The 209,612-nt window shown below is 41.6% G+C and overlaps 6 protein-coding genes and 2 pseudogenes across 28 annotated transcripts; 3 read left to right on the top strand and 5 right to left on the bottom strand.

The window, feature by feature from the left end:
- Positions 1–270: 270 nt before the first annotated feature.
- LOC105486976 (general transcription factor IIH subunit 1) lies at positions 271–51,783 on the bottom strand. 5 transcript variants are annotated; one of them, XM_011750188.3, is made up of 15 exons: positions 51,544–51,783; positions 40,239–40,407; positions 36,902–37,094; positions 34,665–34,830; positions 33,299–33,392; positions 31,472–31,621; positions 31,274–31,353; positions 24,866–24,993; positions 24,662–24,749; positions 20,398–20,486; positions 19,900–20,017; positions 14,715–14,805; positions 14,119–14,234; positions 12,079–12,171; positions 271–1,533 (listed from the first exon to the last, which is right to left on the bottom strand). In XM_011750188.3, exons 2-15 carry the CDS (start codon positions 40,390–40,392, stop codon positions 1,447–1,449), a joined length of 1,647 nt encoding a protein of 548 aa, XP_011748490.1. In that variant the 5' UTR covers positions 40,393–40,407; positions 51,544–51,783; the 3' UTR covers positions 271–1,446. The 5 variants fall into 5 exon arrangements, with proteins under 5 accessions (XP_011748490.1, XP_011748491.1, XP_011748492.1 ...); XM_011750189.3 differs by lacking the exon at positions 51,544–51,783 and adding an exon at positions 50,660–50,925; XM_011750190.3 differs by lacking the exon at positions 51,544–51,783 and adding an exon at positions 50,432–50,605.
- On the top strand, positions 51,130–125,071 carry LOC105486977 (HPS5 biogenesis of lysosomal organelles complex 2 subunit 2). Of its 14 annotated transcripts, none has more exons than XM_071074990.1 (24): positions 51,130–51,148; positions 56,330–56,486; positions 57,509–57,628; positions 62,895–63,005; positions 63,471–63,535; positions 64,009–64,201; positions 66,015–66,148; positions 68,719–68,931; positions 69,559–69,630; positions 74,661–74,749; positions 76,576–76,754; positions 77,849–78,007; positions 78,564–78,750; positions 79,423–79,546; positions 80,383–80,532; positions 82,635–82,712; positions 83,586–84,163; positions 87,968–88,088; positions 88,292–88,447; positions 89,261–89,380; positions 90,548–90,661; positions 92,092–92,198; positions 93,947–94,217; positions 101,920–102,492. In XM_071074990.1, the coding sequence occupies exons 2-24, from the start codon at positions 56,379–56,381 to the stop codon at positions 102,077–102,079; spliced, it is 3,609 nt and encodes a 1,202-aa protein (XP_070931091.1). In that variant the 5' UTR covers positions 51,130–51,148; positions 56,330–56,378; the 3' UTR covers positions 102,080–102,492. The 14 variants fall into 14 exon arrangements, with proteins under 14 accessions (XP_070931091.1, XP_070931089.1, XP_070931098.1 ...); XM_071074988.1 differs by lacking the exon at positions 51,130–51,148 and adding an exon at positions 52,016–52,116; XM_071074994.1 differs by lacking the exons at positions 51,130–51,148; positions 101,920–102,492 and adding exons at positions 52,064–52,208; positions 124,937–125,071.
- On the bottom strand, positions 104,919–108,631 carry LOC105486978 (amyloid protein A). Of its 4 annotated transcripts, XM_011750203.3 has the most exons (5): positions 108,534–108,589; positions 108,390–108,450; positions 107,856–107,950; positions 105,573–105,711; positions 104,919–105,169 (listed from the first exon to the last, which is right to left on the bottom strand). In XM_011750203.3, the coding sequence occupies exons 3-5, from the start codon at positions 107,944–107,946 to the stop codon at positions 105,031–105,033; spliced, it is 369 nt and encodes a 122-aa protein (XP_011748505.2). In that variant the 5' UTR covers positions 107,947–107,950; positions 108,390–108,450; positions 108,534–108,589; the 3' UTR covers positions 104,919–105,030. The 4 variants fall into 4 exon arrangements, with proteins under 4 accessions (XP_011748505.2, XP_011748506.2, XP_070931101.1 ...); XM_011750204.3 differs by lacking the exon at positions 108,390–108,450 and having other exon boundaries at positions 108,534–108,631; XM_071074999.1 differs by lacking the exon at positions 108,534–108,589 and having other exon boundaries at positions 104,940–105,169; positions 107,871–107,950; positions 108,390–108,527.
- Positions 125,012–128,529, top strand: SAA2 (serum amyloid A2). Of its 2 annotated transcripts, XM_071073925.1 has the most exons (5): positions 125,131–125,157; positions 125,241–125,301; positions 125,741–125,835; positions 127,707–127,845; positions 128,249–128,524. In XM_071073925.1, the coding sequence occupies exons 3-5, from the start codon at positions 125,745–125,747 to the stop codon at positions 128,385–128,387; spliced, it is 369 nt and encodes a 122-aa protein (XP_070930026.1). In that variant the 5' UTR covers positions 125,131–125,157; positions 125,241–125,301; positions 125,741–125,744; the 3' UTR covers positions 128,388–128,524.
- A 6,745-nt stretch (positions 128,530–135,274) lies between these two features.
- Positions 135,275–140,910, top strand: SAA4 (serum amyloid A4, constitutive). Of its 2 annotated transcripts, none has more exons than XM_071073924.1 (4): positions 135,275–135,448; positions 136,423–136,517; positions 139,725–139,863; positions 140,656–140,910. In XM_071073924.1, exons 2-4 carry the CDS (start codon positions 136,427–136,429, stop codon positions 140,762–140,764), a joined length of 339 nt encoding a protein of 112 aa, XP_070930025.1. In that variant the 5' UTR covers positions 135,275–135,448; positions 136,423–136,426; the 3' UTR covers positions 140,765–140,910. The 2 variants fall into 2 exon arrangements, with proteins under 2 accessions (XP_070930025.1, NP_001344424.1); NM_001357495.1 differs by having other exon boundaries at positions 135,372–135,448; positions 140,602–140,910.
- A 24,129-nt stretch (positions 140,911–165,039) lies between these two features.
- LOC105486972 (mitochondrial nicotinamide adenine dinucleotide transporter SLC25A51-like) lies at positions 165,040–165,926 on the bottom strand (annotated as a pseudogene).
- Positions 165,927–181,325: 15,399 nt separating this feature from the next.
- On the bottom strand, positions 181,326–187,516 carry LOC139357638 (mas-related G-protein coupled receptor member X1-like; annotated as a pseudogene).
- A 13,062-nt stretch (positions 187,517–200,578) lies between these two features.
- On the bottom strand, positions 200,579–201,547 carry LOC105486973 (mas-related G-protein coupled receptor member X3-like). The gene has a single exon (XM_071075001.1). The coding sequence runs from the start codon at positions 201,545–201,547 to the stop codon at positions 200,579–200,581; it is 969 nt and encodes a 322-aa protein (XP_070931102.1).
- Positions 201,548–209,612: the final 8,065 nt, after the last annotated feature.

The raw sequence follows: 209,612 nt of genomic DNA on the forward strand, positions 1-209,612 counted from the left end.
TTGATAAATTTCTTTTTTTTCTGTAAAAATAGAGATGAAGTCTCACTATGTTGCCTAGTCTGGACTTTTGAACTTCTGGGCTCAAATGATCCTCCTACCTCAGCCTCCCGAGTAGCTGGAACTACAGGCATGTGCTACTTTGCCTGGCTTAGGTTCTGACCTTAACAGTCATTATATGAAGGATAACCAGTTTGTAACATGGCCTAAAATAAAATGAACAGTTCTAGGCAGCCCACCCAAGGAAATTCACACATAATGAGAAACCAGAGATGTGTTTGAGTTAAAAGAGTAAGTATAAAAAGTTTTACTTTTTTGTGTAATTTTTAATACATCTAAAGTCTTAAACAGTAAGTTGATCCCATCAGGAACAAAATATGGCACGAATTCCAGAAACAAGAACTTTTTTTTTTTTTTTGCACTTAGGCTTTTCAGTCACTATGCAATGATTATCGATTCGCCAAGGACAGTAACAGTCAAATACTAGAGAAAAGGAGATAGGAGAAACATCTTTTATTTCTTCTAAAGAGGTGAAAATAATATTTTTTTTATATTTCTCACTCATAAGATTTTTAAACTCTTAAAAATGCAATATCCTCTTTTCAAAGCACATGCCATCTTAAAAAAAATCTTAGCAATGTACATTTGCACTCAAAGAAAAACATGCAGCGCTATTGTCTTCTGACAAAATTCTGCATTAAAAAACCCTATGCAACTTTCTGCAAATATGTTCCCTCTTTATTATTCAGGGACTCCAAACCACAAACATTCAGTGCAATATTTATTTTTTCTTATTTCCGTAGGAAACACAGGACCAATGATGTCTTCTGACAACTGTTTCCTGATGGTTGAGCAACAGTCTCCCTTTGCTTTATTTTAAAGTACTCTTTTTAACTTGCTGATGTAAGGTATAATTGGAATTCATTAAAACTTGAGGATCCAATGGAGGGTGGAGGATGAAGGATGGAGGAGGAATACTTAAGGTCTACCCTGTGTCATAAACTTAGGAAAAAAATTTACACGGAAAAAAACGACAACCAAAAAACCTCGATTTTATCAATGCACCCTTTAAAAAGTTTTTTTTTTTAATTTCTGAAAGCAGCTTAATGTCAATCAAAAGCAGTTCCTGAGTAACTGCAGTAAACAGTCTTTTAAAATATATATATGTACATACACAGGTACATATATATGTGCGTGTGTGTATATATATATATTTGCAACGTAGCTCATTTGGTTCTGCCTTAATTTACCTCCCCAGCATTTAGTCCCTTCTTTCCTTTCAGTCCCCAATGTGCAAGTACAATAGCATCAGCTCTGGGAGTTGGCGTGGAGCAGATGTTTCTTATCACTCCTGTGAGGTCATCTGCTTGTCTGTCAGGCCAGGTTTCCAGAGTTGCTGCAGGTCATAGTTCTCTCAATCTCACAAAACCTGTGAGCATTATGGCCACCTCACGTTTTCTTCATCAGACGCCGTGACTGCCATGTGTGGAGCTTGTTGTAGGCTGTCTGGAGCATCTCTTCTATGTGACTTACCAACTGAAAAACACAGCAAGACACTTAACAACTGGGCAAAAGCAAGGGAAGTTAATCCTTCCAACCCAAATCTGGCACATATTTCAGAGTGTAGTTTTGGAGCTCCTCTGTATTTCCCCAGTCAATGAGGCAAAGTGCAAGCCCTCTGAGAAGGTTCTGTCAGACACATTTTGTATGGAAAGGAAAGACAGAAAGTGGGGGGCAGTGAAAAAGCTGTGGTTGTAATGGCTGTCCTGTCATTAACCAACAATAGGCCAATATGAAAGTCACAACTGTGCTCCAGGCCTCAATCCCTAGTCAAACAAGCGGTCTGAACTATATTTGTGATTTTCTAGATTTGAGTACTGGTCAGCCAACTAAGGCCAGGATGGTAGTATACACATTTTTTTTTTTTTTTGGAGACAGAGTCTTGCTCTGTCACCCAGGCTGGAGTGCTGTGGTATGATTTTTGGCTCGCTGTAGCCTCCACCTCACAGGTCCAAGCAGTTCTCATGCCTCAGACTCCTGAGGAGCTAGGATTACAACCATGAGCCACCATACCTGGCTAATTTTTGTATTTTTAGTAGAGATGGGGTTTCACCATGTTGGCCAGGCTGGTCTCGAACTCCTGGGCTCAAGCAATCTTCCTGCCTCAGCCTCAAAGTGCTGGGATTACAGGCATGAGCCACTGTGCCCAGCCTTGTATACACATCTTGGCAGAACATTGGAAAAATGCCTTATTCTCCTGAAGATTCTGATTCAACAGGCCTGGGATGAGACCCAAGAATCTTTGATTTTCTTTTTTTTTTTTGAGACGGAGTCTCGTTCTGTGGCCCAGCCTGGAGTGCAGTGGCCGGATCTCGGCTCACTGCAAGCTCCGCCTCCCGGGTTTACGCCATTCTCCTGCCTCAGCCTCCCGAGTAGCTGGGACTACAGGCGCCCGCCACCTCGCCCGGCTAGTTTTTTGTATTTTTTTACTAGAGACGGGGTTTCACCGGGTTAGCCAGGATGGTCTCGATCTCCTGACCTCGTGATCCGCCCGTCTCGGCCTCCCAAAGTGCTGGGATTACAGGCTTGAGCCACTGCGCCCGGCCGAATCTTTGATTTTCAAAAGCTCCTGCAGTTAATTCTGAAAAATTTTGTGAAATAGTTTGCTATTTTTAGGGTTTTTCCAACTCCAGCATTTCAGTTCAACACAACTCAGCATATTATAGAAAACCTAAATGGTTTCAATGCTTCACACAATGTGCTATGTCATGTCTTGGGTCAGGATACAGATCTTTGAATAGATTAAGAATTTTGCCCTCATCATGGACATAGCTAGGCTAGAAGTCAAAAGGATCATATGGAATCTTTTTTATTTTTTTTGAGACACGGTCTCACTACGTTGCCCAGGCTGGAGTGCAGTGCCTATTCACAGGTGCAATTTAGGTTTACTATAGTCTCAAACTCCTGATTTCAAATGATCCTCCTGCCTCAGTCTCTTGAATAGCCGGGACTACATGTGCATACCACAACACCTGGCTTACACTGACTTTTGAGGTTCAAGTCTCTGGAATATGTTTCCTTGGAGGTGGACAGTGTTTATGTGTTTGGAAATAAAGTTTTCCCAAGTCTAGGAGGATGGAGATCAGGAAGTCCTAAATTCTTCTGGCATGTCAATGCTTAGGTCTGAGGGTACAGAGTTAAAAAAAATTCCTCTTACTGCCATACCTGTTTATCATTATGGGAGATAGGAATATTTAGCTCTGTCTGAAAACTGTAAAAATTATTCTGCTTGATAGGCAGCAGTATCTATATATTATCAATTGGAAGAGATCAACAACATATCCTACTGTAAGGCTGCACATGGCCTCAGCATCCTTTTTTTTTCTGAGATGGAATTTCACTTTTGTTGCCCAGGCTGGATGCAATGGCGCGACCTCAGCTCACTGTAATCTCCGCCTCCCAGGTTCAAGCAATTCTCTTGCCTCAACTTCCTGAGTAGCTGGGATTACAGGCACTCGCCACAGCACCTGGCTAAGTTTTTGTATTTTTAGTAGAGAAGGGGTTTTGCCATGTTGGCCAGGCTGGTCTTGAACTCCTGACCTCAGGTGATCCACCTGCCTCAGCCTCCCAAAGTGCTGGGATCACAGGTGTTAGCCACCGCGCCTGGCCCTCAGCAAACTTTCCAACACAGTACTCCAAGCAGTTATAATCAATTGAGAAGGCACATGACCTGAAACCTATCTGCCATCCGTGCCCTGCTGTGAGAAGACACTCCAGGCTTCTATTCTAAGTAATGCTGTTTTATATTTTAAGAAAACCCACTTAGAATATTTACGCAATAAATACGAAAAATCTTACTGATGATTTTTCAGCTTTCAATTATAAAACTCCCCTTTTAATTATCCTAGTTATTGAAACATTGAATCTTAAATTTGTAACTAGAGTCACGTGCCACATAATGATGTGCATATATGATGGTGGTCCCATAAGATTATAATAGAGCTGAGAAATTCCCATCATCTAGTGATGTGGTAACATCATAGAGCAGCACATTATTCACTCGTTTGTAGGGATGCTGGTGTAAATGAACCTATTAAGTAGCCAGCTGTATAAAAGTATAGCATGTACAATTATGTATAGGACATAATACTTGATAATGATAATGAATATGTTACTGGTTTATCTATTTACTGTATTTTAAAATCATTATTTACGGTGTACTCCTATTTATAAATATAAAAAAGTTAACTGTAAAATGTCCTTAGGCAGGTCCTTCAGGAGGTATTCCAGAAGAAGGTATTGTTATCACCGGATGACAGCTCCAAGTGCATTACTGCTCCTGAAGACTTTTCAGTGGGACAAATGTGGAGGTGGAAGACAGTGATAGTGATGATCTTGACCCTGTGTGGGCCTAGGCTAAAGTGTGTTTGTGTCTTAGTTTTTAACAAAAGTTTAAAAAGAAAAAAAAAAATTAAAAATAGAAAAAAGGGACCAGGCACGGTGGCTCACACCTGGAATCTCAGCACTTTGGGAGGCCGAGGCGGGTGGATCGTGAGGTCAGGAGTTCGAGACCAATCTGGTCAACACAGTGAAAACCCGTCTCTACTAAAAAAAAAAAAAAAGAAAAATTAGCTGGGCATGGTGGCGGGCACCTGTAATCCCAGCAACTCGGGAGGCTGAGGCAGGAGAACTGCTTGAACCCAGGAGGCAGAGGTTGCAATGAGCTGCGATTGTGCCACTGCACTCCAGCCTGGGTGACAGAACTAGACTCCATCTCAAAAAAACAAAAAAAAACAAAAAAAAACCATATACATATATATATACATATATATTATATGAGAGAGAGAGAAAGGCTTACAGAATAAGAATACAAAGAAAATACTTTTGTACAGCTATACAATGTATGTTTTAAGTTACATATTATTCCAAAGAATGAAAAACTTTAAAAATATTTAAAAGTTTATAAAAGTAAAAATGTTATAGTAAGCTAAGGCTAATTTATTACTGAAGAAAAAAAGCTCTTTTTTAATTTTAATGTAGCCTAAGTGTACAGTGTAAGTAAACTCTGCAGTAGTGTACAGTAATGTCCTAGTCCTTCACATTCACTCACTGAGTCACCCAGAGCAACTAACTTCTAGTCCTGCAGTCCTGCAAGCTCTATTTATGGTAAATGCCCTTTACAGGTGGACCACTTTTTATCTTTTATAATGAATTTTTACTGCAACTTTTCTATGTTTAGATACACAAATACCACTGTGTTAAAAATGTGTACATAGATGGCCAAATAGGAACAGCTCCAGTCTCCAGGTCCCAGCGCGAGCGACACAGAAGACAGGTGATTTCTGCATTTTCAACTGAGGTACTGGGTTCATCTCACTAGGGATTGCCGGACAATCGGTGCTGGTCAGCAGCTGTAGCCCGACCAGCGAGAGCTAAAGCAGGGCAAGGCATGGCCTCACCTGGGAAGTGCAAGGGGGAAGGGAATCCCTTTTCCTAGCCAGGGGAACTGACACACACAACACCTGGAAAATCGGGTAACTCCCATCCCAATTCTGCACCTTACCAAGGGTCTTAGCAAACGGGCACACCAGGAGACTATATCCCACACCTGGCCGGGAGAGTCCCACGTCCAGGGAGCCTCCCTCATTGCTAGCACAGCAGTCTGCGATCTAACTGCAAGGCAGCAGTGAGGCTGGGGGAGGGGTGCCCGCCATTGCTGAGGCTTAAGTAGGTAAACAAAGCCGCTGGGAAGCTGGAACTGGGTGGAGCTCACAGCAGCTCAAGGAGGCCTGCCTGTCTCTGTAGACTCCACCTCTGGGGACAGGGCACAGCTAAACAACAACAACAACAACAACAACAAAAGCAGCAGAAACCTCTGCAGACGCAAACGACTCTGTCTGACAGCTTTGAAGAGAGCAGTGGATCTCCCAACACGGAGGTTGAGATCTGAGAAGGGACAGACTGCCTGCTCAAGTGGGTCCCTGACCCCTGAGTAGCCTAACTGGGAGACATCCCCCACTAGGGGCAGACTGACACCCCACACCTCACACGGTGGAGTACACCCCTGAGAGGAAGCTTTCAAAGCAAGAATCACCACTAGGCCTGCCTTACAAGAGACCCTGAAGGAAGCACTAAACACGGAAGGGAACAACCGGTACCAGCCATTGCAAAAACATGCCAAAATGTAAAGACCATAGAGGCTAGGAAGAAACTGTATCAACTAACGAGCAATATAACCAGTTAATATCATAATGGCAGGATCAAGTTCATACATAACAATATTAACCTTAAATGTAAATGGACTAAATGCTCCAATTAAAAGACACAGACTGGCAAACTGGATAAAGAGTCAAGACCCATCAGTTTGCTGTATTCAGGAGACCCATCTCATATGCAGAGACATACATAGGCTCAAAATAAAGGGATGGAGGAAGATCTACCAAGCAAATGGAGAACAAAAAGGCAGGGGTTGCAATACTAGTCTCTGATAAAACAGACTTTAAACCATCAAAGATCAAAAGAGACAAAGAAGGCCATTACATAATGGTAAAGGGATCAATTCAACAGGAAGAGCTAACTATCCTAAATATATATGCACCCAACACAGGAGCACCCAGATTCATAAAGCAAGTCCTTAGAGACTTACAAAGAGACTTAGACTCCCATACAATAATAATGGGAGACTTCAACACCGCACTGTCAACATTAGACAGATCAACGAGACAGAAAGTTAAGAAGGATATCCAGGAATTGAACTCATCTCTGCAGCAAGCAGGCCTAATAGACATCTACAGAACTCTCTACCCCAAATCAACAGAATATACATTCTTCTCAGCACCACATCACACTTATTCCAAAATAGACCACATAATTGGAAGTAAAGCACTTATCAGCAAATGTACAAGAACGGAAATTATAACAAACTGTCTCTCAGACCACAGTGCAATCAAACTAGAACTCAGGACTAAGAAACTCAATCAAAACCGCTCAACTACATGGAAACTGAATAACCTGCTCCTGAATGACTACTGGGTACATAACGAAATGAAGGCAGAAATAAAGATGTTCTTTGAAACCAATGAGAACAAAGATACAACATACCAGAATCTCTGGGACACATTTAAAGCAATGTGTAGAGGGAAATTTATAGCACTAAATGCCCACAAGAGAAAGCTGGAAAGATCTAAAATTGACACTCTAACATCACAATTAAAAGAACTAGAGAAGCAAGAGCAAACACATTCAAAAGCTAGCAGAAGGCAAGAAATAACTAAGATCAGAGCAGAACTGAAGGAGATAGAGACACAAAAAACCCTCCAAAAAATCAATGAATCCAGGAGTTGGTGTTTTGAAAAGATCAACAAAATTGATAGACCGCTAGCAAGACTAATAAAGAAGAGAGAGAGAAGAATCAAATAGACGCAATAAAAAATGATAAAGGGGATATCACCACCGACCCCACAGAAATACAAACTACCATCAGAGACTATTATAAACACCTCTACGCAAATAAACTAGAAAATCTAGAAGAAATGGATAATTTCCTGGACACTTACACTTTCCCAAGACTAAACCAGGAAGAAGCTGAATCCCTGAATAGACCAATAGCAGGCTCTGAAATTGAGGCAATAATTAATAGCCTACCAACCAAAAAAAGTCCAGGACCAGATGGATTCACAGCTGAATTCTACCAGAGGTACAAGGAGGAGCTGGTACCATTCCTTCTGAAACTATTCCAATCAATAGAAAAAGAGGGAATCCTCCCTAACTCATTTTAGGAGGCCAATATCATCCTGATACCAAAGCCTGGCAGAGACACAACAAAAATAGAGAATTTTAGACCAACATCCCTGATGAACATTGATGCAAAAATCCTCAATAAAATACTGGCAAACCGGATCCAGCAGCACATCAAAAACCTTATCCACCATGATCAAGTGGGCTTCATCCCTGGGATGCAAGGCTGGTTCAACATATGCAAATCAATAAACATAATCCATCACATAAACAGAACCAAAGACAAAAACCACATGATTATCTCAATAGATGCAGAAAAGGCCTTCGACAAAATTCAACAGCCCTTCATGCTAAAAACTCTCAATAGATTCGGTATTGATGAAACATATTTCAAAATAATAAGAGCTATTTATGACAAACCCACAGCCAATATCATACCAAATGGGCAAAAACTGGAAAAATTCCCTTTGAAAACTGGCACAAAACAGGGATGCCTCTCTCTCACCACTCCTATTCAACATACTGTTGGAAGTTCTGGCTAGGGCAATCAGGCAAGAGAAAGAAATCAAGGGTATTCAGTTAGGAAAAGAAGTCAAATTGTCCCTGTTTGCAGATGACATGATTGTATATTTAGAAAACCCCATTGTCTCAGCCCAAAATCTCCTTAAGCTGATAAGAAACTTCAGCGAAGTCTCAGGATACAAAATTAATGTGCAAAAATCACAAGCATTCTTATACACCAGTAACAGACAGACAGCCAAATCATGAATGAACTTCCATTCACAATTGCTTCAAAGAGAATAAAATACCTAGGAATCCAACTTACAAGGGATGTAAAGGACCTCTTCAAGGAGAACTACAAACCACTGCTCAGCGAAATAAAAGATGACACAAACAAATGGAAGAACATACCATGCTCATGGATAGGAAGAATCAATATCGTGAAAATGGCCATACTGCCCAAGGTTATTTATAGATTCAATGCCATCCCCATCAAGCTACCAATGAATTTCTTCACAGAACTGGAAAAAACTACTTTAAAGTTCATATGGAACCAAAAAAGAGCCCGCATTGCCAAGACAATCCTAAGTCAAAAGAACAAAGCTGGAGGCATCACGCTACCTGACTTCAAACTATACTACAAGGCTACAGTAACCAAAACAGCATGGTACTGGTACCAAAACAGAGATATAGACCAATGGAACAGAACAGAGTCCTCAGAAATAATACCACACATCTACAGCCATCTGATCTTTGACAAACCTGAGAAAAACAAGAAATGGGGAAAGGATTCCCTATTTAATAAATGGTGCTGGGAAAATTGGCTAGCCATAAGTAGAAAGCTGAAACTGGATCCTTTCCTTACTCCTTATACGAAAATTAATTCAAGATGGATTTAGAGACTTAAATGTTAGACCTAATACCATAAAAACCCTAGAAGAAAACCTAGGTAATACCATTCAGGACATAGGCATGGGCAAAGACTTCATGTCTAAAACACCAAAAGCAACGGCAGCAAAAGCCAAAATTGACAAATGGGATCTAATTAAACTAAAGAGCTTCTGCACAGCAAAAGAAACTACCATCAGAGTGAACAGGCAACCTACAGAATGGGAGAAAATTTTTGCAATCTACTCATCTGACAAAGGGCTAATATCCAGAACCTACAAAGAACTCAAATAAATTTACAAGAAAAAACCCCATCAAAAGGTGGGCAAAGGATATGAACAGACATTTCTCAAAAGACATTCATACAGCCAACAGACACATGAAAAAATGCTCATCATCACTGGCCATCAGAGAAACGCAAATCAAAACCACAATGAGATACCATCTCACACCAGTTAGAATGGCAATCATTAAAAAGTCAGGAAACAACAGGTGCTGGAGAGGATGTGGAGAAATAGGAACACTTTTACACTGTTGGTGGGATTGTAAACTAGTTCAACCATTATAGAAAACAGTATGGCGATTCCTCAAGGATCTAGAACTAGAAGTACCATATGACCCAGCCATCCCATTACTGGGTATATACCCAAAGGATTATAAATCATGCTGCTATAAAGACACATGCACACGTATGTTTACTGCGGCACTATTCACAATAGCAAAGACTTGGAATCAACCCAAATATCCATCAGTGACAGATTGGATTAAGAAAATGTGGCACATATACACCATGGAATACTATGCAGCCATAAAAAAGGATGAGTTTGTGTCCTTTGTAGGGACATGGATGCAGCTGGAAACCATCATTCTCAGCAAACTATCACAAGAACAGAAAACCAAACACCGCATGTTCTCACTCATAGGTGGGAATTGAACAATGAGATCACATGGACTCGGGAAGGGGAACATCATACAATGGGGCCTATCATAGGGGAGGGGGAGGGGGTAGGGATTGCATTGGGAGTTATACCTGATGTAAATGACGAGTTGATGGGTGCTGACGAGCTGATGGGTGCAGCACACCAACATGGCACAAGTATACATATGTAACAAACCTGCACGTTATGCACATGTACCCTAGAACTTAAAAGTATAATAATAAAAAAAAAGGAAAAAACAAAACAAAACCAAACCGTATACAGTACTATGCTGTATATGTTTGCAGTCTAGGAGCAATAGGCTACACCATACAACCTAGAAGTGTAGCAGGCTATATAGCTAGGTTTTTTTTTTTTTTTGAGACGGAGTCTCGCTCTGTCGCCCAGGCTGGAGTGCAGTGGCCGGATCTCGGCTCACTGCAAGCTCCGCCTCCCGGGTTCACGCCATTCTCCTGCCTCAGCCTCCCGAGTAGCTGGGATTACAGGCGCCCGCCACCTCGCCCGGCCAGTTTTTTGTATTTTTTAGTAGAGACGGGGTTTCACCGTGTTACCCAGGATGGTCTCGATCTCCTGACCTCGTGATCCACCCATCTCGGCCTCCCAAAGTGCTGGGATTACAGGCTTGAGCCACCACGCCCGGCCTATAGCTAGGTTTTAAGTACACTGTGAGGTTCATATAACAAAACTGCCTGTCAATGAATTGTTTAGAACATATCCTTGTGGTTAAGCAACACGTGACTGTACTATTCTTCCCAAGGTACCTCTGGGAGGACTTGTATAACTGCATATACAAATGATCTGATGTGGTTGCTCTAACCTTGTTTTAAATACAATGCTAAAAATGCTGAGCATAAAGTGACACTTCTCAATACCTCATCCACTGACCTTCCCTGCTGTAAACAATCAGGGAAGCTGATGCCAAATAGAACCCAGGAATAGTTTTGCTTACTGTGAGTAGTGGCAATTCTATCTTTCCTTATGCTGCTAGGTTTGTGCTTGCCACTCAGTTTTTCCAAATTAATAGATTACTAATATATATTTTTGAGAACATACACACAGATTGTAAAACTTTTTGAGACAGAGTCTCGTTGTGTCACCCAGGCTGGAGTGTGGTGGTGTGACCTCAGCTCACTGCAACCCCTGCCTCCCAGGTTCAATTCTCCTGTTTCAGCCTCCCGAGTAGCTGGGACTACAGGCATGCGCCACCATGCCAGGCTAATTTTTGTATTTTTAGTAAAAACAGAGTTTCGCCATGTTGGCCAGACTGGTCTCGAACTCCTGACCTCAAGTGATCGGCCTGCCTTGGCCTCCCAAAGTGCTGGGATTACAGGAGTGAGCCACCGCACCCGGCCAGATTGTAAAACTTTTCTAAGGGAAAGCATGGAGCTGGTTATCACAAATGCCTTGGTTACTCATGACCTCTGGAGGGGAAGAGAGAGTGGTATGCAACTGGACAGGGGCACTCAGGGAATATCTATGGGTTATGGTAACATTCTACTCATTTTCCTGATTGGTGAGTAAACAGACAGTTGTTTTATTATTTTAAAAATATGTATGTATTTTATGTACTTCCGAATGCACAACACATTTCAGTATTAAAAAATAGTACTTTGAGCAACAGAAAATAAAGTATCGGCAGGGCGTGGTGGCTCATGCCTGTAATCCCAGTACTTTGGGAGGCCAAGGTGGGCTGATCACCTGAGGTCAAGAGTTTGAGACCAGCCTGGCCAACACGGTGAAACCCCGTCTCTACTAAAATACAAAAATTAGCTGGGCGTGGCAGCATGCACTTATAATCTCAGCTACTCAGAAGGCTGAGGCAGAAGAATTGCTTGAACCCAGGAGGTGGAGGTTGCAGTGAGCCGAGATGGAGCCACCGCACTCCAGCCTGAGCGACAGAGTGAGACTCCGTCTCAAAAAAGAAAATTAAGTACTCATTTACATGAAAGCAAAGTCAATTTCATCATTTTACTACAAAGAGAAAGAAGATCAGGCAAAAATCAGATTGCTGCCTTACATTTGTGCTTAAATACTGTCTCCGAATCTTTTCTTGGAATGGGCAGAGCTTCGTAACTTGGAATCGTTCCAAATTACTTTTCATTTTCACTACCTATAAAAGATGAGAAACAATAAATTACAGAGAAATCTCAAAGAAGCTGTAGAGACCAAGAGAAAAACAAACTTCTACATATGAAAGTTACTTTTCTTGTAGAATTTAAATATAAAAAGAAAATAAATATACCAATTATATCCCATTGTTAACACTTCAATGTGAACATCTTTCAGTCATAAACACTCATTTGGCCAGGCGCTGTGGCTCACGCCTGTAATCCCAGCACTTTGGGAGGCCGAGGTGGGCGGAACACAAGGACAAGAGATTGAGACTATCCTGGCTAACATGGTGAAACCCTGTCTCCACTAAAAATACAAAAATTAGCTGGGTGTGGTGGCACATGCCTGTAGTCCCAGCTACTCGGGAGGCTGAGGCAGGAAAGTTGGTGGAACCCGGGAGGTGGAGGTTGCAGTGAACTGAGATCATACCACTGCACTCCAGCCTGCCTACAGAGTGAGACTCTGTCTCAAAAAACAAAAACAAAAAAACTCAACTCACTTAGTCACTCATTCACTTATTCATTCATTTAGAGACAGGGTCTCACTCTGTCACCCAAGCTGGAGTGCAGTGGCAAGATCATGCACGGCTCACTGCAACTTTGACCTCTCTAGGCTCAGGTCATCACCTGAGCTACTTTTCGTAATTTTTGTAGAGATGGGGTTTTGCCACATTGCCCAAGCTGGTCTTGAACTTCTGAGCTCAAGCGATCTGCCTGCCTCGGCCTCCCAAAGTTCTGGGTGTAGCGGCTCATACCACTACACTGAGGTGGGAGAATCACCTCAGCCCAGAAGGTGGTGGCTGCAGTGAGCCGAGATCACTCCACTGCACTCCAGTCTGGGTGACAGCATGAGACCCTGTCTCAATAAAAAAAATAAAATAATTATTGTCTTTCAGTGTATGAATATACCAAATGCTTCTCTAACCAACCTCCTTCTGGTAGATATTTAGGCCATTTCCTCTATCTTAGACAGTGATAGACCATCTCTAGCTAAGTATTTGCATTCCTAATTATTTCCTAAATTTCTACACGTTGAATTTCATTTGAAGTTTCATTTGCATGCTGAAGTAAAGCACCTAAAAAAACACTAGCAGTGGAAGAAAGGACTCTTGGCAACGTGGTCAACATTGCTCATTTTAAGTTTTTTGTTCTTTTGCAAATTAGTAGGTGAAAAAAATATTCTTTTAAAAAATTTATTTATATATTTTTTGGAGACAGAGTCTTGCTATTTTGTCCAGGCTGGTCTCCAATTCCTGGGCTCAAACAATCCTCCCACCTCGGCCCCGCCAAAGTGTTGGGATTACAGGTGTGAGCCACCATCGTTGGCCAAAATGTTCTTTTACTGTAGTTTTAAATTTATCTGCATGCTGGTGAGTGTGAGCATTTCCCCTTAATCTTCCTAGGTCACTCCATTCTTTAGTGAGTTGCTTGTAAAGTGTTTGCCTATTATTCTTAATGAGGTCTTTATCTTTTACTTAATCATGGTTTATAAGAGCAATTTATAATATTACTATTAATGTTACATTTTTCCATTTGTCAACTGTCCTAATGGGTTAAAGGGGTTTTAGTGTTAAATAGCTAGTGCTATATTTGTTGTCAGTTCTTACTTTGGATTTTGCTATCCCTGAAAAACGTATCAAATATAAATAACTTTACTGATGTAATTTGTTTTGGGTCTCTATTCACAGTGGCTTGGAGGTAGATACAAGCTTTAGGTTGTATGATTATTAGTTATGGAACTGGTCTGGATCTCAGTTTCCTAATCTATAAAATGGGTACCAATACCTACTCCATAAAGATGTTGTGAGGTTTACATGAAATAATGTATGCAAAAGAGTTATCCCAGTGTCTGTCACATGGTAAAGACTTAATAAAACTGTCCAATTTCAAAACATCTCATAAGTCACTACCACAATTATGTGGCTGTCTTCAGAACTGGTTCTAACCTTTTCTTCTAGGAATGGCGTATTAACAGGAAAGCAGGACCAGAAATGCCGTAGAAGTTCTCCAACAGCTACATATAAGTGTTTCAATTCAGACTGAATATCATTTGGCACCATCTCTGCAAAAGAAGAACGAGGTCCACAGGGTAAGAGCTATTTTAACATATATACAGAATTGAAAAAAATGACCACTCAGAGAATAAACTTGAACATGTACTCTGTCAATGCCAAACCAGGATATGCTATTTTCAGATAAGTTAGTAATTTTGGGGCTGAGAGATCATAAAATTTAAAAGCTCTTGGGATTTTAAAGAAACTTTCAGGTTTCCCCTTTATTCTAAGAGGTAGGGGAGAAGAAAGCAGCTTTTAGTATGATATTAGAGAAACTAACAATGTACCACTATTTGTAAGACAGTTCTGAAACCTAAGATCTTGTCTAGATGTGTTTCAGAATCTGAATGTATAAAAACAAATCTACAAAATAGAAATCCCAGGATTATTCCATGGAAAAACCAATAAAAGTTCAGCACTCCTCCCAGCTTGGTTTTTAAAGCTGATTTAGGCAGAAAGATAGTAGTAGAAGATGGCCCGGCACATACGGTTTATGGCTTGCTGTGTTCCTCCCTGCATAAGTGCCCCTCCAGGTGACAGTGCTGTGATGGTACTACTGGCAGCACTACTTGAGAGAACCTGAAAAAAATGAAAATGCAGAAAAACTGGTTTTCCTTTTTTTTTTTTTTGGCCACCTTTCTTTCTTAAATTTTAGTTTTAGAGCAAAAGATGAAGTGTTTTACTTTTGTTTAAATACTACATCATTTACAGTGATCAAAGTGAACTATTTTCCTTGAGGACAGAAACACAATCTGTGTAGAAAGATGAAAAAACTCCCAAGGTTTTGCCTAGTTAAAGCCCTTTCTTAAGTACCAATTCAATTTAACTTGGGAACTCTTACCACTGAAGGTAAAATGGAGTTTAAGGAAACAGGTAAAACAACATGTTAACCTGTATCCTTTGTTACTGTTAAATTTATTTTTCTAAGAAACAAAATCTTGTTATGTTGCCCAGGTTGAACTTGAACTCCTGGGCTCAAGCAATCCTCCTCCCTCAGCCTCCTGAGTAGCTGGGACAGACTACAGGTATGTACTCCATACCTGGCTTTGCTAACACATACCCTTGAGAGCAGATTGGGGGGGGGAATCAACAGAGCAGAAATTTATTAATTGTCATTTAGTTTTCAAGGAAGGGAATAAATATAGCCAAAAGGGGAAAAAATATACTCCCCACTGTATCAACATCAATATTTAGGAAAAAATTGACCTATCTATTCAATGAGTGCCTATCAAGTGCCACGCACTGTAGGGAGGCACTGCTATAGGGAGGAACAAATAATTTGTGAAACAGCAAGTGCAGGGTTAGCATCTCTAAGATTTTCCAATGAAGTTTTTATGAGCAGAAATCCATCCATGTATAGATTGGATGAAAACATTTTTTCAACTTAGTGTAAAAGTACAGTATGGGACAACCATGAGTCAAGGGGACACTGCAGCTCACTTTATTCCTATTTTCTTTTTGTCAGATACCAGCCTGGGCAATATGGCGAAACCCTGTCTCTACAAAAAATACAAAAAAATTAGTTGGGCGTGGTGGTGTACGCCTGTAGTCCAAGTTACTTGGGAGGCTGAGGTGAGAAGATCATTTGAGCCTGGGAAGCTGAGGCTGCAGTGAGCTGAGATGGCGCCACTGCACTCCAGTCTGGGCAACAAAGCAATACCCTGACTCCAAAAAAAAAAAAAGAAACAGACTGACTACAGCATAAAAAAATTATGTGGGGAGAGCTGGGCATGGTGGCTCACAACTGTAATCCTAGTGACTCAGGAAGCTGAGGTGGGAGCATCGCTTGAGCCCAGGAGTTCAAGGTTGCAGTAAGCTATGATAGTGCTACTGCACTCCAGTCTGGGTGACAGAAACCTCATCTCTAAATCAAACAAACACCACCACCCCCAAAACAAAAGTTACGTGTGTCTACTTGGGCCCCAGGGCCAGATACTGGCAACCATAGTCTAGATTGAAAGAATTGGTCAAATAATCCCAAGCTGGTTATGTGTGCATATATGTACACATATGTATTTTCTAGCTTTCTGCTGAAGGGACAATGAGACCCCAATGGCAATGAGTATACCTAGTGCTCAGATACGTTTTTTTTTTCTTTTTTTTTGAGACAGAGTCTCACTCTATTGCCTAGGCTGGAGTGCAATGGTGTGATCTTGGAATCTTTTGTTTGTTGTGTGGTGACACATGCATATATGACACTTGCAACCTCCGCCTTCTAAGCTCAAGCAATTCTTCTGCCTCAGCCTCCCGAGTAGCTGAGACTACAGGTATGCACTACCATACCCAGTTAATTTTTGTATTTTTGGTGGACACGGGGTTTTGCCATGTTGGCCTGAGTGGTCTAGAACTCTCGGGTGATCTGCGTGCCTTGGCCTGGCAAAGTGCTGGGACTACAGGCTTGAGTCACTGTGCCTGGTCCCAGATCTTGGTTCCTACCTTAATCCACTCAGTGCTAAAAAGAAAATTCCACGCCTGGGGCGGAGCAAATACAAGATAAGCCTGGAACATCTATCTTACTGCCCTATTAAGTAAGGAGGGGCTCAGAATGATGGGGATATTGTCAGACACAGGAGAGCCTGTGTGAAGAGGGTAGGAAGGGTTTGACTATAAAGGGGCATGGGTAGACTTTCTGAGGGGACAGAACTGTTTTTTTTAAATCTTGATTTTGTTGGTGGCTACATAACAGCATGTGTTTATCAAAACTTGTAGACTAGCGGACTTAAAAAGATAAATTTCATTTTGGGAGGCTGAGGTGGGTGGATCGCTTGAGCTGAGGAATTCAAGACCAGCCTGGGCAACGTGGTGAAACCCTGTTTACACAAAAAAATATAAAAATTAGCCAGGGGTGGTGACGCATGCCTGGAGTCCCAGCTACTTAGCTACTTGAGGGGGCTGAGGTGAGAGGATTGCTTGAACCTGGGAAGTCGAGGCTGCAGTGAGCCAAGATTGTGATACTGCACTCCAGCCTGGGAGACATAGTGAGACCCTGTCTCTAAATAAATAAACAAATAAATAAATTTTACTATATGTTAAGTTGTACCTTGGTTAACAGAAAGAAAAAAATAGCCTGTAATCTCAGCACTTTGGGAGGCCGAGGCGGGTGGATTGCTTGAGCTCAGGAGTTCAAGACCAGCCTGGGCAACAGGGCAAAACACTGTCTCTACCAAAAATACAAAAAATTAGCCAGGCATGGTGGTGAGTGCCTGTGGTTTCAGCTGCCTGGGGGGCTGAGGTGGGAGGATCGCTTGAGCCAGGGAGGTGGAGGTTGCAGTGGGCTGAGATCATGCCACTGTGCTACAGCCTGGATGACAGAGACATGAGACCCCATCTCAAACAAACAAACAAACAAAACCAAAAGAATAAAAGAAAAAAAAGACAGCAACAGTGTTTAACTCATAGAATAAATGAATCCATGCTGATATAAATAACAAACAGAGGAGAAGGGAATGAAGGGAATGCTCTTCCTTTCATGTCAGCTGATAACGTAGAAGGGCTGATGGAATTAGAAAATCATCATTTAACAACCGCTCTTCCAGGTAAGAATCGTCAATGATTCTAAAAAAACTACTAGATGGAAGTTTGTTGTGTGGTGACACATGCATATAATCCCAGCTACTCAGGAAGCTGAGGTAGGAGGATTGCTTGAGTCTAGGAGTTTGAGACTGTACGGAGCTATGACTGTGCCACTGCACTCCAGCCTGGGCATCAGAGCAAGACCCTGTCTCTAAAGATAATAATATTAAAAAATAAAACATTTGGTGAGAAATGGGGTATTTACACAGTCTCAAAGTACAGCTCCACAAAATACTTATTAATTACAAAGGGAAAAATAGTTAACTTTTTGGTGGAAAACCAGACAAATACTACCTTTAATCAAGTGAAAAAATGTATTATCACAAGCTGGGATATACACAAATCATTTGCCTCCTGCTATGACACACTGAGTAGGATACAACATTATTTCTGGAAAAATGCCTAATGTGAATCTAGTCACGAGGAAACATTAGAGAAATTTAAGGTCATTCTACAAAAAATTGCCCAGTACTCTTTCAGTGTCAAAGTTATGAAAAGACAAAGATTAACAAATCACTCCATTTTAAAGGAGACTAAAAACACATGAGAAACAAATACAACTCATAAACCTGGCTTGGCTGCTGGACCAGAAAGTTTTCTTTTGCTATGTATGGTATAACTGGTGAAAGTGTAGATCTGTAGACTAGATAATACATCATCAATGTTAACTTATTAATTCTGTAATTGTATTGTTATTTAAGAGAATGTCTTAGTTTTTTGAAAATATCCATCAAAATATTTAGGGGTAAAGGAAATTATGCCTGTAACCCTCTCTCAAAATGGGTTGGAAAACATTTTTCTGTCACTTTCTGTAAAATCTGAGATTTCAAAATAAAAAGTAAAAAATTAAGTCTTGATGTGTGATAAATACCATAATATAGGTATACACTCTGCCTCAGTGCTCATAAAAATGGAGAAAAGGAAAAAACAAATTCTTCTTTGCACAAGTTAAGGATTACTTTCCAAAGGCAATGAAACTGGAGCTGAGTCTTGAGTAATTATTAGTTCCTTGGGGGAGAAACAGGGCTAAGGGTATTCTAAGGAGAAAGAGTACGAGTCAAAGCACAGGAAGCATGAAGGAGACAATGTGATCAAAAGATTCTGGACAGCTTAGTGTGTTAGGCTGGAGTACGGAACCCGTGGCCATGTGTGGAAGGTAGTAGTGGAGACTATGGCTGAAGATGAGACTCGAGTAGTGGGCAGGGACCAGACTATAAAGAGTTTTGCAGGCCAAAGGCACTCAGACTACTGCAATGAAGGGAGGTAGTGAAGATTTTCCAGCTGCAGTGATAAAATACATGTTTTTATTTTAAAATATTTATTTATCTATTTGAGATGGAGCTTCGCTCTTGTTGCCCAGGCAATGGTATGGTGTCAGCTCACTGCAATCTCTGCACCTCACCCGGGTTCAAGTGATTCTCCTGCCTCAGCCTCTTGTATAGCTGGGATTACAGGTGTGTACCAGCACGCCCAGCTAATTTTTAAATTTTTAGTACAGACAGGGTTCCACCATGTTGGCCAGGCTGGTCTCGAACTTCTGACCTCACATGATCCACCCACCTCAGCCTCCCAAAGCGTTGGGATTACAGGCATGAGCCACTGCGCCCAGCCAAAATAAGTGATTTTAGAAAGGCAACTTGCAGTAGCAATAAGGAAAATCAGTCAGGTTCGCCCAAATAAGGGTGATAGAATCAAGAAGTATTATTGAAGGCAGAACTGACAAACTGTTGATCGACTGAAATACGAAGAAAAACAAAGAACAATGATGAGCTGTTTTACATATTTTGAGCCTGAGTCATGCAGAATATTCAGAGAATAATGTCCAGAGAGAATTTGGAAACCTGGGAGATTTTCCCAATAAAAGTATACAGAAGTAAAAATCACAAAATTCATCACCTTATTTTTCATTATCATCTTCAGATGCCTCTTGAATGTGCCAAACACCTTTTCTTGCTACCTCTTGATTTTTTCAATTTATTTATCAGAACTATGTCTTTAAACCCAATTATAATATTAGTTGTATAGTTCAATCTGCTTGTGCTCATAAACTGAGGGAGAAACTATGGGAATTCTGGTCTTCAAACAGTAGAAGTCACCTACCTGAGTTAACTTGGGTGTATAAGCTTCCATTTCTTGTTTAATACTTTGAAAAGAATTAATAATGTCCTGACTTGTTGCATACTGTAGTGACTGGATTGGAGTTGGACCATGATAATACCTGCAGGTTAGCACAGAAGAAATTACTAATCACACACAGTAAAGATGCTCAACATTTGTCTTTGCAACATTTTAGCAGTCAGAAAAAAGTTCCCCTCAAGGCAAAAAACGGTAACTATATAAAGAGATTTCAATAAAATAATTTCAATAAAATAATTTAACTCCATAAGGGCAATAAGAAGGCAACAGCAGAAAGATCCAACATTTATTGTCATGGGTTTGATCATTTTTGCTTTCCTGAGAAGCATAAATTTTAAACAAAAAAGGATATTGTACTTTGATAGTGACAAACTGATGAAAACATGAGTGCTGTACTTGCAGGATATATTTTGGACTGAATTGTGTTACATAGCTATTCTGCTTAATATTGACCAAACTTACCTATCTGACTTCTTGAGGTTTAGTGCAATCGTTTTTACAGAGTTATTTTTCCCCAAGTCTTCATATTCAATGGACTCTTGTAATTTCGCCTGTAATTATTAACACAGTACTTTTTATTTAGTCACAACTTTCTCTTACAAAATAAACATGACTGAAAAAATAAAACTGTACAGAGAGTAAAAAATGAAGTCTTCCCACCATGAGCTTCACTTCCTAGAGATGACTGTCCTACAAATGGTTGAACCAATTTTCTCAACCAATACTTAGGAGTACTACTTTTCTTACACTTTGACCACATGAAGTATTACTCAACTTTTTACTTTTGCCAATCTGGTAGGTGAAAGTTTACATTTTATTATTTTTTCCCCAAATGAATGATGTTATGCTGACCGCTATTTTTATATTGGGTACTTTTAAAAAAATAAGACTTTTTTAAATATTAAGGAAACAGTCTTTTACTTTATGTGTTGTAAATACTTTATCTTCCAGTTTGGTATTTTTTTGTTTTAATTATAAAAAAACCATCTCCTCGGCACATGCCTGTAATTCCAGCCACTTGGGAGGTTGAGGCAGGAGAATCGCTTGAACCCGGGAGGCAGAGGTTGCAGTGAGCTGAGATCATGCCACTACGCTCCAGCCTGGGCGACAAGAGTAAGACTTCATCTCAAAAAAAAAAAAAAAAAAAAAAATCTGCCTCTTTGCCTGCTTGTTGCTTATCTGGGGCTTTTTTTTTTTTTTTTTTTTTTTTTCCCCTAGGCGCAAATCACCATCTCCCCAGCTGAACTCAGCCTCCTAAATTGCTGAGATTATAGGCACATGCTACCAAGCCCAGCTTGTGGCTTAATTTTTGCTTGAATCTTGGATCCACTCAGAATTTATTTTGGATTAGGAGTAAAATACGGAATCTAAGTTTCTTTCTTTTTTTTTTTTTTTTTTGAGACAGCGTCTCGCTCTGTCACCCAGGCTGGAGTGCAGTGGCGCGATCTTGGCTCACTGCAAGCTCTGCCTCCTGGGTTCACGCCATTCTCCTGCCTCAGCCTCCCGAATAGCTGGGACTACAGGCGCCCGCCACCTCGCCCGGCTAATTTTTTGTATTTTTAGTAGAGACGGGGTTTCACCGTGTTAGCCAGGATGGTCTCGATCTCCTGACCTCGTGATCCGCCTGTCTCGGCCTCCCAAAGTGCTGGGATTACAGGCGTGAGCCACCGCGCCCGGCCCGGGAATCTAAGTTTCTTTTAACAAAATTATCGATCAGTCCTTCTAACACCATTTGTAAAATAATTCATCTTTTCTCACTGACTTTTAAAATGTCATGTGTATCATATATATGCTTAATTCCTCCATGTATTTGGGTTTACTTCTGGACTCTTTATTTTTACTAATTTTATTCATTAATTTCATTAATCTGTTACCCCCTGTGCTATTAATAACCTGCTTAAATTTTTACAGCCTTGTAATAATAAAAACATATTACTTATGAAAGATACATGATCTATGTAAACATTTGTGCAAATCAGCCTTGCAATGTCTTCCTCTACAAAGCTATGAAATTCATCTGGTCAACTCTTACTGACTACCAAGACTAGAATCAGAACATTCAGGTTATTAACTATATCTCAAAAAAGGTCAATCTGAAAATTTAACATTTTAAATTGCTCCAACTTTAAGATTCTAAATAGTCCCTTTATGGTACAGAACAAATCTGACCTCCTCATATGATACTCAGAGAAACACATCCTTACCTAGACTCAGCCTAACTTTTTTTTCTTTTTTTATTACTTTCTCAACCCTATACCCTTCAGCCAACTTCAAGGATTACTGATGTCTTCATGATTTTTGACATATGTCAAGCTTATTTCTACCCCTGCTGTCGCCTTACCTATGACATGTCCCTACCCAAGCTCCCGTTAACAATCCAAATCCTAAACTTATGCCAAGGCCTAGTTAGGTCACCTGACTTTCACACTTAACTGAAAGCTCCATCAAGGTAGGGACTCTGTCTGCTATTAATTCTGAATCTCTCATTCTACAAGTGAGAGAATCTATAAATTGTAACCCTTTATAGAATAAAGAGCAGTCAACCACTGACTTGGAAGAATAGTTAGAGCCAGCATTTACTACTGAATACTGATAGCCCCTGACTTATAATGGTTTGACTTGGAATTTTTCAACTTTATGATGGTGTCAAAGTGATACACATTCAGTAGAGAAACCATACTTTGAATAGCCATACATTGTTTTTCACTTTCAGTATTCAATGAGTTACATGAGATATTCAACATTTTATTACAAAATACACTTTACAGCAGGTAATGCTGCCCAACTATAGGCTAATCTAAGTGCTCGGAACACGTTTAAAGTAGGATAGGCTAAACTATGGTGTTCCATACATTAGGTGTATTCAATGCATTTTCGATTTACAGTATTTGCAACTTCTGATGAGTTTACTGGGATGTAGACCCATTTAAGTCGAGAAGTATCTGATTTGTAAAAATTCACACAAATAAATAAATTTCTTTTTTATTTTTTGAGATGGAATCTTGCTCTGTCATTCAGGCTGGAGTGTAGTGGTGCGATCTCCGCTCACTGCAAACTCCACCTCCCAGGTTCAAGTGATTTTCCTGCCTCAGCCTCCCAAGTAGCTGGAATTATAGGTGCACGTCACCACGCCTGGCTAATTTTTGTATTTTTAGTAGAGACATGGTTTCACCATGCTGGCCAGGCTGTTCTAGAAATTCTGACCTCAAGTGATCCACCCACCTTGGCCTCCCAAAGTGCTGGGATTACAGGCATGAGCCACGGCACCTGGCCAAGAAATTTCTGATAACTTGTTCACCACCAAGAATCAAGGGTACTCAGTGCAACAGTATACAAAGAAAGCATCACTTAATAGATTTCTTCTCTAACTTCTTTATAACTTATATTTTAGTTTTGCTTTAGTTCAAAAAAGAAATACCTTACTGGCTTTATTAATTTTACAGGTAATGCATGCCTGTAAAAACATTAAGTTACTGAAATAGGCCGGCACAGTGGCTCATGCCTGTAATCCCAGCACTCTGGGAGGCCGAGGTGGGCAGATTACATGAGGCCAGGAGTTCAAGACCAGCCTAGCCCACATGGCAAAATTCCGTCTCTACTAAAAATACAAAAATTAGCCAGGTGTGGTGGTGCATGCCTGTAATCCCAGCTACTCCGGAGGCTGAGGCAGAAGAATCGCTTGAATCCAGGAGGCAAACGTTGCAGTGAGCTGAGATTGCACCACTGCACTCCAGCCTGGGTGACAGAGCAAGACTCTGTCTCAAAAAAACAAACAAACAACAACAACAACATCATTAAATTACTGAAATAAATGAAAGAAATTAAGACTTACCCATAATCTCTTTATTGAAAGATAACTGTTTAGCATATTCATTTGAAGGCCCTTTCAAAGCTCACAAACTATTTTTTTGTGCATAAAACTGTACTGTACAATCTGTTCTGTGAACTCTTTGATGCAATATATCATTAATGCTTTCAAAATAATTAATAGTTGCATCAATCTCTATTGTATAAATGCACTACAGAGAACAGAATCCTTGCTACTGTCTTTATTGTGATATTGTAACGAATATTTCTATCTAAATCTTAGTATGCCTTTCTTAAGAACTAAATGTCCACAAGTAGAACTAAGGATATAAAGCTTTAAATGTTTAATACACATTGCCTGACTGCTCTCTAAGAAAGCTTTATCCTAATTAGGAAGGGAGGTACAAAATAGCTTGGCAACGTTGCAGGAGAAGAATACACAAGAAGCTAATTCTGTCCATCCTTCTCCACAACCTCAAATGATTTCATCAATATTTAATGAGAAGACACCTTCAGCTCTGAAATGCTAGGTTTACAGGGCTAATTCACTTTCTTTTAAAAATCATATACATGAAACTTTGGCTTTTCTGTCACATTGCCTCTGTTAAACGAAGATTTTATTCCCAGAGAACAAAAATCACATATAAGAACAATCTGTATGTATGTGTACATGTGGGGAAAATAAACAAACAAACAAAAAACAATAAAAATGGCTAACAGGCTACAGTCAATGGAAAGTTGGCTGGCAAGCCAAAGCTGGGGAAATACTCTTTGTAATGCTATACACTTTAAGCTAAATACTTAACATCTTGGTCAGAAGAACTGAGTCATAGGAAATAAGCATATATAGTTCTTGCAGTTACATAAAGTATTTGGAGAAACCTGAGACCCAAATGGTTCATATTTTTTTTGCCCATACCCTTTTGACTGCTGGCTGAAAGCAGTCTGCATCTCCGGAATTTCCATCCATGCTGCTGGGCTCACTATTTTGTTCATTTTGTGCTTCTCTTAAAACAAAGGGGAAAAAAAAAAAGTTAACGTTAAAAACCACAACCAAAACACCACAACTCCATCTGGATATCTTGAAAAGCCCAGTTACTGCACCTCTGCATTTATACTTAACTGTTTTCTGAGTCCAGCTGCCAGGACCATGGCACTGTGATGGTTAAATCTCTTGATGATGGCAGCATTACTATTCTCTTTTATGGATTTAGAATTGGAAGCAGATGGCACAGAGGAAATGCCATAGCCCTGTGAGAAATAATTTAGTAGATTAAACATTTTTTAAAAAGGTTCTGCTTTTCTTTTTTTTTTTTTTTTTTTGAGACGGAGTCTCGCTGTGTCGCCCAGGCTGGAGTGCAGTGGCCGGATCTCAGCTCACTGCAAGCTCTGCCTCCCGGGTTTTTACGCCATTCTCCTGCCTCAGCCTCCCGAGTAGCCGGGACTACAGGCGCCCGCCACCTCGCCCGGCTAGTTTTTTGTATTTTTTAGTAGAGACGGGGTTTCACCGTGTTAGCCAGGATGGTCTCGAACTCCTGACCTTGTGATCCGCCCGTCTCGGCCTCCCAAAGTGCTGGGATTACAGGCTTGAGCCACCGCGCCCGGCCAAGGTTCTGCTTTTCTTAAGACATGCTTAGCTGAAAAAATTTGCTGGATGATGGGACTTTATTATTTTTCACGAACATTACTAAATATTTACGAGCAAACATTTAAAAACAAGTGACATTATACACACAGAAGATTAACAAATAGCACTAACTTGTTATAGCATTACAAAATACATCTTAAACTGAATTTTTCTCTTTTTTTTTTGAGTCCCGCTCTGTTGCTCAGGCTGGAGGGCAACCTTTGCCTCCTGGGTTCAAGTGATTCTCCTGCCTCAGCCTCCTAAGAAGCTGGGATTACAGATGCCTGCCACCACAGCCAGCTAATATTTTGTATTTTTAGTAGAGATGGGGTTTCACCATGCTGGTCAGGTTGGTTTTGAACTCCTGACCTCAAATGATCTGCCCACCTCGGCCTCCCAAAGTGCTGGGATTACAGGTGTGAGCCACTGTGCCTGGTCTGTATTTCTCTTTTAAAGAACAATTTGGATCTAGTTATCAAAACATTAAATAGAAGTGATAGAGGCCAGGATGCCTGTAATCCCAGCACTTTGGGAGGCCAAGGTGGGCGAGTCACCTGAGGTCAGGAGTTCAAAACTAGCCCGGCCAACATGGTGAAACCTCATCTCTACCAAAAATACAAAAATTAGCCAGGTGTGGTGGCACACACCTATAATCCCAGCTGCTTGGGAGGCTGAGTGAGGCAGGAGAATCACTTGAACCCAGGAGGCAGAGGTGGCAGTGAGCTGAGATTGCACCACTGCACTCTAGCCTGGGTGACAGAGTGAGACTCTGTCTCAGAAAAACAAAACAAAACAAAAAAACAAACAAAAAAAAGCAAATAAAAAGAATAGAATATAGTGGGAAAAACAGACTATGGATTCAGAAAGATAGAGTCAAATTCTTTTTCTAACATTAATCTAGGCAAAATAAACTTTTCCAAGTTCTATAAAGTAGGATAAAAGATAATAAAATGAGATTATGTTTTAAAACATGTACTGAGTGCATGCTACTTGCTAGACCATGTAGATACAAAATTGATTAAGACCCCATGCCATAGAAGCTTAAATACTAGTTAGTGGGAAGCTGGGCTGGAGAGAATTACTAATCAATCCTACTGGAGAAGAGGGTTTGAAAAAGCTACAGAGAAAACCATAAGATAAACTGGTGCTTGCCAAGTAGATCTAGGAGACAATAACATTTCAGGGAGAGGAAACTGCTTAAACAAAGAAAGAGGCACTGTGGTCCCGATTATTTGGGAGGTTGAGGTAGAAGAACTGTTGAGCCGAAGAGTTCAAGTACAGCCTGGCAACATAGTGAGACCCTGTCTCTATTTAAAAATAAAACAAAACAAAAGCAAAGAAGCAACGTAGCACATATTGTGACATGAGACTGTATATGGTTCAATATACTGAGAAATAATGATGGTCCAGGAATTGGTGAGGCTAAAAAGGTAAAAGATCATAAGACTCACATGTGCGGCCGGGCGCGGTGGCTCAAGCCTGTAATCCCAGCACTTTGGGAGGCCGAGACGGGTGGATCACGAGGTCAGGAGATCGAGACCATGCTGGCTAACAGGGTGAAACCCCGTCTCTACTAAAAAATACAAAAAACTAGCCGGGCGAGGTGGCGGGCGCCTGTAGTCCCAGCTACTCGGGAGGCTGAGGCAGGAGAATGGCGTAAACCCAGGAGGCGGAGCTTGCAGTGAGCTGAGATCCGGCCACTGCACTCCAGCCTGGGCGGCAGAGCCAGACTCTGTCTCAAAAAAAAAAAAAAAAAAAAAAAAAAAAAGACTCACATGTGCTGGGCATGGTGGCTCACGCCCGTAATCCCAGCACTTTGCGAGGCTGAGGTGGGTGGGTCACCTGAGGTCGGGAGTTCAAGACCAGTCTTGGTCAACATGGTGAAACCCTGTCTGTACTCAAAATACAAAAATTAGCTGGCTGTGGTGTGTGCCTGTGATCCCAGCTACTCAGGAAGCTGAGGGAGAAGAATTGCTTTAACTCAGGAGGCGGAGATTGCAGTGAGCCGAGATCACGCCACTGCACTCCCGTCTGGGCAACAGGGCGCGACTCCATCTCAAAAAAAAAAAAAAAAGATCCATATGCTGTTCATCCATGTATCAAATAATTACTAAGTGATTATTACTACATGACATGTGCTGGGAACAGGCCAATAAACAGAACAAAGTCAGCTTCATCAAGATTACACTCTGACAGGAGAGTGAATGGAATTATCAAGTAAAACAAGGTAAACACAACTTTTTTTTGAAAGTGGAAAATGTTATTGAAGAAAATAGAGGGTAACATGATGAAGTGACTGAATTTGCGGGTGGTTAGAGAAAGCCTTTCTGATGAAGCAACTTTTTTATTTTTAATTTTAAAATTTTTATTTTTTTTTGAGACAGGTTCTCACTCTGTTGTCCAGGCTGGAGCACAGTGGCCCAATCACAGTTCACTGCAGCCTTGACCTCCTGGGATCAAGTGATCCTCCTGCCTCAGCCTCCCAGGTAGCTGGGACTAGAAGTATATACCACTATGCCCAGCTAATTTTTAAATTAAAAAAAAAAAAAAAAAAAAAGTTTAGAGATGGGGTCTCACAATGGACTCAAATGATCCTCTCACCTCAGTCTCCCAAAGTGCTAGGATTAAAGGCATGAGCCATCCCACCCAGCAGGAAATGACATTACAACAGATATCTAAAGATAGGCAGAAGCTGGTTAGGGGACAAGCAGCTAGAAGAACAGTTAAGTGCATAAGCCCTGAGGTAGAAAAAGCGTGGCATGGAACTGAAAGGTTATTATGTCTAAGGCATGAATGAGTGGAAGTGCCCCATCTGAGAAGAATGCAGGAGCCAAATCAAGCAGTCTTGTAGGAATTTTGATTTTATTCTAAGTTCAATGAGAAGATAATGAAGAATTTCATATAGGGGATTATTAGGATCTGATTTATATTATAATCCTTTCTCTTTTTTTTGAGACGGAGTCTTGCTCTGTTGCTCAGGCAGGAGTGCAGTGGTGCAATCTTGGCTCATTGCAGCCTCTGCCTCCCCAGTTCCAGCGAGTCTCCTGCCTCGGCCTCCTGGGTAGCTGGGATTACAGGCATGCGCCACCAGGCCTGGCTAATTTTTGTATTTTTAGTGGAGATGGGGTTTCACTATATTGGCCAGGCTGGTCTTGAACTCCTGACCTCAGGTGATCCACCCGCCTCAGCCTCCCAAAGTGCTGGGATTATAGGCACAAGCCACTGCGCTTGGCCTATATTATAATTATTACTGCTAGAGGAGAATAAACTATAAAAGACAAGACAGCAAAAATAAAGGTCAGTTAGGAGGCTAAGGCAAGCAAACAGGCCAAACATGATGATACCATAAACACAAAAGGGTGTAAGCGTCTGTGTAGATCCCACAGATGAGAGGTGTATTGTATAAGGCTTGCTGATACACTGAATGCTGGATATAACAGGAGGAAAACATGGCTGGCTGCAATGGCTCACGCCTGTAATCTCAGCACTTTAACAGGCTGAGGTGGAAAAACAGCTTGAGCCTAGGAGTTTGAGACCAGCCTGGGCAACACAGCAAGACCCTGTCTCTACAAAAAATAAAAAAATTAGCCAGGTGTAGTAGCCTGTGCTACAGTCCTAGCTACTCAGGAGACTGAGGCAGACTGCTTAAGTCCAAGAGGTCAAGGTTGCAGTGAGCCATGATTGTGCCATTGTACTCCAGCCTGGGTGACAGAGTAAGCCTGTTTTTGGTTTAAGCAAACTGCAATGCTTCTTACTGAGAGAGAGAATACCCATGGAGATAGGTTTATGAGGATGGGAATCAAAGGTTCCATTTTACATGTGAAGTTGAGATGTCTTTGAAATAACTGAGTGGAGATGTCAAGTAGGCAGTTAGAGCTCTGCAGTCAAAGACAGACTATAGTTACCCGGGATTCATCATTATGTAACAATAATTTTTTTATTTTTATTTTTACTCCCTCCCCTGTTCCCCATATCTAGTAAAGCAATGGAATAGAGAGAATGCATTCAGGAGGCTGGAAATCATAGCCTATGACAGTTACTACTATCAGAAGATTGATAAGGGAAGAAGGAACACCAAAGGAAAAACTGCATCAACCAACATTTGTAGTAAAAGGATTGGTTATATAAATGTTGATATACCCATACCATTGGAATACTATGCAGGAATCTAAAAATACAGATAATAACAGTAACGCCTATTACCTACTACTTACTACGCACTAGGCTCTTTTAACTCATAGAAATCCTGTAAGGCAAGTACTATTAGCCTAACGGGGGGAAAAAAAACCCCAAAAAACCGGGCTTGGGCCGGGCATGGTGGCTCACACCTGTAATCCCTGCACTTTGGGAGGCCGAGACAGGCGGACCACTTGAGGTCAGGAGTTCGAGATCAGCCTGGCCAACATGATGAAACCTTGCCTGTACTAGAAATACAAAAATTAGCCTGGCATGGTGGCATGTGCCTGTGATCCCAGCTACTTGGGAGCCTGAGGCAGGAGAATCGCTTGAACCCTGGAGGTGGAGGTTGCAGTGAGTCGAGCTCATGCCACTGCACTCCAGCCTGAGCAACAGAGTGAGATCCCATCTCAAAAAACAAAACAAAACAAAACAAAAAAACCAAACTGGGCCTGGAAATGTTAGAAAATATCAGAATCTAAGTCAGCTAGTTTGGTTTTAAAGTCTATGTTTTAAACTATGGGATAATTTATATAGATATTGATACTAAACAAAAGATAGTTATAAATGTACATGTACAATATGCCATCATGTTTATTTTAAAGCCAAAAAAAGCACCAAAAAAGTCTTTTCCTTCATAGTAAGTTGTAAGTCTAAGTGCCGCTAAGCTTTATTTTCTCAGGATAATTAAAGAGGGCCATGTTTGTATAGATTCTTCTGGAATTATGAAAGGGTAATGTCCTGATAAACTCAATGTATGATGAAAATATAAATTGAAAATACATTGGCCGGGTGCGGTGGCTCATGACTCTCAATCCCAGCACCCAGCACTTTGGGAGGCCAAGGAGGGCAGATCACCTGAGGTAAGGAGTTTGAGACCAGCCTGGCCAACATGGCAAAACCTCATCTCTAGTAAAAATACAAAAATTAGCTGGGTGTGGTGGCACGTGCCTGTAATTCCAGCTACTCGGGAGACTGAGACAGGAGAATGGCTTTAACTTGGGAGGCGGAGGTTGCAGCGAGCCGAGATTGCGCCACTGCACTCCAGTCTGGGCAACAGAGTGACTCTGTCTCAAAAAAAAAAAAAAAAAAAAAAAAAAAAAAAAAGAAGAGCAAGAAAATGAAAACTCAGAGTAAAGGGAATAACTGAGGAAGACAGGTTCTGGCCTAGAAGACAGAGGTAGTGATAAAATTATCCTTGATCACAACAGGAACCACCTCTTTCTCTGCAAGTGGATAAATCTGTAGGTCTGGGGTCATGATGCTGAGGTAGGTAGGTCATATATGATGGCCTACTTGCTGAAACACTGGGGTTGGCGTGGTGTAAGCGTCATGAGATTGCTTAACGTTTGGCAGATAGTAAGCAATCAACAAATGTTTGTTATCTTCCTTATTTATTAATTTATCCACATTTCTTTAGATTAAATGTTAGCTAGAGCATAAAGCTGGACTCATCACATTAAGCCTTTATTATTACTAGAGAACTGCGGATGAGGGAGCTAGAAATTTATTTTTAAAAAGTTTTAGCAACTCACACAGGAATTTCATTTCTTCCAGGCAATTTTAATGGCAAACAACACTATTTCAGAGCTCTTCCGATAAATCACTTCAAATAACAGTATTTTGCTTATTTGACATTCTCAAAAGTGGAACAGGTCTACACTTAAGACAACGTTGAAGACTAAAAGAAAACTCTTTTCTCTCAAAACTTCTTTTATTGCTTCTTACCTCATCTAATGGTTTATCTTCCAAAGCTGTTAAATCTAGTAGTGGGTTTTTCACTCCTAATGAAACCATTGTTTTTAGGCCTAGAAAATCAACAAAATAAAAAGTTCAGCATGTCTTATCTGTCTCAGAAAATTAACACCTATAATGTCTAGAGGGTGACAAGTTAAATACCAGGGTCCATCAGAGATAAACAGTTACCTTTTTCATCTATTTTGGCACATTCTGCAAAGAGATCCTTTGACCCTGTATTCAGCCGATCCCTGTGAAAATAATGGGACTGGAAAAAACGTGTCCAGAATTCCTTCTCTGTCATGTTGTGGGGAACATTTTCTGCATATTTCATTTTTACTGTGGGGAAAAAAAAAACCCACAAGAAAATATATACTGAATTTCCATTTTTAAAACCTCTCAAATTAGATACGGAAATACAAACCATCAGCAAAATCTAGACCATAAAGCTCTCAATTCTACATACTATATATTATAATCTCATTATAAACATGAAATGTAACTTGAGAGATTAGGCAAGGCATGACCTCTATAAATCTTACAAATTACTAACAAAACCTTATTTGCACCAACAGAGTAAGGTTTTGAAGTTTTAGTAGAAATACCAAGAATCTCAGGAGTCAGAGCTGAGTTGGCTTGTTTGCTCATTTATATATGTGCACTCTCAATCCAAGGCACCATGTTAGCTGGTGGGGAAAGAAAGAGCTCAGTAGCCACTGGACTGTCAGCTCAGCACTCCAGGGGCTTACACTCTAGGCAAGCATAGAGTTCAACAGCATTGTTTTCCTGAGCTCTGAGTTTAAATTTCTAGGTCTGCCACTTTCTGTGTGACCCTGAGCAAATTACTTAATCTTTCTGTACCTTGGTTTCCTCATCTGTAAAGTAAGGGTCATAACAGTACTTCCACTTCATAGGTGTACATGATGATTAAATCAGTTACTATAGAAAAATAAATAGTGTCTGGCACATAATAAACACTACACAATTATGTTATTATCAGAAAGATAACAAAAGAGCCAGGCACTATGGCTCAAGCCTATAATCTCAGCACTTTGGGAGGCTGAGGCGGGCAGATCACTTGAGGTCAGGAATTCAAGACCAGTCTGGCCAACAGGGTGAAACCCCACCTCTACAAAAAATACAAAAATTAGCTTGGCATGGTGGCACATGCCTGTAGTCCCAGCTACTTGGGAGGTGGAGGCAGTAGAATCACTTGAGCCTGGGAAGCGGAGGTTGCAGTGAGCCAAGATGGCGCCACTGCACTCCAGCCTGGGTGACAGAGCAAGACTGTCTCAACAAAAAAAAAAAAAAAAAAAAAAAAAGAAGAGGGTCTTGTTTTGTTGCTCAGGCTAGTCTTGAACTCCTTGCTTCAAGAGATCCTCTTGCCTCAGCCTCCTGAAGTGTTGGGATTACAGGTGTGAGCCACTGAGCCTGGCCAGGATTTCACAAAGGTGGCAAGGAGGTGATGCTTGAGCTGAGTCCTGAGAGAGAGATTCCTAAGGACTAAAGGGGTGAGAGTGGTGAAGAGGGAAGAGAGAACAGAATACAGCTTAAGAGAGTACTGCTTAGTCAGAAGAATGACAGACACACTGGCTCTCACCCTTGTCTGCACATAATAAATCACTGAGGCTGGGGTCAAGGACTCTATACTTTTAGGATGGCATCTGCATGGGAAGTAATTTGTGCGTTAGGAAGGTCACTCTGGATACGGTACGAAGGATGATCTTAGTAGTATAGACAGACTCATTTATTGACGTCTCTGCAGAATGCCATCTCATCAGGTATGTTGCAGGCTAAATAAAGTTTAAGAACCACTGATGAAAAGTCCTATCAGTGAACTGATGACAACACATTATTTACTGAGCCCCTAGTATCTACTGTATGTCAGGCACTGGGTAAAGTACTTTATGTAATTTATTGCACTTGATCAGGAATGTGAAGCTTTTTATTTTTCATTGATATACTACAGAATACATCCATATATTTTAACCATCTGAAAGAACTGATTCTTCTTACCTGCTGGATAGGTCCTAAATATGGACTCAATGATATCAGAAGTTAAATTATATCTTAGACCGTTACAGCCATCGGTCTGGGGCCGGACATCAGCCTAAAACAAAGTCCATACACACATACACGTTAGAACATCAGGGAAAGATGGCTAAGGTCCCAGTGGACACTGGACAAAGGTGGAAAAAAAAATTTCTAAACTAACTGCATAGACAGAGAAAGTCCCTCACCTTCACTTTTTGCACAGAGGCAGGACTCAAAGAAGCCTGACTTGTTTCTCACGGTCTTAAGTGACCTATAAAATCTGCTTCTTTGGAAGTCTAATATGGTCAAATAGGCATGTTTAAGTATGAAAGCAGAGAGGTGGTGGAGCTTTAAGATAAAATTTGTATAGTCATAAAAACCACTACAAACCTTGGTTAGTAAATAATTAAATTAACATTAACTGACTGGCTTCTTTGCGGAATGCCTTATTAATTCGCTTCACTAATAAACATCCAAAAGATACCAAACATACAAATAGTATTCAAAATTTTGTTGAATGTGTCAATACTATTCTGGCTCCACCAGAATACCAACTGACTGAATTCCATTCTATAATTCCATAGATGAGGTATTTCCAATTTTTCTAATATAGTTTACAAATCTTACACTTTCCATAATATAGTCATGATACATTTAACTTTATAAGTAAAATATGGCAAAGATTGAAAAAGGCACCAGAAAGCCCTAAATTTGAAAATATTCAAAAAAGTATTAGTCCAAACTCTTAAAAGAGTCATTTTCAAATTCCATTTGACTACCAGTATGCTAGGGTCAAGTCCAAAGGCCAAGAAAACATAACTGGTAAAAAGAAACGTAAATTTTAAAAAAATTGTACATATTTTAAAAACAGTTTGGAAGAGGGCTGAGTGTGGTAGCTCATACTTGTAATCCCAGAGCTTTGGGAGGCTGAGAAGGGAGGAATGCTTGAGGCCTGGGATTTGAGACCAGCCTGGGAAATACAGTAAGAGCTGCCCCCAACTCTATAAAAATAAGAAAATTTAGCCAGGCAAGGTGGTGCACACCTTTAGTCCCAGCTACTTGAAAGGCTGAAGCAGGAGGATCGCTTGAGCCCAGGAATTTGAGGATGCAGGGAACTATCACTGTGCCACTGCACTCCAGTCTGGGTGACAGAGTGAGACCCTGTCTTTTAAAAACAAACAAACAAAAATAATAATAGTTCAATAATAACGAAGAATACCGTGGATACTCAATTTTCCATTAATTTCCTTTAAGGAAATGCTAAATTTAACAAAAGGAATAATGGTCTTAAGACGTATATTGGGGTTTGAATCTTTATTTTCTTCAGAAATCTAGAAGGGTCACATACCAGAAATGCAGCAGAAATGCCAACATCCTGCTTATGATTGGATGTGGAAGAACTATCTGTGGCATTCACATTTAAACGATTGGCCCAGAATTCCTCAGCACTGATCACTTGACTCACAACAAGGTCTTTATAAAGCTGAAACAAAACAGGATCTTCTTGCAGCATTCTGTAAAGCAGAATATACTGAATATAACTGAACTTCTAGAATAAAACACCATTTAGGTACATTTTAAAAAGATTTTGGCAACACAAAACATTGAAACACACTACTTTTATTTTGCGATGTTTGAGCAGCAGAGGTCATTCAGTTCACTTTTCAGTAATTAAGAGCAAAATACCCCACATTTTTGGAGGAACAAATGATGTGGTAATAAATGGAGGCAGGTATAAAGGAAAGATTAAACCCTTTGAGGGCATGGGTTTGATCTTATTCATCTCTGTATCCCAGTGATTCAAAGATCACCACGTCTGTAGTGTACTGTCGTCCGCTGGTATCTGAAAATGCTCAAGTCCCTTAGATAAAATGGTATATTTACATACAAGCTACACATATCCTCCCATATACTTAAATCTCTAGATTATTTATAATATCAAATACAATGTAAATAGTTGCTATACCGTATTTTTATTTGTATTATGTTTAATTATTGTATTTTTTTTTTCCCCAAGTACTTCTGATCCAAAGTCGGTTGAATCTGTGAACGTAGAAGTCCTGGATATGGAAGGCTGAATGTATTCTCTTTCACATACAAAAGTAAATGGGCAGGAGAGGAGGTATGCTTGAAATTTTCTAGGAGTGAAGTATTTTTTCTCTTTTTTGAGACGGAGTCTTGCTCTGCCACCCAGGCTAGAGTGCATTGGCACGATCTCAGCTCACTGCAGCCTTTGCCTCCCAGGTTCATGCAATTCTCCTGCCTCAGCCTCCCGAGTTGCTGGATTCCAGGCACGCGCCATCACACCCGGCTAAGTTTTGCGTGTGTGTGTGTGTGTATAAATTTTTTTTTTGTAGAGGCAGAGTTTCACCATGTTGGCCGGGTTGGTCTTGAACTTCTGACTTCAAGTGAGTCACCCACCTCAGCCTCAAAAAGTACTGGGAATACAGGCATGAGCCACTATGCCTCGCCTTCAGCAATGGATTTTTCATGGTGCTAAGCATGCACAGATATAAGCACTGATGGCCTGAAAGATACTGGTGATGGAATAATTCATAAGGAAATTGTGGCCAGGTGTGGTGGTTCACACCTGTAATCCCAGCACTTTGGGAGGCTGAGGCGGGCAGATCCCTTGAGGTCAGGAGTTTGAGACCAGCCTGGCCAACATGGTGAAACCCTGTCTGTACTAAAAATATAAAAATTAGCCGGGAGTGGTGGCGTGTGCCTGTGATACCAGCAACGTGGGAGGCCGAGGCAGGAGAATTGCTTGAACCCAGGAGGCGGAGGTTGCAGTGAGCTGAGATCACGCCACTGCACTCCAGCCTGGGTGACAAAGCAAGACTCTGTCTCAAAAAAAAAAAAAAAAAAAAAGAAAAAAGAAATTCTCATTATTTTACATACTGTCTCACTTTTTCAGTGTGAATTCTTTTAGGTTTCTTGTTCATAAGCATACTTCCAATGGCTTAGCATCTTCTCTGTAACAGAGAACTGGGAAAATAAATTAAAGAACTTCAGCACCTTCCAATCTCCGCTCTGTTCCTAAGCAGATCTTAGGTGTGATGCAGTTAATTCAACTTCTGGGTTTCCATTCTCACTTGCCTGAAGTCAAACAAGCAGTAAGATTTTAAAGCTGAAAACTAAACACCAAGGTAAAGACACTAGAGCCCATATTTTCCTACATTACAGTATCATAGCAGAAGCAAGGATAGATGGCCGGGCGTGGTGGCTCACACCTGAGGTCAGGAGTTTGAGACCAGCCTGACCAATGCGGTGAAACCCCATCTCTACTAAAATTACAAAAATTAGCTTGGTGTGGTGGCACACACCTGTAGTCCTAGCTACTTGGGAGGATGAGACAGGCTAATTGCTTGAACCCAGGAGGTGGAGGTTGCAGTGAGCCAAGATTGCACCACTGCACTCCAGCCTGGGCGACAGAGCGAGACTCCGTCTCCAAAAGAAACCAAAACCAAAACCAAAACCAAAACAACAAAAAAATTGGGGATACCTAACAAGCTATTACCCTACTAGGAGACTAGAGAGAACCCAGTATCTCTCTCTTTCGAAAGGCTATTCTTTTCCTCCCACCTGTTCTTTTCTTCCAGTTCTTTATTTGCTTTCCTCTTGAATTTGGGCAGCAGCTGCTGAAGAAGGTCCTTTACTGCATCTCGCTCTTTCACTGCTGTGCTTTCATTGGAAAAATGGAAGTTAGTTGTGTCCCCTGCATGTAGGACCAGCTGAAGCTGAATTTTAGCTTTTCCTTCTGGACTAATTTTCTGGCCTAAAAAGAAGCATGAGGGCAGTTAGATGATGACACTCACACTGTGGGAATAACCATACAATAAGTTACTTTCCAAGAAGATTCAGGATTCCTTTGGGCTTTAACTGCCCTATTCCAATAGTGATGCTTTTGCAGAACGCACAATTCTTAAATGATCCCATGTAACCAGAGCATGCTCAACAAATTCACTAACACTCTGCTTCCTTCTTCGGTACTCTTTTCATGCAGCACTTCTCACCCACTGCTACTACCTCCAGATATTAATGGGCTTTCGTTTCCATTCAACTAGGGCAGACCTCTTTAAAGCTTTCTGAATGTATTTTAAACAAACTGCCCCAAATCAACATTATCATTAATAAAAATGACCTATCATGATCCAAAAGACTGCAAAATGCGGCCCATGGCTTATTCATTTTGCAAGGGAAATATGTAATTTTATATTCAAGATATCTGGTGTCACCACTTTAATAAAGTAATCAAACTTAGCCTCACTAAAAGTGAGATAACCTGACACTATATGCTTTCTGAGGTGATGGAACAGGAAGTGAATATCGCTATGTATGTTATTATTCTTGCACAAAATGTTTAAGCTGAATATATTCAAGCCTTTAGGTCTGATTTTTAGTTTATAAAAAAATACAGGTATACGGGAATAAATTAAAACCTTGAGGAGACAATCAGAAATATTCGGAATGTTTGATATTTGACAAGGCTACACCCTGAAAGGGAATAAAGAAATGACAACTACAGAAACCTACATTGGATACCTTTTTTTTTTTTAAACCCAAAAACCACAACTATAAATATCATTGAGACAACCAATGAAAATGTAACAATGGGTATTTTTTATTAAAATGTTTTCAGTGTGATAATGGTATTACAAGCAATAAAAGTGCACACACAAATAATAAAGCAAATATGGCAAAACAATAAATGTAGTATCTAGGTAGGGCATATTACATAGGTTTTCACAGTACCATTCTTTAAAATTTTTTGTAACTTTGTCAGCTATGGTAAGAACTACTGCTGATTTTCACCTTAGTGAAAATCAATTTCAATTGCTTCTTTCAGATGTGGGCATTCCTTCAAATATTCAACTTGAAACTGTTCTGGTGCAAATTTAGTTTTGGGTATGCACTGCTTTCACCAATAACTGAGAAGAACTGTAGAGAAATTGGAGATGGGCATACTGTTTATTGTACACTGCGATTATCACAATGTGCGTGTGTATTACAAAGCTATGGGGCTAGCTTCCCGTTTGAGAGAGATGCTGGTACTCCTAATTTATAAGTCTACTGTTATAGAAATGTTAGTAGCTAAGGCTATTAGCTACTAACAGAAATTTGTAGGGCATTCTCACAGAAATACATACATACATACATATATATATATATATATATATATATATATGTATATATATATATTTTTTTTTTTTTTTTTTTTGAGAATGAGTCTCACTACAACACCCAGGCTGGAGTGAGTGCAGTGGTGCGATCTTGGCTTACTGCAAGCCCCGCCTCTCGGGTTCACGCCATTCTCCTGCCTCAGCCTCCCGAGCAGCTGGAACTACAGGCACCTGCCACCATGCTCAGACAATTTTTTTGTATTTTTAGTAGAGATGGGGTTTCACCGTGTAAGCCAGGATGGTCTTGATCTCCTGACCTCGTGATCCGCCTGCCTCGGTCTCCCAAAGTGCTGGGATTACAGGCGTGAACTACCATATCGGCCAGAAATAAAGTTTTAAAAGGAGGTACTATTACCAGGATAGTGGACAAAAGACCATAAGGCTTAGGCAGTACTGAGCTACGATGAATTTTAAATAGCATTCTTTTTTGAAAATTAAGATTCTAAATTATTTCAGTGGAGAAAGACAGGGATCTTGGTTATTTCCTGCAGCAAAGTAGAGGTAAGTCTTCGGCGCAAGGCAGCGGTTTGTATACAAAGCAATTTATAAATTGAGCACTTGCAAGTTGAGGGTTGTCCGTTTTGGGGGGTATTACATTGCTTGAAATTATCACAGAATTTTATTTAGGAGAAGAATCTTATATCCAGGGAAATAAATGAATTCAATTAACGATTATTGTCAAGGAGTTGTTGCCTTAAGTTTCTCCTAATCAAGATCTTTTTTTTTTTTTTGAGATGGAGTCCTGCTCTGTTGCCCAGACTACAGTGCAATGGCGTGATCTTGGCTCATGGCAACCTCTGCCTCCCAGGTTCAAGTGACTCTCCTGCCTCAGCCTCTGGAGTAGCTGGGATTACAGGCGCATGCACCACTCTCGGTTAATTTTTGTATTTTTAGTAGAAATGGGGTTTCACCATGTTGGCCAGGCTGGTCTCAAACTCCTGACCTCAGATGATACACTCACTTTGGTCTCTCAAAGTGCTGGGATTACAGGTGTGAGCCACTGTGCCTAGCCCATGCCTGAAATTTATAAAAAGAAATTCTTCCATCTACATTCACTATAAAGTTGGGTCTTCTCAACGGAAGATGGCCACATAAACAAAGATCAGACAACTTACCTAACTGGTACAATTTTAGCAAAGGAAAATCTGGCATCATCTATCAGCATTTTAAATGCATAAACCTGGCCAAGCATGGTGGTGCATGCCTGTAATATAATCCCAGAACTTTGGGAGCATGAGGCAGGAGTGTTGCTTGAGGCCAGGAGTTTGAGACTGGCCCGGGCAACACAGCAAGACTCTGTCCCTACCAACAATAACACACAAAAAAATCACATCAACTATTAAACAGGAAATTCTTTGCAGAAATGTATCCTATACACACAAGCTTGAAATGATATTACTGTAAACACTGCAATAAAAAAATTCTGGAAACTTCCTAAGTGTCCAACCACAGAGGGCTGGTTAAATACATGATGGTATATTCATTTAGTGGAGTATCATGCAACTCTTAGTGTGTGGAGATCTATATGTGAGGTAGATTTACATATTATACATAAACCTGTACCTGTTCTATTATTAGGTGAAAAGGCCAGATTGTAAAATACCCCATTTTGTAATTATTTCTACATGGTTGATTTTTGGATATAAAATAAAACACAAAGATTATTTATATAATCTTTTTATAAAATTACTAGCAACTATGACATACAAATACATCAGAACTTAGTATAGCTGACTTACATTTAATATCCGCATACATATGGCTGATCGTAAATCTATCTTTGCCTTCAGGTGCCCAAGCAATTCTTTCTGCCATGAGGTATAGAGCTCCATCCTGCTTCTTTTGACGCACTTTCTTTACAATCAGCAAAACTTCTTCAGATGAGGTTGCCATGGTGGCTAGAAGGTGCTGAGAGAGAAAAAAATGATGAAGAAAAAAAACTATCCCACACATCAATTAGGGTTGAATTTGTTGACTTCTAGAGTCCCTTTCAAATATAAAATCTAAATTGTAGGAAATTAACAGGAAAGAAGAAAGTATCTTTTCTCATTCAAAGTGGAAGATAAAGTTGCATGGCATCATTCCTCTACAATTACATTTTATTTTGCTCATACCACAGGTGTAAATTTATACAACACTTCTATGCTAATGAGTATTATCAATTTATTTTCCTCAGTTACATTCTTAAATTATACATACACAATTTGCAATGTGTAGTATTTTATACAGTCTATATTTACATTGTAAAACTTTAGAATTACACAGTCGTATTTATTATTTAGTTCAAATTTGTTTCAATTGAAACTAAGGTCTGCAAGATTTGTGGGGTCTTCCCAGAACCACTCCCAGAGCTAAAACCACACCAAAGTTTGCTGATTTCTGGTCTGTTTCTTCTGTATAAATAAAACTGAGAGAACTAAGTATTTAACACTTCACATGCTAATTTCCTATCTTTTAACATTCAAATGTCTTCAACTGCTCTCCAAGTCTTGGCCATGATTTATTGGTATAATGCCTAACTAGTAACCTAGGAAAGAGTCTGGTCCCTCCAACTCTTATCCCCCGCCTCTGGGAATCTTTTTTTTTTTTTTTTTTTTTTGCCTCTGGGAATCTTTTTTTTTTTTTTTTTTTTTTTTTTGAGACGGAGTCTCGCTCTGTCCCCCAGGCTGGAGTGCAGTGGCCGGATCTCAGCTCACTGCAAGCTCCGCCTCCCGGGTTCATGCCATTCTCCTGCCTCAGCCTCCTGAGTAGCTGGGACTACAGGCGCCCGCCACCTCGCCCAGCTAGTTTTTTGTATTTTTTAGTAGAGACGGGGTTTCACCGTGTCAGCCAGGATGGTCTCGATCTCCTGACCTCGTGATCCGCCCGTCTCGGCCTCCCAAAGTGCTGGGATTACAGGCTTGAGCCACCGCGCCCGGCCGCCTCTGGGAATCTTAAATGCCCAATCCAAATCCTCCAGGCTTGAGTGTGGCTGTCTGGACTCGAACTGATGGTGATGTCTGCCATGGGCCGGGATGGGGAAAGTTGTGGCACCAATGCCACATATATGCCATTTCTGGTGAAGTTATGACTTTAGTAACCAGGGGAATGGCTAAAATATAATTTAACAATTACGTTTGCCCTGGGCAAATAAGTGAAGCTTTACTGAAGTATTTTTCCGAGGATTAAAACGAATGAAAACAGGCCAAGTGAGGTGGCTTACACCTGTAACCCCTGTGACTTGGGAGGCCGAGGAAGGAGATATTACTTAAGCCCAAGAGTTTGAGACCAGCCTTGTCAACAAAGTGAGACCCTGTCTGTACAAAAAATAGGTCTAACTACATGGGAGGCCAAGGTGGGAGAATTGCTTGAGCCCAGGAGTTTGAGGTGGCAGTGAGCTATAATCACCACACTGTACTCCAACCTGGGTGACAAAGTGAGACCCTGTCTCTAAACAAATAAAATGGGAACAATGAAATACTGGATCTGCCATTAGTTCTTCAAAATAATTGAGAACTTCTATTTGAACATAATGGGAAAATAAGTATTAGGAAGGGGAGTATGGCAGGGATTAAAAACAATAGAAATCAGAAATTCCTATTATAAAACTACCAAAAAAAAAAAAAAACAACCCATCACTTTTTTTTATTTTTATTTTTTGAGATGGAGTTTCATTTTTGTTGCCCAGGCTGGAGTGCAATGGCGTGATCTCAGCTCACCACAACCTTGCCTCATGGGTTCAAGCAATTCTCCTGCCTCAGACTCCTGAGTAGCTGGGATTACAGGCATGCGCCACCACACTCAGCTATTTTTGTATTTTTAGTAGAGACAGGGTTTCTCCATGTTGGTCAGGCTGGTCTCAAACTCTCGACCTCAGCTGACCTGCCCACTTCGGCCTCCCAAAGTGCTGGGATTACAGGTGTGAGCCACTGTGCCCAGAAAACCATCCACCTCTTAAGATTAATATGGCTGGGCACGGTGGCTCCTGTCTATAATCCCAGCACTTTGGGAGGCTGAGGCAGGTGGATCACTTGAACTCAGGAGTTTGAGACCAGTCTGGGCAACATGGTGAAATCTGTTCCCACAAAAAATACAAAAATTAGCCAGGCACAAGGATGTGCTCCTGCAGTCCCAGCTACTTGGAAGGATGATGCAGGAGAATCGCTTGAGCCCAGGAGGCAGAGGTTGCAGTGAGGTGAGACCACACCATCGTACTCCAGCCTAGGGATGAAAGTGAAACCCTGTCTCAAAACAAAACAAAACAAATCACTGGATTAAAAAAATTATTACTTCTTATTCACTCAAACAATGAGTTAGAAATAAAAAATACAAGGGAAAAATGTGAAACCCTGCTTTCTCTGAAGTTGATTATCTCAATTATGAGTAGTCAGATACCCCTTTTATAAGTCTTCACAGACTATTCGATCCCGAAAATAGAAAGGAAATAGGTCAGTGTGAACACATTTATTCAACAAATTTGTACTGAGCCAAGGAGCCTGGGGGCTGTCCAAAGATGAATGTCTGTTGATTTCTGCCTTCAAAGATCTTCCAGTGCAGCGAGCAAGTGTGTATACGTGTACTATTTGTTAGTGGATATAAATTAGAATGTGTGTGGAGTCCTGATTAGGGAAAAGGAGTCAGGCTGGTGGGAGCAGGGAAAAGCAAAAAGAAAAAGCAGAAAAGCTACAAGTCAGCCTTTCTTCATGGTCCAGGACACATAGCCCTCCCGTGCAAATAATTCACAATCTTCCTGTGCCCCACTCATCAACCAGACCCTCAGCTGATAGAAAAATGCAAGTGAGCTCACTGCAGCCTTCGTGTTATCAGTACTTCACGTAACCTTCTTCAGCAAAAGCACCATCCTATAAAATCTCCAGGAAGCTTTTGTCTCCTTGCAGTCAGTTCTCCGCTTGCTAATCTGCACGTTGCTTTCTTGCAACATATTTTCCTACTTTCTCTAATAAACCTGCCTTTCTTTACCTACAATTGTCCTGGCAAATTCTTTTTACTACTGGTGCCACCAGCCTCAGACAGTTGCTACTTATGACATGAAGTCCCAAAAAGGACACAAAAATATTCCAAGTTAGGACTCGGAGGCAGTTTCTTCACTCAGAAAGCCATGAGAAATGTTTGCCACAGAATTTTTTAAAAGCCATTTAAAAAAACTGAGATATAATTAACAAACCAACAAATGCATAGGTCTTAGGCATTCTGTTTGATGCGTTTTGACAACAGTACACACCCATTTACAATTACCCAAAATGAGACACAGAACATTTCAGTCACCCTTGAACATTCCCTCATGTTTCCTTCAAGTCAATCTCTTTTCCCCAATCTCAGCAACTATTCTGACTTTTATCACCACAGATTAGTTTTTATCTGTTCTAGGATTTCATATGAAAGGAATCATACAGTATGTACTCCTTTTGTCTCTAGTTTTTTTGCTTAACATGTTTTTTGAAATCCACCACATTGTTGCATATGTATCAGTTCATTCTTTTTAATATATAGTTTGGTTATATATTGGGTCTTGAAGAGAGAACTTCTACAAAGAAAGTAAAGGGAAACAGGTGTCAGAGACAAAGGGAATAGTTTGGGGCAATGGATTGAAACTCTCTAGGAATGAATAGTCTGCTTAGGATACAGCATAAGGTTCATGATGATCAGTAGGATGTGAGGTTGGATGGTTATATAGAGGCATACAGTGGAGAAGGCCACCCTATGTGGCAAACAATAGAAAACTTCTGAAGACTTCTGAATAGGGCAGTGATTTGCATTTTAGAAATTAATCTGTGGGCAGCAAGAGAGACTGGAGAGGAAGGGACAAGAAGGACCACTGAAGCAGCAGAATGAACAGACATTGCTGAAGTGCTGAAAGCAGCATCACGGTTGCTTGCCCATACCCCATTTCTGAGCCTTACTGACATGAGCACAGTGGTACCATTTTCAGAAATTAATGAGAAGGAAGAGCAGATTTGAAAGTGAAGATAAGGAATTCAGTTCTGGACATGATGAGTGTGAGGTACTGCTGAGTCATGCAGGTGGAGACAGTCTGCATTATGTGGGCATTTGCAAACGCTAGAATAAAGCCCGATTAGATGACTGCTTTTAATTAAAAAGGAATTTTAAAAATTCCATAATGTCACAACCCTAACATCAATTTTCCTCATTTTCAGTTGTGCTTACCTTATCTGTACCTACTTCACAAATGTAATCATAAAATACATTCAAGTTCATTATTTTGTGATTTTTACTCACCACTGAGAATTTCTCCATGTCTTCTTTCAATCCCGTTTTGATATCCACATATCAAATACGATAAAGGATCACAATTCTTAATAAATGATACCATCTTTTAACTGACTTATTTGATGTCTTAAGACTTTGAGTTTTCCCTTCTAGAAGTTTAAAAAACTGTTTTAAGACTATTTAATGACATGAAAAGATACACAAAGAGAAAAAAAAAGCAGGTAGTTTGATTTCATATTCTCTTCTTTTTTTTTTTTTTCAAGATGGGAGTCTTGCTCTGTCGCCCAGGCTGGAGTGCAGCAGCACAATCTTGGCTTGCTGCAATCTCCGCCTCCTTGGTTCAAGCGATTGTCCTGCCTCAGCCTCCAGAATAGCTGGGACTACAGGCATGAGCCACCACGCCCGGCTAATTTCTTGTATTTTTAGTAGAGATGGGGTTTCACCATGTTCCAAGCCAGGCTGGTCTCGAACTCCTGGGCGCAGTGATCCACCCGCCTCAGCCTCCCAAAGTGCTGGGATTACAGGTGTGAGCCACCGCGCCTGGCATGATTCCATATTTTTTTTTTTGAGACAGAGTCTCATTCTGTCACCCAGCCTGGAGTACAGGGGCATGATCTTGGCTCACTGCAATCTCTTCCTCCCAGTTCCCAGCAATTCTCCCTGCCTCAGCCTCCCAAGTAGGTGGGATTACAGGTGCCTGCCGCCACATCCAGCTAATTTTTGTATTTTTTAGTCGAGACAGGGTTTCGCCATGTTGGCCAGGCTGGTCTTGAACTCCTGATCTCAGGTGATCCGCCTGTCTCGGCCTCCCAAAGTGCTGGGATTACAGGCATGAGCCACCGTGCCTGGCCCCATATTCTTTTTTTTTTTGAGACGGAGTCTCACTCTGTCACCCAGGCTGGAGTGCAGTGGCCCGATCTTAGCTCACTGCAACCTCCACCTCCCGGGTTCAAGTGATTCTTCTACCTCAGGCTCCTCAGTAACTGGGGGTTACAGGCGCATGCGACCATGGCCAGCTAATTTTTGTATTTTTAGTAGAGATGGGGTTTCACCATGTTATCAGGCTGGTCTCAAACTCCTGACCTCGTGATCCCCTGCCTCAGTCTCCCAAAGTGCTGGGATTACACGCGTGAGCCTCCATGCCCAGCCTGCCCCATATTCTTAAATTTAAAAAAATCTAAAATTTAGGCTGGGCAGGGTGGCTCATGTCTGTAATCCCATCACTTTGGGAAGCCGAGGTGGACAGACTGCCTGAGACCAGGAGTTTGAGACCAGCCCGTGCAACATAGCAAAATCCTGTTCCTACAAAAACTATAAAAATTAGCTGGGCCTGGTGGCACACATCTGTAGTCCCAGCAACTTGGGAGGCTGAAATGGGAGGATTACCTGAGCCTGGGGAGATGGAGCTGTGATGACGCCACTGCACTCCAGTCTGGGTGACAGTGAGACACTGTCTCAAAATAATATTCTTCATCATCTAGAATTTACCGAATGCTTAATAATGTGTCAGGTGCTAGATTAAGTTTCTTATAGGCATTATCTCAGTCAGTCCCCAGTTAATAATCCCATGAGGTAGGTTCTATTATTAGTTACATTTTGTACATAAGGAACCTGGGTCTGAGAAATCAAGATGCTTTCTTAAAGCATCAGGGAAGCAGCAGAAGTGGGTTTGAATCTGGGTCAGTCTGTCCTTGAAATTCCACTATGTCACTCTGAAAATATATGCGACTGAAGGGACAGACACCAAATTTAATAGTGATTATCTATGGGTGATAAAAATACAGATGATTTAAATGTTCTCTTTTCTGATCTATAAAAAATATGTATTTTATACTAAAGCAGTTATTAAAAAAAAAAATGTCTTCCCAAGAGTTTCTTCTTTATCAAACCAAATGTTTATAAGGTAACCCAGGAAAGTGTTAGGGGTGCTAGTGTGAGAATTTGAAAACAGTGTTTTCATTTTCAATAGTTTATTATTTTCAATTTCTGTAATGCAGGTGTATCACTTGTACTTTTAAACTAATTTATGAAAGGAAATTTTATAACGTATGAAATCATTAGTTGAAATATTTTAACATTAATTTTCTAGTATTCTTTATAATAAACATGTAACTATGCAATTCTTCTGCCTCAGCTGGCCAACTAGCTGGGATTATAAGCACCAGCCACCACGCCCAGCTAATTTTTGTATTTTTTTTTTTTTTTTTTTTTTTTAGTAGAGATTGGGTTTTGAGGCAGGTGGATCACTTGAAGTTGGGAGTTAGAGAACATATTTTAAAAAGCCCACTGTAGAATATGAAACGGGACTGCAAACCATACAAATTAGGAAACATATGTTTTCAGAAAAATGAATTAAAATCTAAGAAAGATGAGAGGGGAGGATTTGAGGGGGAAGTTGGCAGATAATTTTAAGTATGTTGATACCTCATTATCCTACTTAAGCAGGATAATTTTAAGTATGTCAGTAGTTGGAAGAAAAGCAATGAGCAAGGACAGCTGATAGAGCAAGTCTCCAATTAACTGGGCTTACAGGCACAAATAAAGTTTTAGCATTGGAAAATAATACAAAAACCTTTCTGAGTTGAGAAGGTAAAAAATGCATGAAGACAGAGAAACTGCAAAGTAGAGAATATATTAGAACTGACTATATCAACTGGGAAAAACATAACTTTTATTTTTTTTTTTGAGAAGGAGTCTTGCTCTGTCACCCAGGCTGGAATACAGTGGCATCATTTCAGCTTACTCCAACCTCCACCCTCCAGGTCCAAGTGATTCTCTTGCCTCAGTCTCCCAAATAGGTGGGATTACAGGCACGTGCCACCACGCCTCACTAATTTTTCTATTTTTAGTAGAGATGGGGTTTTGCCATTTTGGCCAGGCTGGTCTCAAACTCCTGACCTCAGGTGCTCTGCCCGCCTCAGCCTCCCAAAGTGCTGGGATTACAGGCGTGAGCCACTGCACCCAGCCATATCCTCTTATATATAACATATAAAACCATTTATATCAAAATTCATTTATGGGGAACTTTTAAGAAATAAATCTGAGATAAATTACTGAACATTGGGCATAACTGATCAACTGTCTCACAGCTAATTTGCTTGGTAAATTTTCCTGGTCATCTGTAGCACCTCTAAATTGTTCAAAGACCAATTTCAGGAGGTTTAATAGAATCACTGGAGCTATCTTACAATGCCTTCTGTGATTTCCAGGTTTTTCTTGAGTGTATTCCTTGAGTGGCAAACACTTCTTCCCAGGAGAACGCTATAAGAGTCATAGAAATTCATGAAAATTATTGGTGTAGGCTACATTTAAACAGATCAGGTCAAAGAAGATCTGGCTTTACTAAAAGACTACTTACTTTATGAAACAGTCTGTCATAAGACTTCTTTATTTAAATATCTTCTTTACTTAGCAACATCTCTAGTAAAGGCATTAATTTATTTGCAGTTAAAAATGTATTTGTCTGAATCTAAATTCATATACCTTGCTCTGAGCCTTTGTACATTCTCTTCCTTTCCCATCAACTGGCTAACTTTCACTCATTTTTTTTTTAGTCTATGTTAAGCTAAAGTTACCAGGTTAAAGTCTCCTATTATTTTCTTCATGGCACTTACTACAAAATAATTTTTAATGTAATTCTTTTAATGTATACATCCCCTGACAGATTTCAAGCTTCATAAGGGAGTGCAGAGGCCACATATATTGGGTTCTCTGTAACACGGCACTCAGTAATACAGTGTTTGGCCTACAGGAAGAGTCCAAGAAATATCAATGACATCATTTAAGATCTTGCTGTTAAAAGAATACAATCTTTTGGTAAGACATAAGACGAAACCTCTGCATATACATCCTTGCCTAAACTCCAAGAACCACTATAGTTCTTAATTCACAGATCAATGTATCATTTCTCATAGAGATTCTAATAACTGGATCTTGCACTTAAAAGGGAACAGTGATAGGGAAGAATTTGAACTGGCTGAACACAAACCTTTACATTACTGCACCTCTGCATTTCCATTACCTACACCCCCTTTTCCAATGTGCAAGAGATAAATGGAGGAGAGGAGATAGGGAGCAACAAGTGAAAGACAAATCATCCTCTGAAAGGAGGATTACTAGAGAGCACTGTTACATCTGCCAGCATACAAAAACGGAGATTTGGAATGCCGCTTGCCATCAAGCAATCCAAAAGTATTTTAACAATTCAGCATTAAAGGGAATAACTTTGTAAGTATGCAAAGAGTGACCAAAATGTACTGTTTTAAGGATAATTTCACAGACAAGGAAGATATTAAGGAGAATAACTGATGTGGCAATTTTAGGACTGAGCACTTGCACATTTTACAGCAGTGCAGGGAAGAGGCAGGAGGAGGAAAATGCTACAGAGATGCATGACAGAGGAAAATATGCTCATATCTACTAATACTGCATGCTGACAAAAGCATATTACCAAAATTGAGAGAAGAGTAATCAGTTGGTAATCAAAGTGGTGAAAAGAGGAACTACTAGGTCAATGGTTGATACTGCCACCCTGAAAGCAGGAAAGAGAAAGGAAGGGCGCAAAGACATCTCTATCAGCAGTATCCATAAGGCAGAGATAAATGGTAGCCAAAACGCTAGGAAAGCTCAAGGGATGCCAGAAAACATTCTGATGGTAGGGAATAAAATAGCATAGAGAAGCAGGTTATCAGAGGGCAGGACACACGGTACCAGCAAGAAGTTACAAGCCTTGAGAGCAGTACACACAGGAAGCATTCACAATCGAGGACTGGTGCTGGTCCCTGGTAGCCGGCTTCACTACTTTTAACTGATTCTTCTCGCACACTGCACCAATTTTCCTAGTATTTTTCAAAAGACCTCTCTGAATTTGCTTTTTTTCCCCCACATTTGTACCGCAATGTGCATTTAATATTACTTAGGAGAGACTCAAACGTACCAATCTGCTGCACTGCTACAAGTCGGCTGAGTGGCCTGGTCAACATAGTGAAATCCCGTCTCTACTAAAAATACAAAAATTAGCCAGGCGTGGTGGCATGCGCCTCGGTCCCAGCCACTCAGGAGGCAGAGGCAGGAGAAGCCCTTGAACCCGGGAGGTGGAGGCTGCAGTAAGCCGAGATCGCGCCATTGCACTCCAGCCTGGGCAACAAGGGCAAAACTCCGTCTCAGGAAAAAAAAAAAAAAAAAGTCGACTGAGTGAGGATAGCAGACCATCTCTTTTTTCTCCTTTCTGAATGAGGGGCTTAAGCCTACTAACAGGTACAAAGTTCTGTCCAGAGTCTAGTCCTTCTGTGAGCCAAAGGTCTGCTACTAGAGGTTACCTTCCCTGCGGTTGTGACCTCTCCATCTCAACTGCTCTGGTCTTGTCTTTTTTTTGACAGGGAGTCTCCCTCTGTTGCCCAGGCTGGAGTGCAGTGACTCCAGCTTGCTCACTGCAAGCTCTGCCTCCCGGGTTCACGCCATTCTCCCGCCTCAGCCTCCGGAGTAGCTGGGACTACAGGGACCCGCCACCACGCCCGGCTAGATTGTTTTGTATTTTTAGTAGAGACGGGGTTTCACCGTGTTAGCCAGGATGGTCTCGATCTCCTGACCTCATGATCCGCCCGCCTTGGCCTCCCAAAGTGCTGGGATTACAGGCGTGAGCCACCGCGCCCGGCTGGTTTTGTCTTCTAAAAAATCTTAAGTTTGGCAACTTTGGCTTAATTACCTAAGTCCAGTTCAGTGGTTTTCAAACTGTGTTCCAAGGAGATGCCTCTAGGATATAGGCGAAGTGGAGTGGTGGGGCCTGGCTCTCTTAAACTTAGTTCCACCAGAGCATGCTGCTTTTTATATATTGGGTTCCAGGTAAAAATTCATGGGGAGAAATTGTTCCACTCCTTTAAAACGTTTGAAAATCACAAGTCTGGATATTGGTTTGTATGGAGTCAATACTCACTGCAAAGCATATTTCATTCAAACCACTGTTGGTTTTTTTTGTTTGTTTTTAAGACCTGGTCTTCGAATGGACAAAAGGTGTATTTTTTATACCTCCTTTCCCCGTCCCCATTTTACTGACGCTAAAAGGAGAGTTTAGGAGTCATTTGGGGCCAGGCACTGTGGCTCATGCCTATAATTCTAGCGCTTTGGGAGGTCTAGGCAGGAGAATCGCTTGAGCCCAGGAATTCGAGGTTACAGTGAGCTATTATCACGGCACTGCATTCCAGCCAGGACGACAGAGCAAGACCGTGTCTCTTTAAAAAAAAAAAAAAAAAAAAAAAGTCACCTCCTTATTCAATTTGGCCTTTGAGAACACTGGGGGATATACAAAACAATTATGTATATATCCAGGTACTCACGGTCTATTTTTCATCATTTCACCACAACCAAATGACCAAAACTAGGAATGTGTGGACTGGCCCATGTGTTAAGAAGGTTTTTAAGAGAGGTAAGATTGACAGGTGGAAGCAAAAGGTGTGCAGACACCAAGGTGAGAGCTTTTCTCTTACAGAATACCAGACCCAACAGCACATTTCCTGACGGGAAGGGCTTCTCTGTCTGGGAGAGGCCTCCACTTCATTCTCATAAGCCAAATCTGATCCTGGCTTTGGGTAAACCTGCTCTCAGTGGAAGAGCAGGCTTCCTTTAGACAAGTAGATTGGGGGTCGCCTCTTCCTCGCCTCGGGGTAAGGGCAAACAAGACGGTAGGCTTGGGCGTTGGGAGGACGCCGACAGCGACGCTGGGAAAAGGGGTAGAATCCACGCCGTCCTGCGGCCCCCAGGCCTGTCAGATCCTCACCCGCCGACCCACCCACCCGCCCGCATTCTTCGGTCTAAACTTACCAGGTGGAAGCCACAACTCCAGACAGGAAGTAACTAACTGGGTTGGATCTGGTCGAGTTCCGCTGCGCTTCTTAGAGCCGCTGCTGGGAAGAAGCTGAAACCCAGTGGCTGCAGGAGTTGCCACCGCCTCTGTTACTGGGGGGTCTCGGCTCCATCGCTGGCTGCGAGGAGTCCGAGGGCACGTGACCGGAAGTAGCAAGGCGGGCCCTAGGCACGTGACTCAAGAGCGCGGCCGCCATGACACCTTCCGCTAGTTCCCTCCCTCCCCCACGGTTTCCCGCCTGTTTCGTTTCCTCTCTCCGGTTTCGAGCGGCGAAGGGTCCTGGGATCCTGGCCGGCCCAACCATTTGGCCTAGAGCTCCTCTGGTTCCAGTCGGCGCCGTGTCTTCAGCCCGCAACGGCCCTCCGGCTCCAAGCCGTAGAGAGCGTAATCGCGATCGCGACCTGAGGGGGAGGGACTACGCGCAAGCAGGGGGCGTGACCCGTCACGTGATGAGGAAGTGCCGTTAGTAGCGTTGTCTCGGGTCCGCGGCTCTCCTGGATGACGTCAGCAAGGAAGGGGAGGAACGGGAGGTGAGACTGAAGTGCATGTTCTGCTGTTAGTGGGCGGTGAATTCCCCGGCGCTAAGTCGGAAGCCAAGATCCGATCCACTGAGAGCTGCGAGGTACTGGCCTGGATGTGGTGGAGCTGGGTTGGGACCTCCGGGCTGCTGGTCTGTGAGCCTGGCTTTGAAAATTGGTTACTGGGTCTCCTCTCAAGAGATCTCAAGATATTAAAGTTACTGCTGTTAAAGAGGTAGTAGTTCCACTAGGCAAGGAACTTTTTGTGGGCAGGGATTGTATTTTGTTCATCCTTGTGTCTCTAGCGGTGTGTTCAGGTCCTGGAACATAGAAGGCACTCGAATGTTGAATGAATGAATGTATGAATGAGTCAGTCGCCATTTGTCTGTCTGAGGCAGAGAGTTGTTTTCTGATCATTTCTTCTTAGAAAGATCCCCTTGTGAAAATGAGACAGTCGGCAACTTCTCCTTCTCATTTCTTCAATTTTTGCTCTCGTATTTCTTTCTCGTCTTTTCTTCCACGCACCTACTGGGGCAAAAGAGAACATATTTGCATTTGATGTGTGAGCAACAAACACTGAACTATTTTACGATAATGGGAAGATGATGAGATTTGGATTCAGGAGACGTGTATTCTAATCTCAGATATACCATTGATGAGCTCTGTGGTCCTTGGGCAAGCCAGTCTTCCAAAAGTTGTTTCATTTATTTTGGTTAAGCATTTGCGTCAACTTGTATGTTCTTAGTTTTTGGTAGAGTCACTTCACAGAAGTAACATTTAAACTCAGCTTTGCAGAAAGATAGGGTTTTGGTAAATGGGGGAAGATTCCATAAACATCATGTTTTAAACCATGGAGGCACAGCAAGTTTATAGAATGAAAGAGAAAAAAAAGAGTTGAGTCCAATGTAGTTGGAAATAGGAGAGAGGTTAAGATGGGAAATGAAGAAATAGAGCTATTGAAGGCTTGTACAGTATTAAGTACATACTTTTAAAACTTTATTGTGGAAAATTTCAAACGTAGACAAAAGTAGGATAATAAAATGAACCCTCATGTACACTTAACACAACTTGGGCAATTATCAGCATTCTGCTGTTCCTGTTTATACTGTTTGTACATTTCTAGGTACTTTTTGTATCCATTGTTGCATTTGATTAATAGCAGCTTTCAATTTGAGCTCAGTTCTACTATATGTAGCTACTGGCTAAGAAGATTTTGTTTATGTAAACAATTTCTTTGGGTTTTAGTTGACCACTTGCTCTGTTGAATCAACGGTGTAACACGGCCACTTAAACACAACTAATACTATTTTAGGTTGTAATATAGAAACTTAGTGTCTAGATCCAGGAAGTTAGTGTTTCTACTCTATTCTGGGCTCATCCAACTGCTTAAGGAGTATTATGCTCAGCACTAGGCACCTCATTTTTAGACAAACTAAAGTACCTCTGTAGAAAGTTGACTGGAACAGAGGGTTGGAAAATGTCATGTCAGGAGTGATGGAGGAACTGGGAATGTTAAATTTTTAGAAGACCTGATAAGACTTTTGAAATACAGAAGGATTGTTTTGGAAAGAGACAGCTCATTCCCTTCAACTATAGAAGCTACATACAAATAGGAATAATGGTAGAGCTATAAGTGATCAGGCTTCAGCACAGTATTAAAAAGAACCTTTTAACAGTGAGCCCTGTGGAGGACTGGAGTTGGCAGCTTCATGAGAGTGAGTGATTTCTTTCCATTGCTGAAAGTGTTCGGGGACCTAGGGCAAAACTAATTTCTGAATTAGGTGGACATGTTCACTGAATTACCTATGAACCTGTCTCCATGTTGAGAATTCTAGGAAGTAGGGCTCATGTGGGATCTTGAAAGCTGGATACATTTGGGTAAGAAGATCTGGAGGGGAAGCAGTCATTTCAGGGAGAGTAAACATAAATGCGTAAAGTTAGAGTTGGTTTAACACTGTCATCCAGCAGCTTCTCTGAGAATTGGCATTGCTTATGCTGTTTTTATTGTCAGTTCTCATTTCCGTTAAATTCTTTTTTTCTTTTCAGTAGAACTTACTAGGTGTGTTCCCCTCCCCACCCCACCCCCACCCCCATTATATTATAACTTGCAGGACATTCTCTTTTCACCGAGATTAAGGCAAAATGACATATCTACTTTGGAGTTTCTTTCAAGATCACACGTAGAGGAGACACTATGATATTATCATTCCTTTCCATCTCTTGGATCCTGTACTGTGTTTTTCTTGTATTTTCAGTCCCTTTTGTTTTAGAGTCTACTTTTAGCTACTACCTACAAATCTGTTGAAGAGTCTCCCCAATAATAAAGTCCAGAGAGGTTTTCTCCTTTTCCACCAGACTTCTTGAGTAAGTGAAATGTTTTATCCTCATTTTCATACCGCCCACCCCTTTTCTCAAATCTTTGTTTTCTAGCGTCTAACCACCCACAGCACTTTACAGAAATTATGCGACCTCCCAACACCAAATTCTTCAGTTCCTTTCTGTTGCCTGCCAAGTTAAGTGCAGGCTCTTTGGTTTGAAATTCAAAGTGTTTTGTAACTTGGGCCCAAATTATGATTCCAGCTTTGTCTTTCGTTATTCCATTGCTTGTATCCTATGTTTCAGTCAAAGACTAAATTTGTATGCTCCTAGTATATTCTGCATTTTTTTCTTCTCTATATATTTGCACGTTGCTGCCCTACCTGCTACCCTTTCCCTTTTCCTTGAGATAAAAGCGTAGTCAGCATCAGTACTACTTTCCTTAGAGAGTTTTCTTCGGTTCGCTGTAATTCAGTGTGATCTCTCTGTCCTGTAAAGTTCTAACAAAGCAGTTTGCTTATGTTTCCCTCATAAGATGTGTGTGTGTGTGTGTGTGTGTGTGTGTGTGTGTGTGTTATTTGTCTTTTTCTCTCTATTATAAACTGACTGACTTCTGGAATTATTTTACTCGTCTTTTTTTACCACTGTGCCTGATACTTTACTAGGTACTGAATAAAATGAATGAGTGAAAAGAATGAGGGAAGATTTTCTTAGATCAATAATTCTCAAATATTTTGAGTACAGGCATGTGAAAACTTTTTTTTTTTTTCCTGAACATCGTTCTCCTTGCAGAGGTCAAGCTGTATTAGGAACAGTGTTACTAGCAGAAAATCAGATTGTGTTATATGTGTGCAATAAAAAACATTATAGTCTTCGTTTTGCCACTAGAAAGTATGTTCTTTGAGGGTTAGAACTTTATCATATCTAGGACCTAGAATAATGGCTGGCACTTAGGTGGGTGCTCAGTACAAATCTGTTGAATAAATGAGTGATTGAATATATATGTTTCTGGGAAAAAAGTCAAAAACATAAAGCATGAACAAAAAACGAGAATATATAAACAGTTTATGAATTTTTCTGTTGTATTAATTTGCTTTCTAAATTTGGCAGGTAACAAGTGATTGAGAAAAGTTGTAATTTATGGGGAGAATTTTCTTTTCTTTTTTTCTTGAGATTGCTGCAATTGGACATAAAAGTGCATTTGAGAGTAGGTGAACACAAAAACTCTTGTGTTACTTTACAAAGTCCTCCCTGGTTATTTGGCATTTGTTACCTTGCATTCTTATCCCTGTTCTGTCCTATCTAGTCTCTTTTGTTGCAGCTCTTTATTTTTCTTTGTGCTCTATTTCCCTATACCTTCTCACTTAGATCTGTTCATTCATTCACCTCACTTACTAAGCACCTGCTAGGTTGGAGAGAGAAGTCTAGTGGCCTATTCCTATTAAGCACTGTTAAATTGTTAGCTGATAACTGTAGGGTTTGCTGATAACACTTAATAAGTTGAGACCTTTATGGAAGATTGCATTTTAATGAAAGAGTCCTAAAGACAGAAGATTTACTACTCATAGAAATACAGCAGCAGGGTTACTGTTTTGCCTCAGAGGAGATAGGCCAATTTTCCTAAATCCTACTCTGCCTATTCTGCTTACTCACACTGTTAGATAATAGAGGGGGATAGGATTATGGAGGGCCTTGAGAATCTGTACCTGCTACTCTGGGAGTTTTAGAGTCAGGGAATGACACAATGTCAACACACCGTGACATACAATGTTACCTGTATGTGTTTTCTTTCTAAGTACCTGTATAGTGGGGACTTTCTCATGTTTCATTATGTTCCCCACGTATTTGTTAAATGCATGTTAAATGAATGGAGGGCTTCTTAAATTATATTTTTGTGGATTTTATTCAGGTAAGGAATACTGTATCTATCATTCAACAAGTTTCAGCTTTCTGGCTAAATGACTTTTGTGCCAGTGATACCAGAGTCCTACAGCCATGTTCTTGCAGAGTTTGAATCTCTGGATCCATTACTGTCAGCCCTGCGGCTGGACTCCAGTCGTCTAAAGGTGAATTTATTGATCCTTGTATCAGTTTCATTTTCATGTACTCTTTGTTACTGTGCCCCTACCCTCTAGTTCCTTAATGTTTTATGGAATCTTGGGTGTTCTTACCTGTCCTAGTCATACTTTCGTGGGGAGAAAAAAAGAAAATAAACTTTTTATCTGAGGAATGTGAGCCCCTTTAAATTATCAGGCCAAGGCTGGGTGTGGTGGCTCACACCTGTAATTCCAACACTTTGGGAGGCTGAGGTGGGAGAATCGCTTGAGGCAAGGAGTTCAAGACCAGCCTGGCCAACATGGCAAAACTCTGTCTCTACTAAAAATACAAAAATTAGCTGGGCAAGGTGGCATGCGCCTGTAATCCTAGGTATTCGGGAGGCTGAGGCATGAGAATCACTTGAACTCTGGAGGTGGAGGTTGCAGTGAGCCGAGGTCATGCCACTGTACTGTAGCCTGGGCAACAAAGTGAGACTGTCTCAAGAAAAAAAAAATTGTCAGGCCCAGAGAAGCATTGGAGTGAAACAGCAGTCTTTTATCACTCTTTTTTTTTTTTTTTTGAGACGGAGTCTCGCTCTGTCACCCAGGCTAGAGTGTAGTGGCATGATCTTGACTCACTGTAAGCTCCGCCTCCTGGGTTCTCGCCATTCTCTTGCCTCAGCCTACCGAGTAACTGGGACTACAGGCACCCACCACCACGCCTGGCTAATTTTTTTGTATTTTTAGTAGAGACAGGGTTTCACCAGGTTAGCCAGGATGGTCTTGATCTCCTGACCTTGTGATCCGCCCGCCTTGGCCTCCCAAAGTGCTGGGATTACAGGTCTTATCACTCTTGTTTGAGCTAATTAATTACCTCTTGAAGCTACTTGCTATGTGGGCACTAGACTAACTGACACCAAGTAGTGATAAAATGCAGTATACCTTATACTTCAAAAGTGTATAGCCAATCACTAATCAATGTTATTGCTGTAAGCCCATGAGAATTCCTGACAAACAGCCTCTTCTGAGAACTTGAGTTTCTTGTTTTCCAGAGCATTCACCAAGGCAACTTGGAAGTGTGTCCTAGGCTGCAGTCCTCAAACTTGGCCCAGATAAACTCGATGTTAATTTGGCCTCAACTTCTTCCTTTTAGGTTGACACTTTACATAGAGGTATAATTTTCTTTTCTTTTTTTTTTTTTTTGAGACGGAGTCTCGCTCTGTCACCCGGGCTGGAGTGCAGTGGCCGGATCTCAGCTCACTGCAAGCTCCGCCTCCCGGGTTTACGCCATTCTCCTGCCTCAGCCTCCCAAGTAGCTGGGACTACAAGCGCCCGCCACCTCGCCTGGCTAGTTTTTGTATTTTTTAGTAGAGACAGGGTTTCACCGTGTTAGCCAGGATGGTCTCGATCTCCTGACCTCGTGATCCGCCCGTCTCGGCCTCCCAAAGTGCTGGGATTACAGGCTTGAGCCACCGCGCCCGGCCAGAGGTATAATTTTCATAGCTCTTTCTTGATTTATTTTTTGAGCTATCTTTTGAATTCTAATTTACCGTCCCTGGAAACCCTGATACTGACTTGCTTCATTTTCCCCTGTTAGTGTTGCTGTCTTCTCTCAGAAGCTAATGTATTTGATTGAAAATAAAATGGTATAAATGAGTATATCCCACAAAGACCAAAAGAAAACTGTCCCTTCACCCTCTGAAGGTTTGCTGAAAATCAACTAATACAAGTAAGATTAATAGGAGAAAAGGCATATAAAATCTTCTTTTCTTTTTTTTTTTTTTCCCCTTTTGAAACAGGTTCTCTTTGTTGCCTGTACCTGAGTGCAATGGGGAGATCCTAGCTCACTGTAACCTCAAACTTCTGGGTTCAAGTAATCCTCCTGCCTCATCCTTCTGAGTACCTGGGACTAAACATACTCGACACCATGCCAGGCTAATTTTAAAAAAGTTTTTGTAGAGATGGGGTCTTGCTATGTTGCCCACGCTGGAGTACAGTGGTGAGACCATAGCTCATGATAGCATCTAACTCCTGGCCGCAAGCAATCCTGTGCCTTGGCCTTTGGCCTCCCCAAAGCACTGGGGTAACAGGAGTGAGCCACCATGCCTGGCTGTATGTACCCTCTTTCATAGGGAAGTGGGGATATGGAGAATGTAGATGATTGTTATGAGCAGCAATAAATCATTAGGGAGAATGAATAGACCTAGCAAGTGGGAGGCAGACATGGGAAAGTGAGGGATGGAGCTGCATAGGAACAATCAGGTAAAATCCCCCGGATGAACTCTTGGAGCTGCCTTCAGAAGAATAAATGAAAAGTCTATCTGGGCATGATGATCACTCCCAGTCTCTTCTCTAGTGGTTGATCTTTCCTGGTAATTTGATGAGATCCCTAGGGAAAGTGTTTAGGACAATTGCATTTCTTTTGGAAGGAAGCTTTCCCTCCCTCCCTCCCTCCCTTCCTTCCTTCCTTCCTTCCCTTTCCTTTCCTTCTTTCTTTCCTTCCCTTTCCTTCCTTCCTTTCTTTCCTTTCTTTCCTTCCTTCCTTCCTTCCTTCCTTTCTTTCTTTCTTTCTTTCTTTCTTTCTTTCTTTCTTTCTTTCTTTCTTTCTTTCTCTCTCTCTCTCTCTTTCTTTCTTTCTTTCTCTCTTTCTCTCTTTCTCTCTTTCTCTCTTTCTCTCTTTCCTTCTTTCCTTCTTTCCTTCTTTCCTTCTTTCCTTCTTTCCTTCTTTCCTTCTTTCCTTCTTTCCTTCTTTCCTTCTTTCCTTCTTTCTTTCTTTCTTTCTTTCTTTCTTTCTTTCTTTCTTTCTTTCTTTTCTTTCTTTTCTTTCTTTCTTTCTTTTTCTTTCTTTCTTTCTTTCTTCTTTTTTGAGATAGAATCTCATTCCCTTGCCCAGGCTGCGGTGCAGTGGCACGATCTTGGCTCACTGCAACCTCTACTTCCTGGGTTCAAGTGAGTCTTGTGCCGCAGCCTCCCTAGTAGCTGGGATTACAGGCACCTGCCGCCATGCCCGGCTAATTTTTGTATTTTTAGTAGAGACGGAGTTTCACCATGTTGGCCAGGCTCGTCTCAAACTCCTGGCCTCAGACAATCCTCCTGCCTCCTCCCAAAGAGCTGGGATTACAGGCATGAGCCACTGAGCCTGTACCTTTTGGAAAGAGGCTTTCTTGGTCAGATAAGGAAATTCCTATGGAGAGAGTCCCTCTCTGTGCTTGGTGGAGAGGTGGAAACGAGACAAGGTTAAAGGGACTTTGATTTTGAGGCAACTTCTGAGAACTGTCAGCATGTCAAAGCTCCATATTTTGGGGTATTGGTTGCTGAGCCCCAATAACCCCATTACATTTTGAATAACATGAATCATTGCAGTTATACTACGGTCATTCCAAAACAGGGAGTCTGGTGTAACCCTCATTTTAGGGAGCAAAGCAAAAGTTAGTTCGCTCTGGGCAGAATGTCGACCTAAGAGGAAGAAGCTGAGGCAAGTGCCCTGGCTTCGTGGTTCACACCTGTAATCCCAATAATTTAGGAGGCAGAAGTGGGAGGATTGCTTGAGCTCAGGAGTTTGAGACCAGCTTGGGCAACATGGCAAAATCCCATCTTTACAAAAAATACAAAAATTAGCTGGACATGGTGGTGGGCACCTGTGGTCCCAGCTACTCAGAAGGCTGAGTTGGGAGGATTGCTTGAGCCAGGGAGGTTGAGGCTACAGTGAGCTGTGATCGCTCCACTGCATTCCAGCTTGGGTGACACAGCAAGACCCTATCTCAAAAGGAGTAAAAAAACCCAAAAAACAAAACAGACAAAGGCAAAAATAATATAAGCAGACAGTTTATTAGGGCCAAGCTTGAGGATTACAACCTGGGAACATAGATAAAAGTTGTTTTAAATATACACTTTAATTAGCAGCAGTTACAAGTGGTTTTTTTTTTTTTGAGATGGAGTCGTGCTCTGTTGCCCAGGATGGAGTACAGTGGCACCATCTCAGCTCTCTGTAAACTCTGCCTCCTGGTTTCAAGTGATTCGCATGCCTCAGCCACCAGAGAGGCTAGGATTACAGGTGTGTACCACCATGCCTGGCTAATTTTTGAATTTTTAGTGGAGACGGGGTTTTGCCATATTGGCCAGGCTGTTCTCAAACACCTGGCCTCAAGTAATACGCCCGCCTCAGCCTCCCAACATGCTGGGTGATTATTTTTTGAAACGGATGGTGGGGCAAGGGGTGGTGCAGTCTTACTGTGTTGCCCAAGCTGGAGTACAGTGGCTATTCACAGTCATCATAGCTGAGTCATAGCACACTGCAGTGCACTGTAGCCTTGAACTGGCGTCAGGCAGTCTTCTTGCCTCAGCCTCTCAAGTAACTGGGACTATAGGCATGCACCACGCCACATGGCCTGACTAATTTTTGTAAATTTCTTAGAGATAGGGTTTCATTATGTTGCTGTGACTGGTCTCAAACTCCTGGGCTCCGGCAGTCCTTCAGCCTTGGCCTCCCAAAATGCTGGAATTATAGGCATGAGCTACCGCACCAGGCCTTTTTTTTTGAAATGGCATCTAGCTCTGTCTCCAGGCTGGAGTTCAGTGGCGCAATCTTGGCTCACTGCAACCTCCGTCTCCTGGGTTCAGGTGATTCTACTGCCTCAGCCTCCCAAGTAGCTGGGATTAAAGGTGCACACTGCCACACTCAGCTAATTTTTGTACTTTTAGTAGAGATAGGGTTTCACCTTATTGGCCAGGATGGTCTCGATCTCCTAACCTCGTGACCCTCCTACCTCGGCCTCCCAAAGTGCTGGGATTACAGGCGTGAGCTGCTGCGCCTGGCCTGGATTTCTTAAAAATAAAAAATTTTAATTTAGGGCTGGGATCTTATTCTGTTGCTCAGTCTGGTCTCGAACTTCTGACCCCCCAAAGTGTTGGGATTATAGGCGTGAGCCACCTTGTCCAGCCCAAGTGGATGTTTAAAGGAAAAGGAGGCAGATTCTGAGTTGTTTACCAATAACATATTAAAATAACAAAAACTATTGATTGGCTATACGTTGTTCTTAGTATCACAGATTTCAGTGACATGAAGTTAACAGGCGAGACAGCTAGTCAGTGACAAAATGACTTTAAACAATTGTCCCCAGGCATGGGTGCCGAGATTGGGAGCATGACTGATATCTCATATTCATTTCTGTCTGGACCTGCATACTTCACATAGTTCAGACTGCCCTGAGCTATTTTTCTTTTCCTAATAGCTATGTGTTTTGATTGTCCTTGGAATTCAAAGAACTATGTACTTCCTTCAATCTCTGAGTTATTTTGATTAAACTCAGGAATGATGTGGTAAAAAACAAAGTTTCATAACCAGTACCAAAATAATTTCATTTTTATACTTTTGCTACTGCCCTAAAGGAAATACCAGCATCTGAGGAAAGGGAAAAATAGGAAGTGATAGACAAAATAATATGAGTAACAGTTTTGAGGCTTGACATCAGACATTTTTTCAGCTGCAAGTTACAGTATAGTGTAACATATTAATAGGAGCTTAAGTGGTAAAGATGTTTATAATCTCATAAGAGGTTAGTGTTCTGGGTTTAGTGTAGTGGCCCAATGATATAACTGGCTCCCATTTTTCCCATTCTACCATTGTACATATGTTAGCTTTTAGTTGCATTTGCAATGTGTGTCCTGTCTCCAGTCTTACTGTTCTCATTAACATCTCAAGAAAGTGGGGGCAAAGGGCAAAGGCTTTCTACAGGCTCTGCCTCTTATCTGGAAAGGTAAAGCTTCCCTTCCTGAGAAGCCCTCAGCTGTGTTGGTCATATTAGCTAGAACTGAGTTACATGGCAACGCTTGGCAGCTAGGGAACTGGGAAGGTGAATATTTAGGTTTTCCAACTTCTGTAGTGAAAAGCAGCAAAATTGAAGAGGATTGGGAATGTCTCTTAGTCAACCAACTAATAACTTTGCCACAGGGCATTGGGCACAGCATGGCCACTGCATTCTCTGATGGAGTCTCACCTACCCTAAGACTTGCGGATGTTTTGTGGTGTTTGTACAGATCAGAAGTGATGTAAATGAATGAATGTTTAACATGGTTACTTTATCTTCTGGTCACTTCCTTGGTCTTCCATTGTTGTAGTTAGCATTGGAATGACCTAGCCAAATTACACAAAATATGAACAGTCTAACAGCCAGCTTTTGCCAAGGGAAAATTACTCACAAGGTGGAGCCTATTCAGCCTTTGTGAGATTCGTTTAGAAGTTTAAAAACAAAATGTTCGTTCTTCAGTATTTTTTACTATTCTAAAATTAGAGAGTAAGTGTCATGTTGTGTCCATTTGGGCAGAGGGTAAAGTGAGGGAAGGAGCCTGATGCATAAATCCTCAGTATTTATTTTCAGTGGATAGTCTATTTGGTTAAGTAGCTGTGATCATCTCACACTTCTCTTTACATGTTTTTAGTGCACGAGCATAGCTGTGTCTCGGAAATGGTTGGCTTTGGGCAGTTCAGGAGGAGGACTCCATCTCATTCAGAAAGAAGGTTGGAAGCACAGGCTTTTTCTTTCACACAGGGTAAGATTAAGGGCAGCTCTGTTGTATACCATTTGGAGTCTTTTTCATAAATGCAAATTTCTCCAATATAAATAATCGTTTGGAATAAAAGAATGTAAAACGTGCCCTGGTGCGGTGGCTCACGCCTGTAATCCCAGCGTTTTGGGAGGCCAAGGCGGGTGGATTACCTGAGGTCAGGAGTTGGAGACCAGCCTGGCCAACATGGTGAAACCCTGTCTCTGCTAAAAATACAAAAATTAGCTGGGCGTGTTGGTGGGCACCTGTAATCCCAGCTACTTGGGAGGTGGAGGCCGGAGAATTGCTTGAACCCAGGAAGTGGAGGTTGCAGTGAGCCGAGATCGCATCATTGCACCCCAGCCTGGGCAACAGAGCGAGACTCAGTCTCAAAAAAAAAAATAAAAAAAAAAAAATAAATAATAATGTAAAACTTGAGATTTAAAAAATATTTTTTCTTTTGTGCTCTAGGAAGGTGCAATTTCTCAAGTTGCCTGTTGTTTACATGATGATGATTATGTTGCTGTAGCTACCAGGTAAGAATCTGTTCTAAAACCGTCTGTCCTTTTTCAAATGCATTTTAATTTGACACATTTAATTATTTTATTTAATGTGTTTGTTAGGGTAACCAACCATCCTGGTTTGCCTAGGATTGTCCTAGTTTTAACGCTGAAATTCCTGTGTCTCGGGAAATCTCTCAGTACCCAGCAAACGAGAATGGACAGCTGGTCATCCGAGTGTTTGTAGAAAATGCTAATTTGAGGTTACAACATTTCAAAGGCCTTAAAAGAGAAAGGGAACAGAGATAATTTAGATCATTTAACTTCTCCTATTAAACTGGTTTGGTGACTAAAACAAGGAAATTAATATCTTGACTTTTTATAATACTTCCTCTTTTCTGAAGAATAAGAGTTACATATGTATTTAGTGTAGTTGATACTGTGATGCAATTAAATTGTACCTTGTTCATCATTGCCAAAAGTTTGCCTCTGTGACTCAATTCTTGCAGTCAAGGTCTTGTAGTTGTTTGGGAATTAAATCAAGAGCGTCGTGGGAAACCAGAACAAATTTATGTGTCTTCAGAACACAAAGGCCGAAGAGTCACAGCTCTCTGTTGGGATACAGCTATTCTTAGAGTTTTTGTAGGTGATCATGCCGGGAAGGTTTCTGCCATCAAACTCAGTACTTCTAAACAAGCAAAGGTGAGAAGCAGTCCCATTCTTTGTGTATGTAGTGAGATACAAGGTGTTGTCTTATAAAACTTCCAATTAAAGAGTGTGATTTTTATCTACTATATTTCTTGGGAGACTAATCCAGAGTCCAGACTTGGAGATTTTGAGGAGACCTGTTTTTATATAGTACATACGGTAGCCTGTTATAGCTCAGTGCTGTTACAGAATGGCTTTTGTGAGCTAACTTCAGTACTTTGCACATTATCTATTGCAGTTCTTCCTGATTCACCTGCATGGCTCATTTAAAGCGTTCTTTAGTATAAGGCTATTAAGAAAGAAAAGAAATCATGGTCTAAACCCGGGAGGCGGAGCTTGCAGTGAGCTGAGATCCGGCCACTGCACCCCAGCCTGGGCGACAGAGCAAGACTCTGTCTCAAAAAAAAAAAAAAAAAAAAAAGAAAAGAAATCTATTTATTATTGGTGTGAATAAAATGACAGACATAGAAATGACACCAATTGCTCAGGCTCCTGATCTTCTCCGCTTCTTGTGTAGAAGAAACTCATAGGTCTAGGAATATTTTTTTATCAGGATGGATATAATTTATTTTGAATGGAATCTTGAAGACACCTTCGGGCTTTGCTCTGCTCTGCAGGTTCTCAGGCTTCCTGCTGCAGTTCTTTCTGAGTAGAAGGGTTGAGACTCAGTTTACCCTAACAGAATGCTCCAGTCTGTCATTAAGACAGAGTAGACCAGCTTCTCATTGTCCTGCTCCTCCAGGGCCATTACAGCAGAAGTAGAAGGATTTGTCTCGCATTGGCTTGTTTCTATTTAGGATCTTGGCGGAAAAGAAGGGCTCTAACTACTATTGGCTAAATTAATTTTATTTTATATTTTATTTTATTTTATTTTGAGACAGGTTCTTGCTCTGTCACTCAGGCTGAAGTACAGTGGTGAGATCATGGTTCACTGCACTCTTGATCGCCCGGGCTGAAGCAATCCTCCCACCCCAAACCTCCTGAGTAGCTGGGACTACTGGCATGCACCACCATGCCTGGCTAATTTTTAAAAATTTTTTGTAGAGACAGGGTTTTGCCATGTTGCCCAGGCTGGTCTCGAACTCCTGGGCTCAAGCGATCCACTCACCTTGCCCTCCCAAAGTGTTGGGATTACAGGCATGAGCCACTGCACCTGGCTATTGGCTAAATTACTTTATTTTAATGAACACATCAGAATATTTTTCTGGTTTTTGCCATCATGACCGATCAAAGTTATCAATTGATTCTTAATATATTTTGGATCTAAAATATAGAAACCCTATACATAGTAAACGTACTTTGTCTTTTTCTCAAAGGGAGAAGTACTATCTACAGGTGAAAAATTCTCTCACATACTCCAGAACTTTATTTAGTTAGAGACGGGTTCTTCCTCTGTTGCCCAGGCTGGAATATAGTAGCTCGATCAAAGCTCACTGCAGCCTCAAGCTCCTAGGCTCAAGCAATCCTTCTGTCTCAGCCTCCCAGGTAGCTGGGATTATAGATCTGTGCTACCACGCCTGACTAACAAGTTCTAAAGCTTGCTTCATCTTTTTCATTCTAACCTCTAAGATTAGATGATCACAAACAGAGCCTTAAGAATTCCCTTCTGCAGTTAACGTACCAAATTATTTAATACAACTTTTAAGTGAGTGAAACTTCGATATCCTTACAAGCAAATTAAATTTTGGCTTATTTGAAAATTTTATTTTGCTATTCAAGTTATTTTCATTTAAAAGGTAAAGAGGAAGAGATCACATGTGTATGTTATGATTAAATAAACTTTATTTCTTTCTCACATTCCTTTTAGGCAGCTGCTGCTTTTGTGATGTTTCCTGTTCAGACCATAACAACGGTTGACTCCTGTGTTGTACAATTAGATTATTTGGATGGAAGGCTACTTATATCTTCACTAACTCGATCCTTCTTGTGTGACACTGAGAGGTATATTGGCCATCCATTAGTCACCAGAAATGCAGACTTTTAGAAATGGGAGGAACTTAGAAGTTATCTACCCCAAGCCCCATCAATCAGTTATACAGATTTTTTTCTTTTCTTTTCTTTTCTTTTTTGTTTTTTTGAGACAGGGTCTCACTCTGTCACTCAGGCTGGAGTGCAGTGGTGTGATCATGGCTCACTGCAGCCTTGACCTCCCCAGCTCAAGCGATCCTCCTACCTCAGCCTCTCAAGTAGCTGGGTCTACAGACACATGCCACCATGCCCTGCTAATTTTTTGTATTTTGTTTAGAGACTGGGTTTTGTCATGTTACCCAGGCGGGTCTTGAACTCCTGGGCTCAAGCGATCTTCCTGCCTCAGCCTCCCAAAGTGCTTGGATTACAGGCAAGAACCACTGCCCTTGGCTATTACAGATGTTACGGAATCAGTTGTATGCAAGCTGATGTTAGAGAGCAGAGAAGAGGTAGAGGAGTCTAAGACAGTCCAGTGGGTGACTAAGACAAGTATTCCGTGAGCCCGTTGCTGGTGAGGCGTGTTCTAAGTGCCATGAGAGAAGGCCAAAGGCCTGTTTTTATATGCGGAAGCAGGAAGGCTTCTTTGAGTTTTGTTGTTTTCAAGATTTGTTTTATTTTAATAGAATTTTACTAAAGGGTAAAATTGGATGAAGAATAAGAGCTTTACGAAGATAAGTATTTCATCAAAATCTCAAGGGTAGATAGAGCCAGAGGTCCAATGAGTGGCAAAGGAGTGCATTAGAGGTAGCTGTGAAATACCAGAGCAGAATAGCAGACAGCTGAAAATGAGTATTATGCATCACTGTGCCAAAGTTTTCAGCCATTCTCACTGCAAGGAAATTTTCACTGGCCATTCTTTTTTTCACTGGACGTGGCAGCTATCATATTTCTCAGGACCATCTCCTTTTAAAAATTTGTCATGGAGAGTTTTGAGCCTACACAAAAGAAGGGAGAATTGTGTAATCAACCCCCGTGTACCTATTTCGTAACTAAAGTTGGATGACAGTAGCCTAGAACCTTTTGTAAAAATAACATGTTTAGATGTGCTTACTCTCTGTTAGCTAGAATTCAGTTTTTGGGGACATGGATAGTATAATAAAATATATACTTATGTTAAAAAATCTTTTTGTTTCAACCTATTTTCCCTCCCAACAAACAGTATGTATATATATTTTTAAAAGCTGGGCCTCCTAGTGACTAGCCAAAGTGATAGATATGACTTTGTTTCATGTAAATTTAGTGTTAAGGATTAACTAAGGTAGCATATGTGAAAATACTCAACTTTGGGCCTGTGACATATTGTTTGAAAAATAATAGAAAGTACGATTAATGAGGATACAAATGATAATGAATTGATTGCATTTTTCACTCAGCAAACATTTATTATAGCCCTCCAGATCCTTAGCACCATATTAGGTATCATAAAATATATAAAATAAGGAAGAAATATATTTTATTTCCCAAATAAGGAATATAAGTAATAAAACCACTACTTCCTGTACTGCTCTGTATACATTTCAAAGCACTCTTACACCAATGTTCTTAAAGTAAAGCAAATGTTATGTTTTATTCATAAAGCAAGTAACTACAGAAGTAGTTATTGAATTATCTGAGGTTATCTAGTAAATTCATGCTAGAGAGCATACTAGATCACTCTTCAATAAAAGAGATTGAGTTTATGGAACTCTACAATGTATTGAGTGCTTTCTGTAGGCCTGACACTGTGCTACACACTGGGAATCCAACCAAAGAGGAATAAGAAGTGTCCTTTGCCCTGAAAAGTCATGATTTGCTGTTTAAATAGACATAATTGCCATATATCATGTCATAAGTGCTATGAAAGCAAAGCATAGGAAGCATGTAATTCCATATATGGGAATCAGGGAAAGTTTCTGAGGAGGAATGATGGAATCATGGAGGGTAAGTAACAGGAGTTTTTAGGAAGAGACATCTACCTCATCATTATCACCTTCCATGTTCCCAGGCAGTGTACTGAGCTCTTTTATATATCCAACTCATGTAATCCTAAGGGAGCAGAATACTCCAAGGTGCAGAGTTTCAGAAGGACCTGGGTTTTTGAGGAAAAAGTAAGTTTATTGGGTGTTTGTGGTGAGGAAGTGACTTGGAGACAGGGTTGGAGAACTAGATTAGTAGCTTCCATAGAGTGTCCAAAGAACATTTTACAGAGTGACTTTAGAAGCAACTAGTAGGGTTCAAGGATGTACGAAATAGTTCAGTAGCATTCACTTTTTAGATTTGAAAGGGGCCTTTACATTAATTCTGAGCCTCTTATTCTGTGGCTAATAAACTAAGTACTAATATGAAATGATTTGCTTCCTGTCACAGAAATAGCTAATGGCAAATCAGAGCCAGAACCCTATTTTGATCTTTCCATTCTCTTGTTTTTTTCAGTATATTGCTAATATGAATGAAGGAGAAGGCATTGTGAGTGAAGTTATTATACCCATGCTGATTTGTAGTGCCATTGTTTTTGCCTTTTTTTTTGTAAGTAAATCTGCTTTCTCTTCCTTTCTGGATGTTAGAGAAAAGTTTTGGAAAATTGGAAACAAGGAAAGAGATGGAGAATATGGAGCTTGTTTCTTTCCTGGAAGATGTTCTGGGGGCCAGCAACCTCTGATATATTGTGCTCGCCCAGGCTCTAGGATGTGGGAAGTGAACTTTGATGGAGAAGTTATAAGTACACATCAGTTCAAGAAACTCCTCTCGTTGCCACCTCTCCCTGTGATTACTCTAAGGTAATGATTTGTATGGCTTGTTAGGATTATTTGAAGAGCTTATATATAGAGATTGGGTGAAAATCTCTGATATTGTATAAGTGTTAAAGATTTTATTATACCTGGCCAGGCGTGGTGGCACACGCCTATAATCCCAGCACTTTGGGAGGCTGAGGCCGGTGGATCACGAGGTCAGGAGATTGAGACCATCCTGGCTAACGGTGAAACCCTGTCTCTACTAAAAATACAAACAAAAAATTAGCTGGGCGTGGTGGCGCATGCCTGTAGTCCCAGCTACTCAGGAGGCTGAGTCAGGAGAATGACGTGAACCCAGGCTGTGGAGCTTGCCGTGAGCCGAGATCATGCCACTGCACCCAGCCTAGGCGACAGAACGAGACTCCGTCTCAAAAAAAAAGATTTTATTATGTCTTTTCAGAGTGAAGTTGAATTTTTATTAAAAGATTCAGAAAAACCAAAGAAGTCTTTGAGAATTACCTTTCCTATGATTAATGTGAGTTGAATAAGGGCAGATGTGGTTAGGCTGTTGAATTTGTTTTGGAGGCAAAAATTACCATATATTGGGAAAAGTATAATTTTATGTTATACTTCTAACAGATAAACTCATTAACAGATGTGTTTACTTTCTAGATCAGAACCTCAGTATGATCATACAGTTGGATCCTCCCAATCTTTGTCTTTCCCCAAACTCTTACATCTTAGGTAAGTTTCTACTTTCCTTTGATCTGGGGGGGGGAAAAGAATACTTAGCTTTTAATCTCTGTTTCTTGTTCAGAAGTAGTTAGTTTTTTAAGGTTATTTTTGCACTAAATTATTTTTAGAAAGTTAGGAAATAATTATGTTACATGAAGTGTTCTGTATTTAAAAGGAATGGAAAGATCCTAGAAATACACTTCTCTTTCCAAGCCAATTGGAGAGTTTATAATTGCCAAGAAACTTCTAACAATTAGAGCTAAGATAGCTCTACTAACCTCTTCATAACCTCCCCTAGCTAGTGGGATGCTATAATGAAAGCAAGTCCCAGATCAAAATCTGCCACACAGATGTATGTCTTTTTAGCAAGCAGGCACAAAAAAAGTTGTAGAACTTGTTCTTGTATGCTTGGTGAAATTTCAGCTCTCTCTCCTGTAGGTACTCTGACAAATACTTGCATGAAAGATCTGCTGGAGGCAGTTTCAGCCGTATTCTAAAGTCAGAGTTCAGCCAGCCTTCTAGTTGGATTTGGTGCAAAGTCCAGCACAAAGTGCTGCCCTAAAAGTTGTTAACTGCTGGGCCTGCCAATTCTTACACCTTGTTCTGCAAGAGCAAGAGTGCCAGTTTATGATTTCCAGCCAGTATCTTGAGCTCTATTTCATCAATAAAAAATTATTTCTGATATCCCTTAGGCTAGTTAGTAAGATCTCTGATGGAAATTCAGCAAACATTGTATGAAGTTGCTATATGGTACACTGGAGTGCGAACACCTGATTCAGTTCTTTCAAAGGCTAACTAACCACTCTTTGTGATTTTTTAAAAGTAATTGAAATTTAACTGATTGCCTCTAAGGGTAAGGATAAAAACCAGCTTATGTATTTGTCATACTTCCTACACTAAAGTATTTAAAAGTGAATTATAAGGCTGAGTGTGGCTCATGCTTGTAATCCCAGCACTTTGGGAGACAGAGGCAGGCAGATCATTTGAGGTCAGGAGTTCGAGACTAGCCTATCAACATGGAGAAACCCCGTCTCTACTAAAAATACAAAATTAGCCCGGCATGGTGGCACGCTTCTGTAATCCCAGCTACTAGGGAGGCTGAGGCAGGAGAATCACTTGAACCTGGAAGGTGGAGGTTGCAGTGAGCCGAGATCGTGCCATTGCACTCCAGCCTGGGCTACGGAGCAAGACTCTGTCTCAAAAAAATAAAATTAAAAAGTGAATTATAGACATTATAACACTTTAGTAACTCCATAATTCTAATTCATCATGAAAGTTACTAGAGAAAGACATTTATTTGCCCATAATTAGATAAAGCATGCTAAAAACTTCCTTCTTTAGCATTCTTCCTTTATGGCACTTGTCATTTTTATATATTATATAATATATAATTCATATATTACATATTATATATATATTAATTTTATATTATATATTATATAATATATAATTCATATATTACATATTATATATTTATATATTAATTTTATAATTTTATAATTATATACAATATAATTACATTCATATAATTTTATATTTACATATTATAATTTTGTAATTACATATTAATTTATAACTACATATAATTTTTATAATTACATATAATTTGTTTATAATTACATATTAATATATGTTACAATTAATTACAATTAATATAATTACAATTAATATAGTTACATATTAATATAATATTTAATATAATTACATATTAATATAGTATTTATACATGTCTTACCCTAGACAGTAAGCTCCATGAGGGCTTTATTTCTGTTTTGTTCACTATTATTTTTTCAATGCTTGGCCTAATGCCTGGCATGTGATAGATACTTAATGAATATTTGTTGACTGTGATGTGATGTGCAGGGTGTTGGGAAGTCCCTTACCCAAGAGTTTTTTTTTTTTTTTTTTAGAGACAGAGTCTTGCTCTGTCACCCAGATTGGAGTGCAGTGGTGCGATCTCGGCTTACTGCAGCCTCCGCCTTTCAGGTTCTAGCAATTCTCCTGCCTCAACCTCCCAGGTAGCTGGGACTCACAGGTGCACGCCACCACCCCTGGCTAATTTTTTATATTTTAGTAGAGACAGGGTTTCACCTTGTTGCTCAAGCTGGTCTCGAATTCCTGGGCTCAGGCAATCCACCTGCCTTGGCCTCCCAAAGTACCCAAGAGTATGTTTTCTAGTAGTCGGGCCACAATACACTTAGCTCTCCTGGTAGTTATTCTTTTGACTGTAGCTATTTAAAGCTCCTGCTAACAGTCCCTACCATGGTAGACAAAACCTTTGATGATCTGACTCTGCCTGTTCCTCAGCTAAAGCAACAATTAATGCCGCTTTGAAACCTCTGCTGATTCCTCCAAGAGGCTTACATTAGACAGCCTGTTCCTGTGCATGTACTGTTGTCAAACCATATTCATTCCTTTATCATTGCCACTCTTATTGTATTATGAATATGCATCCCAGCATCAGATTGTCAACTCCTTTTCTATGGGCAGTGCTAGACACATAGAAAACTCTCAAATGATAGTGAATTCAACAAAGAGTTGTTTCAAAAACATGAAGAGGAGGGCTTCTTTTCGTTCCTGTTTATTTATTTTTTTCATTTGTACACTGTGCCCTGTGGGACTTTTACTGTTGCAACCCATACATCCCAGAGGGGACATCCTTATGCACTTTGTTTCCTTTCAGGCACATTGGTATTACTTTCTCGAACTTTAAAACAATCCTCTTAGGTTTGTGTCCCCATTTATTATCAGTGTAGGGATAAGGGGATGAGGAATGTATAAATTACAAGTATCAGCTTTTATCTAAGTTCCCGTCCCCAGCCCCCCATCTAGTCTAGGTTGCAATTCCTAAGGAGTTTTCCAAGCTCAATGTCAGGTTCAGTATCAAAATTATGATCCTGTATCTCTTTCTCAGAGATCCTCTGGACCCCTTCCTTTTTTTTTCTCCTCTGACTCTTGAAGGCAGCCTTCTCAATTTGACTTTGGATTAAGATTCTGACCATTTCTTGCATTTTATGACAAAGATTACTATCCTGTAGGGATAGTGATCGGGTCTTTCATATTGACAAAATGTTTAACACTTACATGAGTACTCAACTCCTGTTAAAAATCAGTTAGTTTCATAGACACATGGAACCATTTTTAGTATTCTTGGAAACATAAAGGAAAAAGAAATATGGTCCCTGTTCTTAAGATTATAATTTATTGGAGAGATGTGATTTATTTCTCCAAAAAGTTTAACAACAATAAGAAGTAAGAGTTGTGACAGTGCAGTGCATGATTTAGTGCCATATGAGCAAAGTGTAAGAAATAGGTTGAGTGCAAGAAATAGGGTGAGTGCTGTGGGCTGTAAGGGAGGATTTCAGAGGGAAGTAGAACTTCTGATCCTTGAGAGGTGGCTAGATTAAGAACATTGTAAGTTGGAGAATGTCCTGACCAACATTAGGAAGTGGAGATTTTTTTTTATATACCAGTGGTATATAAAAAATAGTAGCAGCCTTGAGAGAGTAAATGAAATATATGAGATAAATTTATATGAGTAAGTATAGAAAAAGATGAGAGAGTACCAGAGAACTGGAGAGAAAGAGAACCAAGAAAATGCAGTGTCCTAGAGCCCCAGGAGGTGAGGTTCAAGAAGCAGAGAACAGTTAGCCGGCTTATCTTCTGCTTGGGGTTAAGAAAATGGGAAGTGATGAAGGGTCATTGGGTTTGGCAGTTTGGGAATCTATGACTTTTTGAGAATTCAGTTAAGTGGAATAGTTAGGATTCCAGATAATAGTGGGTAGGTTAGTGAAGATAAGTGGAGGAGGAAGTAGATTCTGTGTTACACAGGAAAAAAGTCCAGGTTTTGGAGCCAGACTATCCTTGGTGTAAATTCCGAGTCTTCTACATTTCGTGCTGAATGGCCTTTGGCATATTATTTTATCTCTCTGAGCCTTAGCTTTTTCTCTTTTCAATAAAATAAGAATAGTGTATCTACCTTGATTGGCTTCTACAAAGTTAGGTAATATAGACAGAGCCTTTAATAAAGCTCCTGGCACATTGTTGACCAGGAGTACTCAGCCTTTTGTTGCCCACACACAACTAACAACATCAAAATATTACTGTTCCTAAAAGTGGCTCACTAGAGTAATGATTGGCAGTAAGATGTTAGTCTTTGATTTAATGTGCCCCTATCATGTCCAGTATGGAAAGTTCAGCTGCTTTAACAAACGTCAGGTAAAGGTACCTAAGCTTTTCTTTTTCCAAATACCAGCCTGCCTGCCTGCCTTCCTTCCTTCCTTCCTTCCTTCCTTCCTCTCTCTCTGTCTCTCTCTCTCCCCCTCCCCCTCCCCTCCCCCTCCCCTCCCCCTCCCCTCCCCTCCCCCCTCCCCTCCTCTTCCCTTCACCTCCCCTTCCCTTCCCTTCCCCTTCCCTTCCCCTCCCCTCCCCTCCCTCTCTCCCCTCCCGTCCCCTCCCTTCCCTTCCCTCCCTCCCCTCCCTCCCCTCCCCTCCCCTTTCTTGACAGAGTCTTGCCCTATCACCCAGGCTGGAGTGCAGTGGCACAATCTTGGCTCACTGCAACCTGCACCTCCTGGTTTCAAGTGATTCTCCAGCCTCAGCCTCCCAAGTAGCTGGGATTACAGGCACATGCCACCACGCCTGGCTAATTTTTGTATTTTTAGTAGAGACAGGGTTTTACCATGTTGGCCAGGCTAGTCTCAAACTCCTGACCTCAAGTGATCCACCCACCTTGGCCTCCCAAAGTGCTGGGACTACAGGTGAGAGCCACTGCACCCAGCTGACCCTTTTCTTTTTCTGGAAAATATCTAGTATATATGTCTGAATTTTCCCAATTTGGTATCATTTTACGCTATTTATTAGTGGACTGTTGTTACAGACAGAAAGGAGTTGTTAGGACTCAATTAGATGGATCACTCTTGTGTTTTCTTTCTACAGTCTGATTTTACTTTAATAGCTAATGCAAGGATCTGAATTCAGGGAATTATAAACTTTTGTGTCCTAGCACACTCGAATTCTCTTGACTTATTCTCTTGCAGTGAGCATTGTGTGCTGACTTGGACAGAAAGAGGAATTTATATTTTCATTCCTCAGAATGTTCAAGTTCTTCTTTGGAGTGAAGTCAAAGGTAATTATATTTTTCTTTATGTAATTTTTAATCTCATGCTTATGAAAATTAGATTATTGTAGGAGCATTCTCTTGTAATTTAAGAAGTAGAAAAATAGGATTTTTTTTTTTTTTTTGAGACAAAGTCTTGCTCTGTCACCCAGGCTGGAGTGCACTGGTGCGATCTTGGCTCACGGCAACCTCCGCCTCCTGGGTTCAAGTGATTCTCCTGCCTCAACCTCCTGTATAGCTGGGATTACAGGCATGTACCACCACACCTGGCTAATTTTTCTACTTTTAGTAGAGAAGGAGTTTCGCCATGTTGGCCAGGCTGGTCTCGAACCCCTGACCTCAGGTGATCTGCCGGCCTCGGCCTCCTAAAGTTTTGGGATTACAAGCGTGTATGATTATAGGTGTGAGCTACTGCGTCCAGTCACGTTTCTTTTAAAGATTGACCGTAGATGTTTCCCATTGTAAGGTACTTCCTAAACATGCATTTGTGAATTTGTATTCAGCTATTTATTTTTTCATGAGTAATTTTATTTATTTTTTAATTGACACATAATAATTGTACATATTTACGGGGTACATAGTGATGTTTCGATACATGCAGTGTATAGTGTACGCTGATCAGATCAGGGTGGTTAGCATATCTATCATCTTAGACATTTATTAGCTCTTTGTGTTGGGAACATTCATTATTCTAGCTCTTTGAAAACATACATTGTTATTAACTATAGTCATCCTACAATGCTATGGAACAGTAGAACTTATTCCTTCTATCTAGCTGTGATTTTGTATCCTTTAACAAGTCTTTTCCCTGTCTCCTCCTTCCTCTTACGCTTGCAGAATCTCGTCACCTCTGTTCTGCTTTTCTTCTTCTGTGAGATCACATGTTTTCTAGCTTCTGCATATAAATGAGAACATGTAGTCTTTAACTTTCTGTTTCTGGCTTATTTCACTTAACATGGTGTCCTCCAGTTTTCATGAGTAATTTTAAGTGTAATTTTCATTAGTAACTGCTGAAAAGGAACAAACAGGTTATTTGTCCCTCTATTGCGCTGAGTCTTTGTCCCTGCCAGAAGTCTTGCTTTGGCTCCCATTTTGTATCTTTATAGTTTGGCGTTCAAACTGTTCTTGTGGGAGCAACAGCCATCATATGTGACTGAGACAGAAAATCAGTCTCTATATTCTTTGGGTTAAAACCAGAAGTGGGGGAAATCTAGCTTTTTTACCATTGCTGCTCAGTAGAGAGTATATGTTGACTTTTTGGTTCTTTTTCTACTTTTGTAAAAACCAAAAAAGGAGAGAGAGAAAGAAATCATTACTTACTGGTCTCATCAACAGTGATTTTCTTGTGGCTTAAATTTCTTAAGTATGTCCCTTGAAAACTAGTCATTTAAGTCCTTTCAGGATACTCTGCCGAGACAGATATTTTCTTGAAGGCAGATATTTTCTCATTAACTGTATATTGATTTACATACTGTGTTAAAATCCGTTCATTGAGGACCAGGTTGTAACGCTCAGGGACCTTATAGTGTGGCCTCTAATGTAGATTATCCTCTTTTAATGTCCCAATTCCTTTTCACAGAAAGCAGCATTTTAAAACATAAGACTTCAGGTCAGAGAGAGAGAGTTCTTTCTTCACATCTTTTATTCTTGATCTTTTTAGAATAGTTTCTAAAATATGATTTCTTCATTGAACTGCAAGTACAAAAATAGAGATGAAATTCAGTCAAGCCAAACCCTACATAAGAAATGAATTTATTAGAATAATTTCAACCCTTTTAAAATTGTAAGGGATATTTGGTTAATGTTTTGTATGTTCACACCTGTGGTTTTTGTAGATATTCAGGATGTGGCTGTCTGTAAGAATGAATTGTTCTGCTTGCACCTAAATGGGAAGGTCTCACATCTCTCCCTGATATCCGTGGAGCGCTGTGTGGAACGCCTGCTAAGAAGAGGCCTATGGAACCTGGCTGCTCGCACCTGCTGTCTTTTCCAAAATTCTGTCATTGCCAGCAGAGTGAGTCAGAGCTTACCTAGACATCTTTGCCATGGATTGGTGAAACTATCCTAGCTTGCAAGATTGTGTTACAAAGTTGCTTGACTTTATTAGCCCTGTCTGTATGACCTACAGATACAGCAATACATGCCCAGGGAAAGCATGATAGATATATCTAGGGGTGGATAGAGGGTAAGAAATAGGGTACAATTTTCATTTAAAATATCAAATTTACATACAAATTTATTTGTTTCAGAACTTGTTTTTAAGGGGGATAATTGTGTATATTGTAAATTTTAATTAAATTATTATTATTATTTTGAGACAGAGTCTTGCTCTGTCACCCAGGCTGGAGTGCAGTGGCGCAATCTCAGCTCACTGCAACCTCTGCCTCCTGGGTTCAAGCGATTCGCGTGTCTCAGTCTCCTGAGTAGCTGCGACTACAGGCACTCGCCACCACACCTAGCTGATTTTTTTTTGTGTTTTTAGTAGAGATGGGGTTTTACCATGTTGGCCAGGTTGGTCTTGAACTCCTGACCTCAAGTGATCCACCTACCTTGGCCTCCCAAAGTGTGGAATTACAGGTGTCAGCCACCGCACATGGCCTTAAATTCTTAATTCCTAAGAAAATTCTCATGAAATCTTTCTCTAGCTTGCTAAGCCTTTTTAAAGCACCATTGAAGTTTTATGTTCTGTATTAGACCTCTTTCTTTCTTTCTTTCTTTTTTCTTTTTTTTTTTTTTTTTTGAGATGCAGTCTCGCTCTTGTCCCTCAGGCTGGAGTGGAGTGCAATGGGTCGATCTCGGCTCAGTGCAATGTCCGCCTCCCAGGTTCAAGCGATTCTCCTGCCTCAGCCTCCCGAGTAGCTGGGATTATAGGCGCCTGCCACCACGCCCAGCTAATTTTTGTATTTTTAGTAGAGACGGGGTTTCACCATGTTGGCCAGGCTGGTCTCTAATTCCTGACCTCAGGGGAACCACCCACCTTGGCCTCCCAAAGTGCTGGGATTACAGGCATGAGCCACCATGCCTGACCTAGACCTCTTTCAATATATTGGCCATTTGAATGTAGATTTACCTACAAATAGCTATTCCATTGCAATATTCTTTTATTAGGCAAGAAAAACTTTGACTGCAGATAAATTGGAGCATTTGAAATCTCAGCTGGACCATGGCACCTACAATGATCTAATTTCTCAACTGGAAGAATTGGTATTAAAATTTGAACCTTTGGATTCAGCTTGTAGCAGTAGAAGAAGCTCAATTTCATCACATGTAAGTATTCTCACCTTTAAAGGATTTTTCCACCTTTGGTTGTTCTTATTTACCTCTAGGATCCCCAAATTTGTTGTCCTTTCCATTTAGATTTTTTGGTGGGAAGGGGTGAACTTTTGTTCAGCTACCGGCCCAGCTCTGTGAAGCCTCCATTTAGGTGTGTCTTGGAGCCACATTTTGTTTTGTCATTGTTTATTATTTTCTGTTCCCTGATGTACTCATATAGCTCCCAGAATAAGTTACGTTGCTCTAATATGTGATTTCAGGTGCTTCATGCTAATTTGAGTCTGAATGCAGCTCCGGATTATCTCATTTAATCCCCATTCTCACTACTACGCTTTATGAAGACAAGCTGGTGAAATATGGCAGCTGATGCCACTGGCACACGGAGTGACCCAGCTGCCAGGCACCTAAGCCTTGCTCATCAGTTTGTTCTAATAAGCCATAATGGTTGTTATTAACTTTCCACTTGAGTGTTGGTATTTCTTTACAGAAGTTATATTAATGTTATAAAGGAAATTTTTACATTTTTTTTTGGAATTCTTTTAATTTTTAGGAAAGTTTCAGCATCTTGGACTCTGGTATTTATCGTATCATTAGTAGTAGAAGAGGCAGTCAGTCAGATGAAGACTCTTGCTCCCTTCACAGCCAAACCCTCTCAGAAGATGAGAGATTTAAAGAATTCACCTCACAGCAGGAAGAGGACCTGCCAGATCAGTGCTGTGGCTCACACGGAAATGAAGGTGATGAATATGTCTGTTGTTGGTTCCTGATGTGAAGCCATTATTTTCCACAAGCTCTTGTTACCAGGATTATCTTGTGCACAGAAGTTCTCTGAAGTGTTAATAATTTTTAACATGTTGATAGAACTTTCCATCCAGATCCACAGATATGCTGCCTACTAGAAGAGTTGGTTTATGTTTAGTATTTTTTCCCCTCATGTTTGGACTAACATTAGGGCCTATTTTTGATCATGCATCAAAATGCTGGAAAGGTTATGAAAGAAAAGTCATTAACCAAAAGAGTGGGAAGATTTTATCCTGACTAACCAAAGTATTTTTCATCAGGAATGAAAAATTACTGCAGTTTTGGGGGTCATTGCCTTCCTTTTTCGATGTGCGAGTATTCCTATGGCTGAACTATTGAGAAGAGAATAATAGAGACCCTAAACTCCCTTTTTGACTTATGGGGACTCAGGGTTAGTAGGCAAATGAAGGTACCTGCCTCTGTTTTATGTGGATCATCCCGTGCATTTTGTAAACCTGTGTTTCGCTCATTTGTTTCTGGGTCAATTGTGATTTTGGTGTTGAATCCTTCATTTCTTTTGGTTTATTCATTTCAGAATTTTTTTGAAGATTAAAACAACTCCCACATGATTAGATTTTGTTTCTTTTTTTCCTGATTCCATTCATTAGACAATGTTTCTCATGCTCCAGTGATGTTTGAGACAGATAAGAATGAAACTTTTCTCCCCTTCGGCATTCCATTACCATTTCGTTCTCCATCTCCTCTTGTGTCTCTTCAGGCTGTCAAAGAAAGGTAAACCAATTAGTCTTGTCATTTAATTCCATTTCTGATCTTACTTCAGTTGTCACATTAGAGAGAGAATGGAAAATGAGAAAAAAGAAGTCTCTTGTTTTCCATATAACTTGTCACATGAAGCTATTAACTTCTCATTTACCTTGGGGAATCTAGTTTCCCTCTGTTTTAGTAGCTGGTATTTGAGTTGTTACAGGTGTAGGTGTCCACACCCTCAAGAGATCAGAAATCAAAAAATCTCTGATGGGAATAGTTTCCATGTATCATTAGTCTTTAGTTGATCCTTTCTAATGGTCAGTTTGGGCTCAGACTTGGAGTCTTTTCAGAATTCTTTCTAGCTACTCCATGGGACCAGGGTTGCCATTTGAGTTTGAGAGAGGACTTTGTGCAGCTACTTAGCTGTGTATCTGAGTCTTACTGGGTACAAGTTTTGCTTAAGGAGGCTGTATTGTGACTAGTTAACAGCTGAGATACATGAAGCAATTCTTTGTTGTTCTGTGACCAGAATGGGACTGATGATCACATGGTTTTGCCCAAGTTGATAGAAATATTACAGATACAGCTGGAGTTAAAGACCTTTTCTTTAGCCCTGAAACACTGGTTTCTTAGGGCAATTTAGTAAATAATGGGAATCATTATATTGTAAGTTTTATATGGGGCTTATGTGAAATGCTATTATTTGAACAGAGAAGTTGCTATAAACAGTCTTTACTCAGTCCAAGTTGCCTCCCTAGGACTAATAGAAACACAGAAAAGTCAAGAATGAAAACCTGAGTTTTCATTCTTGGCAGTAATAAGTTTTTATTCATGTTAATTTTTTGGTATTTGACTTCTAGTGTTTCTAGCTTTGTGCGTAAAACTACTGAGAAGATTGGCACCCTTCACACAAGCCCTGATCTGAAAGCGAGACCAGAGCTCAGGGGTGATGAGCAATCATGTGAAGAGGATGGGAGTTCAGATACCTGCCCAAAGGATGAAGACACCGAGTAAGCTCTTAGACATCAATCTCTATACATTCTAGGGAATCCAGCTGTCAGTTTTAAGAAAGCCATAGACCAACCTTGTGCAGCCTGTGGCCTGTGGGCCTCATGTGTTCCAGGACCGCTTTGAATGCAGCCCAACACAAAGTTGTAAAGTTTCTGAAAACATGAGTTTTTTTGTGATTTTTTTTTTTTAATAGCTCATCAGCCATTGTTAATGTTAGTGTATTTTATGTGTGGCCCCAGACAGTTCTTCCCATGTGGCCCAGGGAAGCCAAAAGTTGGACACCTGTGCCATAGGCTATGTCCTTTTCAAGAAGGCACGTGTATGTCTGCATTCATTGAAGATTGTTTGTGTAGCTTATAAAATTGTGAAATTCCACAAAGTGTTGAAAAATCACATCACCCTGAAGCAGATCTATAGAGCCCAGTTTTAATTTAGTATCTCTTCCATCTTTCCCCTGCATAACTCCCCTCCTTCCCCCATAATCTCCTCTTCAAACTTCTGGGATCTCACAGGAGTATTATATTAAGAGTAGGATGACCAAGGATCTAGACCTTGTCCTGGCTCTGCTTATGACTAGTAGGTGACTTTGGGAATGTCACTGATGCTCTCTGGCCTGCAAGATCCAAATGTGCTATTATTTGATGAGTTGAGGACTCATCAAGCAATAGCAAAAGGACCACCTTTTATATTCATCTAATTGTCTCATGTAACATAATACTTTATTCTCTAATAAACAGAATATTAGATTGAGATAATGAAAAAGAAAAGAAGGGATTCTTTAGGCAATGAAGACACTGTTGATCAAACAGTTGGCATTGATGTCCTGTCAGGTACCTTCCCATGATATGCTGGTGGCCTGGTCCTTGTGTAGCAGAGTTGTAGCAGAGCCCTTGATTGGGCATAGTGTGGAGTATCTTGTCTTTCTGGCTTCTGCCTTACAGTTTAGGGAATCTGGGTATTAAAGGCAAGCAAATTCAGCACTTACCCAGGAATTAAGAGAGAAACCCATGGGACCAGTGTTTGGACACCAGTGGTATTGGGGTTTGGAAACCCATGGACAGCCAGATGAAATAAAAGATTTCTAATCCTCAGAATAACTTAGTGAATCCATGTGTTTATAGAAAAAAAGTACAGATTTTTTGACATGACATTTAATGCAGCCTTCTATCTGACCGTAGCTACCTTCCAGCCACATTTTCTAAGTGCTGTAAATTTCACTCCTGTCAGAGAACTAAGTGTGTACTCTGATACCTCACTACCTTTCTTCATGCTATGTCTTCTATCCAGAGTATTCTCCCACCATTTTTTGTAACACAACTAATACCTCCTTAGGAATCTGTCGCTTTCCCTACTCAGAAAAATTATTTCTTCTTCTCTGCTTTCATATCACAATGCTCTTTAAAGAGCTGGTCTTTGGTATTCAACTTACTCTTCTTTTAAATTATACTTAGTTGTTTGCATGCCTTTCTTTCTAATGAGAGCTCACTGGAGCTTATCACTTTGAGGCCAAGGACCACCTTTTCTATTCATCTATTCGTCTGATGTAATAGGAGTATTAATACTTGCCATTTAGTAAGTGTAAGAAATATTTGTCTAAGGGCTGGGCGCGGTAGCTCATGCCTGTAATCCCAACACTTTGGGAGGCTGAGGCGGGCGGATCACGAGGTCAGGAGATCGAGACCATCCTGGCTAACGTGGTGAAACCCCATCTCTACTAAAAACACAAAAAGTTAACTGGGCACAGTGGCGGGTGCCTGTGGTCCCAGCTACTCAGGAGGCTGAGGCAGGAGAATGATGTGAACCCGGGAGGCAGAGCTTGCAGTGAGCAGAGATCACGCCACTGCACTCCAGCCTGGGCGACAGAGCATGACTCCGTCTCAAAAAAAAAAAGAAAAAAAAAAAAAAGAAATATTTGTCTAAGAAAGCTCTGAGGCTGAGGCAGGGAGAATTGCTTGAACCCAGGAGGCGGAAGTTGCAATGAGCCGAGATCACGTCACTGCACTCCAGCCTGGGCGACAGTGAGATCCTGTCTCAAAAAAAAAACAAGTCTGATCCCCTCTAACTCTTGTGAATGTTATTGTTATTTTTCACGTTTTCTTAGGGAGGAAAAAGAGGTAACTAGTCCACCACCAGAAGAAGACAGGCTCCAGGAGCTTAAAGTAGCAACAGCGGAAGCAATGTGAGTATAATGAGAAACCTTTATAGTGACTTCTCAAGGCAGTTTAGTAAATGAAGTGAATCATTATATCGTAACTTTTTTATGGGCCTTATGTGAAATATATAGTTGATTAGAGAAGTTGTTATAAATGGTCTTTCCTTTTATTAAGTCCAAGTTGCCTTCCTAGGATTAATAGGAAAAACCCAGGCACTGAAGTTTTCATTCTTGGCAGCAATAAGATTTTTTTCATGTTAATTTTTTGGTATTTGACTTTCAATATTCCTAGCTTTGTGTGTAAAACTTCTGAGATTAGCAGCCTTCACACAAGCCCAGAATGGGAATGACTTTCTGAGTCCATCAGTAGTAGTCCTGTGATAGTTTGGGGCAGAGGTAGCCTCATCTGAAATTGAAATTGAAGAATTAGGCTGGGCGCGGTGCCTCATGACTGTAATCCCAGCATTTTGGAAGGCTGAGGTGGGCGGATCGCTTGAGCTCAAAAGTTTGAGACCATCCAGGGCAACATGACGAAACCCCAAATACCAAAAGTAGCTTGGTGTAGTGGCATGTGCCTGTATTCCCAGCTACTCAGGAGGCTGAGGTGGGAAGATCACTTGAGCCTGCAGTGAGCTATATTTGTGCCACTGCACTCTGGCCTGGGTGACAAAACAAGACCCTATCTCCAAAAAACAAAAAAAAAGGGGGGGGGGATTAGTAAACACTGCCAAGTTTATGTTTTCTGTTTTGTCATCTGTTGAGACAGTTTTTATTGAAAGAGTTGAAAAGTAACATTTATTCCAGATGAGTATGTTACATTGGTTAGGTTAATTTAGCTTGAATTAATTTGTTTTAAGAAAGACACATGAAACAAATTTCATACTTATCTGTCTTGTATAGGACCAAGCTACAGGACCCTCTGGTTTTATTTGAATCCGAGTCTCTGAGAATGGTTTTACAGGAGTGGCTTTCATATTTAGAAAAAACATTTGCCATGAAAGACTTTTCAGGCATTTCAGATACTGACAACTCGTCCATGAAATCGAACCAGGATGTACTATTAGTTAATGAATCAAAAAAGGGAATATTAGATGAAGATAATGAAGAAGAAAAAAGGGACTCTTTAGGCAATGAAGAAACTATTGATAAAACAGCATGTGAATGTGTAAGGAGTCCAAGGGAGTCTCTGGATGACCTGTTTCAAATATGTTCTCCATGCACCATTGCAAGTGGTCTTCAGAACGACCTGGCTGAATTGACAACATTGTGTTTGGAGTTGAATATATTGAATTCTAAGACCAAAAGCACCAGTGGACATGCGGACCACACTTTGCAACAGTACTCTCCTGAAATTCTGGCTTGCCAATTCCTGAAGAAGTACTTTTTTCTCCTGGACTTGAAAAGAGCAAAAGAGAGTATCAAGCTTAGTTACAGGAATAGCCCTTCTGTTTGGGATACTTTTATTGAAGGATTGAAAGGTAATACTCAGATTGCCTTATCAAAGATAGAAATTTGTATAAAAAAGCAGTAGCAGTTTTGAATTTTGGGGTTTAAAAAAAAGATTTAAGTAGAAAATCACATCTGTGCTGGTCAGCCCTTCATTCTGTTTTCCATTCATTTTAACTTTTTTTTTTCCTCTTTCTTTGAGACGGAGTCTTGCTCAGTCGTCCAGGCTGGAGTGCAGTGGCGCGATCTCGGCTTACTGCAAGCTCCGCCTCCTGGGTTCACGCCATTCTCCTGCTGCAGCCTCCCGAGTAGCTGGGACTACAGGCACCCGCCACCATGCCCAGCTAATTTTTTTTTGTAGTTTTAGTAGAGATGGGGTTTCACCATGTTAGCCAGGATGGTCTCGATCTCCTGACCTCGTGATCCGCCTGCCTTGGCCTCCCAAAGTGTTGGGATTACAGGCGTGAGCCACCATGCCTGGCCTCATTTTAACTTTTAATAGTTCTTTCAGACATTGGTTACATTTACAACTGGATTATAAGAAATTAGTTTTTAAATTTTTATTTATTTTACTTTTTTTGAGACAGTTTCAATCTGTTGCCCAGGCTAGAGTGCAGTGGCACCATCTTGGCTCACTGCAGCCTCTGCCTCCTGGGTTTAAGAGATTCTCTTGCCTTAGCTTCCCAAGTAGCTGGGACCACAGGCGCGCACCACCACGCCCGGCTAATTTTTGTATTTTAATAGAGACGGGGTTTTGCCATGTTGACCAGGCTGGTCTCAAACACCTGACCTCAAGTGATCCACCTGCCTTGGCCTCCCGAAGTGTTGAGATCACAGGCATGAACCACTGTGCCTGGCCCTATTTTTTATTTTTAGAGACAGGGTCTCACTCTGTGGCCAGGCTGGAATGCAGTGGTGTGATCATGGCTCACTGCAGCCTTGACCCCTTCAGTTCAAACAATCCTCCTGCCTCAGTTTTATGAGTCGTGGGATTATAGGCGTGTGCCACTGTACCCGCTGATTTCTTCATTTTTTTATAGAGATGGGGTCTTACTGTGTTGCCCAGGTTGGTCTTGAAATCCTGACCTCAAAGCAGTCTTCCCACCTTGGCCTCCCAAAATGCTGGGATTATAGGTGTGAGCCACCATGCCTGGCCCTAGAAATTAGTTTTATTTCTCTCATAATGACATTCAGAAAATGGTAGAGCCGTGCTGGGGAAGTTGAGGTTAAAGTAAAATGTTTGTAAATGCAGATATATTAAAAGAAGAAAATCTCTCATGTAACTTACTAATACAGAAATACTATATGGGGTACTTATTGTGTGGCAGATATTATGGTAAACACTTTTCAGCATTGTCTCATTCATCCTTACAATAATCTTTGGAGTAGATGGTGTTATTTCATTTTATAGGTAAGCAATCTGAGGCAGAGAGAGCTTTTAGGTGGCTAAACCGCTGTAATAAATATCTCATAATGTAGTAACTCAGACTTATATAGAAGTATGTTTCTTGCTTATGTAACAGTCCAGGACAGGTATTCCAGGTCAGTGGGTAGCTGTCTTCCAGGTGGTAATTCAGCATTCCAGCATTCCAAGTTCCTTCCATTATTTTCAGCTCCAGCTTCCCTTAAGGGTTGCGGTTGTGTTTGGGTTGCTATGTCTGGGGAAAGCATGTAGAATGTGGTGTCTTACAGGCCTGGCCTGGTAGTGGCTTACATCTCTTCTGTATACATTTCCATTGGTGAAAATTCCGTCATATGGCCCCAACTAATTGTAAAGTAAACTGGGAAATGCAATCTGTCCAGGAGGAAAAGAATGAATATAGGTGAAGAACTTGCTTACATGTCTGCCTCAGAAACTTTGGTGCACAGCCAGCAGTATCTACCTTGGCTGAAGGTCACACTATGTGTCATCCTGACATATAATAGAAACCAGCTCTCATACTCTAAAAACTATATGCATTGCCCTTTCTGCAGCCATAGTTCCATGTTTTTGAAGAAGTGAATTTTCTTAATTCCAAATTCTGCTTGAATAACAGATGCCATATTTCTAATAATTAATTTAGACTTTAAGCAAACTTTTCATTCATTACCAAAAGTGAATAGAGAAACGTTTTTATGTCAACTTACTTAAAGATATTTTAGCTTTCTAGAAATATGGATCTATAGTTACAGATCTGCTTTAATTCAAATACAGCAGTTAAAAGCATAATAATTTTTTTTTTCTGAGTTGAGGTAGATTGTCTTTTGTGCAAAATAAGAAACAAGTTATTTCTCCTCACAAATGTGTGACATTATTTCTCATTGTAAATTTACTGTATCTGTCTCTATTATGTGATCATACCCAGTCACAGAAGAGCAGAAAAGAGTCTCCATCAGCCAGAGTGGTAGTTGTTACTACCAGTGCTGGCTAGAGGAAGCATGGTGGGCAATTTGAGTGATGTGGCTGCTTACTTGAGTTTAAGTGAATATGTCTGGTTTAGCTCGCACGCAGTCATAAGGCTTCCCCAAACCTCTGAATGGCATCCTCCTCTGAATTCCTTTAGAGTACTTATTGCCTGAAACAGTCAAATGGGAAACTATGAGACTAGGAAAAAAATGACTTATTAAAAAAAACATGTATCAGAATTTGAAAGTTGGCTCTTAGAACCTGGTGAGTAGCCCTCACCCTTCTAATGATGTTATAATTATGGGAAACAGCTTTTGGAACTGTTATTTGGGATTTGCCTTCAGAGCCAGTTGAAAACTACTTGCCCAGCCTAGGCAACATAGCAAGACCCTGTCTCTACACACACAAAGACACACGCATCAGCCTATGTAATGTAGCAAGACCCTATCTACACACACATACACATAAACACACACACACACCAGCCTAGACAACATTGCAAGACACTGTCTCTACACACACACACACACACACACACACACACACACACACACACACGCACACACCCAGGCATTGCATCTAGGCAACGTAGCAAGACCCTGTCTCTCCACACATGCATGTGCGCATGTGTGCACACACCAGCATTGCAGCTAGGCAATGTAGGAAGACCCTGTTGCTGCACACACACACACACACACACACACACACACACACGGCCAGGAGTTCAAGGTTGCAGTGATCGCTACTGCACTCCAGCCTGGGCAACAGAATGAGACTCTGTTTCTAAAAAACTAAAAAAAGAAAACTACTTGGAAAAAAACCTACTTTACTTTAGATTCATACTTTTTTTTTTTTTTTTTTTTACCACAATAGTTTTAGATCATCACTCACTTCTTTCACAGACTTGATTTTAAATGACTTTTGGCTATGCCAAAAAGTCAAATATTTTGTTCTTCAGAGAATGAATATTTGCTATACTGATATCTTTAAAAATAGGTCAAATATTTTAAAATTAATTTCACTGAATTTAATTCTAAAAGATGGAGTAGGAATACTAGTTCTAGAAAAAACTGAGCAACTTGGCATTGATGGTAGCTAGGTATATTGCTTTGTGATGTGTGTAGATATGGACGGTCACTATATATAGCTCTAGACACTCATTATTTTAAAAGTAATAGTCACTGATGTATTAATTATATGTTCCTTTGTCTTATTTAAAACCTTTAATATGCTTTGCCTCCTAATTTGATTTTAAGGTTCTTAAAAGTAGAGATTGCATCTCTTGTTCTTTTATTTGTTTCTCCTACAATGCTTAACAAACATTGGGCCTTGAACATAATAGGTCCACACAGTAGGTAAGTGACTGATGATTTCTGAATGAGCATGTTCATAAATTGAATATTTCCATCTAAGAGATAAAGTTTGGAAAAGGGTATGCTTTATATTTCAGAATTGGCAAGTTCCAATCCTGTGTATATGGAGATGGAAGAAGGAGATCTACCAACAAGGTTAAAGTTACTAGATGACAAAGTTCCTTTTGATAGTCCGTTGTTAGTTGTTTATGCTACCCGGTAAGTTGTCCTATATATTGTTTTTATGAACTAAAGCACATGCTTTTTTTGTGTGTATTTTAGTCTCTAACGTGTTACTCATTTGCATATGAGGCAGCTTCTGTTAGTATATTTATTTTCATTTGTAGCAAGTAACCTAAATGTAACCAAGTTATAGCATTTCACTGAAATTAGAGACTAAAGTGTTTTGTTTTTAAATGCAGGTTGTATGAGAAGTTTGGGGAATCTGCTCTTCGATCCTTAATCAAGTTCTATCCATCCATTTTGCCCTCGGATATCATACAACTTTGTCATCATCATCCTGCTGAGTTTTTGGCCTATTTAGACAGTCTGGTGAAATCAAGGCCTGAAGATCAGCGGTGAGAAGGAGAAGATATTTGCAGACTCTCCTTTCTTTTGATAGGGCATTGTTTCTCTTTTATAAGCAGGTGTCACATTGTTGCTGTTAATTACCAAGGGGTTGAGGCACCTACTATGGAAGAGGAGGATTTGGACAGCCTTGTAACATTCTGCCACATGTCACAGCACACATCACAAATGTGCATGTACCACACTTCTTCCCTCCCTCTCAGAGATTCTCAGATCAGTGCAAAATTAATCCCTTGATTCAGGGCCTGGACTAAGAAGATAAGCTTCTTATTGTCTTTGCAGTGAGTAGATTCACTGCTACCTTTTTATTGACATAGATCTCAGTTCCAGCTCTTCTTTTTTTAGGCTGATGTCTGATTTTCTGTCTCCCCATGGTTGTAACACTCGTGACCTGTGCCCCTGGCTTATTAGACTAGCAGCTTCCTCCTTTCTTCTTTTGATTGGTTCACATTTGCCACAATGTTGCCCAAGCTGGATGCAGTGGCTATTCATGGGTGTGATCGTAGCATCCTACAGCCTCAAACTTACGGCCTCAGTGATCTTCCTACCTTGGCCACACTAGTTTTTATTTGTCTCTTTCTTTCTCTCCTTTTTTTTTTTTTTTCTTTTTTGGCCCTTTGACATTTTCCTTGTTATCTTGGAGCTTAGTCGCCAGCATTTCTAGACATTTTGTAGCAGAAGAGTCTTCGAGTTATTTCTTCTACTGTATTCGTCTCTTAATCAGGTTTTCTTCACACTCCCCACATTTTATGTTTCCTTTCTTAGTGTGAAGATTGGTGACTTTTTCTCCAACTTTCTCTTAGGTCATCTTTTCTTGAGTCCCTTCTGCAACCAGAGTCTTTAAGGTTGGATTGGCTGCTTTTGGCAGTGTCCCTTGATGCTCCACCAAGCACCAGCACAATGGATGATGAAGGTTATCCCAGGTACAGAAGAAGTCCTCTTTCTTTCTTTCTTTTTTTTTTGAGACAGGATCTCACTCTGTCGCCTAGGCTGGAATGTGGTGCTAAGATCATGGCTTCCTGCAGCCTTGATCTCCTAGGCTCGGGTGATTCAACCCTCTCACCTTAGCTTCCTGAGTAGCTGGGAATACAGGAGCACACCACTCTGCCCGGCTAATTTTTTGTACAGATGAGATTTCGCCATATGGCCCAGGCCGATCTCGATCTCCTGGGCTCAAGCGATCTACCTGCCTTGGCCTCCCAAAGTACTGGATTACAGGTGTGAGCCACTGCACCTGGCTAGGAGTCTTATTTCTAAGGATTAAGCTCCAGTGTTCCTTTGGAATGGAACTGGTTTATTCACATATGGCATTCTGGGCTCACTTTAGGAATAGCTATGGAAGAGACTGACCCAAGTCATGGTAGTAATGAGATGAAGTATATTTCTTAGTGGTCCTGAAATTATTTGGGGTCACCCTATAAGAATCTGATGATTCCTTTTAGAAAAATGCAGTCTTGCAAAATTGTGCACAACTGACCCCCTGCAGGTTTTTCATGGGCCCACATTAAGAGACCTTGATGATAGCCTGTGAGAGGGTAAAACTGGGTTGGGGGGTTAGAGAGATAGGTATGTAAGTGTTTTCTTCCTAAACATTTGTCAAGGAATTTCTAGACATAACCTGACCTGATTTAGGACTTTAAAAATAAAATAAAATTCAGGCAAGCTACACACGGCTACTTGTGTCAGAACTGTTCCTTGTGTTTTCCCCCAGGAGAAACTTCTTAAAAGACCCCCAAATGCCAGTCTTACATTCCTAGCAAAAAGTCTAGAAGGATATGCAGTTGTTATCTGTGAGTGATGGAATGATAGAATTAAAAGAAGAAAAAATAATTTATTTCTTTTGCTTTTGATTACCTAAAGTATCAAAAAAGAATTTCTTTTGCTTTTGATTACCTGAAGTATCTAATCTTTAAAAATAAACAGGTTATAGGAAAAATATCTGTTTTTAATTTTTCAAAAGCCAAATAGCAATGTTTTTAAAATGTAGTAATAGAATGCAGTTAAACTCTATTCTTACCTATTAGGTGATTAGTAAGCATTTTCTAGAGTTTATTTCCTATCTGATTTACTCATTCTTTTTCATTTCATAGGCCTCATTCACACTTACTTTCCTGGGGTTACAGTCAGCTGATCCTTCATCTAATTAAGCTTCCTGCAGATTTTATAACGAAAGAGAAAATGACAGACATCTGCAGGTCTTGTGGGTAAGTGAGAATTTTCTTAGAAACTGAAGTTAAGATTAGAAACATTTCAGTTAACAACCTTATAGTTAAGGGTCTGAATTAATACACATTATTATTTGGGGAGTCTCTTTGCTATTTAAAAGCACCTTTTTGTTTTAAGTGATAGTAAATTAAACGTGTTTTTTCCGTTTAAATTTCGTGCTCTTCTTTTTTTGTATAGCCTTTTGCTAATTCCCCTCCACTCCCTCTGCTTAGTTGCCAGCCCCAGTTCTCAGGCATGTAGATAGTATTTCATTAAGCACCAGATTGTGTGATACCAATTATAATTGATACAGGCTTTTATAATTAATATAGTAAGAGAGAGATCAAAATGGGCTCAATAGAATCGCTGGTGAAGGACTCAGGGAGGAGGTGAGATTTTGAAGATAAAACCTCAAACCTGGGTAGGATTTGTATTTATAAAGGAGCCAGGAGAGGGTGAGTTAGGTGAGAGAGAGCAAGGGCGTGGAAAACTGACATTGCTTATTATCCACATCACACTTCAGTCACTTATTTATTGCCTGGTGATGCTGCCTTATGGCTCCACCTGGATTATAAACTTTTGGAGATAGCGACTTGTGTCTTTCTTTTCCCTCATAATGTCTATATCTAATTTGTGTAGTGGTAGGCACTTGATACATATTTGTTCATTGATAATAAGGGCTGAGTCTGGCCAGGTGGTGGGTGACAAGATAATGCAGGACCTTGAAAGCTGGCAGAAGTATTTGGTTATCAGTAGAGACCCTTTTAGACTAAACTTTTTGGTGCAAAAATTGCATAATGAAAGTAGAGCTTTCTAGAGATCATTTCTGATGTCATACATGAGAAGGCTGGAGACAGAAGGCCAGCTAGGAAGCTGTTGGAGTAATTTAGATATGAGTGGATTGGTGATTAGTGGGGCAGCAAAAGGAACACATCCACTGGGCATTTCAAAGGAAAATGCGGTGGGACATGCTGATACTGGATATAGCAAATGAAGGAGGGGGAAGAGTCAAGGAAGACTTCCAAGGTTTGAATGTTTGGAGAAGAAACATGCTAGGTTTGTGTTGAATTTTAAAGTTTGTAAAGTGAATAAATTTTAAATGCCTTGTAATTGGAGCTTGGCCTCAAATGTCAGCATTTGTTGCTAGTTTTTTTGGTTTTTTTCCATAGATCAGGGTCATCTAATATAACTTTCTATCATAGTGGAGATATTCTACTGAACTGTCCAATGGTGGCCACTAGCCACGTGTAGCCATTGACTACTTGAAATGTGAATATGTTAACTGAAGAGCTGACCTTCAGATGTTATTTACTTTTGATTAATTTAAATTGAAATAGCCACATGTGACTGTGTCTGCTGTTTTGGACAGCACAGCTCCAGATAAATTTATGGTCTTTTATTCCTTTCTTCAACTTTGGTCTCTTTAAAGTTTCTGGCCTGGATATCTAACTCTCTGTTTGGAGCTGGAGAGAAGAAGAGAGGCCTTCACCAATATTGTGTACCTGAATGATATGAGCCTGATGGAAGGGGACAATGGTATGTCAGTCCTAACTGGTTACTCTTGGTTGTCAATTTTTAGAAGTTACTCCAGACTTCTCAACAAAAAAAATTTGGTGAACCTTTCAATGATCATAATTTAATATATAATTTTACTTGTCACATTTGTGGAGTTTTTTGTGTTTGTTGTTTGTTTTTTGTTTTTTACCTATAGCCCTTGATATGTTACGAAATCACAATTAAGAATAAACTACAGGCAACTTTTCTATTTCATGAGTGCCTACTATGTGTTAGGCACTATACTATGTGCTTTCCATATGTTGTTTTAAATGAGATAAACTCTGGGGATAGTTACTATTATTTCCACTTTCCAGATAACTGAGGTACAGAAGGGATAGTTAATTGGCCCAAAATCACACAGCTACTAACAGTAAATGCTGGAGCTGGGGTTCAGACCAAGGACTTCCTCCAAAATGTGTGCCTAGGCTTTTCTTTTTTTTTTTTTTTTTAATTTCCCATTAATTAAAGATGATTCTGGCCAGACATGGTGGCTCACGCCTGTAATTCCAGCACTTTCAGAGGCCGAGGTGGGTGGATCACCTGAGGTCAGGAGTTTGAGACAAGCCTGGCCAACATGGTGAAACCCCGTCTCTACTAAAAATACAAAAATTAACTGGGCATGGTGGCTTATGCTTGTGATCCCAGCTACTTGAGAGGCTGAGGAGGAGAATTGCTTGAACCTGGGAGACGGAGGTTGCCGTGAGCTGAGATCGCACCACTGCACTCCAGCCTGGGCAACAGAGTGCCCCCCCCAAAAAAAATGGTGATTAGTAGGGCAGCAAAAGGAGCACATCCAGTGGGCATTTCAAAGGAAAATGCGGTGGGACATGCTGATACTGGATATAGCAAATGAAGGAGGGGGAATAGTCAAGGAAGACTTCCAAGGTTTGAATATTTGGAGAAGAAACATGCTAGGTTTGTGTTGAATTTTAAAGTTGGTCTCAAAAAAAAAAAAAAGGAAAAGAAAAATTCATTGAATTCATCAAGTTCTTTCCTGTGTCACATTGTCTTCCATGTTTCCTTTATCAGAAGTGTAGGCCTCTTTATTTCTGATGGCCTCCACTCCAAGTTTTCACATTATGTGGGCCCCATGCATATGTCCTCTAAGCTTATCTGATCTTTTAGCTTTCTGCTTCAATGTCACTTCCTCATAGAGCCCTTATCAGCCATTCTCTCTGATGCTTCCTTGTTCTTTTTTTTCATAGTGCTTAGCATACTTTATAAGTATATATTTACTTATGTGTTTAAGTTTTGTTTCCTATACTATACTGTAAGCTCCACAAGAGTACAGGGATTGTGTCTCTTTTGTTCATCATTACATATCCAGTGCCTAGCATAGGATATGCCCTGGGTAATTACTGAGTGGTTGAAAGAATTCTGAAGCTGCCCGGGTATGGTAGCTCATGCCTATAATCCCAGCACTTTGGGAGGCTGAGGTGGGAGGATTGCTTGAGCTCAGGAGTTCAAGACCAGCCTGGGCAACATGGTAGTGAGACCCTGTCTCTCTTTTAAAAAAAAAAAAAATCAAAGTTAATTTTGTGACTTCTCTTTCTCATGAACAATTTATACAACAAATTTTCAGAAAATAACTTGTGTTAGGGTGATGAGATTATGTTCTTGAATATTTTTATGTTTTGGCATTAAACATTTTCACAGTTTTGACCATCTCTTGTATCCAGTCAGTGTGCTAAGAGTGGTCAAACTGACATTTCCCTGTGTGTGTTTAGGTTGGATCCCAGAGACTGTGGAGGAATGGAAGCTTCTCCTTCATCTCATACAGAACAAGAGCACGAGGCCAGCCCCCCAGGAGTCACTAAATGGGAGCCTCAGTGATGGGCCTTCCCCCATCAACGTGGAGAATGTGGCACTTCTGTTAGCTAAGGCCATGGGCCCAGATCGGGCTTGGTCACTGCTACAGGAATGTGGTCTGGCCCCTGAGTTGTCAGAGAAGTTTACCAGAACCTGCGATGTCCTGAGGATTGCCGAGAAAAGGCAGAGGTAATACCAGTTTGTCCTACCCTCTGCATGGTACTTGGAGAAGGTAGAATGCCAGACATTCAGAGGTAGATGTGGAGATCAGTTAGTCCCGACCCATCACTAACATGAGGAGACTGAGACTGAACTGGTAATTAAGGGAAGAGGCTAAAGTAATATTTCATTCACAGTCATGACCAAGATGCTGTTCAGATTAACCAGAATAATCTGATGTGTCCTTGATTCTTTAAAAATATTACTGGTACCAGGCTGGTTGTGGTGGCTCACGCCTGTAATCGCAGCGCTTTGTGAGGCTGCGGTGGGCGGATCACGAGGTCAAGAGATTGAGACCATCCTGGCCAACATGGTGAAACCCCATCTCTGCTAAAAAAAAAAAAAAATACAAAAATTAGCTGGGCGTGTTGGTGCGTGTCTGTAGTCCCAGCTACTTGGGAGGCTGAGGCAGGAGAATTGCTTGAACTCGGGAGGTGGAGGTTGCAGTGAGCCGAGAATGTGCCACTGCACTCTAGCCTGGTGACAGAGCGAGATTCCATCTCAAAAAAAAAAAAAAAAAAAATTACTGGTACCTGGCTGGGTACAGTGGCTTATGCCTATAATCCCAGCACTTTGGGAGGCTGAGGCAGGTGGATAACCTGAGGTCAGGAGTTCGAGACCAGCCTGACCAACATAGTGAAACCCTGTCTCCATTTAAAAAAAAATTCAAAAAAATTAACTGGACGTGGTGGCGGACACCTGTAAATCCCAGCTACTCGGGAAGCTGAGGCAGGAGAATTGCTTAACTCAGCAGGCGGAGATTGCAGTGAGCCAAGATCATGCCATTGCACTCCAGCCTGGGCAACGAGAATGAAACTCTGAAAAAAAAAAAAATTACCAGGTACCTAATGTCTCAGTCTTTGTGTGTGTGTGTGTGTGTGTGTGTGTGTGTGGTATAATACGCATAAAATTTATCATCTTAACAATTTAAAAATGTTCAGCTCAGTGGTATTAAGTATACTCACATTGTTTTGCATCCAGTCTCTAGAACTTTTTCATTTTGCAAAACTGAAACTCTACACCCATTAAACAGCAACTTACTTCCTCTACCTAGCCCCTGGCAACCACAGTTCTACTTTCTGTTTTTATTAATTTTACTATTCTAAATACCTCATCTCAGTGGAATTAATACATTTGTCCTTTTGTGACTGGCCTATTTCACTGAGTATATCATCCTAAAGGTTTATCCATGTTGTAGCATGTGTCAGAATTTCCTTTCTACTTAAGGCTGAATAATATTCTGTTGTATATATATGCCATCTTTTGTTTATCCATTCATCTGTTGACAGACACTTGAATTGCTTCTGCTTCCTGGGTATTGTGAATAACACCACTATGAATATGAGTATACAAATATGTCTTCCAGACACTGCTTTCAGTTCTTTTGGGTATATACCTGAAAGTGGAATTCTGGAATCATATGATAATTCTATTTTTAATGTTTTGAGGAACCACCATACTGTTCTGTAGAGACTGCACCATTTTACTTTCCTGTTGGCAGTGCACGAGGGTTCCAGTTTCTCCATGTGCTAGCCCTACACTTGTCATTTTCTGTTGTTGTTTTTTGTTAAATAGTAGCTATCCCCGTGGGTGTCAGGTACTACCTCATTGTGGTTTTGATTTGCATTTTTCTAGTGATTAGAGATGTTGAACATCTTTTCATATGCTTATTGACCATTTATATAATTGTCTTTGGAGAAATACTTATTCAAGTCCTTTGCCCATTTTGAATCTGGTTGGGTGTTTTTGTTGTTGTTGCTGTAAGAGTTCTCCGATATTCTGGACATTAATCCCTTGTCAGATATATGATTTGCAAGTATTTTCTTCCATTCTGTAGGTTGCCTTTTCACTCTGTGGATTGTGTCTTTTGATGCACAGAGTCAGTCAACTTTTTGAATCCTCTGAAACTCTGTAGTTTTTAAGTTTTCTGTGAAGAATGAACCATGGCAACTAAATTTGCTTGTTTCTTTTATTTGGGATTTCAGGGCCCTGATACAAAGCATGCTTGAAAAATGTGATCGGTTTCTCTGGTCCCAGCAGGCCTAGTGGGAGAAGATTCAGCAGGATGTTATGACATTTTGAGAAAAGCTAAATCATGTTCCTGAACCTTCTGAATGCATTTGTTATTGAAGGAAAGACACCACCCCCAAATCCTGCCATCTTATTGGAGCCACTTTTGTCAGTGTCTGTACCCTTGGCATTGGCGTCTGTGACTCTTTATCTATGACCTCAGTGTTTCTTAACCAAAGTTGTACTCAGCATTTCTTAACCAAAGTTGAATTTTGAAAAGAGTCAGTCCTTGTTTGCTAGAATTAGAATGTTAATGTCCTAGTATTATTCCGAACTACAGTATCAATTGCTTGTTGCTAGTGGATTAGAGAGATTCTTTTCTTACTGTGGCTTCCATGTTGGGAGCAGAAGCTTTTCATCCTGGTCACATGAAGACAGATAGTATTATTGCCTGGAGTTGAATTATTTTTATATCTTGTCTGACACAGTATGGAAATTACTGAAATAAGACCTTGTATAATGGAATTAACAAACCCAAAATAAGTAGAACACTGAAGATTTGAATTTGATATTTAAGTAAAATGGGACTGGGTGCAGTGGCTCAGGCCTGTAATCCCAGCCCTTTGGAAGGTAAAGATGGGAGGATCACTTGAGGCCAGGAGTTCAAGACCAGCCTGGGCAACATAGTGAGAACTCATCTCTACAAAAAATAAAAAAATTAGCTGGGCCTAGTGCTTGCGGCCAGGAGGTCCAGGCTGCAATGAGATATGTTTGTGCCATTGCACTCCAGTCTAGGTGACAGAGAAAGACCCTGTCTGAAAAATAAATTAAATAAAATGTCTTCATATATAAATTAAGCTAATTTAAAATGTTTTTCCCTGTGTTTATTTAATATTTTCTAATCTGAACCTATATACAGCTGACTGATTCATTCTTAGAAATGTGTTATCTATAATCTTTCCTAAACAGAGTAGCCCACAAGAATCATGCACTTTTAAAAATTATTTCTAAGAAGCCATAACAAAGCTGTGTACTAATAAAGACTGCAGCAAGCACTTGTATTATTTAAATTATGTAAGTAGATTGTCATTTGTCAGGCTCCTGTACATTTACATAGCATGTTATATTAATAATAAATGTAAAGTATGACTAAAGTTTTCATTTGAACAGAACGTAGGCAGAAGGTTTATTGTGAGCATTTTTGCTGAAAGATGTGGAGTAAGTAAAGTGTTGGATGCACTGAACAATTCAACTCTTTTTTTCATTTGTAACACAACCAGAGAATATGGACACAAATCACTGTTAAACTTACACATTACTCCTAGATATGATGTAACCATATGGATTAAAGAGATTGTCAGGGAAAGGAGAATTCTTAGAATTCTGGGAAGTAGTCTACGGCCATACCACCCTGAACGCGCCCAATCTGGTCTGATCTCGGAAGCTAAGCAGGTCGGGCCTGGTTAGTACTTGGATGGGAGAATTCTGGGAAGTATGGAAAACCTTCCCACTAGCATAATTTGCCTTTTGGCTCTATTGGATTATGTTGAAATGTGCGTCTATACTGAGATAAGGGTGACAGCCCCTGTCCACGGTCAGCACAGTGACTACAAGAAGGCCCAGAGGAAGTCCCATGGCAAGCAGACAGCGTGAACTGGCACAATTGTGCAATCATTTCCTCACAGACTTTCTCAAGGCACAGCAATTCTCATTTGATAAAGGGTATGGAGAGAAATTTCTAGTATAACAAACAAAACCAAATCTTGTCACTTGAATTTATTTTCCAAGGCAAACAAACAAAAATCACCTTCATGATATTTTGGGCTAGATGAAAAAAAAAAAAATCTTCAGTTAAACATTTAAACTTGCAGTCTATTTGGGTATTAGTTTTTAAATAGAACTTGTGTCTTTCTTTCACTTGCCTGAAAGTTCCAGGCAGATTGTGATTCATGGTTACCTCCCTTTCGCTTTTGTTTCCAGATCTGACCACTGTTTTACAGGGCAGCGTAGTGGCTGAGAGCTTGTGTTCTGAGGCTGACTGCCTTGGTTTGAATATCTGTGCTCTCTTTTGCTTCATGACCTTGGGAAGTTCCTTTGTTTCTCTAAGTTTTAGTGTTCTCATCTGTAAAATTGGGATGATAGTAGCTCTGATTCAGGGTATTTTGAGGATTAGATGAGATAATGAATAGCACAAAGAAAGAGTGAGGTGTTAGAGCTCCTCTTTAGTGAGAATTAAAGGAGATGGAAATATAGGGTACAGTGCCTGTGACATAGCATATAGGTAATAATGTTAGCTCTTGTTAGAAAGGTTTGAGATGTCGTCGTTGGACCTGGTAGTTTTCAGACCCATAGACATTGGATTTACATGAGCCAGAGACAGTGGGAAGATGAAAATTGAAATTAATAATTTCCTTGCATGTGTTAAATTTGTGACTCCCCTGGTCAAGGCTCAAAACCTTGTAGTCGTCATCCTTGCCTCTTCCTCCTCCTCTATGCTCACTTCTAATTACTAGGTACATCCTCTCAATTCTGCCTTGCTGGTGTTTTTTTCCATTAGTCATTTTTTTCCCATTGTCTCTTGCCACCAGCCCATGTTCTCATTACTTCTTGCCTAGACTATTGCCACAGTCTTTTTTTTTTTTTTTTCTTTTTTGGAGATGGAGTTTCACTCTTGTTACCCAGGCTGGAGTGCAATGGCGTCATCTCGGCTCACAGCAACCTCCGCCTCCTGGGTTCAAGCAATTCTCCTGCCTCAGCCTCTCGAGTAGCTGCGATTATAGGCATGTGCCACCACACCCAGCTAATTTATAATTATTATTTAAATTAATTATATATTAGCTGGGATTTCTCCATGTTGGTCAGACTGGTCTGGAACTCCCGACCTCAGGTGATCCGCTTCCCTTGGCCTCCTAAAGTGCTTGGATTACAGGTGTGAGACACTGCGCCTGGCCCATTACAGCAGTCTTAAGTGACCTTCCTCTCTTCACCTCTAACCACTGACATCCCATTACTGCTACCAGTTCATCTCAGCACAATAAATGTAAACAATCTTAGATGTCACCCAGTCAGGTGGTTCACAAACCTGGCTACATATCAGAATCACCACAGGAGCTTGTTAAAAATACAATGGCTGGCCAGGCACGGTGGCTCACACTAGTACTCCCAGCACTTTGGGAGGCCAAGGCAGCAGATCATCTGAGGTCAGGAGTTCAAGACCAGCCTGACCGACATAGTGAAACCCCGTCTCTACTAAAAATAAAAAAAAAATAAAAAAAAAAATTAACTGGGCATGGTGGTGGGTGCCTGTAGTCCCAGCTACTTGGGAGGATGAAGCAGGAGAATCACTTGAACCCGGGAGGTGGAGGTTGCAGTGAGCTGAGATTGCACCACTGCTCTCCAGCCTGGGCCACACAGCGAGACTCTGTTAAAAAAAAAAAAAAAAAAATTAGCTGGGCATGCTGGCACACACCTGTAGTCCCAGCTACTCAGGAGGCTGAGACATGAGAATCGCTTGAACCCGGGAGGCAGAGGTTGCAGTGGGCTGAAATTGCACCACTGCAGTCCAGCCTGGGTGACAGAGTGAGAGTCCGTCTCAAAAAAACAAAACAAAACAATTGGTAGAGACCCTGCCCCAAACCTGAAATCTATAGATCAAGGGACTAATTTATTTTTATTTTTATTTTATTTTTGAGATGGAGGCTCACTCTGTCACCCAGGCTGGAATGCAATGATGTGATCTCAGCTCACTGCAACCTCCTGGTTTCAAGTGATTCTCCTGCCTCTCAGCCTACCGAGTAGCTGGGATTGCAGGTGTTCGCCACCATGCCTGACTAATGTTTGTATTTTTAGTAGAGATGGGGTTTCACTGTGTTGGCCAGGCTGATCTCGAACTCCTGACCTCAACTGATCTGCCCACCTGGGCCTCCCAAAGTGCTGTGATTACAGGCATGAGCCACTGTGCCCAGCCTCAATGGACTAATTTAACCTCCCTCAACTTGCCCGCCTCCCCCACACTGTTCGGAGATTTAGATATTGAGTCATCCTTGTGTGTAGATGCACCACAGCCCCTGAGAAAGAGTGTTTATCTTGCTCTCATGGGAAGTTACTTGCAGATGCGCTGCCAGAATCTTTGTCTTCTTGGGGCCCAGTCATGCCACTTCCCAGTGAGAAACTTTCAGCGCCTCCCCTCTGTTTTCAGAGTACAGCCCACGCCCTTGGGCTTGGCATTTAAGGCCCTCTGTGATCTATTTTCAAACTTTTTCTCAGTTTCAGAGCCCAAGTTTATCCCTTGTCCTGGGTCCTCCATTCCTTGCGTACGTTCTGCACTTTGCACTTTTTGCGTATGTTCCTGTTCAACCCTGGCGTGGCTTTTCACCCATTGCCCACCTGCTGAAATGTCCTCAGGATTCTGTCCGCCTCACACGGATGCGAGGGCCATATAATTGTCAGAACCCCAAGCTTATGAGGGCCCCCCACTTGGTTTAATGTTCTGCTCTCACTCTTTTGAAATTTTTAATAATTGATGGACAAGGGTCCCCACATTTTTTTTCCATTTTGGCTTCTCAACAAGTTCCCACATTTTTATTTTGCAGTAGTTCCTACAAATTAGGTAGGAGCTCCTGACTGCCACAGTAGATCTAGGGTAGTGCCTGAGACTGTCCATTTCTGGCAAGATCCCAGGCAATGCTGATGCCTCTGGTCCTTGGATCACACTTTGAGTAGCAAGGGTCAGTCTAAAGTATGGTAGAGCCAACAACTTGGAAGGAACCTGAAAGTACGGAGCGGAAGTCCCTGGCGGCTGAAATACTCATCACAAACTGTTAAGTGTGACGTAAGTTTGTATATTCCTTAACATTCTGTATTTTGGAGTATCTTTGTTAAAGCAAGTTAGCCTTACCCTACTAATGGAAGTGAAGGAGAGCAGGTCTCACCGGTCTGTCTGTCCTTTTCTAATTTTGGAAAAAGCCTATGAGGCGCGCAGTGGGAACTTGGCTCTGAGTGGGTCCAACACAAGCTCATGCTCTCTGGTTCGCTTCCTCCAGGGCTGGTGGGGACTGACTGGAATGGCCTTTCTGATCTCAGGGGTTGGAGACTGATTTTGAAAGAAGTCCTCTTAGGCTTCTAGCCCAGACTGTGCAGTGCAGCCCAGCTTACCGGAGTTCTGCTTTGAAGTTTGGGGCCAAACCCCAACCAGCAGTAGAGTACTGGTCATTGTCCTCAGAACTTATCTCCATTGGGGACCTTGTGGGTTTGATTGGGCATAAGATTCATGTATTCCTTGTATCCTCTAACCATAAAGGCCATCATATTACCCTCATTTTACCCCAACCTCTAACAAAGTACCTATGTTGTAAGAGAACAAAAAAAAAGTTATTTCAAGCAAAAGATTATGTAGTGTGTTACAATCTTGTTGCTAGGAAAGTCACCATGTCCCTAAACCTATTAAAGCCCCATAGCATCCCTAAATTCCTTCAGTGTCTTACGGAGCACTGTGCTCTGGATCATGTTCCCCCTGGGAGTGGCCTCTGTGTGGGACCACAAGGGTTATGGCAGGTTTCATTAGTCCATGGTGGTTTACATTTCTCTGTCTGTCCCAGTAGCCCTGCCTCTTTCCCCATCTTGGCTGCCCAGTATAGTTTCTTCTTGTCTCTTTTATTTTCAGTCTTAAGATCCAATCCATTCCTTTGTTCCTGAGTGAACTTGCTGTGTCCAGACCTTACTTTCAAAAAGCAAAGCTTTGCACTGTGTATCAGATGCAGCCTGTCAACTACTTCGGACCTGCTGGCCCCCTCCCCTTTCTCCAGCCACTGCTACAGCCATGAGTTCTACCACAGGCTTTGATTCATTTCATGCAGGTACAACCTGGTAGCACCTTGCTTTGGGTCTGCTCCGTGGACCTTCTACTTCCTACTCCAGGTGAACCCACTGGACACTCATGTGTGCATAGCCAAGAAATGCAGAAAAGTTAACAATGGTGGGGCCACCTTTGACCAAAGGGAGATGGAAGCCAATTGCTAGATGCCTTTCATTTTGGACTCCTAATGGAGAGCACTGAGACACTTTTTACACGTTCCTCTGAAGGTCCCATTGGCATCATTATGTAGCTCTTCTGCATGGCCAGCTGTATAATGTGTCCCTGTATTGGCTTTGCTCCTCCCTGTTTTACTCCACTGTCTCACTCCTGCTCCCCAGGTTCATTCCCCAAATAAAATACCTGCACGCAAGACTTTGTTTCCGCTTTCTTTTCGGGAGAACCCTTGCTAAGAATTGTGGAAAGGTGGCAGAGGTGGGAAGCGGGTGCAGTGGGGAGAGTCTGCTATTCTTTGAGGTTTTGTCACCTAGACTTAGTCTGTTATCTAAGTTGAGGGTGTATTAGATAAGAAACAGTAGTTACGGCTGGATGCGGTGGCTGAAGCCTGTAATCCCAGCACTTTGGGAGGCTGAGACGGGTGGATCACGAGGTCAGGAGATCGAGACCATCCTGGCTAACACGGTGAAACCCCATCTCTACTAAAAAAAATACAAAAAACTAGCCGGGTGAGGTGGCGGGCGCCTGTAGTCCCAGCTACTCAGGAGGCTGAGGCAGGAGAATGGCATAAACCCGGGAGGCGGAGCTTGCAGTGAGCTGAGATCCGGCCACTGCACTCCAGCCCAGGCGACAGAGCGAGACTCTGTCTCAAAAAAAAAAAAAAAAAAAAGAAACAGTAGTTACCCAGCCATCATGGCAGGCTGGGTCTTCTCTCTCCCCACACGACCTGCTTCCTTTTCCTCCCACTCTGATGTCCTCCCCATCTGTTCAGCAGAGCTCCCTGACCCTATCTCCAGATGCAGCATGGCTTATGGCTTGGTATAGGAACTACTGAAGGATCCTCAACCTCTAGTTTCTAGGCAAGCCTCCAACTGCACTCTGGGGTACTAGGGAGAGTGGCACATCCACACTTATTCAATAGTGAGAGACCCAAAGGCATTGCTTCTAATCAAGGAACTAATTTTACAAAAAATGAAGTATGATGGGGTCCCATGCTTATGGAATTCACTGCTCTTACCATGTTCCCTATCTTCCTGAAGAAGAGAGGAGGTCTCCACTGCTGAACCTCTTGGCCTTGTTCAGTGTATCGCAGGTTCTGGAGTCAGACAAACCAGCCTGTAGTCCTGGCTCTGCACCTGTTACATGTGTGACCTTGGAGAAGGTCCTGAGCACATACCTCTAAACCTGTTTATCCACCTGAGAACATCAAAGGTTTCTTTGCGGTGTCAATCAGATAAAGCATATAAAGTATAGGACGCAGTCTTGCAATTGCAATGTAAAAGATGGCAGTGATTCTAGTTACTATTCACTGGCCTTCCATATCCCAGCAGAGTTGAACTGCCACCACTGTGTGCCTATATTGAGGCTTTTATTGTGTTGTGTCCACCTACATGTCTCGCTTCCTCTTTAGAACAATAAACATTGTCAAACGACAATGAGTGAGACTAATGTATCTTGTGAACAGTTACACAGGACCATAGAAATGAAAGTGTTTTTTATGAACTGTTCAAATGCTAGCTGTGTTAGAGGGACTTTCAGTCCAGCAGGGGAACTGACATACAAAACCAGTTCTGAGACTAGTGGGTAAAGATGAACCAGCAGGTGTGAACAAAGTGCTCGGGAGCCACAAACTGCCCCAGAGTGTGGTTCATGGCTACTGGGAAGGCTCTTCAAGGAAGTGGAATTTTTGTCTGGACATGAATTCTAAGTCAGTGAAAAAAAAGATGAGGGAAACAAATGGGAGAGCCATTCTTTAGTGAGAATAAAGAGAAACTTTAAAATTGGGTCAGTCGGAAGCAGGGTGATGTTCCTAAACAAAAAATAAGAAAATAAGAAAATAAAATTTTAAAATGAGATCAGGAGTAGGGGCTAGTGTTGATGAGACTAATTGAATCAGTTGCCAGGACTCTTGGGATGAGGCTTCCCAAAGCCTCATGGAAAGGTCATTGAGGACAAGGCCAGGAGGTTGAGAAGGGGACGGGACACAACTGACAGGGCAGTGAAGAGATCTGGGCACACAGAGGCCTGGGAATAGCAATAAAACGACTGGCGAGGCCTCTGCATGACCTGGGCGAGGGGGTGGGTGAGTGGTGTGAGACAATTGATCGATGTAGCCACAGATATAAAAGGACGGGTTTAACAGAGTTATTACCAACTAACATGAGATTAGCTACTAAGGGTTAAAGAACATAGAAATACATTTGGGAAAGGGCTCCTCACAAGGCTGAGATTAAATCTTGCTGGAGAGTGTGTGGCTGTAGCCACTGAGTGGCAGGAAGCTTTTGCTGGGTGCCACAAGCCAAAGCTGACAAGCAAGGAGCTCTCCATTGAGGTGACAGCAAAACGTGCTGGAGTGCAGTTGAACTCACTGGGAATATGGCTGGGGTTCCTACAAACTCACTGGGCAGCTGCTCACATGGGGTAAGGGGTGGGATGCTGCTGAAGCCCCTGGGATCCTGTGGGGGTGGTCACTGAACTCATCATGCCCTTGATCAGGGATGCCCAGGATGCCCTGTGTGCCCAGGAGTTGTCTCCCACCCACCCAGGCTCCACTTTCGCCTAGATGTGCATGGGTCACCCCTTCGTACTAAACAGGCAGTCTATACCACAAAGAATAACACAGTTTCCACAAATTCCACCTCTTAAGTATTTATTAGATACCTATTGTGTGCCCTCTCCCTGCTTTGTGTCCCTGCCCTGAGGGCCTCACAGCCAGGTCTCCTGAGAGCAGACTGAAGAGGAAGCTCAGTACTTCTCAGGCAGGCCAGCAGGTCGGAAGTGATTGGGGTCTTTGCCACTCCTGCCCCATTCATTGGCAGCCTGATCAGCCAGTGTGTCCTCCGCACCACGGCCCAGGAGTTTCTGGATATTCTCTCTGGCATCGCTGTAGTCCAGGCAGGCAAGAGGGAGATTAATCACCAGGCCAGTGAGCAACAGCCCACCCTCCCATTCTCCCTTGGAATGGGGGTTCCAAGGGAGGGCTCTGAGAGGAGCCCACAAAGGCCAAGGAAGGAGGGGTGAAAACACTGCCCCTGCCTGGACACCACCCCACTCAGCCAGGCTGGGCACCCCTAGGCTGGATGAACAGCACCCAGAGAGGGAGGGTGAGGAATCACTCGCTCCTACCATCACTCAGACCCTCACACTGAGCACAGAGGCAGAGAGAGGGCAAGAGGAGGAGGGTCTGCAGCCTCTAACTTCTCTACAAGGAGCTCGCCTCCCTCCTGATTGTCCAAGGCAGGCAAGCTCTGCTCACCCAGCCCTGGCATCCCAGGAACTCCAGTTACCTGATCACTTCTGCGGCCCAGACACCCCCAGGTCCCCGTTGGGCAGCATCATAGTTCCCCCTAGCATGGAAGTATTTGTCTGCATTTATGTAATTGGCTTCTTTCATGTCAGAGTAGGCTCTCCACATGTCCCGAGCCCCTGGAAAGGAAAGGCAAGGCAGAAGGGACATCAGGAGAACATGAAGAATCCAACAACACCTTAGAGGGGAATGATAGAAGGACAAATCTTCCACTGACTTCAAGCTTTCAGCCTGCGATCGTAGCAGCCTTGGATACCGTGGGTTGAGAAGCCCATTCCTTTATCCTAGTTGGCTTCTCCAGGTCCCCTGGTGAAGAGCCACTGCTATAGAATGAAGCTGTCCGTGATAAGATCCAGGAGTGTATAGGAATGAGGTGGTGACATGAAATACTGATGCTGAGAAAGGTGGCAGACACAGAGCACCTCCGCCCTGACTGCTAAAGTATGTATTCTTTTTTTTTAGACGGAGTCTCACTCTGTCGCCCAGGCTGGAGTGTAGTGGTGCTATCTCAGCTCACTGCATCCTCCACCTCCCGGGTTCAAGAGATTCTCCTGCCTCAGCCTCCTGAGTAGAAGAGATTACAGGCATGTGCCACTACACCTGGCTAATTTTTGTATTTTCAGTAGAGATGGGGATTTCACCATGTCGGTCAGGCTGGTCTTGAGCTCCTGACCTCGTGATCCCCCGCCTTGACCTCCCAAAGTGCCAGGATTTCAGGCGTGAGCCACTGCACCCGGACCTAAAGTATATATTCTTACAAATGGGATACACGTCATTGTGACCTGAGTCCCACTGACTGCTAGGAGCATAAAAGTCCCTAAACACTTTCTCAGTAGGCTGTGCTGATGCTGTGGGTTGCTTGAGGAAGTAATAGAGCAGTGGTGCTCGGCCTTGGCTGCACTTTCTTTTTTTGTTTTTTTAGACGGAGTCTCGCTCTGTCACCCAGGCTGGAGCACACTGGCGCGATCTAACTCACTACAACCTCTGCTTCCCGGGTTCAAGTGATTCTCCTGCTTCAGCCTCCCGAGTAGCTGGGATTACAGGTGCCTGCCACCACGCCTGGCTACATTTTACTGTTTTTAGTAGAGACAGGGTTTCACCATGTTGGCCAGGCTGCTCAGAAACTCATGACCTCAAGTGATTCATCCACCTTGGCCTCCCAAAGTGCTGGAATTACAGGTGTGAGCCTTGGCTGCACTCTCTAATCACCCAGAGAGAAACTGAAAGTCCCAATGCCCAGGCCACACCCCAGGCCAGTTTCTGCAGACTCTGTTGGAGAGTTGCAGGCATGGGTAGTTCAGGTGATGCCAAGGCGTGCCTGAGATTCATAACCATCAAGCTCTAGGAGCTGGTCAGTGATGCGTCTACCTGGCAAGAGCTCTGACCTCAAGCACAGCTGGGCTCAAACCTCTGCTCTGCCACCTGCTGACTGGCAGTAAGTCCCTGGGCAGTGGTCTCAGCTGCTCTAACCTTCTCACCTTCAAAGAGGGGAAGATGCCTGCCTCACAAAATGCTCTGATCCTTGTGGGAGTTTGATGCACGTCAGTTCCCATCTCCTGTCAAGAAGGCTGGAGAAGGAATGGAAATGGAACAAACCTGGAAGGGAGACCCTGACAGAGCGAGGCTAAAGAGCCCTGTACATTATCCAACTAGGAAAGCAAAGGAGGAAGGAGAAAGAAGACACAAGGGTCAACAGCCTTAGTCATGCTCTTATGAGATTTATGCTGAGGGACATTTTATACCAATCGCAGGCCTTATTTTGCATCTTCTACTCAAAACAAACAGCTCAGCTGCTCCTGGAAAGGATGATTGTTCTTTCTCTGAGTAACTGACTGACTCTGTAAGCTGTTGAGCAGCTCCCCAGACACCCAGCACATCCTGCACATTGGGCACCACAACCTAAGGCAGCGGCTCAAACCTTAAGAAAGCACAAAAATACCCCGTGTGCGTTGTTACTGGATCTCCCGTCCCTTACGGCTCAGGAGATGTGTTTTTGATACACCTTGCAGCGGCTTCTGAAACGTGATCCATCCGCTGAACACACCGAGAAGCTGCACTACGGGGAAAGAAGATATTCCCAGCAGCTCTGAAAGACCCGAGATGGGCAATCCCGCAAAGCCCAGTTCATGACAGGCCTTAGCAACGCAGACACTAGCAACTCTGTGGTTCAAAAGCAGCCTTCCGAAAGCATCATTTCCCCCATTTGATCAGGTCCAGGATGATGCTTCTCTTCAGAAATCCTGCATACCTTCTGAAGCCTTACCGTCATAAGCCTCACCAAGGAAGGAAAACCAGCTTCGGCTGTTGACACCCAGGACCAAGGAGCAGAAAACCAGGCCCGTGAGAAGCTTCATGGTGCTGAAATGAAAGGAGAAGTCAGGCAGTCGCCCACAAGAGTGGCACAGCTTTCCTTGGGACTCATATTCCAACAAGAGCCTGGTTATTTCCACTGGATCTTATTAGAATTTTAGTGGCTCATCTAGGAAACCTTGCAGCAGGACCTCACTCAGAGCCAGAAGCCCTTGGTTCTGAACCCATCAGCCCTAAAGCCTGACTGTGTAAGAGGATGCCAACGTGGCATTGATGGAGGAAGGCGGGAGTTACGACCAGACTGTCACTCCCTCAAGTAGCCTATAATTCCCCACAACGCATTTACCGTGTGTTCCCTCTGCCCAGCACAGAACTCAACATGGGATAAACACAAAGTAAGATCACAATTTTTTATTCTTAAAGCTTTTAGCACCTGGTATTCCCAGGTGGTCTCCCATCCAAGTACTACCAGGCCGACCCTGCTTACCTCCCTAGATCAGAGGAGATAAGACACCTTCAAAATGGTCTGGCTGTAGGCCCCAGGATAACTATTTTTTAAAGGAAATGACAATCTTGTTGGGAAAGAGAAAACAGAGTAAGTTTTAAAGTCACTCCTTGGCATACTCCTCACCTGATCTATGCTGGAGCTGAGCTGCGGGTCCCTGTCTGCCAGGGAGAGGTGGCTGCTATTTATGCTGAGCCTTCCCTGTTGGGCTCTTGGGAGGGAAGAAAAGCTGGATGTGGTTCCTGGGGAAAGTCCCTGCAGGTCATTTCCCCTACAAGACTGTCTAAGACAAGTTCCTGGACGCCAGTGGTTTCTTCATCCCAGGTCATTTATCCCAGTTGTGCAACCTGTGGGAACAAGATAGGTTTGCTGTGCATGGCAGCTGTCAGGGCAGGAGACCAGCTCTGCTCCTCAGCATTGAGGGGGCTGAAGCTGCAGAGTTGAGAGTGGGAGCCCCGTGATGGCGGCACCTGCGCTGCTGGAAGGCGTGGAGTGAGGGCGGCTTTGAAGCCAGCTCCTGACTGTACTGTCATTTCCTCCGGATGGGCTCTGCTGGGCCACATGGCAGATGCCTCTGAAATCAAGTCCCTCTGAGTTCATATCTAAAGCTTCAAAGCTGACAGACTAAGTCCAGCACAGTGGCTCACTCCTGTAATCCCAATGCTTTTGGAGGCCACGGCAGTAGGATCACTTGGGGTCAAGAGTTTAAGATCAGTCTGTGCAAAATCGTAAGACCTTGTCACTACAAAAAATAAAAATAAATGGACCGGCTGTGGTAGTGTGCAGCTGTAATCCCAGCTACTCAAGAGGATGAAACGGAAGGATTGCTGGAGACCCAGGAGGTCAAGGCTGCAGTGAGCTGTAATGCCGCTACACTCCAGCCTGGGTGACAGAGCAAGATCGTGTCTCTAAATCAAAACAAAATAAAACTGGCAGCCTAGCCCTGCCATGTCTCATGTGTGCCCTGGAAGGCTCCTTCCACCCCTCAGTCTAGATATCCCGAGATTTACCTCCTCGGCACAGAAAAGCCCTGCTCAGCTGGCCTAGTCAATTAGGAAATTAGGAAGGAAGAAAGGATGTGTCAGTACCAGAGCCCAGCAGGGCTGAGGCCAGGACATGCAGAGAGGCTGGTGGACATAGCAGCAACTGTGGTTTCTTCTTCTCTCGCTCATTTTCACTCTTTCATTTTTTTCCTTCCTTCTTCTCTCTTTCTCCTTCCTTCTTCTCTCTCTTTTTCTTCCTTCCTTCCTCCTTCCCTCCCTCTCTCTTTCTCCTTCCTTCCTCTCCCTTCCTTCCTTCCCTCCCTCCTTCCTTTCTTCCTTCCTTCCTTTCTGCCTCTCTTCCTTCTTCTCTCTTTCTCCTTCCTTCCTTCCTCTCTCTTTCTTTCTCTCTCTTTCTTTCCTCTTTTCTTTTCTTTCTTTCACACCTGGTATTCCCAGGTAGTCTCCCATCCAAGTACTACCAGGCTCAACCCTGCTTACCTCCCTAGATCAGAGGAGATAAGGCACCTTCAGAATTCTATGAATATAGGCCTCAGGATAACTACTTTTTAAAGGAAATGACAATCTTGTTGGGAAAGAGAAAACAGTAAGTTTAAAAAACACTCCTTGGCCTACTCCTCACCTGATCTTCCTTTCTTTTCTCCCCTCCCCTCCCCAGCCATCCCCTCCCCTCCCCTCCCCTCCCCTCCCCTCCCCTCCCCTCCCCTCCCCTCCCCTCCCCTCCCCTCTCCTCTCCTCTCCTCTCCTCTCCTCTCCTCTCCTCTCCTCTCCTCTCCTCTCCTCTCCTCTCGTCCCCTCTTCTTTCAAGACAGGGTCTTGCTCTGTTGCCTGGACTGGAGTGCAGTGGCGTGATCATGGCTCACTGCAGCCTCAGCCTCCCAGGTTTAAGTGATCCTTGCATCTCAACCTCCCAAGTAGCTGGGACTACAGTTGTTTGCCAACATGTCTGGGTAATTGTAAAAATTTTTAGTACATTGGGAGTCTCACCATGTTGCCCAGGCTGGTCTCAGATTCCTAACCTGCAGTCCTCTTGCCTTGGACTCCCAAAGTGCTAAGATTATAGGCGTGAGCTACCATGCCCAGCCAGAAAGTTCATATCTGATTGCTTCTATTTTTCGATGAAATAGGAAGCAAACTTGTCAACTGAGAAAAGAATGAACGAGGAGTTGTGGGAAGTTTCAGAAGAGAAGAGAAGTAAAAAGTGATCATCTAGGAGAGGAAGAATATGACTGAACTTGAGAAAGGTAGTGGATTGTACGGTAGCTCAAGGTTAACGACCATGAATTTAAAGTGAGACTAGTCATAGCAGTTGTACTTTTTTTCTGATCACATTCAGCTGCCAAGGTTCAGACTTTTAGCAAGTGGCAAATTGAATATCACTGTGCAATAAATGCTTGTTGAATTGTATGACTGAATACATGCAAAAGTCAAAGGAGGAGGATTCATTTAAAGATGAGGGAGAGTTACAGGGCACAGGGAGAATGTTAACAGAGAGAGTGACTGAGAGTAAAAGATAGGGCACAGCATAGACTTTGATGACCAAGGGCCCACAGGACCACTGGGGATAGGGTTGCCCAGAGTGTAGCTGGAGCAGGTCTTCCTCTGAGACAGGCAGGAGAGGAGAGATAACAAGGAAGATGCATTTTGAGATGAAGGACAGAGATCCTGAGGGAAACCAGCAGGCCCTTTCCTTTACCAGTCATAGGACTCATTGCTCTCCACCTGTTTGCATTTCTGAGTTTGACCCAGACTGCACAAAACACAGGGATGGGAACCTTGTCAGCCTTATTGACAGATAACTGTTGTCTCTTTTACACCAAACACAGCACCTCACCTGTAGCAGGTTCTCGGTCACTTTTATTGATTGAAAGAGTCAGTGCATGAGTGAAGTAGAAGTCATCTGCAATAGATTGACAGGTTGAAGGTTAAGAAAAATGGAAAAGCTTTGGAACAATGATGTTTAGTATTAGTCATTTAGAGATGAACATGGACATTGTTAATATGCAATAAAGTCTCAGCCTACTTGAAATGTTTACATTAATTGTCAAAAAACATTCAGAAGGCAAACCCTTATCAGCTCTCTGCTGCTCCCAGAGAGATGTTATTAGGCATCATCTTCTGGGTATGATGGCTTCTTAACTGGCTTCCACATTTCCACCTTTGCCACCAACTAGTGTCTTTTCAATATAGCAGCCAGACTGTTACAACACAAGACAACTTCTATCACTCTCCACTCAAAACTCTCCAGAGGATTCCACTTCCACTTATAGTTGAAGTCAAGTCCTTATAATGGTTTTCAAACTTTACTCAAACTGTCCTAGCTCCTTCCTCTCGTAACTCATCATCCAGTTCTCTCCTCTTGCTCATTTTGCTCCAGCCACACTGGTCTCCAAACTCCCAGGCACATCTTACCCTACGGGCCTTGGATTAGCTGTTCCTTTCCTCTGGAGCATTCTTTTCCCAGATATTTGCATATCAGGGCTTTGAGGGGGCCATGATCCGGGAATCCAGTATACTGGAAGGTTCAACAATATAGTTATTGTCAATAAGAGTATTGGTGGTGAATATGTTGGAAAGAGGGCTGTGAATGAACCGTGAAAATTTTCCGTGAAGATGGGAGAGGACTGGAGAGTTTTGTCAACAAATACAATAAAGAGATACTTTGTCTCCAAATATCACTAAGCAGATTGTCTACACAGAAGCTTCTAGTGGGTATTTCTAGGCTGGGCACGGTGGCTCACAACTGTAATCCCAACACTTTTGGAGGCGGAGGCGGAGGATGGGTTAAGGTCAGGAGTTTGAGACCAGTCTGAGTAACATAGCGAGACTCCATTTCTACAAAAAATTAACAGTTAGCTGGGCATGGTGGCACGCTCCTGTTGTCCTCACTACTTGGGAGGCTGAGGTGGGAGGATCACTTGAGCCCAGGAGTTTGAGGTTACAATGAGCTATGATTGCACCGTTGCACTCCAGCCTGGCAACAGAGCAAGACTCTGTCTCAAAAAAAAAAAAAAAAAAAAAAAAAAAAAAAAAAAAAAATACAGATTCCTAATCCATAATTTTGGAGGTCTCGGTCTCAGTTCAGCGAGTTGGGGGTGATCTTCAGGAATCAGTGTTTGAAAATCTTCCTGTTTGGAAATCACTTGTGTAGATAACATTAGTAAGACTGGAGGGAAGGTGGTAATGAATTTATCAGGCACTTCAAAGAAGACACATCACAGAGAACTGGGGGTGAAGAATAGAGAAATGGTCATGGAGAGCAAAGAGGACAAGGACTCCTCTTTCCCATTCTGTTGTCTAGGAGGAATTGCAGGAGGCAGACCCCGTGGGTAAAGATGAGAATAAAGTGAAATCAACACGGGAAAGACAGGTTTCAGGTTTTTGTAATGGGAAGGAAACAGGCGGAGATAAAGGGGCATCCTCGCTGCAGACCCTTCTTTTGAGGAACTCACTGGAAGGTAGTAGAAGAAGGGTGGGCAGACTGTAGGGAGAGGTGAGGCTGACTCTGACTCTTAGGGAAATTAGTTGATGTGACGTGAAAGCAGGGAGATAAGAAGGGTAAAGGACATGGCGGTTGAGCGTGCTGGTTAGTGACAGCAGATTGGGATTCTTTATTGCTTTCGGGCTCAGTGTGGGGTGCTGTGCTGTGGGGGGCTGATACTTATGAGCCAGTGGAACTACTCCCCAAAGGTCAAGTGGACTAAAATAAAAACAGTGAGGATGACTTTCTGATCTTCTCCCAACTGTGCTGAACTCCTGAAGAGAATGAAAGTTAGCAGAAGTTCTGGAGAGAATGAAGGGACAAGGGAGGAGGGGAAGGAAAGAGTGGCTAGTGAAGGTGGAAAAGGAGTACTTTCAGCACATGCTTAATCTGAGGACATTTATCAGCAAGAAACTCATTTTTAAAGCTGACACACAGTATTGAAACTTGGAGGCCACAGGCCTCGCAGGCCGGGTCTTCTACTTTTTGAGATCTCTAATTACTGGATCCAAGCTTTCTCCCTGGGAAAGGGTAATTTGTTTGTTCATGAATTCATTTTTTATAGAGTCACAGCCAGTCCCTTCTTTCTAACATGTACACCGTATCTTCTAGGCACGACTGTCTTTTAACATTAAGAAAAACTCTGCCTCCAAACTCCTATCAGATGGAGAAGCTGCAGAGAAGATAAATGGCTCATTGAAGGACCAGAATGCAGGACACTCATGATACCTTGGCCAGTGCTCTTTCTTCTCCACTTCCTTGCCTCCATCCCTTAACAAATGTTCTTTTCTGGGAACTTGAAAAGATGATGAGTGGTTTATGGTAATTCCAGGTTGGATTATTTGGTTTGGGAGAATGCCATTGGTCACAGCAATCTCAGCTCCTGGCAGCAGAAACCTGAACTTTGTCTCCATCCCATTTTGCCATGCTTATCTCTAACAGAAAGTCCTGTTACAAAACACCAGAATACCTTTCCAGTAGAGGTTGTGACACTGAGTTCCCATCACAGATCCTAAAACCCAGCCACCTAGACTTGGAAGCAGTATGACTAGAAGTTAAGAGCCAAGCCCTGGATTCAGACAGACCTGGTATGACCTTGCCTCTGCCATATACTGATACTGTGGAATAGCATTTAATGACCTGGAGAAGTATGGACAATCTCTTAAGGGAAAGAGTGAAATAGAATATGATCCCATTTTTGTTCAAAGACGTGTTCCCATGATGAAACACAACCTAGAAAGTTTTACATCAACTGGTATCTGTGTTTCTAGGTAGTGGGAACAGCTTGTGTTATTCTAGGTTTTTAGAATTTTTTACAATGACATGTTCATTCATTTATTGATTCATCATCAATCATCCATTCACTCATCAAGTTCCTTCTATGCAGCAGATACTACAATAGACATTGGGCATACAATGAGGGGAGATGGTGGCTAACCAGGTCTAGGCTGTGCCTCCATGAAAAAGAGACTTATAATTGGGGAAAACTGGTTATCCATGTGTAGACACAAAGCTTATACTTATAATAAATCAGTAAGATTCCAATAAATAAATGGGAAAGAATTATGTGTACAAAAAGTATAATGAAAGAAAAGAGAAAGCAAGGGGTGTCACTAACCATTCTAAGATTATTTCTCCCAAAGAACAATAGTCCCCCAGTACTAACATCATTGCTCATTCCTACCCTGTCTTATTAAAATAAATGAAATCAGAAATGGCTCAGCTGTCAAAAGGTCTCCTGCCACTTTACAGAAGTAAAGCCAGGCCAGATTACCGGGACGGCAGGAGAAAAGATTCCCTCCTGTTTCTTCCACTTAGCAAGTGAATCACCAGGAACACAAAAGGACCAACTTTCTAATTAAGGGGTGGACTCTTAATTGTGTTTGCTGTGTGTCCCTCCTCACAAAGCCCACACCCTCTGATGGAGAGAGAACCCTTTCCTCCTGGCTCGGAGTTTCGAAGTTGCATTCTTTAGGCACCAGAATCCAAACCTGTCTGCGTTGAGTTCTGTGTCTCTTGCCCTATAGATTGTTGGCTGAGGCTCACGCCTCTCTGAAGCCTGCTGGCCTCTAACTGATGAATGAATCGGGTCATGTGAAGGACTCGCAGGGGGAGCATGTTGGGATTTGGTCACTAGCCCACTGTCGGCAACAGTCAGAGCCACTCTCAGAGTCTGGAACTGGTATTGCCAAAGGACAACAGAACTCTGCATTCTGTTTAAAAATATTACACTTTATTCCTTTTAAACATTTGCAAAAGGGAGTAATAAATTATAGGCGGGTGGATCACCTGAGGTCAGGAGTTCGAGACAAGCCTGGCCAGCATGGTGAAACTCCGTCCCTACTAAAAATACAAAACGTTAGCTGGCGTTGTGGTAGGTGCCTGTAATCCCAGCTACTTGGGGGACTGAGGCAGGAGAATCGCTTGAACCTGGGAGATAGAGGTTGCAGTGAGCCGAGATCGCGCCACTGCACTTCAGCCTGGGCAACAACAGTGAAACGCCGTCTGAAAAAAAAAAAAAAAAGACATCCCAAAACCCCAAATCTCTTATGGAATTGTATAGTATTTATGAAACTAATAACTCATTTGAGAAGGGGAAAATTGGTCTTAAAATTCCAATAATTCTTAAGTTTTGTTTCAATTTCAAGTAATTTATAGGTATGTCTTAGAAATCATCATTAAGGCCAGGTGTGGTGGCTCACGCCTGTAATTCCAGCACTTTGGGAGGCTGAGGCGGGTGGATCACGAGGTCAGGAGATTGAGACCATCTTGACTAACATGGTGAAACCCCGCCTCTATTAAAAATACAAAAAAAAAATTAGCCGGGTGTGGTGGTGGGCGCCTGTAGTCCCAGCTACTTTGGAGGCTGAGGCAGGAGAATGGTGTGAACCCAAGAGGCAGAGCTTGCAGTGAGCCGAGATCGTGCCTCTGCACTCCAGCCTGGGAGACAGGGCGAGACTCCGTCTCAAAAAAAAAAAAAAAAAAAGAAAAGAAAAGAAATCATCATTAAACCCATTAAACCTTCTGTACCAGTTAGGCTATTCAAATATCTACATCTTTAAACATGGATAGCAATTTTGAAAAATAGAGAAGTTTTCAGTTTAGATGAACAATGAAATATTTTGTCAAAAATACTCCTTTTCCTTTCACATTAATTGTCAGGAAAATCCAACATAGGAAATTTACTACTTATGACTGAACAACATCAAATTTGTAGATTTACCAGAAAGCCTGTCTCAATCTGATTAGTTAGCAAAACAGGGAGTCCTGTTTAGTTCTCCTAAACATTTTGTAACTCCCTGGTTTCTCTTACCTTCAGAGAGATGTGATTTACAACACAGTGGTTCAATAAACAAAAGGTACTTTCAGATCCAAGTGATTCGCCTTCCAATTTCCCATTAATTAAAGATGATTCTGTGCGTAAATGGAGACACAGGTCTCTTGACACGTAGCCTTTTTCCATAACCCCAGTACTGTATCTTCCTTGTCAGACCTGCTGGGTGGGCACATTTCCCAGAGACAGGGTCCTCCACCTCTCTGGAGCCCCCAACCTTATTTGGGAACTCAGGCTCACTACATTTATGCCCAGGTATGGGGAACTCACAGCCAGGAGACCTAACCCCAGCAGATCTTACAAGAGGAGCTGGGGTACATACCACTCATAGACAGACTGAGGATAAGGATGACTTGAGCCCCTGCTTGGCATACCTTTCCTTCTTGGCACATAGATGTGTTCACCTCCAGGCCTAGCACAACTGGGAAAGGCCTAGAATTACTAGGCATTAGGACCAGCGAAAGGTTTCGGAGTCAAGGAAGAATTGAGCTTATGGCCTCCCGTGGTCCAGCTGGATATAATGTGTCCCAAATCTGTTCCCTAACTTCCACCAGGACTGCCCATTTCCCCAACTCTAATGTAGGATTCTTTTTTTTTTTTGAGACAGAGTCTCTCTGTGTTGCCCAGGCTGGAGTGCAGTGGCCGGATCTCAGCTCACTGCAAGCTCTACCTCCCGGGTTCACGCCATTCTCCTGCCTCAGCCTCCCGAGTAGCTGGGACTACAGGCACCCACCACCACACCCAGCTAATTTTTTTTTGTATTTTTAGTAGAGACGGGGTTTCACCATGTTAGCCAGGATGGTCTCGATCTCCTGACCTCGTGATCCACCCGCCTCAGCCTCCCAACGTGCTGGGATTACAGGCGTGAGCCACTGTGCCTGGCCTAATGGGGGATTCTTTAGACTGTAGGGAGTCATTAGGGAAGGAAATGCTTTGTGTTTGCTCAGGCATTCATTCCAGCCCCATCCCATCTGCAATGAGAGACTCGTAAGCTCCAAATCCTGACTTTCCTTAATGCCTCAGGTCCAGTGTCCTATCTGCCTCTCTACTAGCACTCCCGCTTTGCTGCCTCAAGATGCTTCCCTCCCATTGATGATGTGTGAGTATTTCTGTTGTTGGTTTTTCATATCTTTTTCCATCTTTTTTTTCTTTTTCTTTTTCTTTTTATGGAGACAGGGTCTCATTCTGTCACCCAGGCTGGAGTGCAGTGGTGCAGTCTCAGCTCACGGCAACCTTGATCTCCCAGGCTCAAGCAATCCTCTTACCTCAGCTTCTCGAGTAGCTGGGGCTACAGGAGTACACCACAACACCCGGTTAATTTTTATAATTTTTGTAGAGATGCGGTTTCTGCGTGTTGGCCAGGCTAATCTCAAACTTCTGGGCTCAAGTGACCCACCCACCTTGGCCTCCCAAAGTGCTGGGATTATAGGCGTGAGCCACCGCTCCCAGCCCATTTACACATTTTAATTTAATTTGACTTTTATTAATTTTTTTGCAGCCCACAACAAGATGTCTTCATATTTTTCTTTTAAATTATTATTTCTTGGAGACAAGGTCTTGCTCTGTTGCTCAGGCTGGAGTGCAGTGGCGGGATTGTAGCTCACGGCAGCCTCTAACTCTTGGGCTCAAGTGATCCTCCCACCTCAGACTCTCAAGTAGTTAGGACCACAAGCATGAGCCACCATGCCTGCCCCCCACTATATATCTATATCTATATCTATATCTATATCTATATCTATATCTATATCTGTATCTATATATATGTTCAACATTTTTGACTTTCTCTTCTTGAAATACTTTTAATAAGAAGATTTCTGAGCTGGGCATGATGGTGGCTTATGTCTGTAATTGCAGCACTTTGGGAGGCCAAGGCAGGAGAGTCACTTGAGCCCAGGAGTTCAAGACCAGGCTTGGCAACATAAAGAGACTCTGTATCTACACAAAAATAAGAAAACTAGCTAGGCATGGTGGTGTGTGCCTGAAGTCCCAGCTACTCGGGAGGTTGAGATGAGAGAACTGCTTGAGCCCAGGAGTTTGAGGCTACAGTGAGTCATGATTACACCACTGTACTCCAGCTTGGGCAACAGAGTGAGACCCTATTTTTTTTTTTGCCTTAGAATATAGGTTTTATTATTAGTTAGGTATGGCAAGGCCAACAGCTCAGGAGATGACTGCCATTGAGAAGATAGCCTGTTACTCACAGTTCCCAAGAGAAGAGAGTGAACTATGCCACAGGGGACTGCACCAGGAAGCAAGTGGGGGTAAGTCAGAGAGCAGAGGAAGTAGGGGAGGTGTAGGAAGAATCCTTACTGTGTTTCTGCAGGAAGGAATGGCGTGGCAGCATACACAGGTTTAGGATTGGCTAGCATGAATAATTTCAATGGGTGCAGGGGCATGGAGGCTGTCCCTAGTTATTTGGGACGTGGTCTTTGAGTGATCAGGACAGGTGGATGGTGCCCCAGGATGTGAGAGCTCGATAAAGGAGGTGGGTGGGAGTGTGGACTCTGGATTGGTTGGCCTGCACATGGAGGGTGTGCTCCCATGAGAGTCATTTACTATCTCTAGGACTTGACTAGCTCTGAGAGAAATGGTCCCTCAGGGTCAGCAAGGGCCCAGATACCAAGCACCAAAAACACAGAATGAAAGGACATGATTAATACAACTTGCGAGGCACCCTTGGCATGGCTCAGGCATTCTGCTTAGACAAGCCAGGCTGTCTGAGAGTCTTGCCAGTGCATGTCTCATCCTTGGCTGACATGCTTTCCCTGGTCACTTTTGCAAGTCGGCTTCCCTACTTAAAACACCTCCAGTCTCCATCCAGTCTCCTGCTCCACAATTCCCACCTGGAGAGCAGTCCTCACTAAGTCCTCCATAGCCTGCCTGCATCCGTCCTGGGACATTTCATTCCTATGACTGTCCCCAGTGTGTCCCATCTGCTGTTCACACTCCTCTTTCCCAGGTGCCCGTTTCATACCTCATGCAACACTTCTGTCGCCTGGTGGCCTGAAGCACATGCGCATGGCGTGTCCTGGCACAGGTAGAGTAGGATCTGATGTCCATGGGCCCTCAGCATCTCCACCACATCTCATGAACCATTCCTTGCCTAGATACAGTCCAACATCACTCCGACATTTCCTGTGGGATGGTGGGGTGGGGTACACGCACTTCTCTGTGGGTCTCCATTGACAAACTTTACGCTTAGCACTTTACAGGAAATGGTTTCATTCAGGCCGGGAGTAAGGAGGTTCTGCAAAGCTGTGCAGCCCTACTTTCCTGGCGCCCACTTTGGACGTAACTGCTACTGCAAACAACTCTCGCTTCTTCTGCCCTCGAGACACCCTCTGCCCCAAAGACTGTGGCAGGGTTCCTAGTGGTCTCCTCACTTGTGGCAGATCCCTTGATTCCACATCTCAGAGACTAGTACATGTCCCCTCTTCACTCATGTCAGGGAAAAACTCTCAAACCGCTTTTTCCCTCTGCCCTCAAACAGCAACGATCATCAACACAGAAGATCTCGATAACCAAAGGTGTGGGGTTTTTCTCCCCACACACCAAGCAGGAGACACCAGGAGTGTCCTCAAATGCAGTTCCAACACTACCTACCTGGAGACAGTGTCAGATCCCACAGGTTGGGGGCTCAGTCCCTAAGGCCTCTCCCTCTTTCTCCCCAGTTGCAAGTCTGGGCCTCTGGACCTTCTGACTGACTGGCTTCAAGTTGGGGTTCCCATGACCCCCTTCTTGGGTTCATTTAATTTGCTGGAGTGACTCACATAACTCAGGGAAACATATTTGCTGGTTTATTATAAAGGATATTATGAAGGATACAGATGAAGAGATGTGGAAGGTGAGGTAAGGGGAAAGGGGCGTGGAGCTTTCATGTTCTCCCTGGGTGTGCCACTCTCCAAGAAGTGTTCACTGTCCAGATAGTGTTCAGCTATCTGGAAACTCTCTGAACCCTGTCCTTTTGGGTTCTTATGGAGGTTTCGTTACGTAGGCATGACTGACAACCATGCAGAAATGTGACTGGACAAAAAGCATGTGATACAAACCCAGCAAGGCTTGTCTGTTTGCCTCTCTGTGCAGCATTCCTTCCTCCAGGGTATGAGGCAAGGCCCTTTCTGGAATGAGACCCACAATCAAATTAGAGTCTTGCTTGGGGCAGGTGGAAGAAGGACAGGAGAAGGTAATAGACAGAGATTCTGTTTAATGAGGCCTACAGTGCCCAACAATATAACAAGGAGTTAGGATCCAGGAGCTGCAGATGGAAAGCAAAATATATGGCCGGCGCGATGGCTCACAACTGTAATCCCAGCACTTTGGGAGGCTGAGGCCGGTGGATCACCTGAGGTCAGGAGCTTGAGACCAGCCTGGCCAACATGGTGAAAACCCGTCTCTACTAAAAATACAAAAATTAGCCGGGTGTGGTGGTGGACACCTGTAATCCCAGCTACTCGGGAGGCTGAGGCACAAGAATCACTTGAACCCGGGAGGCAGAGGTTGCAGTGAGCAGAGAGTGCACGACTGCACTCCAGCCTGGGCAACAGAAAGAGACTCGGTCTCAAATAAAAGATATATATATATATACACACACAAAATAACACCACAACTTTTACTTTTTTAATTAACTTAACTTTTCATTGACTTAACTTTTCTTTTTTGTTTTGAGACGGAGTTTCGCTGTTGTTGCCCAGGCTGGAGTGCAATGGTGCAATCTCAGCTCACCGCAACCTCTGCCCCCTGGGTTCAAGCGATTCTCCTGCCTCAGCCTCCCAAGTAGCTGGGATTACAGGCATGCGCCACCACGCCCAGCTAATTTTGTATTTTTAGTAGAGACAGGGTTTCTCTAGATTGGTCAGGCTAGTCTCGAACTCCGAACCTCAGGTGATCCGCCTGCTTCAGCCCCCCCAAAGTGCTGGGATTACAGGCGTGAACCACTGCACCCGGCTGACTGAACTTTTCATAGATAACTTATTTATTATAAAGAATTAATTTGTTAGCTGGGTGTGGTGGCTCACACCTGTAATTTCAGCACTTTGGGAGGCCAACGCAGGTTTATTTACAATAAATACAAAAAGTATCTAGGCCTGGTGGTGTGCACCTGTAGTCCCAGCTACTTGGCAGGCTGAGGTGGGAGGTTCACCTGAGCTGGAGAGGTTGAGGTTTCAGTGAGCTGAGATTGTATCACTGCACTGCAGCCTGGGTGACAGAGGCAGACTTTGCCTTAAAACAAAAAAAAAGAAAGAAAGAAAGAAAGAAAGAGAGAAAGAAAGAAAGAAAGAAAGAAAGAAAGAAAGAAAGAGAGAGAGAGAGAGAGAGAGAGAGAGAGAGAAAAAGAAAGAAAAGAAGAAGAAAGAAAGAAAGAAAGAAAGAAAGAAGGAAAGAAAGAAAGAAAGAAAGAGAGAAAGAGAATTTGTTGCATTCCAGATAAAAATTCCAGTGGGAAATTTTGATTCACATTGCATTTAATTTATAAATAAATTTGGGAGAATTGGTATCTTTGCTAAGCTAAAATATAATCTCTGTGGACATGATGTGCCACTTTTTATCCTTTAACAGACTAAATTTTCTCTGTAAGAGGTTATTTCCTAGATAATATTTTTGGTACTACATTTTGCTATATTTTGTAACTGTTGTTGCAGAGAAATGCTATCAATTTTTAAAATTTCGCTATGAATACAGCAGCCTCACTGAATTCTCTTAGCAGTTCTAATAGTTTGCCATTTGATTCTGACAGGTTTTCTATGTAAAAGATGGTGTCATCTTGAAACAATGATCGTTACATTTCTTCTCTTTCACCTCTTACCTTCCTTGTGTTTCTTAAGCATTGGGCAGGTCCTTCAGGGATATGTGAAACAGTAGCAGTAACAACTGGATATCTTGGCCCTTTTTTTCCCCCCGCCCCATGATGGAGTCTCACTCTGTTGCCCAGGCTGGAGTGCAGTGGCACGATCTCAGCTCACTGCAACCTCCACCTCCCGGGTTCAAGTAATTCTCCTGCCTCAACCTCCTGAGTACTTGGGATTACAGGTGCCTGCCACCACATCCGACTAATTTTTGTACTTTTAGAAGAGATAGGGTTTTACCATGTTGGCCAGGGTGGTCGCGAATTCCTGACCTCCAATGATCCACCTGCCTCGTCCTCTCTAAGTGCTGGGATTACAAGTGTGAGCCACCACGCCTGCCATTGTGGCCTCTTTATCACCTGAAGTGTCTTCATTACACATGTTTGCTGTAGAGCAATGGTTCTCAAACCTTTTGGTCTCAGGATCCCATTACACTATTAAAAATTATTGAAGACCCCAAAGAACTTTTATTTATGGGGACTCTATTTATCAGTATTTACCATATTAGAAAGAAAAAATTTAAACATTTATCAATTCTTCAAAAAATTATAAATCTTCTATATGTTAACATAAATAATATATTTTATGTAAAAGCCATTTTCTGAAAAAATTAGTAAGAAGAGTACTATGGTTTTACCCTCTTGAAAATTTTTCATGTCTGATTTTTTTTTTCATACCTGGATTTCCCTATCTGATTCACCATCCAATTTGTTTTAATATGTTGTTTAGATTGGAGTATATGAAGAAAAGTCAGCCTCACAGAGATATATAGTTGAAAAGGGGGAGTGTATCTTAATGGTATTTTTAGATAATTGTGGCTATTCTTTTTTTTTTTTTTTTTTGAGACGGAGTCTCGCTCTGTCGCCCAGGCTGGAGTGTGGTGGCACAATCATGACTCACTGCAAGCTCCACCTCCCGGGTTCATGCCATTCTCCTGCCTCAGCCTCCTGAGTAACTGGGACTACAGGCACCCGCCACCACGCCCGGCTAATTTTTAAAAAATTTTTGGTAGAGACGGGATTTCACCGTGTTAGCCAGGATGGTCTTGATCTCCTGACCTCATGATCCACCCGCTTCTGCCTCCCAAAGTGTTGGGATTACAGGCGTGAGCCACCACACCCGGCAATTGTGGCTATTCTATACTATACCAAACTCAACAAGTGGTAGCTTCTGAAAAGTCAGTTACAATGTGGAAATTTGCACTCATATCAATGAACTTATCATATTGTGTGTACTCATGAGAAAATGAGACTGAAACATGAAAACAGTGTGTTAGTACTATTCTAAAAATAATTTTGATATCAAAGCCTCCCTAAGGAGGGATTCTCAGGGTTCCCTGGAAAACAGTTTGAGAACTGTTGCTATAACATATTGATATTTATCCTTTCTCAAGTCAGAAAGGGTCTCTTTATTTTGTTATACATTTTCCTTATCATCAATAGATGTTGACAATTATGAAATTCATTTTCTGCATCTAGTAAAATAAATGTACAGTCCTTTCCTTTGATTACTGGTACAGTGAATTACAAAGATAGATTTTTCTGATATTAAACTCTTCTTGAATCCCTGGAATAAACCCTGGTTGATCATGATGTACTATTATTTTCTCTACCGAGTTGGAAACATTTAGCATCTCTCTGTGAGCTCTTTCTCCCTGGGAGTGTCAACTACCCTGCCTAAAAGATGTGTGACTGTGTGTGTAGACCCGTTCCAGCAGGTACCACTCTCAATGGTTTTAAGGTGGCAGGATGTAGTGGGAGAGGCGGAGGTGTCAATGCATAGGTGTCAGAGCAGAGTCTACAATGTCACTGTTCACACGGGAGCCACGCATTTGCTATTTATGGGGCGTTTGGCCATCCTTTACCTCCTCGCCCCACCCATTTCTCAGAGATTAAAAAAATGTTTTTAAAGACAATCTTGCTGTGTTGTCCTCATGTGTCCAATGTGGCCTCAAACTTGTGGGTTCAAGCAGGCCTCCTGCCTTGGCCTCCCAAGTAGCTGGGACTACAGGCACATGCCACTGTGCCTGGCCCATTTCTAAATTTTTTGTTTGTTATTACAAATGCCTAGCCCTCAGGGTATGAACATGGACTGCAGAAGAAGAAACCAGAGTTGCTGCTATGTCCACCAGCCTCTCTGCATGTCCTGGCCTCAGCCCTGCTGGGCTCTGGTACTGACCCATCTCTGGCCACCATGCTCCTCCACAAGCCTCTGCAGAGCTAATCTGACCCTGTTGATGTTCTCATGAGAGAGTGAACTGTGTGGCCCATGCATCCCTCCATGATAATAGAGCAGAACAAGAGCTCTCCCATCCTTCCCTGCCTGGGAGCCGGGCACATCCCCAGCTGGGCTGCCAATTTAATGCACCACACTCGCATTCTCCCGAGGTGGGGCTCCAGGACTAGGCAGGAGCAGCAGAAAGTGCCCTGCTCTACATTGCCCTCGGCTCAGGAGCCAGCTTAGAAAAGGCATTTCCAAATTGGCTAGGCCAGCTGAGCAGAGATTTTCTGTGCCGAGAAATCTCAGGATATCCAGACAGAGGGGTGGAAGGAGCCTTCCAGGGCACACATGAGATGTGGCAGGGGTAGGCTGTCCATTTTAAAACTTAAAGGCTTTAGACATGAACTCACAGGGACTTCATGTCAGGGCCATCTGCCATGTGGCCCAGCAGGGCCCATCCTGAGGAAATGACCAGTATAGTCAGGAGCTGACTGAAAAGCTGCCCTCCACACCCTCCAGCAGCCCAGGAGCCGCCATCACGGGGCTCCCACTCTCAACTCTGCAGCCTCAGCCCCCTCAATGCTGAGGAGCAGAGCTGGTCTCCTGCCCTGACAGCTGCCATGCACAGCAAACCTATCTTGTTCCCACAGGTTGCACAACTGGGATAAATGACCCGGGATGAAGAAACCACTGGCGTCCAGGAACTTGTCTTAGACCGTTTTGTAGGGGAAATGACCTGCAGGGACTTTCCCCAGGAACCACATCCAGCTTTTCTTCCCTCCCAAGAGCCCAACAGGCAAGGCTCAGCATAAATAGCAGCCACCTCTCCCTGGCAGACAGGGACCCGCAGCTCAGCTCCAGCATAGATCAGGTGAGGAGCACACCAAGGAGTGATTTTAAAACTTACTCTGTTTTCTCTTTCCCAACAAGATTGTCATTTCCTTTAAAAAATAGTTATCCTGGGGCCTACAGCCATACCATTTTGAAGGTGTCTTATCTCCTCTGATCTAGGGAGGTAAGCAGGGTCGGCCTGGTAGTACTTGGATGGGAGACCACCTGGGAATACCAGGTGCTAAAAGCTTTAAGAATAAAAAATTGTGATCTTACTTTGTGTTTATCCCATGTTGAGTTCTGTGCTGGGCAGAGGGAACACATGGTAAATGCGTTGTGGGGAATTACAGGCTACTTGAGGGAGTGACAGTCTGGTCGTAACTCCCGCCTTCCTCCATCAATGCCACGTTGGCATCCTCTTACACAGTCAGGCTTTAGGGCTGATGGGTTCAGAACCAAGGGCTTCTGGCTCTGAGTGAGGTCCTGCTGCAAGGTTTCCTAGATGAGCCACTAAGATTCTAATAAGATCCAGTGGAAATAACCAGGCTCTTGTTGGAATATGAGTCCCAAGGAAAGCTGTGCCACTCTTGTGGGCGACTGCCTGACTTCTCCTTTCATTTCAGCACCATGAAGCTTCTCACGGGCCTGGTTTTCTGCTCCTTGGTCCTGGGTGTCAGCAGCCGAAGCTGGTTTTCCTTCCTTGGTGAGGCTTATGACGGTAAGGCTTCAGAAGGTATGCAGGATTTCTGAAGAGAAGCATCATCCTGGACCTGATCAAATGGGGGAAATGATGCTTTCGGAAGGCTGCTTTTGAACCACAGAGTTGCTAGTGTCTGTGTTGCTAGGGCCTGTCATGAACTAGGGTTTGCGGGATTGCCCATCTCAGGTCTTTCAGAGCTGCTGGGAATATCTTCTTTCCCCGTAGTGCAGCTTCTCGGTGTGTTCAGCGGATGGATCACGTTTCAGAAGCCGCTGCAAGGTGTATCAAAAACACATCTCCTGAGCCGTAAGGGACGGGAGATCCAGTAACAACGCACACGGGGTATTTTTGTGCTTTCTTAAGGTTTGAGCCGCTGCCTTAGGTTGTGGTGCCCAATGTGCAGGATGTGCCGGATGTCTGGGGAGCTGCTCAACAGCTTAGAGAGTCAGTCAGTTGCTCAGAGAAAGAACAATCATCCTTTCCAGGAGTAGCTGAGCTTTTGTTTTGAGTAGAAGATGCAAAATAAGGCCTGCGATTGGTATAAAATGTCCCTCAGCATAAATCTCATAAGAGCATGACTAAGGCTGTTGACCCTTCTGTCTTCTTTCTCCTTCCTCCTTTGCTTTCCTAGTTGGATAATGTACAGGGCTCTTTAGCCTCGCTCTGTCAGGGGCTCCCTTCCTGGTTTGTTCCATTTCTATTCCTTCTCCAGCCTTCTTGACAGGAGATGGGAACTGACGTGCATCAAACTCCCACAAGGTTCAGAGCATCTTCTCATTGAATTTCAGAACGACTCTGTGAGGCAGGCATCCTCCCCTCTTTGAAGGTGACAAAGCTGAGGCTTAGAGCAGCTGAGACCGCTGCCCAGGGACTTACTGCCAGTCAGCAGGTGGCAGAGCAGAGGTTTGAGCCCAGCTGTACTTGAGGTCAGAGCTCTTGCCAGGTAGACGCATCACTGACCAGCTCCTAGAGCTTGATGGTTATGAATCTCAGGCACGCCTTGGCATCACCTGAACTACCCATGCCTGCAACTCTCCAACAGAGTCTGCAGAAACTGGCCTGGGGTGTGGTCTGGGCATTGGGACTTTCAGTTTCTCTCTGGGTGATTAGAGAGTGCAGCCAAGGCTCACACCTGTAATTCCAGCACTCTGGGAGGCCAAGGTGGATGAATCACTTGAGGTCATGAGTTTCTGAGCAGCCTGGCCAACATGGTGAAACCCTGTCTCTACTAAAAACAGTAAAATGTAGCCAGGCGTGGTGGCAGGCACCTGTAATCCCAGCTACTCGGGAGGCTGAAGCAGGAGAATCACTTGAACCCAGGAAGCAGAGGTTGTAGTGAGTTAGATCGCGCCAGTGTGCTCCAGCCTGGGTGACAGAGCGAGACTCCGTCTAAAAAAACAAAAAAAGAAAGTGCAGCCAAGGCCGAGCACCACTGCTCTATTACTTCCTCAAGCAACCCACAGCATCAGTACAGCCTACTGAGAAAGTGTTTAGGGACTTTTATGCTCCTAGCAGTCGGTGGGACTCAGGTCACAATGAGATGTATTCCATTTGCAAGAATATATATTTTAGTAGTCAGGGCGGAGGTGCTCTGTGTCTGCCACCTTTCTCAGCATCAGTATTTCATGTCACCACCTCATTCCTATACACTCCTGGATCTTATCATAGGCAGCTTCATTCTATAGCAGTGGCTCTTCACCAGGGGACCTGGAGAAGCCAAATAGGATAAAGGAATGGGCTTCTCAACCCACGGTATCCAAGGCTGCTACGATCGCAGGCTGAAAGCTTGAAGTCAGTGGAAGATTTGTCCTTCTATCATTCCCCTCTAAGGTGTTGTTGGATTCTTCATGTTCTCCTGATGTCCCTTCTGCCTTGCCTTTCCTTTCCAGGGGCTCGGGACATGTGGAGAGCCTACTCTGACATGAAAGAAGCCAATTACAAAAATTCAGACAAATACTTCCATGCTAGGGGGAACTATGATGCTGCCCAACGGGGACCTGGGGGTGTCTGGGCCGCAGAAGTGATCAGGTAACTGGAGTTCCTGGGATGCCAGGGCTGGGTGAGCAGAGCTTGCCTGCCTTGGACAATCAGGAGGGAGGCCAACTCCTTGTAGAGAAGTTAGAGGCTGCAGACCCTCCTCCTCTTGCCCTCTCTCTGCCTCTGTGCTCAGTGTGAGGGTCTGAGTGATGGTAGGAGCGAGTGATTCCTCACCCTCCCTCTCTGGGTGCTGTTCATCCAGCCTAGGGGAGCCCAGCCTGGCTGAGTGGGGCGGTGTCCAGGCAGGGTCAGTGTTTTCACCCCTCCTTCCTTGGCCTTTCTGGGCTCCTCTCAGAGCCCTCCCTTGGAACCCCCATTCCAAGGGAGAATGGGAGGGTGGGCTGTTGCTCACTGGCCTGGTGATTAATCTCCCTCTTGCCTGCCTGGACTACAGCGATGCCAGAGAGAATATCCAGAAACTCCTGGGCCATGGTGCGGAGGACACACTGGCTGATCAGGCTGCTAATGAATGGGGCAGGAGTGGCAAAGACCCCAATCACTTCCGACCTGCTGGCCTGCCTGAGAAGTACTGAGCTTCCTCTTCAGTCTGCTCTCAGGAGACCTGGCTGTGAGGCCCTCAGGGCAGGGATACAAAGTTAGTGAGGTCTGTGTCCACAGAGGCTGAGATGTGGCATACAATAGGCATCTAATAAATGCTTAAGAGGTTGAATTTGTTGAAACAGTGTGGTCTTTTGGTGCGTACTGCCTGTTTGGTACAAAGGGGAAATCAATGCACACTCACGTGAAGGGTGAGCCTAGGTAGGCTGTGTGTTTGGATGTGAGGAGACATTCTTAGCAGTCATAGCGCAGACACCTGCATCAACCCCTCCACAAGTCAGACCTCCTTTTTTCCAGACCCTTGTGGATACATTATTGCTATTTCCAGTCCCTTCCTTGTCCAGGCTTCTCATCTCCTGTCAATTATTTCCTGTTGCCTTCTCTGTCCCCCAGTTCTTCGTTCCTCAGTGATCTCTGTTTCTGGAGGCAGGGGACACAGACAATTGAATCATGAAATCCTGCCTCAATGACTGCCACCCCAATCTTCATTTCTCAGCAACACCTACAAATTCAGGCATTAATGAATTTCTACCCATTCTGTCTAAAAAATACCTCCAATGCAGTTCTCTTCCACTCTGTTTTTGTTGCCTTATTTCAAGTCTAAATATGTAATGCGACTCCTTTTATGAATGTTTTCTGAGTTTCTGGACCTTAACTAGATCAAAATTATGGAAGTCGTGGCAGTGAAGAGAGAGCCAGATAGAGAAGAACTGTTTCATCAGTCAGGGTCCCTTTGGAAGACAGAAACCAGGCAGTAATTTGAAAAGGGAAATTTTAATATAAAGAATTATTAACTGATAGCAGCATTAACTTCTAAGAGTACAGCATATGAGAAGGTATAAATTTGAGATTGGGCCCCTCACAAGACTGACATTGGATGGCAAATAATTTACTGGGTCCTTCAAACCAAAACTAACAAACTCCATTGAGGTATTAATGAAACTTGGCAGGAACCTGCCCAGGGTGTAACTTAACTCTGGGAATGCAGCTAGGGTTCCTGCGACAAATTTGGGAAACTGTCTGCTTGGGGGCAGGAGAGAGGATGTTATCACACCCCCTGGGAAGCCAGCTGTGAAAGTGGCAGTGCTCTGGACTGAATTATATCTTGCCAAAATGTGTATCTTGAAACTCCAACTCACAGCATGGCTGTACTATTTTGTTACAGCAGCCCGAGCTGATTAAGATAAGTGGGCTGCTGGTGAACATCATGGACGTCCTACTGAGGTGCCACAGAAATTGTCAGGAAACTGCCTTGGCCTTGGGATGCCACTCAGATCTCTGGGGCGAGTGCCACTGGGTGTCCTGTACAGGAGCTGAAAGGAAGCAAAGCACACACGATCAGGAAAAGATGCCTTCGTCTCCTGCTTGGCCCTCTAACACCCTCTGTGTGTGAAGATTAACATCATGCCCAACTGGCAAAGGAGAAATGCTTACAGGGTCCAGCTCCAGCATCACAGTTAGGGCAAAAGGGTGGATGTGGAGCTCAAAATAAAGAAACTGTTAACTGGCATACCCCTTTTCTCTGAAAAAAGAATTGAGGAGGACTCTTAAGGTGAGAAGATTAGTTATAAAATTATATTTACAGAGGAAAGACAAACTTATTTGTCAAGGAGGAAGAAAATGTATGGATATAAAGTAGAACTATTTACAACAGAACTTTCTCATACAGTTTCTATCAAAAGACACTAATGGAAGTGTAGGTATAGGAGGTATAGGAGGTTTGAGTCTGAGTCTCAAAGATGTGTCAATGCCAAAACAAGGCAAAGGCAAGATAAATAAGATGAAGGTGAGAGAGGTGGAAGATTGGCTCATGGGAGCATACTCGATCCACTGCTGAGATTAGTGTTCAGTCTAGTAAGGTCTGAATTGACCCCAAGTTGTAAAAAGAGACTGTAATGCTATTATTAGGATGCTTACAATCAGATTTCTGTCACAAGTACTGAAGTTGTAGATTTTGGGGGGCAGGAGATGGAGAAAAGGAGGGTGAGAGAAAGAATGGCTTTCAAAGGCAAATAAAGCAAGCTTTCAAAGTCTTTGCAGATATACAAAACTTTGCAATCAACATATTATTACTAGAAATAATTCACTGAAGCAAGATTCAGATACAGAAGTTCATTCATCAGTCTGTAAAGGACCAAATCACTCCCCTTCTTGAAATCTATACTTTGAAAAAAAATTTAATTCAATATAGTCCATAGGTTAAAAATGTTTTAAATCAAAATTTATATCCAAGGAAAAAAGTGCTTTGTTTACCCAGAAATCTATAATTTGTAAAGTCACACCTAATCCCTATGCTCTGACACACCCAAATACCTTTTATTAATTACTTGGTTTTCCTCAGTAAGAATTAACATGTTTCTCTCTGTTAGAAAAGTTTGAGAAAGGGAAATTGAATTGCTCTATGTTATAATTGTGTTTTGTTTTGCTTCGTTATTTGAGACAGGGTCTCCCTTTTTTGTCCAGGCTGAAGTGCCATGGCGGGATCATGGCTCACTGTAACCTCGACCTCTCGGGGCTCAAGAGATCCTTCCACTTCAGCCTCTTGAATAATGGGGACTGCAGGTGTGTGCCATGACACTTGGCTAATTTTTGTATTTTTTGTAGAGACGGGGTTTTGCCGTGTCGCCCAGGCTGGTCTTGAACTCCCGGGCTCAAGTAATCGGCCTGCCTTGGCCTTCCAAAGTGCTGAGATTACAGGCATGAGTCACTGAGCCCAACCCACTGATATATATATATATATATATATATATATATATATGTGTGTGTATGTATATATATATAAATTTGAGGGTGCCCAGATTCACATTGTTTCTGGGGTCATCTGTGAGGGTGTTTCCAGAAGAGACTAACATTTAAATTGGACCCAATAAAGTAGATGGCTATTCTCAGTGCAGTTGGGCATCACCCAATCTGTTGAAGGCTTGAATAGAACAAAATAGAGGAAGGATGGATTTACCTCCCTTTTCCCCTGCCTCGCTGCTTGAGTTGGACATCTCCTCTCATCTTCTCTTGACCTCAAACTGGATTTACATGATCAGTTCCTCTGGGTCTCAGGCCTTTGAACTCAGACTGAATTACACTTTCCTGAGTTTCTAGCTTGCAGATGGCAGACTGTGGGACTTCTCAGCCCTCATGATCTTGTGAGCCAATTCCTTACAATACATAGATACATACATACATATACATACATACACAAATAAATCATTTGTCTTGTGTCTCTCGAGAACCCTGACTAATAGGGTACTGAATCTTTTCAATCTTATCTCCTATGACTTTAATTCATGTACCTCATGCTACACGCAAATTGAGCTGCTTGTTATTTTTAAACATGTCGTTGAATTAGGAATTATTTCAGACATTCAGAAATGTGCTTCCATGTGTTCATTCAGCGTTTATTGTTATTTAAAATATTTATTTGTTTATTTATTTATTTATTTATTTATAGATTTAGGGGGTACAAGTACAGATTTGCTACACTGATACAATGCGTAGTGGTGAAATCTGGGTTCTTAGTGTAACCATCACCCGAGTAGTGTTTACTGTACCTGTTAGGTAATTTCTCAACCCTCCACCCCTTTCCACCCTCCATCTTTCTGAGTCTCTAGTGTCTATTATTCCACTCTCTATGTTCATGTATACACATTATTTAGCTCCCATTTATAAGTGAGAAAATGTGATATTTGACTTTCTGGGTTATTTCACTTGAGATAATGGCCGCTAGTTCTATCTATGTTGCAGCAAAAGGCATGATTTCATTCTTTTTAATGGCTGAATAGTATTCTATGGTGTATATATGTGTATACACACATACACACACCCCCCCATCATCCATTGATAGACACTTACATTAATTCCATATATTTGCTACTGTGATAATAGTATTGTGATAAATACACGCATTCAGGTGTATTTTTTATACCTTTGGGTAGGTACTCAGTAATGGGATTGCTGGGTCAAATGGTAGCTCTGTTTTTAGTTCTCTGGGAAATCTCCATACTGCTTTCCACAGAGGCTATACTAACTGACATTCCCATGAACAGTGTATAAGCATATGCCGGAGGAGGCTATTCTCTTATCTGCCTTATGGCTGCATCTCATCAAAGAGAAAACAACTGCCTTCCACCTGCTCCATGAAATCTCATTATATCAGAGAAGATGACTGAGGAATTCAACCACGACTGGATGGACTTTTTCAAAAGATGACACCTGCTTCTTGGGCTCATTCAAATTTCAAGAGAACCATTTACAAGTTAATTTCTATCCCTCAGGTCCACTCATTCTTCCTGACAATCATTCATGACTTCAAAAAAATTCCCCATCTTCTACATTCCCCATCTTCTCCTCCCCTATGAAGAATGGTATATAATCACCTGTACCCCATTGGTATTTGGGAAATCACTCTCCTGTGATTTTTCCTCATGCATGTTAAAATAAATGTATATGACTTTTTCTCTTATTAATCTGCCTTTGTCAGTTTATTTTCAGCTGAACTCCAGAGAGTGAAGGAAGAAGCTTTTTTTCTTCATTCCTACATAACCCAGGCATTGATCCAGGCAATGAAGATTCAGTGTAAACAACCACCACTAACAAGACCATGGCCTTTGGAACCTGTGCTAAGAGGCATGGATGAGCTCCCTCAGCATGTGGATGGAGACTGAAGACAGGTCTGAAGGTTCAGTGTAGGTGTCTCCATTCTCTAAGAAGTTTGGAGGAGAAGCTGGATACAGCAAAACAGATTGAGAAGGAGCAGCTGTTGGGAAAGGAGGAAAACTAGGAAAGCATGGTGTTCCAGAGTCCCTGATGGAGCTATTGATTAGTAGTATCAGATTCTGCTCAGCAGTTGAGGAGTTCACCTTTGGCTTAAGCAACACGGAGCCACTGACTATCTCGTGAAGGTGGTTGCAGGGGAAGGTCTGGAGAACTAAATGGAGCAGTGATAAGAGAGAATGGGAGGTGGTATGATAGGACTCCTGGACACCCCAGACATCAATCAAAACACCACAGACAAGAAGGTGTGGATACAAAAACTAGCAGAAGAAATAATAGAAAATGAACTCCAACTATTTCTGAAAAAAAAGTAATGAGGGCAATTAATACACTGAATAAAGCCTCAATAAGTACAACAGTGTAGTACTGACTTATATATAGAAAAAACGTGATCAGTGGATCCAAATTCTCAGAATTAGATATAAGTGCATATGAGAATTTTGTATATGATAAAGGTTGTATGTTAACGTAGTAAGTAAAAGATGGACTATTCAACAAATGGGATTGGTACAACTGGGTGACCATCTAAAACAACATAATGTTGAAAACATACTGTATATACTATGGTAGGACAAATTCCAAATATGCTAAATATTTATCAACAAATAATGAAAATAATAATAATAATATTAACATTATCTGGTGAATCTTTTATAACTCAGGGTAAGCTGCAACAATATGGATGGAACTGGAGGTCATTATGCTAAGTGAAATCATTCAGAAACAGAAAGACAAACATCACATGTTCTCATTTATTTGTGGGATCTAAAAATCAAAACAATTGAATTCATGGAGATGGAGAATAGAAGGATGGTTACCAGAGGCTGGGAAGGGTAGTGGGGAAGGGGGAGTGAGGGGAGGTGAGGATGGTTAATGGGTACAAAAAATACTTAGTATGAATAAGACCTAGTATTTGATAGCACAACAGGGGGACTATAGTCAGTAATTTAGTTGTCCATTGTAAAATAACCAAAGGAGTATAATTGGATTGTTTGTAACATAAAGGATAAATGCTTGAGGGGATGGATACCCAATTTTCCATGATGTGTAATCCCAGCACTTTGGGAGGCTGAGGTGGGCAGATCACTTGAGGTAAGTGGGTTGAGCCTAGCCTGGCCAACATGGCGAAACCCCATCTCTTTTAAAAATAGAAAAGTTAGGTGGGTGTGGTGGCGTGTGCCTATAATCTTAGCTACTCAGGAGGCTGAGGCAGGGGAAATCACTTGAACCCCGGAGGTGGAGGTTGCAGTGAGCTGAGACCACACCACCGCACTCCAGCCTGGGAGACAGAGTGAGACTCTGTCTCAAACAAACAAACAAATAATTTATAAAATCTGATACTTTTTCACCATGGAGTTTCTTATGTAGGAATTTATCTTAGAGATATATTTGTACATGTGCAAGAGACATATGTCCAAGGTTAATAAATTCATCATTATTTGCAATATCAAAAGGTTAATAGCTGTCAAACAGCCATTTATATTGTATAAATTATGGTCCATCCATACAATGAAATACTGTGTAGCTGTAAAAAAAAAAAAAAAAAAAAAAAAAAAAAAAAAAAAAAAAAGCAAGCCTGATATGGAAAGACTTCCAATAAATAGTAAGCTTAAATGAAAGTACAGAATAATGCATATTTGTATGAAAAAAGAGATTTTATGCCTCGAAGACCTTCACCCTTGATCTTCTGGTGTTATTCATGTCCTTGTATTCTCCCAGAATCATTACCTCCTCCCACTGGTACAGTCAAGTCTTGCTTGTTCTGTCCTTACATTCTTTAGAGAGAACTCACAAGAGACAAGCAAACATCTCCTTTGCTAATAATGTTGATCACTTCCTACAACGTAATATCTATGTGCAATTTTTTGGGAAGACCTCCTACCAAACAGGTAAGAATGGAAAGACACAAAGAGAAGAAAGTGGAGAAAGACCTCTGTCTTCCCACACTGGATTTTGTGAATACTCTTCTATGATACAGGAAACTAAAAAGAGGGAAAAGTGGCAATTAAGAAACACTGCCAGAAAATAAATACCTTGATGACCCAATTTGGAAAACTGCTTCTGGATAAGGAAACACTATTACCCAATATGCTAATTTTTAAAATACCCAAAGAATTGAGCAAAAAGGACTTTGGCAAGGTGGGTTGTTGGATTTAAAACCGTCTCCCGTTAATGCCAAAGCCAGCAGAGATACCAACTATAGCTCCATGGCCAGAAGGTACCAGCAGCTTTGCTTTTACTGAAATTTCAACTGGAGAAAGGTCCACAGGTGAGGTTTCTTCCAAGGAGTAATTTCTCTTATTTGACTCTTTTGAGATCCTTTTCTCACATAATTGGCAAATTTCAGTTGGAGAGAAACTGTATTTTCTACCTCATTATAAGGTCAGTGCTGAGGAGAGTAGGAACTCAGGAAATGCTTCTTGATTGACTTTAGTCTGCTTTATCGGGTGACAAATTGACCACAGACCAAATAACACGTTGGAATTCTCTTATTCTTTCTAGGGATCTGGGCTGAGAATTAAGGGTTTATACTTCTTCTTAAAACCCATTTCAATCTTTCATGCAGTTGTGATTCTAATACAAACAAATGGAAACAGGGAATTAGTCTTTCAAATTCAGTCCTTTGGCTGGCGCAGTGGCTCATGCCTGTAACCCTTTGGAAGGCTGAGGTGGGAAGATTGTTTGAGGCCAGGAGTTCGAGACTAGCCTGGGCCAAACATAGTGAGACCTTGTCTTTACAAAAAAAAAAAAAATTAGCTGAATGTGATGGTGCACGTTTGTAGTCCTTGCTACTCAGGAGGCTGAGGTGGGAGGATCACTTGAGCCCAGAAGGTCGGGGCTGCAGTGAGCCTTAATCGTATCAGTGCACTTTAGCCTGGGCAACAGAAAAAAAAAAAGAAAGAAAGAAAGGGAAGGAAGAAAGAAAGAAAGAAAGAAAGAAAGAAAGAAAGAAAGAAAGAAAGAAAGAAAGAAAGAAAGAAAGAAAGAAAGAAAGAGAAAGAAAGAAAGAAAGAAAGAAAGAAAGAAAGAAAGAAAGAAAGAAAGAAAGGAAGGAAGGAAAGAGAGAGAGAGAGAAAGAAAGAAAAAAAGAAAGAAAGAAAGAAAAAGAAAGAAAAAAAGGAGAAAGAAAGAGAAAGAAAGAAAAAGTAAGAAAGAAAAAAAGGAAAGAAAGAAGTTCAGTCCTGAAAACATAGATCTGTGTTTTATTTACGATTCTCTGCCCCTCTCTTTCTTTCTCTTCAGCACAATGAGGCTTTTCACAGGCATTGTTTTCTGCTCCTTGGTCATGGGAGTCACCAGTGAAAACTGGTTTTCGTTTTTCAAGGAGGCTCTCCAAGGTAAGAACTCTGGAGGATGGAGGGCACATACCCAGCATTCATTCTGAGCAGGGGCCACATACTCACTGGATATGAGTGCTCCTTAGAGAAGCCACACAGAGGTCAGAGCAGGAGTGTGGGTTTCTGTATCTTTCTTCTTCTAGGCTGGTCTAATTTATCACCCTCCCTTGGGGTTTCCAGACGAGTGGTTAAAGGTGCTTTGGGCCTAGCCTGTACTGTTGGTGTAGAGTGCAGAAGGATAAAGACTTCCAGGGGGTGATCTCCCACTGTGGAAATTTACAGATGGCAGATTTCTCAGGGCATGATGTTTATTTAGCTCATCCACTTCTGGGAACATACTGAGTTCACAATTATACTCCAGGATTGAGACATGCCTAGGAGAGAGTGGAATAATAGTGCTTGCACAGAGAAATCCCATCCTGTTCCCAAGCAAATAGCCAATGCTTGGGATGCAGAGCTTATGAAAATTAAGCCCTAACTTATAAATAAATAAAAAGAGCAAATTTCTACTGATTAGCCACAGGAGGGCTGAGATACGGCTGGGAAACTGACTTCTGCCATTCTGGAAGGGAAATGAATGTTACTGATTAGCTGTTAAAATGGGAAAACTTTGTTGTCAGGTTTTGCAACACTTTGAACTTCATGTGTTGTTATTAATTTTGTAGTTGAATTTTTTGTAATTTTTCAATTGAAATTTTACAAATTTTCATTTTTTCTGTATTTTGTGCTTTTAAAAATGATATTCTCTAAATCGTTTTTAAAAAGTTTTAGTAGCATGTGCTAAGTGTTTCTGCACATAGTATAAAATATCTTTTTCCTTAAGTCATTGTGTTTCAGAATTTGTTGTATGGTTCACCAGCATTTAAATCGGCTGGGTGTGTTTGTTTAAAAAGTGCATTCCTGAGCCTCTTCTCATAGTTACTGAGTCAGAATCTTAAAATTGAATTGGGACTAGGAATAGCATTTGAAAAACTCCCCATATTACTTTCAGCACAATACCAATGAGAACAACTGTCTTGGGTTTTTCTGCCACCCAGTGACAGAATCTGTCAGGTGCTTGGAGAAAACTCTTGCTAGTCAATCTGGAAAACATAGAATGAACATAAAGCATGCATCAGAGAAAGGACAGTCATTATGCCATGCCAGAGATAAACTATTTGACAAAATTACAGACACAAAATAATACATGAAGTTAGTGAGAAATATCTCTTAGAACACAGTACGTAAGTAACAATTAAAACTATTTATCACAGCTTTTCTTTTTTCCAAGTGAGTTGGTTTAAAGAACTCAGTAACACGTAAACCACAGCAGAACTCAAAAATATTTATTGATTGAACAACACAGGCACTGATAGACACTTTCTATAGCTCTTCCTGGCTTAGACCTGTTTCAAACATCTATTTTTCCACTAATCTTTTAAAAAACTTTAAAATGATATATAACTTACATATAGTACACTGTATAGCTTGATGAGCTTTTTACACATACAAACATCCGTATTACACCATCAGATCAAGATGTCAAACATTTCACGCACCTTGGAAGGGTCTCTCATGCCCTCTTCCAGTTAACAACCCTCACAAAAGGTAACTCCTATTCTTACCTCTATCATTATTGATTAGTGTGTCTGTCTTTGATCTTTGAATAAAAGAAATTGTACAGAATATGTCTTTTGTATCTGGCTTTGTTTAACTCAACATTATGACATATTAATATACATGGCAACATTTGTCATGTGTATTAATGTTTTGTTCTTTTTCATTGCTGCATAGTATTCCATTGTATACTGATATCACCGTTTATTTATCTATCCTATGTTATTGGATAATTAGGCTTTTTTAAGTTTTGGGCTATTATGGATAAACCTGCAATAAACATTGGTGTACATGTACTTTGGTTTACATAAGTCCTCATTTCTGTTGTAGGTATACACTTAGGAATGGAAGTGTAGAGTCATAAGGTAGAGTCATGTCAATTTAACTTTTGTAGATACCAGCAGTTTCCCAAAATTGTACCAATTTACACTTCCATGAACAATTATGAGAGCTGGGCATGAGGCTCACACTCGTAATCCCAGCACTTTGGGAGGCTAAGGCAGGAGGATCACTTGAGGCCAGGAGTTTGAGACCAGCCTCAGCAACAAAGTGAGACCCCCATCTCTACCAAAAAAAAAAAAAAAAATTAGCTGGGTGTGTTATCAGGTGCCTGTAGTCCCAGCTACTCAGGAGGCTGAGATGGGGGGATCACTTGAGCCCAGGAGGTCGAGCCTGCAGAAAGCCTTGATCACACCACTGCACTCCAGCCTGGGTCACAAAGGGAGATCCTGACTGAACAAAACAAAAACAAAATCCAAAACAATTATGAGAGTTCCAGTTGTTCCACATTTTTGCCCACAGTGTATATTGTCAGTTTAAAAAATTTTTGTCATTCTGTTGGGTGTATAGTGGTATCTTATTGTCACCACTGCCCTTCACTAATAGGAACAGGAATCCAACTTGCATCAAGTATTCCAATATGCTAGGCATTTTGTGTATGTTACTTCATTTTATCTTCTCATTTAGTCTACCAGGGAGGTAGGTATGAATCCCCCCAATTGAAGAATGTGGAAACTGAAACTTAATTGTCGGGGCAGAGAGTTGAACATTTACATTCATACCCTTCATGATAAATCTGATTATCCAGGTCCTGTGAAGCTCTCTCAGGTCATTCCACCTCATCACGTACTGCCCATTCCCTCGGCTTTCCTGTGCCATTTATGCCCATAACAGTCAGATTTATTCAAGTCCTAGTTGTCCTCAGTCAGCTGGTAAGGATGTATTTTTCTTATGGGCTATGGTAGATGTGCAGCCCCCTCCATGTCCCTTGTAATGTCCCTGGATCTTACATCTGTAGTACTATTCTCCATTGTGACATTCCTCACATGAGCGTTCCCTCTTTGTACACAGCACACACAGACCCATGTAAGATGTAGCCTAGGGCATGACAGCTGCCAACCAATTCAATTCAATGTAATCCATGGAAAAGCACCTTCCTTACAGTTACTCAGGAAAGCTGTTCACAGGAAGTAATGTTTATCTGTATGTATGATTTCAAAGGATTATTTTGTCAAGGGTCAAAATCTGGAAATCAGTGGAAAATGATCATTTCTACATTTCTCCAGTATGGCACTAGGTTCATTTTTGTCATTTTTTTTTTTTTCTTTCCAGGGGCTGGGGACTTGGGTAGAGCCTATTGGAATGTGTTGACATCCAGTCACCAGAATTCAAAGAGATATTTCTATGCTCAGGGAAACTATGATGCTGCCGAAAGAGGACCTGGGGGTGTCTGGGCTGCTAAACTGATCAGGTAACACAGATTCCTGGGGACTCCAGTGACAGGCCAGCAGTGCCTATCTGTCTTGAGAGTCAGGAGAACCTGTGGCTCTTTCTCCTCCTCCACATACTCCTGGGGTCTGGGTGGCTGGCAGAGCCAGAGCAAGGCTGGTGAGGACATGTCTCCTTTCACCCACAAAGGGAAAGTAAGAACCGAGGAGAGGTCTGGAGAGCACACTGTTGCAGGGGCCGGGTTCAGGGGCTCACACCTGTAGTTCCAAGTCTTTGGGAGGAAGGTGGGAGGATCTCTTGGGCCCAGGGATTTAAGAGCAGCCTGGGTAACATAGCAAGACCCTTATCTCTACAGAAAATAAAAGAAATTAGCCAGGCATGGTGGCATGCACCTGTAGTCCCAGCTACTCAGGAGGCTGAAGTGGGAGATCCCTTGAACCCAGGAGGTTGAGGCTGCAGTGACCCATGATCGAGCCACTGCACTCCAGCCTGGGCAACAGAATGAGACCCTGTCTCCAAAAAAAAAAAAAAAAAAAAAAATAATAATAATAAAGGGAAAGCACTCTGTTGCACAGTACAGAAAGTACCAGCGGACTTAGGACTTTGCCCAAGAAGATTGATAGCCTTCTTCCCCTTTCCATGAGTTTTCCAGCCTCCTCTCAGTCGTTCCTTGGGTGGGAGAAGAGGAGGGAGTTAGCAGGTGGAGCTATCTCAGGTGAGTCAAGAGATTAATCTCCTGTCTCCTTTCTTTGGGTTGCAGCAGTACCAGGGTCTATCTTCAGGGATTTTTAGACTATTATTTATTTGGAAACAGCAGCACTGTATTGGAGGACTCGAAGTCCAATGAGAAAGCTGAGGAATGGGGCCGGAGTGGCAAAGACCCTGATCGCTTCAGACCTGACGGCATGCCTAAGAACGACTGAGCTTCCTGCTCCTCTGCTCTCCGGCAACTGGGCTGTGAGCCACACACTTCTCCCCCCAGACAGGGACACAGGTTCACTGAGCTTGGTGTCCCCAGGAACTGGTATAGGGCACCTAGAGGTGTTCAATAAATGTTTGTCAAATTGAATTTGTTGATGGAAACTGGGAACATTGAGGCAGACTTTGTGGGAAGAATGGTCATCTGAGGCCATATGGAAGATAAACAGCACCATGGTAGATGAGCCTGTGACTGGGGGGCCCAAGGACTCCCAGCTGGTCTATAACTATGCAGTCTCCTCACATGACCCAAGCCAAGCTTCTCTGGTCATTTTCGGCCCCAGCTTCCCCTCCTGAGTAAGCCTAAGCAGGTAAAGCACTGACCATCATCCTGGGCTTCTGAGTGGCTGGAGTTATGGCTCTGGCACAGCCCTGGGCAGCCTTCTATCAGTCTCCTTTGTAACTCAGATGGGACTTCTACCTCCAAATCCCCACTTCTTCTTCGGGGCCTCACAGGTTATTTTGTTGCAGTTTCCAGTGTCTCTGTATACAGACTTTATACTGCCCAATTCATTGCATCCTGTCCACTCTCTGCCTCTAGGCCTTGTCCCCCAGTGACCTCTTTCCATATCGAGAAGGTACATTGTGGGCTGAGTGCAGTGGTTCACGCCTGTAATCCCAGCACTTTGGGAGGCTGAGGCAGGAGGATCGCTTGCCCAGGAGTTCAAGACCAGCCTAGGCAACACAGTGAAACCTCATCTTTTTTAAAACCCCCCAAAAAATTAGCCAGGCATGGTGGCATGTGCCTGTATTCCCAGCTACTTGGGAGATTGAGGCTAGAGTACTGCTTGAGCCCAGGAGGTCAAGGCTGCAGTGAGCTATGATCACTCCATTGTACTCCAGCCTGTATGACAGAGTGAGACCATGTCTCAATAAAAAGAAGGTACCTTGCTTAGAGAAGCCTAATCCTAGGAGTTCTGTCCTAGAAACTGCTATGTTGGACTCTGGTTTATTTATTTATTTATTTATTTATTTATTTATTTATTTATTTTGAGACAGAATCTTTCTCTCTTGCCCAGGCTGGAGTACAGTGGCACCATCTCAGCTCACTGCAAACTCCGCCTCCTGGGTTTAAGCAATTATTACACCTCAGCCTCCAGAGCAGCTGGGGCCACAGGTGCGCACCACCATGCCCGGCTAATCTTCGTAATTTTAGTAGAGACTAGGTTTTGCCATGTTGGCCAGGCTGGTGTTGAACTCCTGGCCTCACGTGATCTGCTGCCTTGGCCTCCCAAAGTGCTAGGATTACAGGCCTGAGGCCCTCTGCCTGGGCGACTCTGGTTTATCTCTTATCAACACCTGTGCTTCCTCTGACTCAATTTTTAATTTGTCCTGCTCATTTTACCTAAGGAATGACTCTCCTGTTGGTTTTCCTTATCTTTATTATCATTGGGTTTTTTTTTTTTTTTTTTTTTGAGACAGAGTCTCCTGTCAAGCAGGCTGGAGTGCAATGGTACGATCTCAGCTCACTGCAACCTCCGCCTCCTGGGTTCAAGTGATTCTCTCACCTCACCCTCCTGAGCAGCTGGGATTACAGGCATGGGCCACCACACCTGGCTTTTGTGTTTTTAGTAGAGATGGGGTTTCACCATGTTGGCCGGGCTGGTCTTGAACTCATGGCCTCAGCTGGCCAAAGTTCTGAGAGTACAGGCCTGAGCCACTGCACCTGGCCAGCATCTCATTGGCTTTTAGTTCAGATAAAATTCTACTTCCTGTCCTAAAGGGGAAGTGAGATATGTAGATAAACAACACAGTTTAGTAAGAGCCTCAACAGAAGCACACACTGGTGGCAGTCCAAATTTTGCTGGGGTATGGGAAGTCAGCAAATAGTAATTAGAATAGCTGCCTTTTTAAATTGCAGTTGCAAGACTGTGCCCTATACTTTAAATATCTGATTTAAGCTGCAGAGAGGGCTTTGATGTTCTCAGCTGGATAAACTGAGGTTTAGAGAGGTATGTGTTTAGGACCTTCTCCAAGGTCACACATGTAACAGTTGCAGAGCCAGGACTACGGGCTGGTTTATCTGACTCCGGAACCTGTGATACACTGAACAGGGTCAAGAGGTTCAGCAGTGGAGACCCCTTTCTTCTTCTTGGATCTCCAGCACTTGATTTAAATGGCCAGGCGAGCCCTTATGCTTGGGGAAATGCCTGACTTGTTTGAGAACAGGCACCATATCTTGTTCATCATTGCATGCATAATGCCTAGCAGGGTCCAGGCACTCAGTAGTTGCTTTCTGAATTAGATTATCACATTGAAAACCTATACTTCAACCCACATTACTCTTCACTCTTGCACATTGTCTTCTTCTTCTTAATAGGTCAAACTTGTTGAAAGTATTGCTCATCTACACACCATTCTTCACTTCTGATCATATGTTAACCCATTCCAGCCTGGTTTCTGTCCCCACAACTTCAGCAAAATAACTTTGTCACCACTGACCTCCATGCTGCCAAAAATAATGAACATCTCTCTCTTCTCATATCAGTAGCCCTGTGAGCAACATTCAATGCTGTTGCCCTCCCCTTCCTTCCTGATATATTTAGTCTCTTGGCTTCATAATACTACTCTTTCCTTCATCAGCTCTAAGTAGCATAATATTACCCTCTACCTCCGTTCTCCTTTATTTCCTTTTTTTTTTTTTTTTTTTTGAGATGAAATCTCGCTCTGTCACCAGGCTGAAGTGCAGTGGCGCGATCTAGGCTCACTGCAATCTCCGTCTCCAGGGTTCAAGCGATTCTCCTGCCTCAGCCCCCCGAGTAGCTGGGATTATAGGCACACGCCACCACGCCCGGCTAATTTTTTTTTGTATTTTTATTAGAGATGGGGTTTCACCATATTGGCCACGCTGGTCTCGAACTCCTGACCTCAGGTGATCCACCCGCCTCGGCCTCCCAAAGTGCTGGTATTACAGGCGTGAACCACAGCGCCCGGCTCTCCTTTATTTCCTTAGCTGGGCTTTTTTTTTTATCTCCCCAAACTCTTGTGTTCTTCAGACTTGGCTCTGGGCCCCCATTCTTTATTTCGCTATGCTCTCTTTCACAAGTCTAAATAGTACTTATATGTGGATGGATTTTAAAATTATACCTCTACCTGCAAACCTCATTTCTGAGCTCCATGCTTGTACATCCAACTGGCTACTTGACATATCTACATAGCTGGCTTCCAGATATCTCAAACTTAATGTGTCCCAAAATGAACTTGAGTTTTCCCATCAGAACTCTTCACACTCCAGGCTTCTCCATTTCAGTTAATGACACGGCCATTCTCTCTGTTCCTCACACCAGATAGGGGAATGTGTTGATGCTTCCCTTCACTTTAACCCCACATCCAATCCGCTGGCCAGTCTTGTGATTCTACTTCCAAAGTTCATCTGTAATCCATTGACTTCCTCTCATTTACACCTTCACGCTCCTGGCTATATCATTTCTCATTGGGGTACTGCGGTAGCCATCTAACTAGTCTCCCCATTTTCTTTTCTTTCTTTCTTTTTTTTTGTGAGATGAAGTCTCGCTCTGTTGCCAGGCTGGAGTGCAGTGGCACAGTCTCGGCTCACTGCAACCTCCGCCTCCTGGGTTCAAGCGATTCTCGTGCCTCAGCCTCCCAAGTAGGTGGGACTACAAGCACCTGCCACCACACCCAGCTAATTTTTGTATTTTTAGTAGAGATGGAGTTTCACCATATTGGCCAGGATGCACTTGATCTCCTGACCTCATGATCCGCTGCCTCGGCCTCCCAAAGTGCTGGGATTACAGCCATGAGCCACTGCGCCCAGCCTAGTTTCCCTATTTTCATACTTTGCCCCTCTCCTTCAGGTGATCGTATAATTTATCATCTAAACCAAGTCACTTGCAAGAATGAAAAGGAGCATTATTGATAATTGTACCAGGATAATAGGAATAGACCAGAACTGTCCTGGGCAAAACAGGACAATTATTACATTCAGTAGAAACTGTACTTTGAATTTTGGGTTTTGATCTCTTCCCCAACTAGCGATATGCCGTATGACACCCTCCTGCAATGCTGGTCAGTGGCAGTGAGCCGCAGTTCCTGTTCATCCTCAAGATCATGAGGATGAAAAACTGATACTCTGTAGTGTACTGTGTTGCCAGATGATTTTGTCCAATTGTAGGTGAATGTAAGTGTTCTAAGCATGTTTAAGGTAGGTGAGGCTAAGCTATGCTGTTTGGTAGGTTGAGTGTATTAGATGCATTTTTGACCTATAATATTTTGAATTTAGGATGAGTTATCTGGAAACAACCCCATTTGTAAGTCAATCTTATCATACCTTTCCTCTGCTTAAAATCCTTTTTAGAGGATTCCTATCTCACTTAGGTAAAATCCAAATCTTTATCTTGGCTTACAAAGCGCTTGTGTGATCTGTCCCTGGCCACCCCCCAGCATCATTACATGCCATACCTTCCCAAGCTCCCCACACTGGCCTCTTCTCAGTCCCACCAACAAGCCAGCCTCTTATTTGCCACAGGGCCTTTGCACATGACATTCCATCTGCCCCAGACCCTCTTCTCCTTGCTGCCCACATGGCTGGCTCTTTCTCACCTTGTGAGTCTCTCTTGAAATCCCTCCTCTGTGAGAGGCCTTCCCTGGCTGATCTACTATGGATATTCTTTACTTCTTAATCAGTTTTTAATATGTGGGATTATTTTATTGATATCTTGGCTTATTCTTGTTTGTTAGGATTTTCTTTTGGTCCATCTGTCTCCCTAGATTATAAAATAGGTCAGAGGAGTGACCACTTTTGTCTTGTTCACCCCTAAATATCTAGTACCAACTAAAGTGCCTGATATATAATGGGGCCTCAACGAATGCTTATTGAATGAATGAATGAGTGGTTGAATTAATTTATTAATTTACTAATAAAGGAAAAGTTTTATTTTCAAAGTAGGTCAGTTTAGTTTTAGGGAACAGGAAGGTGCTAATGAAGATAAAAGGGAGACAAAGGGAGTGGGAATAATAGCCGCACCAAAGTCAAATGGAAGCAAGAGGAGATGGGATCAAATCTGCAGGTGATGAGTTAACCCCAAAAGAGTAGAAATAGCTCTTGCTCTGAGAAAGGAAGGGGAGAAGGATGGGGTCAGGGAAGGTAGAATATTTGAGATGGAAGACAAGGGATCCGAGGGAGTCCAGTTGTATTTGTGTATTAGTCAGTTTTCACACTGCTATAAAGAACTACTTGAGACTGGGTAATTTATGAAGAAAAGAGTTTTAATTGACTCCCAGTTCTGCAGACTGTACAGGAAGCATGGCTAACAGGCCTCAGGAACTTTCAATCATGGTGGAAGGTGAAGGGGAAGCAAGCACCTTCTTCATGTGGAGGCGGGGTGGGGGGTGGAGACGGGGGGAAGTACACTTTTAAGCCATTGAAGTCACTCACTATTATGAGAATAGCATGGGGGAAATCCATCCTCATGATCCAGTCACCTCCCACCAGGTCCCTCTCCCAACGTTAAGTATTACAATTCAACATGAGATTTGTCTGGAGACACAGAGCCAAACCATATAAACTTGCTTTTGTTGTACACCACCGCTCCCAAGATTCATCACATTACACTGTTTTGCCCATTTACTTGTCTGTCTGTAGGGCAAGTATGTGAGAAATGAAAGGCAAAAATCATGTCTGTTTTATTGCAAGTTATCATTGTATCCACAGCACCTATTATAGCTCCTGGCAAATAGTAGATGCTCAATAAACAGGTGTTGAAATGACAGATCTGGGAGGATGGTCCAAATTTGCCTCATGGAGTGTAATAGTGATGTGATGCTATCACCCTAGTCTCTCCCAGGTCTCAGAGTCATTACTGAGAAGGTTCTAGATGTTTTAGTGTGACCAGAAGGGCAGGGTGGAAGGGCATGGAAAGGTGTGGAGCTTACAACCTAAAGCTACCTGTTATTATATACAGATTAAAAACAATGCCGTTCTGTGAGTAATGGCATTCACAGCAACCTGGATGGGATTGGAGACCATTATTCTAAGTGAAATAACTCAGGAGTGGAAAACAGAACATGTTCTCACTCATAAGTGGGAGCTAAGCTTTGAGGATGTGAAAGCATAAGAATGATACAATGGACTTTGGAAACTCAGGGGAAAGGGTGGGAGGGGGTGAGGAATAAAAAACTACACATTGGGTACAATGTACACTGCTCAGGTGATGGGTGCACCAAATCTCAGAAATCACCAGTAAAGAACTTTCTCATATAACCAAACACCATCCATTCCCTCAAAACCTATTGAAATACATTAAAAAATTGGAAAAACCAATGTCGTTCTACAAATGATATATATTATCCAAATGTAACGAGTTTATAGAGGATTCTCAGTTTAAGGGGCTTTTAACTCCAAGTGGCTTAGTTTTCCTAAACGCTGCTTTCATCTGTGGTCTTATAAACTCTTTTCTCTATCCTTAACAGTTAAGTCATTATAGAGTATTTAGATTATTAAAGGTCACTACAGTCCTGTTTCAAGCTCCAACATCGTGTCTGTTTTAAAGCATCCTGCTCCACCATTACCGGCTAGATTGTAGTGGGAGTGCTGGGAGGGGTGAGGGTTTAGAGAACTCTTTCTCTGCTCCTCCGGCACCAACACCTTAGAGAAGGGTGGGGATAGTCCAATTCTGAGATGCCTTTTTATCACACTTCTCAGCCTCAGGATTGGGAAGGGGAGAGATGTAAAGGAGGGGGTAATCATTTTGGCCTCACCCTAGTTTGATGTGCTTCTAACTGATGCTGATATATATTCTCTACTGATGTGGAGCTCTCCACCGAGTTGGTGGTCAGGGTTGTTCCTGATGTGAAATCCAGCCCCCTCAGATATGGGGGTGGAACTCCTCAGATATGGTTGTTCCCCAGAGAAGAAAAGCTGTATCTACGACTGGTCCTAAAAGTGGTCCTTGTTCCAAACCCACTATCTGGGTAAGGTTTACCTTACCTGGCCCAGCCGCTGCCTTTTCCTTAACCTCAGTGGTTTTCTTAATAGACCCACCAGAATGACTGAGGATCTCTTCTCTTCCTACCCAGGGGTGCAGAGATCAGAGTTGGGTAAGAAGTCACCCCATCTTCTTTTTAGGCATATTCCACCACTACCTCTTCAGGCTCTGCTGGTCTGGGCTACTCCATCCTTCAGAAATCCCCAGATGAGAAGCAGACACCAGAATGTTCATACACGGTGAGCTCTCAGGAACTCACCACACTTCCCTCTGCTTTGATGGGGGCACCAGAATGAGCTGGCAGTTTTTGCAGCTCCGTGTGCACCCAGCTGGGAAGGCATTTTTCTTTTCTTTGTATTTATTCATTTTTAATGTTTTAAAAATTCAACTTTTTATTTTAGAGACAGTGGGTACATGTACAGGTTGGTCTACATACATATATTGAACCCAAGTAGTAAGCATAATACCTAACAGGTAGTTTTTCAACCCACGCTCCCCTCCCTCCTCCTCCTAGAAGTCTGCAGTATCTATTGTTCCCATGTTTATATCCATGTGTGCTCAGTGTTTAGCTCCCACATATACATAAGAACATGTGGTATTTGGTTTTCAGTTCTTGTGTTAATTCACTTAGGATTATGGCTTCCAGCTGCATCCATGTTGCTGCAAAGGACATTATTTCATTCTTTTTTATGGCTGTGTAGTATTCCATAGCATGTATGTACTACATTTTCTTTATCCAGCCCACCACTCATGGGCACCTAAGTTGATTCCATGTCTTTACTATTGTGAATAGTGTGACAATGAACATATGAGTACATATATGTTTTTGGTATAATGATCTATTTTCCTTTGGGTATACACTTAGCAATGGGATTGTTGGGTCTAATGGCAGCTCTGTTTTGAGTTCTTTGAGAAATCTCCAAACTGCTTTCCACAGTGGCTGAACTAATTTACATCCCCACCAACAGTGTATAAATGTCCCCTTTTCTCTGCAGCCTCATCAGCATCTGTTGCTTTTTGACTTATTTTTATTTTATTTTATGTATTTGTTTATTTTTACTGAGACAGGGTCTCACTCTGCCATCCAAGCTGGAGTGCAGTGGTGCAATCACGGCTCACTGCAGCCTCAAACTCCCAGGCTCAGGTGATCCTCCCACCTTAGCCTCCTGAGTAGCTGGGACTATAAGCATATGCCACTGCACTTTGCTACTTTTTTGTATTTTTTTTCCAGAGATGGGATTTTGCTATGTTGCCCAGGGTGGTCTTGAACTCCTGGGCTCAAGTGATCTGTCAGTCGTGGCTTCTCAAAGTGCTAGGATTATAGGCATGAGCCATCATGCCTGGCCTGACTTTTTAATAATTGCCTCTGGCTGGTGTGAGATGGTATCTCATTGTTGTTTTGATTTGCATTTCTCTGATGATTAGTGATGTGGAACATTTTTTTTGGTATGTTTGTTGGCCACTTGTATGTCTTTTTTTTGAGAAACATCTGTTCATGTCCTTTGCATATTTGGTTTTTGCTTGTTGATTTGTTTAAGTTCTTTATAGGTTCTGGATATTAGATCTTTATTGGATGCATAATCTGTGAATATTTTCTCCCATTTCTGTATATTGTCTGTTTACTTCGTTGATAGTTTCAAAGAAAATGAAATACCTGGGAATACAGCTAACCAAGGAGGTGAACAATCTCTGCAAGGAGAACTACAAAGCACTACTGAAAGAAATGAGAGATGACACAAATAAATGGAAAACATTCTATATTCATGGATTAGAAGAATCAATATTGTTAATATGGCCATACTGCCCAAAGCAATGTACAGATTCAATGGTATTCCTATCAAACTACCAATGCCATTCTTCACAGAATTCGAAGAAACTATTCTAAAATTCATATGGAAGAAAAAAAGAGCCAAAATAGCTAAAACAATCCTAGGCAAAAAGCTGCAGGCATCACATTACCCAACTTCAAACTATACTATAAGGTTACAGTAACCAAAACAGCATGGTACTGGTACAAAAACAGACACATAAAGCAATGGAGCAGATTAGAAAACTCAAAAATAAAGCTGCACACCTATAACCATGTGATCATCAGCAAGGCTGACATAAATAAGCAATGGGGAAAAGACTCCCTATTCAATAAATGGTGCTGGAATAACTGGCTAGCCATATGTGGAAGATTGAAACTAGACCCTTACTTTTCACCATATACAAAAATTAACAAGATGAATTAAAAAGGTCAGGTGTGGTGGCTCATGCCTGTAATCCCAGCACTTTAGGAGTCAGGCAGATTGCTTGACCTCAGGAGTTCAGCCTGGGCAACATGACCAAACCTGTTTCTACTGAAAATACAAAAAGGTAAGCAGGTGTGGTGGTGTATGCCTGTAGTCCCAGCTACTCAGTAGGCTGAGGCAGAAGAATCGCTTGTACCTGGGAGGCGGAGGTTGCAGTGAGGCGAGATCGAGCCACTGCACTCCAGCCTGGACGATGGAGTGAGACTCTGTCTCAAAAAAAAAAAAAAAAAAAAAAAAAAAAGAAAAGAAAAAAAAAGATGGAGTAAAGATTTAAATGTAAGACTCACACAATAAAATTCCTAGAAGAAAACCTAGGAAATACCCTTCTTGACATTGGCCTTTGCAAAGAATTTTTGGCTGAGTCCCCAAAGACAATTGCAACAAAAACAAAGATTGACAGGTGGGACCTAATTAAACTAAAGAGCTTCTACACAGCATTCTTATTTTCCTTTATGAACCCCAAATCTGTATGGAGAAATCACCAGTCTCCACAAACACTGTACTCCCCACGGACTGACAACCCTGCTCTCCCTCTCATTCTTTTCCTCAGTCTTCTCTTTATATGGACCAGAGGGTGCAATAGGGATGAGGAGGTGGTTGGTTGCTGAAGGCCTACACCACTACCTCTTCATAAGCCTTGGGGGCTTATGAGATCTGGCCTTACTTCTTGGATGCTCTCTCTACAACGTGGGGTACTTGGAGCCTCTTTGGTCTCAGCTGTGGTCAGAGGGAAAAAAAAATTACTCAACAACTTGTTTTCCAAACTTGGGTCAAAAGCAGCCCTCTTGCAATCCTCTAACTTACTAGGTTCACTTTTTTAAATCTCTAATTGTGGGAAAAAATCCAGGTCCATTCTCAGAGAACAGTGTGCTTTATTTACCCACAAATTCATTATTTATAGAGTCTTGTCAAAGCACATTGTTTAAAACATATTTGCAAAAACTCTAGCCAATGACCTACTTGTACCTTTTTTGAAATGACTGAGGGAATTTACGGTAATTCCAGGCTGGGCTCCATGTGCCTTGCTCCCGCAGGATCTGACCTGGGGCGAGTGCGCAATGCACTGTGGTCTTTGTTTACTCCTGTGCAGGGTTAGACTTAGTACTCTCCAAATAGTGCCATACTTCTCTGTAACACAAAGTCCTCAATCTATTTACCTTTCTGGTAAAGATGCTTGCAAAATTCATTCGTCCATTTGTTTATTTATTTATTCAACATGTATTTAATGAACTCCTAGTATTGGCGAGAACTCTTCTAGACCCTGGGAATACAGTAGAGAATAAGACAGAGAAGACTAGTGCTCTCATGGAGCTGATGTTTCACTGGAAATGTTATTATCAAGCTAGTAAGTATTTAAGATCATTGTATTACATTATATTGTACATGTATTTGTATATATGCTATACTGCTGCCAAGTTTAGATTGCAGCTGTATAGCATTTGGTTAATAATACCAACACTTAATCCTATCAGACCAGATTTGAATTTCAGCTTTGTCATTGACTGTGTGGTAGCTAAGGGCATGACATGAAAACATGCTTATGCTAAATTGCCAGATGAAAACGCAGACTACAAAATGATAGATATTGTATCACTTGGTGTTTATGTATTCATATATCTATATACACTTCGGAAATAGATTAGAGACCAAGTATGAAGGTTCTACAGTGGTTCTCCTCACCCCTCCCCAATCTTGGCTGATGAAATTAGTATTGCTTTTTATTTTTATCCTTATACTTATTTTGTATTTTTCAAGTTTCCATCAGTGAACATGTCCGCTTAACTAAGACTCATTCAGCTGAACTATGTCACGGGCACCTTCCTAGGTACTGAATATCCGCAGTGAAAAACCCAACTACACTGTTCCTGTCCTGATTGGGATTCCAGTGTTCAGATAAGAACAAATAACAAATATTTTATTTATAATATAGTTTAGAGTTTATAGTCCTCTCTCTTTTTCTTTCTCTCTCTCTCTCTCCTTATATGGACTAGAAGGTGCAAAGGGAATGAGGAAGTGGTTGGTTGCTGAAGCCAATTCTGTACACAAACACAGCACACATACACACCACACACACACACAACACACATACACACCACACACACACCACACACATACACCACACAGACACACACACCATGCACAACACACATACACACCACACACACATAACACAACACACACACAACACAACACACACACATCACACAGACACACACACCATGCACAACACACATACAACACACACACAACACACATACACCACACACACAACACACATACACATAACACACACACACGACACACATACACCACACAGACACACATACCACGCACAACACACGTACACACCACACACACACAACACACATATACCACACAAACACATGCACCATGCACAACACACATACACGCCACACACACGCCACACACATACACCAGACAGACACACACACCACGCACAACACACATACACACACCACACACACATATCACACACATACACCACTCACATACACATACACCCCATATACTCCACATGCACAGCACATACACACACCACACCCCCCCAACACCCCTCCCACACACCATACACACACACACCACACATACACCACACACATACACACCCCACACACACCACACACACACACACACCCCCCACAGCAATACATATGCAAACACATAGGTACACATAATGCATACAAATTAATAAAGATTACAATAAAATATGCTCCATATTCCAATAATTCTTACTCTGACCTTTTTCCCCAGTGTGATTGCATTTCTTCTCAGGCCTGCTTATCCCTCAGGATTAACCAATGGAATTTAGGTAGTTGACCTTGAGAACTAGAGGCCCTACTACCTTTTTCCCCAGTGTGATTGCATTTCTTCTCAGGCCTGCTTATCCCTCAGGATTAACCAATGGAATTTAGGTAGTTGACCTTGAGAACTAGAGGCCCTACTAATTTCTGGTGAAAGAAGTTTCTTCAAGATAAGGAAGAGAAAATGCTCCATTTTCTCCTGTAGCTGCTAGATCAGCAGTTAGGATAATAAAAGCTGTACTTAAAAAAGTTCTTTCTTTTTTGTTGAGATGGGAGTCTCACTCTGTCTCCCAGGCTGGAGTGCAGTGGTGTGCCTGCAACCTCCGCCTCGTGGGCTCAAGCAATCTTCCCACCTCAACCTCTTCAGTAGCTGGGACAACAGGTATATGCCACCATGCCCAGCTAGTTTTTTTGTATTTTTGGTAGAGATGGGGTTTTGCCATGTTGCACAGGCTGGTCTCAAACTCCTGAGCTCAAGTGATCTACCTGCCTCAGCCTCCCAAAGTGCTGGGATTACAGGTGTGAGCCACCCTGCTTGGCCACAAAAGTTATTTCTAACACAAGAATTTTGCAAAACAACAGCAGCAACAACAACAATAAAAAACACTTTGGAGATTGTTACTGTGTTCTGTGAAACACTATAATATCTTATTTAATATTTAGACTTTAATCTATACCTTTGAAACAAAATCATTATTTTGAAGGAATCTACCAGACTAGAAAAAAATGATAGTTGGATTGTGCCAAGTTTTGGCAAGGACATGGAGCTATAGAAATCCTCCTGTACTGCTAGAGCATGTAGATGGGTTATCCTGGAGAGCAGTGTGACACTTGGAAGCAAAAGAAAGACATATGGACTAACAATATCACTCTGTTGATGTACATGGTGATGGCAATGGTGGCCTGCCTGGTGTGGGCACTGCCAAGATGCTGGCAGCTGCAGGGGAGGCGCAACTGGGCTGTGGGCTCTGCAGAGCCAGAGAGAGCCAGGAGCAGACAGGAGCCCCACTCTCCCAGGTGTGGCTGCAGCTGCCTAACCTGTGGCTATGGACCTGGGCATGTCCTGCACTCTTGGCCCCTGTCCCTGCAGGCTCAGAAGTGCCTACCACTGCTGCCTGGCCTCTCCCCACTCCTGGTGCTCACTCTGATCTCAGAGCAAAGTTGAGGTCAAGCCTGGGCACTGTCATCAACCGGCTGGGTGTGCACACACTTGGGGCGGTGCTGACACGCCAGCCCCCTGCTGCCTCCACCCCCTCTGGACTTTGGGCACTGATGAGCACAGGAGGGAGGCAAAGGTGGATGCTGAAGGCAGCTCAGCGATGGCCTGCAGGTGCCCCTCTGCACAAACAGCCTGGGCACCATGAACAGCAGCAGGAGGCAGACAGGCTCCTGGGCGGAAAGGGGCAGGTCCCCGGTGAAGCCTCACCTTCAAGCCAGGGATGGCTGGAAGCCTGGGAGCCAGGCTTTCAGTTCCATGAACCAGAATGAGAACTTATAGTGCCTTTTCCAGGCCTGCCCATGGCCACCCATGGGTCAATCAGCATGCATTTTCTTCCTTCTCAGCCCATAAAGACCCCAAGCTCAGCTAGACTCAGACACTCCACAGGACGACCAGCTGTGGAGACGAGCTGCCCACTCCAGGGTCTCCTCTCTGCTAAAAGCTGGGAAGATGTTGGGACTACCAGTGGTCAGAAGAGGCTACCCGATTCAGGTCTCTTCAACTTGATGGGATGACCTGCCTGCGGAGAGGAGCAACCCACTCCAGGGTCTCCTCTAAGATATTCTGTCACTCAGTAAAGCTCTTATTCACCTTGCTCACTCTCCTCTTGTCTCTGTATCTCATTCTTCCTGGATGTGGGACAAGAACCCAGGACCCTCCAGACCCACTGGATAGCAGGACTGAAAGAGCTGTAACACAAACTGGGCTGAAACATCACCCTTGTTTTCCACATTGTGGGCAACATGAAGGAGAGAAGAGAGGAGAGAAGAGCTGTGACCCTTAGGGGAGCCCAGACTTAGGAGCTCCCCAATCTAGGGCTGTGACACCCTCTTTGGGGTTCCATGGTTCCTGGCATCTCCAAGCTTCCAGGTACTACCGTGTTCCCTGGGACCCTCGGTGGAAGCCATTTGCGGTACGCCAGGTCCAGCCGAAGCCTCACAGGGAGCCCCTGCTGGTGCCTGGAGCTGCCTGCCCCACTACAGCCAGTGGGCCTGGCTGTCCCCTTGCTTACTCATGCATCCCCTGCCACTCTGTGCTTGGCTCACCCTTGGCAGGCATGACCTTGGGGCCAGTAGCACTAGCCAAATGCACCTGCCAGGTGGAATGAGCCCAGCAGGCCTGATCAAAACTTGGGCAAAGGCACCCCTGGCCACAGAGGTTTCCAGCAAGTGGAGTCTTTAGGTTTTTCCAAATATAAAATCATACAATCTGCAAACAAGGATAATTTGACTTCTTCCTTTCCAATTTGGATGCCCTTTATTTCTTTTTCTTATCTGTTTGCTCTAGCTAGGACTTCCAGTATTGTGTTGAATGACAGTGGTGGAAATAGGCATCCTTGTTGTATTCCCCTTCTTAGAGGAAAGGCTTTCAGTTTTCCTCATTCAGTATGATGCTACTTGTGAGTCTGTCACATATGGCTTTCATTATTTTGAGATGTGTTCCTTCTCTATCCAGTTTATTCAGCGTTTTTTATCATGAAGGGATGTTGAATTTTCTCAAATGCTTTTTCAGCATCAATGGAAATTATCATATGGCTTTTATTCTTCATTCTGTTTATATGATGTATCACATTGGTTGATTTGCATATGTTGAACCATCTTTGCATCCCAGGGATAGATCCTACTTGGTCATAATGAATGATCTTTGTAATGTATTATTAAATTCAGTTTGCTAGTATTTTGTTGAGGATTTTTGCATCAATATTCATCAGAGATATTGGCCTGTAGTTTTCTTTTTTTGACATGTCTTTGTCTGGTTTTGGCATCAGGATAATACTGGCCTCATAGAAAGTGTTTGAAAGTATTTCCTCCTCCTCCTCTATATTTTGGAATATTTTGAGTAGGATTGGTATTTGTTCTTCTTTAAATGTTTGGTAGAATTCAGCAGAGAAGCCACCAAGTCCCAAGCTTTTGTTTACTGGGGGACTTTTTATTATGGCTTGGATCTTATGACTTGCTATTGGTTTGTTCAGGTTTTGGATTTCTCCCTGGTTCAACATTGGTAGGTTGTGTATGAGTCTAGGAATTTGTCCATTTCTTCTAGATTTTCAAATTTATTGGCGTGTAGTTGCTCATGATAGCCACTAATGATCTTTTGAGTTTCTGCAGTGTCAGTTATAATGTCTCCTTTTTCATTTCTGATTTTATTTATTTGGATATTCTATCTTTTTTTTAGTTAGTCTGGCTAAAGGTTTGCCAGTTTTGTATAACTTTTGAAAAAACCAACTTTTTGTTTCATTGACCTTTTGTATTCTTTTCTTCACTTCAATTTATTTTATTTCTGTTCTGATCGTTTCCATTTGTTTTCTGCTACCAGTTTTGGGCTTGGGTTTGCTCTCGTTTTCGTAGTTCTTTAAGATGCATTGTCAGATTGTTTATTTGAAGTTTTTATTTTATTTTTTGATTAGGCACTTATACCTGTAAACTTCCCTCTTAGTACTGCTTTTGCTGTATCTGATAAGTTTTGATATGATGTGTTTCCATTATCATTTGTTTCAAGAATTTTTTCAATTTCCTTCTTAATTTCTTCATTGACCCATTGGTCATTCAGAAACATATTGTTTAATTTTTATGCATTTGTACAGTTTCCAAAATTTTTCTTGTTATTGATTTCTAGTTTTATTCCATTGTGGTCAGAGAAGATGCTTGATATGAGTTCAATTTTTCTGAATGTTTTAAGACTTGTTCTGTGACCTAACATATGGTCTATCCTTGAGAATAATTCATGTGCTGAGGAAAAGAATGTGCATTCTGCAGCTGTTGGATAAAATGTTTTGTAAATATCTATTAGATCCATTTGATCTATAGTGCAGATTAAGTCCAATTTCTTGTGTGATTGATTTTCTGTCTGGAAGATCTGTCTGTTGCTGAAAGTGGGGTATTGAAGTCTCCACCTATTATTGTATTGCAGTCTATCTCTCTTGTTAGCTATGATATTTGTTTTATATGTCTCGGTGCTCCAGCATTGGGTGCATATATATTTACAATTGTTATATCACTTGCTGAGTTGACTCCTTTATCGTTATATAGTGACCTTCTTTGTCTCTTTTTATGGTTTTTGTTTTGAAATCCATTTTGTCTTATATAAATATAGCAACTCCTGCTCTTTTTTGGCTTTCATTGGCATGGAATATCTTTTTCCATTCCTTTATTTTTAGTCTCTGTGTGTCTTTATAGGTGAAGCATGTTTCTTATGGGCAACAAATCAATGGGCCTTGCTTTTTTTTCAATCCATTCAGCCACTCTATATCTTCTTAATGGAGAATTTAGTCCATTTACATCAACGTTATTATTGATAAATAAGGAGTTACTCCTGGCAATTTTTTTGTTTCCTGTTTTGTGAACTTCTCTTCCTTCTTTCTTTCCTTCCTGTCTTCCTTTAGTGAAGGTGATTTTCTGTGGTGATATGGTTTGTTTCTTGCTTTTTTTTTTTGGTATATTTATTGTATTTTTTTTGGGTTGAGGTTACCATGAGGCTTGCAAATTCTATCTCATACCCATTGATCTAAGCCAGTAAGAACCTAACACTGTTTGCATGAACAACAACAACAACAAAAAACAAATAGGCAAAGAGAAAATTAATAAGAACTTTACATTTTAACTACATCCCCCGACTTTTAAACTTTTTGTTGTTTCTACTTATGTCTTATTGTACCATCTATATCTCATGTGCTGTCTATAAGTTGTAGCTATTATTTTTGATTAGTTCAGTGTTTAGTCTTTCTACTTAGGATAAAAGCTGTTTACACACCACAGTTACTATGTTATGATATTCTGTGGTTTTCAGTATACTTACTATTACCGGTGAGTTTTGTACTTTCAGATGATTACTTATTGCTCACTAACATCCTTTTCTTTTTTTTTTTTTTTTTTTTTTTTTTTTTTTGAGACGGAGTCTCGCTCTATCACCCAGGCTGGAGTGCAGTGGCCGGATCTCAGCTCACTGCAAGCTCCGCCTCCCGGGTTTACGCCATTCTCCAGCCTCAGCCTCCCGAGTAGCTGGGACTACAGGTGCCCGCCACCTCGCCCGGCTAGTTTTTTGTATTTCTTAATAGAGACGGGGTTTCACCGTGTTAGCCAGGATGGTCTCGATCTCCTGACCTCGTGATCCACCCGTCTCGGCCTCCCAAAGTGCTGGGATTACAGGCTTGAGCCACCGCGCCCGGCCATCCTTTTCTTTTTGATTGAAGTATTCCCTTTAGCATTTCTTGTAGGACAGGACTAGAGTTGATGAAATCTCTAAGCTTTAGTGTGTCTGGGAAAATCTTTATTTCTCCTTCATGTCTGAAAGATATTTTTGCCAGACTTACTATTCTAGGGTAAAAATTTTCTCCCTTCAGCACTTTAAGTATGTTATGCCCCCTCTCCTGGTCTGTAAGGTTTCACTGAAACGTCTGTTGCCATATGTATTGAAACTCCATTGTATGTTGTTTATTTTCTCTTGCTGCTTTTAGGATCCTTTCTTTATCATCCAAAAGTTTTATTATTATTATTGTCATTTTTTGAGACAGGGTCTCAGGCTGGAGTGCAGTGGTGCAGCCTTAACCTTTTAGGATCAAGTAATCTTCCCACCTCAGACCCCTGAAAACTGGGACTACAGGCACATGAAAGCATACCTGGCTAATTTATTGTATTATTGCAGAGACAGGCTGGCCTCAAACCCCTGGGTTCAAGTGATTCATTCACATCTGTCCCCCAAAGTGCTGGGATTACAGATATGAGCTACTGTGCCTGGACAGAAGTTTGATTATTAAGTGCCTTGAGGTAGTGTTCTTTGAGTTAATTCTGCCTGGTGTTCTATAACCTTCTAGTACTTGGATGTTAATATTTTTCTCTAGGTTTGGGAAGTTCTCTGTTATTATCCTTTTGAATAAACTTTCTACCCCATCTCTTTCTGTACCTCCTCTTTAAGACCAATAACTCTTGGATTTGCCTTTCTGAGACTTTTTTCTAGATCCTGTAGGTGTGCTTCATTGGTTTTTGTTGTTTATTCTCTTGCTCTTTTGATTATTATTATTATTTTTTTTCAGACAGAGTCTTACTCTGTTGCCCAGGCTTGCTGCAACCTCTGCTTCCTGGGTTCCAGTGATTCTTGTGCCTCAGCCTTCCAAATAGCTGGGACTACAGGTGCACACCACCATACCCAGCTAATTTTTGTATTTTTAGTAGAGATGGGGTTTTGCCATATTGCCCAGAATGGTTTCAAACTCCTGGCCTCAACTTATCCACCCACCTCGGCCTCCCAAAGTGCTGGGATTATAGGCATGAGCCACTGTACCCAGCCTGATTGAGTATTTTCAAATAACCTGTCTTCAAGCTCACTAATTCTTTCTTCTGCTTGATCAGTTCTGCTCTTAAAAGACTCTGATACATTCTTCAGTATGCCAATTGCATTTTTCGGCTCCAGAATTTCTGTTTAATTCTTTTTAGTTATCTCAGTATCTTTGTTAAATTCATCTGATAGAATTATAAATTTCTTGTCTGTGTTATTTTGAATTTCTTTGAGTTTCCTTAATGCAGCTATTTTGAATTTTCTGTCTGAAAAGTCACATATCTCTGTTTATCCAGGATAGGTCTCTGGTGCCTTATTTAGTTCATTTGATGAGGTCATGTTTTTCTAAATTGGGTTAATGCTAATAGATGTTCTTCACTGTCTGGGCACTGAAGAGCTAAAGTATTTATTGTAGTGTTCTGTCTGGGATTTTTTGTACTCAACTTTCTTGGGAAGCCTTTCCAGATATCTGGACAGATTTGAATATTTTGATCTAAACTGTATGTGTTTTAGGAGGCATCCCAAGTCCAGTAAAGCTGTGGTTCTTGCAGACTTGTAGAGGTATTGCCTTGATGGTTTTGGACAATATTCGGGATAATTCTCTGGATTACCAAGCAGAGATTCTTATTCTCTTCTCTTACTTCTCCCAAACAAATGGAATCTGTCTCTCTATTCTAAGCCGCCTAAAGTTGGGGGTGGAGTGACACAAGCACCCCCGTGGCCACCACCACTGTGACTGGTCTGGGTCAGACCTGAAGCCAGCACAGCACAAGGTCTTGCCCAAGGCCTGCTATAACCACTCTCTGGCTACTGCCTATGTTCACTCAAGGCCCTGGGGCTCTACAATCAGCAGGTGGCAAAGGCCTGTGTCCTTCCCTTCAGGGTGGTGAGTATCCTCAGGTTCCAGGTGGGTCTGGAGGTGCCAACCAGGATTCATGGGCTAGACTCCAAAACCTTAGAAATATACCTGTTTTCTATTGTACTACAGCTAGCCTCACACTCAAACCACAAGATGCAGTTGTTCCCACTCTTCCCTCCCCTTTTTAAAGGCAGAGAAGCCTCACCCCATGGCCACTACCACCACAGGCCTATGGAAAGTACCACCAGACTAATACCAATGTTCCCTTAAAGCCCAAGGGCTCTTTAGTAAGTTTGTGTTGAATGTTGTGTGGCTTAAAAGTCACCCTTCAGAGCGGTGGGTTCTCCTCTGACCCAGGGCAGGTCCAGAAATGCCAAGAGCCATGTCCTGAATTGGGGACCCCAAGAGCCTGCTTGGTTCTCTACCCTACTGTGGCGCTGCTGGTACCTAAAGTGCAAGGTGAAGTCTGCTTTACTTTTTCCTCTGATTTTCCCAAGCAGAAGGAGTTTCACCCCATCGCCACCACTGCTGGTAATGTGCTGAGTATCACCTGAAGCAGCAAGTCCTGAGACTCACTCAAGGCCTCAATATAGTACCTGGGTATTGCTGCTGGTTATTCAGGGCCCAAGGGCTCTTCAGTTAGCAGGTGATGCATGGTGCCAGGACTGGGTTTTTCTTTTCAAAGCTGTGGGATCCCTTCGGGCCCAGCGTGTGTCTGAAAATGTTATCCAGGAGCCAGGGCCTGGACAGAGGGCCTTGTGACTCTGACTAGTGCCCTAGTCTTCTGTGGCTGGGTGGGTATTCAAGATGGAAGACAAAGTTCTCCCCACTCTTCCCTCTCCTCTCCTGAAGTAGAAGGCTGAGTTCTGTTTTGGAACCACAAACTGTGCAGCCTGGGCTTAGGGGAGGGTGATACCAGCACTTCCTTAGCACCCCAGTTGATGTCTCAGTAATTTGCCCGCCCCTACCTGCCACCCTTGCCCAGTCCACCGTGTCTGGGCCTGATTCAGCACTAGGACTCATCGAAGAGCCGCAGTCTGTGTTAGTTAGGGTTTTCTTTCTTACTTTCTTTCTTTTTTTTTTTTTTGACTTGAAAAGCAAACTTCATTTCAAATTATCAAAAAAAAGTGTTAACTCTGAAACATTTAACATATTTCATTTAAACTCATACGGTCATAAAACTCAAACTATCAAACAAAAATAGCATTGTGTGCTTAGCCACTTTTAATAATGAACATTTAAGAGGAAACATTTAGAGACTCCCACAAATTTGGGAGCCATTAGGCAACATATATTTAATATTAAGCAACATATATTTAATATTAAGCAACATATATTTAATATTAAAACGAAAAATCCTCAGATTTCAAGAGAATGTCTGTTCAAGTCTTTGGTATGTATTTGCACATGACAAAAGAAATATTTTAATTGAAAAGAAACCAAGTCTGAGTGCTTACCCTTTCTTCAAATGTAATCTCCTGTCCACCCTTCATTTTATGAACGCATATCCCTCACTCTACTTCATCTACACTGAACCAGTGTTAGTTCAACATGATTGGCTTCACTCAAAGCCCTCTAGATCCCATTTCATATATCCCATCGACCACCATTATTCCCTTACATGTTTGCACAGCCTTATACTGAGTATTACATTGTAACCGAGCTTGGGAATTTTAGGTATCCAAAGGTAATTATATACACACACCTTTCTGTTTTATTGCACAGTTCACAATATAGCCGGTAATTACACAACCAACCAGGTTAAAATGAATATCGACTGTTTAGACAAAAACGTCGATTTTGTCCCCAACCCCAAATGAAACAAGAAAGACACACATATTCACCACCATATAAAGGTTGTGTTTACTCTGTGGTGCAGTCCTGAGGGATTATACCACTCTAAATGTGTTAAATCCAGAATCCATAACATTCCTGGTGGCATTCAGACATGAAGTATAGGACACAAGACCATAAATATCCTGTGCTCATGAGCCATTTGTGCCACATATGTAACAGAAAGGGCACTTTTAAAGCTTTTCAGATGTTCAATAGTTTGCCTTTTCAACCTTTTTTTTTTTTTTTTTTTTTTTTTAGATGGAGTCTTGCTCTGTCGCCCAGGCTGGAGTGCAGTGGCGCAATCTGGGCTCACTGCAACCTCTGCCTCCTGGGTTCAAGCTATTTTCCTGCCTCAGCCCCCCGAGTAGCTGGGATCACAGGCATGTGCCACCATGATTGGCTAATTTTTGTATTTTTAGTAGAGATGGGGTTTTGCCATGTTAGCCAGGTTGGTCTCGAACTCCTAACCTCAAGTGATCTACCCGCCTCGGCCTCCCAAAATTCTGGGATTACAGACACGAGCCACCATGCCCAGTCTGTCTTTTCAAAATTATTACCACATTAGGTCACACTGAAGGTAAAAACAATAGTTAGAATCCTTTATTAACAACACATTTTGACTTCAAGTTCAGAAAAAGCTGTTGGTTACAAGTTCTGTTGAATTTTCTGTCAAATTTAAGAAGTCTATAGGATGATACGAAACCATCCCTGGTAATATATTTGCAGTTTGGTCTTCAAAAGCTTTAAAAAGTGACAAAGAAATAAAAAAAAAATACTGAGTTAAAACCTTTAAAAATATTTATTAGGAATTGTTTTTAAATGCCACTTATTTGAGACAGCAGAAACCAAAGCATTTTCCTTAGAATTCTCACTTAGCTTATATTTCACAAAAGTGCTTCAGATTTCTACCACCTGTATGGGGTGTAAAGACAAAGGAAGCCCAACAAAACCAAAGGCCCAATGGCATCTATTCCCAGGGCTAAGGTATAACTCCAGGCTAACCCACCGGCCCTGTGCTGAGTAGCTGGACATGCCTGTGAGTGCTCAGAGTCACACACATGAATGAGAGGGTCAGGCATCAAGGTGCTTTTATTCATTCATTTCTCAAACTCAACTCCTTTCAAATCCTGACTCTATTTAACAGGCCAAAGGATGCTACTCATATTTATTTCATATTTATTTGGTGTCAAATTATTATTATCTTTTAAATCCTTACATCTATACCTCGAAAGTAAACTGCAATATCCAGCACAACATTGTCAGACAGAGCTGCTGTATGGCTATTCAGGTTCATTACTGCCTGGCTAATACTTAATATGCTTCATCCTTTACAGCTGGAGGAAGGATGTTCATTGTATTTAACCAGCCATACAGCATTTAGAGGTAAACAGCTTTTATGGACTATTTGCCCAGAAACTTTATGTAAACTACCAAGTTGAGGCCCTGATTTTATTTTGGTCAGCATGTGTACATATTCACATGCAATTATCCGAAAGAAGAAAAACTGGTTAACAAGAAACCTATCATCATGTCATGCTGGAAATCAATCTTTAACTACATAATATTTACAGAAAGGGTTTTAAGATTCATAATCCACTTTTTCAGTTTGTCTCTTATATTTCATTAGTCAATTGGAGGTGGCATATGAATCATTTTGCTTTATCTGGAAAAAATATTTTCACATGTTCCAATTCCTTTGACAAAGAAGTTTTCATCTGCTAAGGGATGAGAATGCTATTTGGCTGTTACCTACTTTTAGAATTCAAACTAACCCTTCAAATGTCTTTATTTAGATCATATGCTCTCAAATTATCTTATTGTTTTACTGACACAATGGTAAAACTGGGTTCCCAAAATGTCAAAACTCTAATAGAGTCTCTATTTCCAAGAGTAAAATAAAAGACAGCCAACACTGTGGGGTGGAAACTCTCCTGAGCCCTTTTCCCCACTCTGTAATATTTGGAAACCAGGGGTGGGGGGACGTGGGATTGCATTGATAGACTTCTAAAACAAAATGTTGTGAAAGTGTTTATTTTTTAAAATGAGAGTTTTAAGAGAACAGGATGCTTGAATATGACCAACTCGTACTCAAGGGGAAAAATAACCACAGTCCTTTGCTGAGATGGCATCAATAATTCAAAGAAACCAAGCTAAACAGCATTGTATCTGTACACAATTAATAGGAAAACTTGATGGAACACCTATAACAAAATTTAAGTCCCTTGGTCTTTTGACAGTGAAATAAGTGAAGTTAAATTAAGGATGTTTTGGAAGGGTTGAAGGTCACAGTCAGAATCAAACAGAAAACTTTCAAACCTACAGAGCAAAATGAGAACTTTCGTAGCTCCTTGATCTACCATATCTAAATAGAAATAGTATAATGACTCTCCAATAGGTGCTTAGTTTCAAAACTAATACAAGCAATTTATCATGAAAAGCCTATACCTAATAAGCTGTTTTTCTTCTCTGTTCCGCCCCTTTGTCATATGCTTGAGCTTAATGAAGACTATCCTCTGCAGCTGCCCCTGAGGGCAGAGAAGTAAGCAATAGAGTAACAAAGGAAGCCTGAGGAGTCTCTGGCCCGGTCACAGTCATTTATGTTTCAATGCAGAAGATTTTAAGACTGGTTTGAGAAAAAGAATCCTATTTTGGGGATTAGGTTCCCTGTCAAAGGCCATCAGACGGACAGCTATTTACCAGGCAATTAGCCTAAATATCTTAGGTAGTGATAAAAAACAAAAAACAAAACAAAAACAAAACAAAACAAAACAAAAAACAAAAAACCCTTGTATTTTCCTATTGGAACCTTTTATTCTATTTTGTTGATGCTTAAGGAAAACAGCTTTGCCCATAACTCACTGTGGCCTGGAGTTATGACACCAACTTGTATTTGGCCAATTAAGACAGAGGCCAAACTGCATTCTTCTCAGGAGGTCTATTCAGTTGATAAATGGCACTTAACTGATGTTTTTTTTTCATATAACCGTTGCATTGATTATGCCCCAAGAGATAAGGGACAGATGGTAATTTAGATGAGAACCTCTGAAAAGATTTATCAGTTTTCTGTCCCATTCCAGCCAGATTTTTTGGGAAGCCTTGGGGAAAGACTGAAATTCCCCACCAATCTGAGACTGTATGTGAGTTTTTACAACATTAATTGGAAAAAACAAGAATCCCAACATGGCACCCAATAGACCTCCACCAATAAAATCATTAACCAAATGAGCTTTGTGAGTCGTCGCGGTAGGCAGATGCTACTTAATGGGACCTTGAAGGCAGGAAAAAAAAAAAAAAAAAAGACATTGCTGAGTCCATTCCGGAAAAGAATGGGCACCAATCCTCGATAATACTCTCCAATTCCATGACATTTCAGTGCCTTGAAAGCCTGATACGTGTTGGTAAATTTATCATGATGCTTGTGGTCTTGAAGCAATGTCTGAAGTGAAAAATTGCTTCTGTTGTCCCTGCAAGCACTGCTGTCACGCCACGGATTGCAAACTCTGGAGCACTGACATGCTTGTGGAGAAGGCAGGATAAATCCTCATACAGACCAAACGTAAGTGCAAGTGTAGTTGTCTGCTGCATCAATCGGGGAGAGATTCCACCATACAAGTTTCGAAATCCATCCCTTCTCAACTGAAGTGTTGCATCCCGGGTTTTGATGCCATACAACTGTTGTGGAAAGAGGACCTTCTGAATGGGAAATGTGATGGCGACGTTGTTGAAGGTTGCACAGCAGCCACACAAGTAATGCTTCATTTCACCAAATTTGTAATATGAGGTGACATATCTTGTTTTGAAGATGTTAGTACTGGTGGTCTCTTTCCATGAGCTTCTGAATCCATCATGTTGCTTAAGATCTTTCTTTTTCATGGGGGACTCTTTTCTTTCTTTCTCTCCCCTCCCTCCCTCCCTCCCTCCCTCCCTCCCTCCCTCCCTCCTTCCTTCCTTCCTTCCTTCCTTCCTTCCTTCCTTCCTTCCTTCCTTCCTTCCTTCCTTCCTTCCTTCCTTCCTTCTTGTAACACCATCCGAGCCTGGAGTTTAGCAGGATGATAGCTTTCTGATAATATTCCCAATTTATTCCATTGTTATTGTTCTGTTAGGTTTCTCTCTTCTAGAGTCAATTTTGATAACTGCATTTCCGTTCTCCAGGCGCCCATTTTCCTAACCTGTGAAAAGCAGGGACGGGGGTGGACAAGGTCAATAAGTCCTCTTCCGTCTTTGACACTCCACAGTCAGGGGTCCCGAAGTGAGGAGAAATCCCAGTCTCCCGGGAGGCAGGGGCCCTTGCGCGGTGCCAGCCCCGCTCTCTCCAGGGCTCAGGCAGAGCGTGGCTCCTACCCGCCCCTGCGGTTCCTGCGCACCAGGGAGGTGCCTCCCCAGCCCAGGGCGCGACCGAATGAAGGCACAGCCTCCTTCGCAGGAAAGGTCGCCCAGCAACCGGACAAACACCCACCTCAGGAGAAAAAGGTGGGAGCAGAAGAGACTCAGAACTGATTCCGCGCGCGCCGTCTGGGCGGGGCCCGCAGCGGCCAGAGCAGAGGACTGGGGTGAGCCTCCAGGGAGGCCCGCTGCCCGGACGGACGGGCCCTTCGGCGCGTTTCTCCTCCCTCCAACCACATGCGAGGGGAGGTGGGTGCTTCCCCACGCCCGCCCCGCACTCACCCATCCTAGTTAGGGATTTCTAGAAGGACAGAACTAATAAGATAGATGTATATATACAAGCGGAGTTTATTAAAATTATTGACTCACACTATCACAAAGTGAGGTCCCACAATAGGCCTATCGCAAGATGAGGAGTAAAGAAGCCAGTCTGAGTCCCAAAACGTCAAAAGTAGGGAAGCCAACAGTGCAACTTTCAGTCTGTGGTGGAAGGTCCAAGAGTCTCAAAGCTGAAGAACATGGAGTCTGATATTCGAGGGCAGTAAGCATCCAGCATGGGAGAAAGATGTAAGCCAGAAGACTAAGTCAGTCTAGTCCTTCCGTGTTCCTCTGCCTGCTTTTATTCTGGCCATGCTGGCAGCTGATTAGGTGGTGCCCACCCAGATTGAGGGTGGGTGTGCTTATCCCAGTCCACTGACTCAAATGTTAATCTCCTTTGCAACACCCTCACAGACACACCCAGAATCAATACTTTGCATCCTTCAATCCAATCAAGTTGACACTCAGTGTTAACCATCACACAGTCCTTATGGCCTTGACTGCCTTTCATATTTACTTAAAGAAACAGAGCAGTGTAGGTGGCGACATTTGCAGGAACTCAAGTTCCAACCACTGGGCCTTTGATTCCCCTCTGGCTGGTCCTGGTTTAAAAGCTCACTCTGTGGGCGGGCATCATCTGAGTTTGGTCTGGTTTTCCTTTCTCCTCTAACAGGACTGTACTGAATTCAGTGGCTCATAATTGCTGTGTTCTCCCTCCCCCAGCACCCAGAGATGCTCTCCAGACCATGCAGCTGCTGCTGGGGTGTCGGGGAGAGTGGGTGTCAGCAATTCAAGACTGTTTTTTCTACCTCTTCAGAGCCTTTCAGCAATACCAGGTTAATACCAGGCACTATGAGGGCTCACCTGATTTACGGTTCTTAAGAAGGTTTTGTGTGTGTGTGTGTGTGTGTGTAGATAGTTGTTAAATTGGTGTCCTTGTGGGGGAATGATGGGTGGAGCTTTCTATTCTGCCATTTTGCCCTGCCTCCCCTTTTTCATTTTTTGAAATAATTTTAGGAGAATTGGTGTTAGTTCTTCTTTGTACGTTTGGTAGAATTCCTCGGTGAAACCATTCAGCCTTGGGCTTTTCTTTGTTGAGAGACATTTTATCACTCATTTAATCTTGTTACTCATTATTGGCCTGTTCAGGTTTTTTGTTTCTTCCTGATTCAACCTTGGTAGGTTGTATGTGTTTAGGAAATTATCCATTTGCTCTAGGCTTTCCAGTTTTTCAGTGTGCAGTTGTTCATAATAGTCCGATGATCTTTTTTATTTAGATGTTGTCAGTTGTAATATCTCCTTTTCATTTCTGATTTTGTTTATTTGGGTCCTCTCTCGTTGTTTGGTTGATATAACTAGTAGTTTGTTGATTTTATCTTCTTTTTTTTTTCTTTTTGAGATAAAGTTTTATTTCTGTCACCCAGGCTGGGGTCAGTGGTGTGATCTTGGCTCACTACAACCTCCACCTCCTGGGCTCAAGAGATCCTCCCACCTCAGCCTCCGAAGTAGCTGGGACTACAGGCATGCACCACAGTGCCCAGCTAACTTGTGTATTTTTTGCAGGACAGGGTTTCACTATGTTGCCCAGGCTGGTTTTGAACTCCTGAGGTTGTGATCCACCCACCTCAGCCTCCCAAAGTGCTGAGATTACGGTGTAAGCCACCTTGCCCGGCCTTAGTTTATCTCTCCAAAAAATCACTCTTTGTTTCATTGATCCTTTGTATACATTTTTTGTTTCTGTTTTGTTTACTTCTGCTCTTATCTTTCTTTTTTCTTTCTATAATTTTGGGCTTTGTTTGTTCTCACTTTTTTAGTTACTTGAGGTGTATCATTAGACTGTTTGTTTGAAATCTCTCAAATTTTTTTGATGTAGACGTTTATTGCTTTGAACTTTCCTCTTAGCATTACTTTTCCTATATCCCATAGGTTTTGGTATGTTGTGTCTTGACTTTCATTTGTTTCAAGATTATTAAAAATTTCCTTCTTAATTACTTCATTGACTCAAAGGTTGTTGAGGATCATGTTGTTAATTTCCATGTTTGTCTAATTTTCAAATAACAAGAATTATTGATTTCTAGTTTTATTCCATTGCTATCTGAGAAGATACTTGATATAATTTAGACTTTAAAAAAAATTTGTTGAGACTTGTTTTGTGGCCTGCCATATGGTCTATCCCAGGGAATGTTCCATTTACTGATGAGAAGAATGTATATTCTGTAGCTGTCATATGAAATGTTCTATAAATTTCTATTAGGTACATTTGGTCTAAAGTGCACTGTTAAATCCACTGTTTCTTAATTTATTTTCCGTCTAGATGATCTGTCTAATATTGAGAGTGGGGTGTTGAAGTCCCAACTTTTCTTGTATTGTAGTCTATCTTTCCCATTGGAGGTAATAATATTTGCTTTATATATCCATATACTCCAGTGTTGGGTGCATGCATGCATATTTAGAATTATTTTATTTTCTTGCTGAGTTGATCCTTTTATCCTTATATAATGACCTTCTTTGTCTCATTTTACTGTTTTTGACTTAAAGTCTGTTTTATCTAATAGTACAGCTATTGCTGCTTGCTTTGGTTTCCATTTATGTGGAATATTTTTTCCCACCCCTTTATTTTCAGTCTGTGTCTTTACAGGTAAAGTGAGTTCCTTGTAGGTGGCATATGGTTTGGTCATTTCTTTTTTTTTTTTTTTTTTTTTTTTGAGACAGAGTCTCACTCTGTTCCCCAGGCTGGAGTGCCGTGGCGCGATCTCGGCTCACTGCAAGTTCCGCTTCCTGGGTTCACGCCATTCTCCTGCCTCAGCCTCCTGAGTAACTGGGACTACAGGCGCCTACCACCATGCCCAGCTAATTTTTTGTATTTTCAGTAGAGACAGGGTTTCACTGTGTTAGCCAGGATGGTCTCGATCGCCTGACCTCGTGATCCGCCTGCCTCAGCCTCCCAAAGTGCTGGGATTACAGGCGTGAGCCACCACACCCAGTCGATTTGGTCATTTAAAAAAATCCATTTAGCCAGTCTATACCTTCTAAGTGGAAAATTTAATGTTTACATTCAAGGTTATTGTTGATGTGAGGACTTATTCCTGTCATTTTGTTAATTGTTTTCTGGTTGTTTTGTACATCATTTGTTCCTTTCTCTCTTATTGTTCATTACTGTGGTTTGGTGTTTTTCTGTAATGGTACTGTTTGATCCATTCTCTTCCTCATTTGTATGTTTGCTTCACCAGTAAGTTTTTTTTTTTTTTTTTTTTTTAATACTTAAAGTTCTAGGGTACACGTGCACAATGTGCAGGTTTGTTACATATGTATACATGTGCCATGTTGGTGTGCTGCACCCGTTAACTCATCATTTACATTAGGTATGTCTCCTGATGCTATCCCTCCCCCCTCCCCCCACCCCATGACAGGCCCCAGTGTATGATGTTCCCCTTCCTGTGTCCAAGTGATCTCATTGTTCAATTCCCACCTATGAGTGAGAACATGCAGTGTTTGGTTTTTTGTTCTTGCGATAGTTTGCTGAGAATGATGGTTTCCAACTTCATCCATGTCCTACAAAGGACACGAAGTCATCCTTTTTTATGGCTACATAGTATTCCATGGTGTATATGTGCCACATTTTCTTAATCCAGTCTATCACTGATGGACATTTGGGTTGGTTCCAAGTCTCTGCTATTGTGAATAGTGCTGCACTAAACATACATGTGCGTGTGTCTTTATAGCAGCATGATTTGTAATCCCTTGGGTATATATCCAGTAATGGGATGGCTGGGTCATATGGTATATCTAGTTCTAAATCCTTGAAGAATCACCACACTGTCTTCCACAATGGTTGAACTAGTTTACAGTCCCACTAACAGTGTAAAAGTGTTCCTGTTTCTCCACACCCTCTCTAGCACCTGTTGTTTCCTGACTTTTTAATGATCGCCATTCTAACTGGTGTGAGATGGTATCTCATTGTGGTTTTGATTTGCATTTCTCTGATGACCCGTGATGATGAGCATGTTTTCATGTGTCTGTTGGCTGCATAAATGTCTTCTTTTGAGAAGTGTCTGTTCATATCCTTTGCCCACTTTTTGATGGGGTTGTTTGTTTTTTTCTTGTGAATTTGTTTAAGTTCTTTGTAGATTCTGGATATTAGCCCTTTGCCAGATAGACAGATTGCAAAAATTTTCTCCCATTCTGTAGGTTGCTTGTTCACTCTGATGGTAGTTTCTTTTGCTGTGCAGAAGCTCTTTAGTTTAATTAGATCCCATTTGTCAATTTTGGCTTTTGTTGCCATTGCTTTTGGTGTTTTAGACATGAAATCCTTGCCCATGCTTATGTCCTGAATGTTATTGCATAGGTTTTCTTCTAGGGTTTTTATGGTTTTGGGTCTAACATTTAAGTTTTTAATCCATCTTGAATTAAATTTTGTATAAGGTGTAAGGAAAGGATCCAGTTTCAGCTTTCTACTTATGGCTAGCCAGTTTTCCCAGCACCGTTTATTAAATAGGGAATCCTTTCCCCATTTCTTGTTTTTGTCAGGTTTGTCAAAGATCAGATGGTTGTAGATGTGTTGTGTTATTTCTGAGGGCTCTGTTCTGTTCCATTGGTCTATATCTCTGTTTTGGTACCAGTACCATGCTGTTTTGGTTACTGTAGCCTTGTAGTATAGTTTGAAGTCAGGTAGGGTGATGCCTCCAGCTTTGTTCTGTTGGCTTAGGGTTATCTTGGCAATGCAGGCTCTTTTTTGGCTCCATGTGAACTTTAAAGTAGTTTTTTCCAATTCTGTGAAGAAAGTCATTGGTAGCTTGATGGGGATGGCATTGAATCTATAAATAACCTTGGGCAGTATGGCCATTTTCACGATATTGGTTCTTCGTATCCACGAGCATGGAATGTTCTTCCATTTGTTTGTTTCTTCTTTTATTTCACTGAGCAGTGGTTTGTAGTTCTCCTGAAGAAGTCCTTCACATCCCTTGTGAATTGGATTCCTAGGTATTTTATTCTCTTTGAAGCAATTTTGAATGGGAGTTCACTCATGATTTGGCTCTCTGTTTGTCTGTTATTGGTGTATAGGAATGCTTGTGATTTTTGCACATTGATTTTGTATCCTGAGACTTTGCTGAAGTTGCTTATCAGCTTAAGGAGATTTTGGGCTGAGATGATGGGATTTTCTAAATATACAACCATGCCATCTGCAAACAGGGACAATTTGACTTCCTCTTTTCCTAATTGAATACCCTTTATTTCTTTCTCCTTCCTGATTGCCCTGGCCAGAACTTCTAACACTATGTTGACTGGGAGTGGTGAGAGAGGGCATCCCTGTCTTGTGCCAGTTTTCAAAGGGAAGGCTTCCAGTTTTTGCCCATTTGGTATGATATTGGCTGTGGGTTTGTCATAAATAGCTCTTATTATTTTGAGATACATACCATCAATACTGAATTTATTGAGAGTTTTTAGTACGAAGGGCTGTTGAATTTTGTCAAAGGCCTTTTCTGCATCTGTTGAGATAATCATGTAGTTTTTGTCTTTGGTTCTGTTTAGATGCTTTACCAGTAAGTTTTGTACTTTTGTCTGTTTTCATTATATCAGGCCATCATGAAATCTGGTCTTCATCTAATTAAGAATGAAATCATAAAATTTCTTGAAACAAACAAAAAAATCAAGACACAGCATACCAAAACCTATGGGATAAAGCAATGCTAAGAGGGAAATTTATTGCAATAAATTCCATGCTTTGCTTGCTAATATTGGACTCCCTCAAACAGTTGGACTAGTTGTGAATTCCCTCAACTTTTGCTTGTTTGGAAAAGACTTTTTTTCTCTTTCATTTATGAAGGATGGCTTTTCTGGGAATAGTATTCTTGGCTGACAGATTTTTGTTTTGTGTTTCATTTCAGCACTTTGAATATATCAACTCATTCTCTCCTGGCTTGTAGGGTTTCTTTCTTTTTTTTTTTTTTTTTTTGAGACAGAGTCTTGCTCTGTCGCCCCCCGGGCTGGAGTGCAGTGGCCGGATCTCAGCTCACTGCAAGCTCCGCCTCCCAGGTTTACGCCATTCTCATGCCTCAGCCTCCCGTGTAGCTGGGACTACAGGCACCCGCCACCTCACCCGGCTAGTTTTTTGTATTTTTTTTAGTAGAGACGGGGTTTCACCGTGTTAGCCAGGATGGTCTTGATCTCCTGACCTCGTGATCCCCCCCCTCCCCCGTCTCGGCCTCCCAAAGTGCTAGGATTACAGGCTTGAGCCACCGCGCCTGGCCTGGCTTGTAGGGTTTCTGTTGAGAATTCCATTGTTAGCCTTATGGGTGTCCTTATATGTGACTACACATTTTTCTTTTGTGGTTTTTAGAGTTATCTCCTTGTCTTTGACTTTTGATAGTTGATTATAATGTACTCAGGAAACTTTTTTGGGTTGTATCTATTTGGTGATCTCCTAGCTTCCTGTATCTGAATATCTAAATCTCTTGCTAGACTTGGAAATTTTTCAGCAATTATTTTGCTAAATAGGTATTATATGTCTTTGACTTTCTCTTCACTTTTTGGGTCACACTAAATTCAAATGTTTGGTTGCTTATTGTGTCCAAAAAACCTGTGTTACATAGGCTTTCTCTCTCTCGCTTTCTTCCTTCCCTTCCCTTCTCTTCCCTTCCCTTCCCTTCCCTTTCCTTTCTTTTCCTTTTTTTTTCTCACTTTGTTCTTTTAAAAAAAGTCTGACTGGGTTATTTTGAAACACTTGTCTTCACGTTCTAAAATTCTTTCTTCTGTTTGATAGAGTCTATTGTTGAAGCTCTTGATTATTTTAAAATTTCATTCATTGAATTAATCATTTTCAGGATTTCTGTTTGTTTCCTTTTTAATGATATCTATCTCTTTTGTAAATTTCTCATTCATATCCTGAATTATTTTTCTAATTCCTTTGTATTATTTATCTGGGTTCTTGTGTATCTCACTGAGCTCCTTTTAAACAATTGTTTTGAATTATTTTCCAGGCATTTCATAAATTTCTTTTTCATTGGAATCTACTGCTGGATAATTATTGTATTCCTTTGGAGGTGTCATATATCCTTGCTTGTTCATGTTTCTTTTGTCGTTTCATTAATATCTGTGCATCTGGTGTAAGAGTAGTTTTTTAAATTTTTTGGATTGGCATTTGTAGGGCAAGACTTTTTCCTGTAGATTTATCTATTGTATTGGTTGAGTAAAGTACTTTAGGTTTGATTATGGGTACATGCAGTAGTGTAGTCCCCATATGATTTCTTTGCCTATAAATACTGTCAATATTGTCTGTGATTCCTTCAGTGACTTAGGCTGCATTTGTTAATAGAGGATGTGATGAGGCTTTTCTGGGATAGGATGCCAGGTGGGCCAGTCTACAGGCCCCAGTGGTGGCAGCAGGCCGAGCATGCCTGTTCTTGGGCCCCTGGGTGGCATCTATACAGACACTAGTATTAGAGGGTCTTGGCAGGCTGATTCTTGGGCTTCCAGTCAGCTTTCCTGGGTGCCAGTGATGACAGCACTTGCTTAGGTAGGCCCAAGCAGGGGGCTTGCACCTTGGGTCGCAGTGCCAGGCTGAGCAGGTCTGTCCATAGGCCCTCCAGTAGCACACACAGGTGCAGGCTGCAGTGGGAGAGGTGAAGCTATCCTCAGGCTCTAGGTGGTGTGCTTGGTTGGCAGTGGTGGCAGTGGGTGGGAAAAGCCTGTCTTCTCAGGGCATGGGCAAGTGCATGGCGGCCCTGCTGCTTGGGAGAGGTAGAGTTGTTGACAGTGGCAGTCACCCCAGACAGGTGGCTCTCAGGATATGAGGAGTGCACACTTCATCCTCCTAGTGTCAGTGGCTGGCAGGGGGAGCTTATTCTCAGAGTGCATGCAAGTGCATGGTAGTCCAGCTGCTGGTGGGAGCAGAGATGCTGTCAGTGGCAGTGGCATGAGGCAGGTGGGATTTAGGCTCTAGGGAAAATGTGATTTGACTCTCTTTGTCCTGGGGGCAGTTTCCTTTGAGTGCTGCACTACCCTTTCCCCAGGGTGCAGAAGGCCATGTGGACTAGAGTGCTGGAAACCCTGCAAGTCTGTTGCGTTCAATTGTGGCACTCCAGGTGAACATGGGGTGATGTCGGTGGGGCTCTTTGGAATGTGGTGATGCAGGAGCTGTTGGACCCCAGCGCAGGATGCAGTCTTATGGGGTCTGGGCTCTCAGAATGGTGTCATGCTGCAGCTGTCCGGGTCTCCAGGAAATGTGTGTGACATCGCATGAGCTCCCTTTCTGGAGCAATGTTGTAGTACAGACTCCAGGGGGCTCTCTATACCAGTTTCAGGGCCCACGGCAGTTGAGGGGCTCTCTAGTAGCTAAGATTGCAGGAGTTCATGACGGGAATGTGAAACTGCTAGAGATCTCTTTCTTACCCTTTCCCCACACTGGGGAGCTGCTCGGAGCTTCCAGCTGATCCCAATTGGGCTTTCCTACTCGTCTACCCATCTTTTCATGCCTCAAGTGTTTTCTGTCACTTTTTTTACTGTATTCCAGCACTCTCTGTTTGGAGTGTGATAATCCTGTAGCTATTTTGATTCTTCTTTGTGGAGTAGGCTAGTGTCCAGTGCCTCTAGTCAGCCATCTCAAAGCCCCTCCTCTATAGGTTCATTTTTAATTTATCAATATTAACAAGTAGATCAATTGACTTCCCTTCTAAAAGGTGAAGAGTTCATCACATGTAAGGATCCTTCTTCTTCCTCTTTCTACTTCATGAAAATTGTTATTTATTTATTTTCATTTGGTATAGACTCACAATGGTATCTCTTATGAGTTAACTTCTTGGGCCACATGCGACACTTAAAATCAACCTACTTGTCATTTAAAAAAATGCCATTTGAATTAAAAATTATTTAAAATATTTAGAAAAGTTTTTAAATAGATTCATTCAGAAAATATTTATTAAGGATCATGTAAAGGGCTGAATCGTGTCTCTGCAATATTCATGTATTGAAGTTCTCATCCCAGTATATCAGAAGATGACCATATTTAGAGAAAAGGTCTTTACAGAGCGAATGAAGTTAAAATGAGCCTGTTAGGGTGAGCCTTGGTTGAATATGACTAATGTCCTTATAAGAAGAGGAGGTTAGGACAAAGACACATAGAGAGAAGATCATGTGAAGAGGGGAGAAGTCCCCATAAATAAGCCAAGGAAAGAGTCCTCAGAAGAAGCCACTATGAGATATCACTATACACCTCTTAGAATGGCTAAAAAAAGTTCATAGTTTCGAATGTTGGCAGAGGTTTGGAGAAACTCGATTTTTCATACGTTGCTAGTAAGAAAGTAAAATAGTATAACTACTTTGGAAATTCTTTCATATTTACCTAAAAAGGTAACTATATACACCATACTACCTAGCAATCCATACTGGGCGTTTATCCTAGAGAATGAAATTATGTTCACTGAAAAAATTTGCACACAAATGTTTATAGTAATGATATGGTTTGGCTGTGCCCTCACCCAAATCTCATCCTGAATTGTAACTCCCACAATTCCCGCATACCATGGGAGAAACCTAGTGGAAGGTGATTAAATTATGGGGGTGGGTCTTTCCCATGCTGTTCTTGTGATAGTGAATAAACCTCATGAGATCCGATGGTTTTAAAAAATGGGAGTTTGCCTGCTGCCATCCACGTAAGATGTGACTTGCTCCTCCTTGCCTTCCGTCATGATCATGAGGCCTCCCCAGCCATGGGGAACTGCCAGTCCAATTACACCTCTTCCTTTTGTAAATTGCCCAGCTTTGGGCATGTCTTTATCAGCAGCATGAAAGTGAGGCGTTGCTGAAAAGATACCTGAAAATGTGGAAGTGACTTTGGAACTGGGTTACAGGCAGAGGTTGGAATGGTTTGGAGGGCTTAGAAGAAGACTGGAAAATGTGGGGAAGTTTGGAATTTCCTACAGACTTATTGAATGGCTTTGACCAAAAGCCTGGTAGCAATATGGACAATAGGATCCAGGCTGAGGTGGTCACAGACCGAGATGAGGAACTTGTTGGGAACTGGAGCAAAGGTGACTGTTGTTATGTTTTAGCAAAGAGACTGGTGGCATTGTGCCCCTGCGCTAGAGATGTGTAGAACTTAGAACTTGAAAGAGATGATTTAGGGGTATCTGGCAGAACAAATTTCTAAGCAGCAAAGCATTCAAGAGGTGACTTGGGTACTGTTAAAAGTATTCAGTTTTATAAGGGAAGCACAGCATAAAAATTTGTAAAATTTGCAGCCTGACAATGTGATGGAAAAGAAAAACCCATTTTCTGAGGAGAAATTCAAGCTAGCTGCAGAAATTTGCATAAGTAACCAGGAGCCGAATGTTAATCCCCAAGACAATGGAGAAAGTGTCTCAAGGGCATGTCAGAGGTCTCCACAGCAGCCCTTCCCATCACAGGCCCAGAGACCTAGGGGAAAATAGTTTCATGGGCTGGGCCCAGGGTCCATGTGCTGTGTACAGCTTAGGGACATGGTGCCTTGTGTACCAGCTACTCCAGCTGTGGCTGAAAGGGACCAATGTAGAGCTTGAGCCATGGCTTCAGAGGGTGCAAGCCTCAAGCCTTGGCAGCTTCCACATGGTGTTGAGCCTGCTAGTGCACAGAAATCAAGAATTGGGGTTTTGGAACCTCTGCCTAGATTTCAGGGGATGTATGGTAACGCCTGGATGTCCAGACAGAATTTTGCTGTAGGGGCGGGGCTCTCATGGAGAACCTCTGCTGGAGCAGTGTGGAAGGGAAACGTAGGTTCAGAGCCCCAACACAACGTCCCTATTGGGACACTGCCTAGTGGAGCTGTGAGAAGAGGGACACTGTCCTCCAGGCCCCAGAATAGTAGATTCACTGACAGTTTGCACCATGTGTCTGGAAAAGCTGCAGACACTCAACACCAGCCCATGAAAGCAGCTTGGAGGGAGACTGTACCCTGCAAGGCCACAGGGGCAGAGCTGCCCAAGACCACATGGGAACCCACCTCTTACATCAGCGTGACCCAGATATGAGACATGGAGTCAAAGGAGATCATTTTGGAGCTTTAAGATTTGACTGCTCTGCTGGATTTCAGACTTGCATGGGGCCTGTAGCCCCTTTGTTTTGGCCAAGTCCTCCCATTTGAAATGGCTGTATTTATCCAGTGCCTGTACCCCCATTGTGTCTAGTAAGTAACTAACTTGCTTTTGATTTTATAGGCTCATAGGTGAAAGGGACTTGCCTTGTCTCAGATGAGATGTTGGACTGTGGACTTCTGAATTATGCTGAAATGAGTTAAGTCTTTGGGGGCACTACTGGGAAGGCATGATTGGTTTTGAAATGTGAGGACATGAGATTCGGGAGGGGCCAGGGGTGGAATGACACGGGTTGGCTGTGTCCCCACTCAAATCTTATCTTGAATTGTAACTCCTACAATTCCTGCATATCATGGGAGGAAACTGGTGGGAGGTGATTGAATTATGGGGGCAGGTCTTTCCCATGCTGTTCTTGTGATAGTGAATAAGTCTTATGAGATCTGATGGCTTTTGAAAAATGGGAGTTTGCCTGCACAAGTTCTCTCTTTGCCTGCGGCCATTCACATAAGATGTGACTTGCTCCTCCTTGCCTTCCGCCTTGATCATGAGGCCTCCCCAGCCATGTGGAACTGTGAGTCCAATTACATCTCTTCCTTTTGTAAATTGCCCAGTCTCAGGTATGTCTTTATCAGCAGTGTGAAAACAGACTAATACAAACAGCTTTATTTATAATAGCCAAACTGGAAACAATCCAAATGCCTTTCCAATTGTGAATAGTGAAAGAAACTATAATACATCTAGAGAATAGAATTTTACGTAACAATTTAAGAAAATCAACAACAAATTACTTACTGTAACAACTTTGATGGATCTTGAGGACATTATGCTGAGTGAAGAGAGTCAAACTCAAAAAGGTTATATACTATCTGATTCCGTTTTATAACATATTTGAAATGACAAAATTATAGAGATGAAGAGCAAGTAAGTGGTTGCCAGGGATTTGGGAAGGGGGATGGGTGTGGGTGTGACTATAATGTGTAACCTCAGAGAGTTCTTCTGTGGTGAAGTAACAGTCCCATATCTTGAATGTGGTGGTAGTTATGTCAATCTATACTTGTGATAAAATGAAAATGTCATAGAATGGTTCGCAAAGTGAAATCCGCAACCAAAAAAAAATTGAGTGTATAAAAAACTAGTGATATCTGAATGGTTAGCTATGGTATAGATAATTTTATTGCACCAATGTCAATTGCCTGATAATATACTATATTTATGCAATCTATCATCATTGGTATAGGCTGGGTGTAGGGTACACAGGAACTCTCTGTACTAGTTTTGAAACTTCTGGTTAATGTGTAATTAATTTAGAATGAAAAGTTAAAAAACAATGGAAAGATCAGTTGGTTGGGTTGACTACCTATGTGAATAACTGAAGTCATCAAGAATGAGGATATGGGGTATGTTAACGAGAAGTTAGTAAACCGAGACATACAGGCCATAAGATCATAGAATAAGCATCATACACACATCTCTAAAATGAAGCATATATTAAAATTTTGTCACATTTTCTTACAATTGGTCTTTAAAATACATAAATACAATTTTACAGATATACCTAGAGACTCAAACCTGGATCTCTCCTCTCACTGATCTCTTCAGAGCTTCTGAAATTGATATGCATAATTCTCTCATATGTGTAACAGGATGTTGAAACAGGAGTTTTAATTGAAATACCAAGACACTAGGCTGGGCGGGGTGACTCACACCTGTAATCCTAGCACTTTGGGAGGCCGAGGCGGGCAGATCACTTGAGGTCAGGAGTTCAAGACCAGCAGCCTGGCCAACATGGTAAAACCACATCTCTACTTAAAAAGAAAGAAAGAAAGAAAAAAGAAAGAAAGAAAGAAAGAAAGAAAAAAGAAAGAAAGAAAGAAAGAAAGAAGACACTATAGATACCACATTTCAAAAGAGGTGCAAGGTGAAATGCAGAATTTAAATGCGAAGTTTTTGGATAACCAATTACCAACTCTCAATCCATCATCCATATCAAGCCTATTAAAAAGTTTAGAGTTGGATTTTTATGTGAGGAACAAAATGAAGTTAATTTAAAGATGAACTATCTTCCCTAATTCCAATTTGGGTCTTTTGCAGGTAAAAATGCTGCACCAGAGAAGGGGGTGCTTTCCACTGCTTCTCTCTTTCCCCCCACTCCCACACTTCTCTTTGTTCTATCTCCCTGTTGTTTTTACCAATGTTTTCTGACCCTGAAGGATTTGACATATTCTGGGGAGGAATGTTGGGAGGTTAAGACATTTCCTTTTTGGCATCTCCTGCTGGGCTGACCTGGCTGGCCTGCACAAGACTTGGCCATATTGAACAGTTCATTCCAACTAATTTCACAAAAGGATTGTCAACCCCTGTCACTTCAAGGCCACTACAGACACTAGTCATTGTTTAAAGCACTCCAGCCTTATGAGCCTTCTTTTTTAAAAGTTAAATTAAAGTTTTTTAGAGACAAGATCTTGCTCTGTTGCCTAGGCTGGAGTGTAGTTATGCAATCCTGGCTCACTGCAGCCTTGACCTTCTGCATTGAAGCCATCCTCCTACCCCAGCCTCCCAAGTAGCTGTGACTACAGGCATGTGCCACCGTGCCTGACTAATTTTTAATTTTTCATGGAGATGTGGTCTTGCTATGTTGCCCAACTAGTCTTGAACTCCCAGCCTCAAACTCCTGGCCTCAAGAGATCCTCTTGCCTCGGTCTCCCAAAGTGCTGAGACTACAGGCATGAGTCACTGTGCGGCCTTTAGAGCCCTCTTAAGAGGGATCTTGCAACTATGACCAGTCCATTTTCATGCTGCTCATAAAGACATACCTAAGATGGGGCAATTTACAAAAGAAAGAGGCTTAATTGGACTTACAGTTCCACGTGACTGGAGAAGCCTCACAATCTTGGCAGAAGGCAGGGAGGAGCAAGTCACGTCTTACATGGATGGCAGCAGGCAAAGATAGAGAACTTGTACAGGGGAACTCCTCTTTTTAAAGCTGTCAGATCTCGTGAGACTTACTATCATAAGAACAGCACGGGAAAAACTTGCCCCCATGATTCAATTACCTCCCACTGGGTCCCTCCCATAACACATGAGAATTCAAGATGAGATTTGGGTGGGAACATAGCCAAACCATATCAATAACAAAATACTTGGGGTGGCACAAGGAAAGAAACTCATTTACATACTGATATCCATTCCCTAAATTATTTCTATGCTGTTATTTATTAACAATGCTACTATGAATTCCCTCCTTTCCCATTTCCAGAAAAAAAAAAAAAAGAATTTATTGGTACAGTTGAGAAAGATGGAGATGTTCTTAGTTTAGACTGCTTTTTCTAAGAATAAAACAGGAAAAACAAGGCTGAAATTAATCTACCCAAAGTCATTGAGGAATCACTAAGACACTTCAGAGGCATGAGGCTGAGAGAAAAGCAGGTAACTGTCAATGTTGGCAGAGCAGTGTTGGTCTCAAAGTCCCATCTGACTGACAGGGCAGAGGTTCTTCCTCACTGCTCCAATCTGCTTCCCGACAGCTCCAGGGTTTCCTGAGGAAGCCGCCCTCCACCTTCATCCACCTCAGGCATGTCCTGCAGAGCCCTCTGGAGAACCAGCTTCAGGTTCTGCCAATTTTGACGCTGCCTAAAGGAGCCCATGAAGAAGTAAATGATGGGGTTGGCACTGTTGTTAAGAGAAGACAGGACATCTGAAACTAGATGAAAATGACAAAGGAAGACATCAAAATCCATGAGGATCCAGAATAATAGAAACCACTTAATGCCGAAGGGCAGCCTGCAGAGAAGGAAGATCAGCACTGTGAGCAGGATGGTCACACAGCCTGGTCAGCAGGATGCACAGGGAGTCACAGGCTGGACTCACAGAGAACCAAAAAAAAAAAAAAAAATCAGCTATGCTGCAGTGATGAAATCAAATGTCCAACACCAACCATAGTCACCATCACAAACTAAGAAACCACAGAACTTCCCTTTCAGGGTGCTCAGCAACAGGGACAGGGCCCAGAGCAGGGCACACATGACTGTTAACAGGTTTCTTGGGCAGTGGCAGCAGTACCAGAAAGGCCACAGGATGGACAGGCAGCACACTGTGTTCTCCACAAATATTTATTCAGTGAATGAATGCATGAATGAGGAGCCTTATGGTAGCAGCAGATTTGCGGGTTAAATGGGAAATAAAAATGAAAGCACAATTAAAAGCATTAGAACACACATGTATAATGAGAGGAAGAAAATTTCATTTATTCAGAATTCTTTTTCTGGACTGTTGTGTGTGTTAACAGTAATTGCTGATGTGTGTCCAAATAACTGAAGTTGATCACTAATGTGCCTTTGATATGAGAACTCAATGTGGCTTTGCTGAACACCTGGAAGCATTTTGGTACACAATGTTGGGGTAGGGAGTGGATTGGAGCTGAATTGCTCAGCAATATAGTGGATGAAGAAGTAAGTGAGTGTGAGGGCTGAGTGCCACTGAAGGAGGAAATGGAAGTATGCAAATAGAGATGGAGGACTACTAAGTGGGGTGCTGGGTGCGCACAACATAAATCTACTTCACTCTCTCCCAGGAGAACTTTAAAAGAGTTTCTTTTGCTGGCTAAATCTTCTGTGTGAGAAGAGTCTATGTTGGAATGTAGAAAAAGTGCTGGGCTTGGAATGTAGAGAGATGCTCATGTAGATTTCAACTGGAGAAAGAGGACTAGCTCTCATCTGGGTAAACAACAGCAGCTGACTGAGAGTTTAACAGCTACTATCTCCTTTAACCCTTAGGAGGGAAGAATTATTAATATTCCCATTTTACAGAGGATGGCATGGGGCAGAAAATGGATGCATAATTATTCCTTGGTCTCACACAATGTGGATTTGAACCCAACAGAGCTGCCTCAGGATTCAACCTTTTGTTCAGCCCTTTGTCCCCAACACCACCAAGCGTTCAACACACATGTTTGAGGGGGGAAAGCAGGGGAGTAACTCCCAAGTTACATCCAAGTTAATTGTTAAGATTGGGGGTTGAAAAAAAAAGCTAACCATGACAAACTTCAGTTAGAGAGAGAATGAGAAGCAAATCAAATAGGAAACAAAAGAGAGATAAGTGAAAGCCAATTAGGAACAGATAGAAGAATCCAGGAGCCCTTTTCTACCTTACAAATGTAGCCATCACTAGGTCATCCAGAGGACTCAATGAATCAGGAGGCCTCTAAGTGGTAAGAGGATGCATCTTCTTCCAAGGGTGGAGAGAAGCATCAGGCATGAATGCATCCACTATGAGCTCTCTTAGAGAGACAAACTCCCACAGCCTTGGTTGGCCAGGAAAACAAAAGGAAGGAAAACCAAGACTTCTGTTGCTCCCACTCAAGGTACTGAACAGTTTGTAAATGTATTATTAGGGTGTGATACATTTGTCTTCCTTATCAAAGCTGAACCTTCATAATTAAGTCCTACCTGTATTTGTTCACTATTGTGTCCTCAACATTTAGCATGTGCTCCTTAAGGACCACTTTTTGTAATACTCTCAGTTGATACAGGAAGAGGCTTAAAGAGTACATTGGATTTTCCTGTTTACATCATGAAGAGCATGACCAATACCAGCCTCTGTCTCCTGGGTTTATATCATGAAGAGCATGGCCAATACCAGCCTCTGTCTCCTGGAGCCCTATCTGAGGCTTTTCCACTGTTTTCTGCCCTATCAATCATTATTTTTTGGGGAACACCCAAAAAATTGTCATGTGAACACAGAATCTGAGAGATTATTAGGGTCTGTAGAGACCCTAGTGTCCCCTGCTAACCATTCCTCTCCTCTGTCTCCTCTGTCACATAGTTTTGTTTTGTTTTTTTTTTTTTTTTTTTTTTTTTTTTTTGAGACGGAGTCTCACTCGGCCGCCCAGGCTGGGGCGCAGTGGTGTGATGTCGGGTCACTGCAACTTCTGCCTCCGGGGTTCAAGTGACTCTCCTGCCTCAGCCTCCCTAGTAGCTGGGATTACAGGCACCTGCCACCATGTCTGGCTAATTTTTGTATTTTTAGTAAAGATGGGGGTTTCACCATGTTGGCCAGGCCAGTTTGGAACTCCTGACCTCAGGTGATCCACCCACCTTGACTTCCCAAAATGCTGGGATTACAGGTGTGAGCCACTGCACCTGCCCTGTCGCATAGTATTTTTGAGAGTTATAAATCACGGAAAGGATCCTATTTACCCCAACCCCTGCCTTGATGCTCATGACATCTTGTAATTAGACACTAGACAATGGTAGGTGAGCAGATATGATGTAACTGACTCTTGGATTGATGAAATAAGTGTGGTCTCCCTCTGTCCTCCTCTTCTTCACCTCAGGCTGGAATGTTGATGTCACTGGACGCCTGCAGAGTCACGAGGATGAGGGCACCTCTCTAGGGATTAGGGAGCAGCAACATGGAAGGGGTCCTGGTGTCTGATGCCTGGAAACTCCAGCCCAGGTCTAGTAAACTTTGTCACAGAAGTCATTGCTACTATGGGACATTTTTAGAGCAGCCAAACTTATACTCTGACTAATAAGGAAAAAGTTTTTTCTTTTTCAATTACATTCCATTTTCAGGGAATTTTTAATGAATGTGGAAGATTATTTCATAAAGTGACACTAGAGAAAGAAAGTGCAAACAGGAAAAAAAGTAACTGATGGAGATGTGATGAAAAAAATGGTTTAACAGCATTTAGATAGAGAAAACCCCAGGAATAAAGGGAGGTTTGAGGGATAGTCTCATTGGCCCTGGAGATTTTTTTCCCACCCTTTTCCATTCTGTTTGACATCCCAAGAGGGATGTTTACCTCATTAGTGGGATTCTTTTCCTTCTGGTTTCTGGTTGAATTGAGCCAGTTGGAGACTCCAGCAGGAGGAAAGTGATTTTGGATTTTCACTTCCTGGCTCTCTGCCTATGTGGCTGTGTGTTGGTGATGCAGGGCTCCTCCACCTGCCTGGTCATCCTCTCCCGCCCCTACAGCTAGCTACAGATAAAGTTATGATTTCAGTGATAACTCCACCTTCCCTGTCCCTTTAAACCTAGGAGAGGAAGCAGTGCTCCACTATTGCTGCTTAGGGTGCTGCCCCACGCATCGTCTCTTTCCCTTAACTCTGCCCATCTTAGTAAATAGTTCCCTCATGAAACACTCCTCAATTATTTCAGTTAGGACTATTTGTTTCTTCCTGGACCTTTCCAAATATACAAAGGAGAATAACTTTGAAAAGCAAGTAATGCAATAAAACCTGGGTGTACAGCAGTTCAGCTCTGGGAAGCAATGCCTGTATGTTATCCTACTCCTTAAATGAATGTAAGAGGCAGCCTCTTTCCATGAAAGCAGATTTGAATGGTTGGAATAAAGGGAGTGATACAAGGAGATGGATCTGAAGAGAGAAAGGTCCGCTTGACTCTGTTTGGAAGTGCCACAGTTTGGGCTGCCAGTACTCAGTCTCCAGAACGAGACCTCATGTCTCCTTCCTTTTCCTGAGGGAGGCACCATTACCCACTGCATGTGGCACTCCAAGGTATAAGCACAGGGATATAAAACTAGAGCAAAAGTTATAACTGGAAACCAGACAGTTTTTGGTATATATCCTTACCTTTCCTTCATTCTTTTGTCCAGAGGTGGAGAGTTGTCTGGTGCTGAATGGGGACAGCCTTTCCTGGATTGGGATGATGGCTGAGGACTTTTCTTGTTTTTCCTTTTTCTTTAATGAAATTATTATTATTTAAATAGTTTTGGGGGAACAGGTGGTATTTGGTTACATGAATAAGTTCTTTGGTGGTGATTTCTGAGATTCTGGTGCACCCATCACCCAAGCAGTGTACACTGTATCCAACGTGTAGTTTTTTATCCCTCACTTCCCTCCCACCATTCCCCCTGAGTCCCCAAAGTCCATTATATCATTCTCATGCCTTTGTGCCCTCATAGCTTAGCTCCCACTTATAAGTGAGAACATATAATGTTTGGTTTTTCATTCCTGAGTTACTTCACTTAGGATAATGGTCTCCAACTCCAACCAGGTTGCTGTGAATGCCGTTATGTTGTTTCTTTTTCTTTATCCACTCATTGGTTGATGAGCATTTAGGCTAGTTCCATATTTTTGCAATTGCAAATTGTGCTGCTATAAACATGTGTTTACGGCTGCGCATGGTGGCTCATGCCTGTAATCCCAGCACTTTGGGAACCCGAGGCAGGTGGACCACCTGAGGTCAGGAGTTCAAGACCAGCCTGACCAATATGGTGAAACTTTGCCTCTACTAAGAATACAAAAATTAGCCAGTCATGGTGGTGTGCGCATATAGTTCCAGCTACTCAAGAGGCTTGAGACAGGAGAATTGCTGGAACCTGGGAGGCGGAGGTTGCAGTGAGCCGAGATCACGCTCCTGCACTCCAGCCTGGGCGATAGAGCGAGACTCCATCACAAAACAAAACAAAACACCATGTGTTTACAAGTGTCTTAGACTCCCTAAATCTATTCTCCAGAGGCTTCCCCTTGCTACACTTTTTATTCTTACTTTTTAAACTTACGAGTTCTGAATAGTAAACGTATTTCTATTTTTAATTTATCAGTGTTAAGGAGTGGCTCAATGGACATCCCTTATAAAATGTAAAGAGTTCAGCACATACAACATATCCTTATTCTTCCTCCCTCTACTTCATGAAATTTGTTATTTATTTTCATTTGGTATGAATATTAAAAAATTAAAGCCTTATCTTCTATCATTGCCCTTCTTGTGCCTCATGCTGTAACCAAATTAAGCTACTTGTCATTTAAAAAATAATGTTATTTGAATTAGAACCTATTTAAATTATCCAGAAATAGTCTTCAATGCTGAGCAAATATTTTAAAAAGACCTTATTATGGGCTGAACTGTGTTCCTATAATACTCATATGTTGAAATACTTAGCCCCAGTAACTCAAAATATGAGTATATTGGGGAAGGAGGTCTTCAGAGAGCTAGTTAAGTTAAAATGAGTTCATTGGAATGAGCCTTAATCCAACATGACTGATGTCCCTATGAGAAGAAGAGATTAGGACACGACATACAGAGGGAAGACCCTGTGAAGACACAGGGAGAAAAAGACCCCATCTACAAGACAACGAGAGAGGTCTCAGAAGAAACCATGATGATACAGCAATATACAGCTCTTAGAAGGCTAAAGTAAAAAAATACTCCTTTCAAATACTGGCAAGGATTTGGAGAAAGTGGATCTTCTATACATTGCCAGTGGAGAAGTAAAATGGTACAGTACTCTAGAAAACAGTTTTAATCTTCTTAAAAAGTTAAATATACACTTACCATATCACCCAGAAATTTATCTTTGGAATGTATCCAAGAGAGTGGATAAGGATGTTCACTTAAAAGTTTGTACACTAATGTTAATAGCAGCTTTATTTAATAGTTAAAATGGAAACAAAGCAAATGTATTTTCACCATGAATAATGACACAAAGCTTACTGTATCCATACAAGGAAATACTCCCCAGCAATTAATTTTAAAAAGTTTTTGGACAGTTCAAATTGTATGGATCTATCCTGTACAATACGATGCTGAAGTACCTAGACGTTGTGGTATAAATTTAGCTAAATAACAAATATATTAACTCATATAGTATTTTTGTGGTGAGAACACTTACCCACTCTTTGCATTTTTCAGAACACAATATATTATCATCAGCTACAGTCACCATGCTGTATAATAGATCTCTTAAAATTGTTCCTCCAGGCTGGGCGCGGTGGCTCACGCTTGTAATTCTAGAACTTTGGGAGGCCGAAGTGGGTGGATCATCTGAGGTCAGAAGTTTGAGACCAGCCTAGCCAACGTGATGAAATCCCATCTCTACTAAAAATACAAAAATTAGCTGGTTGTGGTGGTGGGTGCCTGTAAATCCAGCTACTTGGGAGGCTGAAGCAAGAGAAGTACTTGAACCCAGGAGGCAGAGTTTGCAATGAGCCGAGATCGCACCACTGCACTCCAGCCTGAGTAACAGAGCAAGACTCCATCTCAAAAAAAAAAAAAAAAAAAAAGAAAAAGAAAAAAAAAGAAAAATTGTTGCTTCTATCTAAATGTAATTACGTATCCTTTGACCAATGTCTACTCATCTCCCCTTTCACCTAACCAACCAAACCTATGGCAACCACCATTTTATTCTCAACTTCTGTGAGATCACCTCGTTTAGATTCTACATATGAGTGAGATCATGTACTATTTTTCTTCCTGTGCCTTGCGTATTTCACTTAACAGAATGTCCTCTGGTTTATCCAAGTTGCTGGAAATGACAGAATTTCATTCTTTTTAAAGGCTAAATAGTATTCCATTGTGCATATGTACCACATTTTCTTCATCAGTTTATCTATTGATGGACACTTAGGTTAATTCTGTATCTTGGCCATTGTGAATAGTGCTGCAAGAAACATGGGGATACAGATATCTTTTCAATATACTGATTTCATTTCCCTTGGACATTAACCCAGGAGTGGGATTTCTGGATATAGGTAGTTCTATTTTTAACATTTTTAGGAACTTCCATACTGTTTTCCCTAATAGCTGTACTAAAATACATTCCCACCAACAGTGTATGAGGGTTCTCTTTTCTCCACATCCTCTATGATACTTGTAATCTTTTGCATTTTTGATAGTAGCCATTCTAACTGGATAAATGATATGTAATTGTGGTTGTGATTTGCATTTTCCTGATGATTAGTTACATTGCACATTTTTTCTTATATCTATTGGTCATTTTTATGTCTTCTTTTCAGAAATATCTATTCAGTTCTTTTGCCTATTTTTCCACTGGTTCATTTGTTTTATTGCTATTGAGTTGTTAGAGTCTCTTAAATATTTTGGATGCTAATCCTTTATCAGATGTATATTTTGCAAAATTAGAAGGAAGGAAGGAAATAATAAAGATCAGAGCAGAAATAAGTGAAAAGAAGACTAGAAAAACAAAAGAAAAGATCAATGAAATGAAGAGTTGTTTTTAAAAGGTAAGTAAATTTTCTCCATTCAGTAATTCCAGAAATAAATAATTCATATGCTTTAAATTATGTGCCATTTTGAATAGTGTGATGAAATCTCTTGTGGTCCTACTCTCTCCTTCCTGGGATGTGATTCACCCCTTTGCCTAGCATATTCATGCTGTGTACCCTACCCACCCGTTTGTTACTTAGTAGCCCTCTCAGTTATTAGATCAGTTGTTGTGGTATCACAGTGCTTGTGTTCAAGTAAACCTTATTTTACTTATTAATGGCTCCCAAGCATTAGGAGTAGGGATGCTGGCAATTCAGATATGCCAAAGAGAAGTGGTAGAGTGCTCCCTGTAAGTAAAGGTGAAGTTTGCAACTTAGTAAGGAAGGAAAAAAATATAGAATGTGGAGGCTGCTAAGGTCTACAGTAAAAACTAAAATCATAAAGGAGGCAAAAGAAATTCATGCTAGTTTTGCTGTTGCACCTCAAACTGCAAAAGCTATGGCCACAAGACATGACAATTGCTTAATTAAGATAGAAAAAGCATTTAATTTGTGGGTTGAAGACATGAACAGAAATGTGTTTCGGTTGCTGTCAATCGAAACACATTTCATGCAACCAGTGGGGGGTCTTGGAATTTATCCCTTAAAGATGAGACAGAACTACTGTAAAAGGAAGGAAATAATAAAGGTTGGGGAAAAAACTAAATAAAAAGCAAAGGTACAATAGAAACATAACAATGAAGATGAAATTTATATTTTTGAAAAGATAATAAAATTGACAAATTCCTATCAATACCAATGAAGAAAAATATAAATAGAGAAAACACGAAACTCGCACTGGGAATCAAAGAGAGACTATCATGATACATACTACCAATATTAAAAATACAGAAATAAAAAGCTCTTTTGAATGATTTTTTGTCAAAATTTGACAATTTAGAAGAAATATAAGTACTCTTTTAAAACACACCTTCCCAAAATTGATCAAAGATACAGTAATTGCAAATAATCCTGTACCTACTAAGGAAATTGAATTTATAATTAAAAACTCTTCTACAAAGAAAGCTCCAGGCACACATGGCCACACTGGTGAATTCTATCAAACATTTAAGAATTTAAAAAATTCAAGATCTAACCTTCAAGCTTCAGAACTATAAAAAACATGAACAAATTAAGCCCAAAATAAATAGAAAGAAACAATAAAAAGCAGAAATCAGTGCAACAGAAAACAAACAATAGAGATAAAATCAAAGCTATGATAGTACCATGAAAAGATTAATGATATTCACAAATTTTTAGCAATACTGAACAATAAACAGAGAGAGAATAACATCATTATCAAGAATGAGAGTGGGAATATTGCTATAGTCTCTAAAGATGTTAAAGGGATAATAAAGAACTATTATGAACAAATTTATGTCAATAAATTCAAAACTTAGATGAAAGGGACAGTTTCCTTGAAAGACATAATTCGTCAAAACTGACATGAGAAGAAATAGAAAATGTGAATAGCTGTATGTCTGTGAAAGATTTTATATATCTTTCTATATCTGTATATCTATATAAATTTGTTGTTGTTGCTTTTTAATGAAATCTCACTCTGTCGGCCAGGCTGGAGTGCTGTAACCTCCGCCTCCCGGGTTCAAGTGATTATCTTGCCTCAGCCTCCTGAGCAGCAGGGATTACAGGCGCACACCACCAAACCTGGCTAATTTTTGTATTTTTAGTGGAGACAGGGTTTCATCATGTTGGCCAGGCTGGTCTTGAACTCCTGACCTCAGGTGATCCACCCTCCTTGGCCTCCCAAAGTTCTGTGATTACAGGCATGAGCCACTGCACCTGGCCAAGATATTACATTTTTAATTAAAACTTTCCGCACAAGCACATGCAAAAATTTAGATCCAGAAGTCTTGGATAAATTCTATTGATATTTAAAGGGAAAAATCATATCAAATTTATACAAATATTTTATCTTAAATTTCAGAAGGAAAGAACAGTCTCCAACTTATTTTATGAGACCACGTATATCTTTGATAGTGAAATCTGGAAAAGATATTACAAAAGAAAACTACAGACCAAAATTTCTTATGAATCAGATGCAAAAATTCTTAACACAGTAGTAGCAGGTAGAATCCTGAAATATATCAAAAGGATAATACAGAATGGCTAGTGGGGTTTATCTCAGTAGTGCAATGTTTGTTTAACATTTGTAAATCAATCAATGAAATTTACCACATTAACAGAATAAAGGAGAAAAATTATGTGAATATCTCAATAAACACAGCAAAAGGATTTGACAAATTTCAACACCCATGGAGAAGTGATTGATGGTCAAAGAGTGTAAAGCCTTAATTAAATGGGATGAAAAATTTTTTCTTTGAGATATATTACATAGTGTGGTAAATATAGTAAATAATAATGTAGTATTCATTTGAAAATAGCTGAGATTATACATTTTATTTTTTTACTTCAATAACTTTTTGGAGAGCAGGTGGTGTTTGGTTACATGGGTAAGTAGTTTAGTGGTGATTTCTGAGATTTTGATGTACCCATCACCAGAACAGTGTACATTGTACCCAATGCATAGTCTTTTATCCCTCACCCACCTCCCACTCTTTTTCCTTGAGTCCCCAAAGTCCATTGTATCATTCTTATGCCTTTGTATCCTGATAGCTTAGCTCCTGCTTGTAAGAAAGAACATTCAAGGTTTGGTTTTCCATTCCTGAGTTACTTCACTTAGAGTAATGGTCTCCAACTCCATCCACATTGCTGTGAATGCTGTTATTTTGTTCCTTTTTATGGCTGAGTAGTATTCCATGGTGTGTGTGTGTGTGTGTGTGTGTGTGTGTGTGTGTGTGTGTGTGTATATATATATATGACATTTTCTTTATCCACCCATTGATTCATGGGCATTTGGGCTGGTTCCATATTTTTACAATCGCAAATTGTGCTGCTATAAACATGCATGTGTGAGTGTCTTTTTCATAAATGATTTCCTTTCCTCTGGGTAGATATCCAGTAGTAGAAATGCTGGAACAAATGGCAGATCTACTTTTAGTTCTTTAAGGAATCTTCACACTGTTTTCCATAGTGGTTTTACTAGTTTACATCCCCACCAGCAGTGTAAAAGTGTTCCCTTTTCACCACATCCATGCCAACATCTATTATTTTTTGATTTTTTAATTATGGCCATTCTTGCAGGAGTAAGGTGGTATTGTTTTGTGGTTTTGATTTGCATTTCCCTGATAATTAGTAATGTGGAGCCTTTTTTCTTTTTCTTTTTCTTTTTTTTTTTGAGATGGAGTCTCACTCTGTCGCCCAGGCTGGAGTGCAGTGGCCGGATCTCAGCTCACTGCAAGCTCCGCCTTGTGGAGCATTTTTTCATATGTTTATTGGCCATTGGTATATCTTCTTTTAAGAATTGCCTATTCATGTCCTCAGCCCACTTTTCAATGGGATAATTTGTTTCATGCTTGATGATTTGTTAGATTTCCTTGTAGATTCTGGATGTTAGTCCTTTGTCAGATGCAGTTTGTGAAGACTTTCTTCCACTCCATGAGTTATCTGTTTACTCTGCTGATTATTATTATTATTTTTTCCTGTGCAGAAATTTTTAGTTTAATTAAGTCCTATTGATTTATCTTTGTTTTCTTTTTACACTTACTTTTGGGTTCTTGGTCATGAAGTCGTTGCCTAAGCCAATGTCTAGAAGGGTTTCTCCTATGTTATCTTCTAGAATTTTTATGGTTTCAGGTCTTAGATTTAAGTCTTTGATCCATCTTGAGTTGATTTTGTATGAAGTGAGAGATGAGGATCCAGTTTCAGTCTTCTACATGTGGCTTGCTAATTGTCCTAGCACTATTTGTTGAAAAAGATGTCCTTTCTCCACTTTATGTTTTTGTTTGCTTTGTTGAAGATCAGTTGGCGGTAAGTATTTAGGTTTATTTCTGGGTTCTCTATTCTGTTCCATTGGTCTATATGCCTATTTTTATACCAGTACCATGGGTTTTGGTGACTATAGCCTTATAGTTTGAAGTTGGGTAATGTGACGCCTCTAGATTTGTTCTTTTTGCTTAGTCTTGCTTTGGTTATGCAGGCTCTTTTTCAGTTCCATATGAATTTTAGGATCATTTTTTCTAGTTCTGTGAAGAATGATGATGGCATCTTGATGGGAATTACATTGAATTTGTAGATTGCTCTTGGAAGTGTGGTCATTTTCACAATATTGATTCTACCCATCCATGAGCATGGGATGTGTTTCCATTTGTTTGTGTCATCTATAATTTTTTTCAGCAGTGTTTTGTAGTTCTCTTTGCAGAGGTTTTTCACCTCCTTGGTTAGATATGTTCCTAGGCATTTTATTATTTTTTTCAGCTATTGTAAAAGGGGTTGAGTTCTTGATTTGATTCTCAGCTTGGTCACTTTTGGTGTATAGCAGTGCTACTGGTTTGTGTACATTGACTTTGTATCCTGAAACTTTACTGAATTCATTTATCAGATCTAGAAGCTTTTTGGTTGAGTCTTCAGGGTTTTCTAGGTGTACAATCATGTCATTAGTGAACCATGGCAGTTTGCCTTCCTCTTTACTGATTCGAATGCCCTTTATTTCTTTCTCTGTCTAATTGCTCTTGCTAGGACTTCAAGTACTATGTTGAATAGAAGTGGTGTAAATGGGCATCCTTATCTTGTTTCAGTTCTCAGGTGGAATGCTTTCAACTTTTCCCCATTGAGTATGATGTTGGCTGTGTAGTTTGTCATAGATAGTTTTTATTATGTTAAGGTATGTCCCTTCTATGCCGAGTTTGCTGAGGTTTTTTATCATAAAGGGATGCTAGATTTTGTCAAATGCTTTTCTGTGTCTATTGAGATAATCATGTGATTTTTGTATTTAGTTCTGTTTATATGGTTTATCACATTTATTTACTTGTGTATGTTAACCTATTTCTGTATCCCTGGTATGAACCCATTTGATCATGCTGGATTATCTTTTCGATATGCTGTTGGATTTGGTTTGCTAGTATTTTGTTGAGGATTTTTGCATCTGTATTCATCAAGAATATTGGTCTGTAGTTTTCTTTTTTTGTTATGTTCTTTCCTGGTTTTGGTATTTGGGTGATACTGGCTTCATAGAATGATTTAGGGAGGATTCCCTCTTTATCTTTTGGAATAGTGTCAAAAGGATTGGCACCAATTCTTCTTTGAATGTCTGATATAATTCAGCTGTAAATCTCTCTGGTCCTAGACTTTTTTGTTGGTAATTTTCAAATTACCATTTCAATCTTGCTGCCTGTTACTAGTCTGTTGAGAGTTTCTATTTTTCTTCCTATTTTAATCTCCAGGAATTTGTCCATCTCCTCTAGGTTTTCTAATTTGTATGTGTAAAGGTGTTCATAGTAGCCTTGAATGATCTTTTGAATTTCTGTGTTATCAGTTGTAATATCTCTTGTTTCATTTCTAATTGAGCTTATTTGAATCTTCTCTCTTCTTTTCTCGGTTAATCTCACTAATGGTCTATTAATTTTGTTCATGCTTTCAAAGAACCAGCTTTTTGTTACATTTATCTTTTTGCTTGTTCGTTTGTTTGTTTCAATTTCATTTAGTTCTGCTTCAGTTTCTTTTTTGTTCTTCTGCAGGGTTTGGCTTTGGTTTGTTCTTGTTTCTCTAGTTCCTTGAGGTGTGACCTTAGGTTATCTATTTGTGCTCTTTCAGACTTTTTGACGTAGGCATTTAATGCTATGAACTTTGCTTTTAGCACCACTTTGCTTTATCCCAGAGATTTCAATAGGTTATGTCACTATTATCACTCAGTTCAAAGAATTTTTAAATTTCCTTCTTGATTTCATTGTTGACCCAAATATCATTCAGGAGTAGATTATTTAATTTCCATTTATTTTCATGGTTTTGAGGATTCCTTTTGGAGCTCATTTCCAATTTTATTCCACTGTGGTCTGAAAAGATACTTGATATAATTTCAATTTTCTTAAATTTATTGAGACTTGTTTCATGGCCTATAATATGGTCTATCTTGGAGAAAGTTCCATGTGCTGTTGAATAGAATGTATAATCTGTGGTTGTTGGATGGAATGTTCTATAAATATCTGTTAAGTCCATTTGTTGTAGGGTATAGTTTAAATCTATAGTTTCTTTGTTGACTTTCTGTCTTGATGACTTTTCTAGTGCTGTCAGTGGAGTATTGAAGTCCACTATTATTACTATGTTGCCATCTATCTCATTTCTTAGGTCTATTAGTAATTGTTTTATAAATTTAGGAGTGACAGTGTTAGGGATATACGTATTTAGGATTGTGATATTTTCCTGCTGGACTCATCCTTCTATCATTATATAATTTCCCCCTTTGTTTTTTTTAATTGTTGTTGCTTTAAAGTAGTTTGTTTTGTCTGATATAAGAATAGGTACTCCTGCTCACTTTCGGTATATATTTGCATGGTATATCTTTTACCAACCCTTTACCTTAAGTTTATGTGGGTCCTTATGTGTTAGGTGAATCTCTTGAAGACAGCAGATACTTTGTTGGTGAATTCTTATCCATTCTGACATTCCGTATCTTTTATGTGAAACATTTAGGCCATTTGCATTCAATATTAATATTGAGATGTGTGATACTATTCTATTCATCATGTTAGTTGTTGTGTTAATACATGGTTTTTTTTTTTTTCCATTGAGTTATTGTTTTATAGGCCCTGTAAGACTTAGGCTTTAAGGAGGTTGTATTTTGAGGTTTTATTTCCTGATTTAGAGCTCCTTTTAGCAGTTATTGTAGTGCTGGTTTGGTAGTGGCAAATTCTCAGTATTTGTTTATCTGAAAAAGACTGTATCTTTCCTTCTATTTAAGAGGGATCTTGCCACCATGACCAAATACACGGGGTAACAGAAGGAATAAAACTCATGAATGAATTATTCACCATTCCCTAAAAATCTCTATGCTTTTATTAACAGTGCCACTGTAAATTATCTCTTCTCCCATTTCCATCTGTCCAGATCCTATTTATCTCTCCTTCCCCAGTACAAAGATTGAGGTGACTGGCAAAATTCGCAGAGGGTATAATTATAATTATAATGCTGGGTAAATTGTAGTCATCAGTTAACATTCTACCTATTACACAAAGCCTTCCATCATCCACTCACTTCTACATACACACTTAGAAATGAGATCTGTTCTGTCTCTGCTGTCCTTCCTTGTGTTTGCATCCTGCAAGGTTTCAGAACAATTGGACCAATATGATGGGCATGAGCATTGAGATTTCTTCTTCTATACTCTGCTGTTGTTAGGTAACAGCAAGCAAATGCCATCTATATCTATAGTCAGCATTGGTACATTGACAATAATGGTGCCCAATGGATGCCACAGCGTCATACAGAACAAACATCACAGCAGTCTCTTCAGATTCTAGGTCGCTGCCACATGGGTGAGAAGAACGTACGATTACTGTGATTATAGTCACTGCGTAGAGAGATGAATTTCTCAGGCTGCCAGGATCACAACAGCAGTTATCTTCAGTCCAGAGTTATGGTAAAGCTACACTTTACCCATCTATTCTGGAAAGAGGTACCTGAGCACAAATGCACAAATGGCACAATTTCAGACTGGGGCAATCCTGTAACCTCACTATCTGCTTGGCTTGCCTGGAATGAGCATGTGACCCATGTTGGCCATGCAGTCAGCTTGAGAATCCCAAATCCCTGAAACCAGGTCCAGTGTTCTTCCCATTCTAGCACTTGCACATTCTCCTTCTCTACATATCCTGGGATTTCTAGATGCTGATTTGGTTTTGCCTGGAGGCAAGGACTTCTACTGCTGGAACACACGGTAATGGTGGTAGATAGTTCCGCAATGCCTGTGACCTAAGCACGTGTAGGGTCTCTTAAAAATCTTTTCAGGAATTGTGTATTGGTGTGATGTTGGACTATAGATTGAGGGCTGTTGTAAGATTCAGCCTATTAATCTTTTGATATCATCAATTATACAACCGCTGCTGAGATTGTTGTCTTGCATGAGCAGTCACCTAGTGAACATTCTCTAATTTATTGGAATCTTATTGTTCTGCTTCAGCTGGGTGCTTGGGGGGTGGCATTCTTCTTCAGGATGGCAGCAAGATAACTGGGAATTTTTAGATACCCTCTCCTCTGAGAACCCTTGAGCCACAAATACAACTCTTGGATAGCATGTGTCACTTTGGGAGGCCGTCTTTTCTAAACTAGTGTCCTTCCTTCACAGGCTGTGTGCTCTATGAATGTAGGTGTGTTTACTTTGACTCCTAAGTGTCTGGCATGCAAGCTAGAGAATAGAAGATGCTCAGTATCTGTTTATACCGTAAACAGTAGAATAAGTGAGAGATGCTGTTATGAAAAGCCCACTTAATGATATATTCAGGAATGCAAGTGGATAGGTTAATTGAAAATGTCTGTTAATCAGTATTCATAAAAAGGGAAACATTTGTAACGTGAATATTTCATTTTTACCTAGAATTCATTCACTAAAATAGAACTAAACTACAGAACATTCCTTTGTATAGGGTTTGCAAATAGAATTCTACTCTATCTTGCTGAAAGCATATCTATCAATCATTGTCTATGATTTGCAGTGTGGATTCATTTAAATGTAGATTCTAGCGTCAGATGCATAGCATTCTCACTGAGTATATTGCTCCATATTGTTAATTTTTGTTTAATCTGATAGAGTTGGCAGACTCACACCTATTAAACTAACAATAATTTTGGAACCTGCTTTTATTGTCCCTTTAAGCATTCACATTAGTTTGTATGGAAACCGCAGTTCTTTCATACTTGTATTTTGTTGATTTGTGGTGTATTTTGATAAATTAGGTAATTACATTGACAAGCCTAATTGTCAAAATCAGGACAGGAAACAGATCCAATTGGTTCTTGTGAAGCTGATGACTCAGTGCCCTTGAGCCCAGGTGTACTAGAGCATCAGTGAATGACCACAAAGGCTCAGCATTTGCTCAGCATCAATCCATATATTTTCTTCAGGAAGTGGAAATAATTGGATATAGAGATGGAATGTATTAGTGTGAGACTTATTTGAAAGGTGTTTGCTTTTATGCAGAATTAGCACAGTGCTTGATGAATTAGTTCGAATGTTTGTTGAATTCATGCCTAAAAAATAGTCATGAATGGCAGCTCCCAAAAAGTGCCATTAGAGACTTTTATATCATTTCTCCCTTTCTGGGGAACATGCCTGGATGTCCTGCACGCTCTTCTTCGACATGGAACTGAGAGGAAATGATATCATTGGCCTGGGAAAGAAAGCATTTCACTAGCAGACTCCCACATCCCCTCCATTCTTCTTCCCGGAGGCAGTGAGCAGACCTGCAATGAAAGGGAACAGCTGTTCTCAGAAAAACCAACTGCAGAGGACACTCTGTTGTGTGGTAGGTACCTGTAGGAGTTCCAGTGAGACCTGGTGACTGAGCCAGCCTTTGCAAGATGTTGGACAAACCTGTGATTTTCAGGTGGGAGCTGCTTGAGAAAAATAGTTACCAAGACTTCTAAATTCCACACCTAGTCTGTTGCACCAGAAATTCAAAGACATGTTCTCTGCTCTTAAAGACCTCAGAATGTGGTTGAAGAGAAAGATGTGAGGACAAACAATTGAAATATACTGTTATAAGTGCTGTAGTGGAGCAATGTGTGAGGCCAAGTGAGTTCAGAATGGGCTTCAGGGACGGAATCTAAGTTTTCATAAAGTTGAAATTTTCTTCCGTCAAAAGAAAGAGTCACTAACGTCAAAATAAGCAGTGGCCCAGGTGAGAACCAACATTATTTAATTCAATTGCCAAGTGAAAATTCACTACAGAATTCCTCATGATAAACATCTTTATCCAGAACTGTACAATTGATATCACAGACTCCCAGAATGGGCTGTCTCAATAACCCTCAGCCTGAACTAAAGACATCATATTAAAGCTCCTTGCCTGAAGCATTGGCTGCAAACCCTGCCTTTCCACTTCCTCCGACACGTAGGAAAGCCTCACCTACAACTATGTCCTACTATGGCATTTGGAAATTGAGGGTGGACAGATAGGATTCAGCATCAGCAGAGTGCTGGTCCTGGAAGAGCAATGGGTCTGGACTCAGGGGACCTGAGTTCGACATTGTGAACAATGTGATACGAGTCACCAGTAAATTTGGTTGGACAAACGGAGAACTATAGACCTCTTTATTGCTTTCATAACTGCTTTGTACTGTCTCCTGCATACTCAAAATGCATGTGTCAGCTCCCCTCAGTGAGGGTCAATCTGAGGGGCAGCCTCACTGTCTGTGAGCAGCACACAGCCTGCTGTGATGTCACATCTTCTCTTGGTGGTCTCTTCTGTCTGCTTGAGTTATCTGTTGAAGGGATAACCACTAGTGGAGCATAGTCCTGAATTTTGTACTGATCCTGTGTTTATAATTACATGTTTTTAATTGTGGTAAAATGTTCATAACATACATTTTACAACTTTAACCATTTTAATTGTACAATTCAATATCATTAAGTACATTCACAATAAGTAGTAACCGTTACCACTGTCCCTTTTAAGAACTTCATCATTCCGCACAGAAAGTCCGTGCTCATTAAATAATTGGCTACACAGTCTCTCCATCATCCAGCACCAGGATCCTCCTAATTTATTTTCTGTGTTCAAGAATTTCCTAGTTTGGATACCTTGTAGAATTTGATCTTACAATATTATTATTTGGTATCTGGCATATTTTCCTTAGCACAATGTTTCCGTGTTCATCTAAGTCACAACTTAGAATTTTGTACCATGTATCAGAATTTTGTACCAACTGTAAGTTATTATCCAGATACTATAATTGACATTAGCATGGAAAAGTCAGATGTTTTCAGTTTTGCTTCTTATGTTAACAGTCATAAAACTGACTGAAAGTTACACCCAGAACGATTTGTACAAAACCTGGAAGAATGAAGAATTCTACACTTAAAGACTCTGTAAATGAATAATAAATGGTTTTCAAGATAATTCCAGTTTGAAACCAATATTGAGGTTTCCAATGGCCAAAATGGAACTGGTGGGGTATATTTATAGGCTCCTCACTGGTCCTTTAGTCCAGGAAGAGCTAAATAAGCACTTACCAGTTCTCAAGGGGAAAGGGCCATGGTTGTCTTTTCTAGAAACCAAGGCCAAGGTGTGACCATGTGTGGACAAATGACGGGAGAGGGCTATTCATAAAACCAATTTCTAAGACTGTTTTTATGAAGGGAGAATCTCTCTCTAAGGACATTATTTTGCTTTATATCTGAGAATTCAATGGAATTTAGAGGTAGCAGAACTCACTTATTCAGAATCGAGTTTCCAACTGCAGTAATGCCTCCAATCATAGAAGGGAACATGATTTTCAGGGAAACATAATCTGAGAGATTATTAAGGAATCTTCCTTTTTGGTACTATCAGGTAGAAAACAAGTATAAACAGTGTTTTAGGGTTTTGGACAGGAACTCCTTTTATTACTATGAAAAGTGCAGAAAAAGTGTTCAGTAGGAAGGATTCAGTGTAAGATAACAGGGAAAATGTGTTGGTAATATCAAGGAGAATCTAAACATTGTACTGTCAGACTAATGCTTTGTGTGGGTGAAAACTGGAACTGTCAGGTTAGATAAACATCTATTTGAAGACCTTGAGTTACCACTGAGACATTTCTGAGGCACAACGCTAAGAAAAACGAATATAATTGTCAAGGTTGGCAGGGCAGTGTTGATCTCAAAGTCCCGTCTGACTGACAGGGCAGGGGCTCTTTCACTGCCTACATCTGCTTACCGACAGCTCCAGGGTTTCCTCAGGAAGCCGCCCTCCACCTTCATCCACCTCAGGCGTGTCCTGCAGAGCCCTCTGGAGAACCAGCTTCAGGTTCTGCCTATTTTGACGCTGCCTAAAGGAGCCCACGAAGAAGTAAATGATGGGGTTGGCACTGCTGTTTAGAGAGGACAGGAACATGCAAACCCGATAAACGTGACAATATAAGACTTCCAGATCCCTGTGGATCATGTAATTTAGGGATCCCAGAATGCCGAAGGGCAGGCCGCAGAGGAGGAAGGCCAGCACTGTGAGCAGGATAGTCACGTACAGCCTGGTCAGCGGCATCTTCTGGGATCCACAGAGAATCCTGACCAGCCGGACCAGGCTAGAAACACAGAGAACCACACACAAAAAAGTCAGCCACGCGATTATGATGAAATTTGATGTTTCACACCAACAAGAATCAGCACCACTAAACGGGAAGTCACAGAACATCCACTCCAGGATGCTCCGCAGCAGGGACAGGACCCAGAGCAGGACACACACGACCGCTGACAGGTGTCTGGGGCGGCGGCAGCGGTACCACACGGGCCACAGGACGGACAGGCAGCGCTCGGTGCTGATGGCGCTCAGCATGCTCAGGCCTGTAAGGTAGGGGACGGTCATCACACAAATGAGGATTCTGCGGGTGGTATGGGGGATATTGATGAGGCTTAACAGAAAACGTAAAACGTGGCCGCTGAGGAAGAGGAAGTCGGCCACAGCCAGGTTGAGGATGTAGGTGGAGACAGCGTTCCTGCGCATGCGGAAGCCCAGGAGCCAGAGCTCAACCGCGTTTCCTGTCAGCCCCAGAAGGGAAACGATGCACGTCAGCACCGTGAGGCTCAGGGTCAGCTTGTAGCAAGGAGTCTCCACAGTTCCGTTGATTCGTGTCACTGATGTACCCAGGGCTGGGATGGTTGGATCCATGCTCAGAAACCCCAGTCTGGTGTCCCTGGGAACACAGACCAGATGTGATCACCAGCTGTGTGATCTCTGATTCTCCCCACCACCCTGCCATGTGGTATTTTTACTGTCCTCATTTAAAGAGGAGAGATCAGAGACTCACAGAGAATAAGTCACCTATCAAAAGGTGGGGGTCCTCAAATCCAGTTTGAAATCCAGTTCTTCTTGACTCTGAAGCCTGACCTCTCTCTACTGCCACACAAGTTCTGTACTGACATGGGAATAACATTAGGATCAAAACACCCCCAACTCATCCAGCCAGGATTGTGGACCCGATCATTACTGTATCATGGGCCTGATATTTTATCTCAGATGGAGAAAGTCAGATACACAAAGAGGTGGCTGTGACACACTCGTGACTAGGACAGGAAAGAAGACCATGCTTTATGAATGAGAGGAAAATGTGACCTTCACTAGGATAAGTGTGAAAATGGCTGGGCCTGGTGGGTGAGAAATAACTCAGTGTATTGGTCATTGCAGACAGGACCACATTTTACATTTTATACTCACAGTGCCTATTTCCATGACCAGCACACTGTGCTCTTCATAAACATTCTTTCAATGAAGGAATGCATGCATGAGGAGCCTAATGGTACTGCTAGATTTGGATGAAATGGAAAATAAAGATGAAAGCACAATGTAAGGTATTAGAACACAAATGTATAACTGGATGAAGAAAATTTCATTCATCAGAATTCTATTTGTGGACAGCTCTATCTGTGTTGAGAAAAATTATTGATGAGTGCCCAAAACCTGAAATTGACAACTGATGTGCCTTTGAAATGAAGACTCAGTGTGGCTTTGCTGAACACCTAGAAGCATTTTTGTACACAGTGTTTGGGTAGGGTGTGGGTCTCATCTGAATTACTCAACAATAGAACAGAGGAAAGAGTAAGTGCAGATGAGGTCTGAGTATAACTGACGGAGGTAACAGAAGTGTGGAAATATCTATGGGGGACTACTAAATGTTCTGCTGAGTGTACACAATGTAAACCTATTTCATTCTCTCTTTCAGGAGATCTCTGGTAGCATTTCTTTGTTGATGAAAACATTTGTATGAGAGGTGTCCATGAGGGGAAATAGGCGACGTGTAGGGCTTGGAGTATAAAGAGAGATATTCATGCAGATTTCAACTGGAGAACGAGGATTAGGTCTAATCTGGGAGAATAATAGTAGCTGATTGAGAGTTTATAAGGTATTGTCTCTTTTAATCACCGGAAGAGCCCAGGAGGTAAGAATTGGTATTATTCCCATATGGCAGATAATGCAATTGGAGCATAAAGAAAGGGAATTATTTGTCCCAGGGGTTATATATGATATAGTATGAATTTGAGTCCAGCAGGGCTGACTCACGATCCAGTCTTGGAGGAGCCATTTATACCCAGCACGACCCTGTGTCGATTATACATGTTAAAGGGAGTAAAGCAGAGGAGTGATTCTCAAGTTAAATCCAAGTTGGCAGTCAAAATTGTGGATTGAAAAAAAACTGACCTAAGCAAACTCCAGATAGGGAATGAGAGGCAATTCAAAGAGGGAACAAAATAGAGATGAATGAACGCCATTTAGGAATAAATTCAGGAGTTCCTTTTTGCCTATCAGAGGCCATGTTTGCTCTGGAATCCTAAGGATGCACAGGGGCAGGAGGCCTCCTGGTGGACAGAAGATGCACCCTTTGCTGGGAGTACAGAGAAACATCAGGAGGGAATGCATCCATCATGAGTTCTCTTAGAGGGACAAGCTGGCACAGCCCTGATTAGCCGAGAAAGGAAATGGGAGGAAAAGGAGAACCTCTGTTATCCACACTCAGGGTACTAAAGAGTTTCTCCGTCTATATTTATGGTATGATATGTTTGTCCTCCTCGTGAAATCCGAAGCTCCACAAGGACTAACTCATACCCATCATTTTCCCTGTAGTATCACCAACATTTAGCCTGTGTTCCTTAAAGACCATCTATGGTATTATCCTCATATAACATAAGATGAAACCAAGGCCTAGAGAATTAAAGGGTTTTCCTGAGTTCACAACAGGAAGAGCAGGTCCAACACCAGTCCCTGGTCCCTGGAGCCCTGCATGAGGTCCCAATTCTGTTCTCTGCCCCATCATTCATTATTTCTGAGGAGTTCCTGAAAAATCTTGATGTGAGCACAGAGTCAGAGACAATCAGGAGTGAAGAGACTGCTAGGTTGCCCCAACATTCATTTTCCTCTTTGGTCACATAACAATTCTGAGAGTGTAAAAGCAGCACAAGGACCCACATCCCAGTTTTCCTTGGTGCTGAATCACATCGTATGGCCAGGTGCTGTTAAGTGGAAGAATCACAAAGTGATGTAAGCAATTCCTCACTCACGGGATCAATAGAAGGAGCAAAGCTTCTCCTTCCCCTCGTCCTTTTCCATAAGGCTGGAATGCTGATCTAGCTGGAACCATGCAGGATCACAAGGATGAGGGCAACTCTCTAGGGACTGGTGAGCAGCAATTTTTGGAATTCTGATGTGTGATGCCTTGGAGCTTCTAGTTCAAATTTCAAAGACAGTCATTTCTGGGTATTCACAGGGGACTTTTTCCAGAATTCAGCACACACCAAAATCTGCAGATGCTCAATTTCTTTATATGTGGTATTTGTATCTAGCCTATGCACTTTCTCCCAGATACGTTAAATCGTTTTTAGTTATTTAGAATAACGACAAAATGCAAATGCTATGTAAATTCTTGTCATATTGTAGTTTTTCCAGAAATAACGACAAGGAAAAACAAGTTTGTACCTGTTCAGTACATACACAACTCAACCATACCCTTATTTTTGGAATAGTTTCCACCTGTGGTTTGTTGAATCTGCAGATTCAGAACCTAGTGACCCAGAGGCACAATTATACTTTCTTGTTTAAGATATTTCTACTTCATGTCTTGTTTAGAGCAGCCAAACTTATATTCTAAACAAATAAATATGTTCTCTTTTTAAAATTACATTTTATTTTCTATGCATTTTTGAAAAATGCAAACATTTCTGCATAAAAGTGACAGTAGAGAAAGACATGCCAAACGTTAAAGTAGTCTGATGGAGCTGAAATGAGACAGGAATCAATCACCTTCAGGCAGAGAAAGCCTCAGGAAGTAGGAGGATATAAGAAGGTGAGAGGGATAGTCTCATTTGCCATGAGGATTTGCTTTCCATTCTTTATCCTGTTTGACATCCCAAGAGAGTGGCTTCTAGGTACCACATCAGTGGGATTCTTTTTATTTCTGGTTTCTGATGAAATTGAGACACTGGGACATACCGGCAGGAGACTGGAAGACAGCAGGAGAGTGACTTGGGATTTCCACCTCCTGGCTCTCTGTTGGTGTATTAGTTCCTTCTTGCATTGCTAAAAAGAAATACCTGAGACTGAGAAATTTATGAAGAAAACAGGTTTAATTGGCTCATAGCTCTACAGGCTGTACAGGAAGCATAGCAGCTTCCGCTTTAGGGGAGGCTTCAGGAAGCTTCCAATCCTGGTGAAAGGCAAAGGGGGAGCGAGGCTTCTCACACAGTGAGAGCAGGAGCAAAAGAGAGAGGGAGGAGGTGCCACACATCTCACACGGTGAGAGCAGGAGCAAAAGAGAGAGGGAGGAGGTGCCACACATCTTACACGGTGAGAGCAGGAGCAAAAGAGAGAGGGAGGAGGTGCCACACGCGTTTAAGCAATTAGATTTCGTGAGAACTCATCAGTGTCACAACAACAATACCAAAGGGGGATGGTGTTAAAACATTCATGCGAAACCATCCCCATGATCTAATAATCATCTCGCACCAGGCCTTGCCTCCAACATTGGGAATTATAACCAGCATGAGATTTGGGTGGGGGGACACAGATCCAAACCATATCAGCCTGTGTGGTTGTGTGTTAGCCATTCAGGGCTTCTCCACCTGCCTGCTCATGTTCTTCCACCCCTATGGCTACAGCTATGGCTTTGGCGACAATGGTAATTGCTCCTTCCCCGTCCCTTTCAGCTTAGGTGAGGAAGTAGTGCTCCCCTATGTATTGCTGCTTAAGGTGCTGACCCATGCCTCATCTCTTTCCCTTAACCCTGTGCATCTTTGTAAATACTGTCCTCGTGAAACACTCCTTAATTATTTCAGTTTGGACTATCTATAACTCCCTTGGTCCTTTCCAGATAGGTAGAGAAGAATAAATTTAAAAAGGAAGTGAAGCAATAAAACTGGCTCTACAGCAGTTCAACTCTGGGAAGAAATGTCTTCATGTCCCCTTGCTCCTTAAATGAGTGTAAGAGGCAGCATTCTCTCCAGGAGAGCAGATTGAGTGATTGGAATGAAGGAGGTGATATGGGGATAAATAAGAAGGGGGACCCCATTTGGAACTCACACAGTTTGGGCTGGCAGCACTCAGTTTCCAAAAGGAAGCTTCATGTCTCTTGTCTTTTCCTGAAACAAGCTCGTGACTCCCTGCATGTAGCGCCAAGGTGGAAGCACAGGGACATGATCTTATAGCAAAAACCGTAACTGACTATGGAAGAAGACAGTTCTTGGTACTTACCCTTATGGTTCCTTCTTTTGTCCTGTGGTGAAGACTCCTCTTGTGCTAAAGGTGGAGAGCCTTTCTGCGATTCAGTGGCTTCAGAGGATTTTCTGTGTTGCTTAATTCAGGAGATGCCTACAGGAGCTGAAATGAAACCTGGTTAGCAATCCAGGCTTATGAAGATGCTAGACGAACTCGTTATTTCCTTTATGAAGACTGTCGACAAATCAGAGGCCAGAGGTATTTGAGGCACAAATCCTAACTGAGATGATTCTTGGCCTCTGTCCCATATCCAATACATATCAGCCTCTCCCATCACATCCCATCTTGTTCAACTTCCTGTAAGTAATTGTTGTCCTGATTTTGAAAATCAATTATGGGCCTAGGTATCACATTAAGCAATGTGAACTTTCATTATGAAGCTTTATAACTAAAGAAAAAAGTAGATCTTGGGATCGTCAAGGCTGACAATGGCCTGACACTGTGTTTTGGTGTTTTCTTTATCATAGTATTGATATATTCATGTGTATACTTTCTTTCCAAATGCTAGAGAAGTGTATGCAAAGTGAATGTCTAGAATGCCATTGTCCAGAGGCTACCACTTGCTGCACATTTTATTCTAATTTCTTTTATTATTATCAACTCTGAACATTGAACAATTTTTAAGTTCTGTGAAGTTAAATCATTTATTATTATTTTTTTATTTCAATGGGTTTTTGAGGGAACAGGTGGTGTTTGCTTACATGGATAAGTTCTTTAGTGGTAATTTCTGAGATTTTGGTGCACCTATCACCTGAGCAGTGTCCACTATACCCAACGTGTAGTCTTTTATCCCTCGTCCCTCTTTTATCCTTCCCCGCAAGTCCCCATAGTGCATTATATTATTCTATGCCTTTACATGTTCACAGCTTAGCTCCTGCTTGTAAGTGAGAACATATGATGTTTTGTTTTCCATTTCTGAGTTACCTCAGTTAGAATAATGTGTCCAACTCCATCTAGTTTGCTGTGAATGCCATTATTTTATTCCTTTTTATGGTTTAGTACTATTCCGTGGTATATAAATATATATATTATATAGTTTATACATTTTATATATATTTATATATATTTAACGGAATTGCTGGATGAAATGGTAGATCCACTTTTACTTCTTTAAGAAATTTCCACACTATTTTCCATAGTGCTTATGCTAGTTTACATTCCTACCAGCAGTCCAAAAGTGTTCCTTTTTCACCACATCCCCACCAACATCTATTATTTTTAGATTTTTAAATTATGGCCATTCTTGCAGGAGTAAGGTGGTATCGCAATACGGTTTTTGATTTGCATTTCCCTGATCATTAATGATGTTAAGCATTTTTTCCTATGTTTGTTGGCCATTTGCATCTCTTTTTTTCAGAATTGTCTATTTGTGCTTTCAGCCCACTTTTTGATGGGACTGTTTGCTTTCTTCTTGCTGATTTGTTTGAGTTCCTTGTAGATTGTGGATATTAGTACTTTGTCAGATGCTTAGTTTGTGAAGATTTTCTCTCACTCGGTGAGTTGTCTGTTTGCTCTGCTGACAATTGCTTTTGCTGTGTTAAAGCTTTTTAGTTTAATTAAGTCCCATCTATTCGGTTTTGCTTTTGTTGCATTTACTTTTGGGTTCTTGGCCATGAAGTCTTTGCCTAAGCGAACGTCTAGAAGCATTTTTCTGATGTTATCTTCTAGAATTTTTATTGTTTTAGGTCTTAGATTTAAGTCTTTGATCCATCTGGAGTTGATTTTTGTAGAAGGTGAGAGATGAGGGTCCAGTTTCATTCTTCTACATGTGGCTTGCCAGTTATCTCAGCACCATTTGTTAAAAGGGTGTCTTTTCCCCACTTTATGTTTTTGTTAGCTTTGTCAAAAATCAGTTGGCTGTAAGTATTTGGCATTATTTCTGGATTCTTTCCTCTTTTCCATTTGTCTATGTGCCTAGTTTTATGCCAGTGCCATGCTGTTTTGGTGACTATAGCTTTGTAGTACAGTTTGAAGATGGGTAATGTGACGCCTCCAGATTTGTTCTTTTTGTTAAGTTTTGCTTTGGCTATGCGGGTTTTTTTGTTTGTGTCCACATTAATTTTAGAATTTTTTTTTTCTAGTTCTGAGAAGAATGATGATGATATTTTGGTGGGAACTGCATTGAATTTTTAGATTGCTTTTGGCAGTATGGTAATTTTCACAATATTGATTCTACCCTTCCATGAGCATGGGATGTGTTTCCATTTGTTTGTGTCACCTATGATTTCAGCAGTGTTTAGTAGTTTTCCTTGTAGAGGTCTTTCACCTCCTTGGGTAGGTATATTCCTAAGTATTTTTTTTTTACAGCTATTGTAAAAGTGTTTGAGTTCTTGATTTGATTCTCAGCTTGGTCACTGTTGGTGTATAGCAGTGCTACTGATTTGTGTACATTGAATTTGTATCCTGAAACTTTACTGAATTTATGTATCAATTCTAGGAGTTTTCTGGATGAGTCTTTAGGGTTTTCTAGGTATACAATCATATCATCAGTGAACAGGGACAGTTTGACTTCCTGTTTATTGATTTGGATGGTCTTGATTTCTTTCTCTTGTCTGATTGCTCTGCCTAAAGCTTCCAGTACTATGCTGAATAGAAGTGGTGAAAGTGGGCATCCTTATCTTGTTCCAGTTCTCAGGGAGAATGTTTTCAACTTTTCCCCATTCAGTATAATGTTGGCTGTGGGGTTATCATGGATGGTTTTAATTACATTAAGGTATGTCGTTTCTATGACAATTTTGCTGGAGGTTTTAATAATAAAGGGTGCTAAATTTTGTTAAATGCTTTTACAGTTTCTATTGATATGATCATGTGATTTTTGTTTTTAATTCTGTTTATGTGATGTATCACATTTATTGCCTTGTGTATGTTAACCTATCCCTGCATCCCTGGTATGTAACGCACTTGACAATGGTGGATTATCTTCTTGATATGCTGTTGGATTGGGTTAGCTAGTATTTTGTTGGGGATCTTTGCATCTATATTCATCAAGGATACTGGTCTGTAGTTCCTTTTTTTGTTACGTCCTTTCCTGGTTTTGGTATTAAGGTGACACTGGCTTCATACAATGCTTTAGGTAGGATTCCCTCTTTCTCTATATTTTGGAATAGTTTCAGTAGTACCAATTCTGTGAATATCTGATAGAATTCAGCTATGAATACGTCTGCTCCAGTACTTTTTTGTTGGCAATGTCTTTTTAATTTTTATTTTAATCTCACTGCTTCTTTTGGGTCTGTTCAGAGTTTCTATTCCTCCTAGTTTAATCTAGGAGGTTTGTATATTTCCAGGAATTTAGGCATATCATCTAGGTTTTCCAGTTTGCACATGTAAAGGTGATCACAGTAGCCTTGAAGGATCTTTTGTATTTCTGTGGTATTGGTTGTAACATCTCCTGTTTCACTTCTAATTGAGCTTATTTGAATCTTCTCTCTTCTTTCCTTGGTTAACCTCGCTAATGGTATATCAATTTTGTTTA

Source organism: Macaca nemestrina, chromosome 12 (assembly GCF_043159975.1).
Source record: "Macaca nemestrina isolate mMacNem1 chromosome 12, mMacNem.hap1, whole genome shotgun sequence".
NCBI lineage: Eukaryota > Metazoa > Chordata > Mammalia > Primates > Cercopithecidae > Macaca > Macaca nemestrina.

Excerpts from the sequence above, each read along its gene's own strand:
- LOC105486976 (XM_011750188.3), bottom strand. The coding sequence starts at position 40,392 with ATGGCAACCTCATCTGAAGAAGTTTTGCTGATTGTAAAGAAAGTGCGT. Across the intron at positions 20,018-20,397 it reads AACCTCAAGAAGTCAGATAG|GTATTATCATGGTCCAACTC; the intron begins GTAAGTTTGGTC and ends GCTAACCTGCAG. Across the intron at positions 14,806-19,899 it reads ATACACCCAAGTTAACTCAG|GTTCTCTCAAGTAGTGCTGC; the intron begins GTAGGTGACTTC and ends CATTTTTTTCAG.
- LOC105486977 (XM_071074990.1), top strand. The coding sequence starts at position 56,379 with ATGACTTTTGTGCCAGTGATACCAGAGTCCTACAGCCATGTTCTTGCA. Across the intron at positions 68,932-69,558 it reads CTCCCTGTGATTACTCTAAG|ATCAGAACCTCAGTATGATC; the intron begins GTAATGATTTGT and ends TTTACTTTCTAG. Across the intron at positions 82,713-83,585 it reads GTAGCAACAGCGGAAGCAAT|GACCAAGCTACAGGACCCTC; the intron begins GTGAGTATAATG and ends TGTCTTGTATAG.
- LOC105486978 (XM_011750204.3), bottom strand. The coding sequence starts at position 107,946 with ATGAAGCTTCTCACGGGCCTGGTTTTCTGCTCCTTGGTCCTGGGTGTC. Across the intron at positions 105,712-107,855 it reads CCTTGGTGAGGCTTATGACG|GGGCTCGGGACATGTGGAGA; the intron begins GTAAGGCTTCAG and ends TTTCCTTTCCAG. Across the intron at positions 105,170-105,572 it reads TGGGCCGCAGAAGTGATCAG|CGATGCCAGAGAGAATATCC; the intron begins GTAACTGGAGTT and ends CCTGGACTACAG.
- SAA2 (XM_071073925.1), top strand. The coding sequence starts at position 125,745 with ATGAAGCTTCTCACGGGCCTGGTTTTCTGCTCCTTGGTCCTGGGTGTC. Across the intron at positions 125,836-127,706 it reads CCTTGGTGAGGCTTATGACG|GGGCTCGGGACATGTGGAGA; the intron begins GTAAGGCTTCAG and ends TTTCCTTTCCAG. Across the intron at positions 127,846-128,248 it reads TGGGCCGCAGAAGTGATCAG|CGATGCCAGAGAGAATATCC; the intron begins GTAACTGGAGTT and ends CCTGGACTACAG.
- SAA4 (NM_001357495.1), top strand. The coding sequence starts at position 136,427 with ATGAGGCTTTTCACAGGCATTGTTTTCTGCTCCTTGGTCATGGGAGTC. Across the intron at positions 136,518-139,724 it reads TTTCAAGGAGGCTCTCCAAG|GGGCTGGGGACTTGGGTAGA; the intron begins GTAAGAACTCTG and ends TTTTCTTTCCAG. Across the intron at positions 139,864-140,601 it reads TGGGCTGCTAAACTGATCAG|CAGTACCAGGGTCTATCTTC; the intron begins GTAACACAGATT and ends TTTGGGTTGCAG.
- LOC105486973 (XM_071075001.1), bottom strand. The coding sequence starts at position 201,547 with ATGGATCCAACCATCCCAGCCCTGGGTACATCAGTGACACGAATCAAC.